This window comes from Syzygium oleosum, unplaced genomic scaffold (genome assembly GCF_021117445.2).
Source record: "Syzygium oleosum isolate NSW1041296 unplaced genomic scaffold, Sole_v2.1 Sole_v2.10, whole genome shotgun sequence".
Lineage (NCBI taxonomy): Eukaryota > Viridiplantae > Streptophyta > Magnoliopsida > Myrtales > Myrtaceae > Syzygium > Syzygium oleosum.
Window position 1 is genome coordinate 7,847,652 of NW_026607494.1, and position 244,779 is coordinate 8,092,430.

Consider the following 244,779-nt stretch of genomic DNA (forward strand, 5'->3'; position numbering starts at 1 on the left):
GATCCGACCCGGGTCAACAGATCCTACCCAAAACGTTGACCGGGTCGGATCTCCGAATCCGGGTCGGGTGATTGGATTCGGGTTCGATCGGAACCGACCAGGATCCACGAAACCGACCCGAATTGATTAATTCGGGTCGGATAATTGGATCCGGGTCGGGTCTGATTTACCCGAATCGACGAACCGGCCCTGAATCGGTTTTTGAATAGCACCGGGCCGGTTCAGCCGGTTCCCAAGCCTCAAACATCGAAGGTCACTGATCAGACGAAATTTCGGCGATTCGCCGGATGTTTCGTCCGGCCAGTGGCATCATTCTCCTCAGCCCATCAAGCTGAGGAGTGTTTGATGCCTAGTCGCCGGAGAACTGGCCTGAATAATTGCCGGCCAAGCCCCGATCGGAATTCATCAAATCGGACGTCAATCGGAATTTGGCCGACGTACCCAGACCACGATTCGGCTTCCTCTGGTCCCTGATGGTCTTCACAACACCTACCTGAGTCGGCTGAGTCACCATTCGGCCCCCTACTCTCCGGCGAAGTTCAAACACAAACCGGACTTTGTGGGAAATTTTGACAAACAGTTGGTGGGCGTGACAAAAATAGGGGCATTTCGACCTATTCCGGGAGCTCGATCGGCCTTAACAACCACGGCTCGCCTCCGACGGCGAGTGGGGACCAGGATCAAGGACGGTATGGGCCAGGATTCGCGCGAAACGACCGGTGCGAGTCCCGGCCACACCGGACACAAAAACAGGGGCGAACAGAGCACCGGGGAAGGCTCACCGTTCGGCGACGCGACTGGAGGCTCTCCGGCTGATGTGCGGTCGACGGCGCGGCTGTGGGGACCTGTAGAAGCTCGAATCTCCCCTCTTTCTCTCTCTTTTCTCTCTGTTTTCTCTCGGACTCTCTCTGTCTCTCTCTGCTCTGTTTCTCTCTCAAATGGCCGAGCGTTTCTCTCTCTTTCTCTCCAGTTTTTGTAGTGGCCGAGAGCCACTGCTTCGGCTCTCTTACGTCGGCTGACGAAGGCCTGCACCGGCCTACGCCGCTTGAAGACTTTTGTGGCCATTTGCAGGCCGGTGCAGAGGGGGGGCCTGGTTCAGTGAGGGGCAGAGAGGAACAGGGAGAAGAGAGGAATGAGGAGATAAGGGAGACCGGGAAAACGGGGAGGACGGGACTGGCAATTAATGCCAGTCCCGTTGGCGTGCTCCCCCGGCCCTGCTGACCCGGCCCAACTCGGAAATTCTTTTTTTTTTTTTGAAAATTTGATTTGATTTTGATTGATTTTTTTTAAACACTCTAATAGACTCTATTAATACAAATGTGCCTAATTTCTATATACAATGCATTTAAATAGAAATATTTTTTGTTTTAGGAATTAAAGAAAATTAACTCCTAAATTTTGTGCAATTAATTTTGGGCAAATTAAAAATAGGTGTCAACAGCTGCCCCTCTTTGAAGGTGAGCTCGCAAAGATTACGTTCAAAGATAAAATGACACCTAAATTTGGCCCATGCATGCTCAATGAATGCTTTTTTTGGTGAGAGCGTGAGTCCCATTTTTATGATGCGATATAAGATGATGCATGCTAAAGCAAATAAAAACATACCTGGGGCTACTTACCTTATTGAAGGGTAGAGTAATTCCAGATAGTTGATATTGTGTGTCGAGGACCCGAATCTGTCTTCGGTCGCCTTGACGGGGAAATCGCTTGTCTAGGACCCGAACCTTTCTTCGATTGCCTTGACTGGGGAAATCGCTTGTCTAGGACCCGAACCTATCTTCGATCGCCTTGACTGGATTTCGTTTGTCTAGGACCCGAACCCTTCTTCGGTCACCTTGACTGGGGAAATCGCTTGCCTAGGACCCGAACCTATCTTCGGTCGCCTTGACTGGATTTCGTTTGTCTAGGACCCGAACCTTTCTTCGGTCGCCTTGACTGGGGAAATCGCTTGCCTAGGACCCGAACCTATCTTCGGTCGCCTTGACTGGATTTCGTTTGTCTAAGACCCGAACCTACCTTCGGTTGCCTCGACTGGGGAAATCGCTTGCACAGGACCCGAACCTATTTTCGGTCGCCTTGACTGGATTTCGTTTATTTAGGACCCGAACCTTTCTTCGGTCGCCTTGACTGGATTTTACTTTGCCAAAGTACCTGCATCTCATAAAGGGTACCTGAAAAGACTTGATGTGAACAGAGAGGGTTGATCCCATGCTCAGGAGGGGTACTATAACAATCGTAGGTACATGGTGAACAGAGAGGTCAATCCAATGTTCAGTTGGTGAACAAAGGGGTCAATTCAATATTTAAAGGGTACCATAACAATCGTAGGTACATGGATTTTTGGAACCGGGCATGGGTAGAATATACTTACCTGGGCACGTTCCTGCCTCTTAAGGGCATGTCTCCTGTTAGAAAAGTTTTTCTTTGTGCAAACACATACGCATTCATTGAAGAAATAGACAATTGAGGCTATTCTAGTATATCGTATGAAATATCTTGACCAGCTAGTCAAGATGCTTTTCTTTTTCAAAGGAACATCCTGTTTACCTTCTAGGTAGTTTGAAAAGAATTCTGATGAAATACCTAGGGTTTCTTACCCGGAGGTTTGATGCATCATCCGCTGAATACCCGATCTTTTTCGGGGCATCTCTCGTGGGATGATAATGAGGGCTTATCCAGCGCCCGAATTTTCGTGTTCTATCACTGGGGATCAAAACTCTGAGCTGTGAAAGCCAATTAGCACAAACATGCATGTATTCATCAAGGATAGACAAGCTAGGCTATTCCAGAATGCGCATTTGAAAGTTCATGCAAGATGATTTTGCCGTGTTTGCATCACCAAACATCCACCGAGGGTAATTATCAATTGAGACAATTTTCACTCGCAAGGTGGACTTCTCGAGATGCTGAACGAGAGACCTTCACTCAGAAAGGACTTTCCACTCACTCTCATTGAAAAGGGTTGTTTGTCCCGTCCATTATTGCGGGAACATCGAAAACACTCAATCTGACCGTTATCACATCCGCAGGGGTCTGAGTTTTCTCGCAAGCGGTACGACGCTGCCAATCTGAGAGGTCTTTTTCAGGGTCGTAATGTTGGCTTGGTCAATGGCTTAACAAATGTGACTGTCCAAGTCAAGGCCATGAAAGAAAATATTCTGCAATTATCTCCAGGTTTACAAGTCAAGAACCCTGCAAAACGAGATAAAAATAGTCTTGCTCGTACTTCCTCGAGCGTTGTTTATAAAAATTTGAAATTCCACATTAATTCAAGTGCCCTAGTTAGAAGAGACTTCATGAGGGATGTAACGTGAACTTGGTTTACAGGTTGAGGAACGAAATGATCGTTGGGCTCAAAAATGTATGTAAGGGTGAGAATTGGTGATCACCTAGCATTGTCACCAGTCTTATTCTCGACCATCAGGATCCTTTTGGAAAACTCCCTGGGTAATCCCGTGGTTTAGCTTATTGGACAGCTTTTTCTTGAGGAGTTTCTGCGTCAAGCATTTTCCTGGATACCATTCGATCTCTGTCCCAATTGCTTTCTCAAGAATAGGTTCGTTTTCATCTATCATGTGCCAGATCTTTGTCAAGACAGAGTTATTAAAGTAGGAATTTGTATCAAAGAAGAACTCAAGTTTAAACCCTTTGGGGTCGTCTATTCTACACCACTTAATATCATTGAGATATTTGAGAGTGCCTTCATCACGCTCAGAGATCTCCTAAGCTAAAACTTCATTGTTTTTCATAGCAGTTACCCAGAAATTAGGTACTCCTTTCTCTTCATCTTTTTCATCATTTTTCTTCTTCTTCTTTTTCTTTTTCTTTGTTTTTTATTCATGGGCATTGGCCTTGCTTTTACCAGGCACACTGCTTTTTCATGCCCCTAGTTTTCAGCATTTTTTTGCTGTTCTTTTGGTGTTGTCAGGACTAGCCTAAATAAGTTTGAACAGAACAATATTGTTTGACTCTTGGAGTCTTCATCTTCATTCGGTACTTTGGACCCTGATGCTCAAACTGTGGTGACTTTTGCCTTGCCCCGGTGTGGGGGATGATCACCAACTGGGTTCATACGAAATGAAATCGCTAGCTTAATTGGGCTAGCAAGGGATATAAGTGTATGGGATAGAAAAAGAATTGCTCTTCGTCATCCTAGGGCACTTAAATTATCGTGAGAGTTCATTTGCAAAAATAACACTTAAAGATTAATGCAAGTGAGAGCAAGAAAATTTCTATTCATCTTTTCATCTTGTGCGAGCTGTTGCGGGTGATGATCATAGAAAATTTTAGATATTACAAACTCCTCATTCTTCTTGTCTTGCTCAGTTCCTAAGTGAAAACATCACTGTTATCAATGAGATGTTGGCATTTTGGACAGGCTTTAGTTTGCTGCTCCTCTCTTGACAAAACCCTCTTAGCCTCGACCGTCCTGCCGTCGATGGTGTGCTTGTCTTGGAGGACCCTGTCGAGGACCATCAGATCCGTGAAAACGATGAGGCCGAAGCCACGGGGGCGGTGACCGAAAGGGAGGGACGCTCTTCTTGCTCCCTCTGAATTTGAATCCTCCCTGTGATACCGATTTACCTCAAGCTGGCCCAATGTGGGGTGGTTCTTGACATGGGTAATTTAAAAGGAACCTCAGAGTGTATGGGCTCAAAATGATCAAGCAAAGGATCAATGGTAGTGTATGGGGCAGAGAAATGAACTGCTTCTCATCATTTTGGCTACCGTACCTTATGCGAGAAATCCCTTTTACCTTATAGAAATGAAACTTTTTCGCTTATCTTGCAAGGAGTTTGGTACGTGAGAATGTGTATAGACTAGGGATTGCCTCTCATCATCCTGACACATCTCGTTCAATACATCGGAGCAGTTCGACACCATTCGTCGAATTGTCAAAGTTTTCACAGGGAATTGGTGAATTAAACAGGTAAAATTACCATGCGAAATTCTTCCAAAAGACATGTGATGTACTTGGAGGAAGGTTAAGCATTCATTTGCTTTAACATGTTTCCTCTTTCTCTGTTTCTTTGTATTCTTATGAAATAAGTTTTTAGAGAAAGAGATACTTACCTATGCTGCAATAGTAGGGCAAACCTGCAAGGTAATAAGAAAGACCGTGTTAATGAACGGCTCTTTGAGGGACAGGAATTGGGAACGATACAACATTACCCTTCGTGATTCCCCTCATTTGAGATTAAATTGACAACTCCTTGAGTTTTCTCGGACGTTGATAATTCCCTTCTGACAAAAACAGGAGCTTATGTTAGAAATGAGATGATTGAGGGTAAATTGAGAACGATACAAATTACCATTCTTCCATTTTGCCTTCAAAACTAGCAGAGTTTTTTTTCCTCTTTACTTTGTTCAGTCTTCTCTGTCTCAGTCTGCTCCTCCATACTCTTGGTCTCGAAGCTCGAATGAAATCCTCTATAATTAGGGGTGCTTCCAAATATAGGGTTCTATTGTCGGCGCACGCTGTGTCAATGCGGTTCCAGCATGTTGAGGAGTTTCTCGTGAATGCTCCGATTCCTGACTGCACAGGCATGTGCAATTACTTGCATGGGGATTTTCGCAGCAAAGCTAATTTCTGCTTTAAAGGTCTTTGACGGACATGGGCGTGACTACCATCGGGACTTCCGTGGTTGCCAGGATCGGCCTTGACGCAATTTTGTCATATGCAAAGTCCTTTTCAATTAGACTTGTTACCATGAGTGTTCTTTACTCAGTTTTGTCCTATGTAAAAGGAAAAGATATGTCATTTCTATGCTAAACTGGATGAACTTTAGGAACGAAATACATCCTTTTTTATGGACTGGGAGATCGCATGCCCCCCGGTCTACTCTTTCAATTAAGCACTTCTTCGTCATGTTTCATTCGAGAGGTCCCAACATTGGTGCTCTATCCGATTCGCTAGCACGTTAAAGTCTAGCATGTTTCCCAGTTCATTATCTGCAAAAGAAAAGGGATGGAATGTCATTTCCAAAATTTGTTAAGGAATAAGACATACCTTTTTCTTTCAAAAGGGGTAATCTTTTCTTGATTTGCCCCCGACTTTTGTACGAAATGATGTTTCACTCATCATGGGGTCAAAGAATGCTCAACATTCTCTTTGACTCTCTGGGGCTGATATCACCCACTGGTAGTAATGAGATTTGCCCCATGTTTCATTTGAAGATTGGATGATCTTCGCTCGGACTGCCCCTATCAGATGAGTTGGTACGCTAGCATCATCAGGGTCTGATGTGCTCTTCAGTTTGTGCCATTTTCAAATGTCCCCTTGTAATGACAAATAAAAAAGGAGTATGCTCTGAGACACGAAGTGAGTGAGTTAGAAAAACAAACAGGGTTATGAGCATGCACGCTTTTCCACCATCGTTCTTTTTGCCCTTTTGAAAAATGATAAAACGTTTGTTTTATTTTCAAAAGCTTAGAAAAAACGAAGCATGAGGAAGCCCGGGCCTCAGAACACTTTTCTTTATATGGGTGGATATCATCAACGGGCCGGTTTGGGATATTCCTCATGCCCTCAAAAAAAAAAAACATTTGTAATTCTTTTGAATAATTCAGGCGAATTATATTTGTTGGAATGGAAATTGTAATACTAAAATTCCAAGTATAATTAAAAATTCAGAAAACTGGGAATCTTAGAAAACAGCTGAGACTTTAGAAAGCAAGAAAAACTCCCACATAGGGGAGGATTCAAACTATTAAATATGCCTCTATTCTAAGGGAAGAAAATTGGGTCTTCAGTTTACTCAATGATGACATCCGCGCCTCCTGCTTGATTGGATGGTGCGTTACGGAATGAAAGCATCTTTGCATCCAACAATTTCCGGACCTCATTTTTCAAGACAACACAGTCATTGACGGAATGTTCTATTTCACTCAAATGATAGTCACATGCCTTGGAGGGATCGTAGTTGGGGAAACGCTCAGGATTTTCACGCTTTGGCTCTTTAGCAAGCAACCTCTTTTCTAGGAGAATAGGCAGGATCTGAGACAGAGGCCAAGGGAGTGGTGTGAACCGCTTTTTGTTATTTCGCCTTTGGGGTGGCTGGCGGCCTGAGGCCGGTTGCTGTCCACTGCTCATCTGAATCATTGGGGAAGGATGAACGGTTTGAGTATATGCAACATCCGCATCTGTCAGGGGTTCCTTCTCCTTCTTCATGCCGAGTTTCTTGCTTGTGGAAGTGGGGTCTGTAAACCATCCCTCACGCAATCCCATTTCGATTCGTTTGCCCACAGGAACAAGACGATTACGGGATTCAGCAGTGGCACTAACCAGGCGGTGTCTGTATTCGTACGGAAGCGACTTTATGAATAACTTCACTTGTTCATGATCAATGAGTTGTGGGGTAACCTGGGCGGCCAAGTTTCTCCATCTGGTGGCATACTCCTTGAAGGGCTCACTCTTCTTCTTTTCAGTGCGTTCCAGATCGTCACGAGTAAAGGTGACGTCAAGGTTGAATTGATATTGCTTGAGGAATGCATCAACGGCATCATCCCAAGACTTAAAAGCATCTACATCTTTCAACATATACCATGTCAAGGCTGGCCCCGTCAAACTCGCTTGAAAGGTCTGAATCACGAGGGGTTCGTTGTCAACGTACTGGGTCATCCGCACATGATACATGTGCAAATGATGTCTGGGGCATGAGGTACCATCATACTTCTCGAATTCCGGCATCTTGAACTTTTCTGGTACTTTGACCCGTTTGTATATAGACAGGTCAAGTGGGACAGCATGCTGCGGGCCTTGTAGCTATTTCAGCATTTCCTCGACCTTTGCAAGGCGTTTGTCATGTTCTGTCATCGGTATAACTTCAAATTCAGGCTTCCTGACGGCAAGGGAAAGCGGATCGTCCTCTAGCGGGGGCATTTTACTATCGCTGGCAGAGGCTTTGTCTTTTCCAGTAGACGGTGGTGGTAACACCACCTCAACTGCTGCAGGCGTGGACGTGAGCTTGCCCTGAATGGATTCCACCTGCTTTGTGAGATTTTGGATCGCGTTGAGGACCAGCTTCATCTCGTCCTCCATGTTATTGAGACGGACGTTTTCTTCGGCCATTTTTTGTAACTACCTATGAAAACGCTGATATGAATGAGTATAATGTTCAATAAAGAATCATTCTACGACCTAGTCATATTATTATTACATACTTTTTTTATTTGCAAAGAAAAAAAGAGAAAAAAGGTTTTTATTAATATTAAAATTACATGCGGCGTCCCCGGGGTTCGAACCCCGGTCGCCTCAGACCGTTACGCTACATCCCCGGATACCACTGAGCCGAAGGCCGCGGTGGTGTCATTAAGGCGTAAAAAATATTATTTATAAAATAAAAAGCGGTCCGAGTTATATTAACATTAGTATAACCCATAAACACTTTTAAAGATGAAAACCAAAACCCCTAAACATAAATACTATGAAAATATAAAAGACAGGGGCTTTTAACAAAAAAAGCGCCCTTCCCGGATGCTCATTCTATAAACGATGGGGAAGCTACAGTCTCTCAGAGCCGCTTATTTTCACGGACAAGCTCCGCAATAAGCGTATCCTTCGTCCCTACAGTCCTTTCAAGCTGATCGATCTGTGTTTGGCGACTGGGCTTGTTGGTTACATCCGAGACTTTTGGCTGTAGATCTGCCGGGATTTGGTAATGTATGATGTAGAATAGAGAGGCATGGTGAACCTTTTCTTGCCCTTTCAATAGTCTAGGCACAAGAATGTTCTTCGGCTGACATTCAGTCCACATGTCCTGGATGGCACGAATTTCGCCAGCGTAATTGTAGTTCGATCGAGTGAATCGAACTCGAAATAGGTTTGTCTTGAGAGGCGGCGGGACCTCCTGAAGGGCCCTGTACTGGCGGGCTACCCGGTAGGGATAGTACGAAGTGGCACCTAATAATCCGAGGAGTGGAACAGGGTTGTGAAACTGATGAGCATATCGAGCCTGACCCTCATGGAACCATTCAGCATGCCATAAGAAAGCTTTGGGATCGGGGTCTTTCAAAAAGTTTATCCAGGTAGAGTAATCCTTACGAGGGGAATTATTTTTTAAAACCTCAAACCTTTGTATCGGATGCATAAAGTTATCGACTTCAAAAAGCTGCATGAGGTGCCCAAATCCTCTCAAATGAGATAAAAACCAGATTTGCAAAATTTCTGGGGCGGCCCGCATGATTTTATCATCATTTTGTTTAAAACGGTTTAGAGACAAAAATGTTTCTGCCAGGACCGAATTAACATAACCCAAGCCGGTGCAAATTTGTCTGGCCACATACGCAATCGAAGGTTTATTGAATTTTTGCGATGGGGGAAAATGACACACCCGACAAAAGCAAGGATAAAAATCTTAGCTTTTTGGCTCATGGGTTGACTTTCAAAACACTCATTTAAGAAAAATCAGGGGCAGGCATTAATGAGCTTTAACAACTCTTTTCACGGTATTGCTATTGGTTCGCAAAAACTGGGATAATTCGAGTAGAGGGGACACACCCAAAAGTGGTTTGATGAGCTCAGATCCCAAAGGTTTTCCAATGACAACACTATACTTTTCCAGAGTCGGGGTCATCTCAAACTTACCAAATATGAAAGTGGATGTTTGTGGGCACCAGAAATGTGCTAATGCTTGCATTATGCCAGAATGGATGTTGATTTTGAGCAATGGGAGTAGGCGACCAATTCTTGCTTTGACATACTGTTGGCCATTTTGATCGAGTCGGTCCCACCATGCCAGAAGCTCTTTTTTTAGGAGTGGGGACGAATTGGACATCAGCTCTTCCCATCGTATATAGAATGCAATCAACGGGTGGCCTAACAGTAACAAATCAAATGAATAAGTAGGCTGCATAATAAAATGAGAAGGAATAGAATATATACCTTTCCTTGAACCATGGCAATCACAACAACATGCACATGAGGAATGAGGTTCGATTTCTATCTAGAATGGCTCAGCAAAATGAAATTAAAAGGGTGCCTGACCGTCGCAGTCTCGCGTTGGTGTCAAGTCCTTTTAAACTTGGCCAAATCGAAAGGAATATCTTATAGTCACGCGAATAGCGGCTAAAGATATTTCTTTACGACTTTTAGAAATAAATTTCGGGGAAAAGAAAGGCAACCTCTACATCGCGGGCTTGCGTTCGAGGTCGTATCTTTCTTAACACCATCCTAAAATGCCCTATTGCGGCCCAGGTCCGGCAGCGTGGTTGTGTGTGCAATAGTGTAGTGCTAAATCATTAAAGCATGCACAACAATTTATAAACAATCAATTCGAACCTGCAAGAACAAATAACACCTTAATGTTAGGATAATACCTGGAGTCCTCGCTGTCAAACAAAAATTATCTTGAACAGGATAAAATTTTTTTGGCTTAAGTCCACTTTAAAAAAATGCAAGTCCCTAGCGGAGTCGCCAGTCTGTCGCGACTGACCTCCCCACTCTTTTTTATCTGCAACATGTAAAAAAGGGGATTTCGCCTGGTACGTGCTAAGTTTAGGTTAAGGACTTAACTCGGGCTCTCCCAAGCCCATACCATATCGCGACTTAGGGTTTAAGTGTTTAACATGCAAGTGGTTTATACCAAGGAGTCGCCACTAATCGATTTGGGGTGGGTCGATTAGAAACCCAAATAAGGTGATGGGAGAATCACCCTATTCCTGCGAACCAGAGATTAACTGAGTTCGGAGACTTGGTTACACTAGTTGGATAACTAATACCCTTTCGGTACCTTTTTTACCCTGTTCATTTCCGAAAATATTTGTCAGGCAATTTGGATTGATTTTAGGACCTTTCTCCTAACATGTGAGGTGATCAAGCGAGTGCATAATCATAAACGATCAGCAGTCAAGACAAATATGCAGCCTTAGGTTCTAATCCTGACTAAGTCAGATGATATTCAAAACACAACAACTCATGCAATTGTATTAAAAACATGCATAATAATACAACGGTAATAAAAATAACATTCAAAATACTACCGCGCAATCTCAGGCTTGTCTAATTTAAACAAGACAAAAACTTGCATAATAATACCACAATAAATAAAAACAACAAATATATCACATAAAAAAATTTAAAAAAAATAATAAATAAATACAAAAAGAAAAAATAAATACGGAAGAAATTTTAAAAAAAATTAATTTTTTTTTAAAAATTTGTAAATTTTTTTTTTAAAAATAAAATAACCGGGTCAGGTCGTGGATCCGGGTCGGTCAGATCTGACCCGGGTCAACAGATCCGACCCAAAACGTTGACCGGGTTGGATCTCCAGATCCGGGTCGGGTGATTAGATTTGGGTCCGATCGGAACCGACCCGGATCCACGAAACCGACCCGAATTGATTAATTCGGGTCGGAGAATTGGATCCGAGTCGGGTCTGATTGACCCGAATCGACGAACCGGCCCTGAACTGGTTTTTGAACAGCACCGGGCCGGTTCAGCTGGTTCCCAAGCCTCAAACACTTGAGGTCACTGACCGGACGAAATTCCGGCGATTCGCCAGATGTTTCGTTCGGCCAGTGGCATCATTCTCCTCAGCCCATCAAGCTGAGGAGTGTTTGATGCCTGGTCGCTGGAGAACCGGCCTGAATAATCGCCGGCCAAGCCCCGATCGGAATTCATCAAACCGGACGCCGATCGGAATTTGGCCGACGTACCCAGACCACGATTCGGCTTCCTCTGGTCCCTGATGGTCTTCACAACACCTACCTAAGCCGGCTGAGTCACCGTTCGGCCTCCTACTCTCCGGTGAAGTTCAAACACAAACCGGGCTTTGTGGGAAATTTTGACAAACAGTTGGTGGGCGTGATAAAAATAGGGGCATTTCGACCTATTCCGGGAGCTCGATCGGCCCTAACAACCACGGCTCGCCTCCGACGACGAGTGGGGACCAGGATCAAGGACGGTATGGGCTGGGATTCGCGCGAAACAGCCGGCGCGAGTCCCGGCCACACCGGACACAAAAATAGGGGCGAACAGAGCACCGGGGAAGGCTCTCCGTTCGGCGACGCGACTGGAGGCTCTCCGGCTGATCTGCGGTCGACGGCGCGGCTGTGGGGACCTGTAGAAGCTCGAATCTCCCCTCTTTCTCTCTCTTTCCTCTCTGTTTTCTCTCGGACTCTCTTTGTTCTCTCTCTGTCTCTCTCTGCTCTGTTTCTCTCTCAAATGGCAGAGCGTTTCTCTCTCTTTCTCTCCGATTTTTATAGTGGCCGAGAGCCACTGCTTCGGCTCCCTTACGTCGGCTGACGAAGGCCTGCACCGGCCTATGCCGCTTGAAGACTTTTGTGGCCATTTGCAGACAGGTGCAGAGGGGGGGCCTGGTTCGGTGAGGGGCAGAGAAGAACAGGGAGAAGAGAGGAAGGAGGAGATAAGGGAGGCCGGGAAAACGGGGAGGACGGGACTGGCAATTAATGGCAGTCTCGTTGGCGTGCTCCCCCGGCCTTACTCTGGCCGGATAGGGACGGCGCGGAGCTGCGCCGCCGTGCGTCACCCTGCGGCCAAAACAGGGGCGAACAGGGGAGGCGAAAGGGACCGACGACGGGGGAGAAGGAAGGAGGAGAAGGGAGCTGGGTCGGGCCAGGCCCAGTTGCGCGGGGGGAGAAAAAGGAAAAAAAAAGAAGAAAAGAAAAGCGGGCTGGGCCCGGGGGGGGGGGAAAGAAAAGAAAAGGGCCGAGGCCCGCGGGGAGAAAGAAAGAGGAAAAAGAAAAGGGCGAGGTCGGCCCGGCCCCGACCCGACCAAACTCGGAAATTCTTTTTTTTTTTTTGAAAATTTGATTTGATTTTAATTGATTTTTTTTAAACACTCTAATAGACTCTATTAATACAAATGTGCCTAATTTCTATATACAATGCATTTAAATAGAAATATTTTTTATTTTAAAAATTAAAGAAAATTAACTCTTAAATTTTGTATAATTAATTTTGGATAAATTAAAAATAAGTGTCAACAAGCATATAATAGTCAATCGCCCCTTTCTTCCTCTCAAGGTTAGGTGATCAATAGCCTACTCAATTGCAGAGGCAAAGGAAGTTGACAAAGAAGACCCATTTGGTGATTGGTGCAAGGGACACCTCAAAAGTGTGCAATCCCCATTGGCCAAATCTTCCTACTCCCTTGAATATATTGATTAAAAAAGACGCCAATAATTCATTGAACATACTTGTGGACAACGGCCAATTTGGCCCGTCACCTACTCTACTACCCAATTGGAGCAAATTGACAGTCGCCTTTCTAGAAAGCAGGCAGGCAATGTAAAAGGGTGAGCACGATGCTTTCTTGCCATTTCTTGCTGACGATTACTGTAAAGCGACTGTTTGATCATAGGTTCGACATTAATTTAGTGCAAAAGATCGGCAAAAAGACATATCTCTCAAGATCTCGAGTGGTCCTCAGAGCATGATGAATTTGCAATGTAAAAGGGGTGAGCACGATGCTTTCTTGCCATTTCTTGCTGACCGTCCTCGTCAATCGACTGTTGAGCGTAGGCTCGACATTAATGTAGTGCAGAAGATCGACAAAAAGACAGATCTGTCAAGATTTCGAATGGCCCCGCTGAGCATGATGAATGTCCAACCTTACCCAATTGTGTCCAACCGTATCCACACAGGAAACACATTGAAAGAGCGCAGTATATCCAAATAAAGCCAGAGAAAATTCATGGCATGGAACTAAATGCGAGGTCAGACTGTGACGTGGACTGATTAGCTAACCTTGGAACCCCCAGGGGAGTCGGGTCGTGATTTGGTAGGTTGGTTCGTTGAAGATAAAGTGGGCAACTTCGTTTGATGCTCTGGTGCAGAGCGTTTCTTTATAAGCCGAGGAGAGACACAGTGGGAGAGACCCATCAAGAAGCGACAAGGAGAGAGAGAGAGAAAAATGGTGGTGAAGGTGTACGGGCCTGACTACGGGTCGCCGAAGCGAGTGCTGGTGTGCCTAATCGAGAAGGGCGTCGAGTTCGAGACCGTCCCTATCGATCTCTTCAAGGGCGAGCACAAAGCCCCCGAGTTCCTGAAGCTCCAGGTCTGTCCCCTGTTCTTGAGAACCCACTTCGCTTTCAATCAAGAACCCTCGAAAGCTTGACTCTTTATCGTGTCTCCTTTCGTGGGTAGTTAGCATTTTAAAGTGTTTTTGTCTGATTGTTTCTGATTCGGGTCGTGTGGGTACCCTGTGTACGTGTAGCCCTTCGGATCAGTTCCTGTGGTTCAAGATGGCGATTACACTCTTTTCGGTAAAGCTCTCCACTCTTTTGGCTTGCGTCGTTCTTCTGTTTTTGTTTGTTTTGAGCCTCCGGATTTTCACTTCGCAGTCCGGGGCGCTTGGACTTTTTCTTGCGGTCTTGAGATCAAAACACGTGCATATATGGATGATTCTTCAGCATGTAGCTGCTCCTAATTTACTATGCGCTGTTTGTTCTGTAATCGGCCAGCGAAGCGTCGCGAAAGTCTAAAAAGTTCCGCCATGAGTAGATAGATACCAGAGGAAGTTGGGAAAGATTGTGTCCACTGACATGTTCAGTTGATATCAGCTACTCGTTTTAGCTTACACACATCTACCGTTTTATCTTTGCAACTCGTTCCAAGCGTTTTGTTAGGTTGCAGTTAGGTTGTCCTTTTCATTATTTCTACTTTCTGGGAGTCGTTCACTCTCAATCTGAAGTCAAATCATTTGCCCGAGGAACAGATGATTTGAATCAAGGGAAAAGTGCCAAAAAAGTCCTAAACCTTTTGCATTAGTGCCAATTTAGTCCTAAACCTTTTTTGGTCAATTAGTCCTAACCTTTTGCATTGGTGCATTTAGTCCTAACTTTTTGGTCTTAATTAAGTCCTAAACCTTTTAAATTGGCTTGATTGTCCAACCTTTTGTTTTTGTCCTAATTTAGTCCTTGGTGATTTGATTGGAATTTCAGCGATGGGCCAGCGGACTCACGCCGGCTACGGCATGGATTGACGATGGACAAATTAAATAATATTTTAATATTTTTTTGAAATTTTATTTTTTTCCTTTTTTTTTTTTTTTTCCACTTTTTTTTTTGGCTTTCTCCTTCCTCTGGCCGGTCGCCGGTGCGGCGACCGGCCAGAGGCTAGAGGCCAGAGGCCGGCGAGCTCGACCTCGCCGGCCACTGGGGAGGGCGGCCTCGCCGGGCGGCGAGCCTCGCCATGGTCGGGCGAGGCCCGACCTCGCCGGATCTGGCGAGGTCGAGCCTCGCCCGGCCGCCGGCGAGGCCCGGCCTCGCCGGATCCGGCGAGGTCGGGCCTCGCCCGACCATGGCGAGGCTCGAGCCCTCGCCGGAGGCCGCGGCGATGGCGAGCCTCGCCATGGTCGGGCGAGGCCCGACCTCGCCGGATCGGGCGAGGCCGGGCCTCGCGGCGGCCGGGCGAGGCTCGACCTCGCCGGATCCGGCGAGGTCGGGCCTCGCTCGCCGCGGCCTGCGGCGAGGGCTCGAGCCTCGCCACTTTGCCGGCCTCGCCCGGCCTCGCCGGATCCGGCGAGGTCGGGCCTCGCCCGACCATGGCGAGGCTCGCCCTCGCCGCGGCCTCCGGCGAGTGCTCGAGCCTCGCCATGGTCGGGCGAGGCCCGACCTCGCCGGCGGCGGGCGAGGCTCGACCTCGCCGGATCCGGCGAGGTCGGGCCTCGCCCGACCATGGCGAGGCTCGCCCGCCCGGCGAGGCTCGCTTCTCCCAAAGGGCCGGCGAGGTCGAGCTCGCCGGCCAGCGGCTCTCGGCAGTCGCCGGACCGGCGACCGGCCAGAGGAAGGAGGAGGAACCAAAAAAAAAAAGTGGAAAAAAAAAGAAAAAAAAGGAAAAAAATAAAATTCAAAAAATATTAAAATATTATTTAATTTGTCCACGCTGCAATACTGTCGGCGCCGGTGACCGGCCGCCGGCAACCGTCCACGTCGAAGCAAATTCGATCAAAATTGACCGGAAGCGACTAAATTGGCACAAAAACAAAAGGTTTAGGACCGAATTGGCACCAATTTAAAAGGTTTAGGACTTAATTGGCACCAAAAAGATTTAGGACTAAATTGGCACCAATGCAAAAGGTTTAGGACTGAATTGGCACCAAAAAAAGGTTTAGGACTAAATTGGCACTAATGCAAAAGGTTTAGGACTTTTTTGGCACTTTTCCCTTTGAATCAAAGATCTGAGGCCAGAGTCATAGCTTCCATATCTGTTGTGGAGTTGTTCATGATCTGTTTCTTTTCGTATGTCGTTCTAAGGGTCGTCGATTATCTATTTGGAACTGCGGTTTCATCCGATTATGTTCCTGACGGGTGTTTAAGCAGAATAATCAGTGCATTGCCATCGAAATGTCCCACTGCGTGTACACTAATACTGTTGGGTCTAGTATCAGGAGAGCAAGACTCTGCTGGTAAATTCAAAAGCACGGTGCATGTCTCTTTTAGGTTTCATCCTAGTGTTATGGTGCTTTTCATATGTGGGATAAAGATTCGCCTGTCTACTCTCTGTAATATATCTTGTTTAATCCATACAGAATCGCGGGCCATCATAAGGTATTATGCCGAGAAATACAAGCACCAAGGGACCGACCTGCTGGGGAAGACAATAGAGGAGAGGGGGCTTGTTGAGCAGTGGCTCGAAGTCGAGGCCCAGAACTTCCACCCGCCAATCTTCGACCTCATCATGAAAATTGTCTTCGGCCCGTTTATGGGACTTACCCCGGATCCGAAGCTGCTCAAAGAGAGCGAGGACAAGCTGTGTGTGGTTCTGGACATCTACGATGAGAGGCTGTCGAAGAGCAAGTACCTGGCGGGGGATTTTTTCAGCCTCGCTGACCTGAGCCACCTCTCGGTCACGCAGTACTTGATGGGCAAAATGGGGAAGGAGTACCTGATAAGGGACCGGAAGAATGTAAGTGCGTGGTGGGACGACATCTCGAGCAGGCCTTCCTGGAAGAAGGTCGTCGAGCTCTGGCCCGGTCTGTATTAGGACAGTTTTGTTAGGCGTGCCGGGTGCGCCCGAGTCCTCAATCTGAATCGGCGGATTTGGGTGATCAAATAAGCTTTTGTTCGAGTCTGGTTTGTGAAGGTCATGTGTACAAGTGGGATCACTCCAGTAACTGATCCTGTTGTGGACCTCTTTCGTGTTGTACACGGCGGTGTCATGTCTTGTCGGGCCATGTATGCAGCTAATTAGTACTATGCTAGCAACTTTGGTGAAATGAAAATATAAACCACCTACTTAAATCAACTTTCGAGGATCTTTTACAACTTGAAAAGAGTAACTTCATAAACATTCGTTCATATGTCCAGTGCTCACTGAATTTGGTGTTAGATGAGCTATCAAGACTCATTCTGGGAGATTATAAACTCTTCATAAACATGGGATACCAAACGCATCAAGTTTTTATATATTGGACGTGGGTGCGTCTCATTGGCATGAAAAAGGCCGAAGTTAGCCGACTCTTTTGCATAAATTTTGCAGTCAGAAGAACAGCAAGAACTGCTGCAGAAGCCAAAGTAGCATAGCACACAATGACATCGGCAAAAAGATTAACACTGTAGTGTGCGAGAAAAGTTCGTATTGTCTCATGAGTATCAGCACTTGAAACGTTCTTGCTAAGGGCCCGTTTGGTAACGTGCCAAACAGTGAAAATTTCTGTTATTTTGTTTTTAGAAATAGTTTGGGAACAGAAATGCGTTTGGTAAACTTTTTGTTCCCGGGCACATTTTTGCAAATATTTGTGCCGAGAAACAGTTTGGAAGAGAAACAAGAAGTAAAAAAAAGTTACTTCTTGTTTCTCGGCACAATTTTGAGAATCAGTTTTTTTTTCTTCTTTTTCTTTTTTTTCTTTTCTTCTTTTTGTGTTGCTCTTCTTGGGTTGTGGCCGGCAAGGGCGTCATGGCCCTCGCCGGCCGGCGGCGGAGGCGAGGGTCCCCCCTGCCGGCGAGGGCGAGGGCTGGACCCTCGCCGCCCGGGCGAGGCGGCTCGCCGTCGGTCATGGCGAGGTCGGCCTCGCCCGCATCCGGGCGAGGCCGAGCCTTCTGCTGTCGCGACCCACTGGCGAGGTCGACCTCGCCGGATCCGGGCGAGGCCGAGCCTCGCCGTCGCGACCCACGGCGAGCCGACCTCGCCGTGGGTCGCGACGGCCAGGTCGGCCTCGCCCGGATCCGGGCGAGGTTGGCTTCGCCGTGGATCGCAACGGCGATTGAGCGAGGCCGACCTCGCCATGACTGACGGCAAGCCGCCTCGCCCAGGCGGCGAGGGTCCAGCCCTCGCCCTCGCCGGCAGAGGGGACCCTCGCCTCCGCTGGTGCCGGCGAGGGCCGTGACGCCCTCGCCGGCTCTGGGTTGTGGCCGGCCGCCGGTCGCCGACGACCGGCCATGGCCTGGGTAGAAAGAAAAAAAAAATTAAACAATTCAAAATATTATTAATAAAAAAAAATTTGTGTGTAGTTACCAAACGCATTTCTGTTCTTTTCTTTTCCAGGAATAGAAATTTTGGACAATTTACCAAACGCCTTCAAATGCAGAGAAATTGTTTCCGGGCACAGAATAAAAAAAAAATCATTTCTGTTCATAAATAGTTCCCGGGCACAGAATGGTTGTCATGCGCACCCTAAACGTTTAAGTAGTTGCGGACACAGACCAATTTGTATCCCTAATACCCAACACAAGCAAATTTGGAATTGTTTTTCTAGAAGGGAAAATAACATAAATGGTCTCTGAACTTTGACCTAATGTGCAGTGCAATCCCTAAATTTTTAATCAGTTCAATGTGGTCCTTGAATTTTTTGTACATGTTCAAACTGGTCCCTGAACTATATGAAAAAATTCAATGTAGTCCCTCAACTTTTAATTCATTCAATATGGTTCATGAACTTTTGATACATAGTCAAACTAGTCCATATACTATAGGAAAATGTTCAATGTTGTCATTCCATTTAATTAAGTTCAGGGACAACATGAACTATTTTCATATAGTTTAGGGACTAGTTTGAACATGTACCAAAAGTTCAGAGACCATATTGAACAAATTAAAAGTTCATGGATCACGTTGCACATCGGGCCAAAGTTGGAAAACTATTTATGTCATTATCCCTTTCTAGAACGGTTGAAAAAAGTATCGTAGATTGACTATCGAGCACAGGCTCAACATTCGTCTCATGGAGAAAAAATCGACGAAAGATATATCTTTTAAATTTCTAATGGCCCACAAACGAATTGTAATTTGGAAAATGAAATTTTATGCGAGCATAATGAATTTCGGCAATTCTACTGTCCAATTATATCGGATGGTATGCACTTATCCCTTTCTTTTTTCTCCGATTCTTAGTTAATTCGTCACGGAAAATACTTATTCCTTGAATTTTGGAGTAGCTCACGTATTAATTTAATATCTAACAAAAAATTCTACAGCTACTTCCGATATTACAACATCGATTTTTCCCCCTTGGAGGCCTAATTAAACTGACTTGTGGTTTTGCTTTCGATTTTAGAAAGTTCTAAAATTTCCAATGACTTGACTGGATCCAATTGGGCCATCTTAAGTCAAACCATGGACCTTGGACTTTCCACCCTCTCGCGTTCTAATATATTAAGTTCTGAATATTCTCTCTTCCCTACATCCTTGACTTGGAACTTACTCACACATTTGACCATCTCTCTCTCTCTCTCTCTCTCTCTCTCTCTCTCTCTCTCTCTCTCTCTCTCTCTCTCTCTTTACATAGAGCCAATATTGGCGGCACCGAATTCACGTGAGCTCAATGCATCGAAGTCGTTAAATCAGATGGGTCCCACGTGAGCTATGATGAACGGCTGCGATATGTGTGTCGTGCTTATTTGAAAGCAGTGCAGGGTAGAAATTTTTCTGGATTACATAACAGTTCGGATAGAGTCCGGCTGAACTAGTGCTGAATCATGCGATGGTTGCGATTGCATATTCAGGCGAAGAAGTCATCTCGAGCGTATCTTTCTAGATTATGCTAGATTGTCTTTATTTACTGCTCATGTGAATAGTCTTAGTATATGTAGCACTTAGAATCGGCATGATATTTTATCTAATGGTCATATCACGTGATAGTGACACGTGGTGCGACAAGTCAATCGTATGTATTCTACATTAGGGCGCCCATTTATCCGAAGAATTACGATCGTCAACAAGATCATGCTGAATATGACTCATTTAATATGGTCGTTGGAAAATTTGTTAGTTGGTGAGTTAATTTGACTTGGATTGAGAAAGTTGTGCAATTCCAAAACTGTGTAGAATCTGCTCTTTTTTTCTACAAGGCCAGGACCACGTCAATTATTCCTTTCATACATCAAAATGGAAATTGTGAAATCTCCTGTTCTCCTTGACCATATAAATCGGGTAGGAGGCTGCTCGAGGAAAATCTCGTTTCCATGAAACTTCATATTTCATTCCTTTCATACATGTCTACCGCTGTATGTACAATATATCAATATGCATTGAACCGGCGACGGATCGAGAAGGCTGGGATGGAGCTTGGCAAGGCCGTTGCCTTTATTAGAACGTTGAACCCAGAAGCTTAAACCAATAGGCAAAGAGAATGCAGGCAATGTGAAAAACTTAGTAGCCCCTTGACCGCTTGGTGATTGGTGCAACTTTTATATCAAATTTCACATGAAATGTCGATATCTCACCCCCTTTTCCTTGAGTTAGGTGTTGAAAATTCATCCTCGCCTGGGCGGGCGAGGGCAACCCTCGCCTGGGGCGGGCGAGGGCTGTCCTCACCCACGCCAGCAAGGTCGAGCCTCGCCAGCGGCCGGCGGGGCCAACCTTGCCGGCATCCGCCTCTGGCCGGTCACCGGTCCGGCGACCGGCTAGAGGTTGAACATGAAGAAAAAGAAAAGAAAAGAAAAGAAAAAATAAAAAAATTCAAAAAAAATAAAAAATAAAATTAAAAAATTAGTTCGGGGGTAAAATTGTCACAGATGTACCAGTTTGGGATTTTTTGTGATAAAAAAAATAGTTTGGGATAAATGTATCATAAGTGTACCGGTTTAGAGTTTTTCGTGGTATTAACCCTTTTCATTTTGATCACGAACATTATTCACGATGGTGGGTCTTCGAGCGTGAGCTGGATCTTGTGTTTTGTGACTCGATCCAAGACTGAGTGATTTTTAGGACTCGCTGCAATCAGTGGGCAGCAAGGAAATCGAGAAAAGCAGTGTATGTGACCTGCATCACAGGTCATATCATCACGGTGTACTTTTGCAGTCAGGTTTGACAAATCAAACCCGAAATTGTTTACTGGAGACATAGTCACATAAGTGTTTCTCCTCAAGGACACCTCCCTTCAAACACTCGAACCGACAGTCTATCGGTAGCAGAATTTCATCCGGATGATGATGTTTTTGCTCATCTAAATCTATGGTCGCATGGAAAAATGTTATCAAGTTTCTTATATTCTTGCGCGCGATGATTGACTTGGGTGAATAACCTCATCGAGCATATAATAGTCAATCGCCCCTTTCTTCCTCATCTTCCTCTCAAGGTTAGGTGATCAATAGACTAGTCAATTGCAGGGGCAAAGGAAGTTGACAAAGAAGACCCATTTGGTAATTGATGCAAAGGACACCTCAAAAGTGTGCAACCCCCCATTGGCCAAATCTTCCTACTCCCTTGAATATATTGATTAAAGAAGACGCCAATAATTCGTTAAACATACTTGTGGACAAAGGCCAATTTGTCCCGTCACCTACTCTGCTGCCCAATTGGAGCAAATTGACAATCGCCTTTCTAGAAAGCAGGCAGGCAATGTAAAAGGGTGAGCACGATGCTTTCTTGCCATTTCTTGCTGACGATTACTGTAAATCGACTGTTCGATCATAGGTTCGACCTTAATTTAGTGCAAAAGATCGACAAAAAGACAGATCTCTCAAGATCTCGAGTGGCCCTTAGAGCATGATGAATTTGCAATGTAAAAGGGGTGAGCACGATGCTTTCTTGCCATTTCTTGCTGACGGTCCTCGTCAATCGACTGTTGAGCGTAGGCTCGACATTAATGTAGTGCAAAAGATCGACAAAAAGACTGATCTGTCAAGATTTCGAATGGCCCCGCAGAGCATGATGAATGTCCAGCCTTACCCAATTGTGTCCAACCGTATCCACACCGGAAACACATTGAAAGAGCGCAGTATATCCAAATAAAGCCAGAGAAAAATCATGGCATGGAACTAAATGCGAGGGCAGACTGTGACGTGGACTGATTAGCTAACCTTGGAACCCCCAGGGGAATCGGGTCGTGATTTGGTGGGTTGGTTCATTGAAGATAACGTGGGCAACTTCCTTTGATGCTCTGATGCAGAGCGTTTCTTTATAAGGCGAAGAGACACCCGGTTGGAGAGACCCATCGAGAAGCGACAAGGAGGGAGGCCGGGTCGTGATTTGGTAGGTTGGTTCCTTGAAGATGACGTGGGCAACTTCGTTCGATGCTCTGATGCAGAGCGTCTCTTTATAAGCCGAAGAGACGCACAGCGGGAGAGACCCATCAAGAAGCGACAAGGAGAGAGAGAGAGAGAGAGAGAAATGGTGGTGAAGGTGTACGGGCCTGACTACGCGTCGCCGAAGCGAGTGCTGGTGTGCCTAATCGAGAAGGGCGTCGAGTTCGAGACCGTCCCTATCGATCTCTTCAAGGGCGAGCACAAAGCCCCCGAGTTCGTGAAGCTCCAGGTCTGTCCCCTGTTCTTGAGAACCCACTTCGCTTTCAATCAAGAACCCTCGAAAGCTTGACTCTTTATCGTGTCTCCTTTCGTGGGTACTTAACATTTTAAAGTGTTTTTGTCTGATTGTTTCTGATTCGGGTCGTGTGTGTACCCTGTGTACGTGTAGCCCTTCGGATCAGTTCCTGTGGTTCAAGATGGCGACTACACTCTTTTCGGTAAAGCTCTCAGCTCTTTTGGCTTGCGTCGTTCTTCTGTTTTTGTTTGTTTTGAGCCTCCGGATTTCACATCGCAGTCCGGGGCGCTTGGACTTTTTCTTGCGGTCTTGAGATCAAAACTCGTGCATATATGGATGATTCTTCAGCATGTAGCTGCTCCTAATTTACTATGCGCTGTTTGTTCTGTAATCGGCCAGCGAAGCGTCGCGAAAGTCTAAAATGTTCCGCCATGAGTAGATAGATACCAGAGGAAGTTGGGAAAGATTGAGTCCACTGACATGTTCAGTTGATATCAGCTACTCGTTTTAGCTTACACACATCTACCGTTTTATCTTTGCAACTCGTTACAAGCGTTTTGTTAGGTTGAAGTTAGGTTGTCCTTTTCATTATTTCTACTTTCTGGGAGTCGTTCACTCTCAATCTCAAGTCAAATCATTTGCCCGAGGAACGGATGATTTGAATCAAAGATCTAAGGCCAGAGTCATAGCTTCCATATCTGTTGTGGAGTTGTTCATGATCTGTTTCTTTTTGTATGTCGGCCTAAGGGTTGTTGATTATCTATTTGGAACTGCGTTTTCATCCGATTATGTTCCTGACCGGTGTTTAACCAGAATGATCAGTGCATTGCCATCGAAATGTCCCACCGCGTGTACACTAATACTGTTGGGTCTAGTGTCATGAGAGTAAGACTCTGCTGGTAAATTCAAAAGCACGGTGCATGTCTCTTTTAGGATTCATCCTAGTGTTACGGTGCTTTTCATATGTGGGGATAAAGATTCGCCTGTCTACTCTCTGTAGTATATCTTGTTTAATCCATACAGAATCGCGGGCCATCATAAGGTATTATGCCGAGAAATACAAGCACCAAGGGACCGACCTGCTGGGGAAGACAATAGAGGAGAGGGGGCTTGTTGAGCAGTGGCTCGAAGTCGAGGCCCAGAACTTCCATCCGCCAATCTTCGACCTCGTCCTCAAAATTGTCTTCGGCCCATTTAAGGGACTTACCCCGGATCCGAAGCTGCTCCAAGAGAGCGAGGACAAGCTCTGTAAGGTTCTGGATGTCTATGAGGAGAGGCTGTCGAAGAGCAAGTACCTGGCGGGGGATTTTGTCAGCCTCGCCGACCTGAGCCACCTCTCAGTCACCCAGTACTTGGTGGGCAAGATGGGGAAGGAGAACCTGATAAGGGACCGGAAGAATGTTTGCGCATGGTGGAATGATATCTCGAGCAGGCCTTCCTGGAAGAAGGTCCTCGAGCTCTGGCCCGGTCTGTATTAGGGCCGTTTTATTAGGCGTGCCGGGTGCGCCCGAGTCCTCGATCTGAATCGGCGGATTTGGGCGATCAAATAAGCTTTTGTTGAGTCTGGTTTGTGAAGGTCATGTGTAAAAGTGGGATCACTCCAGTAACTGATCCTGTTGTGGACCTCTTTGGTGTTGTACACGGGGGTGTCGTGTCTTGTCGGGCCATGTATGCGGCTAATTAGTACTATGCTAGCAACTTTGGTGAAATAAAAATATAACCCACCTACTTAAGTCAACTTTCGAGGATCTTTTACAACTTGAAAAGAGTAACTTCATAAACATTCGCTCATATGTCCAGTGCTCACTGAATTTGGTGTTAGATGAGCTGTCAACACTCATTCTGGGAGATTATAAACCCTTCATAAACATGGGATACCAAACACATCAAGTTTTTATTTATTGGACGTGGGTGCGTCTCATTGGCATGAAGAAGACCGAAGTTTGCCGACTCTTTTGCATAAATTTTGCAGTCAGAAGAACAGCAAGAACTGCTGCGGAAGCCAATGTAGCATAACACACAATGGCATCGGCAAAAAGATTAACGCTCTAGTGTGCGAGAAAAGTTCGTATTGTCTCATGAGTATCAGCACTTGAAACGTTCTTACTAAACGTTTATGTAGTTGCGGACATAGACCAATTAGTATCCCTAATACCCAATACAAGCAAATTTGGAATTGCTTTTCTAGAAGGGAAAATGACATAAATGGTCTCCGAACTTGGACCTAATGTGCAGTGCAATCCCTAAATTTTTAATCAGTTCAATGTGGTCCTTGAATTTTTTGTACATGTTCAAACTGGTCCCTGAACTATATGAAAAAATTCAATGTAGTCCCTCAACTTTTAATTCATTCAATATGGTTCATGAACTTTTGGTACATGGTCAAACTAGTCCCTATACTATAGGAAAATGTTCAATGTTGTCATTCCATTTAATTAAGTTCAAGGACAATATAGAATATTTTCATATAGTCTAGGGACTAGTTTGAACATGTACAAAAAGTTCAAAGACTATATTTAATAAATTAAAAGTTCAGGGACCACGTTGCACATTGGGCCAAAGTTCGGAAACTATTTGTGTCATTATCCCTTTCTAGAACAGTTGAAAAAAGTAACGTAGATTGACCATCGAGCACAGGTTCGACATTCGTCTCATGGAGAAAAAATCGACGAAAGATATATCTTTTAAATTTCTAATGGCCCACAAAAGAATTATAATTTAGAAAATGAAATTTTATGCGAGCATAACGAATTTCGGCAATTCTACTGTCCAATTATATCGGATGGTATGCACTTATCCCTTTCTTTTTTCTCCGATTCTTAGTTAATTCGTCACGGAAAATACTTATTCCTTGAATTTTGGAGTAGCTCACGTATGAATTTAATATCTAACAAAAAATTCTACAGCTACTTCCGATATTACAACATCGATTTTTCCCCCTTGGAGGCCTAATTAAACTGACTTGTGGTTTTGCTTTCGATTTTAGAAAGTTCTAAAATTTCCAATGACTTGACTGGATCCAATTGGGCCATCTTAAGTCAAACCATGGACCTTGGACTTTCCACCCTCTCGCGTTCTAATATATTAAGTTCTGAATATTCTCTCTTCCCTACATCCTTGACTTGGAACTTACTCACACATTTGACCATCTCTCTCTCTCTCTCTCTCTCTCTCTCTCTCTCTCTCTCTCTCTCTCTCATTACATAGAGCCAATATTGGCGGCACCGAATTCACGTGAGCTCAATGCATCGAAGTCGTTAAATCAGATGGGTCCCACGTGAGCTATGATGAACGGCTGCGATATGTGTGTCGTGCTTATTTGAAAGCAGTGCAGGGTAGAAATTTTTCTGGATTACATAACAGTTCGGATAGAGTCCAGCTGAACTAGTGCTGAATCATGCGGTGGTTGCGATTGCATATTCAGGCGAAGAAGTCATCTCGAGCGTATCTTTCTAGATTATGCTAGATTGTCTTTATTTACTGCTCATGTGAATAGTCTTAGTATCTGTAGCACTTAGAATCGGCATGATATTTTATCTAATGGTCATATCACGTGATAGTGACACGTGGTGCGACAAGTCAATCGTATGTATTCTACATTAGGGCGCCCATTTATCCGAAGAATTACGATCGTCAACAAGATCATGCTGAATATGACTCATTTAATATGGTCGTTGGAAAATTTGTTAGTTGGTGAGTTAATTTGACTTGGATTGAGAAAGTTGTGCAATTCCAAAACTGTGTAGAATCTGCTCTTTTTTTCTACAAGGCCAGGACCACGTCAATTTATTCCTTTCATACATCAAAATGGAAATTGTGAAATCTCCTGTTCTCCTTGACCATGTAAATCGGGTAGGAGGCTGCTCGAGGAAAATCTCGTTTCCATGAAACTTCATATTTCATTCCTTTCATACATGTCTACCGCTGTATGTACAATATATCAATATGCATTGAACCGGCGACGGATCGAGAAGGCTGGGATGGAGCTTGGCAAGGCCGTTGCCTATATTAGCACGTTGAACCCGGAAGCTTAAACCAATAGGTAAAGAGAATGCAAGCAATGTGGAAAACTTAGCAGCCCCTTGACCGCTTATTGATTGGTGCAACTTTTATATCAAATTTCACATGAAATTTCGATATCTCACCCTCTTTTCCTTGAGTTAGGTGTTGAAAATTCATCCTCTCATGAAGTTAGTTTTCTAGGTACGCTGCTGGAAAATTAGGTTGGTGAATGTAAGCAACACATGTTCGAGTAAAAGCTATTGAAATTACTTTTTAATTCCACACTCTCTTCCCGCAGTTCTCGACTAGACATTGTTTGATTCCGTGAAGTAGAAGTTGATGGAAACGTTGCAGTGACTTCAGAGTCATACTGCAGAATTTCCAACTTCGTAGCGGGGGAAGATGGCCAAGAAATGTATTATCTGGCAGTGGCAGGCTTTGTCATGCTAGTTGGTCATTGCAGAGCGTTCAAACATTCTCCAAAGCTTACACTAGTCGCGCAACCACGGCATCACGTGGTATGCTAACACGGTATCGCCCTCGTAATTTAGGGTTACGTTTTCTTCAAGCGCCAGCTCGATTTCCTTGGGTTATCGTCTTATTTTTTTTTTCTACTTTGCAATTTTCAAAGGGTGTTGTTGACGAAGTTTTGCGCATCAACATGACGACACTTGACGTCTCACGGGTATAAATTTTCTCTGGATGTCATGCTTGCATTTCGAATTGTAATCTGCGGTTAACAAGTCAAACGTCCATGGGCCGCTAAGGTGGACTTCCAACCTCAAAGAGGGAGTCGTCTTGTCGGTTCTCAGCTGCTTTTTCACCTGACAATATTGAACCTGCAAAAACCCTAGACCCGGGAAAAAGAAGGAGATGCACATCTCCATCAACGTCATAAGTTTACTTGGTCATGTGGACTGAGCAGCAAATGGATGACCTGACCCTCTTGCACGACTGCCCCATACAAGAAGCTTCTACTTCCAGAATATAACGGACACATTGTGCCAACCCAAAAGATCAACAATATAACGGAGAGAGAGAGAGAGAGAGGGAGAGAGAGGGAGAGAGGGATGGAACAGCGATATAGCAGTGATACAAGGATAACTGACAAGAAGAAGAACAAGGATGATGAGGAAGAAGTGACGCTTCCTGGGTTCCGGTTTTACCCGACTGATGAAGAGCTTGTCGGGTTTTATCTTCGCCGGAAAGTGGAGAGGAAGCCTCCCAAGATCGATTTCATCAAGCAGGTCGATATCTACAAGTACGATCCCTGGGATCTCCAAGGTAAGTAGACATACAAGTCACCGGTTGTTCGGTTTCTTTCTTTCTTCGCATGTCCCTCGTTTTCCCTAGACGATGGCACATCGCCTCGAGAAACAGATGAGAGGTTGTGAGATCCATTCAAAGGCGAAGCTGAGTCAATTTACTCACCAAGGATTTCAATAGCTTAGTAGCAACTCCAATTATTATTTAGCTGGATTAGTCTTTCATAGTTTAGAACTGAGATTGTAAGGTGAATCAACATATGCTTGTGTAGTATTGCACCGTTTTTCTTCTTTTTTTCGCTCAACATGAGTATAAGATTTCCTTTGCACGGATATAGAACCTAATAATTACATTTCTGATGGATGAATGTGAACAGCATAATCTTGCTTCTCAGTCACCATTTGTTCATAATCATCATCGTGACTAAACAGATGTTAGCAAAATGGGAGAGAGAGAAGGCTACTTCTTCTGCATTAGAGGGAGGAAGTACAGAAACAGCATAAGGCCAAACAGAGTGACCGGGTCTGGATTTTGGAAGGCCACCGGCATCGACAAGCCCATATATTCCAGTAAAAATCCCCATGACTGCATCGGCCTCAAGAAGTCTCTCGTCTACTACCGTGGCTCCGCCGGCAAAGGCACCAAAACCGACTGGATGATGCACGAGTTCCGGCTGCCGCCTGCTGGGAAGGGTGGCGCTCTATCTGTTGCAGATGACACAATCACTGAAGCAGTAAGATGCTAAATTCTCGTTGTAGGACCGCATCGGCTCGCTTTAATTCACTTTCCAATTGCTTTCAAACTTTCTATAAAAAAAATGAGTATTTGCCGGTTCTAGCTTGAGTTTCAGCTATGTTCAACATTAGTTACTATCTTACTAGCAGTTTATTTATGTCCTTTTCTTCCCTTAAATCAGCAAATGAGTAGCCAACCTGAGATGATCAATGTTAAAAGAGGACCAATCATTTTTGTCTGGGAGGGTATCTCACATTTAATTACATGCTCAAAATTTGGCCCTAAAACTGAAGGGTTCTCTCTTTTGGCAGGAAGTATGGACGCTTTGCAGAATTTTCAAACGCATACCCTCCTGCAGAAAATACATTGCAACACCTGAATGCAATGAGGCCACCTTCAAGCAGAGCTCAATCGATTCATGCTCTAAATCGAGCAGCTTCGAATCCGAATACGGAGACCCATGCTTGAGTTTTGGATCGGATCATTCAGCCATCCAACCAAGCAACAGAAAGCCCGCGACCCGCCATGTCGATCAAGCACAATACTCATCGGCCAACCATTGCAATTCCATCCCTCAGGCGCCTATGGCCACACCGTGCTCGAGCTTTTGGAATCTAAATGGAGAGGATATCTTCGCGAGCGGAATAAACTGGGATGAACTGAGATCGATAGTTCAGGGAGAGTGATTCCCCGCAAAAATTAGTTAGTCGTGCGGGAACTGGGAATTTGCGGATTCGAGAGATCAAGGGATGAACATGACACAACTGAAGTTTCTTTTTCCTGGGATTTATTACTAGGAAATGAGGACAGAAATAGGCATAGTTTTTCATAATCGAAAGTATGGACCTCCTATCTTACTTTGGCGTGGAAGTAAACCTGGACTGAGAAGTTTTGTTTGACAATAGCAGATTTTTTTTGCCTTGTGATCTTCACGTCCAATGGAAGGGCGACTTCGTGTAGTAGCTTTGCGAATGTTCGCGGTCATTGGATCAAAGTGTTGACTTTGACTATCAATGCCAAAATTTTGCTTTCCTTTCTCTAAATCTCCTAAAATCACTCCAAAGGGATTCGGAGAGATTATGATGACTTGTGAACATTTGTTTTGAACAAGTAAAGCACACTTTTTCTTGCCGATTTTTTTCAATTCTTTCTCCATGTGTTTTCTTCGTTTCACTAGCCATGCTGTAATCCCATGGTATTTGTCATGAACAGTGCGCCTGAAACTACATTTCTATTCTTGTTTTAACAAAAAAAAATTTCATTTTTCGTTGAATAAAATGAATTTTTCATGCTACTTCGTATTTTCTAATGAGCATTCTATAGCATGAATCAATTTTTTGATGATACTGAACCTTTGACGAGCACAAAGATAAAATATTCGTTAAACTATAATCAAATTATTCGCCATCCTTTACTCTTCTTCCACCAAGCATGAAATGACCAAACCCCTTTCCATCATTTTCCTCCAGAAGCATCCAAAACAATAATGCAGTTACTTTTCAGTTCTTGAACCAACCTTATGGCCTAATAAAAAAATAAAAAAAAACCAACCTTATGGCAACCAAAATCTTCACCGTTAGAAGTACAGAACGCGATAGAAGTGACCCAAAGAACAAAAAGAAAAGGAAGGATCGGGACTACCGGACCGATCAAAGACAAAATTCGTTTCGAGAAGAATCAGCTGCTATACAGTAATACTATCGAGCAGTTTTGGCGAAGGCCGCAATATACATTGATATAACGGGAAATCAAGCTGACTGAATGTACAATCGAACGAGTGAACCTGCTTATTCTAAAGAATGCTAACCGCATCGTGGAAGTCTAGGGTGTAAGTCCAGCTCATTCAACTTCGCAAAGAAAAAGGCATTGAATCATGAAGTTCATGCCCGACCTTCTAACCTGAGTGCACATAGTCGATTTTTTGTGCTTGTAGCTGCCAAGTGCCGATGTAACACTACCTTGGAAGGTTGACGCTCTTGTGCATCCTCCCACTGAGATGGATTCACCAATTCCTAACAACCGTTGTCGACTGGCTGAGTAACAACAGGAATGTCCAAGCTGCCTCCAGTCTCTGGAGCGATTTCTCTAACATCAGCTATTCTTGCTTCTGTTGCCTGAATGTCACTCCATTCCCCAGCTCTACTTGACCGAAGGCTGACTTCATCAACAGGCACACTCTCTTCGGAAACTGGTATAGCTTCAGAAACACTGAGACATGCTTTATCCACATTCTCCTCAGACTCTGTCTTCTCTTCAAAGACTTTCCTTGAATCAATGTGCTGTCTGTCAAGCATGATGTAGAACGTACAAAAAAGCATATTTATTTCCAACGTCATTTCAACAAGAAGATTAAACGTTCGCAAGAATAGAATAATGGTCCAGCATTCATTGAACTTTGTGACCCATAGGCTGAAATGATAAATTTGTAGGGCATAGTACATAAAAATAACCCAGGTAGACCAAATTTATTTTGTCAAGAGTAATGATTGTCTAATTCATAGCGACATTGTGTTTGCAACTATGGTTGGCGACAAAGAAATAACAAATGCACTTTTGCTAACTGAATGACTTACTTCACCAAAGACAACTTCTAATTGAAACAACATCGTCTGCAATTTGAGAAACTTTGACACATTCAGCACTTCCAAATCTATCTGCTTCCACACCCCTCCCACCACACCCTCCCCCCCTTTTCAAAAAACAAAGTTCTGTTTTTTTCTTGGACGTCGCACTTAAGTGGCATCTAATGTCACTGTCAGCGCAAAAACTGCATCCACTTTTGCTGTCCAAACAAAGGAAAGTCATCCACACGACCACTTTCCTGTCCAATTAAAGGAAAGTCCTCCACAATTCTTGTGGAGCAAAGTCTCATTTGCATTATTAACTTTGTTAAAAACCCTTTGGCTTATCTTCTCCCAGGTCTTCATATGTTGTGCTTAACATTATTATGTTTGATTGACCAATAACTAAACTTGAAACTTGCTAAAACTTTTAGAGCACAACTACTGCGCGACAGTGTTTCCTTGTGCGATATGACTATGAAAGCCAAGAATCGCAGCAACAACAGCTTCTTAAAAATGGCTTGCACAGTTTGAACAAAAAAAAAATATGGCTTGCACAGATATTGAAAGTTGTCAGATAGTAAACCTTTGTAGTTGTGCTTGCAACATGTTCACATATGCCAGAAGCTCTTGCTTCTCCTTTGCAGCAGCTGACTCTTTTTCTTGAACCTCCTTTTTTCTAGAATCAGCATCTGCCTCAGCAACTCTGGCCTTCTCTTCTGCCCTGACAACAGCTGCTTCTAATATGACAGAACGCTCTCGAGCTTTGCCAAGCTCAGAACGCAATAACTGCGCCTCTTGAAGAGCAGAGTCTCGCTGTTTAATCATTTCGTCTCTTTCTCCACTTAGAGCTGCAACTTTATCTTCAAACTCTTTCAGCTACATAGACAGGAAAAAGAGTTAACTGAAAGCTGTAAAAGAGATGAACAGAATAAGTCTTAAGCATTCCCTGACGTTTGTCTCCATTCAAACAATTAAACATATTTTTTGATTTTTCCTTCGAATCATCTACCAGTGGAGAGAATAGGAATAATGTTAACCGCAATTTTTTCCTTGTGCTTTTAGTCATCTAGTCTTAGTACAATGAGCTGTCAACATCATATTAACCGAAAGACCAACAAGCTGATAATATCTTGGGGACTATCGGAGAATATGTTGAACAAAGAAGCTGTCAAGAAAATTTGTAACAACCTTCATCTTTAATGACTCCAACTTCTTCTCACAACCTTCGGTCAAGCGCTCGATTGCAGCACAAGCTATCCTCCTTTGTTCATCCATCATATGGGCTGCAGAAGCTGCAGCATCAGCAGCGTCAGCAGTCTCTGATAGCTTCTCTGCTAACTCCTTTATAGTTGAATCTCGTGCACGAATGTCCCTCGCTAAATTTTGCAGTTCCTCATCCTTAACTCGTAGTGTCTCCTGAAAATGTACTTTTCAGTTTAACAGATAAAGATGGATAACAATAGATTACTGTTAGGAGTTGACATATAACCTGTAGAAAAGAAAATCTACAAAGAACAAACAGCATCACTTCCAACCAAAAGCAAAGACACAAATTTCATAAATGAAAATCAATTGATGATAATATGGAGAAGAAAAGACCAGATAATATGTAGTCACCAACCGCACACATTTTCCTCCACCACTCATTCCCCCATCCCTACTTCAACCTCTGTCTCTCTTTGTAAAGAAATCAATATAATTTGCAGAAGATTATACAAATGCTCCTCATCAGTCATTATCCATAATTATCGCCCATTTTAGCAGCTAACCCTTTTATCCCATAATTCACAACTAGCCAAGTTAGCTAACACATTCTGCTCGGCTGTGCAGTCTCCCATCATGTTTCTTGGCCAGTCATTACTTCCCCCCTTGATATTTTTATCCATCCAACCTCCGTGCGGCAGCATACACCTCAAAACACATGGTTCTTCTGCATCTGTTTCAGTGTAGCCTCAAATAATGTTTTCTTTGGTCCAAGTCTTACTTCCCCCATGCCTTACCTAACCATGCTCTGTAATGGTCAGCATTAGACATTGTTAGAAGTATCAAGGGCAAAGTGGTCTTTAGGACTCTTCGGGTTTATTGGGTTACCATTGTATAAATACGGTATTTTGCTGTATAATACAATAAATTTTTCCCTCTCTAACATGGTATCAGAGCCACAAAAATTCTAAACCCTAAACAGCCGCTTACCACTGTCTAGCACCAGTCGCCGCCGTGAACCATCCACCGTCGACCACCAACCAACCCCCTTCTCACCGGAATCTTTAGATCTCGCGTTGTCCAGGCCCGGCGAGCTCAGATCGAATGTTAGCGAGATCCGGCGAGCCTTGCCGGGGCGTCATCTAGGCCGGCGAGCCTTGCCAGGGCGTCGCCTAACGTCGCCTAGGCCCGGCGAGGCCAGATCTGGAGTCAGAAAGACCCAGCGACCCATGTAGAGACGTCGTCCAGCATCAATGAGGCGACGTCCATTGTCAGTGAGCCAGATTCAGCACCCATGTCTCTCGGTTAGGACCCACAGGTTTGATTTTTTGGCGGCTTGATGGTTACTGAGCTTCACAGCAGGAATTTTGAGGCGTTATTTGTTGATTAGGCTTGATAATGATGTTGGTAGCGCTTTATTAGAGATATGGATGTGTTTGTGGAATGTTTCTGAATTTTTTCGGAACTTATGCGATGCTGATTAGGTGAATTTTGGAGATTTTGGAGTTAATTATTTGGGGCTCTGGTGGATTATTGAATTGTTAAGGATGGGTGATCCGAGTAAAATTGATGGTAGTTCTGGAAAGAGTGATACCGTGACGACTGAGGTAATTTCCTCTTCATCTTCTCGAATTACTAATAAGAAGCTTGAGGGTATTACCAATTTTCAACAATGGAAGAAGATTGTTAAGTTTGTTTTGACGGGTAGAAATCAGCATATGCACTTGACTGAAACTAAACCTACTAATGATGCAAATTGGGATGTTATTGATGCACGTCTTATGGGTCAGCTTTTGAACTCCATGGAGAGCAATATTGTAGACTTGGTAACTCATATTGATACAGTCAAGGACTTGTGGGAGTACTTGGATGTATTGTATTCTGGCCAGAACAATATTTCTAGGATATATGAACTATCACAGGAGTTTCACCGATCTGAGAGCAAAGAGCGTTCTATTTATCAATACTTTGCTGATTTTAATAGAATGTATGAAGAATTGAATGCTCTCCTTCCTATTTCTTCTAGTGCTGAACAAATGCGACTCCAAAGAGAACAATTGACTATTTTCTAGGAGGTCTTGGTCCAGCCTATGATACTGTTAAGTCTCAGATTCTTGGAGGAGAGACTATTGCATCACTTAGGGATACATATGCTCGAGTTCTTGGAGCATCCCGTGGTTCTTCTCAGAGCACCATAGCTGTGGTTGATAATTCAGCTCTTGTTTCTCAATATCGAATTGGTGGAGGTAGGGGTGACGAAGGAAATCGTGGAGGGTATAATGGTCGTGGTGGTCGAAGCACAGGAATAGGAAGAGGCCAAGGACAAAGGCAGCTTTATGGATCTCCCCAAACTACTGCTGAGAGCTCAGGGACTATTCGAACTTGTCATTATTGTGGAAAACCTGGCCATATTCAGAAATTTTGCTACAAGTTGCATTGTAGACCAGGACAGCAACAACAGTTTGCAAATTCTGCATCTGGCACTGACTCTTTGTCCCTACCACAACCTTCACAAGGCAATGTCGTGGTTATGTCTGATGAGGAATTTGCACGGTACAACCAGTCTCAGATTTCACTACCTAATTCGTCTTCCACTGCTACTCTAGTCCAGATAGGTAATGCTACTGCATGCGTTTCAGCTAGTTCTCACCCTTGGGTCATTGATTCAGGGGGATCTGATCACATGTCAGGTCTTTCAGGTATATTTTCCTCTCTTACTCCATCGTCCACAGTTACTTTAGCTAATGGTTCATCTACACATGTTAAGGGAGTTGGCACAGTTCATCCAACTCCTTCACTACCTTTGACCTCAGTGCGTTATCTTCCACAATTTCCTTTTAATCTCATGTCAGTCAGTAAGTTAACTAAAACCTTTCAGTGTTCAGTAACATTCTATCCTGATTCTTGTATATTCCAGGATCTGGCTACGAAGAGGACGATTGGTAAGGACGTGAGGAAGGGGGACTGTATGTGCTTGAAGACTCAACTTCCTTTGCATGTTCTGGTGTTACTTCTCTACATCAGATCCATTGTCGTCTTGGTCATCCTTCTCTACACAGTCTTCAGAGATTGAATTCCAGTTTTAAATCTATTTCTAGTTTAGAGTGTGAGTCATGCCAACTTGGCAAATTACATCGTGTTAGTTATCCGCCTCGAGTCATTAAACGAACAGAGTCTCCATTTTTGTTAGTTCATTCAGATGTTTGGGGTCCATGTCATGTGACTTCCAAGTTGGGTTTTAGATATTTCGTTACTTTTGTTGATGACTATTCCAGAGTTACTTGGTTATATCTAATGAAAAATCGTTCTGAGTTGTTTTCTATATTTCGCGCATTTATATCTGAAATCTTTACTCAGTTTGGTGTACATGTTAAAGTGTTGCGTTCTGATAACGCTAAGGAGTACTTTTCTGCACCTTTTTCTGATTTTATGACACAGCATGGTATGATTCATGAATCTTCATGTCCTGATACACCACAGCAGAATGGTGTTGCTGAGAGGAAGAATAGACATTTGTTGGAAGTTACTAGATCTATGTTATTTGAGATGAAAGTCCCTAAAGTCTTTTGGTCTGATGCTGTCTTGACTGCATGCTATCTCATTAATCGCATGCCTTCCTCTGTTCTACGAGGTGGTATTCCATTTTCTACTTTGTTTCCAAATCAGCCACTATTTGCCTTACCACCTCGTGTATTTGGTTGTGTCTGTTTTGTTCGTGATCATCGACCTGGAGTATCCAAACTTGATCCCAAGGCTATCAAGTGTATGTTTCTTGGTTACTCCCGTACTCAAAAGGGTTATCATTGTTATTCTCCATTACTGAACAAATACTTCATAAGTGATGATGTCTCATTCTTCGAATCCACTCCATATCATGATGTTCCAATTTCTGTGTCCGAGTTGTATGAAGAATTACATGTGACTACAATTCGGTCAACCACTCCAGCTGTTTCACCTGCGTCTACACAGGAACCACCTCCTCTACAGGTTTATACTCGGCGTCCTCGGGTTCATACTCCCCCCCTTCCTCTTGTCACGACTGCGTCATCTTCCGTCCCAGATTCACCATTAGTCGATTCTCCTCATGTGTCAGATCTTGATCTTCCAATAGCTCATCGCAAAGGTACACGTGCCTGTACACAACATTCTATCGCAAATTTTATTTCATACTCTTCTGTGTCTCTTTCTTTTCGATCATTTTTATCTACTGTTGACCAATATCCTATTCCCAAGTCTGTATCTGAGGCATTACAAATTTCTGGGTGGAGGACAGCAATGGAAGAAGAGTTAAAAGCTCTACAGGTAAATCAAACTTGGGACTTGGTACCTCTTCCTTCAGGCAAAACTGCTATTGGTTGTAGATGGGTGTATGCTATCAAAGTTAATCCCGATGGTTCTCTTGCTCGCTTAAAAGCGAGACTTGTTGCGAAAGGGTATGCTCAGATGTATGGGATTGACTATCTGGATACTTTCTCTCCTGTTACCAAGCTTACTTCTGTTCGTATTTTGATATCTCTTGCTACCACCTATCATTGGCCTTTATTTCAGCTTGATGTTAAGAATGCCTTTTTGCACGGTACTCTACATGAAGAAGTTTATATGGAGCAACCTCCGGGCTTTGTTGCTCAGGGGGAGTCTGGAGGAATGGTTTGCAAATTAAAAAGATCTTTGTATGGTTTGAAGCAGTCTCCTCGGGCATGGTTTGGAAGATTTTTTGAAGCTGTACTTTCTTTTGGACAGTCTAGATGTGACAATGATCACTCTTTTTTTTTTATAGACAGTCAAGGAAAGGCAAATTATTCTTGATTGTCTATGTGGATGATATTATTATCACGAGAGATGATTTAGTTGGTATAGATGAACTAAAGATCTATCTTCAGAAACAATTTTAGACTAAGGACCTAGGAAAATTGAAGTATTTCTTAGGAATTGAGGTGGCACAGTCACAGAAGGGTATTGTTCTGTCACAACGAAAATATGTCTTAGATTTACTCATTGAGATAGGCATGTTAGGATCCAAGCCTCTTGATTCACCCATGGAACAAGGAGTTAAACTGGTTGCTAAAGGAGGAGAGCTATTCGATAGTTCTGAGAGATATAGAAGATTGGTAGGCAAACTAAATTATCTCACAGTTACTCGACCAGACATTGCCTTTCCAGTTAGTGTGATCAGCCAATTTCTGTCTTCTCCTCATACTTCTCACTGGGATGCAGTAATTCGAATTTTAAGGTACTTGAAGAAGACTCCAGGGAAAGGCATTATTTATCAAAATCATGGTCATAGTAGAGTTGAAGGATTTTCTTATGCTGATTGGGCAGAGTCTCCAGATGATAGGAGATCTACTACTGGCTATTGTACATTGGTTGGAGGAAATCTAGTGTCATGGAAGAGTAAGAAACAAAGTGTTGTTGCCCGCTCCAAGCTTGAATCGAGTATAGAGCCATGGCACAAGCAACATGTGAATTAGTGTGGATTCAAGAATCTGTTGATCGAGTTAGGCTTGAAAGTTTCAATTCCTATGTCTCTATGGTGTGATAATAAGGCTGCAGTACATATAGCATCTAACCCGGTGTTTCATGAGAGAACAAAACACATTGAGATTGATTGTCATTTTATTCGAGAGAAGCTGCAAAGTGGAACGATTCTTCCTAGTCATGTTAGAACTGGTGAACAACTTGCAGACATTTTTACTAAATCTTTGGGTAGCGGGAGGATAGAATATATTTGTAACAAGCTGGGCATGATTAATATCTATGCTCCAGCTTGAGAGGGAGTGTTAGAAGTATCAAGGCCAAAGTGGTCTTTAGGACTCTTAGGGTTTATTGGGTTACCATTGTATAAATACGGTATTTTGCTGAATAATACAATGAATTTTTCCCTCTCTAACAGACATGATAAGGATCAGCATACAAAAGAGGGACCAGTCCTGCGTTAATTAAAGTCCAGAATGCCCTTCTAACATTTATTTGTCATTCTAATTGGTGCACTAATAATCACTGTTTATCGCATTCTCCATTTTATGGTTGTATTTACTGGACAAATGACAATCTTCATCTGCTGCATCCAAGCATTGATGTACCTTAGCAGGAAATCATTCCCTCTTTCCCCAGCCCTGAAGGCTAACCTCAAATTATTTGGACATACATCCTAAGACCATTAAAAAAAGATGCAAGTTAGGCACTTTTCAGAGTGACTACTGCACAAACATCCAGCAGTTGCCACCTTTAATCTAAGTAACAAAGTACTTAGATATTGAGATATTGAGAGTTCAGCTTCATAAAGTGCTGGGATGCCTGTAGTAACAACTTCTATAAGTTATATCTTCTCCAATTTTCCATTTCGTATCATTTCCTCTTAACATATCGTTATCACTCTCAATTCTCCATATCCTACAAGTTTCTTGCTGACCCTACTACATCCAGTACAAACTACAAGCTAATTTGGTGAACACAGACGAAGTAACGTCTTTTGTTGCTTTACATACTTCCAAACCACAAGTAATGTCACAGCATAGCACTGTGAAGGTTTCACGAAAATTACAGAAGATACCAACATTCAGTAAGACTTTGGCCACAGACAGTACCTTCATTATCGTGAAATCATCCAATGGACCATCCATAATTCTATTCGTGATCATTCCAAGGGAATTTCTCATCGAAATCTGCATTGCTGCTTCAATTTCCTTAGAGGATTCCAGAGCTGTTGAGTTAGCTGCAGCCACTGCAGCAGCCACTGTCCCCAATTTCGCAGAACCATTTCCACTCAGAGAATTTACAGCCTGTGTATGAGCCTTTAAGACCAGTTGTGTAGCTCTGATTTGGAAGAGAGAAGGATGGAAGAGGTGAGTACCATGGAAAGTTAAACAGAAAAACAAATTTCGATAGTGACTAGTATGATCCTGGAAGCATAATTATGCCAACCCAGGCATCCCAAAATAGAGAATGTCCCAAGTGGCCAGCAATTTGGAACTCATCCCATTTCATGGTACACTAGCAGTTTGGAACACTAAAATCAGCATTTCCCATCATCCCAATACAAACAGTGCTATGTTTTTCTCGGTTAACGACAATATATGTTATTTTCACATGATGTATTTTCCATGCTAATATTTTTTGACTCTGTTTAAGCATATACTATTAGTACTATCAATGTTAACTTTAATATATATTAACAATCATTCTAATTTAATTTACATGACCAAAAGAAGCCTATCCATCCCATACCACAGTTTTAAGAGTGACCTTTCACATTCCATTTTCATTCGAAGTACCACAGAAAAGTCAATAAACCGTAGCATATGCTGGTGACTCAAATAAACAATCATATTCGTGTGTTGATTTCAATAGGAAACCTCCCAAAAACTTACTGTAGCGTCGATACCCAAGCTCTAGCAGCACCAGGAGTTTCAGCACAGAAAAAGTAATCTCTCCTTGATGGGGTCCCAATATCTAGAGACGAAAGTTAAGAACGGTGCTGCAGCAAATTAAATCCATATCCAGATATAGACACAAAAGGCAAGGGAAAGAAAGCCTAAGATCATTTAATAGTAATGTTGATGGATGAGGATACAGAAGCAGCAGCCATCGTACTTCGGCAATCCGCTGAAACACAATTGGAAGGTGATAAGAAACTATCCGTTGAACTCAACCAGATAATAATAACTGCAGAAGCAATAAGGGAGCACACTTCTGGTACATCATTCTTACTTGAAGTTCACTGGAGATAAAGTTATAGTGCTGTTAGCATCGAACACTATGGTTCCCTTGACAGCTGGCTCATTTCTCCTGACCCTGGAAATAAGTAACCAAGAAATGAGATATTTCTTTTCCCAAGTACTTGGCTTTACGTAAGTGTACAAACAAAAATTACCTACTTGTACTCCATCCTCCCTGTGGTTGGATCTAAGATCACCCATCGCTCATTCCACTTCCTTAGCTATCAAAAACATGAACATATCTGTGAGAGCTATGAATGACAAGATGGAAAGAGCTTACGACAAACAGGAGAAAATAATCTTTTCACAATATCCAACTATACTCTGTTTCAGTCCTCTTCCCCATTACTTAGAAAAAGTAAAGTGACTAACAGAAGATACCAGTCCATTATTTTCTAAGCAAGTGTATGTGCGCTATCAAAGAAAAGCTAAATTGAATCAACCCCCTGGCTACATGTCACTGTGTCTCATCATTTACGTCATATCGATTTGCACAAATCTTTCACTGTTGCCCACTACCTTATGTGGGATAAGACATTTGCCCGGACCCAATCAACGGATAAGATAGCACGCATCCACTAGAGAATACTGACCTCACTTTTCCCGAGGCTGACCGCATCATAACGAAAGAATCTAATCTTCACCACTTAGGCATTCTGAGTTAATCTTATTCCCACTCAACCATAAACAAAAAAATCCAGACATATAGCCTATCTATCGTCGAAGATCGCAGAGAGCACTAATAATCAACCAAGTCTTGCTTAGAACGAGAACCACACGAATTTACAAATCACAACCTGAACCGAAAAAAAATAGCCTCGAATCTTCAGACAAGCTATTCCATCGGTTTTAAAGTTGCAGACACACCATCCAACAACTTCGATTCATCCACATAGGAACCAACGCAATCCACCAACACCACATCTTCTCGAAATAGCAACAGCGATGCAAACTGGACGATTCGACACAGCGTCTACAGAACTCAAGCTAATCCAAAACCTAATCAAGTAAACTGCACAGGACCGCAATGCCAAAGCAATCAACTGAGAGAGAGAAAGAGAGAGAGAGAGAGAGAGAGTTACAGTCTCGGATCGCTTGAGGAGAGGTCCCTGCAGCAAGGTCTTCCCGGAACCGGAGGCCAGCTGGCGCTTGATCTTCTCCAGGCTGCTCACGGCACCGCCGGCCCTCTCCTGACCAAAAACGGTGAGGGCAATCGCAAGTCAAAAAGAGCTCCCATCGCCGCCACGCCGATCCCGTCGTTCCCCATCACCCCTCGGGAAGCGGAACAACAGCAAAAGCAGGAGCGAAGGAGGAGGGAGAGAGCGAGAGAGAGAGGGAGAGAGAGACTCACCGTCGAAGCACCATTGGACGCCATCGCCGGCGACCGAGCGAGCGATCGATCGACAGGGATTTTTCTCCGCAGCAGAAGAGGAGGAAAAATCGGAGCGATTCGGAGGAACGCGATCGTCTTCGTCTTCTTCTGGCTGTCGGTTATTAACTGTTACCGTTAGGTCACGGCAGGGAGGAGGAGGACTCGTGTGAGCCCACCCGTGTGAAACTCGGGTGCATGCAATGACGGAGCTGCTCGGCCATCGCCTTCGAAGTCAACGCGTGCTCTGCCGAAAGCCGACGTGGAATTGCCCCGCTTCGTGAATAGCTAGTTTTAATCATGTCGCATCGTGAGCCCGGCCGAGCATGCCTTGATTTCGATCTTGCCTCTCTTTTGTTTCTTTGGACCCGGCACGCTCGTGTGGATGGATTGTCACCGATGTTGTTTATCGATCCTCATTTTGAGATCAGTTTAAACCGTAGATTGATAAGACGAGCATATTCGAAAATATTTGATTAGCAGCGACGCGAATGATAAGCTACTTAAAAGATGAACTTTCGATTCATATCTTGACTCTAAGATTCAAAACCGTGGCCGCGCTTGCTCCTATATGACCAGGGACATGAGATTTGAATTGTGCCATGACGATTCAAGGTTCTAAAGTCTGTTGTGCTCCTACGAACATGTAAAGAGTGCTATGACTTAGGAGAGTCTTGCAACATCTAAAATTAAAGTAAAATATATATATGAGATGTACCTTGAACATTAGAGTTTTCTTCACTAGAATAATCAACGGGTGGGTCTGAATATGTGAATCGTACTGATTTCGAGCACTTTTGAGTTGTGTTTGGTTCAACTTTTCTAAGAGATTTTAGACTTTCAAAGTCTCTTAGGAAAAAATTAAGGTGTTTGCAAAAAAAAATTTGGGCCACTACGAGGAAATCCTAGCATTAATAAGGCAATCTACCTTGGGCTTTTAGCATTTTCAAAAGGCAGATCCTAAGATAAATAATTTTTTTTTTCTTTCCAAATTACCTCCACTAATAATCTCATATTTAGATTTTGCCCTAGCAACTGTTCATCTTCTCTGCAGATCTGGAGTTTGCGAAGGTGGAGGATCTGGACGGAGGTCAGCGAGGGGTCGGCTGGGGTCACGCAAGACCAGCGTTGTGTTGCTTGAAGACGCGCGGCCTTGGCTACCTGTCACTTGGCTTGCACGGCGTCGGAGTTCAGACTTTCCACTTGGCTCGCGTGACGCCTGAGTCTAGATCTAGCTCGCTTGAGGTCATGCGACCTTGGTGTCACCTCACCCGGGGTAGCGCAACCTCAATGGCCCTCGCCTAGTGACATGCCGACCACCTAAGGATAGGATTTGCTGAGCTCAACCGCCAAAATTTTAAATCTGGGAAGTTTGAAGTCTCGCGAGCTCGGCGACGGACCTAGCCTAAGTTTCACTAAGCTCTGTGGCAACGGTTGGGCTTTGCAGATCTACTTGCATGAGCTATGTTGTGATGGTCGGGCCTCACTGAGCTTTATTTGCCTCACCTGAGCTCTACTACGACGAGGGTCGTCGGTCGGCGCTCGCCTAGCAAACGGTCACCGTTAATGCTCGCTTGTGGTCACGGCCGAAGCAAGGGAAGTATCCTTGCCCTCTTTGTCTCTGGTTGCTCGGTTGCCTTCTCTCTTTTTTCTTTTTCTTTTTTACTTCAAAGTTGCTTTACACAAAATATTCATCAACCAAACGCAATTTGCTTTTAACAAACACACCTTCGTCCAAGGACACTAGGGAAAATGGCTTTCCATCCCCCAAACTTGAACCAAACACAGCATCTGTCTATAAGGTGTAAAAAAGTTTACAATTCATAAGAATTAATTTATAAATGCGAAAATCCTTTTAATGGGGTCGAAGAAACAAACTAGCTATAAATGTTCATGGAACTTAAGTAGATTTAACCCCCAGTTTATTTCATTATTTGTATTCATTTACGTTTTTTTCCTAACAATGAGGAGCTTGACGTTCTTCAGTTCACCTTATCCGAGCACGGTTTGTGCTTGCACCTGGGTTGCTCCAATTGACTACGTAAATACATATGCTGACAGCTCAAACTCATGTCCTGACATCAACAAGAAAGAAAAAACATGTTCATGACTCGAACAGGTACGATGTAGTTCGTCCGTCGATACCGAATTTGCTTAGTATCGGAAAAGAATGTCACCGTGATAGGCAAGACAACGCCATTAGTCATGCATCTTGCTGGCTTCGCAGCATGAGGCATGCTATCACTAACACCATTGCAAATCCAATAAAAAGGAAAAATAAAATAAAACATTATTGAGAATACAACATCATTGACCATGCTTTGTGTGATGTCCTTTCAATCATATAATGATACATCTGTTGTTTACATATACTTACACATTTAACATGAAAAAGCTTGCCGATCACTTTTCCACCAAATGCTTTTATAAAGGAGGAAACTATTTTGTGTCTAAATTTTCAAAAAATTGACTACCGGCTTTCATACCATGTTGGAAAGTCAAACAAAAAAACTTAAACTATTAAGTTGAGGAAGATAGCATTCATATAAAGAATATCAAGCAATGTCGGACAATATTTCAACGATGTTCGTCTCCACTTCCCTCGTTATCAACCAAAAAGTCAGATCGTTGTCTTCTAATATAATGCATTACTTAGACCTTGCGGGAGGAAGTAAAAGAGCACGCAAGAATTCCAGCTTTGGACGAAGTGATGCTTGATGCTTTTTTAATAAGCAAGAAACGCACGTCACTCCACGTGAAGAATCAATGAAGGATCCTCGGATGTATAGTTATGGAACGTGCAATCAATTGGGAAAATTATCCAAAAAATTCTAAATCTATTGCACTTTTGCCGATTGAGTCCTAAACTTTTACACTTTTGGTCAATTGAGCTCATCCGGTCAATTTTGGCCGGAAATCGCTGACGTGGACGCTGGCCGGCCACGTGGCGCTGACGCCGATATTTTTAAATAATATTTTAATAATTTTCTTAATTTTTTATGGTTTTTTTCTTCTTCTTTTTTTCCTTTTCTCTATTTTTTTGGGGTTTCGGAGTTGGCCGGCGAGGGTGGGCTAGCCCTCGCCTGTGGCCAGCGAGGGTCGGCTGGTCACTCTCGCTGGCCAACTCCAAAACCCCAAAAAAAAAAAAAGACAGATAATAGGAAAAAAAATCATAAAAAATTCAGAAAATTATTAAAATATTATTTAAAAAATATCCACGTCAGCGCCACATGGCCGACCGACATTTACGTCAGCGATTTCCAGCTAAAATTGATTGGATAGACTCAATTGGTAAGAAGTGTAAAGGTTTAGGACTCAATTGGTAAATTCGAATGGTTTATGACTCAATTGACAAAAGTGTAATAATTTTAGGACTTTTTTGATAATTTTCTCGCGGTCAATCCTACAGTAGTTAATTAAAAAACGATGTATAAAGTAATACCTGCTATCTATCAAATCATGATCTGACACCTAATTATATTACAGAAAGAATGGAGAGACCCTTATCTTTGAAAATCTTTTGCTTGATGCAAAGTCCAATCGCTTATCTTCAAACCCAATAAGAAAATCGTCAGATGGTTGATTATAAGCTGAGGCGATATGCGACACGCATGCTCGTGCGAGGTTTGCCGCGAAACGAACCACTGGAAATTCCTGCACGTGCGCCCATGGTAAAGGAAAGACATGGCCCGTCCTCTCCGTCGCCGCACGTGAAGTTGAGCGGAGATCCTTCGGAGAATCGTGTTTGGAAAGGTTACGTTCCGGTGTTGGTCGGGAAGGACGTGGCGGCGATGCAGAGATTGCACCTGCCGACCAAGCTGGTGGGTCATCCTTTCGTCGCAGCTCTGCTCGAGCTCTCGGCAAACGAGTTCGGCTGCGAGCAGCAAGGTTTGCTGAGAATCCCTTACGACCCCGACTGTTTCAAGCAGATGATGAAGAGGATATCGAAGAAGAAGTGAGAGCCCAGGTTATCTCATCCTGTACTTAACAAAGACATGTATCGGCGATTTAGTTTAGTGTCCTACTGAGAGAAGGAAAACCCTAGCAATAAGGAGAAGCTAGTTCTTCCTAAATCTTGATCAAAATGGCTTACATTCTCCCCATGGTGTTCACTTCTAGAAAAGCTTGTGACTTAGTAGTATGTGCAAGTTTTTGGGATGCAGGAGTATGAGGTAGTATCAACAAGTCCCAGAGTCAACGCGTTCTGTTCTATTTCTTTTTTTGTACGTTTATTAATACTTGGAAGAGGGAAGATAATGGAAATTGTCTGCATAAATTGTTCAAGCTTGCCAATTTAATCATAAACCTTTCAGTCGTGTCAATTCAATCCTAAACCCTTGAAGATTTTCCGATTTAGTCCTCAACCTTTTGACGATTTATCAATTTTGACCAAAAATTGCTGATATGGATATCGGCTAGCCGCCGGCCATACTACATGGCCATGCTGACATAGACAATTTGAACATTTTTTTTTAAATTTTTCTAAATTTTTCCTTTTCTAACCTATCACCTGTGGTCGGTACTCGGCCATGGTCAGCAACCGGCCAGCCGAGGGCTCGAACCTCACGACCTTGGGGAGGGCGACCCTCATGGCCTCTAGCAAGGGCAGCCCTTGCCAGCAGCCAGGAGGGTCGCGACGCCCTCGCCTAGCCAATCACCAGTCATAGTTGAGTAACAGCCATAGGCGAAAGGAAAAAAGTAAAAATAAAAAAAAAAGGAAAAATTCATAATTTTTTTAAAAGATACAAAAGCTATCCACGTCACCCCCAGCCATGCCATGTAGGCTGGCTCTACGTTCACGTCAGCAATTTTTTGTCAAAATTTCGGGGAGGGCAACACTCATGGCCTCTAGCAAGGGTAACCCTTGCCAGCGGCCAGGAGGACGGCGACGCCCTCGCCTAGCCAATCGCCAGTCATAGTTGAGTAATGGCCATAGGAGAAAGGAAAAGTAAAGAAAGGAAAAAATTAAAAATTAAAAAAAGGAAAAAAATTCATAATTTTTTAAAAAGATACAACAGCTATCCATGTCACCCCTAGTCACGCCACGTAGGCTAGCTCCGCGTTCACGTCAACAATTTCTGGTCAAAATTGGCTCGAAGAATTACATTGGCAAATCGTCAAAAAGTTTATTTCTAAATTCGCGCAATTGAAAGATTCAGGATTAAATTGACAAAGTGTCAAAAGCTTTAGAATTAAATTGGTACAATTGAAATGTTTATAAATCTCATTTCTTGTTGTCGATCGACGCCATTACTCGTGCATCTTATTGGCGCCATTACTCATGCATCTTATTGGCTTTGAAGCATGAAACATGGAAGACAATGATGCCCAATCTGAGTAACCCGACATCATCGCGAATCCTAAGGGAAAAAACAAAACCATTATTGGGAACACCCCATCACTGACCAAACTTTTTCAAATCTATATCTTAATCGTCTTTCTTCTTCACGTATCATCGACCCGATATAAATTCTTTATCGTGAAGAGAAACTTGGAGCATCCACACTTGTTCACATTAGACTAACTGATAAGCATTCCTTCGCCCACTTATTCTGCATGTGTTATATTTCAGCTAATGCGTTCAGTTCCTTTTCATATCCTCCTTGGAGCCGCTACGGTTGACGTGCTCATGTTTATATATGCAATGCATTATACAGACCTTGGAGAGGAAGTTAAAAGCACGCAAGGAATCCAGATTTGAAACGGAAGAGTTGAAACTAGACGAAGAGATGCTATTTTTAAGCTTTTTAATAAGCAAGCACGTCACTCGCCGCCGATGAAGGATGCTCAGATGTATTATTTTTGAACAGGAAGTCAGTCAATCCTCTAATTGTTAATTAAGCAACAATGTATGACTAATTCGTGTTATCTAATGACTCGTGACCTAATTATATTACAGAAAAGTGAACCAACCTTTATCTTTGAAAATGCTGTGCTTCATGCAAAGTCCAATTGCTTATATTCAAACCCCAATAAAATAAAATACAAACGTCAGATGGTTGATCATAAGCTGAGGCAATACCGGATATATATATGATCATGCTATCGCGAAGCAAGCCGCTGGAAATTCCCACACGCACCCATGGCACAGGAAAGACACGGTTCGTCGTCTCCGGTGCCGTATGTGAAGTTAAGCGGAGATCCTTCAGAGAATCGTGTTCGGAAAGGTTATGTTCCGGTGTTGGTCGGGAAGGACGCGGCGGCGATGGAGAGATTGCATGTACCGACCAAGCTGGTGGGTCATCCTTTCGTCGTGGCTCTGCTCGAGCTCTCGGCAAACGAGTTTGGCTATGAGCAGCAAGGTTTGCTGAGAATCCCTTACGACCCCGACTGTTTCAAGCAGATGATGAGGAGGATATCGAAGAAGAAGTGAGAGCCCAGGTTATCTCATTCTGTACTTTTGCTTTTTTTGGTCGAATCTCATTCTGTACTTAACAAAGACATACATCACCTATTTTGTTTAGTGTACTACTGAGAGAAGGAAAACCCTAGCAATAAGGAGAAGCTAGTTTTTCATAAATCTTGATCAAAATGGCTTACATTCTCCCCATGGTGTTCACTTCTAGAAAAGCTTTAAGAGTTGTTGAGTCACTGAGATCTTTTTACCTAGAAATTACTATACTGAGTTTTCTTTTTACCTGGAAAATCATTAGTGTTGTATAAAAAAATTTACATATCAGAGTGTAGTTTTCAGCGCATAAGCTCTTAATGAACTTCTCCCCCTTCACTAACTTGATTTACTTTGTTCCTAGTTTAAAGTATCTCGTTATATTAGTTACCATGCATTCATTAATATCTTTGTTTGCTATCGCTTCCTCATTTAACTTGGTAATATCGGAGTCGCCGAAGATTTACAAGGTGACACCACTCACCAGCTAAGCAATCCACCTCAGAGTTAATATAAAACTCTAATCCTAGATTTTAATCACGAAATTCATTAATCAAAATACTCTAACCCTCAAGGAAACCTTAAAGAAATTTTTTTAGACTCAGCTTAGAAGAACCCTCCAAGCATAAACATATTCCAATACACCTTATCTTTTCTTTTTCAAGATAAGACCAACAACCCTAGACAAAACATAAATTGAAATAATGACTCTCGGCTCAATATGACTCTTTGAACAAAATAGTATGCACAGGACCAACAAACTCATAGAAAGACTCAAAGACTCGTTCTAGGGTAAACTGAGAAGCACTCAGCAAATGGAGCATAACTTCCTCTAAAAACGCCAAAGAGCATGAAACTGGATGCATTAGCAACTAGACACATAGAGCTTCCAAACCATATATTTTCTTTTTCTGGGAAATCGTTTGCTTACTTTTTTGTGTTTGGATGATGGAAAACTAGTCGATTTACGGAAAATGTTTTCCATGGACTGAGAAAAATAAATTTATATTAGAAGAAAACGACTTTCCTTTCTAGCAAGAAGGAAATCACTTTTTTCTAAATCACTAAACAAATGAAAACTAATTATCTTCCTTAAAAATGGTTTCCATGAAAAAAATTTACCTTTACCATGAAGTTTACAGTTAAACAAACATACCCGAAGTAGGAAAGCAGTTAGGATGCAAAGGACTTTAAGTTAAAGGGGTTTCGCAAAATGCAAATAGCATTTGGGTAAACACTATTTACACAAACTTGTAAAGGACTTTAATATTTTCTTAAAAGAAACATGGAAGTATAGATTTGGCCAAGTGATGGCCTGTCACCAAGGTCACATGACCCCAGGCGAGGGCCATCGAGGCAACACCAAGGTCACACAACCTCGGGCTTCCCAAATTTGCCCCTTTGACGGTCAATGCGACCCAAAAAGAGGGCTTCCGAGGTCAATGCAACCCCAAGCGAGCCTCATCCACAGCAAGCCAAGACCTTGTTGGCCCTCAACCTCGACTTGGGCAGTCTCAACGTCAACGTCCTCGACCTCGACAACCGGTAGCCTCGACCTCAACTCCCTTAGCAACTAGTGAGAGGCATCTAAAGTGTGCGACGAAGAAGATTAGTGGTGTTCTTTATGAGGGTAAGACTGTAATATGAAAATATCAATGAGCACAAGATTGGAAAGAAAATCATTAGACTCCAAAACGGCAATCCAAAAGTGTTGCAAAGCCAAAGCAATGGAGGACCTGCCTTGAGCTTTGGGCTTTGCCAATGCTAGCTTTCTTTCAAAGTGATCCAATAAATTTTTATTGAACGCCCCAACTTTCATTCAAGAGACTTTAGAGGTCCAAAGTCCCCTTGAGGTAATTCTTAATCATTCTCTCTCGGTTGGAGAAGGCTAGTCCTCGAGTCTGGGTTTTCTTTTAGACCGAGAAAGAAAAAAGAAATATTTACGTTTTTGTAATCACGGATGATGTGAGAAAGATTTCATTGTTTAGTTTACATACTGATTTCCATAATTTGGAAGTAAAATAATACAAACTTAATGTTTTTGTTGGCAAAATCTGATGTACATTTAGACTATATTTTTTGGGAGGGAGATACTGAGATTTCCATGCGTGAAAAGAAAACATAAGAAATGGCACTGGGCGATGCACTGATGGGCCTCATGGTAGCTATAAGTTTGAAGAACATTGGCCAAAATATATCTTCAACTCGAAGATGACACAGGTGAGAGGATTACTGCCAAATTCCTACGAATCACGTATTATTTTCTTTAGTCCAAAGTGGGTGTCTCGTTGTGGAGAAACAAATTATAGTGCTTTTTGAAGCAGCATCTTGGATATGGTAATTCAATCAGGAGCAGAAGAGCTTAGCTACTTCAAAACATTACCTATCCCACGTGCTGTTCTGCACAGTCATGCTTGGCTTGATCGTTGACCAGCTTTGGAGTGGCCTGATCAAGAATTGGGGCTTGCATGCCGAAGACAATCTTAGTAAAGATAGAACGATCCATTAGCCAAACCAGAAGAGATTTACTGTTAAGAACATTGGATGACACTTTACATCGTCATTACTACAAGCTAAGCGCTATTCAGACAAACACTTAATTCATCATGCATGGTCCTAGCAGCAAACTATCTATTCCAAACATCTAAAACAGTTGAAGTTGAGTGCGCGAAGGCTCGACGATGCAGTTTAAACTGTTAAGAATTGCATGGAATAGTATTTTGAATCGTTAGGGTTCCTAATGGATAAAGAGTTGGATAACCACAGACCCCACGTCCAATCCGGACCACACAAGTTTGAGCTGTCTAGAAGATCAAAACGTCGACGCTTGTCGGTTCACATCCCATTTGACATGACGAAAAACCATTGCAGACAAGACAATTAAAGTTGAAAATCATTCTAGAGAACCGAAGCCACACGTATTTCTTGAAAAACCATAGCAAGAAAGGCAAGAAAGTCAGGTGAAAGAAAGAGGAAAAGGGAAGACACGCCAAAACTTGGCAATAATAAAAAACTAACCGAAGAAATGTTACCAGCGGTATGCGCAGGGTAAGATCTAGTGTCCTAATCAGATATCTATTAAAGGAGAAACATTATCAACTAAAATCTTAATGAGATCATAATGAATCTAATGATGAAGAAATTAGTTGAAAGCGTAATCTTGGTGTGATTTGGATCTTCATCAATGTGAATCCGACTCCTGCACACTGTTGAATGAGATGGCCCCAATACGCATGCACTTGAGCAGGGAACTTCCCCGTTACTTGAACCGTTGCCAACACAATAATTTTTACTCTGGCATGGCTCTAGACGTGTTGTACAATTTGAGATTATGCGGAACTTATCTATTGGTACAGTGGCCTGTATATCAAATTTAGAGTTATATTTGGCAGTTCGTTGTCCCCACTCCCCAAACTGGCTCTATACCACCGTAGGTAGTACCACCTAGGCTGGCAGTTAGTTAGTATTATATTGTCCGATTCGGTCATAGCTCACCCCTGTCCACATGGTCTTAGAATGCATCGTGCTACTTTGAGTCGTGCAAGACTTATTTACGAATTTAATAGTCCAAACATAGGTAGTATATAATCATGGACATAGCCAACTGCCAACATCTCCAAATATAACATACATGTTCACTCAAATCAATCACTACGTGATTCTTGCCATGCGATGATACACATGATGGACGGGAAAATCGTGAGTTAAAAACACCTAAAAAGTGCATAAGAGGTAGAGTGTAGGAGACTGGTATTAATGCGTTTTCAAAACACTTTCGGAAACACTTCAAGCTAATGGAAGATCCAGAGAGAGAAAATGCGCATGGTGATTGACCCTACATATGACACAACCGGACCAGATAGTCCCATTATACGAGCAGCACTACTCAAAAGGACATAGGTCTCATCAGTTCGAAATCGACTCAGAATGTATCATTAATCAGCAGAAGCACGAACCTGACAATTACTGATCTTGCACATGGTGCAAGCTCTTTCACTTCGAAGACATGGAAACAAGATCATCAAAAGAAACACAAACCAGACACAACACAAGCATGATTAACTTGAAATTACGTGGCTTTAATCCCCCTTTAACTTGTTTTTAGTTAGGAACACCAACAACTTCGACAGAATTAAAACTGTTGACATGTAGAATCACATATGATTTTTCATATATATTTTTTAATTCAGATAGTATTTCAAACTTTAACAGAAAAGCCAAAAAAAAAGTACCTTTTTGTTGTGTTTAATCTTAAACAAATAAGCTTATATCGTAGAAAACATATTTATGTTTGAATAAACATGAATTAACACAGAACTTACAATGCCAATATGCAGAGATGGCAGTGAGTCAAGTCTGATAGGATAGTCAACCTGTTATGAACCCTAACTAAGTGGGTTGCCGTCTATAGGTTTGGAATACCATTTGCAAAAAAACCCATTATTGCCAATTACATAGAAATATCTTCGCCATATTGAAAAACCTGAGATCAATTACCTACTTTCATATACTCAGAATATAGAAATTACTCGTACTGATTATATTCTTACACAGCATCCACAATTCTTTTTTTTTTTTGGTCACTTTTGTTGATAGTTTGGATATATGCAGTAATTTGAAAGTTGAGGCGCTTGTATAATCTCGATTTTCTTGATTGTGGATGTCGAATCAAGATAACATATTATTACATGTTTTCAGATTATTCTGTAATGAAAAATCATGAATAAATGAGAAGATAATAAACATTAGGGGCATCGAGAACCCATTGAGATCCGACGGCGACGGATATCCAAAAATATAGGTTGGACAGGTTTAAGATACCATCCACGAGGGTTAATTCCAAGAAAAAAGCACAAATTTTACGTCGATGGACAATTCTGGCCCAAACTTTTTTTGTTTCATAAAAAAGCACAAACTTTAGGTCGATGGACAATTCTGGCCCGAACTTTCTTTTGTCCCATAAAATAACACCAACTTTAGGTTGAGGGACAATTTTGGCCCGAACTTTTTTTTATCTCGTAAAAAAGCACTAACTTTCATTTAAATCCCAAATTTGGCTCCTCATTGACTTTCTGTTTGAAGTTACCCTTGTTTGAGAAAAAAAGTTTTGGTGGTGAGCCTGGCGAATCTCTTCCATGGCGTCTGTCGACGGGCGGTGGTCTACAGCTTCATATTACGACAAAACGACGAAGTTTGGCAAGAAAGATTCAATCTAGAGATATTTTTGACTTGCCGGTGAAGTGAAGGAGACAAATAGTTTCACCGTTATTTTTCAAGCTGTGGTTCAGAGAATAAGACAATGAATAATGCTTTAAATCCAGTCAGCAAGCCACGTGGATTTATTGCTAAAGTGGTATAATCAAGTTGGAAAATCAATGGTTTTAAGTCAATAAGGGCCAGATTTAGGATTTAAGTGAAAGTTGATACTCTTTTACGATACAAAAAAAAGTTCAGGCCATAATTGTCCCTCGTCCTAAAGTTGGTGCTTTTTTACGGGACAAAAAAAAGTTCGGGTCATAATTATCCTTCGACCTAAAGTTAATGTTTTTTTATGGAACAAAAAAAAGTTCGGATCAAAATTGTCCATCGACCTAAAGTTAATATTTTTTTTTGGAATTAACCCCTATCTATGAACTCCTCCGGGGCTCCAGACGGGCTTGAAAAATAATCAAAAGTTACTGGGATGGGTTTGGGACGAGATCAGCCATCCAAATCAGTCCCCCGCCGTTCCTGCCATCGAGATGACGTGACCTAACATAGAAACAGGCGTCCGGGTATCGATCAACTTGACTCGATCATATACAGGATTAACAGAGAGTGATTGATTTTTCCAGATTGCGAACTCAAGAGCAAATACACATGAATAGCAAGAAACATGTGCTCGAACATGGCACGTTCTCAACCGTTCGATAATGACCAAAGCATGAGGAGCACTGTTCCGTTCGAAACCCTCCTTTGTCTTACTGATAAAGAGGAGGAATACCCCTTCTTGAATACGATCGATTCACATGTATGGATGGCACGCAAATCCCTCAGGTCACATGTACCATTCCCTTTTGCAGATGAAGCAGCCTCCGTCCTTCACGTTCTGGTGAGCACCATCGTTGCCACCGCAGAGTGGAAACCAATAAAGAACGGCAGATAATGAATCACGCACGATGCCTCACCTAAAAGTGCCTAAAAGTTCCACAGAACTTTTTCCCTTTTTCCTCAATCTTGGTCAAGAGATGGGCACGCTCTATCAAGTGCGGGGTTCTGGAGGTGATGGCGAAATGCCAAGTTTTGGCCGACCTGTACTTGTCGCGTGGGACGATTTGAGAAAAGTTGGAAGTTGCTCAGCTTCTCTTTCTCTGTGGTGGTGAGGTTTCAGTGTTATCACTTCACGGTCCCCCATATGTGTATGCACCATATTCAGCAATATTAGGTACTTGTTACTGTCAAGTGGGGTTGTGATTGCGATGTGCATCAGGAGTTTCTTCTTCAATTTTGTGTGCGCTATTTTTGGTTTATTTTAAACTTGGTTTTGCTTTTTTGAGTTTGGCCGAATGATTTAGGGGCGAAACCGAGCCGAGCTAAGCGGTAGCTACACACGAGTAGCTCGGTCTTGGCTCGATGATTACTAGAGATCGTTTCGCTTACTTTCAAGTCTAGCTCGAGCTCGAGTCGTCCGAACATTTTTTTTTTTGCTAAATATAAATATACGGCTCACACGTTTTGACTTTTTTAATCCAAAACTCATGAAACTTTCAGAGAACTCAAATGTTGATATATAAATTAACATACAAATTTTTTTTTCATAATTTTTAAGTAATATTTTAAATTTTGGCAAGAGTTTTTGTTTTGATTGTAATCAAGTTGGGAGTAAGGCCTTGTTCGAGCATTTCGAGTTTTCTAATCGAGTCGAACTGGAGCAGAAAAAATTAAAACTCGATTAAGTTCGAGTTAAGTTTCAAGCATAGAATATACAGGTCGAGCTTTACTTGACCTCAGCGTGACTCGGGCTCGACCTCGGCTCGACTCGATTGCATCCCCGGCTGATTTGAGCATACGGGCTAATTTAAACACCACCCATAATTTTTCCCGATAATGGAAAGATCGCCCATAATGTCCCTTGTCTAAATTAGCACTTATGACTTAGGAAGCGAATTGGTAATGTCAAAATTGCTTCGACGATGATAAGAATAATTATTGAGTTTTCCTTGCATTTGATAATAAAGTCATACTCTTATTTGACTACCAAAGAACCTATGTTTTTTTTATTTTTTTTTGAAGATTTTCGGTCAAAATAAAGCTTTACTTGATGAAAGATCCGATTTTCTAGTGGCTACGTCACGGGCAGCGATGTTAAGTATTGATTGCACGCTTTAAGCCGTTTAAGGAAATGTGTTTTTCGGGGAAAACTTCATGATAAAAGAAAGTGTTTTTCAGAAGATCATTTCCCAGGAAAATGTTTTTCTTATTTTCATATCAGGAAATTCATTTTCCTGACGTTAAGCATGCATATTTCCTTTGACCATAAATTATTTTCCATTTGTCGATCATTTTCAGCAAACCAAACCTTGAAAATCTAGAAAACTAATTCGCTGAAAATTCTTTCACTCAAACAAACTTAATTGCAATCCATGCTAATCGTATGAAATTTTAGTTTGCCCATGAGTTAATGTGCTCCATACGTTCGAAAGGCAAGTTTTGTAAGTTACAATAATTTATGCCGTGTGAAATTGGTGCACCGCTAGTCATCTTTGATATCTTGGGAATATAAAGTGTTTATAACGTGACCTCAAGACGAGTGATCTCAACCAGACATTTGCTGGCATTACGATTCGAATATTGCCAGAGATTTAGAGATTTAATGGAATTCATTCTCAAAACGGTGTCTCGGGAGTCTTAAATCTATTGTCCGGATGTTGATTCGGTCTTAAATTTTCTTATTTTGTCAATGTAGTCCTAAATCTTTTACCGAAATTCCAATGTAATCCTTATCGTTAATTGCCGCTGGGAAATCGCTGACGTGGCGATCCACAAATTGTCCATGTTAGTGTGCCACATAAGACGGTTGGCGATGATGGGACACCACGTTAGAGATTTTCGACGGCAATTGGTCGAAATAAGTATGCTGAAATTTCGTGCAAAGATTTAGAATTAAATCAGTAGATTCTGTACAATATGTTTAGGTAATTTTTTCAGTAATTTGATATGGTTATTCATTTTTATAGTGTCATGTTGAAAACATCCCTAACATCATCACGATTTAAAACGATATAATTTTGAGAGATGGGCGGCCAACGATTGGCCAATGAGGCCTACCACCCATGAAACTATATAAAGGAGTCTCATGCCCTATCCAATTCTATCTAAGCATCCAGCATTGCCAAGTTGCAGCACCCAACACCTTCTACTTCTTTCCCTCCTTCCCTCTCCCTTTCCTTCTTCTAGGTCCCTCCTTTCCGCTCCTCGCCATGGCTTCTGCCGAGAGCTTCGCCCTCGGAAGCAAACCCCACGAGGAAGCTGCCGAGCTTGAGATACCGGAAGTCGACGGGGCGCTCCTCCGAGAAATACTCGAGGAGCTCGACAAGGACGACATGGCCATAGGCAGTAGTAGCTGTGGCGGTGCGGAGTATGCCGTGCAGCCGCCGGAGGTTCGCCGTCCTAGCCCCGTCTCGGAGGCCCCGAGCTCTGAGCAGGACGGGGTCCCGGTCCAAGACCTGGATTGGCTTGAGGACGTGATGCCACCAAGTGAGGAAGTGAGGATGGGTTGGTATGGGGATGAGATGGTGGGGACCATGGAGTTTCACTACGTTGTTGAAGATTGTGGTAATTGGGAGTTCTACGATGAAATTGCCTCAGAAGAAATGGGATACGGTTGCTTGTGGGAAAACAGTTAGGAACATCACCACTTGGGTCCCCGGTGGAACAGGACAGGTAATAGGATTCTAGGAATGTTCTTGTGGGACTTAAACTCATGCCATAAGTTACTTTTTTTTTCTCAGCTTTTTTACAGGATGTTGCCCAACGTGTCGTCGCGTTGACTCATAGCCTAAGTGATTGCAATTCCAGTAATTCTACTGTGATTTTTACTAAACCCGTTTCTTTGTTATCTATGTGTGCGTAAAGCTGCACGTGTATTTGGAGAATCGACCGTTTACGTATCCAACCAATCGTGGATACAGGCGGTATTGGTACTAGATTTCACTGAGCCTCTTCGAGCTTTCGACAGAGCAATTTATAGTAGGAATCTGCGTTTTAACAATCAGACGGAACGGATCTCATTCATTCAATCAAATCAACAAGAATCAACAAGAACCAAGCAATCAAACGCATTAGCAAAAGCATGTAAAAGTATTTAATTTAACACAAGCAAGTAATGATTTGTCTCTAATTGCTTTTCGCTTCCTTTGGAAACACCCGTGCCCTCGCCTAATGATATATCCTAGCTCTAATACTTTGGCATAATCAATTAAGCTGTTCCTTCTCGGTTTAGGTTGTAGGGTCGACATCAGGCTAAGGGCAAAAATAATAGCCTTGAACGACTCTTCCTTCATATCGAATTTTCTTCTGTCTAAGAATGGATGTTGCACAAGCCACAGAGAGACGATGCTAGACACGAGCAATTCCTCGTTTAGTCTGCGATAACCTGAGTTCACAAGTTGCAGCCATCTGCAGATTTAGGTTTCCTTGTTGACAATAAACTTGGCTATGAAAAAGCCAATTGTATCAAGAGGAGCCGATGGGTCAAATCTCTGGACAAGTTCTTCCTCCCCTGGTTTTAGCCACTCCCTGCAGACAAGCACCGTTACAAAGGTTGGAGTGTGAAAATTAAGCAGCCTACTGTTTGCATTGCAAAAAGCAAAACTTCAGCAAGCAACATAAATGAAAAGACAGAAATTCAAAGGCATAAAAGATTAGAAGCACAAAGACCACCAATGTTTTGTTAATTCAACAAGATGGACCATCCTAAGATCAGCCAGTCTTGCCTCAGATCATTCAACATGCCTTACGGTACCATTCTTTAAAAGAAAATCATATATCAACCATCTCGGAAATAGGATCGGGTAATTTTTTTTTTTTAACAATATATGGTTGGACAAAAGTACTTACTCTATATATCCATCAGTATATTCAAAAGAACCAACAAGGCCTGAACCTCCAACTCTTGGATGCTGAAAAGAACACAAATGCAGGTATCCATGAGATTACAAATAAGATGAAATATCAGCCAAATAATTATGCATATCAAAACGTTAACAGCACAATCTAACCTGAGGGGCTAAAGAGAGGAACTTGTAAGTGTCCAAAGCATACCGAACCAATGCTTCGTTTTCACCAGGATTTATTGTACATCTAGCAAACCATAAATAAACACCCTGTTAAATTTCACAGATGCTTGAGGTGGCAAAAGATTTAGAGCAATAGTAATTTAACACAGCGATAACTCGACTTGGTGCATTAAATTAATGATATAAGCACCAAATATGCAAGCTTGTTATAAGAAAAGTACCATACAAGTGCTTAGATGGACGAGTTTTTTAGGACCTACAAATGGTACAGGACCCGATTAAGCAGATGACGCTTGACTACCAATAGCAATGACTTAGCATGCATATAAAAAAATGCAATTTGACATGGTTGTATAATTCTTAAGTATGAGTTATGCCCCAGGAGAATAATAAAAAAAATAAAAAAAACAACATGCTAGGCATTTAAACGCAGCAGTTTCTGAAGGAAAAAAAAAACTCGGCAGTTGTTTTGAGAGATGTAGACACTTTAACCCTGCTTGTGCAACATGCCACTGCACAGTGCCACACCTTTCTAATGTGAGATCAAGTGCAATTGCAGATTCTTCATATGAATGGGTAATGAAATGCTCAGTGCACATGGCGAAGTAATCAGTCTCATATCTGCTTAGAATGCTACTTACAATTTCATATTGCACTAAAGGCATGCATATAATCAAAAATGATAACTAAAGAACTTGCAGAGAGTAGATTGTGCATACTAACGTTGAGTATACAATAACTCCACCAGGGCGTACTAACTGAACAGCCTGATCAAACATTCTTCGTTGATACTTTGCATGGCTTCTTAAAGATTCTAATGTTTCCTGGAGAAAAGAACAAAGCAAACATTATAAGCATAGGATGAACTACAACAAACTGGAACTTCATTCATCCTTGCAATTTGTTACCAAAACAGATTCGTCACATCTTCCATGGTGAAAGAAACACCCTTTCAAAAAAACAAGATCAGCTACAAGCTTTCTCAAAGAGGATAAGGGTTCTCAGACAAGATAAGCAAGATAACAAATCTTTCTTATGTTATAAAATAGGGCTGATCTTATTCTTGGTCCTGAAGCTAGGATATGCAAATCTGTACATGGGCATACCCTGACTACTTGGTCGTCCTCAATTCTAAGAATTACTACAACGAAATAGCAACTAAACTTTCCTTACCAAAAAAAAAAAAAATAGCAACTAAACTTAGGGAATGAAATGACAAATTAAAATCAAGTCATTGGATCCATCAAATGTCTAACCTCTCCAGAAAATAATCTGGGTCTCAGGCCAAGAGCAGAACATGGAGCATCAAGAAGAACTCGATCAAAGCTGTGAGGTAGAAAACCTTTGGAATTCTCCGCCCTAATGCCCTTGCACTGGTTCCTTCCTGGCCCATTCCTCATTCTTCTCATACTCTTCCTCACATCAGATCGGCTTGCGTAAGTTTTCTCACCGCTTTTCTCATTTCTAACTATAGCATTCACAATATCAGAGATTAGTGTGTTGTTACTTACAACATGGAATATTATTAAAACAAGACAAGTGAATGCATATCACATGCATCAGAGGGAAGTTAAGAACTACAAGCTACAGAAGGAATATACAGATTTGACATCCCATGATTATAAGAGCGAGCTAGATATTCGCTCATTTCCAGGGGAAGGATGCGGTCAATAAAACGAGAAAAAGACAGGCAACAGAAATTTGAAGAACCAAAGTCAAAGCTAGGCTCAATAGGATCCAAGAAACAAAGAACTGAATTTTTTTCTTTTCGACTGAAAGAAAAAATCTGCATCAGGAATCGAATAGGAATTATGTGTTAGAAGGCAATTTGTTTACATGATATCAAGCAATCTCAAAAGAAATCCCTGCTTAATCCTGTATAGACATGAAGAAAATCCCTCCAACCTAGACAGCTCGGGTAAGTAACCCACACTATTCCACAAGTCTGCTAAATCGAGGATCATGAAGTTTTATGTGAAATGAGGACGTAGGCAATTCTACCACGATTAAGGGACAGAATCTCAGCCTTAAATAGCAATGCTGCCACAATTAAAGGACAGAATCTTAGCCTGAAATATCAAGTCTAAGTATAGAGAAAATAAGCATCCAGCATAGCTCATTTGCCTAAGGTTCAACTCCAAGAACTTCTAAAACACTGGAAATCCTCAGAAAATCTATTAAATCCAGCAAATAACCCAAAGAACCTTAGTTCATTTCTTTTCAACACAAGTCACTGAAAATTCGGAGTACATCCCATATGGTACATCCAAACTCAAGCATCAGACCCTGAAATTCAGACTCAATCCAATGATCATATTAAGTGTTATCTGATAATATTTGCGAGGTAAGAGAATTCATACAGTAGAATGTTGACTAAAGTTGGAAGGAGGATCTACCAACCATTGACATTACAAACATCCCTCGTACTAAGTCCAGCAATATCAGCGGCTTGCACCTTTTCTACCTGAGATTCCACTGTGCTAGAGTTCTGGTTTGTAGCATCACTTCGAAAACTATCACCAGAATTGGATGTGATGGCAGCACTGAGTTCATGACTTTTGCAAACAGATTTAAGAGCATCCAACTTATATGTGGTTATACAATTCAAGCCCAATTCAGCAGCCAATTTCTGAACATCCAGCACCTAGAATCAATTGCAAAGAACTCTTTAGCAATGACAACAATGTGAACCAAAACCGTCACACGTGACAAATATGCTTAGCAAGGTCAATCAAGGAACAGCTACTGCTCTGAACATGAATCATGATTTGTGAAAATTGAAGTTATTGAACCATGGAATTTCTCGCACTTTGCAATTTGATAATTTTTGTCTAGCCATGTGACAATCCATGAGTATTCAATTTACTGTAACTGCAAGAATTCCGGTTTTATCTTCAATTATTCAAATCTTCATGCCCCTCATTTGCCTCTCTATCTATAGATATTGTCCACGCTTTTCTAGTCTTAGATTTCTTAGCCTGAGTGTGAAGACAACATTAAGTAGTAAAGTTTAAAACATGCCATCACCTACCAAATTAAGCTTTTAAATGAATTCATGGTGGTCTCACATGATTTCCAATCTACAAAGCCACGAAGATTTCACGATTATTCTGTTGATTAACAATTGAGTCAAATTCAAGGATGCTACATACAATCTTATGAGAGCAAATGTTCTAAAATAAAGCCTTTGGTCTTCTCTAGCTGTCTTTTCTTACTGGACACTTCATGTGGAGAAATACTCTACACTATGCTTTTAGAGGCATCATGCAGGCAGATTAGCAGGAAGAATTCGTACCTTATTATGAGACCTATCAGCTGCAACAATCTCTCCTTCATCTTTCATAAGAATTGCAATTGCGGTGGTTTTTCCTCCCGGTGCTGCACACATATCTAGAATCCTTTCACCCTTTCGAGGATCTACAAGCTACAATATTTCAGATGCATGTACATGGTAAAACAAATATCCTTGAAACAAAATCATGCCAATCAAGTAGCACTATCTACTAATCTTTAACTGGTCCATTTTTTTTTTTTATGCAAAGTAGCTTGTGGAAAATAAAGTTACCTAGGGCATGGGCAGTGATGATACTTGGCAGGTTTTGAAGAAATATCTCCCCTTCAAGCACATCTGGAGACCAAAAAGGAAGAAGTTATAGGAGCTTTCGAGGTTTATGAACACAATGTCCAGAATCATGAGCTATATGAAGAAATTAAGTCCGTCAAGCAAGATCAAATGTGTCCAAGATAATAGTTGATTGGTTGCTAAAAGTTGAGAAATAAACCCTTCCTTGTCAGGTAGATTATTACATACAAGCGTTAATACAGGTTTTGATGACAAGAACGAAATATTGCATGTAAGAAAAACCATGCCACCACACAAAGTATCTTTTGCACAGTTAACCCAAAGAATTCTAAAAGAATATAGAATCACAGATTTGAATCATGCGAAGAAGAATTCTTCCAAAATCAGCTATTCATTGCATAATTCTCCACGGCTCCACAGTTTATCAATTTGCTGTATCTTCATCTATCAGCTCACCATTATCATTTATTACAGCTAATTTATTCAGGAAATGGATAGCCAAGGACTCGATGCAAACACAGCCAAGAAGCTTTATTCTTGAAGACTTGTCCTAACAAAGCGACATATTCGACAAATTGAAGTCTCAAGAAAAGGGACTTTCAACATCTTTACCCAGTGCCAATAACAGAAATAGAGGCAAACAACAGTTGGAATCATAGGTTTCAGTTGAAAAGGGGTCACAAGAATTTTTAGCAGATGACTGGACTTTGTTCACTGAAAGTAACTAAAAAAGGATGCAAGTGTCAAGGCAATTTTGTGACAAGCAACTTATGGAAAAGGAAGAAACCAAATATCATCCTTCTAAAGCAATGTAGATGGAATATGAACATTAGTGTCATCTCCCCAAGACGAGAATTGACGAATACCATTAAAAGAAGGCAGTCTGTAGACTCGACTTTTCATGTCAACAGCTACTCCTTCAGAGGCACGGAAGATGCCTGCCCTTGACATCATCGTTACTCCTTGGCCAATATACATGCCATTTCTTTCATTATAGAGAGGATCTGCAATCATAAATGAGTGTTCGAATAACAATCCCAGACATAGCAAAATCAGATAATCATAGTTAAATAAGAATATTCAATCCATGCAAAGAGAAAGGCAAATATGCACTGCACCCAATCAGGTGAAAAAGAATTCAACATTTATATAAACAACAGGATACTTGAGCATAAACCGCATCTTCATCATAACAAAGTATCTCCCCTGGGCAAAAGACCATAGAGAAGAACACTTGATCCCCTTGACAAGACATGTAACATGAGGCAGTTTTCTTTCAAAATAAGTGACCCATTTTGAAAGAGTACGCCACAACAGAAAACGTAGGGTGAAGATGACTAGAGATGCACTGCCCAGGTGCCTTTCCTTAAATTTTCATTCTTTTAGTTCTCCATGCTTAGCTAGGATATTTTCCCAAACTAAAGTAGGGACACCTTTAAAGTACTTAACTGATCGTAATTTAATAATTCATCGATGATTAGGCTAATGAGAGGATAAAGTAGAGGTGGAAAATGGAGAAATAAATTCAGTTCCTAACGAGGTCGTCCCTTATCTATTTTTCACTATTTGCCATTATCAGCAGTAGGGTAACCTATGTGAAAAAACAATAGCAGTTAGCTCACAATATTATCTAAAACTGAAACATGAAATTATTCAACAAACTCTAGAATGAACAGATACCACTAGAGAATAAGCTACTAATATCAATTCAAGCAATATGCAGATAGTTAATAAACAAGATAAAACATAAAAGGATCAGACTATGTTTAACTATATCTTTAATAAGTCTAGACCTCGACTATCTATTCTATTTCAGAAAGATTTATCCTTGTATGAAACAAGTGCCAATTAAATTCTTAAACTTCCGGTTTGTATATGCAGACGACAAATGAGATGTGCTAAGGCCAACACTTAATTTTCTACAAAGACAAAAGTAGATGAGACTCATTGTCTTGTCCTCACAAAGAGCAACATTCTCTTGCCCTCACAGAGAACAACTCTTCTGAGTAATCTACCCACAATCAGGATGTAAAGCATGTCTTAGAAACATGAGTTGAAGTCTATATGACAGCCAATGGACAATCCAATAGGTTCTCACAATAATTGCAAGTTGACAATTTCAGTTAATCAAAATCTAGCTCTGTGAAAATATTGATTGAATACTGAAATAGTCCAACTTGCCCGTCTGAAATCCCTGTAGAACAGTCCCACGGGTCATATTAACACCCCATCCACCATCAGGACCTGGCTGCTCAACTGCCACAGAAACTGCAACCACATCACCCTTCTCGACATGAGCACTGCAAGCCAGTGCACCCGGAACATACACCTAAACATACACTACCATGAGGATACAAATTAAGAATCAAGAAGCAGGTAGGCTTCCTCAAGAATACTTAATCACTTCACAAGAGAGTACCTGAGCACCCCGGAGGACAGCCTCTGCACATTTCCTACTGACCATGACTTCCTTTGGAGGTTTGTCCAAAGCATAACCATAGTCAATATCATGTGGTCCTGACCCTCTGATGAAGACCACATAATCTAAGCCAGGTATGTCACATTTAGAAATCAAACTACTGGGTAAACCTTCTTTATTCGGATCAACTGCATCTCCTAAGGACCCCAGGACTTTCTTACTCTGTCCTTCCAGACATGTATCTCCATTAGCATTAGTTAATGCGCCATTCTGCTGAGGAACCTTATCAGCATCAACGACAGTACGAGTTCCTTGCGAATTCACTTGGTCGGTCGAGTCTCCAAGACCTGCTTCCTCAGCAATGGCATGCATTTTCTCAATGACAGCATCACTTGTCGACTTAAGTGTGTTCACACGGATGCACGAATAGCACGACGGGCGCCTGATCAAGGGAGATAAAAATGTATAAGCAAGCTCCATAAAATCGAAAAAAAAAAAACCAGTGTCAGATAGCGTCTGCCGGTAAAAAAACGCGGCTCCTGTCGGCAGATAGATACCGCACATTGTGCTAAAAGTACGCAATGCAGTCGAAGTAAGAAGTCGCCTTCTCAAGCATCAATAACCCATTTTCCATCACACTGGGAGGTGAACCGTCACAATTCGCTCCACTGGAAACAGTGGACTCCGAACGACAATCCTACTAAGAGCAAAAGGAATCGAAAAGGAGCGAAAGAGCTCGAGCTCGAAGCTTACGTTAGAGCTGCGGAAATGCGAGCGAAGTGCTCGGCTCCGTAAGCCTCGATGAAGTACGCTTCCACCCGAGGGTCCCATCTCAGCGCGGGGTTGAAGCAGTACCGCTCCGACCGGTCCATCTGCATACACGCGCGCGCGCGCACGAAGGGGCGCGGTCGCGGCGACATTAGATCAAACACGAGCACGAAGACACGAGAAACGGGGCATTCGAATCGGGAACGACAGAGGTACAGACCGGAGAAGCAGGAGGGTTTCGGGAGGTGAACAGGGGGCGGCGCCCGCGGAGGTTCTGCAGCAACCGCCTCGCGTCGCTGCGCATTCACGGAGAGCTCCTCTCCGCGCGCGCGGAGGAAGAGACGGTGGTGCGAGGTGGACGACCAAGGAGTGACGGCGGCGACTTGGGGGTGGGGGGGGGGGGGGGAATTGCGATTCACGAGCGGCGCCCGCGAAGTGTTCGACGGAATGTCCGAAAGCCCATGACCACCAGGGAAGCTTGGGCTCCACGGCTCTTGATGGGTCGGGCCCCTTATCTACATATTCACAAACAGGTATGGCCTTTTGAAGCCGGCGTGCTAGGATCTATAAGCTCTTATACAAAATTTGAAGTATCAACGCATGGCCGCCTTTATTTTCTTTGAAACGGATGCCATCGACTGTCAGTCGATATCGCGATACATAAATTCTTGTCTAGACTCGGCATATTCGAATCGTTAAATGAGCGTGCCTCACGGGAGACCCCATGTTAAACTTTGTTTTTTTTAACCCCTCGTGGCTTCTGCGTACATTTCCTAATGGTGATTCTTGTGGGTTCGGGTTTAATCATGGATCGGTAAATATTTGCGAGTGAACGTGATTGAGCGATAGTAATCTCATCTTCACCGATTATAGTGAAACCCTCTCTTCGATATTTCGCCCCCCCCAGAGCAGTCACACCGGCGAACCACGTAAATCCATCGGGTGCAGATTTTATCTCCGCAATTTATTTCTTACTCGGGTCGTTTCGATTGCTGTTCACGCTAGCTAACTCGAATATTCCTTTGACAATCGTTTTGCCGATGGTCATTTTGGGGCTCCTGATCCTTCTGCTACTGCTGATACTGATGTTGTTGATCCCGTTCTGGTCAAAGCTTGGAGCTTATCCGCAGCTAGACAGATCAGGATGGCAAGGATAAGGAAGCAGCTGGAGCGACAGCGATTTGGAAGAAGCCAAATGCAACTGGTTCAAGCTCAATGTGGATGGTGTATACTGTATAGGATGGCAATCTGCATAAAGATAGAATCTGGAGGGCTCATTTAGAAAAATTGAAGGGGATTGGGTCGCTGATTTTGTGCACGAAGTGTTTAGAAACTGTTCTGCCAAGAAGGGCGATGTATCTTTCAAAACATGGATAGATCGATATAAATCGACAAAGGTTGTGTAGGGTCCTTTGTTGATTATTGTACTGGAAGTATAAACGGTAAGAACATTAAAGGTATGAACACTGGGAAGAATTGCCGTCAGTTTTGTAAAAGGTACCGCAAATATAAAATCTGATGAAAGTAAAGATGAACAACATTTCTTTTGGATAGATTGGCAGTGGTTTGTACAGATTACGATCTACAATCGACAGTTACGTAAATGGTAAATAGGAAAAATAAACATGCTTTACGTGACTCCCGCTCTTCAGCAACACTTGTTTACAAATGGTTACGACATGCGAGATCGTCGACTCCACTTTCTAACGGGGACGTCGCCTCCACCTCTTTGACAATTAGATAGATCCCATTGCTTGGTGGTTACGTTCCGTGCTCCTATTCGTCAAACGAGTTGGTCTACTTCATTCGTCGACTCTAAAACTTAACCGATTCTTTTATTGACATCTTTGTCAACCAAGATTAGGCATCCTTATCGACCGGTTCCACTTTATCAACCAATTGTTCTTAATACTTAAGCCATTTCCCCGCTTCTGTTGCCATTCTAGCAAGCATCCGTCGATTACACTATTGACTGCGACGCTTGGACATTTTTGGTGTCAATAGAAATCGATAGCGATTGACTCTCATGCTTAGGATTGAACACAGAGCGTTGTCGGTCATATTTTCTTGCGATTTTGTCATAACAAAAGAGATAGCGAAGCACGTAAGAATGAACGACGGTCGTCCCTACATACGTAGTCAATTGGTCAAGTCCTAAGGAGACCTAAGAAAAACTCACTTGGTAGAATGAATAAAAAGAGTTCGGTCTATCTAAGCAATTGCATTCCTAAAGTCCATGCACGCATCAGACCGTGCTTTGACATTGAATATAAATTGGAAACAAAAGGAGAGGTGGAGCCAATTGTTGCCAAACCAATTCGTTTACACAAATCGTCTATGAATTTTTTCCCCTATGTACAATGCGATTTCGAAATTTTTAATTTGTTCAATATGATCCATGAACTTTTGGTAAATGTTCAATCTAGTCTATTAATTATTATATCCTTGGATTCAATCTAGTCCAGAGATTATCTAGCTCATGGACTAAATTGAACATGTACCAAAAGTTCATGAATCATATTAAACAAATCAAAAGTTCATGGACCATATTGTATATTCGATTAAAGTTCAGGGATCATATTGAACAAATAAAAAGTTTAAAAATCATATCGCATATTGGGGCAAAGTTCGCGAATTATTTACATCATTTTTTCTTAACACAACGATTAAATTTTTCGCAAATTTTCAATTGGGTTAGCTTTTCTCACGATATATTTGACCATTAGATTAGAAAAAAACAACACTAATTAATACGATCATAAACAAATAAAGATATTGCGAAAAATAATTGGGGTAGACGATGCAATTCAAGTTGCTAGAAGACGAAATTTGCCAAATGGGTGGGAAGCCCCGTCACGCATCTCGTCCTCCAAAGCCTTTTCACCTTTCTCCAAGCGAAGGACTTATTACTCAGCAATGCCCTTCGGTTTTCGTGGATTGCGTGCTGGTAAACGCCTCACCCGCGACGCCATCTGCCTAAAGTCTCTCTCGTTCGCGTCACATCGCTCCACTGTTAAAACACACGAGGCACACAAAAGCAAAGACAAGACTCCTTACAAACTTACGTGCCCCGACGAGCGGAAGACGGGACCCGTGCTGAGTCACGTATCGTGAAAACCGTCTACATTCGAGCTCTTGTAGATCTGTTTACAGCGACCGTCGTCGATAACTTCTTACGGCTCTTGCACGGTGGGTTTCAACTCGACACGAGCATACAAAACCCTAGCTCCTCGAGCCCGCCAGATACGAACGCGACGACGGTTACCCCGAGACGGAAGTAAAGCTTGTTGAGTGGAATCTAGCTTTCCAAAATGTGTGAAAGCTCGAGCAAGCAAAAGGGTGTCTCTGCATGTTATGTGGGGTATCCATCAAGATGAGGTGCGCATCACATGGCATGGCATGGAAAGCAATGGGCGACATTTTTCTAAGTATGCGTTGGAGTCAACAAAACCCTAGGAAGTCCTGTGGTCCAAATTAAAAACCAAGATTAAATTATTCATGAATCCTGTCCAAATCTAGGAAGAATAATAGACAAAAAAATATAAGCTAATATGGCGGCAACGGCATGTTTGTCTGCTGCAAACCTCTACGACTCTCTCTCCCTAACAATACATGCATGTAGACATGTATATTTATAAATGGAAATTGTAATATAGGCACATTTTTTTTTTATACAGTTAGCGTCTGCTATTGTATCTCCAAATAATATTCGGCGAAATTGTTCGGTGATAAACGGACCCATTAGAACCGTTTCTCTCTCTTTAGGGATGATCTCGAGAAGGTTGTGTCCGTGATGCATGGCGTGTCAAGAGATTGCCATTGCTAATCGTTCCCGAAAAAGATCCGTTCAAGCCATGGAAGAGAAAACTTTGAAAGTGTCAACCTTCAATTTTGGTGTCGGAGTACCCTTCATTTCAGGTAATATTTGAGAAGTCATGAGTTAACCCTTCAACTAAATCCCTTATTCATTTGACCAATGTTGCGTATATTTCGATCCATAAAAAAAGGGACTTGCTTAAAAGAAGGAAAAAGAAAATATAAGGATAATATCACGAAAAATCAAAAATCATTACACATGTGATAAATTTACTCTGAACTAATTTTTCTACCACCAAAAATCTCAAACAATTACACCTGTGATAAATTTACTCTATATTAGTTTTCATTAAATTTTATCGTCAAATTGCTTAGTTAGATGACACAAGGCAGTTAACGGGTGTAACTATTTGGGCTTTTACCTCTCCGTTTGTCACAGATTTAGCAGTTTGTAGATTTTCATGGTATCAATCCAAAATAACGGAGGGTAAATTTGTCATAAGTGCATCAATTTGGGATTTTTCGTGGTATTAACCCGAAATGCAAATATGAAGAACTTTATTGATTAATATATATAATGGAGAGGCGGCTTCTCACATGTTGTGCAAGGCTTTGGAGACATATCGAACGGATTTTAAGAAAAATGTTTCTCTGCTATCTGAATAAGACATGCTCCTCTTTTTTCTAGGTAATTATAAATTATGTTGCTCTTCCCTTTGTAAATATATAATGACAAACCCTCTTATATATATATGTATATATAGAAATTTATAATGGTCTTAAAAACCGGCACATGAAATTTCAAATAGTCAATAATTCGTCTTGCTCCTTACAATGAGTACTTTCTTGGACCTTCCACTTGTTGTGTTTCCAACTAGGATTCGTACTTGCCTCATTAAATACAATGAATGATGGGTGACTTAGTCAAAGCACTAGCTTTTTATGAATTATAAATGTTGCAAAATTAGCAATTATTGAGCATCCTAACATTTTTTTTTTGTAACTCTTCCTATTAAATAATTTCCTCGATATATTTTTATTATTTTTTCTCGTTTCTGTAATATTGTTGTTGATTACACGTGAAAATTTCTCTATATCTTATTCATAATGATAATTAGAAATTTTCTAATCGTGTTATCGAGTATCTCTATTTTAAACCAATCAATCTTAAATACGAACTAAGAATTTCCTTCTTTATTATGTTCAAAAGGGGAAGATCGGCGTGAAATAGAATACAATTTTCCAAAAAGTATAATAAATATGATTGGCATGGTTACCATAAATGACCAAATTGAGTTGTGCCCTAGAAGGAATAAAAGACCACCAGATAAATAAGAAGATCCATGGAAGTTTCCACCAAACCCTAATTGTGCTACTTGGAATTGGGAATCAAATGGGGTTGAACCTCAAGACCGGTTTCACTTCGGTCCACCGACTTCGCTCGTTCCTCGACCCACCGACCTCGTCGTTGGAGGCAGACATTTAGAGATATTCTGCTTAATTTTATTGGAATTCTGCTAGCTCGGAGTCGTAGTACCGTACCGATCTCAATTCAATCCGAAATCTCTTCTTGAGTTGCTGATCCGATGAGTACACATTAGCTATTTATGCCTTGAAGAGAGGCTCCTTAGCACAAGATTTGAACCTTACATGTACGCCATCTCAACATCAGTAGAAGGTCTTGCATGGTTTCTTTATTTGAATTGCCGAGATTGATTGGCTCAAAAATTTGATTATTAATCAATCTCACTTGACGAATCTAGGCTCGGTACATCATTTCAATCGAGATTGAGATCCTCTAAATTTTAGAGGTAAATTAAATTTATCCTCTTGAAGGGAGAGACATAAGCACAATGGATTGTTTTATTTTTTCCTCCATCTGTGGTCGTTGTTGCCGTCGTCGCCCCGAAGTCATCGCGACCCCCCCCCCCCCCGGGAAGGCCTACGTCTCTTTCTTTCTCTGCTCGTGCATAATAATCGAGGGCCTGTAACTCGTACGCGCGCGCACGAACACGAATTGAGATTGTGACTCTAGACATCAAATATTGTGGACCTTACGCGACCACGAACCCAAGACCCCACTGCGGTCGCGGGACTCTTCAAGGGTCGTGAATCGAGGGGATTCAATGCCATTTTGGTGAAATCTTCATTGAGCATGAAGCCATTTTTGTCATTTCGAAAGATAACCGTACATGTTGCAATGACCTCTTTATTTCAGATGGCTTTACTACGTGCATGCGCATGCACAACATCAACACATTGCCACACATGTATAATACTTCCACGTGTCTACATGCCTGTTTCCTTTCATTTGCTAAATAGGTCGCCAACGCTCGAAACGACGGTGCGTGTCCGGTGCTCTCTCCTTGGAAGTAGTCCGTTCAAACCTGTCGCCGCTACCCCCGTTTCAAACCATGGACGAAAGGCGCAGCGACTGACCGACCTCTTTAGGATTTAGGACGACGGGCCTTGGTCGAGGTCTCGTTCCTTTTGCTTGCCCCGAAATTCACAACCCCTCCTCAAGACCCGTCATGGCAATACCGAACATTCCCCGCGCTCATGCGGAAAGGGCCGACCTCGATTTCGAATCCCCACGAGCAAGTCGTTAACAAGTGCTCCCGAAATACTTCGTTACGTATCGACTTACCTGATCATAGAGCAATGACCCGAGACAACCGAGCATCTCTCGGGATTCGAATTCTTACGGTGCGCTAGTGCGGTTGCAGCCGTCCTCGTTCCAAAACCCCCTTTTTCCGTCAATTTTCCGAATTCAACAAGCTCGATTAATTTCCTCTCCTAATTTTCTACTGGACTCAACCCATTCCACCCCGAAAGTTCCAATAGAATCAAAATCCACCACACTCCCTCACGTTGTGTTCAACCTTTTTGTGATGGGGTCTTCAGCTCCGGTCTTTGGTTGAATATGGAAAAATTTGGAAAACCGAAGGTTCACGCCATAGGCCTCGCGTCATCGATGAACCCAAATGCCACCCAAAAAAGAAGGAAATCATATTCAACTACTTAGAAAAAAAAAAAGGAAGAAGAAGAAGCCATACCAAAAGATTAGAGATTAATAATCACGATAATTAAGAAAACTTTTGGCTGCTTCTGTGCAATTTGATCCCTAGCACCTTCCTTCGTAGGTGGAAGCACCACCCCGCTAAAGGGGGCAAATTGCCCTAGTCATGTGCTCACACCTTGTCCCCCCATGTTTGTTCCCCTCGAGACAATTTCGCGGCAAAACATCTTATGGATATTCATTTAGGGCCAAGTCAAATCGTGATTAATCTCCATCGGAATTCTTTAATGATAATTATCTTGTTTGCGATGAATCGTCGTTCCTCGGACCGGTTTTGTACTAGTTATGTCCCTGCCAGCGCGATAAAGCAATTGACCCGTTCCGCCCATCTCGGTCCTTCTCGTCGAGAGCTTGATGGATCGCGCATCGACGGTGATAGAGCGAACCGAAAAAACGGGGTCCGGAAGAAGCCAAGCGTTCTCTCGACATGGGCACCGGGTGTAATTTGTATCGACATCACGGGTATTTGATGGCTGTGTCTAGTTCGATGCAAATTCGCACCATCTCTCATTTTTTGCCGCAAATATTATCAGATGAATGAAATTTCTCTCAAATAAAGTGTAAATTCGTCATCGTAATTGGTTGCCATACTCGTAGGTACTTTTGTTTATTTGTTAATTTCATGTTGCAGGTCAAGTGATATAACTGCCTCGCATCTGATTTTTAGTCCGATCAACACGAACCCATTTGTGTCATTTGACACGACTCCCACGATACGATGTGCTAAACAACTGCGGAACTCAAGATCCGCACTTCCCAAAGCACAGAGCGCGCTACTCGACCTCTTCTTGCTCTATACAACCGTTTCGACATCCGGTTGCCGTACCGGCCAATTCAACCGGTTCCCATCGAGTAACTCGTTACTATTCTTCTGGCCCCGTTCCCAGGCTGAACCCGGACCATTGCCGGCGGGAACCGCGTACCGTCCGGCGGCATTTTCCGACGTCCCCATTTCGGAAAACACCGGAAAGTGTCCTTTTTCTCTGCCCTAAAAAAGGGGGGAAGACATTAGATATTTTTAAATCAAGATAAGAACTAAGCAAAGAATATTGGTGGCAGTTGCGCATTTACTTCTTGAGAAGCGCGTTTGCAAACTTGGAAAAGTTCCTCATTCTCGTGCTCTTTAAAAAAAAAAAACGCACACAGGGGAAAACAGGAAGGAAGACCCCAAAAAATGAGGTCAAATCTCTACGCTTGGACCAGACCAGAAGGGAGCCTTTCGCTTTTACCAAGCAAAACACATCCCCCCGCGTGCCACTCTCTCTCTCGCTCTCGCACGCACAAGCACCCACTGCCGCTAGAGAGAGAGAGGGAGAGAGTGAGAGAGAGAGAGCACCTTTGCAGGCTCTCTCCAGCTTCACCTTCTGTACTGCGGTAACTGTAAAAACAGAGAGAGAGAGAGAGGGAGGGACAGACAGAAACAGAGCAAAAGAGGGGGCGGTGTGAATGTGGAAAGCCACTGGCGGAAAGAGAGAGGAAAGAGAGGAAAAGAGGGGAGCTGAATAAGGGTTCTTGCTTTGGACTTCAAAGCAGAGCCTCTCTCTCTCTCTCTCTCTAGAGAGTTAATTTTATATGTTTGTTTTCTTCTTGCCCTCTTTGAATAATCGCATCACACCCAACAACGAGACTCCGAAACCGCGTGTGGGTGTGTGTGTGTGTGTGGTGGGTGACTTCTGAGAGCGAGCCAGCCCCGGAATTCAAAGTCTTTACCGTCGATTCAACCCCCCCAACTCTTTCTTTTTCTCGCCTCTTCGTCCCTTAAATACATTCCCATCTCTCTTTTCCCTTTTCAGCTCTTGGTTTTACAGCGATTTTCTGCGCTTTGTCTCCCTCACCCTTCATTCGTCCTTCGAACCCCTCCCTGAATCGGCTGTTTTCCACTTAATTTCGTGAGAGATCTTTGGTGGGTTTCGAGTTTCCGAGCCGTATCGGGCTGAAAGTTTCGAGCTTTTTTCTCCTTTTCTGGAGCTCTGTTTTCTTGATTCTATGGTGGTTGCGTAGGAGGAAGAGGTCAACGCTATGGCATCCGAAGTTTCGTCCTCGCTGTTATTCTTTCTGGTGATAATCGCTTGCTTCTGTCGATCAATCTCTGAGATACATGGCCACCAGAGCCTCAATTCAAATGTCTCCACGCTCGCCGGGATCGAATTGCCCAGTCACATGAGCTTCAATGCCGGGTCCACTTCAGCGAGCTCTGGTTGCAGCCTCTCGACCTCTGAGAAGCCCAAAGACACGGAGTCGTCCTCGGCCTTTACACAGGCTTTGACCGCTGAAGAAGAAGAAGAAGACGATGATTGTGATCATGGTGGGGAGAGGGGAGAAATGGACGGCGATCGAGCTTCTTCTGCACGGGCCGAGTCGGAGCCGCCGCAACACCGAGAGACGGTCAAGCTCCACCTGAAGCACCGGCCGAGGGGGGACGGCCGCGGGATGAAGCCGCGAGAGTCCGCGGAGGAGTTCAAGATCGGGGACTTGAGCAGAATTCACACCCTGCACAGGAGGGTCACAGAGAAGAAGAACCAGAACACCATGATGAGGCTGAAGAAGGACAAGGCCGCGACGACGCAGAGGCGGCCGAGGAAGGTCGTTGCCGATGTGGCCGACCCATCGCCCGCGCCCGCGCCGTCCCTGGAGGCCTACGCAGGCGGGCTCTCAGGCCGGTTAATGGCAACTCTGGCGTCCGGCGTGAGTCAGGGCTCCGGTGAGTACTTCATGGACGTGTTCATCGGCACTCCTCCTCAACACTTCTCGTTGATTCTGGACACCGGCAGTGACCTCAATTGGATCCAATGCGTCCCCTGCTACGCCTGCTTCGTGCAGAACGGGCCGCATTATGATCCCAGCGACTCCACTTCCTTCCGCAACATAAGCTGCCGCGACCCCCGGTGCCATCTGGTCTCCTCACCGGACCCTCCGCTGCCGTGCAACTCTGATTCCCAGACCTGCCCTTACTTCTATTGGTACGGCGACAGTTCGAACACGACCGGCGACTTCGCGCTCGAGACTTTCACGGTCAATCTCACTTCGCCTGCGGGGAAGTCCGAGTACCGTAAGGTGGAGGACGTGATGTTCGGGTGCGGCCACTGGAACCGGGGGCTCTTCCACGGGGCAGCGGGGCTGCTCGGTCTTGGGCGGGGCCCGCTCTCCTTCTCCTCGCAGCTCCGGTCCCTCTATGGCCACTCCTTCTCCTACTGCCTTGTGGACCGGAACAGTGACACGAGCGTGAGCAGTAAGCTCATCTTCGGCGAGGACCGGGGCCTCCTAAGCCACCCCAATCTGAACTACACTTCCTTTGTCGGCGGCCAAAATAATCCGGCCGATACATTTTACTATGTCCAGATCAAATCGATAGTCGTCGGAGGTGAAATCCTGAAGATCCCCGAAGAGACATGGGCTTTAGGAACAGACGGCTCAGGTGGCACAATCATCGACTCCGGCACAACGCTCAGCTACTTTGCAGATCCTGCCTATGATGTGATCAAACAGGCATTCCTGGACAAGGTCAAAGGTTACCCTCTGGTCCAGGACATTGAGATCCTGCACCCTTGTTACAACATCTCGGGGGTCGAGAAGGTGGAATTCCCCGAGTTCGGGATCGTGTTTTCCGACGGGGCCGTGTGGAACTTCCCCGTCGAGAACTACTTCATCCCGCTGGTGCCGGGCGAGCTGGTGTGCCTGGCGATCCTGGGGACCCCCCGGTCCGCGCTCTCGATCATCGGGAACTACCAGCAGCAGAACTTCCACATCCTGTACGACACCAAGAAGTCGCGGCTCGGGTACGCGCCCATGCGGTGCGCCGAGGTCTGAAACCCCTCGAAAAGCCCCCAAAAATTTCCGGGTTTGATCAGGAGAGGGAGGGAGGGGGGAGGGTGATGTTGTAAACACTGGGTGGTATAGGGAGGTGGGGAAACGAAAATTTTTCATTCTTATTGTTACAGCAAAGTGTAAAAATACTTCGGGATTAGATTCATTCCATTCCATCCTTTTCCCCGGAGTTCCGGGTTAGCATCGCAACTACGTACGCCGCACCGGTAAAGAGGGGATATTCCAGATTCCGAGCCGCCGCCACCGGATTAAACCGCCGATGACTCTGCCCTTTTGCCCTCTTAAATTTGCTGTCTTTTTTTACTGCAGATAGCTGGTTGATTGAATACACAAAATCTCATTTTGCAGCAGCAAAGAACCATCTGTTCATACTTTCATTCTTTCCACAGTTGCGTGATTTTTCCAAGTTGGTGTCCTGTTCCTTCGATTCAGATTTCGTTGTTTTGTCTTTGATCTCTTCGAGGGGCTCTGATGAAGCAGCGCATGCCAACAAAGAATAGTCAACGGACAGGCGTGTCCTCCTCCCGCACTCCTTTAAAAACAAATGAACTGGTCAACGGTTAGGTTGCCACTTCACTTTCTATCAAATAAAAAATGATTGTTATACCTTTTTTTCTCAAATTTTTTCTTAACGAATTATTATTAGACTATGATTTTTTTTTGATTTGCCATTTGTATATTCGGGTCGGTCAATTGTTGTTGTCACTTTCGGTTTTCAGCTCACTTTGACATCAAAGTTCCCTCGTTGATCGGTCATCCAAGATCCCCAAGCAAATTTGCAAGCTCAGCCTGTCTATTCTGTCCTATGACCGGATCGATATATATATATTAATTTTTTCGTTAAATTATGAAAATGTATTGACATACGCTCGTTTCCGTGGTGATATACGATAGACGGAGTCAATCTTTACACAAAAGATGCAACGCAACATGCTGACGTCTAGATGTGAAGAGCCCGTGTTAAGCAGCACACCATAACAATTTGTGAGACCACCTGTTGATAAAATGAATGCGTGGTTTTAAAATTTACTTATTTAAATAATTTTCAATTTTTTTTACTTAAAAAATGGTTGGTCATGCATATATGAAAATTTTCAAGAACTTTTTTTTAATTATATGTTCTTTGCATTGATTTGTTGTCTTCTTCAGGCCAAGTTTAAAATGTTCATTCCTCTTTTTCAGTTTCATCCTAGTAAAAATGCCAATTTGTCCCCCAAAACAAATGGAAGTTGCCAATTTGCCTCTTACAACCACCGAATTTGCTTTAATACTTATCAGTTAGCTAAAAATCATCTAAGGCTACATTTGGTAATTGAGATAAAATTCAGAATAGGATAATCCTATCCCATGTTTAGTGCCTACTCAAAATAGGATAAAGTCGGATATAGGAGGGATATAGCCATGATGAAATTATTCCATGGAGGATGTGGGATAAATGCGGATATAATTTATAATATCCATAATATAAAAGTTATTTTTCTCGAATAACAAACTTGTTAAATTAATAAAAAAGTAAAATAATCTTTGAATATATATCATCTTTGAATTTTAATATTAAAAAATCAAAATAACAAAAAAATAACAATAATTTTGTTTTTATTTATTCTTATTTTTTATTTATATATTCAAATTTATTTCTATCTTATGATATAAATCTCATATATATAAATAAATACTTTTAGTATTTATACTTATTACATATTTAGGTATATCAGTGTAGTTTACTATTTAAAAAAAAGTTATTAGAGAATGATGGAAGGGGAAAAAAGAAATAAAAAAGTAGAGGGAAAAATAATAAAAAATAAACAAATAAAAATGAAGTAGGTAAGAGTGTCGTGAGAAATTTTTATTATCTTCGTTTGTGCAATTTTTAGGTTCATTTACACTAACATGACGTTCATTAAAAATAACGGACATGGTAAGATGTGAAAATATCCGGCTTTATTACTGCGATTCACCAAACAGTAGATATAATATATCAAATTACTTGGATTTTATATCCTATCATATCAAGTTCTATCATTGCTAGAAATCCAGACGACAAAACGCAACCTAAAGATTTAGCTCCATCACTTCATATAGAAAATCAATGTGATTAAATGGAGCGAGATAGGGCCTCCTAGACCAATAGCTTATGAAGCTAATTAATAAGAGGTGCGTGAATCACTTGCTTTTTAGTTCTCCAAATTCTTATTCCAAATATGCTATGCACGCTATAAATGATGATTAGTCTTTGTCTCAACGACACATTGTATGATGATGAATCGATGTGGTTAGATGTGGGAAGATAGCGTATCGAAATTCTTATTTCGAATATGTTATGCACGCTAAAACTGATTAAAGTCTCTGTCTCAATCACACATTTTATGATGACGAATCAATGTGATTAGATGTGGAAGATAGGGTACCCTTCTAGATAGATAACTTAAGCTAATAAGAGGGAAGTGAGTCACTTGCTTTTTAGTTTCCGAAATTCTTATTCCGAATTAGCCAATGCAAATTAATGATTAAAATGATGATTAGTCTTTGTCCCGATGATGCGTTTTATTCCATCACCAGCATCTAATTATGCCGAGCAAAGCTATTTTATATTAAAAGAGGCACTTGAAAAGGCAAGAAAAATGACCCTGTTAATAAGTGCTCAAATAATTTGCGAGGTCAAGAGGAGAAGAGCTAGACGATCCAGATGATTGATGGAAGAAAGACCAGACATAACCCAAACTCTTGCTCTCACCAAGAAATACGCCACAGAAAACACGCACCTTGAAGAAAACTATACACGTGTGCGAAAAGCGAAAGTTATTTCGAGATTTGAACTTTTCTTAGAAGATTGTTGTGAGGTATAAAAGAATCATAAAATTAAAATTGAAGAGACTGATTAGCAACTTCGGTCAATGAGAGGAGGGCAAAGTTGGATACGACTTTGACAATATGGAACAAATTGACATGTCCCTCGTACCATCAATTTCTAGGCCCATGAAAACGGCCCGAGGGGCAGCTTCCAATAAGTGGGATGGACCACGACCCACTCCCACCTTCTCCATACCACATAACATTCATTGGTCTTTTTAAGAAAAATATAACACCTAGCTTCATCTGATTTCAAAGATTGGGGATGATCTCTAGACCGACACCATATACTCAATTGCTCTAAAAGGTTAGACCATCTGATGAAAGCGCAAATTTCCTATATAAGGATTCCAACATGTTTGAATTTTATTGGGTCTCGACAAGTTCGGCAAATATGAATTGTTTTTTCTTTCAAATGATAGATGCACCTCGAATATTATGATCGCGAGCTCACTACTTGTAAAATCAATTTCAAACGGGCTGAAATCGTCACGTTTTGCATTCAGTGAGGGTCGAAGCCTCGTGCTTTTAGCTCCATACTTGCTGCCATGAGTTATAGACCCGGATTGCGTCAAAAACCACAGAAATCATGATCAAACCAAAGCCTCCGGAATTTGACCATCTAAACCACCCACCACATGCAATCGCATCAACCTTCACAGACTGCACGTTGGATCATTTGACCAAAAGTACATGTCGTGAATCAGTGACACATCGTTTTGGTTGGTTTACAACGAGTCGCCAAAGAGAAATCAAGATGATGGATGCCTATCTGATGCAGCTTCTGGTTTTTAGCTTTTGGATGTTCAAGATTCAAATCAAACACACAGCCCTCTTAATATAAAAAAAAAAGGAGCACAAGAAATCTAAGTTTTAGGTAATGGTCAACGCTTCAAATTTTCAAGAACGTATATGTAGTAACAGTAAGAGAGCCACATTGTATTTTTTTCATGATTTTTTTTAGAGATTTTTTTTTGTTTTGACAGGAAATTAGAAATGGGCTTTTTGTGGCTGGCTTTGATCCAAATCAAACATGAGTTTGGGCTGGACATACTCCCTTGAACTGGGTGGAGTACAGAGAGAGATTACATTAAGACTGTATTTGGCGGGCCGGATAAAACATTAGGTTATATCCTATCCGGTGTTTGGAATAACGTGAAATCCAGATATTACCGGATATAGCTCGGATATAGTCTGGATAAAAAAAATGTCACTTATTAGGGGATGTGATAGACCCGGATAGGTTATCTGAAGTTTAGAAAATTGATAAAAAAAAATTTATGGTTATTTCCTCACTTCTGCGGTGATCGCTCTTCCTCTCTTTTACCGAGCACCACCATCATTAGACTCTAATGGCCACCTCTCCTCCCACCAGCTCCTCTGGTCTAACTCGTTCAGAGTGACGCGGTTGAGGAGCTCTGTTGCGCAAGCTACCGCCTCCATCAAAGCGAAGGCGTCGGGCTTTGATCAGGATCACGAAGCTCCCCGCCAGGATGGAGTTGAGCGACATAAGGAGGCAGTGGAGAGTGTGGCCGTCGGACTTGAGGAACCACCAGCGAGAGAGGTGCGGCCAGCAGTGACAAAAGGCACGTATGCAATGAAAAACGATCTAGATGGTCGGGGCTTTCCACAACGAACTGTGCAACGACGGTGGAGGGACAATTCACTCTTGCAAGAATGGTGTTCATGAGGAATTCAACGGAAAACTTGCCAGGAGTAAATAAAGTAGTGAGCTCTTCAGGAACTGCTGGACATGCTAAGATGGTCGGAGTTGCTGCAGTACTCGTCGGCAATTACTGATTGTTCGCTGGGAGTTTGCAAGGAAGCTTCGTTGGTGCAGATGGAGAGGTGGGGCCGACGAGCTCCGGCGCCGCTTCATTATCCTATCCGACATTATCCTATTCAGCAAAAATGTTTGGACAACCAAACGCAGCCTAAAAATTTTCCCAAATTCCAAAGTGACAAAGCCGGGGAAAAGTACGAAAAAAGTCCTAAACCTATTGTCTTGATACTAATTCAATCATAAACCTTTCAATTGGGCCAATTTAGTGCTAAACCTTTTTACATTGGTACCAATTCAGTTCATTCGGCCAACTTAGGCCGAAAATCACTGATGTGGACGCCAGGCATCCTACATGGCACGGTCGGCACTGACGTGGATAATTTTAAATAATTTTTTAATAATTTTTTGAATTTTTTTTTGTATTTTTTCCTTTTTTTTCCGTGTCTTCTCCTTCCTTGGGCTTGTGGCCTGTGGCTGGCCACTGGCCAAAGGCGAGGGTGTCGTGGCCCTCGCCAACCATAGGGGACGGCTGCCCTTGTGGCTCGCGGCCTGGGGAGTGGCAAGGGCGATCCTTGCCCAGTCCGCGGGGGTCTAGCCCTTGCTAGATCCGATAAGGGCCGCCCTCGTCCAAGCCACGAGGGTCCAGCCCTTGCCCTCGTTGGAGAGGACCGCGACGCCCTCGTAGGCGCTCGGCCGACCACAGGTTCAAGGAAGGAGAAGTCAATGAAAAAAAAGGAAAAAAAAGAAAAAATATTAAAAATCCAAAAAAAAATATTTAAAAAATATATAAAAATTTGTTTACGTCAGCGCTGGTCGTGCCACATAGGATGGCCGACATCCACGTCAGTGATTTCCAGTGTAAATTAGCCGGATGGACTGAATTGATACTAATGTGAAAGGTTTAGGACTAAATTGATCCAATTGAAAGGTTTATGACTGAATTGGTACTAGTGTAATAGGTTTAGGACTTTTTTGGTACTTTTCCCGACAAAGCTGTGACAGATGGATCCGTTGATGACTCCAGTTCTGGGGCAAATTTAGTGATAACTTGGACCCCGTGGAATGTTAATTTGAGAAGGGATAACGACACAAATGGTGTCTGAACTTTGATCAAATATACAATGTGATTTATGAATTTAAAATCAATTCAATGTGGTCCCTGAACTTTAGTCTAATGTTCAATATAGTCCTTGAACTTTTAATTTCTTCGATGTGATATGAACTATATTAAAGTATTCAATATAGTCCCTGAACTTGAATAAATGGAATGACTGCATTGTACATTTTCATATAGTCTAGGGACTGAATTGAACGTGTATCAAAAGTTCAAAAATCACATTAAACAAATTAAAAGTTTAGGAATCATATTACACATTAAATTAAAATTTATAAATTATTTGTGTCATTTTTCCGTACTAGAATGGATAACATTGAAAGAAAGTATGACTGGTTTAATCACGAAGAAACGGATGGTTGGGGAGTTGGTGGGAGTCACCCCCGCAGCTCCAGCTAACCCAAATTTCATCTAATTTAATCTAAACTCATGTTCACCAGTTTCGCGGAAAAAGAAAGAACTATGAGGAAGGGGGTGATGGAGGTGGTAGGTGGAAGGAGAAGTGAAGGACAGCAACGTTCTCTTACGACTGTGTCGTCTTCTAACTCTATGCACTGACCTACCATCTAACTTGGAAGCCCACCCACCGTATTCATTCCTACTATCAGAGCTTCCATTCCTTGTTTTGTCAGCAACAAAAAGGCTTGTCCCCCACCCTCTCATTCTCTCTCTCCTGCATTCAGACCATCACAGGTTCCGTGCACTTGTGAGCTTGCACTCTGCTTCTTCCAATCTTTTTTTGCTTACGTGACCTTGTTTCTGGATTGTGAGTTTCTCGTGTCGTGTTTGATCTGATGTGCTCAATGGGTGTTCTGGTTATTGTGGGCTTTCTTCGTTTCTTGAAATCTTGAAGTTTGTATGCCCACTCTCGTGACGTAGGTGTTGCTTCTTTTGGCAGATTTTTCCCTTTTCTTGTTTCACTTGGATACCCTCAAATGGCAAAGGAAGGGGTGACCCAGGAAGAGGAGGTAAGCAGGGAGTGCTTGATTGGACATGCCAGCGAGCAAATTGTGTGCGCTTTGGTACCAAGTGTCACTGGATCGTCTGTAATGCTCAAGTCTTGATTTGGTCTTCTATAGGTTGTTCTTGCGGAAGAAGTTGATAATATAAGGGTGATCACCTTAAACCAGCCCCGCAAATTGAACGTCATTTCGTCTAGAGTGGTATGCTGGATTTCTCTGTGTTATAGCTCTTCTTCCTAGTGACATTTTTTGAGAAAGCTGTCGTTTACACTTTCGCTTGAATCAGGTTTATCTGCTGGCTGAATACTTGGAGAGATGGGAGAAAGATGAAAATGTACAACTTGTGATCATCAAGGTTAGTTCCGAAAATGTGTCTTGCTTCGGTAATATTACCACTGACTTATCAGGAGCATTTCTTCTTATACTGATCTTACAAGTAGAGTCATTGCACTAATTGACTGGACAAGTCCAGACCAGAAATAAGTAGACTTGATATTTTACAGCATCTTGCTATCCATTGAATGTTTTGATTGTCAAAGTTCTTATGGTTGTTAATACTTGCAAAAGGGAGCCGGTCGAGCTTTCTCTGCTGGTGGAGACTTGAAAATGTTCTATGATGGCAAAAAATCAAGTAAGGAAGCTTCGCCGAAAGTAATAATTTCAGTGCTACATCTATTAGTCTCAGGTCTCAGCATCCTTTTAGTATCTACGATACAGAGATAATATACTTTGCCTCTGTTTTCCCTTTGCCAGAGGATTCCTGCCTGGAAGTGGTCTATAGAATGTACTGGCTTTGCTATCACATCCATACCTACAAGAAAGTCCAGGTACCTCTTCGAACTTTGATCATTGTCGTATATTGTATATGAAAGAAAAAAAAAAGCTTATTGATGTCTTTTGAAAGGTCGCTCTTGTTAATGGAATCTCAATGGGTGGAGGCGCGTCTTTAGTGGTACCAATGAAGTTTTCTGTTGTCACGGAAAAGACGGTGGGTAGCTGATTCATTGAATTTCTATATTGTAGCTCTAAAAAATTTTATTTAAATTTAAATATACTAGTATCTTTTCTCTGGGCAAGTCCAGTTATAGTTGCATATTTGGCATATAGGTTTTTGCTACTCCAGAAGCGAGCATCGGGTTTCATACTGATTGCGGTTTCTCCTACATGCTTTCCCATCTCCCTGGACGGCTGGGTAAACGCATTTAGAGCAAGAAAAGTTCAAATGGATATGACTTTCTTTTTGTATTTCTTTCATTTTTGACTCCATGTGGTGATTATGTAGGGGAATACTTGGCTTTAACTGGTGCGAGGCTGAATGGCAAAGAATTGGTTGTAGCTGGACTAGTGACCCACTTTGTCCCTTCAGAGGTCAGCTGCAACTCTAATTATAGTTCTCTTCCCTCTATGTTTGCACCAAATTGCATCGTGCTTTTGATGCTGATTCCATCCATTCTTTTCTACTGCTGAAAATCGTCCTGGAAAGTTAAAAGGCCTATTCTTTAATTGCTGGTACAGTCTTGTGCCCTCAGAAAACTTGCATGCTGGGTGGCAGTGATTGCTAAATCTCTTTTTCAAATGCCATTTGAAAAAAGAAAAATAGATGAAAGCATAGTCTCTCGACTTCTGAATATGTTATGCCAAGCCACTTGTGTTTCTGTCTCTCTGTGGAAAAATAATCAGACAGTATACATGGATACGGCAATCTATACCGAAATGTTATAAATTTGGATAAGCTTTTGCAGTAACTTAAACCAGAAAAAAAGAATTGAGAATTGTCTAAACGGAATGTTGACCATGCACTAATCGATCAGCTTTGTCTCGAACCATCTACTTCATGAAACATATACTATTTCCCGATGCTGAATTCTCCTGCTTATGTCTAGTCTATCTAAGGTAGATGCAGTTTAAGGTAACACTTCGTCTTATAGACTGAATAGACTCAGCTGTTGTATTAACATGCACGTAAAGTGTCAGTCTTGATCTTCCCTGTTCATGAATCATGTTCCTCCCTCTATGTGTCAGCTAGTCAGCTGAGGTATTCTTTCTTTGCTTCAAGTCAGCCCAAGTATTCAAAAGTTTGTAGAGGAAGAAATTCAAAAGGGATGATGCAAATGGGTAATCGTTATGAAAGACTCTATGACGACCATAATTTAGCTTTGCAATTTTTATTCTGATTCCTTTCCTTTACAACTTCAGTGAATCCTTATTTACTTTTGTAAGTCATGCCTTCTGATGTTCAAGCTCAAACACTTATCCTACTTTGAAAAGTTGGATTTAGTCAATGGTTCCTTTGCTTTCAACTGTATACAATAGGCAATCATTACTATCATGACTAGATGGGGATTAAATGCAGGCTATTAGGGTGTGAAAATTTCAAATGTTCATGAAAAACTTTCTCCAAATGCATAGTATTGTTATTTTTTTTTTTTTTGTGAATCCCGCCCATATGTTTTCATCTATTTGATTCCAATCATACAATGATCATTAATAATGCGGCTACTAGGACAGTATGCGTGTGATGCCAACTTATTAGGATTTCATTCTTTTGGTCCAAACTGCCAGTTATAATAATCGGTCTGCTTGGTGATTTGCAGTTCTGCAGCTCATATGAACTTTCTAGACTCGGTTTAATTTATATTGGTACTTGCTTGTAATTTAGCCATTGAACTGATGTCACATGCATCATGAATCATAGGAGACCTTTGTCTTGGTTCTTGATGATCTGATGATCGCTTGTGAGTTCATTATTCCAATTAATATCTTTAGCATACTGTGGAGGTAGTAACGCATTCTTCATTCATTTTAGAAACTTCCTGAGCTGGAGAAGCATCTGATGAGTTTGAAATCCGGTGATGAGAATGCCATTAGGTCTGCAATTCAAGAATTTGCAATAGAAGTTCAGCCCGATGAAGAGAGTGTCCTGAACAAGTAATGTGTCCATAAAGCGAAGCCTCCTATGTGATATTCTTACTTTAACAAATACTTTAAGATTGATCGACCTGAACTTTGATAAATCCAGGAAGGCTGTAATTGACGAGTGTTTTTCAAAGGATAATGTTGAAGATATCATAAAATCATTGGTAAGTTCAATGGTCTTCCAGAATTCCCATGGTTGAGCTACTCCTGAAAGTGAAGATATAATGACAAGAGTTGTTTGTGGTTTATATTTCAGGAATGTGAGGCAAGCAAAGAAGGGAATGGGTGGATAGGACCGGTGCTCAAGGGGCTAAAGAGATCATCCCCTACTGGATTGAGAATGACCCTAAGATCGGTATAACTTTTGACAGGATTTGTTATGACAGATAAATTAGTGCAAATTAAGAAATTGACTTTATGTACAAAATAAACAACTGCGTTTTTTAAAGACTTGTATCATTCCTAAACAAAGAGAAAAGCAAAGGATTTGTTAATCTACAGATATTGAAAGCAAAACACATCCATATCTTTTCACTGAGCCTGAATATGTAAATAGAAACCACTCCTGGTACTTGTCCTAGCACTACTTGTCTAATGTTTAGTGCCCTTTCGGATGTCCAGGTGCGTGAAGGCCGCAACCAAAAACTGTCTGAATGTTTGAGAAAGGAATTTAGACTAACAATAAACACTCTACGAATGGTGATATCCGAAGATGTATATGAGGTAAACAACGGTTTCTACTAATAGTACTTCAGTCCACTTTAGTTTTACTGATGCAAAATCGCTTCTTCATCTCTAATGTGCTATTTTGTTGTCCTCTGTTACGTTGAAAAGGGAATCAGAGCTGTTTCTCTCGACAAGGACAATTCTCCCAAGGTGATCTCTCTCTCTCTCTCTCTCGCTCTCTGATGAAAACAGATATTCGTCTGGCCTGTGCCAAAACTTCTGTGCTCATTAAGTTGTTGCAATTGCTACACAGTGGGATCCGGTGACTCTTGATAAAGTGGAAGATGACAAAATCGATCTCGTGTTCCAACCATTCCCAGATGATCTTGAGCTCCAGATCCCAGAAAAGGAAGAATGCAGGTAGGAATTATCTCTAACTTCTCCATAGGATTGTATCATGTACCGAAACTTCTTAGTTTTAAGCACCGAACCACGCTTCGTTCCATCATTTAGTAACTGCGTCCTCATGTGTCAATTACACAGGTGGTCTGGGAAATTTGAGAGCACGCCGTACTCAGCTATGCAAGTGACGAACAAGACAAGCTGAAATTTTGCAGTTTCTATAGCTTGCGATCTCCCGTGACATGTTTCCCTCAAGATGATGGAGTGAACTGTGACGATGAAGAGTGCCTGCTATGAATGCGCTATGGCAAGCGTTTCTATCGGCTAGGATTGGTGTACTGATCAGAACTTCCCTTGTTACTTAACTTGCATATCAAGAATATGAATTGTAACAGAATCCAAACTCAGAAACTCTAATAATCGCACAATGATCGCCGACGGGCGACAGGTTAGCTCAATGCTGCGCAATCTGGCATGACAGCTCTCAAAGAGGCTGAAGAGTGGAAAAATACTGTTCATCGGCTTGTCCCTATAAGTATTCTACCATGGGTAACGTTTTCCTAAAACAATGTCAGTGTTTGATATCTACTCAACAATGAACTGCTTTATTCACCTAATCTTAGGAGCTAAATGCAAGATTATGGGCATGGAAAACGACTAATGGGTCAGCTACCACATCACCAACTTTTGAGCTATCATAGCGTTCCCGATTTTGTTGCTACCCGACCGAGGATAGGGGCAGTCGACGCCGCTTCCGGTAAAGTCACGGCTTCTCTATCTTTAGTGATGGCGGTAATGATCAGTCCGTCATCAATTCCCATTTTTAGTTAGGAAAAATACGCGTTTTGCTCTTTTAGGTTCAAAATTCTCGATCTAGTAATATTTATCATGTAATATTATAATAGTTTACACGTAAATTGACGGGTAAAATCAATGAGATAGGAAAAAACTTTTGGCCGCAGTGATTTGGTTTAGCATTTGGAATGGGCTTTTGGGCTCTAAAGTCCTTTGGTCTAATGCAAATGACGTTTGGTTTGTTCTTTTTTAGAATTTTGGGGAAATGCAATTACAAATAGATTTTTTTTTCTTCCAACTTTACCTCGCTCAATTTTCATAATTTCATAAATGTCCTCGAAAACCCTAACTTGCCAGCAAAGGCCTCAGCGACCGGTGAGCGGCTGGCAGTTGAGTTCGGCCGGCAAATAGTTTATGAGATTTTTTTTTCTAAAAAAATTAGCGATAGTCCTTTCAAAAAATTGTAATTTTCTTCGCAATGCGTTTTTAAAATATATTTTATCGAACACTGCTTTGCATTTTGAAATTTTTAGTAATTCCTAGAATGCTTTCTCAACAACCCCTTTGACTTTCCCACAGGGAGCAGGTCGGGTCAATTTGGTAATTTCCGTTCCCTGCCGACAACGGGGGAGAAATATGACCGTTGCGGAGATGCGATGCCGCGAGGCCCAGGCGTGTTCAAAACTCTCGTCATCATTGTCTCTGACCGAGATCCAAACCGCACGAAACGCAACGAAAGATGAGATTTTGACTCCATTAATACATTTTGTTCGGCCGATAACCACGGTCACGCTCGTACCCACTCTCTGTAAACGGCTTTTGCAGCTGATCTCTCTCTCTTCTCTCTCTGTGAGTGGTAACTGAAGAGCAGAGAAGAAAGCAAGAGAGAGACCCGGCAGAGTGTGCGTGTGTGTGGGGGTGTTGCAGAGTGAAGATGGCGAAGAGAAGCTCGGAGGAGATGGCGAAGGAGGAGACGTCTGCTGTGGAAGGGGAAGAAGCTCATCCCTACGCGTTTCACGTGTCTGGACCTCGCAATGTCTCCTCTCCCAACTGGAGAGACCTCCTCAATTCCAGTTGGTATGTTGCTCCTTCCTCTTTTCTTCTCTTTAGGCCCAAATTTAGCAAGTCCCATTTGGGTTCTTGAGTTGGTTTGCCTCTCCGGATGCGGAATTGACCAATTTCAGTTTGCTGGTGGTTTTGGCTGTGTGTTTTTTGACCCCTAAGGGACCGAAAGTAGTAGCTTTGTGGATTTTTTCAGTATCAACTCGAGAGTTGTTGGTTAGACATATGAAATATGAATGATGGGTCCATGGATTTTTTGTTTTGGTTCTGTGCATTCACTATTCCTGAGGAATGATCAGTGATTCTTTTACGGATCTTGAACTTGTTTAACTTGTGATAGATTGTCTTCTTGGGGCTCATTGGATTGCTTAAAGCAACAGAGGTTTTTATGTCTACAGGAAGGATGAGAATTACATGAGAACAGTGCTTGCCTGCTTCATCCAAGCCGTCTACTTGCTCGAATTGGACAGACAAGAGAACCGATCCGAGGAAAACGTGCTTGCCCCGAAATGGTGGCTACCATTCAAGTACAAGCTGTCCCAGACGCTAATTGATGAGCGGGATGGATCGATATTCGGCGCTGTGCTAGAATGGGATAGGGCTGCAGCACTAGCCGACTTCATACTGATTAGACCCAGCGGTGCTCCGAGAGCCGTGTTGGCCCTAAGAGGGACATTGCTCAAAAGCCCCACGATCCGCAGAGACATCCAGGACGACCTCCGGTTCCTCACCTGGGAAAGCCTGAAAGGCTCGGTCCGGTTCAACGTGGCTCTAGAGGCCTTGAGATCGGTGGCGCAAAGCTACGGGAGCAATAATGTGTGTATCGTGGGGCATTCGTTAGGAGCCGGGTTTGCATTGCAGGTGGGGAAAGCACTGGCGAAAGAAGGCATCTATGTGGACGCCCATTTGTTCAATCCGCCTTCGGTTTCACTGGCTATGAGCCTAAGAAACATGGGAGAGAAAGCAGGGGTCGCTTGGAAGAGACTCAAGTCCATGTTCCCTTCGAGTAGTGAACAAGAAAACCAGGTGAGCATCGACGAGTCACAGACAACTTCAGAGTCCGGTTTGAGGGGCTGGATGGCGCAACTGAATCGGAGCAAGACTCTGAATTTGGGAATGAAGAAATGGGTGCCTCATTTATATGTGAACAACAGCGACTACATATGCTGCCATTACAACGATCCGCCGGGTACGGATGAGAACGTCGGTGACAAGGAGAATGTCAGCCCGGGCTTGATGAACAACGCGCAACAAGTGGCGGCGAAGCTGTTTGTGATGTCCAAGGGGAAGCAGAAGTTCCTCGAGGCACACGGGCTTGAGCAGTGGTGGTCGGACGGGCTAGAGCTTCAGCTGGCCCTCAACAACAGCAAGCTCATCGACAGGCAGCTCAAGTCCCTGTACAGCCTCTCGCCTCCTACTCAAATGTCGAAAAAGCCGTAGGCCATTATGAATGTGCTGTGGCATCTTGCTTGATCTGTTTGTTAAAATAACTCATTTTCCGATACCGGTGATTTCGCCGGTCCTAAATGCTGCTCCGTAGTAAATCCTAGCGTGGCCTGGCTGATTTTTTTTCGGCCCTCTTGGAAAGCATTTGTTTGGAAAGTTCATATCGGCTTAAATAGCTAACTTACTGTATTTTCCTCGTGCCCGGTCACGATGCTCCCAAGCATATGTGTGTGAGTAACTCAACGCAACTTGTAAAGATTGTGTTTGATGGGTGAAGGGTTCAATCTTCAACTGAAAGTGTACTGAATTCTGTTCATCAAACTTTGATTTCATCACATTTGTGCCGGGTAAATGCAGGCTCCTTGAGACCTGAACACCAGGTTTTGTGGAAGGAGGAGATGAGAAGCGAATGAAGCAAACACAAAAAGTTTCATAAATTCAATTGACAAAAAAATAATAGAAAAAGATAAGTGAATTAGCTAAGACGACTCCACTGGGGATCGAACCCAGAATCTCTGGTTCCGTAGACCAGCGCCTTATCCATTGGGCCATGGAGTCCCTTTATAATGCAACGTTTTAACTAAATATATATATTCTCGTAAAAAGAGTTCCATTTTCTCATTAAAAAGCATAAAAGTTTGTAGACAATGAAAACGTCGTTTTCGCGCAAATATATGTTTGCTTGAACTCAATCGCTGCTATGACTAAAAAATTATCGAAAAATTTATGTTATTAATCATTCAAAAAGTCATAAACCTATTGTACGGCAACTCATTCAGTTCTAAACCCTTTAATCGTGTCAAATTTAATCATAAATGTCAGCTGTCCTATATGGCATAACCGACGCTAATGATTTGCCAATTTTTTTTTCTTTTTTCTATTAAAGGCTAGCGAGGGACCCAACGACCCTTGTGGGCCATTAAGCAAGGGTTGGCCCTTGCTCATATCATGACGAGGATTGTGACCCTAGCCATAGGCCCCGCTGACCTTTAACAATAAAAGAAAAGAAAAACAAAAGTAAAATAAAAATGTACAAAACTAAAAAAAATTGGAAAAATTTTCCACGTCAATGTCGATCGTACTGTGTAGGTGACCGGTGTCCACATCAGCTGTATCCGGCCAAAATTGGCATAAGCAAAAGGTTTATATCTAAATTGAAATAATTGAAAGATTTATGAGTGAATTGACTACCGTACCATAAATTTAAAACTTTTTAGACAATTATCTCATGTAAAATCAACAAAACCATGAAATAGGGCATCGATCTTCTTTCATTGAAGGTCAAACGAAATTAAAAGAATATCAATTCAGAGGGAAAGAAGACCTTTCTGCAGGGTGTGAACCGATGGTCCTCGTTCTTGACAAAATCGGGCATCGCCTCGTTGAACAAGGTTTCCGCGCTACACCGGTAAAACTCAATAGAAAGGTCGTGCAACGAATTGAGTCCAAGAAGAAACAATTACGCAAACAAGCTTGTATGCACACTGACGAGAAAACAAATCGAAAAGTAGTGCTCCGAAGTTGCGACGAGTGCACGAAGATATGCAAAATGCGATGTATTTTCTGCCAGAATATTTTGACACTTTAAGCTTTTGGAGTGGTTTGCAGTGGTGCTTATGGGCAGCAATCTAGGTTCGATATTCTAACGTTAGATTTAGAGGTATTTAGGCGGTCTTTCGGAGTAATTTCGTCCAAACGAAAAGCTACGGACTTCAAAGTTAAGGCGCTTTCACATGTTCGTCCCTTTTACTTTTGACGATTTGATCACTCGATAAACTCAACACCATCCGTTTGCAAGTCAAACACTCACAATTGCTATGAAAAATTCCAAAATCATAATTATATATGTACAAATTACACGAGTGTGCAATGTATAGGCAGTTGGATAATTTCCATATGCATGATCATGTGTATTTACATTACAATTCTTCGATGACACGAAGAAACACCTTGTACTGTCACCGGCATCCCAGAAATGCTTCTCGGCATTTTACAACAGATGAATTTTACAACACTTTTGTTTTGAAGAAAGAATTTGGTTTACAAAACATGAATCTCTCTACAGTTGATGAATGTGATCAGAAGGGCTATGTCTTTATATGCATATATAACCACGTTGATGAAGAAAATGAAAAACCCCATTGTCACAACATCTCTGAGAAGCCATAGTCATAGATGCTGACCTCCTGGTGGTGATCATAGTAATAGCTGCTCTCACAGAAGGGAACTGCCAAATGATCCACATCCTCCAAAAGCCAGGACTCCAACTCTTCAAGGCCTACCAAACCCACCTGCTGATGATTGATGTTGCCCATAACATGAGATGATTCAATAGTGGGCACTTGAACCTCCGCCCTTGCACTCCGGGAGTCTCCGTGATGATGATCTTGATCCTCAACATAAAGTGGGATCGGCGCCTGGGCTTGTACTGTTCCTTCGCTGGCTGTTTCCTGGCAGCTTGTTAGGATGCGATCATAGGGTGATGGAGACGGCGAGTAAGGCAAAGAGGGGACTAATGCGTTCGAAGGGGCATTGCCAGTGAGCTCCTGAACGAGCCTCTTGAAGCTGGAGGCGTCGGTGATGTACACTTTGGGCTTCAAGACTTTGATCAGGCTGTGGAGATGCTGCTGGTGGGGGTGTGGCTTCTTCTCACTATTCTTGGACACCTTCATGGATGCTTCGCTCACCATCACTTTCTTCCCCATCTAGCTTCCTCTCGACACGTATCTTCGGATCGGATGAGAAACGCTTGCACACCCTTTGCGGATCAACGGAACAGGGTATATATATATACAAGACACGTACATCTGTGATTCAGAGCTTGTGATAATCATTGAGAACGGTTCAGCAAAAGAACAAGGGAGAGGATATAAGGCAGAGAGAGATGCTGAAAGTGACGCTGCTTGTGGCCACGTCAAGGGTTGTTATGGTTACAGAAGGAGGACTCCATGCCTGACCACCAAACCTTAGAATGTGCGAAGATTTGTACGTATTTGCATGCAGATGAAGGCAAATGATTAGTGCTTGGGCACGTGGACTGGTCTGTTTATTCAGGAAGTTTGGTCAATACATTATAATATTTATAATTAATCTGTGATTAGGACAGATATTAATGGGCAAAAAAGATCTAAATACACGCATGATCACGATGAGATATAAACAAATAATAATAACTCCTGCGGGCTTGACTATTCACGAAGCTGTCTTCTTGTGCTTGTGATCTTCCTGTTGCTCTCTCGTCGTTTGCTTATTTCAATTATATTTTTGTGGGGTTTGAAAAGGAGGGTCTGTTGTAATTAATTGTTTAATCAAGAGTAAATGCCGTTTTTATGGATGGAGCTGGAATAATTGAGGTAAAAGACGTTCGGTCTTTGTAAAATTCTGCATCTAGTATTCTATGGAGCGCGACTTCAACGTGGCTAGTGCTGAAATTGGACTGGAGATAATTGGTCCAATTCTAGAGGAACAATCTGTTCTTTCAAATCGCTTCCAATCATTGATATCAATCCAAATTTGGTTTGACCATTAGCGTGAGAGATACAGTAAATAACAACAGCAAAAAGACGTAAAAGGGTGAATTTGTTTTGCAAAAAATTGATGACTTGAAAAATACATATATTGTCATCATTAAAGAAAATTTTTGGCATGTCTGAAAAATCTTCCGTTGATTAAGTTCATAAGCAATAGAAACAATCACTTTTACATCAATGATTTTCCCATGAAATTAATTTGGGTCAAGTTCTTTATATATATGGAGGTGTATCCTTAGGTTGTAACGTATATATGTTACCCGTAACCTTTCCACAATGAAAAGTAAATATAGAAAAATCTCAACCATAGTCAACAATTTTGACGCGAGTTGTAATTTTTTGACCAAGCCGGTAACAACAGACCATAATCGATAATTTGTGTTACCAGTTTGACCATTTTTAAACCGGATTTGTTGAAATGTCCCGTTGTATCAGTCTTGACCTGTACAAGTTAGCAAAGGGAACATTCTCCAGATACAGATTGATCTTCCACCGGTGCACATCATCTGTAGTTGGTCAACACTCCGCGAAGGCTTGAACGCTAAACCATTTTGACTGGGGAACGTGAATTTTCAATGGGACTGACCAAAACAGACGGTCCTAATGACAGGGATTTCTATATACATCACAATGAAAGAGATACATTCACAGGTGAATCTAATAATGCAGATGTCTCATGCACTTTCATGCAAGGATCAATAGTTCAAACGAGAATTCGCGCATTCGACTTGATCATGACTCGATCACGAGTCTGATGAGTTATAGTGGCTCTGATCTTTTTACGTAGGATTGTCATGTAACACACGGCACAGAAGGTCGTAGCGACAGAACAAAGGCATGTGTTTAACCCTCCTGCAAGTCAAAAGGGAACATGATGATCATACAAAAGCAATGTGTGAATGTGTTTCCATAATGACCAGCTAAAAAAGCTATTGCTCGGGCTACCAAAATCATGTCATCTGCAAGTAGCGATTACTTTGCTGGCGATTGCTACAAGTACACGCCCTTACCTGCTCACCCCTTTGTTTCCTCCTTTTTAGTTGGAATCTGCTTGTGCCGGTTGAAATCGGCAACATTCTTCGCATTTGCCAATTTATCTTTCTTGTCTTTTTTGAGCAAGGCTTGTCCCTGCATGGTTTTCATCATCTCCTTCATTGTCTTCTCCTCGCCCTTGAGCTGCATCATCATGATGGCCTCAGCCTGCTTGTCGATAGGCTTGAGATACTCTTCAGTGGCAGCCTCCTGCGTAGAGCGTGATGTCCCCTTGAGATACAATATGACATGACTGGATATCCAGACATTTGCCCACGAAATTAAGATATCTTAAATCTGAAGTTGTCCTCCCTTCATTTGATAGACAATGCAAAAAGATCTAAATTTTAATCATGCAAGTAAACCACCGCCAAGAACTGATCTAATATAATATCAAGAGAGAGCATGGACAATGCCCGCAGAAGCAAAATTCACTGCCATGTCATGGCAGAAGCCAAAGCATCCGGGCAACTCTGAAAGTGATATATGTTCTTTCTGACATCACCGGTAACAAGAACCCTTTTTCTCACCATCCAGAACTTTTCAGGCTAATAAATACACAATTGGTTTTATATAACCAGCTCAGCTGTGACCACGTTAGAGAGCTTCAGTGCGGTACATGGGAAACTAGAATTGACTGAGTATACAGACTAAACGTCACTCTTCCAGCAAAAAGGAGATAATTCACTGTATCTTCCAGCTTTTTATTTAAAGCTTGCATCTCTTCAACCATTCGCTGGACCTTGGTCTAGATAACCCGCTCAGGAACCTTTCTTAAGGATGCTTTCCTTTCATGAGCCTGCAGGGAGAAGATCAAATGAAAAGAGAACCATTATTGTGACAAGTTGATGCACTAGTGCAAGAATCTTAGGAGCCTTACAGAATTCGTTAAACGTGAAGAAGTGCTAAGCAGTCCTAATGTAACTTGTGAAAGTACAATAGAAAATGATCAACTCAGTCAAACTAAAATACTGTCCTTGTCATCAGGACACTCATGTGCACCGATTTTAGCAAGACGGATAAATCTTTCCTGAATTTTGGAAGGTTAAGGATAATGGCACAGGTAAGGCAATGGGAATTCCGTAACTTCCAGCTTTATAGGGCTGTGAACTGAGTCTGCTTTTGGTATGCTTTCCAACACACTTTGTCCATTATATGTGGACAGCTCAAGTAGAGAGAACCGGTAACAAATCTGTCCTTGTAGCACAATCGAGTAATAGAATGAGACATCAAATCCAGCCTCGGGATCTCATGATCAAATTATTAGTTAAATTGAGTTTAATGCACTATTATTTTCATTCTTACATAGGTCTCTGTCAAGACGAATCATCAATCCACCAGTTTTGGTAACATGGGTTATGGCACCACCGAGTCTGTCCGGACTTCTCCCCCCTCTTTACCCCCTTTTACCGTGTGCAAAACAAATAAATAGATGTCATAGAAATGCATTAAATGACTCAGAACAATTGCTTTGGATGATGAATAAAACAAGGCAAAGAACCTGTTGGAGGTGCTTCTCCAGCTGCAATCTGAAAGACCTTATCCTCCTTTATTTATATCCAGAGAGGACACTAACATAGGGCCTTTCTTCCAAACTCCAACAGCTTGTACATCACGGTTCAGCATCAAATGCACAAGAAAACCTGCATAGATGAAATCAATCCGCTGTTTCCCAAAGTCCATAGCGTGTAGCAATTACATGTTAACATACACACAGAGATGCATATAGATATCTACAGATGTTAAATGGGATGAGAACACTAGAAGTCCTGAATCTAGCTAACACAGTGCAATCAACCCTCAAAACTTTCCAATTGAACAAGTTAGTCATCAACCTTTTGAATATGTCCTATACTTTTTTGAAAAGGTGCGATAAAGGGACTCAAATGGCTCCGGTTGACTAATTTGCCACCACAAAATGCTATATAGAAATTTTTATACAAAAACTGTCCTACATAAATATTGATTACATGCTAGTTTCATGGATTGTTCATTTCTTTCACTACTACTTTCGCAAACTCCCTGCGTGGGCGGGGATGAGTCTGATTAAGTCCATCCTAGTGAAATAGCTAAAACAAGCGAGCTCGAGGGGACAATGAAGAGAGGTAGGGTCTGCTCCTCTCACCTAACTGACTTTTGACCTCACCTGATATGCAGAGACGAGATGACTCAATCACCCCATAAGTTTTCTTCATGCGCGGATTCGTGCAGGCATCGGTTTCCTACAAGTTAGCCAAAAAAGAAAAGGGAAGGCAGAGTTATTGTTGTTAGGCTTATTTTACTAAACCAAATCAATCACACTTAAACAAATAGTGCGGCATCCTGCAAAACACATGTTTTAGCATATTTCTGACATTAACTTTGTTCACCAGTTCTTCCAAATGAGGATATTGTATGAGAGTTATTTTCACACTGTAAAGACGGATCGAAAATGTACCATATTTAAGGCAGGTTGCTGATTGGCCTTAATGGTTCGCACATCATTTGGATGGACTTGGGCAAAGCTTTTATCCATCAGCAATCATCTCTGAGGTGGACTTAACATGTTGGATAGGTGTCAAATGGGTGGAAGTTATGTCGATTTAGATCAATATGATCCATTTAACTACAAGTACCTGTTTTTATACATACACAACATGCCCAAACCAAACGCCGTGCCACTCTGAATGGATCTGATTAATTCACATTTTGACAACAGTTCACCAGCTTTGCCAATCCACTGTACCCTGCCCATTGCCAACAAAGTCGTGCCACCGCCTTCACCATTATTGATTCATTAGCAATGCTAAAAATAACCTTGAGTGGAATAAAACATAATCACACATGCAGAGGCGCCTTGCCTGGAGCCCCCTCACTATCATTCATGTTATTTAGCTTCCTACATGATCTAAATGGAGTGCGCGTCGCAGTTCTATGAAACCGTCTTTCTACCAGACATTAACCAAACACTTAGTGAGCACACTCTTTCACATGTCATGCATGTCAACAAGTACATTGCCACAGACACATTCGAATAACATCATCACACCCACTAGTCCAGCAAGCACGAATCGGAACTAACGCATCGCCATATGAGAAAGGGATTAAATTCGCTCAAGCTCACTTGCCAATTATCATTGAACAACGGCTGAAAAGATAGGAAAGTCAAGAAACTGCTGTAACAGGGAGAATCCACGAGTTGGGATATATGGGCAGATAATTGACAACCCACATCACCCAACTTCATTAACATTACAGTGAAAATGGAAAGGGAAAGAGACCACCCCAAAGAAGAGGACAAAAGAATTGCAAGGAGCTCACCTTTAACGCTTGAATGAGAAGAAGAGAAGGTCAATCAGCAAAGAAAGACCAGAAATGCAGAGACAGACAAGCCAACTTGGAGGAGTCTATGCTATTACTGCAGTGACGTGATGTGAAGCCATTTGTATGCATTCATGGGGAAATGAAGCTCGATTTATAACCTGCATTTTGTTGATTTTGATTATTTAGTGCCTGTTGATCCCCCCACACGAAATGTTTGATAATGGGTGCACTAGAAATTGAAGGACAAGATCCATAATATTACCCGATTGAATCAGCCTTCAATCATCTAATGACGTATTTACATTTGCGGAAATCATCCATAGAATTAGGGCATGAATGGGATTTTTAATGGAAAACGCTAGGTCATAGTTTCTACAAACATTGAATCAACGACTCGCCTAATTGAAAAACTATCTAGAAATGTTATCCTTTCCAACTTTTACATATTTGGAGACGGACCCGTCTATTATCAAATGAATTGAGTTTTCAAAATAACAAAATGTTTACATATTTGGATACGGACTCGTCTATTATCAAATCAATTGAGTGCTCGATATAACAACTTGATACTAAAGAAATGTGTGTGAAAATAATTAAAGGCGCGATTTATTATCTAAGTATTGTAACGTATCGACTTTAGCAATAAACTCATTGTTATATATATTTTGTTTGGATCAAGAAAGAAGAGAAACTATTTGCATTCTTTTTTTCTATACTAAACATGAAATTTAAGGACTAGATGAAATTATTTTAGAATAAGAAGCAGACCCATGACCATGAGTTGTTCCGATGGTCGCGTTGCATTTGGTTAGGACAAGGACTGGTGTAGGTTGAGCTTCAGCTTAAATGTCTAAGCTAGATTTGGAGTTTCCCTCATCTCTCCTGTTGGGGTTGACTTTGACTCTTTCCCATCTGTCTCTCTATCTCTCCACCATTTCACCTTCGAGGCTATATAATATTATTTTCTTTCTCCCACTAGCTGTAAATGCAGTCCCTGTTCCTCTCATTTTGCTTTGCCTTTACTGTTCCTCTTTCTCTCTCTCTGTGCAAGATTTCCTCCATTGCAAACCAAGCTTCCCTTTCCAGCTCTTGCTAGGTCCCTCAAGAAATCAACACACACACACACATACTCACACATTGCTCTGCATTTTGCCACCAACCCATTTCGCCACCTTTGCTTTTCTTTCCCTCGAAACTTCCCATCTCTAATTCCTCAAGTACTCTCTCTCTCTCTCTCGCCTTTAAAGATTGGATTTTTGGGTGATCCCCTTTTTGCCATTTCCTTCCATTGTTCTTCTCAGTTATATTGAGGCATTCGTTCAGCTGGTGATCGACTCTTGTGCTGGAAATCTTGTCTTTCTTGGGGTTTCTGGTTAGTGCGTGTGGCTATATTTTTGGTGTTGCAGGTCTACAGTAGGCTATCTATGCTCATAGAATCCTTGTTTGCTCATAAAAAAGAAGTCCTTTCTTTGCTTCTCTGGGTGCTCAAGGAAGAAGAACAAGGGGGTTAACTCAGATCGGCCATAAAGGTACTTGCTTTCCTTTTGCCGGAAGCCTTTTTTTTTTCTTTCGATTTTCAGGATTCACATTATTGTTTATTTTCTCTTACTTGGACCATAAGTGATGCTTCTTAATTTTATTCCTATATATGACAGTTGTGCTATAGATGTGGACTTGCATATTATTTATTTGTTGCTTTTCTCATTAAGATGAGTCGTAAGTTTTAGGTAGTCTTAAGTATTTTCTGCTGTTTTCTTTTGGGGGGTGGTTGTTTGATAAATGCTTGAAAAGGGTTCCGAGAGATTAATTGTGTCAGACCAGAATGCTGGAGCGATGATGTACAAGGCATTTTCTTCATTCTCTGTGTCAGTCAAGCAAGATATTTCAGTTTTAGAATGAATAATGTGGGGGTTCTTTTGCTTAGTCCATCAGATTGGGCTTGAAATCAAGATATTGGTGATGTCTTGAAAATTTGCTTGTCTATTAATTAGCTATTTTTTTCAAGAAAATTTAGCAGCATGTAATGAATCATGCTTCTGAAGGTGCAGCAATTTGGTATTTATGTTGGCATTTGTGTTGTTTGGGAAGTGCATGACCCAACTTTGCCATATTGGCAGGAGCATATTATATCAGGGGTTGACAGGGCCCAACACTTTCTTGAATTTCTGTATCTGGGCCAGAAGAAATGTCGTCAAATGGTTCTCTAGATGCACATTTGTCAAAGAAGACATCATTTTTGGGTTTGAGGTTATGGGTATTGATTGGCCTATGCGTTGCTCTGTTCATAATCTTAATTCTTTGTATACTATCGGTATGGGTTACATTCAGAAGAAGATCAAAAAGAACAACAGACAAGTATCCTCTTTCCCAAATACCCAATGTGTCAAAGGACATCAAGATTGACAAGGTTGGACCCCAGAGTTTCCAAGATTACCCAGAAAGCGTCTTTCTTACAATTAATGAGAAACCGGCCGATAAGAATGCTGACACACAACTTGTTCATCTGGCTACAAGCAAGAGTGATCCAGATAACCTCAGTCAGTGTAGCTCAGTTTATCATCATGAGAGAGGATTCAGTTCACACTCAGGAGAAGTAGGAAGCCCAGGAGTGATCCAAAAGAATCATTCATCATTGTCATATGGTGGGCTCGTGACAGCTTCTCCTTTAATTGGTTTGCCGGAAATTTCGCATCTTGGGTGGGGCCACTGGTTTACTCTTAGGGATCTTGAGATTGCAACTAGTCGGTTTGCTGCAGAGAATGTGCTTGGGGAGGGTGGATATGGAGTTGTTTACAAGGGCAGATTGGTTAATGGCACGGAGGTAGCAGTCAAGAAAATTCTTAATAATCTGTAAGGATATTTTTGCAAGACCGCATGTTATAGTATTGATGCCATTGTAAAGCATAGTTTTCATTATACTCTTGGATTGGTTTATAGGGGACAAGCAGAAAAAGAATTTAGGGCTGAGGTCGAGGCGATTGGTCATGTCCGACATAAGAATCTCGTGCGGCTTCTGGGATATTGCGTAGAAGGAGTTAACAGGCAAGTTTTGCTGTTCTATGGGGTGATACTGTTTTACTTTCGCATTTGATTATATCTAGCCATATTTTTTTTGCTAAATACTTCATATCAAATATAATGAATGATAAAATGAAAAGAGTAATAGCATCCATTGTTGATAGCTCTTATATCTTTTCATTACCTTTGATATCAAGTTCTCTTTTTAGAGCGATAATCAAGTGAGATCGCTATTTTCACTGCTCAAACTACAGGATGCTGGTGTATGAGTATGTGAACAACGGTAACTTAGAGCAATGGCTACATGGATCTATGAGGCAAAATGGTGGTCTAATTTGGGAAGCTCGCATGAAGGTCATTCTTGGAACTGCAAAGGCGTAAGTTCCAACTAGTTATTTATCATGACCTGTATTGCTTGAATGAATACTTTGAAGTTTGATATCAATTATAGAGCGGCTAAAAATTGAGCATCGTCGAAATGACAAAGGTGTTTTGATAGCTTGTCTTAGATGTTAGGAAGAACTGGTGTACTTTCTTCATCCCTTAGGTTAGAGAAACATGTACATTGAGATACTCTATTTGGTGAATGGAGCATACTGGTTTCATAATGCATTATTTTTTGCAGGCTTGCATATTTACACGAGGCAATAGAACCCAAAGTTGTTCACCGAGACATAAAGTCGAGTAACATTTTGATTGATGATGATTTTAACGCAAAGGTGTCTGACTTCGGATTAGCCAAGCTTCTGGGTTCAAATGAAAGTCACATTGCAACTCGAGTAATGGGAACGTTTGGGTATGAGTATAACCTGAATTGCTTTCCCTCGAGAAGAATTGGTTCACAGAGAAAAATTTTGATATCTATCTCACAACATGCTTTGTATTAAATGAACAGTTATGTGGCACCCGAGTATGCTAATACTGGCTTGTTGAATGAGAAGAGTGATGTCTACAGCTTTGGGGTCCTCATGCTTGAAGCTGTTACAGGAAGAGACCCTGTGGACTATGGTCGTCCTGCTAATGAGGTACAGCACAGGTCTCCAGATTAGAGATTCTGTCTGTTTCTGTCTGTCTCTCTTTCAGTGCATGGACATTAATACCCATAAAAGCACCAGCGGTACAAGGAGAGACACTGAGTGTGCATGTGCACCTACACAGACTCCAGCAAGTTTGCCTGTTTATGTTGTTTATCTGGTTATAACAAAGATTCAATTTTGGTTTTCTGAGGACTTGCAAGTTCATATTTTTCTTCCATCAAATGCAGGTAAATCTTGTTGAGTGGCTAAAGTTAATGGTAGGGACAAGAAGAGCTGAGGAAGTTGTGGACCCAAATCTCGAAATAAAACCATCAACGCGTGCTTTAAAACGTGCCCTTCTGGTCGCTCTTAGATGTGTTGATCCTGAATCGAACAAGAGACCTAAAATGACCCAGGTTGTACGCATGCTTGAAGCTGATGAATACTCATCAAGAGAGGTACGCATCACTGGTTTTTGGAATATTGGACTTACATGACTATGGAGACGTGTCTCTACTATGTACCGATTTGATGTATTTTCTTCATGGTGACAGTTTCTATCTTTGATTTTTCAAGCTATTGATATATTAGGCACATAACTTCTTTTTTCTTTTGTTCCCCAGCTGATAGCCTTTGGGCCATTAAGCTTATGTTGTATATGTAGTCATTTCACCTTCACTTTACTTTTACATATTCCGGCTCAAGGGCTGGTGTACATAACAGGGGACAGTTTTCCTAATTTTCGAAACTTTAATGAAGATGTGAGTTGGTCGCCGGTTTTGGGTATAATTTAGTGAGATTGGATGGAGTTACTGTAGTGTTACTTAGGCACGTTTTGTTGCCACTCTCTTCTGTTGGCATCAAGTTACCAGTATACTTAATGCCATATACTCTTAGGAATCAAAACCTGGTGAGGAACCGGTACCGTTGATGATTCATCATTTTGAGAATACACTGAAAATGCATTTTGGGATTTAATTATGTAGCTTTGTGCATCTTTTTCCAGGATCGGAGAAACCAAAGGAGCCAGACAACCTGCAGGGAAATTGAACCTGTCAAGGAAGTCTCTGGTTCTGGTGACATGAGAAACAAGGTGGACGATCTGGAGAGCCACCAATCGGAGACAATGGTGCATAGGACTGACTAGATGATCCCGGTTAAAGATCTTGACCTTAATGCCTTCAAACTTTCGAGCACCCATTTTCTGTTTTCACATTGCGGAGCAGTTTCCATTTGAGATAGGAAGGGTATAAAATGGATCCGAGGAAGTCGACTGCAGTGATCATTTTTCCTTGTTTCTTGAGTGTCGGCAGGCAATATTTAAAAGAACCACCTGCTACCCAGAGAGAGAGAGAGAGAGAGAGAGAGAGAGAGAGAGAGAGAGAGAGAGAGAGAGAGAGATGACTTGATGTATAGGTATACTTCGTGCTGAACTATCTCTACGAATGATGTATTACTCATTTTCTTTAATATCTTATATAGAGTTCAAACTTTTCTTCTGAGATGCAAGATCATCTTGCTTGAGTTTCTGTTTTTGCCCCTCTTGGTCTTGCTTTCCAGGGATGTCTCTCGAATCTTTTGCTTCCATCTGGTTAGTAGTCTTATGTCGCTCTTTAGCTAAGTCAGTGCAGCGCTGATCAATCTTCTGCTACTGATCCACCGTTCATCAAAGCATACAACGACTCTCTTTGTATGCCTCAACGTAAGATGGTAGAATGCACATTTTCACCAAGTTAAGATAACTCCGCAGCCAATTTCTAGAGGGTATTTCATGGGTTCAGGGTTTATCGACCTAAGGTGGAGTACCAGTCCATAAAAAAGGAATGCTTTTGTTGCCAAAACTGCTCACTGCCATTTGCTGGCCGGGCAAGCCCGGTCAAGATGATGCGGAAGTGATGAATGTAATTATACTTCCGCACATGTTCTGTTCACAGCCTTTGCTCTCCGAGCATGACACTCCCCTCGCATGCCGCAAGGTACCTGGGATGTCTTCATGGCTTTCTGTCCGAATCCAACTTACGTCATGTGGAATCCTTACTTCTCCATTCGATCTTCACATGTACTTCCCTCCTTAATACTGGATTTTTGCTTCGCAACAGTTTGTGACCTTAAGGGGACTCTGCATAATGAGTTCATTGCTGCAGCATCATGCAGAGCAGACCTGGAGTCTCCGAGATTGAAGTCCTCTGTTCCTGTTCTTTTGGACAAGAGGCCATAAGCAGCCCATGAATAAGGTTTGTCTTTGTTAAAATGAACTCATGATGCTAACATCGATCCGACCGGAATCACGACACTTCGACACGATCTTCCGCCTCAGCTGCCCGTCCATTCGAGCCAATCACTAAGCATGATCTCATCGATACGTCCGATTTGCTTAAGTCATAAATTTACTATATTGATACTAATTCAATTTTAAACTTTTCAATTAGACCAATTTAGTCATAAACATTTTCACATTGATACAAATTCAGTCAATCTAGCCAATTTAGGCAGGAAATTATTAACATGAACGCCGGCCGTTCTACGCGGCACCGTTAGTGCTAACGTGTACAAATTTTACAAATTTGAATATTGAAAATTTTAATTATTTTATTAATTTTTTTTCTTATCTTACACTTCGGACCGCACAAGGTCACTAGCCATAAGTTAGGGCGTCGGGCCCTTGCCTCAGCCCTCGCTTGTGGTCGATGAGGGGCGGAGACCCATGCCCTGACCTCCCTTGTGGCTGGTGGGGGTTGGCCGGTGACCTCACCGGCCCACAATTGGGGAAAAAAAAGAACGGAAAGGAAAGAAAAGAAAAAACAAAAATATTAATAAAAATTCAGAAAAATATAGAAATTTGTTCCCGTCAGTACTGTGTCAACCGTGTCACGTAAGACAGCCGTCGTCTACGTTAGCAATTTCTGGCCTAAATTGGCCGGATGGACTGAATTAGTATCAAGATTTAGGACTAAATCGATCAACATAATAGGTTTTATTTTTTTTTTTAATTTGTATCTACGTTCGAGTGCATGAAAATCAATCAATCCATTTGAGGTCAAATCTACAACTAACCCACAAATGGGGCGAGATTCCATAAGCTATGTAATTGAACATGCTAATTGCAATTTACAAAACCTTCATCAATATGGTCAACGTACTAATCAAACACGCCCTTCACGGATTCAAGAATTAACTAAACCACCCACGTCTTGTCGCATGTTGCTTCCGATAGCTATTCCACATGTCTAATTATGGCTCTGCAAAGACTTATTGCATTAGGACAAAGATGTGTCCTATTTCTATGAATTGGCAGATACATGTTCTAAGCACTAAGTCTCAAAAGAAAGTATTGCTATGTGGTGGCTATATAACCATAATCATTGCATTATGTTTTAGAACAAATATTTTGATCATAGTTATCTGAAAAACACATAATTAACTTGAAAAACTCATAAATGCAAAATATATTAACGAAAGCTATCAGAAAGGAAAGAATTATTTCGAGAATAAATCGAGGGAAGTTTAGATATGCACTGTCGGGGGAAAGAAATGTTGCGAATTTCTTTAAGAACACAAATTGAATGTTGCATACTTTTTTACCCAACAATTCTTTTGTGATATATATTGTCATGGATGAGACGCCCATCGACTTTCACCCAAAAAAAAAAAATAGATATTTAAATGGTTATTAAAAAGAATAGGGAAATATGTGGAATCGGAAGATGATCTTAAAAAAATCACCTCTAAATCTCTATAAAACCATTTTACACTCAAGAAAATTCTACACAAATAGCATGCTTGCGTTGTTTTTTTTTACGCTAAGCCGATGGCACAAAGGTGAAAGGAAAGATATCAAAAAAGGGATTTACATACTTTACTCTTTCATGTGTTGTATTAATTCATTTTATTTTACTTGTTCGAAAAATATTGCATGTTATTGTGTTATTATTCAATAAAAAATTACATTTTTCTTTTTTTTATGTTTTCTATTAATTAGAGGATAGACCTATATTGTGGGCTTTCAAGTACATTTTTAATAAAAATCCACGTAAAATCTGGCGGGAAAATTGATTGATGTGTATATTCATTTTGTTATCATTTTCTGCATATTATTATATTTCTCTTACCGAAATTCACATTGACACCATTTAGAATAATATAACAGATATAGTTTTAGACTCGTGCAAAGCACGGGCATCTTGCTAGTATACATTAAAACAAGTTTTTTTTTTGCCTAATAATCACAAAGAACAATAGGTAAGACAGAAGAAAATAGATGACTGATTTTGTTAGATCCCTCGGCATGCTAAGTAGTTGCTTTCTCAAGATCAAGCTCAGCTTAACTGAATTTTCATTAATATTTGAGCTTGACTAAACTTCACTCAATTAACAGGTAAATTTCAGTCTAAACTGGAGCTCAAACTCCAGCTGGAGCTCGAACCCAAAATCAAACTATATAATGCAATAAGATACAAAGTAAAGACGCTATAGCTCAGCTGTTTATGATGCTTACACGTGCATAAATGTGATGAAAATAAACATGTAGAAGTTCTATTATTCTATTAGACTCGCTAACTTATCGAGCGAAGATTGGCTTCATCAAGCACTAGATTAGCTTCAGGTTGAGAAGAAGTGAACCGAATTCGAGTAAACTGCTAAGTAAGCTCTAGTAGCTCCGGAGTAGCTTGACTTGGTTACATTCATATCTCCACAAACGGGGTGATTTAAAACAAAAGATTCATCCTATCGCAAAAGAATAATCTTGGGCATATATCTGATGATCTTTACAGCAACATACTTTTATTTACCTGGGGAAAAAAGAGTTGTGAAGAGGAAGCTGTGTATCAAACAATCAAAGGGTTAAGTTCAGTTGTGCAACTGTAACTCTAGCCTTCTCATTTTGTCTCCAAGTTCCTTACGGTCATCTCAATCCTATAGCACGGGTCGTTCCCGCGCTTCACTCGAGAAACTGAAAATTCTGTTTCCCTTAGCAATGCAGGTAATATCAGAATTGATGGACTGAGCCACATCGGCCACTAAAGCATGCCAAGAGGCACTCAGGATCTTCCACAATCGATAACCGAATCATGCTATGTGTCCATGTCTACCAGGTCTTGACAAGAATTTCACAAATATAATAGGCCATGACCTATCTACGGTTCGGATACCATATCGACTTACAGCAATAAAAGTGGGTTAACCAGTCACGGCTCCTTTTTCTGGACGAACGAATTGACCATGTCATGAAGCAAACCCTGATCAGGAAGCTGGAATTGTTGCTGCTGAGGAGCTAGGGTTTGCGGATAGAACATCATGGGATTGCTAGAGTCAGCTCGATTCGGATTCCTCATCTGAAGCAACTGAGGCAGGAACAAATTGTGAGGAAAGCTCGGTCCCATTGCTGATGGCGACGCAAAAAATGAAGGCGATAAAATGGCGGCGGCCGCATTGCCTCGGAGGTTCGCCGGGCACTCGTGGTTGTGTTGGCCCTCATATGTCGTGATCACAATTGATGGGTCCTGGAACGATCTCTCGACTCGCTTCTTGACGGTGCATTTCTGAGTGGTGCATCTATAGTAACTCCTGGGAAAACGGGCAATTAAAATAAAATCTCAGCTTAATCACTAGTAATACTAGAATTGCAAAAAGTATTGGTGATTATGAAACTCTTGACATTGTACGAGTACAAGTCTCTCCTTTGTTTTTGTAAAGATCAGTACAAGGCACTATATGATGTGCACGGAAAATGCAACCAAGGACCATGAGATCATAAAATTTTAGGAAGTAGGTTCCAAGAAGAATCCTCTCAGATAATCAATTTGTATAGAAAATTTTCGCATATATTCTATATCTACTTCTATATTTCCAAATAAACTGAATCAAATCCTAGGGACAAGGAGGAATTCGCTGAAAACCTCGGATAAGGGCTATTCTTGACCGCCTTTTGTCCATATTTTCTCCATCTGTATCCATCTTCGAGATGATCGATCTCGCTCTTCGTTAAAAAGGCAAACCGCGGTTCCCTCGGGCGTTTCTCTTTCTTTTTCAGCTTATTCCTGTCAAAATTCACAGCGATACATAATATGAGTAACAAAATAATCTTTGAAGATGCAATAAACCTCGTATAAATTGGTTCATATGTTAAGAAAAAGACACATTTAGTGTGTGAGATAAGCAGGTGGGAATTCTTTGACTGTCGAATCCTCCCTTTTCAAACTCTTGACCCAGAAAAACTCAAGCTCCGAAAGTACACACAAATTCTTCAAAAGTTAGGCAAGATTTGGACAAAAAGAAGTTGAAAACCCAACTAGAGAGTGATCCCGTTGACCAAAGTTAGAATGAAAAGCATATTTTTCTTTTCACATCAAAACATGGGAAAAGAGGAAAGGAAAGAAAACACAAAACCCTACCCCTTTTTGGACTTGTCATCATCTTCATTACACTCGGTCTTGTGATCATCCTCATCTTTCTTGCTGTTATCTCCATCTTCTTCGACCGCGGCTTCTTTAGAAGACGAAGACACTGAAGAATATGGAGACAGCGGGCCGTTTTCGCTCGCCGCAGCTGACGACTCAGTGACCGCACACTTTTTTGAAGAACCGCCCTCTTCTAGGTTTGGCGTGATCACCTCGGACGATGAGCAAGACACATCGAAGGCTCTTGACAAGGTGTTGTAATCAGCCGAACCGCGTAAGCAGCCGGTGAAGCTCATGTACTGCCCGGGGTTGTGTGGAGCTTGTTGATGATGAGTGAACATGGAGAGATTAGTGATATCGTCATCGAAGAATCGAAACTCCGGGTGGCTGACTCCTCCAATGTTGTCGGGGATGTAGAAAGGATTGTAGTTAAAAGGGTCATTGTTCTTGCCGCCGGACATGCCGGAGAGGAAGATCAAGAACAAGAATTTGACCAAAACAAAAAGAACAAGAAGAAACTAAAAAGTTAGAGCACAGAGGAGAGCAAGTGTTGTGGAGAGAAAACAGCCGAGTGGGGAGCGCTTTATGAATGGTCCTTAAAGCTTTGTATCCGTGACAAAGAAGGCTGATGAGAGAGAGAGAGAGAGAGAGAGTCTTGTTTTTGGACAATGTGTATGTTTCTCACACCGAAAATAAAATAAAAAAAATGATAGCTTTTGACTTGGTACCTCAATTATTTGCCGATGCATGATGACTTGGACTTTGTTCACTTATTCCCTCGCTTTCTAGTTCCCAACGGGACTCAAAGTGCATACATCATGCTATGCAATCTTATAAAAATTGCAGGAGACAAGATAAGTCATCGGACGCGCTTTCCTGATCATGGGGCATAGTGATCGAGCCCTAAAATTCGTTTAGGAGGATCGATGACACAAGATAAGCAATTTGCAACATGCACAAAAAGGTTATATGTTATGGCGGCTCACAAAATTTTGGTGCGTTATACATTTCGCTAACTAGACTTTGGTTTCAATTACTTTCTAGGTTGAAACTTTCATTTTGTTTCAACTATGCACCTTGACTATTTTCCATTCAAATTTCCAGCAAAGAAAAGCTGAGAGTGGCCATATATGTGGCAATTTTAGCCAGTTTGGCGACAAATGATACTTGTGTGGTGTCATGTGGGCGTCACGTCTCGACCAAAATGTTCACAGGGAGGGAGAGCGAGAGAGAGATAATTGAGCTTTATCATGACATCGTTCCTGATTAGATTGACCCTCGACCTATCTTGCTCACTATCAAGCATGGCCAATCCTCATCCCTAGCCACGATAATCGCTTCACTCTCCACTATTCGAGGCGAGGGCTACGGGCCCTTGGCCTCGGACGGAGAGGCACATCAACCCTAGCATTTTGCATCCGAAATGTAGTCAGCAAAACTGTTTATGAGCGTCGAAGTTGCAAATAAATGAAAATTCATTACGTTCAGATGTTCGAAGCTTCGTTTGTGCGATCATTCATTTGAAATGGGGCTGTGCAAGATATATTCATTTGCATAGTTTCAAATGACACTGTTTTTCTTTCCCATTTCGTAGGGCTCCTCTTCTGTGTGAAATGAGAAGGGAGATCGCACGTGTGGAGGACAAGGCTCCTAAGGGTGCGAATGGTAAACATTCTGCTCCAGAAATTGATTTCTGGAGGAGAAATCTGTTTGGTAAAACATGACTAATTCTGCTCCAGAAATTGATTTATGGAACATAAATCTATTTTGATTTGTTGATTTTTTTTGCACCTAAAAAAATTTAAATTTTACTCAAAGTGGGTGGTCACATGTATTATAAGCCATTCTGTAAAGTTTTGAAATTTTTGATTTTTTTTTAATTTTTTTTGGCACCTAAAAAATTTTAAATTTCATTCAAAGTGGGTGGCCACAGGTATTCTAGGCCATTTTGTGAAGTTTTGAATTTTTTTTTTATTTTTATTTTTTTGGGCACCTCAAAAAATTTAAATTTTACTCAAAGTGGGTGGCTACAGATATTCTAAGCCATTCCGTGAAGTTTTGAAGTTTTTTATTTTTTTTTATTTTTTTGGGCACCTCAAAAAATTTAAATTTCACTCAAAGTGGGTGGCCACAGGTATTTTAAGCCATTTTGTGAAGTTTTGAAAATTTTTATATTTTTATTATTTTTATTATTTTTGGGCACCTCAAAAAATTTAAATTTCACTCAAAGTAAGTGGCCACAGGTATTTTAAGCCATTTTGTGAAGTTTTGAAATTTTTGATTTTTTTTGGGCACCTCAAAAAATTTAAATTTCACTCAAAGTGGATGGCCACAGGTATTCTAAGCTATTATGTGAAGTTTTGAAGTTTTTGATTTTTTTATTTTTTTGGGCACCTCAAAAAATTTAAATTTCACTCAAAGTGGATGGCCACAGGTATTCTAAGCCATTTTGTGAAATTTTGAAATTTTGAAATTTTTTTTTTTGAAATTTTTTATTTCTTGTAAAAAAGGAAATTTGGGCTAGAATGCATTCTGGAAGAGAGAAGCTACAAAAAGTAGCTTCTCTTTTTTGGGCCAAAATTCATTCTGGAAGCAAAAATTCATTCTAGAGCAAAAAAAAGTATGAAGTTTTACCAAACGCGTTTTTATTCCAGAATGTAAAAATTGCTCCAGAATGCATTTCAAAATTATTTTAACAAACGCATTTCTGTTCCGGAATGCATTCTGGAGAAGAATTTCTGCTCCAGAATGGATTCCACGCGCGCCCTAAACCATAGTTTGAGTTTGACTATAGCTGGCACGTGGGAGTTTATTAACTTTTCTTTTTCTTTTTTGTGGGTCCCCCCTATTCATTTACACGCCTAATTTACTTGTGAAATGCGCCATCTCTTTGTCATTCCCCCGGAATTTCGTGGCAATCTTCTTGTCAAACTTTCTACTTCTTTCAGAGAGTCTGTCGCTATCGTTCTGGCTATTGTTCTAGGCCCCCCTCATACGCTAGATCATACGGATTTCACGTGACTCATCTTATCTAATGATACACATATTTCACTGTCTAAATACCCTCCCTCCAAAAAAATAGCTCCCTCATTTCACTGTCTTTTCGATGCGTCTAGAAATGAAATGTGAAATAAACAAAAGAGAATAGATTTAGATTATTTTCATTCAACCTCATGTTATTTCGATAGTGGGAATTATGTCTAAGTCATAAAGAAAAATAAGTGTTTAGCTGACTCAAATGTAAGAAAAATCTTAAATGATATAAGTTCGATGCATTAACGGTTCTATCGTCATGTGATGTTGGAAGACATGTCAGCTCCATTCATTGTGCTATGTTAGGAAATCACAGAAGCACTTATTAATATCATTCATAGCACACCGTCCGATTAATTTTTTCGTTTGATAAATGTTTTAATTTTTTCGTTTGATAAATGTTTCTTCGCGACAATGAAATCACCTTGGATCGATGAATCCTAAACCGCACCTTATGAATGTCGTAAATCACATAAGCGACGGGCCAAATCTAGATATGGATGACATCAATCATGCTCAGCATATCGATGTCGAGCCTTTGATCCATACACACAAGTTCGCCGTTTAACCATTAAAATCATTCCGTTTGATACAATAGCATGACACTTTAACTTGAGTTTTCTGGTAAAGGTGAGACTTTTTCACTTAGATACTAGGTAAGTGATTAAGGAAATGTCTATTTCCTAGTGCCTTCTTAAAGTGGTGCCATAATCAATGACCCTTTTAACATCCATAAAGCTTAATGAACTCAGTTGAACTTTCCATGCTCTCCGTTTTAGGCCAGTGGGAGCCTACGGTGTACGTACAATTTGCTGCCCATGCCCATGGAAATCTAGCAAACCTCTCTCACACACCACCTTTTTTTGGCAGATGAAGTTGACTTTAAGGTGCATACCTCTTGTTAGAGCGCCACACACTACTCAAACATGCAACGAAAATGGCCTAACCTCAGCAGATCACGAAACCTAACATTATAAACTTTCGGATCAGATCTCCAACATTAACTTAACAACAGCCTTAGACTGTTAAAGTCTCTTCTCGTACCACCATGGTCCCGTGTAGGCCGTGCATCTTACGAAGGCTTAAAAGCTGGTGTCACGAGTGACTCAAGCTCTGCGTGATCATACGTGGAAGAATGAACACCTCAAGTCTTGTGGTAAGAAGCTGAGAAAGTTTCACATCGTGTCCACACAGTGGGGGAAAGATATGAACCTCATCGAGTCGTACCCTCTCGATCGAGCTTGAGATTGTTGACCCTATGTCTTTTTCAATTCAATTTGTCATGCATATATCTATGTAAAGCATTGATTGTATTCTTTTTCTTGGAGTTTCCGGTCAACGGAGGGCAGGTTACTTTGTTAGGTATGCCATTACACAAATCAATCTTCCAGACACCGACGTTTCCATCTTCGATGGGATTTTGGGGAGGATAAGAAAAATCGTTGCACAAGGATTAATGGCAAGTGGGTACTTTGGCAATAGGAGAGGTGAAATTCGATCCTTAGTGTTGGCTGCGGATGAAAAGTTTTCAGAATGTGTACACATGCGTGATGCGAACACTGCGGCCAAACAAAATATTCCACATCTATACTGTACACATATGTTGACCTTCGTCGGGATACAATTTACTAAGCCGTTACTCATCGACTTTGTTAATGCAGTCTTCGTTTAAATATTCTAATTGGTTTACTTGATATATTAAGTTTCCAGATGGAATCCTAAACTGTCAGTATGCTGATATATATGGCATACATAGCATGTTTTGGACGCTCTTTCACATGGGTACGCACAAGATGAAGACATGATCATTCACATGGACAATATATAGCTAAGAGAACTAAGATTAGAAGGCACAACACATAAACAGAACATTCGGGTCTGAACTCATCATACGTGCGCTCCGATGTCATATGGTAGACAATGGTTTTCTTAATAACCAAAGAGGTCAAGAAATGGGCAACACGATGTATATCTACCATGTATTTTGTAAGAGCATTTATAGAGCGTTAGGGTTCAAGTTCATTATACGTGCGCTCTGATGTCATGTGTTAGATAATGATTTTCTTAATAACTAAAGCGGTCAAGAAATGGACAACACGATGTATATCTACCATAAATATATCGCAATAGTATTTACACCCATGTCACATAATCAATATACAGACTCTGATGCACGCAACCTTCCTGAACATGGCAACTTAGGTTGTTAAAATCGCCTGTCCATAAAACTGTGAACCCGCACCAAGATGCAGAGTCATCGCTCGGCGGCCATGTAGCTAGGTTTTGTCACTTTCTAGAGTACCGAAATCTTTGACCAATAGCCTCACGCTACATTACACCTAAAAGTCTTCATTAATTAGCATTAAGACTGTTGATTAGCAAAGCTGTTCATATCATAGAGAGGAGGCTGGACAGTACTCGAACACCACTTGCCCATGATTCGGCCAATAGCCTCCAAGTGCGTTCGAGGAAAAACAAGAAGTAGAGAGAGAGAGAGCAAACGCGGAACACTATCTAGAAAACACGTCCCTCTTATCATCTCTCTCTTTTCACTATTTCCGGTTGGCTTTGGATCCACGAGACCTTAAAAACAATGAATGTTCTGATGGGCCGAGACTTGTGTGGGAGCTAATTTGCTATTTACGATTGACTTTTTCGAGTTCTTCATCCACTTCCTCTTTCCTAGGAATAACTTGTCACATCCATTTCACACGTTATCATACCGTTACAATTAGGTAGATCCTATATTCGACTCCTCTTAGGTCTCTGTGATCAGCAATCTCTTGTTTTAACCTAAATGGTGATTGAACCTTTTTTATCCATCCAGAATCACATTAACACGCAAGATACCATATAACCAATCAGTCCCTCCAATCACTCCTTGATATATAGTAGGGTTACGTGTTTAAATGAAATCCAGATGTAAGTTTAACATCAAGAACACCTACCCCAATTGCATCTGTTGCTCAGTCTTTCAGCACACGCCAAAGGAGATACGAATTAATAGAGACTTAAACCAAATTTAAACTGGAGATGTAAAATAAATTTAGACCTCAGGTATTATTTTCTGAAGTGCTTCTATATTTTATAATCTGGCTAGGGTTCTTCATGGAAATGGACGGGATCTAGAATAACTTGTTTCACTGGTTTTTTCAACTGTACCCTAAACTTAGTCTTTCTGTTTCAATATCTACCCCTGTTACTAGCACACATAAAAACACATATCATCGAACTCGACACGTTTTGATAGGCCGTCTAGTTGGGTTCGAGATTGATGAGCAAATCTGGACAGAATCCGTCGGCAACAAACTCTGCAGAAGGGTTCGCTTGCTTTATTTCGAAATGTCCAACCATCAATGATGCTCTAAATTTTCTATGCTTAGGTTCGTTTTTCACATTAATCTCTTCATAACTGAATCCGCTGACGTTGTTTTCAACAGTAGTCTCTATCTTATTTCTTTCCCCGTGTGAAAGCAAGAAAATTGTTAGGGTTAGGTTCGCCCTAAGATTAGAAACATTCATGACTCCTTTCAACCACCACCCAAGAGCTTTGACTCTTGAGAGAATCTATGCAGCGTTCGAGCTTTATTCCTCTATGTATTCGTATATTTAATCATTCGTATACTAGTTCTTCTGTCGTCTGCTCCACTGATAATGATGTTCTTCTCAAATACATCAACTGAGGTCCATAAAAAGACAATTTCGATAGATCGATACATATATTATTTTGACGTGAGTCATGCACCATGCTCCATTTATTTCAAATGTTGACTCCCTCATATGTTTTTTTATGTGCCGAAAATGCATAACGGCGTAGAAAAAGTCAAATTTCGGAATTCACACGATACTCGCCCGATTATAAAACTATCCTCGAATGGAACGAGGAGGTCAAACAATAGACAGATATCTCTGGCAAGAAAAATGAAAAATTGATAAATATATATTGACCAATGAAAAAGAAAAGATTGATGAGCTGGGTCAGATTAGATTTCTCCTAGAAACATTCTATTATCTTGCTATATATATATATATATAGAGAGAGAGAGAGAGAGATTGCATGGCAATAAATTCTTTTGGGGTATGATACTATATAGGGTAGGTGTACGTACATTAATATATAAGCAATATCATTTGGCACCGAATATATTCAACGTATTTTATGGGGGTCTATTGTCGAGTATAATATATGTGTAGGAAATACAGAATAGGCATATATAGATAGATAGGGGGCAGTCGGAACAATAGCACCGGTGAAGCTTCTGACAATGTGAAGGCTCCGTTTGTTTCGCTAAAAATGAATGATTAGAAAATATTTTCTAAAAAAACGATCATTGTACTGTTTACCAAACTGAACGAATGAAATATATATTTTCATTGTCAACGGAAACGTTTAAACATAAACTGTGGTTGATAATGAAAACATTTTTCATCGACTAATTATTTCAAGCGATACAATGGGTCATTTTTAAGAAAATATCTTTCTCAGTTATTCATTTTCTATGAAACAAACGGAGCCGAATATGATTATCATTGATCTCCAAGAGAAAATAGCAAAAATGCTTCAACGTACATCTCGGTTGCATGCACAATTAGATCGATTTACAGGTAGTCCTGATAGAGAGGGATTCTATTTCTCGACAAGATGGTTACTAACATGAGAGTTTTGCAACCGTTGTAACCAAAAAGGTTTGATGATAAGGAGTTTTTCCTAACGTTTTTGCAAGTCAACGAACGGGCAATGACCGATGACATATGCTTACATGTTGCTTAGCACATACATTGTTATGGCTCATTTTTTAGGGGGAAAACTCTTGTGCCGACTTGAGTCCGCACGGACCTGGTGAATCGCAGATTGTGTGAGTCCCAAGTGATCGATAATTGTGATTGTTTTAGGTCGATGTATCTGAATGCAAGCAAGAGTTTCTCCGTTTTTGGACTATTTGCTCTTTTTTTTTAAGCCTCTTTCTCACTCTCTCTCTCTCTCTCTCTCTCTCTCTCAATTTTCATGCTTGAAGCCATTTTCATTTTGTGCGAGCCCCTTGACCACATGCACAGACAAATTAGATAGGGGTTTGAATGAAACTAGGAGTCCAGGATTAAATCTCGAGAGACGTCCGTTCGTTTAGGCAAGCTTATTTACGTAGCAATCTAATGCACATGGGAGAATTACATGATTCACAGATTTTTTTCTAGAGAAACGAAATTAAATGACAGTCCTATCTTATTGAATATATATATATATATGTCATAGGCGCTATGGTTTAGCTTTATGGGCGTCATAGATAGTCGATGGGATGGGGACTTTGGGAGGACACCATAATGTCAAGATGGTTGGTGTGGAGTGGAGGTAGATGATATGACGTTATCATTAATAATAATAATAATAATGATAATAATAATAATTTCTTTTTTTGGTGATTTATTTTTGATGGAGTAATCAATGATGGGCTGCTCGAGGAAGGAGGAATAATGAGCAGTGAGTCGCATCGACATGAAAATGAAATTATATGATTAGGAGAAATGGTCATATATGGACCGAATTCTTCTTGGACATCCTTTCACGTGGGTCCTACTTTTGATAGCATCAGCCTACCAAATCGAAAGTTACGGGAGAAAAAAAGGTGACATATACCTTCAAAAGTGGTATTGGATCGTAAGTGCTACAAAGTATTGGTAATCGGTTTTAAGGTGGGTAAGTTCTATGGGTGATTGATTCAAATTATGAACCTGTTATGTTGGAATCGCTTTTCATTTTTGAAATCTGAAACTTATCTTATTTGCTCTGAAACTTACCGTGTTTTCTTGATCCAATTCTAAGGTCTATTCTAGAACCCGTTTTTCTTTTATTCCTTTTTTGATTTTTTTTACATTAAAATAATATGAATAGCAAAACGATTCAAAGTAAAAGATGAACGAGGGCAACGGATCGAAGGCGAGTCAAGAACGAGCGAGGGTGAGTTGTGAGAGAGAAAGAGAGAGAAAGAGAGAGAGAGAGTTTCTAAAGTGAGGTTGAAATGAACAGAGAAAAAGAGAGCTATAACGAAAAAAACACCAAGAAAAAACCTAGAGTTTTTAGGCTTTATAAAACCGGTCCCAAATTCGATCCTGCCAATCCAATTTCCAGTTGGTTCTTTACCTGGAAGTGGAAACTAGATTGGTTTCCACCAGTTCCAAATTTTTAGAATTGGGAACCGGACTTATTCCAACAGAAATTTAGAGCTAGATTAGTTATCAAGGCAGTCCAGTCCGATTTCATTCTTTAATTGTGAAACACTTATTATCAAATGCCAAATGATGCCTAAGAGGACGCTTACCCACAAAAATACAAAGATGACCAAAATAGACTTTTAACATAGTCGTTCGAAATGATTTTTAACTTAAACTGATAGACGGCGAGGGGATTTCAACCGTTTATAAACTTCATAAATACTGGCATCAAGCTTGCAAGCTTGGAAACGAGTCCTTTAACGATCCCGCAAGATCCTGAACAAAGGAACTTACCCGGGTGCACTCGCTGTACTGCAGATCTTGAAAGAGACTGGAAAATTATTCTGTTTCTTGTGGACACCCCAAGACCAATGATTGCTAAGGATCATAGTGGCACTATGCATGAGTTTAGGTTAGCCCTTGAGTTGACGCTTCTTTTGACTTGCTAATAGAGAGAGAGAGACAGACCGATCCTGGCCCTTCTCCTTATCTTCTCTTTTAGCAAGTGAAGATGATTGTTGTTCTCTTTGTTTTGGGTATCTTTCTCCTTTCCACAGGGCCTATATGCTTGTCACTTTGATATGAATACGATCCTGTCGTCTTTCAGTGTGCCACCCTGACATTCTGGGGCCTTTACTTTGTATATTGGGACAAATTTGTGGAATTCCCTCCATTTAGTTCTGGTGTACGTACTTGAAAAATGGTCCTTCTCATTCTTGACGAGAACTTTCTTGCACCTACACAGCCTCTAGAACTGCTATGTTTCGCTTTAAAATTACTCGACTGAATCTTGAATAGGACGGCATGGCTTAAGCGCCTGAAATGGTGGTAAATGATAATGTCTCTTGGTTCTTCGATTCCTGCCAGGGGTGTTAGGTGCTGAACTGAATTCACCAGCAGGACTCTGGTCTGACCTAATTGCTCAGTTGCCGTTTACTTTTTTTTTTGGTTGTACTGTAGCAAGGATTTCAGAGTTGTAAAAAAAGATTTCCTAGGATGTTTCGTTCGACTTAATTGTGTACTACTTGAGAACTTTGCTGACATATAATTGAAGAGGTTTCACAGGTTATGCTATTCCAAATATTTGGAACGCCTAATGTCCGATTTTTCCCCTAAGTAGCTTTCCGCAAGATACTCATGTTGGGCAAGCCAAAAGGCCAATGGAGACTTACTGTATTTTCTTTCCCCAACTAAACCAGTTTTTGAAAATGAAGATACGTACTTGTACCTTGTGTCTATGTCTCCTGTTGTGAAAACACCGTGCGATGACAGGTTTAATCTCTCACTATTTGGCTCACTAATCAGGAACTGAGTCTGCTTTCTCTCTTGACAGAAACACATAAAGAAATTATTAAAACTGCATATTTTGCAGAAATTTCCGGACATTAAACGAATTTCAAGGAAGAAAAGAAAACTTAAGCTTCTCATCTCTACGTTGTGTTTTGGTGGGAGCCGTTATTGCTTGACCAAGAAAAATGAAGAGCGAATTTGTTGAGGCAGTCTCTCTATGCTGTATTCTTGGATATTTGGTAAGCTGATACACTGAAAAAACAGGAAAAGCATGTTAATCAGCATCAAGGTCTCAAGGAAGTTTGGTTTCTCAAGAATTTTATGATTAAAGACATTTCCAGGTAGCAATTCCTCTTATTACCTGATTTTCTGCTTCATATCGTCCGGCTAGCATTAATCTTTCCAAGCACGCATGATGCACCACTTAATCAAGTACCCCAGGTAGTGAAACGCCCCAAAAGAATTGATTGCCTTTTCTTTTCTTTTTTCTTGAAAGGACAACAGACAAGCACCAGGATTGGGCTTTCCAAGCGCATGCCACACTTCACTCCACTGATCATTCACTTTCCATAAGATCAGAAAGGGTAATCTTGCCACATTTCCTAGTGTCCAAAACATTGAATTGGTTGCTTATCAGCGCGATATCTCTCTCTGCTATCTTTCCCATCTGTCTTAGCTTGTAGATAATGAACTCCGATTTGCTGCTCAGAACACGAAGTTAGAATTCTTCATAAGGATTGATCTATCTGAAAAGAGGTGCACAGTTCTTATACAGAACAAACAGACGTGGGACTTGCAAAAACTATCATTTCCCAGAAAATCTGAACTATAGAAGACGTGAAGAGGCCATATTCAGATCATACTTTATTGCTGTTAGTGGACACAGAAATTTGGACACCACACACTAGGAAATACTTATCAACAATTTCTCAGATAGCTTCTTTTTCAAGCACAGCATGAAAGGTGGGAAGTCATGAACTGCTCCTCTAGATAGTGGTCCTTTCAGGAGGGTTTCACGTCTTGTGTTTAATCGACGCTCTAAGGAAAATCATTGGCATATCCTCACATGTTCTTCAGTAAAAGGAGCACATATTATCTACTATTCACGGGGTAAGGAAGGTGAAACCTCTCTAGAACTATATTGGAATAGGTCGACTAACCATATGAAATCTCCAGCTTGTTCTAAATGTCCGTCCTTACTATAAATTTCAAATGGAGCATCTCGAAGGCACTCTTTCGGTATAGACTATCATCCATGTGATCTAGACCAAACTGTCCTTTTGCTTTAAACTGCTATGCTAGCTATGTTATAAGGCCTAACCACCTAAAATTCTAAAGTTCTTCCATTTGTTACTGTCTTTTTCCTTTGTCTCTCCAATGCTGCTTCTGTCTGACTTCTGCTCCGCCTTCAATTGGAGGCTCTGGTGCTTAGATTTCTCATGTTATGGTGACCAACAATCTCTGAAGAGCGCCGACACTGTGTTCCTGAGTGTTACTATAATGATTTTCAGTTTTGAACCTAATAAGAGATCAAGTCTTCTGTTCTTTTGCCTCATGCCCTGATGTACTCATCTGTTAACTTGTTTCGATCTTGCCAGCCGCTAATTCTAACTAGATATCAGTCTGTCTTTCTCACAATGGGGGTCCATTCTATATCAAAGAAAGGGTTTACTTCAAAAGTATGAGTGCTCTCGAAAATTTACTTAACAGGCAATCTGGTGAGTCATTTTCTTTTAAACTAGTTGTTAAGGCCACATGAAGGATCGGCTTTGTTTGCAGGCCTCACATCATACTCTCTCTCACAATCTAGCAGTTAGCAGTTAAACTAGATTGCATATATCACTTCCAGTGCTGCAATCTGGCAATATAATCTTATCGAAATGGTTTAACATTCTACTGACATCAACTTCAAATATAACCAGTTAACATACGTGAAGGAATAAGAGAAGAGACGATACTATTGTCTCCGATCGACAGTAATCTTCTGCAATCTAAATTTTTTCCTTGTCATGCCTTATTGGTTCTGCATCTGCCTGAATTCTCATCTAATTGATGAATATAGTTCTACTGTTGATATATCTTGGCTGTTTCTGCTATTGCTAGCTACAACTAACATTCCTCACTAACCATACTTCTTAGACTGAGGTGATCATGTCTGACCGAGCATCTATACCATCATGTGTGTTGCTATTTCCTAGTATGTTCTGTCTTCCTTATTCACCTTCCTCTTAGCCCATTCATCACGTGCTCTTCCACCTGCCGATTTGCTGTGAGCACATCAGTCTTAATCACATCTATTTTCAGTCATGCCCCGTCACACAAAATTCTTCACTTCAAATGATGATTATGTGATGCCTATCCTGTGCATAATCACGTGCAGTCATTTGACTATCAACTATTTCTCCCCAAGAACACAGAATCACGTGCAGTCATTCGTGAAAGGCGCTAATTCATAGCTTACTTCCAGAGCAGAAACTAAATAAAACCGCCGCATGTCAAAAAGGAGAGATGATGAATCAAAACAAAGAGCACTACCACTTCACCAGAATGTATAATAGTACGCTAAATCGCAGGGTAGAATCCATAGAGTGAAGGGTCATATGTACCTGACATATCCGTCATTGTCCAAGTCAGCAGCGACTAAATCTCCCAAAGTCATCTTCTGCTGGAGAACCCAGTTTGCAATCAGGCGATTCCTCTTGTCGACTCTCAGTTCGGTTAGGTACACAAATGCCTTAGCAACGGCCAATGTACTCAATAGCAGCCACACTATTGCGAAACACCTTCCTTTCGCAGTCGAAAACCCACAATCTCCATAACCAACCGTGGTCACTGAAATGACAGACAGATAAAAGCTATCAACCCAACTCAAATCCTCCAAGAAACGAACCGTCACCGTCCCCAGGGCAATGCAAATTAAGACTACACCTAAGGCCAAGCAAACTTTGATCCTTATCCTCATCCTGCCCTTTTCTTTATCGACCATATACGTCTGAACCATCGCATTGAAGCTGTTCTCATCCACAGTGCTCAACATTACGGCTTCCTGCCGATCGCAGATGTAGGTGACCAAACCATTGAGCAGAATCCCAAGTAATCCGAATCCTGCCAGGATGAACACGCAAGTGAATAGCTTGGTAAATGTGGTGCTTGGGACGATATCGCCGTAACCGATCGTGCAGAGCGTGACCACAGTGAAGTACACGGCGTCGATGAATCTCACCGTCTCCTGGCCCTCGAAATTTCCAGTAGTTATGTAGATGACAACGCCGAACATAAGATACACGAAGACGGCTATCAATGCTTGACGGACAATCGAAGAGGTCAACTCAGGGGCACGTCCAGGAAATGAAAGGTCGGGAACTGATTCCTTGTTGCTGCTGAACATTGAAGGAGCGGAATGCGAACGGCAAATTATCTTCTTATTGTTCAAGTTGGCAACGAAATTGACATATGAAGAAGAAGAACGGGGTGTCCTCGGAATGGTGATACCGGCATCATGGGCGACATCACGTGCGCCGGAAGGAAGATTATCACACGCCGAAATGCCGGATTCCTCTGCTTCTCTAGGATTCAAGAGAAAGGGTTCGTTTTCCATGACGAAACTGCAACAATAGGAAGTAGGAAAGGAACGGCGATAGCTTCTGAAAGAGAAATGATACGTTCTTGAATTCAAGCAAACAGTCCACCTATAAGTCAATGCTTTGGTTGAAGAAGCGAAGGTTCTTGACAGGTAGTTCGTTCAAGATTCACAATACCCAGATCCGATTTTCAACTTTCATTGGGGAGGGGTGATTAGCAGATGATGAAATTTTATTCGATCCAATGGAAAACTCCATTGATGTGATGTTACTACTTGAGTTGTATAAAACAAAAGGGAAGTTTTGGCAGTTAGTGCTAGCGATCGGGAAGTGCAAACTCAAAAAGGTTACCAAACTATAAGACGAGGATCCGTCCTAAACTTAATTGCAAACCTTGTGCTTAAAATGTTTTTAAAAAGCATCATACCTGCCATTCACACCCGGTCGTAGTAGATAGCCATCATCTTGCGATAGAGATTGAATCAAGACCACGAGTAATGAACCCCGCCAAGAGGGCGGGCGTTCGGCCTCTTGGCGGGGCAAGCGATAGTGTAGACCATGTTGTCATGATGAATTAGTTTATTTAGGCAAAACATGGCTAATTGAGAGCGGCAATCGCTACAAGGCGGAGATGATCATTAAGCAACCCTGTGCCTCAATTCAGGCCCTCGCACCAATAGAGAAACTATGAAGTATATATCAGTTCGGTGGGTCGGGTCAAGTTTTATAACTTAATGCTCTCAACCAACACTCCAAATTGCTCTTCGGTGCTATTTGGTCAAGGCTCGTAGATTGCCGGTGCATGATCAGGTCTACTATATGGACACTTTCGCGCGTTGCATAGTCTGTAATCATTTTTGTATATTCTTTAAATATTTTATAATGACATAAAGCGACGTGCGTGATGACATTGAGTAGAGGATGAAAGTGTCAATCATCGTACAAACTACTAAACGAAGGACGAATGCTTAAGGCTTGTATTGCGAGCCCAAACACCACCAAAAGCTAGACTTCATTGTTGCCCATTATATGTGTACAAAATTTAGGGTTATGCTGCGATCGAGTTTAGAGGTGACCAATGAGAGCGATCTAACTAGGCCGGGCCTAATTTGTTGCCCAAGCTCACCCATAAGGACAATTTCATGAGCCCAACGGGGCCGGGCCGGACTTTATAACTAAATTGCCTTTGTCCAAACCTGCCCGAAAGTACCCTTCAGGCCCATCTAGTTTGAGTGGGCCCGTAGACAGTCAAATCCATCATGGTCTATATAATTAGGTTGTTATGTTATCATCGTACCTCTGTGAAGTGGCACACATGCATCGTACTTTCATGTCGCCTAAAACTAACTCATTTTAACAGTTTATCTACAAATTTCCCCCCTTCCGCATTTCTTTCTTCTGTTCGACTTTCCTCTCCTCGCACTCTCTCCCGCGTGACTAATTAGACCTCAACTGTCCTCGTCCATCTACCAAACTTGATGCTCTATTTACAGGACAATTTCGAAAATGCAGTGGAACTTTGCACCAGGAACCTTGCCCGATGCAGGGAGCTTGCTGAACAAGGGCTAAATAGCGCCCCCCCCCCCCCCGGGCCACGCGCACCAGGCCTTTCCCCTTGCTTATTACGCCCGGCCCGCGTCGTGTCGGGTAGCGCGGGCCCTAGGCCTGTGCCAATGCTAGCTCGGCACTGGCGCTGGAGCGCCGGGAGGGCTGATCATACTATAGGTCACATAAATGTCACGTAATTGTGACTTTATTATTACCATGCATCAAGGAAGGGAACAAAATCTCAAAATAATGGATGAAAACTAAATTCCGCATAACTCGATTCTATATGGTGAACGAAATCTCAAAAATTAGGGATCTTCTGTGCACTCAAGTTCAACAATGGTTCCCATTCAACGTGAATTTTTTTTGACGTATATACTTAATTAGTAGCTAGAGATTAAATGGGAGTTTTTTTTTTTCAAGAACCGAGTAATTTTTGGTCGACCCTTTTGCTCACTTTTTTTTTGGTACGGTGCTGGGCCAAGCTGGGCTCGGCCCAGCCCATTTGGGATATACACAGAACGAGGACACGACGGTAATTACAGGATTCGCTGACCGGTGACCGTTGTGGAAGTTAAAAGAGACAGTTGGGTGAAGTGAGGTTCGAAGCACCCCGTTTCTTCCTGTGAGAAACAGAGTCCGTCCGCCCTCTGTCAGCGAAGGGTGTGCAAATCACTCGCCTCCGAACCATCCCATCTCTCGCTTTCTCATAATTTGAATTCGCAGAACGAGAGAGAGAGAGAGAGAGAGGGAGGGAGAGAGTAGCATCTGGGTCTTCTTGATCGACTCCTTTCAACGGAGGAAGAAGAATGAAGGAAAAGAACAGAGAGGAGGTACCAATGGAGTTGAAGGCGCAGGTCGAGCGTATAAAGGAGATATTGCCCGATTGCACCGACCGGGAGATTTACGAGGCGCTCAAGGTCTGCAAGATGGATCCCGACGACGCCGCTCAGAGACTCCTTTCTCAAGGTTCTTTCCGCTCTCCTTCAATCTCTTCTTGTGTCTTGGTTTATAGTCTTGAGAGCAAGAGATACCCGTTGTTTTGGTTGCTTTGGGTCCAACGTAGACCCTTTGAATCAGTGCAGCTGATGTAGTTTCTCATTTAGTTCTTGACTTTTCCATTTTGATGAAACTGTCGAATTCGGGTCTCCCTGATTGACTCTACAGTGGAGACGGAGGAAAACAGAGAGGCGGTACCGATGGAGGGGAAGGAGAAAGTCGAGCGTATAAAGAAGATGGTGCCCCGTTTTGCCGAAGAATTGATTTGGGAAGTCCTCAAGCAATGCAACATGGACTCCAACCTCTCCATTCAGAGACTCCTTTCTCAAGGTTTTTACAGTCTCCTTCGATCTGTTCTTGTTCTTGGTTTAGTATTGAGAGACACGGCAATCAAGCAAAAAGACACCCATTTTTGTTGTGTTTGGATCTAACGTGAACTGTCAAGCCAAAAAGAAAAACGTGAACCCTTTGGGTGGGTGCAGCTGATTTAGTTTCTCTTTTTGTTCTTTATTTTCATTCTGATGAGATTATTAGTTTTGAGTCTTATTGATTGACTCTTCAATAGAGACTGGGAAAAACAGAGAGAGGTCACCGATGGAGCGGAATGAGCAATTCGAGCGTATAAAGGCGATGGTGCCCCGTTTCACCAAAGAAGACCGAGAGGGGGTACCGATGGAGTGGAAGGAGCAAGTTGAGCATATAAAGGAGATGATGGCCTGTTTCACCGAAGAAATGATTTACGAAATGCTCGAGCAATGCTACATTGACTCCGACCTCACCCTGCCGAGACTCCTTTCTCCAGGTTTTGCACGCTCCATCCATTCTTTGTTCTTGTGGTCCGTTAGTCTTTAGAGGAATTGCCATCAAGCAAAAAAGCACCTCATTTTATTTAAAACAAGAAATGTAAATTTTTTTTTGTTTCTTTGTTTCCACATTTGATTATACAATCAGATGGCCTTTTGATGTTTTCTTTTGGCTTCAGCATATTTTGTTCTCTTTGGTTCCTTCTTGTTTGAAAAAAGAGAACATCATTTTCTGATGTGCTTTTCATTGTTTTGAATTTTATTTAGATGTTCTTGTTTAGGTGTCATGCGAGACAAGCATAATAAAGTCGACAACTTAGGCTTGTTAGGTTATGCGCTTGAAGCCATATTAAAGACAGACATGCATTTTCTTCTTTTTGCAATGCAAGCCGATAAAAAATGTCTTTGCAGAATTAGAAGAGCAGTGTAAGTTTTCTCTGATGATTCAATCAGATTCATGCTCTGATGATGATTCCAGCAGGGTTCAGGGTGAGCTATGAAGGCTAAATCAAAATTTGTGTTATTCAAAAACTTTTCTAATGAAACAGGTCAGATGGAAATACTAGTCTATTGCTCTGGCCATAATTTCTAGCATTTGAATGAGGAATTTAACTGCTTGCAGAGAATTTTTCTCTGGTGCATTTGCAGTTTGAGTTGCATATTAAAATTGTTTTTGGCTTACAATGGGGTCGGTAGTGGGTGAGGTTTGTTGGTTGTATGATCTTTTTCGTTCCATACGTATCTGCAGTTGCTGGAAGTCACCATAGTGAGCCCTATTAAGGAGTTCTTGTCATCTGGACTGGTAGGATTTTGAGCAAGATAGAGGTGCATTTCATGCATTAGTCCTAAGCTTTAGGATTGATCTTGAAGGTAGACGTTGTTGATAACATTTAGCATTATTCCACATAGCATTTTAACATTGAAGCACTCGTGATGAATTCATCTCTTTGCCGGATGATCTATGTAGCAATGTTTAAGTTCATTGACACAGTTCCCCTTCTTTCACCTTTACCAATAAGAGCGCTCTTCAATTTCAGAAACGCCTAGCAATTCAGGATCACTGTTGAATAATTTTTCATCACCTCCGAGCAATGCCAAGTCATCAATAGCTTCTCAGTTGCACAGTGTAAGTTTTGACAAAGGGAAGGAAGTTGTTCGCCGCACAGAGGATGACGCTGCAACTACGTCAAGAAGTAATGTCCGAGCCTTGCGTGCCAAGGGTCCTTGGAATTCCCATGCAGTGCAAGCTGGTTCTAATCCAATGGCTCTTGGACATGATGTGGCTAGTTCCTCCAGAGACGATTCGGGATATAATGAGGCTCTTGGAAGTTCTGAGTTTCTGGAATATAAAATCTTCCCACCGCCGACACAACAGGTACAATTCTTTACATATCACATTTGACTACTGAGTTTGCTTATTTATGCTTACAGCTTTAAAACTCTTCAGTGCGGCTAGTTGACTATTGTCCTCAGCCTTACTCTTTAGTAAGTCAAACTAGTTAATGGCAACATCCAATGCCTAACTGGATGACTTCTCAGTTCTCACTATTATGTTTCCGACCATGTTCGATTGGACACTACAGGTTCTACAGCTAAACATAATGGGTTTGGCTATATTAGTTTACTGTTGTTTGGTGTTGACCATATTTTCCTTTTGTTTGCGTGATCTTTTCTGTCTCCCCAAGTTATTCAAAAAATCATTGACCATCCAATTTTTTGTTTGATATGTGCATCTATGAGAGTTTGCGTTGACCACTATTTTTTCGTTATGTTGCTAATTCATTTCCACAGTATGGAATATCATTCACGCTGAGTGATTTGGTGGCAAATGCTGATCAACCGTCAGAACTTCAACGTCTCCTTAGATTCCCCTTTCTAGACACCTCATCTGTACCCTCAAGATCCAGTGCTGCGGGGTCTCAGCACCCACAAACATCTACGTCAGAGGTATGAAAATTTTAGGCTTTTAGCTTGCGTAATTTTCCTCTAGTGGATAACACAATCAAGTGCCTTTTCATCAATTTACTTCCCAAAACGAAAATGGGAAATCTTCGAATTATGGAGTTCCATAGTTTTAAGGGAATTGAATAGATTGTTTTTTGAAAAAATCTTCTACAACAACCTCTAAGTAGCAGTTTTGTGATGTGCTTTGGTAAGTAATAAGAAGGCGATACATGACTGTATTCATTGAAACTATAGAACCTTTGTCAGTCTTACATATGTGGTAGGGTACTTCTGCATCATTCTCTTCTGTTTCGAAATCCTTATCTATTGAGCATTGCAGCTGTCTAAATGCAGACAGTATGATTTATTTATTTCTTCCTTCTTGCTCATTGTCAAACCCAAGTAATTCAGCAACGTCTCGCATTCAGCCTTTTAGGGATCCACAAGATCCAGTCCTTGATGCCCCGTTTGCATGCTCAAGATATAGTCCTATTCAGCATCCAGGAAAAATGTCAGAGGTCTGGTAGTATTTAGCTCCATTTTTCCCCTTCTATGGAATGCATGATGCTGGCCTTTTCTCTCAGCTGATTTCGCCATAAAGGAAACAGCAAATTCTGATACTAATGATTGTACCTTCAGAGGCACAGAATTTTTTTTGATGTGGTTTAGTAAGTAATAAGATGGTGTGATGTGACTGGTTTAATTGAAACAGTACAACATTTGACTTATACATCGAACTGATATGACAATGCTGTCAGCTGTGGGCATCCTTAATGTTAGCTTCTATTAGCGAAATAACCACAAATAACGCATGTAGTTGCAATCCTTCGAGCTCCATAAAAACTTTAGAGCATGTATGCTAAAGGATTGCAACAGACAGACAATACACAAGCAAAACTGACTGCCGAGTATATTCATGATTTTACAAATGTTTGAAAGGGAATACTAATTGTAGATCAACGAGTAAAGATAGGCCACGCTTGTGGGTTTTGTTGTTTGATTGCCAGTTACCACTATAACTCATGTTTGGAACAGTCTTTGTAGTTTCCTAAATGCCGATTGTTTGTAACCTATTCATCCTTCCATGTGTCAAACCCTTGATTGAATTGCTGCATTTTAACCATTTGCAATAATCGCCTGTGTTTCTTCTCCACAGAGTGGACTATCAGAAGCCACCCCAAGTAATTTGCTGAGACGTTCCATTCAATCTACTCCGAGAAATGCACTTGATCTTCCCTCCTCGCGATTCCATCATGCCCACTCTGTATCTGTGAGATTCAGTATTTTGCTTTTATAAGGAATTCGTAAATGTTGATGCTTGGCCTTCAGATTGAGTACCACAGTCTAGGGGGGCTGACTAGGTTGCATCTCTGTCAAGTTAAACTATTAGTTTATTGATCAAGCATGACATTCTAGACTATGTACTCTAGAAATTTGAAGCAGTGCTTTCAATTGATTTCTCAGAATGCACAATCTTTCACATCAAGTGCTTCCATCCATCAGTCACTAGAGACCCCGATTCTAGGAAACAATATGTCCACTGGCCGTGGATTTACACGTCCAAACATAGAACTGAGCTCCAATGAGCCTCAGTGCCCCCTGCAACAACATGGTTCCATGGACGAGGGTGACAATATGCATCAGAACTTTGTATATGATATGCCATCTGCTCAACAAGAGGTGCATCAAGGTCGTAGCTCGTCTCGGGCCAATGCTGATGTTTCTGGTCGGGGAAGCTTCCTGGGCGCGGGAAGTACACCTCATCCATATCTGACTAATTCACCTACACCCTCTGACATATCCAGGACCGGCTACGACTCTGCATTGCACTATCAGGCTCAGCATCAGCAGAGAAATGATTGTCGCCCTGCAGGAATGGCAAAGAAAGTTTGGATCCCACTTGGATGGCTTTTGTATCTACTAGTGCTAATCTCCCCGACAGAATTGTAATGCAGTGATGTAGCTAATAAGTTCTCTCACCGTATGTCTTTTCTGCAGAACTATAACAACGCTGTATGGAACCAGCTGCCTGGTTCTGGAGCAAAGTCTGCGCTCCCCGAGATCCAACATGGTGGCTTCCCCGGATGGGCGCCTCTGCCTGCTGAAGCAAATAATCAGCGCGGTGAAGGATCTTCACTGCAATAAGCTTATTAAGGCCACCCGAGCTGGTACCTTCCTGAAACGAGCATCATGCTAAATCATCAGCGGCTAAGCCCACTGTCGTCGCTGATTACTGCTTGTTATCTGCATTTACAGGGAAGGCTTTCTTCCTCGAGTTTGACATAGAAGCTTTACGGGTGGCAGATTCATTGTAAAGATACTTAGGTTGCTGCTAATCCACTTTCACACACTTCCTTGTTTCCTTTGAATTGGAGATAACATAGGGGTTCTTGCTTGTCCATGTGTACATACTTTCAGCATATAATTCATTGGCTCAATATCGCCTTCTTGTTTCATAACTCTCGGGTCGGAACAGATTTCGTGCAAAGATTTTGTTCTGCAAGTAAGAGGGGGTTTTAGTGTTGCGTCCAAGGAGAATCCTAGTCGCAGGATGTTAGTTCGACCGGGTATATCTTCATAAGCTCTAGCCCTTTTTCTAATGCTCTGAGTAGGTAATTATCGCCGCGGTCGTGCCCTATTCTGCATATAGACGAACTTCAAGAGTTTCAGTACAGATACTGGGAGCTCATATAATGGCCTTCTAGAGTGTGCTTGTCCCTCTAGGAAGAGAATTGACATGAAGTCATTATCAAAGAAGTGTAAAGAGTGCATTCTTACAATCTTGTCTTAATCATTAATTCGTTCTATCAATAAGGAATGTGCTTTGTTTGAAGTTTCAAATTATTTTCGTGGAATTAAAGTGTTTAGCTTCAAATATGGTTGTAACCACATAAAACGTATAATCGCGTAATTGTCGCTTTATAAGACAAATCTATAAAATCATTTTAGCAACAATTTTAGACCATAATATTTTTAGTTGGCTGAAATATGGTCCGATGCTCATATACCATGCATCGCGGAAGGGAACAAAATCTCAAAATATAGGATAGAAATTAAATGGTAACTCGATTCTATATAGTGAACAAAATCTCAAAATTGAAGAACGTTCGTGCATTCAAGTTCAACTATTTCAGTTCGACGTGAACTTTGACATATATACGTAATTAGTAGCTAAATCACTCGCCTTCTTTCTCATTTCTTCATGTGAAAAACAGAGTCCACCCATCTGTCAGCAAGAGATACCCATTGTTTTGATTTCACTGAGTTCAACGTAAACCCTTTGAACCAGTGCAGCTGATTTAGTTTCTCATTTAGTTCTTAATTTTTCAGTTTGATGTAACTGTCAAATTTGAGTCTCCCTGATTGACTCTTCAGTGGAGACAGAGAAAAACAGAGAGGCTGTACCAATGGAGGGGAAGGAGAAAGTGTGAAATTTTGTAAGGCCATTGTCAACTCTGAAAGGTTGGTTTAATAATTAATTATTCTAACACTCTCTTTCACGTTTAGTTTGGTCTATTTGCCTTAGTACTAAGTGTGGACGTATTTAATTGCGAAGGTAAATGTGATATGGAAAGATTCGAACTAGAACCTCCCGTTCTGATACCATGATAAAAATAAAGCCGAATATAAACTTGTAGAATTTTTTCTATATTCATAATGAATTATACAAGAGCTTACTCATTGGCTTTATAGGAGGCTAACTGTAATAACATAATATTACAATAGAAATTACAATCAATCAAAATAACATGATTGCAATACATACACAGAATCATGAAATATCTTTATAGACTTTACGGGAGGCTAACTAGTAATGTTACGATAGAAAATACAATAGATCAGAATAACGGGATTGCAATCTAAAATATACACAGAATCATGAAATATTTTTCCAACAGTTTCCTTACCAAGTGTAAATAATATCTTTATGTAATAGAATCCAACAACTTTGTTCTTTAGAAAGCCGAGCGTGTAAAGAAGATGGTGCCCCGTTTTGCCGATGAATTGATTTACAAAGTGCTCGAGCAATGCAACATGGACTCCAACCTCGCCATTCGGAGACTCCTTTCTCAAGGTTTCTACACTCTCCTTCGATCCGTTCTTGTTCTTGGTTGGGTATTGAGAGACATTGCCATGCCATCTTTGCTGTGTTTAGATTTAACGTGAACCCTCCGTATACAGCCAAAAAGGAAAAAAAACGGGAACTCTTTTGGTGGGTGCAGCTGGTTTAGTTTATGGTTTTGTTCTCTATTTTCATTCTGATGAGATTGTCAAATTTTGGGTCTTCTTGATTGACTCCTCAACAGAGACGAGGAAAAACAGAGAGAGGTCATTCATGGAGTTGACGGAACAAGTCGAGCGCATAAAGGAGGTGGTGCCCCGTTTTGCCGAAGTAGACGGAGAGGGGGTACCGATGGAGTGGAAGCAGCAAGTCGAGCGTATAAAGGAGACAGTGCCCTGTTTCACCGAAGAGATGATTTGCAAAATGCACGAGCAATGCAAAATTGACTCCGACCCAGGTTTTGTATAATCTTTTTTGTTCCATACGTTTCCGCAGTTGCTGGAACTCACCGTAGTGAGTCCTTCAAGGAGTTCTTGTTGTCTGGACTGGTAGGATCTTGAGCCAGATAGAGGTGCATTTCAAACATTAGTCCTAAGGTTTAGGATTGATACGTTGTTGATAACATTTAGCATTATCCCACGTAGAATTTTCAGTACTGAAGCACTCGTGATGACTTCATCGCTTTGCCAGATGATCTATGTAGCAATGTTTAAGTTCATAGACACAGCTCCCCCCCTTTTCTCACCTTTACCAATTAGAGCGCTCTTCAATTTCAGAAACGCCTAGCAATTCAGGATCACCGTCGAGCAGTGCCAAGTCATCAGTCGCTTCTCAGTTGCAGAGTGTAAGTTTAGACAGAGTGAAGGAAGTTGCTTGCCGCACGGAGGATGATGCTGCACCTACGTCAAGAAGTAATGCCCGAGCCTCGCGTGCCAAGGGTCCCCAGAGTTCCCATGCATCAGTAGCTGGTTCTGATCCCGTGGCTCTCGGAAATAATGTGGCTAGTTCCTCCAGAAATTATTCGGGAAATAATGTCTCTCTTGGAAGTTCTAACTTTCTGGAATATAAACTCTTCCCACCACCAACACAACAGGTGCAATTTCTTTACATGTCGCATTTGACTACTGAGTTTGCTTATTTGCGCTTACAGCTTTAATACTCTTCACTCGGCTTGTAGACTATTGTCCTCGCCCTTGCTCTTAGGTAAGTCAAACTAGTTAATGGTAACATCTAAAGCCTAACCGGATGACTTCTCAGTTCTCACTATTATGTTTCCAGCCATGTTCGATTGGACACTACAAATTCTACAGCCGAACGTATTGGGCTTCGATATATTAGTTTACTGTTGTTTGGTGTTGGCTATCTTTTCTTGTGTTTTACTCTGTCTCTCCTAGTTATTCAAAATCATCCACCATCCGTCTTTTGTTTGATATGTGCATCTATGAGAGTTTGTGTTGACCACTTTTTTTTTCGTTATGTTGCTAATTCATTTCCACAGTATGGAAAATCGTTCATGCTGAACGTTTTGGTGGCAAACGCTAATCAACCGTCAGAACTTCGTCGTCTCCTTAGATCCCCCTCTCTAGACTTCTCTGAACCCTCAAGATCCAGTGCTGCGGGGTCTCAGCACCCACAAACATCTACATCAGAGGTACGAAAAATTTAGGCTTTTAGCTCACGTCATTTTGCTTTCGTAGATAACACAATGGAGTGCCTTTTCATCAATTCACTTCCCAAAAAGAAATGGGCAAATCTTTGAAATATGGAGTGCCATACGATAGTTTTAAGGGAATTGAATAGATTCTTATTTTGAAAAGATCTTCTACAGTTAGTAGAGATATAGTGATGTGCTTTCATAAGTAATGAGAGTCGTATGACCTCTTCTTTCGTTTTGAAATCCATGTCTATTAAGCATTGCAGCTTTCTAAATGCAGACAGTAAGATTTATTTTTCGTCTGTTGTCAAGCCCTCGTATGACTTGGTCCTTGCTTTTTCTTTCTTTTATTGCTGATTCTTCTCCACAGAGCGGTCCATCAGAAGCTACCCCAACGTCTACCATTCAGACTTCTAGGGATCCTCAAGATCCGGTCCTTGATGCCCCCTTTGGTGTCTCAAGTTACGGTCCTATTCAGCGTCCTGGGAGAATGTCAGAGGTATGGTGGTATTTAGCTGCTTTGTTCCCCTTCTATGGGATGCATGCTGCTGACCTTTTCTCTCAGCTGATCTCTCCATGAAGAAAATGCAAATATTGATTACCTCAGAATTGTACCTTCAGAGGCATGAAAGTTTCTTTTGATGTGACTTAGTAAATAATAGATATGGATTTACCACAATAATTCGTGTTCGGGACAATCTTTGAAGTTTCCTAAATGCAGATTGTTTGTAACCTATTAATCCTTCTTTCTTTGTGTCGGACCCTTGATTGAAATATTCCATTTTAACGATTTGCATTTATTGCTGCTAATTCTTCTCCAAAGAGTGGACGATCAGAAGCTACCACAAGTAATTTGCCAAAATGTTCCATTCAATCTTCCTGGAGAAATTCAACTTGTCTTCCCTTCTCGCAATTCCATCATGCTGACGCCCACTCTGTATCTGCGAGATTCAATATTTTGCATCTATAAGGAATTCGTAAATGTTGATACTTTGAACTTCAGATTGAGTACTGCAGTCTAGGGGCGCTGACCAGGTTGCGTCTCCTTCAAGTTGAATCATAAGTTTTGATTGAGTAGGACAAACTACTGTACTTTGAAAATTGAAGCAGTTCTTCCAATTGATTTCTCAGAATGCACAACCTTTCACAGCAAGTGCTTCCATCCATCGGTCACTGGAGACCCTGTCGCTAGGCAACAATATGTCCGCTTGCTGTGGATTTACACGTCCATACATAGTACCGAGCTTCTATCAGCCGCTGTGGCCCCTGCAACAACATGGTTACATGGATGGGGGTGACAATATGCATCGGAACTTCGGTTATGATATGCCATCTGCTCAACAAGAGGTGCATCAAGCTGGAAGCTTGTCTCGGGCCAATGCTGACGCTTCTGTTTGGGGCAGCTACCCAGGCACAGGGAGTACGCCTCCCGGATCTCTGACTATTTCACCTGCACCCTCTGATATTTCCAGGGGTGGAAACGACTTCGCATTGCACGCTCAGGCTCAGCACCAGCAGAGAAAAGATTATCGCCCTGCGGAAGTGGTAAAGAGAGCTCAAATCCCACTAAAATAGCTTTTCTATCTACTAATGCTGGTCTCACTGACAGTCTTGTAATGCAGTGATGCTAGCTAATCAGTTCTCTCATTTTATCTGTCTTTCCTGCAGAACTATAGCTACTCTGTGTGGAACCATCAACCCGATTCAGGAGCAATGTCTGCGCTCCCCGAGCTCCAACTTGGTAGCTTCCCCAGATGGGGGGCCTCCGCCTGCTAGAGCAAATAATCAACGCAATGAAAAAATGTTCGCCGCAATATGCTTATCGAAGCTACCCGAGCCGGCAACTTCCTGAAACGAGCGTCATGCCAAAGCGTCAGTAGTAAGGACCATATGATATGACCACGAGCGATTTGCAGGACCCATCAACAATGCAACCACCTCGAGCTACGCTGTTATCGCTGATTACTGCTTGCTATCTCCATCTACAGGGAAAGCTTCCTTCCTAGAGTTTGACATAGAAGCTTTAAGTCGTTCAAACTGTTCTAAAAGCTTAATTGGTGTTCGGACAGTTTTTTTCACGCAAAGATTTTGTTCTGCAAGTAGGGGGTTTTGACATGGCGTAGATCCTTCTAGTTGCAGGATGTTAGTTAGACTGTATATATCTTCCTAGACTCTAGACCTTTTCCAATGCTTCGACAAATAATCACCAGAGTTGCACCGCCCTATTCTGCATTGAATGAACTTCAAATTGTTTCAGCGAGTTACTGAGAGCTTATATTATAGCTTCCTAGAATGTGCTCGTCGCACGCAATTGACGTGAAGTTATAGTCAATTGGGAATCGAAGTGAAACGAGTACATACCTTTTGAAATTCAGAATTCGCCTTACCAGAGAGTTTGGTCCCTGACTGTATACCTTGCCAGGGTTGGCACTGTCCTGATCATGGCGGTATCGTTCATTAACCCGACTCGATCGCCTACCATTGGATGAGGATGACGACGACGATGATGCAGTTTTAGTGGCAACTGAAAATCAGCATTATTGGAACTTGCTTAATGAAACATCTCGCGGAATTTATTAGGCCCTCTAGTAAACAAAATGCCCGCCCGACCCGAAGCGCGATCGGGCAGGCCTAAGCAAGCCATTTTCTCGTCACTCCGATCGTCCGGTCATTTTGACGAGAGGAGTTTTCGACCCGATACACACTAGGCAGGAGTTGCCCATCTAACAAGGTACAGATACTCACTCCAATGAGTAATGCACGGTTTGATTGGATGCTGTCGTATGTTTTTTTTACATTCGACGGTCCTCACTAATCTCACCCATAATAAATATGTTTTCTTGATACATAATTAATCAAATATTGGGGAAAATATATATCTATATAGCAAATGAATTTTCTTTTAGCAAAATTGAGCTTGTCAAATATATTTTTTTCTCGAATATATGTTGCGGATGGCTCTCTTGGCCCAGGCCCATTTGGAGTTTCGAACGAGGGGCATGACCGTAAATACGGAAATTCGCTGACCTTTCCGGTTGTGGAAGTTAAAAGACAGTTGGGTGAAGTGAGTTTCTGTGAAGCACCTCATGTTCTTCATGCGAAAATAGAGTCGACCCATTCGAAAAAGAAAAACCCATTTCTCTCTCATAATTTGAATTCGTAGAGCTTGAGAGAAAGAGAGTAGTAGCAGTCTCCGGGAGTTCTTGATCGACTCTTGTGAACAGAGAGAGAGAGAGAACGATGGGGAAGAAGAAGAAGAACAGAGAGAAGTCTGAGGTATCAGTGGAGGCAGAGGAGGAAGTTGGTCGTCGAAATTTCCCCGGGCAAGAGATTTTTGAAGTTTTCAAGAGATACGCAATGGCCTTCGGAAACTTCATTCGGACGCGCTTTTCTCGAGGTTTTTACGCGCTTCCGTTATTCTCTGTTTTTGTTGCTGGAGAGTGGTATCTTCTTGATCGACTCTTGATGAACAGAGAGAGAACAAGAAACGGGGAACGAGGAGGAGGAGAAGAAGAAGAAGAAGAAGAAGAAGAAGAGAAAGAAGAAGAAGAAGAACAACGAGAAGGTAGAGGTTCCAATGGAGCCACAGGAGCCTGGGCAAGAGATTCACGAAGCACACGAGGAATGCGAAGTGGACGCCCGCAACGCCATTCTGAGACTCCTTTCTCCAGGTTTTTACACGCTTTTGACATCCTCTGTTTTTGGTTGCTGGTTAACTCTTGAACAGAGTCACTGCAATCAAGCAAGAAAAACCCATCATTTTGTTTTCTTTTGATTCAGTGCGACGTGAACCCTTTGCATCATTGAAGTTGATTTAATTTCTCGTTTTTCTTTATTTCCTTTTACTTTCCATTCTGATGAAATTATCAACTTTGGGTCTTCTACCGGCAGAGGAGAAGGAGCAAGTGGAGCATATAGAGGCGATTATGAACGGTCAATTCACCCGAGAAGGTGTCTGCGAAATGTACATGCAATGCAACAGGGACCTTGACCTCACCACTCAGAGACTCCTTTCTCTAGGTTTTACACACTTGCACGTCATCTATCCCATGTTCTGGTTTTTATTAATCTTGAGAGGCATTGCCATCCTTTGAACCGGTGAAGTTTTTTTAACTGTCTCCCTTTTTTTGCTAGCTCCCCTTTGAATGAAATTATCAAAAAGGTTGAACTCATACCATACATTTATCAGCGATGTTCTTGTCAAGGTGCTGTGCAACAGATGTATAAATAAAGTCCAAAACTTCGGCGTGATAGTCTTGTTCTTGAAGCCATATAAATGGCAGTTATATGCATGTTCTGATTTCGATTACGATGCTAGCCAACAAGATCATAGTTAACCATGCCAAGAATGTCTTTTTGCAGAACTAGATGCGCAGTGTTAGTTTTCGATGATCATTCTATCTGTTTCATTTACGATGATGGAATGTCCTTGGTTACAAATGTACTTATACATTCACACATGCATATTTCCCTTCTTAAGGAGTCGCCCATGCCATTTTCTTCTGGGAACTGCTAATTTGTTATTATTTGAATCTTTGTAGGTGGATTTGAAAAAGTGAAGAGCAAACGAACAAAGAAAAAAGAGGTAATGTTTGCAAAGCATGAGCATAATATTTACTTATGCTTATCTGTGATGTTTATGCCTTCATAATTACTGAATGTTATGCTAAAAACAGTTTTTTCCATATAAGTGTATAGACTCATGCAGTAAATTCGGACAAGAGGTCATTGTAGAATTTAATCCTAAGTTTTTATAAGTTGTGATAAGTGGTCCGAAATTGTTTGCCTTGAAACTGCACAATGATGTCATGCTGAACATGACACGAATTGGGAAAAAGAGCTGTTCTTCCTCAACACCGCTTTTGACGTCTTATGCAATTCCATTCTCTGCTCTTGCCCTCTCTTCACTATCTGCATCATTGAATTGTCCAGAGGATCAATGCGCAAGAGTCTAAGTCACAACACGAAGTTGGCAGCAGCAGCAGCGTCTTAAAACAAGGGGGAAGTGTTGTTGATGATGCTGGAAGAACAGATACAACTCATGACAATACAGTCCAGGATCTTCAGGGTGGGGCATACAGCATGTAGTTTATAGGGAAGGCTAAACCAGCTTTCTGTCGTTCAAAACTTTTCGAGTCTGACATGTTTATAGTATGCTAGCCAATCCTTCTGGCCAGAGTTTCTGGCATCATAATGAGAAACAAACTGCTTGTGGCTGATTTTTCTATCATGGCATCTTCTATGTCTGCTATCTGAATGAAATGCTGATAGCTTTAAATTGCTTTTGGGGACTATTGCTCGGAATGGTATCAGTTCCCAACAAGCCATGCGGATATCAGTTTTTTTTTTTTTTTGTTCATAGTGAGTACTTAAGGAGTTCTTGTTGCTTAGCCACGCGGATATCAAATAGCATGCTAAGGGTCAGGGTTGTAATCTTGATTTCTAGATTCTGTTTACTATTGTCATTCATCAATCTGCAGTCTGTTAGTGAAGAACTTATGGTGACTTCAAATTGTATGATGTCATTGTGTAACAATCTGCGGAAGCGTGGACGTCCGTATTTCTTAATCTGCATATGGAAGATCGCGACCAGATTATCTTAGTCTCCTTTGTGTCTTTTTAACAAATGATCCATCTCATAATGTTAGAATTCACCACCTTAGCTGGTTTTTCACCTTTACAAATTGTAACACTCTTCAATTTCAGAAGCGGATAGCAAAGCAAGATCACAGTTGGATAATGGTTCATCACCTCCGGCTGCTGCTGTGTCATCAGTGGCTTCTCAATTGCCCAGTATAAATATAGGGAAAGGGAAAGGGAAGGAAGTTATTCGAAGCACGGGTGATAACACTGCAGTCATATCAAGAAGCCATGTCCCGCCCTTGCTTGCCGTGGGTCCATCAAGAATCCATGCATCAAGAGCTGGTTCCGATCCCAGGGTATCTAGAAACAATGTGGTTAGCTCCTCTAGAAATTATTCGGGAAAGTTTCCTGCAGCATCAGGCGGTTCATTGACCTCACGCAACAGGTACGTGCTAGTGTTTTTGTTAAATTCGTCTGTTTCTACAAATGAAAAAAATTGAAGTGAGTTCAGTGGTGAAAGATTGATCAGGGGCCCACGGACTTATGCAAGTGTAGCCCGCGTAGGGATGCCTTTGGAGCAGGAAGAACGGTTGATCCCACGTAGGGATGCATGTGAAGCCCGGCCGGATGCATCCAATCCCAATTCTGGAAGTTCTAGGACTTTGGAATGTGAACTCTTGCCAACTTCAAGTGAACCAGTATGATTTCTTTAGATATTCCCCTTTCCTCTCTTTTGATTCTACTCTTCATTTTGGCCCCTAAAATGTTGACGCCAAGTAGTCCTCTACGTAGCCGACTTCAACCCCAAATCTACTGTTTGCCTTCTCTTCACTATCTGCATTATTGAATTTTTCAGAGGATCCATGCAGAAGAGTCTAGGACTCAACATGAAGTCGGCAGCAGCATTGTAAAACAAGGAGGAAATTGTGATGATGATGCTGGAAGAATAGATACAACTCATGACGATACAGTCGAGGGTCTTCAGGGTGAGCAGACAGCATGAACTTCATATGGAAGGCTAAACCAGTTCTCTGTCATTCGAAACTTTTTGAATCTGACGTGTCTTGTAGTATACTAGCGGATCCTTCTGGCCAGAGTTTCAGGCATCTTAATGAGAAATCAACTGCTTGGGTCTAATTTTCGTCTCGTGCATCCCTTGTGTCTGCTATCTGAATGAAATGCTGATAGAGTAGAATTGCTTTTTGGGGACTATCGCTCGGAATGGTGTTGGTTGCCAACGAGGCATGCTGATGTCAGATATCTTTATTTGTTCATAGTGAGTCCTTTAAGGAGTTTTTGTTGTCTAGACAGGCGCGAATTTGGGACAGATAGAGGTAAAAATTTCATAAATTAGCATGATATGGCTCTGGATTGTAATCTTGATTTCTAGATTCTGTTTATTATTGTCATTCAACTATCCCCAGTCTGTTCGTGAAGCACTTGTGGTGACTTCAAATAGTATGATGTTACCATCTGGGGAAGCATGCGGTATTTCTTATTCTGCATATGGAAGATCACGACATGATGGTCTTAGTATACTTAATGTCCTTTTACCATATGATCTGTCTCACAATGTTAGAAGTCACCCTCACAGCTGGTTTTTCACCTTTTCAAATTATGACGCTCTTCAATTTCAGAAGCGGATGGCAACGAAATATCACTGTTAGATAATGTTTCATCACCTCCGGCTGCTGCTGTGTCATCAGTTGCTTCTCAATTGCACAGTCCTAATATAGGGAAAGGGAAAGGAGAGGAAGTTGTTCCAAGCATGGGTGAAAACACTGCAGTTATATCAAGAAGCCACGTCCCGCCCTTGTGTGCCGTGGATCCTCTGAGACTCCACGCATCAAGCGCTGGTTCTGATCCCAGGGCATCTAGAAACAATGCGGCTAGCTCCTCCAGAAATGATTGGGGAACATTGCCAACAGAATTAGGCAGTTCATCAACCACTCGCAGCTGGTACATGCTAGTGTCTTTGTTCATTTCGTCTGTTTCTGTATGTTCGGTTCATACCCATATCATTATTGATTTGCTGTTGGTTTTGCAAATGAAAGGAATGAAGATACGTTCAGTGGAGAAGGACAGATCTGGGGCCCTTGGGCAGTGTTTTTGCCACCAGAGCCGCAAAAATGGGAGATCCCACATACGTATGCATGGGACGCCCAGGCCGACGCATGCAACCCCAATCCTGGAAGTTCGGGAACTTTGGAACGTGAACTCTTGCCAACTTCAAATGAACCGGTATGAATTCTTTATATATTTACTTTTCATCTCTTTTGATTCTACTCTTTCATTGAGGCCCCTAAAATGTCGATGCTAAGGAGTCCTCTTTAAATCATGCGGAGTAGACATATGAATATCGCACGTGCCTCTATGAGTGTTAACGCTTTTTTCCATGTAGACTATTTGGCACCAATCCTTCCTTCCTTTCCGTTGTTTGTCTCTAGACTGTATTTGTTCGGTTTCAATCTTTTCATTGCATTGCTATTTCATTTCAACAGCATGGACCACCATACACATCATCGCATGATTGTCTGTCACAATGGGTTGCTCGACCAACAGAACATCATCCTTCTGAATCACCATCTCGCAACACCCCGTCTGTTGGGCCTCAATTTGAGCTTCCAGAAATATCTGTGTTAGAGGTATGAAAGTAGTAGACTTTTGGCTCATGTATTTTCCCTTGTGAAATGCCCTTCCCATTGATTCACCTCTTAAAGGAAAACGGGCAAATCCTGGCATTTGAGAATCATTCTTTACACGTGGCTTATGAAACAAGATGGCTGAAAAATATTCTTTTTGGTCCGTGGATTAGAAGTTTTGTGATGTGCTCTAATGAGTGACATGACGGCGTTATACGACTGTTTTTCTCGAAACTGTAGGACCTTTTCCAGTCCCACGTAAGTGGTAGGACATCTTCATTATTCTCTTCTGTTTTGATATCTATAACATCGAGCATTGCAGCTTTCTAAATGCAGAGAGAATGATTTATCGTTTTTCCCTTCTTATGGTCAAACCTTTGAATGGCTTTGTCCATTTAACCACTGCTTTTTTCGTTGCTAATTCTTCTCCGCAGAGTGGTCCATCAGAAGATACCCCAAGTAATTCGGCTACATCTTTCATTCATCCGTTAAGAGAACCTGAACCTCTTCACTTGCCAATTCTTGATGCCCCACTTGCACCCTCAAGATGTGGTCCTATTCAGCGTCCAGCAACAATGTCAGAGGTATGCAAGTTTTTAGCTCATGGTTTTTTTCTTCTTTTATGGATGCATGATGCTCTCCTTTTTCCTTGGCTGATTTCTCCATAAAGAAAATAGCAAATTATAATACCGAGAGAATTGTGTATGAAACCTGAAGATGGGGCTAAAGTTGTGTGATGGTGCTTTAGCAAGTAATAAGATGGTGTCATACGACTGTTTTATTGAAGCTAGAAACCTTCGACTTATTCATTGAACTGATACTCTACAAGGTTGACATGATTATGCTGTGGGCATCCTAAATGTTGGTTCCCACTAGTGAAAGAATCTCAGCGATGCATGTCATCTCAATCCTTTGAGCTCTAGACAAAACCTCACCTCATTTAGTTCTGGATTTACAACAGCAACTTCAGCCATTTTAATACTCTTTTAGTGTCGGTAGGACATTGTTGTCCCTGGCAAGTTGGCATTGCTTCCTCCATGTTCATATTTCCAATTGTGACAGATAATACCAAAATGACTGCCAAGTATATTTATGATTTCACAAATGCTTGAAAGAACAATACTAATTATAGATCAACATTAAAGATCGGCCATGATTGTGGGTTTTCTTGTCTGATATCGCCAGTTACCACTATATCTCGTGTTTGGGACAATCTTTGGAGTTTCCTTAATGCAACATGTTAATTTGTTGATCCTTCCTTCGTATTCACAGATAATTGAATTACTTCTTTTTAACCATTGCTTTTTGCTGCTAATTCCTTCTCCACAGCATGCATTATCAGAAGCTGGCCCAAGTAATTCGCTGAGATGCTCCATTCAATTTAACCGAAATGATTTACCTGACCTTCCCTTCCCACCATTCTATCACAGTGACGCCCAATATGTACCTATGATGTACATTTTAATGGAGTGTCCAGCAGTGATGTCAGTGGTATGCAATCTTTTAAGCACAGCCTATTTATCCATAATGAATTCGTAAATTTTGATACTTTTTCCCTCAGATTGAGTTCGACATTCTAGGGGGTCTGACTATATTGCAACTCCGTCAAGTTGAATTCCTAGTTATTGATAAGGAAAGTGCTTGATGGACAGAAGCCTTTGGGTGATGTGTTTTAAGAAAGTTTAAGGTGGTGTGCCACAGATGTTTTTTAATTGAAACCAGAAAAAGCAGATTTCTAGATGACTGGAACCTTAGTTTCCACAATGCTGCAAACTTCTAAAAGCAGTGCTTTCAATTGATCAGAATGCACCACCTTCTACACCAAGTGCTTCCATCCATCAATCATCACAGACCCTGCTTCGAGGCAATAATTTGTCCACTGGCCGTGGATTTACACATCCCTACATGGGACCAAGCTACTATCAGCCTTGGCTGGCCCTGCAATATGGTCACATGAATCGTGATGGGTATGTGCATCAGAACCTCGGATATTATATGACATCTCAACAAGAAGTCTATCAAGGTGGCATCTTGTCTCAGGCCAATGCCGGACCTTATAGTAGGGGAAGCTTTCAGGGCATAGGAAGGCCGTGCTATCAATCTCCGCCAATTCCACCTTCTTATTCACCTGGCCCCATTAATATTACTTGGACCTGCAATGACTCCAGATTGCATGCTCAATACCAGTATAGAAATGATCATCGCCCTTTAACAATTCATGGACTGGCCACAACTCCACATGGTAGCTTCCCTGGACAGGTGTTTCTGCTATTTACACCTTCTTCACCTGGCCCCTTTAATATTCTTTGGACCAGCAATGACTCCACATTGCATGCTCAGTACCAGTATAGAAATGATCATCGCCCTTTAACATTTCATGGACCGGCCACAACTCCACATGGTAGCTTCCCTGGACAGGTGTTTCTGCTAATTCCACGTTCTTCACCTGGCCCCTTTAATTTTCTTTGGACCAGTAATGACTACACATTGCATGCTCAGTACCAGTATAGAAATGATCATCGCCCTTTAACAATTCATGGACTGGCCACAACTCCACATGGTAGCTTCCCTAGACAGGCATTTCTGTCTGCTAATGCTAATAATAGGCGCAGTGGCGAAGGGTCATCTCTGCAATATGATAATCAAGGCGGCCCGAGCTGGCAACGTCCGAGAACAAGGATCAGGCCAAACCATCAGCAGCGAAGCCCATATAATAAGACAGCAGGCAAGTTGCAGGACCAATCAAGCATGCAACCACCTCGAGATCCGGGACCTTAAGGCTGATCACCGCTGATTATTCTGCATTTACTAGGAGGGCCTTTTGCCTAGAATCTGATGTAGGAGCATTAGGGCGTGGCATTTTCATCGGGAAGACATGTTAGGTTCTTGCTTACCCATTTTTACGCACTTCACTGCCTCCTTTGATTGGAAAGAATGTATAGGTTCTTGCTTGTCCATTTGTACATACTCTTCAGTTTTTCGGAGCCAGAATCCAACTGTGCATATACTTCACTGGTTCAATATTGCCTTTTGTTTCTTAATTGGTGTTACGACAGATTTTTCACTCACGGATTTTATTCTGCAAGTAGGGGGGGTTTTGATTACGCATATGATGACAATTCTAGATGCAGGATGTTAGTTCGACTGTATATAATTTCCTAGGCTCTAGATCTTTTCCGACACCTATTCTGCATTAAATGAAGTTCAAAATGTTGCAGTGGGTTACTGAGAGCTTAATTTATAGCTTCATAGAATGTGCTTGTCACTCTACGAAGGAGGGCAATTGACGAGAAGTTAGATTCAATTCGGAGTGGAAGGGCTACAAGTACATTTCGAAATTCAGAATTCGCCTCACTTAAGAGTTTGGTCCCGATGATATACCTTGCCAAGGTCTGCACGGGGGGCAGATGATTGGAGGAGGCGTGGTCAGGCGCTGATCACCTCAGGCAGTGTCCTGATCGCGGTAATCTCGACATTCGACTGCCAACCATTGGATGAGGACAAGGACGACGTTGAAGAAGTTTCCGTGGCAGCTCAAAGATCAGCATCACCAGAACTTGCTTAACAGAACAACTCTAGGAATTCATAAGACAGACCGCTAGTAAATGAGAAACAACAAAAGCTATCCTGGAAAAGTAATAAACTTCAGGAGTTGGTGTTGTTTTGAATTCTACAATAAGGCCCAAAAAGACAGGCCCCTCTATGAATTAGGCAAATGCCTCTCGCTGCACAGAAAAAATACCCCTCCAGGTGTACCATTCACCACAACCATGGACACCCTTTGATTTGCCAAATGATGCTCAAATCCTCAAGATTTGGCTTTTCGATATCAAATCAGAACACCCCTGCTAGACCCGACGGGCAATCGGGCGGGCCTCAACAAGCTATTTTCGCATTAGGCTGATCGTCCGATCATTTCGACGGAAGAGCAAGGAGGTCTAGACCTGATACACACGCTAGGTGGTGCCCATTTGACCAGGTATACACACATTCACTTCAAAGAAAGGCCATGAAGAGCAAGTCCTTTTCGGAACCAGTGGTCCTATGAAAGCTCACCATCCTTTATTGTCACGAATTGTGTTGGGCCCTGATTACTTGAGGAGGGAATCAATTCCCTTTCATTTACCCCAAAATACGAGAGGAAGCAACAGGTACAAACCCATATATGGAGTATGATGGTCTTTTCTTACGGGGTTAATATCACAAAAAAATTCAAACCGGTACATCTGTAATAAATTTACCATAAAGTAATTTTTTGACCACCAAAAATCCCAAACTGGTACACCTATGATAAATTTACTCTCCATTAGTTTCTGCTCAATTTTACTGTCAAATTGCTGAGTTGGATGACACATGACAGTTGACGGGTGTACCAATTAGGGGTTTTACCCCCTCCGTTTGTCACAGATTTACCAATTTATGATTTTTTGTGGTATTAATCCTATTTAATGGATGGTAAATTTGTCGAAAATGTATTGGTTTGAGATTTTTGGTGGTCAAAAAATTAGTTCGGAGTAAATTTGTCACGAAGGTACCAGTTTGGGGTTTTTCGTGATATAAACCATTTCTTAAAACATCATCCTACGTAGATAAAACCTGAAATAATACGCAAATTATCCTAATAAGAAGACTAGTTAATAACTAAATCGAGAAAAATTCATAGAGGATGAAAATATTAGCAAAATGGTAAAAATACATTACAGCAAAATGGAGTGTGCTTTGTTTAGCGTTTCAAATTATTTTCGTAGAATAAAAATGTTTAGGTTGCAATATGGACATAACCACAAAAGAAATATAAGTGAGTAATTGTCGCCTTTATAAGACAAATCTACAAACTCGTTTTAGTAACAATCCTAGAACATGATATATTAAGATAGCAGAAATATGGCCCGATGTTTATTATTATAGATCATCGAGGAAGGGAACAAAATCTCTAAATATAGCATACATATGAAATCATAAATCGATAATATATAGTGAACAAAACCTCAAAATTTAAGGCCGTTTGTGTGTTCAAGTTCGACTACGATTTCGATTCGATGTGACCTTTGACATGTGTACGCAATTAGTAGCTAAAGACTAAGTGTAAACCTTAGGCCATTCGTTCTAGTTAGAGTAACTTTATTTTTCATTATATGTATGCATCAAAATACTGGATGCACCATCTAAATTATGAATGAAAAAAGAGATAAGGATTAATATAAGATTAACCGATTATGATGTCATATGCTTTTACATCCAATGGTCTGGTCCAAGATAATCTCACCATACATACATATATACATACATACATATATATATAAATATATATAGTCTTATTTATTTCACACCCACCGTTGAGGAAGTTAAAAGACAGTTGGTGAAGTGAGTTTGAAGCACCTCATGCCTTCATGCGAAAACAGAGTCCATTCTTTCAGCGAAGGGTGCAAATCACTCGCCTCTGAACCATCCCATTTCTTCTTTCTCATACTTTGAATCCGTAGAACGAGAGAGAGAGAGAGAGAGAGAGAGTAGTCTCTGGGTCTTCTTGATGGACTCTTGCGAGCAGATATAGAAAAGGCAATGGGGAAGAAGAGAGAGGCCAGGAAGAAGTTTGAGGTGCCACGGGAGGCAAAAGAGAAAGCGGAGTGTCTAATGGCGATGCAGATGTTCCGCCATTGCTCCGAGCTAGAGATTTACCAAGCACTCGTGGAATGCGAGATGGACTTCGACGGCGCCATGCGGAGACTCTCTAATCAAGGTTCTTTTACGCACTTCCGACATTCTCTGTTTCTGTTGCTGGAGACTAGTCTCTGGGTCTTCTTGATCGACTCTTATGAACAGAGAGAAAGAGATATGGGGAAGAGGAAGAAAAAGAAGAGAGAGATGGCAGAGGTACTAATGGAGCCAATGGAGAAAGTCGAGCAATTCCTGATTGCCCCAAGCAATTAGCGAAGCACTCAAGGAATGTGAAATGGATTCCCTCAACGTCATTCATTAACCTCCTCGAGAAAGGTTTTCGCGTGCTTCCGTTGCTCTCTGTTTTTGTTGCTGGTTTACTCTTGATCAGAGCACTTGCTATCAAGCAAGAAACACCCATCATTTCGTTTTTGATTCGGTGTGACGTGAACCCTTCGAATCAGTGAAGTTGATGTAGTTTCTCTTTTTTCTTTCCATTTATTTTCCATTTAGATGAAATGATCAAATTCAGGTGTTCTTGCTCGCTTGAACAGAGAAAGAGAAAACCAGAGCAGGGGTACCGGCAGAGTGGAAGGAGCAAGTCGAGCGTATAAAGGAGATTGTGAAGGAGATGGAGCCCAAATTCACCGAAGAAGAGATCTACGAAACGCTCAAGCGATGCAACATGGACCCCGACCTTGCCACTCAGAGACTCGCAAACTTTCTAGGTTTTACACACTTGCACTTCACCTACCCCATATTCTTGTTTTTTGATTAATCTTGAGAGGCATTGCCATCCTTTGAACCGGTGAAGTTTCTTAAGCGTCTCCCTTTTTATGCTAGCGTCATTTTGAATGAAATTAACAAATAAGCTGAACTCATCCCATGCATTATCAGGGATGTTCTTGTCAAGGTGCCATGCAACAGAAGTATAATTAAAGTCATAAAAATTTGGCGGGTTAGATCGTGTTCTTGAAGCCATATAAATGGCAGATATATGCATGTTCTGCTTTCAATTACAATGCTAGCCAATATAATAATAGTTAACCATGCCATGAATGTCCTTTTGCAGAATTAGATGGGCAGTGTTAGCTTTTGAAGATCATTCTATCTGTTTCTTTTATGAGCTAATATACCAGATGATGGCATGTCGCTAGGTTACGAATGTCCCAGCATCCACGCTTATGCCCTGAGTCACCTGTGCCCTTTTCTTCTGGGAACTGATAATTTTCTTTGATTTGATTCTTTGTAGAAGAATTTGAAGAAGTGAAGAGCAAACGCAAATATAAAAAAGCGGTAATGTTTGCAAAGCATGCGCAGGATATTTACTTATGCTTATCTGTAATGCTTATGCCTTCATACTTACTGAATTCTATGGCAAAAACAATTTCTGCATATAAGTTGACAGACTAATGCAGATAAATTCGAACAAGAGGTCATTCTCGGATTTATTCCTAGGTTTGTAGAAGTTGCAAGAAGTATTTAGAAATAGTTTGCCTTGAAACTACATATTGATGTCATACTGGACATGGCACGGATTGGAAAAAAGAGCAGTTCTACCTCCACACGGCTGTTTATGTCTTATGAGAATCCATTCTCTGCTCTTTGCCTTCTCTTCACCATCTGAATCATTGAATTCTTCAGAGGGTCGATGCGCAAGAATCTAAGTCACAACACGGAGTTAGCAGCAGCAGCAGCAGCAGTGTTGTAAAACAAGGGGGAAGTCGTGATGATGATGTTGGAAGAACAGATACAACTCATGATGATACAGTCCAGGGTATTCAGGGTGAGCATAGAGCATTTCATTGATATGGAAGGCTAAAACAGTTTTCTGTTGCTCAAACTTTTCGAATCTGACGTGTCCTATAGTATACTAACCGATCCTTTTGGCCGGAGTTTCTGGCATCTTAATGAGAAATCAACTACTTGTGGCAGATTTCATCTCGTGCATCTTCGGTGTCTGCTATCTGAACGAAATGCTAATTGAGTTTAAATTGCTTTTTGGGGATTATCGCTTGGAATGGTGTCCTATAGTATAAACGAGGCATGCTGATATCGGATATCATCTTTTTTGTTCTTAGTGAGTCCTTTAAGGAGTTCTCGTTGTCTAGACAGGCACGAATTTGGGACAGATGGAAGCAAAAAATCCATACTTTAGCATGCTGGCTCAGGGTTGTAATCAGGATTTCTAGGTTCTCTTTATTATTGTCATTAAACTATGCGCAGTCTGCTTGTCAAGCATTTGTGGTGACTTCAAATAAATAAATTGCATGATTTTATGTGACTATCAGGGAATTCACCAAGATTTTCCATTCAATCTATCGGAAATGATTCACCTGACCTTCCCTTCTCAGCATTCGATCACATGACATACGGTTCAATGGAGCATCCAGCAATGATGTCAATGGTATGCATTCTTTTAGCCCAGCCGATTTCTCCATATGGATTACATAAATTTTGATACTTTTTCCTTCAGATTGAGACTGACATCCTAGGGGAACTGACTATATTGTTTCTCTGTCAAGTTGAATTATTAGTTATCGATTAGGAAAGTGCTTGATGGCCAGAAGTCTTGGGGTGATGTGTTTTAAGAAAGGTTAAGGTGGCGTGCTGCAATTTTTTTTTTATTGAAACCAGAAAAAGCAGATTTGTAGATGTCCAGAACTTCGGTTACTAAATGCTGCAAAGCTTTTAAAAGAAGTGCTTTCTTTGATCAGAATGCACCACCTCTTACACCAAGTGCTTCCATCCATCAATCACCACAGACCCTGCTTCAAGACACTAATTTGTCCGCTGGCCATGGATTTACACATCCCTACATAGAACCAAGCTACTATCAGCCTCAGCTGCCCCTGCAACATGGTTACATGAATGGTGATGGGCATGTGCATCAGAACTTCGGATATGATTTGACATCTCCTCAACAAGAGGTATACCAAGGTGGCAGCTCGTCTTGGGCCAATGCCGATCCTTCTAGTTGGGGAAGCTTTCTGGACAGAGGAAGTATCCCTCACCAATTTCTGCCTAATTCACCTGCCCCCTCTGATAGTTCCGGAACCCAGCTCAACTCTACATTGCATGTTCAGGCTCAGCACCAGCATAGAAATGATTATTGGCCTGACGGAACGGTAAAAAATGATTTGGCACCTGCTTGATAGCTTTTCTATTGTCTACTTCCGATCTCACATACAGTCTTGCAATGCAATGATGCTAGCTAATCAGTTCTCTCAATTATGTCGCCGTTTTCCAGAAGTATAACTTCGCTGTGCTGAAAAATCAGCTTAATCCAGGAGCAATGTCTGCACACCCCGAACAACAACAGAGTGGTTTCCCCGAACAGGTGCCTCTACCTTCTGATGGTAATAACCAGCACCATGATATGCCATCGGCTCAACAAGAAATGCATCAAGGTGGCTGCTCATCTTGGGCCAATGGCAATGCTTCTGGCTGGGGAAGCATTCAGGGCACAGGAAATACATCTTATCAATCTCCGCCAATTCCACCTTATTCACCTTCTCCTTTTAATATTTCCCGGACCAGCAATGACCCCACATTGCAAGCTCAAGACCAGTATAGAAATGATCATCACTTCTTAAAATTTCCTGGACTGGCTTCGACTCCAGGTGGTAGCTTCCCGGGTGGGGTGCCTCTGCCTGCTAATGCTAGGAATCAGCACGCTGGTGAAGGGTCATCCCCGCAATATGATCATCAAGGCTACCCGAGCTGGCACCATCCTGGAACGAGGGTCAGCCCAAACCATTTGCAGCAAAGCCCATATAATACAGGCACAGGCGATTCGCAGGACTTATCAACCATGCAACCACCTTGAGATCCGGGACCTTAACGCTGATCACCGGTTGTTATTCTGCATCTATTGGGAGGGCTTTTTGCGTATAATTTGATATAGGATCATTAGGGCGTGGCAGTAACAATTGGGATGACATGTTAGCGCTTGCTTACTCATTTTTACGCACTTCAATACCTCCTTTGATTGGAAAGAATGTACAGGTTCTTGCTTGTCCATTTGTACATACTCTAGTTTTTTTGGAGCTAGAATCCAACTGTGCATGTACTTCAATGGCTCAATATTACCTTTTGTTTCTTAATTGGAGTTAGGACAGATTCCACGCAAAGATTTTCTTTTGCAGGTAGGGGGTTTTGATAACGTGTAATGATGATAATTCTAGTTGCAGGATGTTAGTTATACTCTATATTTTCCCAGGCTCTAGAGACCTATTCCAATGCTTCGAGTGATAATTGCCACAGCTGCACCGCCCTATTCTGCATTGGATGAACTTCAAAATGTTTCGGTATGTCTCTAAGAGCTTCCGTAATAGCTTCCTAGAATGTGCTTGTCGCTCTAGGAAGGAAGGCATTAGACGTGAAGTTAAAGTCAATTGGGAGTGGAAGTGAAAGGAGTACATGTTGAAAATCAGAATTCGCCTAACTAGACAATTTGGTTCCGACGATATAAACTTGTCAGGGTCTGCAAGGGGGCAGTGATCAGAGGAGGCGTGTCGGTACTATGATCGCCTCAGGCACTGATACTGATCACGGCGGTATCATTCATAAACCTGAGTATCGATAACCTACCACTGGATGACGACAAGACGATGATGAAGAAGTTTCCGTGGCAACTCAAGGAATCAGCATTAACATAACTTGCTCAACAAAACAATGTTAGGAATTCATCAGATGGACCTCCAGTAAAAGAGAAACAAGAAACGCTATCCTGGAATAGTATAAAAAAATTCAGGAGTTGGTTGTTTTGGATTATACAGTAATGTCCAAAAAGCAGGCCCCTCACGAATTAGGCAAAAGCCTCCCCGGGGCCACCAGAAAATTACCCCTCCAAGTGCACCACCATTCACCGCAACCAGAGAGAACTCTGGTCTAGCAATGTTTAGCATGCAAGTGATCCTTTGATTTGCCAAATGATGCTCAAAAAGTTTCAAGATTGGTCTTTCAAAATCAAATCAAAACGTCCGCCGGACCCGAAGCGCAATCAGCCGGGCCTGAACGAGCAATTTTCTCGTTAGGCCAACCGACTGACCGATCATTTTTACGAAAGAGCAAGGTGTTTTAGACCCAATGCCCGCTAAGGAGTGCTCATTTGTCTAGGTATACACATTCACTCCATAGAAAGGTCAACATACACTAAACGTCGGGGTTGTAAATAAATATGGGCCATGAAAAGCAAGTCCTTTTCGGCACTAGTGGTCCTATGAAGGCTGCACGATCCTACAACTATACTATCTTGCGATTCCACACATCTACTCGCACTATTCTATTTATGATCTCATTTCGTGATTTAATTGGTCCACTGATCCATCATTCTCTATATAAGGGTCAGGTTTCCGTTTAGACATTATTATTCCGCCCTCAAGACGTGGCTTGACTGATTAATTGAGGGAATCAATTCTCTTTAATTTATCCCAAAAGTTTGAGAGAAAGCAATAAGTAATTATCCTCCCCTTCAAACCCATATCTTGAGTATGATGGCCTTTTCTTACAACATCATCCTCCATAGATAAAACCTCAAATAATACACAAACTATGCTATATACAGTAACCAATCTTAAAATAAGAGGAATCTGTTTGGCCGTGCATTCTTAGGACCCCATTTTTCTTTGGCCAATAATAAACAAAGAAATAAATAGACAAACATAGGTTGTGATATCTCATCTACTTATGAAATAGACGTGAGAAAATTTACACTTGAATGTTGCGAAAACCGTCTACAAAAGCAAATAGTTTGCACCATAACTGCGAATATAGGATAATAAAAAGAAACCCTTCAAAAAATAGGATTGTTGGAGGAGAGGGTCCATAACATATAAGAGCCACACATTACTACTTCATATTGCTTTAACATTTGCTTTCATTTGTTGTCTCCCTCATTCATTTAACAACACACACTTTCATATACCAACACCAAAAACAACATTCATGGATGAACAGTGCATCGTCCAGCCTCTCTTACCGGCAACCGCCGCCGCCGCCGCCTCCTCCATTCCGGCCATCCCTAACTACCCGCCTCTTAACAATGACGAAGACGCCAAAGACACGAGCGCCCCATCACCGGACTCGAGCATCATCTACCGCCTTTCGTCCATCTTCTTTATCGGGCTCCTCTCTGTGTGGGCGAACCTCAAAGCATCAAAAGGTTTCAAGCTAACTGTTGCGAACGATGCCACGCGCTCTCTGGCTGGCAAGCGCTTCACTCGAATATACATCTCCGACGACAAAGCCACGCGTGAAGTCCTCCATGCGAGCAACTTCGTCGAAACCTTCTCTACAACTACATCAGAAGCGACCAAACAACCATAAAGAAAAAGCCTATAAAGCACGTCATTATCCGGCTAGCTCGATGGAACCTCACAAGGACGGTAACTGTCAAAGCCACAGGAGATCACAAGTTTGTCATGAATCTGAGCCCTTCTCTAATGGAGGCCAAAGATGTGAAGTACGAAGTGGCCTTGGCAATCCACCGTGGCATGGCGCAGATATGGCTATATGATGGCAGCTCTAAGGTTCCGCTGGCGCTTCTCAACGGCATGGTAGAGTATATAAGCATTTTAACAGGATTTGGAGAAAAAGATTACAATGGAAGTGTTCAGGGATTTCAAGAATCTGTTCCAAATTGCTAGGAAGACAAAAACCCAATGGTTGTGGCACATTTCTTGAACTACTGTGAGAGGGAGAGTGGAGGGTTCATCGGACGGTGGAACGAAGCCCTGTAAGACGAGTGGCGTGATTGGACGGTGGATGAGGCTCTTGGGATGCCAGCTCAGCGTCTGTGCAATTCCTTCAAGAGAGGTCAAACAGCAGTTTAAAGTTTTACCCAATTAATACAATTTCCATAGCCGGTCTTCATGACATGGAAAATTCGGCGAATTAGGGTGCGAATGGTAACCATTCTGCTCCAGAAATCAAATTCTTGCCAGAAATTGATTTCTGGAATTCTTGCCAGAAATTGATTTCTGGAGGAGAAATCTGTTTGGTAAAACATGACTAATTCTGCTCCAGAAATTGATTTCTGGAGCAGAAATCTGTTTTGATTTGTTGATTTTTTTTTCACCTAAAAAAAATTAAATTTTACTCAAAGTGGGTGGCCACATGTATTATAAGCCATTCTGTAAAGTTTTGAAATTTTTGATTTTTTTAAATTTCAATTAAAGTGGGTGGCCACAGGTATTCTAAGCCATTTTGTGAAGTTTTGAATTTTTTTATTTTTTTATTTTTTTGGGCACCTCAAAAAATTTAAATTGTACTCAAAGTGGGTGCCTACAGATATTCTAAGCCATTCTGTGAAGTTTTGAAATTTTTTATTTTTTATTTATTTTTTTGGGCACCTTAAAAAATTTAAATTTCACTCAAAGTGGGTGGTCACAGGTATTTTAAGCCATTTTGTGAAGTTTTGAAAAATTTTATTTTTTTATTATTTTTCTTTTTTTTGGGCACCTCAAAAAATTTAAATTTCACTCAAAGTATGTGGCCACAGGTATTTTAAGCCATTTTGTGAAGTTTTGAAATTTTTAATTTTTTTTGGGCACCTCAAAAAATTTAAATTACACTCAAAGTGGGTGGCCACATGCGTTTTAAGCTATTCTGTGAAGTTTTGAAATTTTTGATTTTTTTTTCATTTTTAAAAAAAAAATTCACCAAATTTCATATTTTCCCGAAATCTGACTTTTTTTTTATTTTCTGGAAATTTTTATGAATTTTTCTAGAATTTTTCAATTTTTATGCATTTTCTGAAAAAAAAAATTGTGAGAAAATAGGGAGAATGCATTCCGGAATCAAGAAGCTACAAAAAGTAGCTTCTCTTTTTCTTGCCAAAAACTCATTCCGGAATCAAAAATGCATTCTGGAATCAAGAATGCATTCTGAAATCAAGTATTTTTAACAAACACATTTTTATTCCAGAATGCAAAAATCGCTCCAGAATGCATTTCGAAATTTTTTTAACAAACGCCATTCTGTTCCGGAATGCATTCCAGAACAGAATTTTTATTCCGGAATGCATTCCATACGCACCCTTATTGTTCTATGATTCTTTGCATGTGCCGGGTGATGTTCCATGTTCGGACGAGACAACGACGTTAATCATGTGGGGCTCATTCTTGCACGTGCATTACTCTGGATGACTATGCAGATAAGGGTTGGGACTTCCGGTGACCAATAAAACAGCAATTGATATTTTCCAATTTCAGGGACCTTCATCATTAAGCAATCATCACATCACTTAGATACATTCAATTCGTTCACAAACTTCTCAGTTCTTTTTCAGTTAGCCACTACAACCTACCAGAGCTTTCACCAATTGCTAGCCATTGAACAACCCAACCCACGAATACAAGCTGCCAGAAGATGCAGATCGCTAAATGCATGACAGCTAATGTGGATGTGGCCAGCCACTCAGGATCAAGAACCATAATAGAGAAGACCAACTCTGACTCCTCAATCTTATCAGTTTCTTATAAACCTTTTTGTTTGCTCCGTGCATGTCATCAAGCTCCTATTTACTTCAGTTCCATTTTTTAACTTTATTTGGAATGCCATGCTCTGCACTTATGAAGGAAACCCAATTGATTTTTTACTTCAATTGAGACCAATCCAACCAAACCACAGCACCAAAACACCCGAGGAAATCTTGAAAGTCCACATAACTTTGTGGAGTTGACAAATAATAGGAACGTCTGTACAAGATTAAATATACATGGATTAACAATGTACCAGACAATTTTTGCCAAGCAGGCTCTGTTTCTCTCCTCTGTACATATTCAGAAACAGTCCCAAACCCTTGACCAGTTGAACCCTCATTACATGCCTCCTTTACAAACATTTAACAACATTTTCAAATGAACCTGAAAGATCCCTGCATGAAATCGAACCAAAAAAGCACACAAGGAACAAATGACATAAACCCTCTTACGCAAATAGGTAAAAGCACTGCACATGGCTGCAGAGAGACTTCGACAATCCAGCAATATGCTTAACCTTATTGTGCACTCACAGGTTAATTGACATTTACATCGCTGTACTTATGAACAAAATGCTCTCCGCAAGCTCTTCATCTACAATTCCTTAGCCTTATGGAGCATCCGTCGACAAAAAAGTGGACACTCCCCACCGTAACTTGAGATCATAGATTATATATCCATCCCTTGGTTTCTCCTCTGACTATGTACACTTCTTACCTACGCAAACAGTTAGACTGTGAGCCGTCATCATGGAAGACTGACAGTAATATACACCATGCGGAGCTAAGTTAGTACTTCTCAATCAAGATCTGCCTTCGGACTGTCCAACGAATCCCCTAAGTAAGACCCATCGGCTTGACGAATACAAATGTTCAGGTTGCCCGAAATCAAGTAGTCCTGGAAGATTTACAAAGATTAGGCTGATTCTACGTAAAGTGAGAGATGATCCACACAGTAAATATTTCCTGTCTGATTGTTCTATATTAATGGATAATGCAGAACGATTGGATGTTAGGCACAATAGAATGTCATCTATATCATCAAAGTAGTTACTCCCATTACATGAATCAAATTTCCAATCATCTTCAATCATTTTGGAACCTTTTAAAGCAAAGGAGAAGACACAGGAAGCTCAAGTATCGGAACAGGGAAGCCAAGTCAGTGAGTAATGTCTAGTGTTACCTTATCGCCAGTATCCTGGCCCTCAGAATGGAAAACTATTGGGCGGCACCGTTTATCTTCATTCATCAAGCTTGAATTCTGGAAATGTGTCACAAGTGCAGCTTTACCCTGGATCCTTGCATACGCCAGTGAAGCAACCTTTTCACTATTAAACTTCTCCCACTTCTTCCCGTTAAATGTCTGCACACAGTTCAAAGATGTAGACTTTCTAGAAAAACTAAAATTCCCAGTCCCATTACTAATCACACACAATGACAAGTCACATGCCATTCCAACGTACTATATTGGTGATGCAACAAATTACATAATCACCTCACGTAGACAAGAGTCACATCTACATTCACATATTAACATTAAAATTAACGACAAATACAAGGTCAAGTAAAATTTGATCTCTGAGTATTGGAAGGCTGAGAAATGGACAGGAAATCTGACTTACTTTATAGAAAGACACTATATGCGAAGGAGAAACCATATTGATGAAAGCATAGCCCACATTGCATTTGTTCTGCAACAAATTCAGAGGAAGCTTTGATCAATTAAACAACGGCTTGCTAGCAGTGTTCAACAATTTTCCAAGAATCCGAACAATCACGTGTTTTCGAGTGAGCTTCGCCTAATAGACTCCTACTCATTTGGTGCTTGTAATTTAGGCCCAAAAGAATCATGAAGAGTTACCTTAAAATCAATAGGCAAGTAGAGAAAATCGTATGTCCCACTGTGATTTTCATCAATCGCAGCAAGCAGCATCTTCGATGTGTACCTAAATTAAAGGCAAAAGGCAAAGTAACAATAAGTACCAGGCAAGTAATTATATTAGAACATAAACATTCCAAATGAGAATTATACATTAGTCTTACTTGTTGGGGATGTTCTTGATCATTAATGTAGTCCTTGTATCTTCTCCGTTCATAATTTTATCCAAGTCCAGTTGGTACTGCTTCTTATTATCCATCTGATTGACATTTGTCTCGACCCGCCTATTTCGACCATGTTCACCCAACCCATCAATGCCAGTTGCCCCAGGTCCGGAAAATAGACCATTCCCAACAATCATGGGGCCATGCCTAGCCATTGGTAGCATTCTGAAACTCGGGGAACCGTTTTCAGCCATGTCTCCTGGAAAGCCAATGGCAGTCATAGTTGGATGGGTACCCGCATTCATGTAATTAGCTTTGTTATGACTTAAACTCAAGCCCCTCAAAGCGACAGAGTTCATAAGTGATGATTCTGGTGACTCAGGCACATAATTAAAACACCCGTCAAATGGGAGACCAGATGGTGCAGATCCAACATGATGAGGCTGATTTGAAGGAAGAAAAGAGGTATGGCGACTGGCGTAAGGAAAACCCTGCCCCCTTCCTTGACCGCTGGATGAAAGTGCATGTCCTGTAGATGAACTTGGCCATGCAGAGGAATGGGAAAGCCCAGAGTACGGAGTAGAACTTCCCCAGAGAAACTGAGGACCGGATAACGTCGTAACGCCAGAAGAATTTGTTGATTCTCCTATGACACGGCCAGGACTTGGCCTAACACCGTGCTCAGGAAAAGATTGAGAACTCTGGTACGCTGCAACTTGTGATGACCCTGTCTTGTTAAAGATCGGACCAACATAGTTAATTCTTCCTTGGTCCTTTCCTATAGGCGCCATCTTTGGAGAACTAGACAAATGAGTAGGAAGAATTGATGCTAACCCCGGCAAATGATTACTGCTAATAGGGCTAGGTCCCAGACCAGGAGATTTGCTAAAAGCATGCAGAGGGTTCTGCTCAACAGGGCTGCCATATTGGGCCCAGCTACCTACCAAAAAATTAACATATTATAATTAAAAGAAGATAATAACAAGGGGCTGTTGAAGATCGCTGAATGCAAGATCACTTTTAAAGCTACCAAGATCACTTTTAAAGCTACCAACCTGGTGGAGAGTTGGTAAGTGGAGAACCCACTTGGTGCCTGAAAGTCCGAGATTCATCCTGTTCCAGCTCTTGATTTAGTTGCTGCATCAAGCTAAGAACAAAAAGTACAAACAAATTCAATTTAGTCCACCACATGAACCAAAAAGTAACTAGGACATTCTGAAAGATTCTCCAGAGTGCACGGTAAGAAAGGAAAAGACTATGAAACCGAGTTTTGACCGAGTATCTCATATGCTTAATAACACGGAGCAAATTATGCAGCAAGTCCTAACTCTAAGGGCTCATATAAAATTGAAAAATAAGTGATGAAAATTTAAGCACTGAATTATGAGTGTTGAAAATAGACATTAAAAGTTGTTTGCTAACAACTCAAAATCAATTGACTGAAAATTATTAATTTCTTGCCATAGATGAAATGGTGATCACTTTACGTATGCTTTAGCAATATAATTGGTAAGATTCTAAAAGCAGTCAATTACTTTTCCACTTAATGGATAAAGTAACCCCTTCCTAATTTACCCCATGAAGTAATTTTTAATTGGATTTTAAAAGTCAATGTTAGTTATAGTTGTCAAACAAGCTTAGTCTCATTAAGTGCTGAATCTTTTACTATCCAGAACTTAACTGGCTTATCAAACAGGCCCTCAGGAAAGCTGTGTCTAATTGCATCCAGAAAAGACACATATACAGACAAACCACAAAAACCAACACCCACACACCATAAAAATTTCAAACATGTTAAATGCCTCGGATTACATCAAATTCATTTCACAGAAGACATTTATGTTTTAATAATATTTCACATTCTTGGTAAAATTTATCGATTTCTAGATGATGTCCATGATGATTTTGAAAAACTGATCCTCATAAAGCTTTAAATGTATGCTTTTTACCAAATTTGATTTATAACCATATTTTACTCGAATTGATCTCTTTTTTCTTTTCCGTTTTACTTTGTCTACTTGAATAAATTTCTTAACTACTTGATTTTAGTATCCAAAGAACTTCATACCAGTAACTAAAATGCACCGTGCGATAGCATGGTTAAAGACAGATATAAAAATACCATTTGGTCAACCCCTGGCTCCACCTTGACCAGAAAATAGAAAGTTCCAAAACAATATAATGCAAGCACTTACTTTCGACGTGCACCACCAGGACGGCTAGGTTCCACTTTGATCCGTTTGCCAGCTATATCACTCCTATTTAAAGCTCTAAGAGCTAACTCGGCAGCTCTCACATCATAGAACTCTATGAACTTATGGTGCTTCTTGTGTGGAGTTTCCCTGATCTGTATTTCAATGAAGCGAAGTCAAGACCATGGTGAAGCCTAGCCACTATAATTGTCAAATGATGCAAATTTAATCATATCTCTCAACCAATCTAACCTCTTTGACCTCTCCATATGCCCCAAATATTTGACGAAGGTCATCGTTTGAAACAGATGCGTCTAAATTGAACACTACAAGAGTTCCCTGATTAATATCCTTCTCTGATGGATTGTCCTGTTAAGGGTCACAAAATTCGTAGATGGATTCAAATGAATGTCAATATGCGGAGCATGATTATTTTATGTGCAAAGAGATTCATACCTTAGGAATTGAAAAATGAATGTCAAGTTTTCTTCGTCTCAGGGGCTTATTTTGTAAGGCACGCATTGCAGTGCGAGCATCTCGGATATCATAGTAAGATATCATTACAAATCCTCTATGCTTGCAAGCTGTATACAGAGTTCTGATGTCCCCATATTGCTACAGAAGAAAAGGAAAGAGTCAAAACAGTAAGTAGTTTCGAAATAATTAGCTCCGACACCAAAGTTAGAAACCAAAACAGCCTTAGATCATAGACATAGAATGACGCATGACAGCAAATACTGCTATTCATTTTTATCCTCAGCCCGACTACTAGAAAAACTCTAGATCAGTCATGAATTACCAAATCATACCATGGCAAAAAGTATATTGCTAATTCCATGTCTGATTCAATACAAAAATATCATTCTTGAGCCCAAAACGAAAAATAATGCTTCCTTTGGATGAAAATTATAAAGCAGTCAATTAGACGTGATCAAACATGAAAACACTTTCTAGCAGGAAAAATGCGGCGGTAAGAGAGGTAAACAGACAACCAGATCAGCTACCAGTAGTTGCACTGAGGAAACATTACATCTGCCTGTAATAAGTGACTCCTCTTCCTGTCTAGCATCACAAGGAACCACATAGAACTTCCTTTTCAAGGAGGGTAAGTTAATCTCCAAAGTAGAAAAATGCATGAAATTAGTGTTTGTAGAAGCCTGTAATTACCATGCGTAAAAATTGCTCAAACTGTACCAGGCCTTCGCCGAGTATAGACTTCAAGTAATAAAAACAAAACTTAAAACCGATCCTTGTGAAAAGACCTTAATACTTATGAAAGTCCCCAAGTATATGTATGCATGAAATTAGTATTTGTAGACGCCTCTAATTAGCATTCACGGCTTCTCTCATTAGCTCTTAGCTCTCTCATCGGACTCGCAAAAATTTCTCAAGCCATTTCTAACAATACTTTCTGAAGGCATCATCTCTGATTCCAAAGAAAAGAATCAGCTAAATTTGTAATTAATATCATAAGCAAGTTCAGACATCTCAAAAAACATACTGTCCGAGCTACCAGATGACCCCTTTTTTTATTCACCTGAAGGCCATAATATCTAAGCATTAAAGGCAAGAATGGGAAAACAAAACAACATTCTTACGGAAAAAAAAAAAAAGAAGGTCAAATACAAGCAGGTCAAAAGTCAGCACAATTCACCATATATAGCTACATATCAAGAATCAGTTGAAAGTATAGAAAGTTTGAATGGAGATGAGATATAAACATTCTACAAGAGTATCACCTCAAAAAGAGATCTCAATTCAGAGTCTTCAACGTTGCTGTTAATATTTCGAACAAAGAGTGTCCTAGAAGGATGTTCACCATATGGATGTTCCCCAGCAACAGTAGCAGTTCCAGCTCCATTCGTATAAGTGTACTGACCCAATCCATTTGAGGTAACACCTGCTATGCTTAACTTTGACAGTCCAATACTTAAGCTCTCTTGAGGATCAATGTCTAGTTCCATTCCTCCTCCACTACCGAAAATGTCATCTTCTTCCAGATCTTTCAACTGACTAGGCAACCGGCTCAAGTCAAAATCATCCATTATACCAGCAAAAAGCTCATCTTCATCAGGGAGCAAGCTTCCAAGAGCACCTGGCTCGAAATCTTCAGCTATATCCTTAACTTCATCTTCTAGGTCAACTTTGTCTAGCTTAGGGAAGTTATCATCAACAGACTGAACACCATTCACCGGATTAACATAATTCACTGCATTTGGCCAAAATTTCTTCATTAAATCCCCATAAATACAAAAGAGCTCTACACAAAATTTCGATAAAGCATACATACACTTCTCGTGTGGAAGAACAGGCAAGGAACTAGAAAACAAGCTAACATCATTGGATGCACGATAGGCATCGGCACCACGTGAAATCCCCCAAGCACCATTTCCAGCTTTCCTTGAAATATTAACTGATGGAATGTCTGATGGACCTACAAAAAGATGAGGAAAAATCATTGTGCAAACTTGAGTCAACCTAAACCTCCTAGCACTACACAGAGTAACTCTCTATCGTCCATTGGATGAGACTATTGCATGTTTGTTGGTCTGAATCAATTATATTTTAAGTTTGACCAGTTTAATGCTACCATTATTTTGAGAAGCGTGCTCATAATGGGAGAAAAGAATGTTGTTCTCGCATCTCAATTACACATCTTTTGAGACAAGTTCAAGGAGGGTGGGATCTGCATACGTCATTATACTCTTACCAACCAAGAAGAGCTCAAAGCTCAACCCTCCTCACAAGGGCTAATTCATTTCTTCAAAGATATTGTTAAAGTTGGTCTTAGATGGCCAAAGTTGGCTTTCTTCTGGAATCACAAAGTTCTATTATTTCAGATCTTCTTTTCAAGAGAATATTCAGAGCCTGATTATAATAGAGTACTTTGATGGTAAGTACTGCATAGTAATCAAGCAAAAAGCAATCGTGCATCTTCCATGAGCCATGGTCATACCAAACTTAGTTGATAAATTTCCCGCTTCTCCTAAATCAGTAGCTTTCAAAGTTGTAACCAACATCAAAGGTAAAAGGACAAAAAGCTAAGATAATGGTCCACAAATAACATAGGTTAATTTTCCCATCGAGCTTTCATCTTTTCTTCATCAGCGAAAGAAAGGAATCGCACCTGTAGGAAAATCAGACACCAAATCCTTTGAGAGCTCCTCCATTTATTTATACACTGCCCAAAAAAAAAAAAAATAAGATTGTGACTAAAGTGAACTTAATCGGTCGACAGAGGCATACAACGACGAGATGCAAATCAGGATGTACGTACCATTTTTCAAAAAGGGATACAAAAATTTGAACGGCAGTCACAAGGCACAGGAGTATTCGATAAATCAATAATTCTACATACATACTACAGGCGCATGCATGATCCAATAAGTACCCGCATGAAAGCTCCTATCTAGAAGCAGTAAGCAACCCCAGTGATAAAGACTATGAAAGCTCCTCTATAAGAAGACCAGTAACTATACTTTTACATGCCGATAACAAATTCCATGACTGCATGCACGTAATCAGTTGTTTAATTGTCTCCATCTAAATTTCTAAATTTTGTGCAGTATCAGCCACAGCCCAACACCTGCTGAATCTCCTACCATGATCCGTGAAGCTACGGTATACCAATGTTGTCAGAAGACTATCATATTCCACTGAAAAATTTCGTGCAACCCTATCTAATCAGCTTTACACGTTTCCCTCCCCTTTCATTGATTTACTCCACGAAATGCAGATGACAACATTGAACGCCTGCAATCTGATTAGCTTCACAAAGAGAATAAGCATATGGGAAATAGCATATCCCAAGACCGAGCACTACAGTCTAAAGACACAACTCTGCAGCTGATGAAACTCAGCGAAAGTCACACGGACTCCTAAAGTCAAAGCTCCACCATTGCCTTGACCAGAAAAACTCGAGCCATAAGCTCATAATCTAATCGCAGCGATTCCTCAGCCAAAACCCAATTTTCTTCAACCTCAAATTTATCTAAGCAACAACAATTAAAAGCGAAAACCCACAAAAAAAAATGCAAAATTTCCCGCTGTATCAGCTGATCAACAACCCCATCAAGCACCACTACGCTAAAAGCATCAAACTCTCCAAAAACTGATCATGCGAGCACACACAAACACAGACACGCATAGAGAGAGAGAGACAGAGAGAGAGAAGAGACTCACACTTTGCAGGAAACATGAGAAGATCCTCGAAAGCCGACAACAACAGTTAAAAAGGAGTTGGGTAAAGGAGAGTCATTTGGCAGTCACGACCCAGGAAAGAAAACGAAAAATAAAGAAATAGCTTCCACCCTAAAAAGACGGTGAGAGACAGAGAGTTTCGTAGAAGCAGGGAAATTTCTTTCTTCTACTCTTCCACTTCCTCCTCTCTCGCCGAGAAACTAGACACGATACCGAGAGGCAGAGAGAGACAGAGGGGGGAAAGCGTGGGAAAATTATAGAGAGAGAAAGTGAAGCCAAAAGGGAAGCAAAAAAAAAGAAAACGGGGGGGGGGGCGGCTTTTAGAGAGAGAAAGCACGGTACAGTGGAGAAATGATTGGAGAGAGCCAACAACGATCCCGCATCTATTCAATTCAAGAGCGATATAAAAATCAAATCTTTGCGTTTCTTGCGGTTCTAATAAAGAATCCTTCGAACACCCGATTGAATTTCGCTTGTTATCGCATCATCCGCGCATAAACCGATGCCTCGTTTTCCATCAGAATGATGTGCGGAGGAAGCCATTAGATTCCAAGAAATGCAAAAACAAATGCGTCCTCGCGAGTGTCTACTGTCACTTGAGCATAAAGAATTCAATTCAATTATTCAGAGTTTCAGACAAACACAGCAGAGAAAACCTTAAAAGAAATGAAACAGCAAACAACAATCTCTCTCTCTCTCTCTCTCTCTTCTCTCTCTAAGCCCCAATAATTCCAAACAAGAATTCGGCTGCATTTGAATCCTGTTTGGCGTCCGTTGACACCACCCTCCTCACACTCTGACGTCACCGCTCAAGAAACCCGACCCGACTTGCTCTTGCTCCCTCCCCTCCTCCCCCTTTCCTCCTGACTTTCTCGTGACAAGAAAGGGGGCGGAAGAAACCCCGCGAGAGGAAAATGTAGCGGCAAGTTTGAGGTTGATGCTCCTTTCAGCTTTGTGTTCTTCCTGCCGTATTTCCTTGATTTTGTACTATGTTTGAGAGAAAGCGAGGAGATGAAAGAACGGAGCTGCTAGGAGGGAACATGCACGAAATTCTTCTGACTTTCTTATTCTTCCACTCAAGCTTTTTTTTATCTTTCCCCGTTTCTCTTCATTTTCCGAACATAACATTTGAGAACAATTTGAGTTCATGTCAATTTTCCGTGGCCTCTAATTGCGGGTTCAGATGATTGTTATCGTCGGATTTGACTATGGAATACTCGTTTCCCATGTTGTTTGTTAATAATTCTATATTTGTGAATGTTTTAGCAACAAAAAAAAAAGAAAGAAACTCTATATTTGTGAATGACTTTAACATGTAATTATAGCAGCCATCGGCGACTAGGGTGGACATCTCCATAGTACCCTAGGATTGTTTGATCTTGGACGGATAGCGAGGGTCAACCCTCGGCACTCGACTCTCGGAATCAAAGAGAAATAACCGAATTCACATGATTTAGCTACGGAGGATCAAACTTGAGGACAAGGGACTCGTTTCAATTTAGCTGACGACGGATCACAGAGACCCCGAGTCGGGGCCGGCGACCCGTTGTCCCGACGAGGGTCGCCGGACCAAATCTGGGCTCCATCCGTTGTGGATATAACCGATAACACCACGCCCAAAGCCCAACACATACTGTTTCAGCCCAATAGTGAAATCCAATCTCAGGCCCTACAAAATCATCTCAGCCCTTGGATCAAGCCCACGTACAATCTCAGCCGCCCAATGGACCTCACCTCCATATAAACAGCTCAAGAAAAATAAACACCAAGAAACCTTCCTCTTAAACCCTGCAAAAATTTCAAGAAACCCTAGACCTTCCGCACCTGCTTCCTCCAATGGCCGTGCTCGCCCACCCGCCCCTCGCGCCGCCGCCGCCCCGGGTGAGCGCCGGCACCATCGAGAGAGCCGTGCAGGCCCTGCTCAAGTGGAAGGACGCCAAGTCCAAGACCCAGAAGGCGTCGCTCCTCGAGCCCGACGACTTCGTCTACCTCATCCTCACCCTCAAGAAGATCCCCGCCGCCGCCCGCACCAACCCGCTCAAGATCCCCCTCCCCCACCCGCTGGTCGACCCGGCGGCCGCCGAGACCTGCCTCATCATCGACGACCGCCCCAAGTCGGGCCTCACCAAGGACGCCGCCCAGAAGAAGATCAAGAGCGACGGCGTCCCCGTCGCCAAGGTCCTCAAGCTGTCCAAGCTCAGGACCAACTACCGCCCCTTCGAGGCGAAGAGGAAGCTGTGCGATTCGTACGACGTGTTCTTGGCCGACCGGAGGGTCGTCGGCATGCTGCCCAGGCTGCTCGGGAAGCAGTTCTTCAAGAAGAAGAAGATCCCCGTGGGGGTGGACTTGAAGCACAAGAGCTGGAAGGAGCAGGTGGAGAGGGTCTTCGCGTCGGCCCTGTTGTTCGTGGGGACGGGGACTTGCAGCGTCCTGAAGGTCGGGAGGGTGTCGATGGGGAAGGAGGAGATTGCCGCGAATGTGGCCGCGGCGCTCGAGGGGGTTGCGGAGGTCGTGCCCCGGAAGTGGCGGAATGTGAGGTCTTTCCATTTGAAGCTGCTGGACAGCTTGGCCCTGCCCGTTTATCAGGCGTTGCCGGATGTGAAGCTGAAGATCCAAGGGCTTAAGGATAAGGAGGAGGAGGCGGAAAAGGAAAAGGAAGGGAATGAGGTCGAGGAGGAAGGGAAGGGAAGCGAGGGCGCGGCTAAGAAGAAGGGCGCGAAGAAAGGGCGAATTCACGAGGTGAGGTATATGGATACCAATGTGCATTCATTGATGGATGAGGACGATGATGCTGATGATGCCGACATGGGTGAAGTCGAGGAGAGTGATGACGACGATAATGATGAGATAGATGGTAGCAAAATTAAGGGGAAGAAGGGAAAACTTAAGAAGGAAGGAGATGTTCATGAATTGGGTGGTGAGAAAATTTCGAAGAAGTTGGTGAAGTCGCAGAAAGAAGGAGAAAAGAAGACAAAAACCACTCTATCCGGAGACTCAAAGAAAGGGGATGGTGCTAAGAAGACTAAGAAGAGCAATTTAACAGTAAAAGAAGGGGAAGTATCTAAAGGCAAGAAGGAGAAGAAGAGGAAGATTAAGGTTTGATGAAGGGAAGAGAGAGCCGGACATTGATTCGATGGTATCCGAATGAGACGGAATAGGCTTTTTACGTGCTGATCACCGCTCCCTCGAATCCTAGTGAGGTCGAGTATGTATGCCTTCCGAAAAGTTTTGGCTTCAATTATCGATTATATATTGAGTTTTATCGTGCTAGTGATTAATGACATGTATTGCCTGATCACTTGCCTTGTCTCTTGATTGTCACCTTGTTGCTCACAGAATGGTTACTGACCGTCAGATTTTGTTCTGCTTGCTTCAACATTTTGCTGCTGTTTGGTTTCTTAGCTTTGACAAGTTAACAATCTTACCATCCTCTAGTTTGTACTCTGTTTTGTTCTTGAACTAAAGAGGTGAAGAGAACTTAGGGTCAGTTGGATTACGTGGAGATGCAAGTAGGAGAGCTGCTTGCCCAGAGAGTACCCCGCATTCATGTGGTGTTCTAGGATAGCTGACTTGTGCCTTCTCAACTCTACACACAATTTACTTCGCCTCTAACTTGATTTTGAATATAGTGGCATGGGGTAGTCACTTGAGATTTTCGATCATGGACTCTGTGTCCTTGAACGCCTGACTCGCAGATTGGGGGAGGAACCCTTAAGCATGATGGGCATGTTCCTATTTGTTGGGTGTGAACATAATCATCACGTAAGGCACATTAGTGAGATCTATTGCAAAGTTGACGTCTTGGAGTTCTCCCTACACGCCTGAGAGATTCGAATTGACCAAAATTAGAAGAGCAGGATTATCCTATGAGATGATAGATGGAGATTCTTACCTTAGAAATTGAAAAAAAAAAAAAAGGATGCATGTCAAGTTTTCGGGTCTCGCAGGCTTAACTTATAATGTGCGCATTGCAGTGCGAGCATCCCAGATACTATTGTAAGTTGTCATCGCAAATCCTACATGCTTTCAAGCTACGCATATAAGTTAAAACGGGGGGCATACTCGAACGGTCAGCTCGGGCACCAAAATAGCCGAAACTGCCTTAAATGACAGAATATAGAATGACGGATGGCAGCAAATATTGCTACTCTTCTCTGTCCTCTGGCGCAGCTAAACAGAAGGCGAAGTCTCTCATCAATTAGCAGAAAAAATGTTAGCCACGCCCAGTGCATATCACCCCAACTTAAGTGTGCCCTTGAATGAGGCAGCGCCCACATGATCTAACGATAACGGTACATGTGAGCTAGGCCAACTTGATCTAACGATAACGGTACATGTGAGCTAGGCTCAAACCATTCGCATGCACCCAATACTTGTTCCAATTTCCAAGAGGATAGCACGTGTGACCCATATTGATAATTCCACGACCGTGGAAGGTTGTCTGGAATCAGCATACCTTATTCTCAGAATTGCTGCAACTGTGGAAGGTTTCTCCTTGGTACAAAACCTAACAGCTATCCCAGCTATCCTTCCAAGAAGACCAGAAAGCGTTTGGAGGTCCATTTTTTTTTTTTTTGCTGTCATTTTCAACGCACCTTCATTCTAACCCAAACGACAAAATCAACCACCATAACAATACACTGATGAAGATGGGAGTCAACATCTTCACCAAGCGTAAGTTCCTGAAAACCGATGAACTCAAGATACAAAGACAAACAGATCTCGAATACACTAAAAAATTTATCCAAGTCTGTGACCTAAGCTGTCCTCTATCATTCTCAGAGATTTTTTGAAAGCATTTCTGTAGAAAGAAAAAGGGATAATGACACAAATAGTCCCTGAACTTTGACTCAATGTGCAATTTGGTCCCTATACTTTTAATTTGTTCAATGTAGTCCCTGAACTTTAACCCAATGTTCAATGTGGTCCCTGAACTTTCAATTTGTTCAATGTGGTCCCTGAACTTTCGGTACATGTTCAATATAGTCCCTGAACTTTATAAAAATGTTCAATGTAGTCCTTCCATTGATTCAAGTTCAAGGACTATATTGAACATTTTTATAAAAGTTCAGGGACTATATTGAACATGTACCGAAAGTTCAGGGACCATATTGAACAAATTGAAAGTTCAGGGACCACATTGAACATTGGGTTAAAGTTTAGGGACTACATTGAACAAATTAAAAGTTCAGGACCAAATTGCACATTGAGTCAAAGTTCATGGACTATTTATGTCATTTTCCCAAAGAAAAACTGGCTGAAGGGATCGTGTATATTTCATATGAAGGAAAGGATCAGGTTAAGTGTTCAATGTAAATGCATTTGCAAGTTATTACTTGTCATTTGTCGTGTGCATTAAGCCAACTTGAAGCTTTTCAGTTTCTAAACTATATTGTTTGATTGACTTATGCATTTACAGCAAGAGATTTATGAAGGAGAGCATGCACCAGTGATAAGGTGCGAATCTGTACTCTTACTCTGTCACAAAGGCAATAAAGAAACAAACAGCAGATCATCTGCAATCTCGATCTCCACTGCCCACTGAAAGAACTTGGAAGAAGACCCACACAGAAACAACTCGACATTTATCTCTAGTCATCTGCAAGAAAAAATCTCCCTTACATTTAGGAAGGAGATTGCACTGGTAAGCCCCCACAGGATACCCAGAAATCATTATCTGAAGGCAAGGCCGTAATACCTGAGCAAGTGCAGAGTGACAACTGCACCCTATTCTGCATTGTATGAACTTTAAAAAGTTTTGAGTAAGTTACCCTAAGGGAAAGCTTAATTTAATAGCTTTCCTAGAGTGTGCTTGTCAATCGAAAGTGCTGCATAAGATAGTGAATTCTGTCCACAAGGCAATTCACATGAATTTAAAGTCAGTTGAGAGTAGAAGTGAAAAGAGCAGTTTTAAAATTCCCTTTTCTACAGAGTTTGGTATTACTTAACCATGTCCTAATCATCAATCATTCCTTCCTGTTGTTGGTGTTAAATTATTGCCCAAAAGCTGCCTACTTATACTGCTCTGTGCCTTTCCTGCTGTGTTAAGTGAATTCAACAAATTCATAATCACCATATCCAAGCGGGATTGGCGGTTTTGTGTGCAAATGGCAGGCGGTGCAGATTTAGCTGTCCTTCCTCTATGCAAAAAAGCTGTTGTTGACAGAAGCCAAGAACCCGGCAAGAACCACCACAAGAACCTGGTTTCTTCTGCAGCAGAGGGAGAGACAATTCGGCGGCCTCGGGGAAGGCCCGCCGGTTCCAAGAACAAGCCCAAGCCACCCATCATTGTGACAAGGGACAGTGCCAATGCCCTTCGAGCTCACGCCATGGAGGTGAGCTCTGGCTGCGATGTGGCCGAGAGCCTGACCAGCTTCGCCCGCAGGAAGCAGCGCGGGCTCTGCATCCTCAGTGGAACAGGCTGCGTGACCAATGTGACAATCCGGCAGTCGGTGTCCTCCGGGGCTATCGTGACCCTCCATGGCCGGTTTGAGATCCTCTCGCTACTAGGCTCGATCCTGCCCCCACCAGCCCCGCCCGGGATAATGGGCCTGACAATATACCTTGCTGGGGCCCAGGGGCAGGTGGTTGGAGGGGGTGTGGTCGGCGGGCTGATTGCCTCGGGCCCTGTCATGATCATGGCCGCGTCATTCATGAACGCGACGTTCGACCGATTGCCGCTGGATGATGATGAAGTGTCTGTGGCAATTCAGAATCAGCATTACCAGAACGGTCGGCACCAGCACACGGACATATCTGATTTATACGGAATGCCTCAGAACCTGCTTAACAATGCCGGGAGTCTCCATCCGGAAATGTATGCTTGGGGGAGCGCACGGGCCGCGCCGAAGACTTAAGCTTACTTGGGAGAAACTTAAGAAAAACAATCCTCAATACAGAAAGAAAAGTTACTATAAAAAGGTTGTTTGTTTGGCTTTTCCTGAAGCAGCATAAGCATTGTAGCTTTGGTTACTGATCAAATATGGAAATACTCACTTGGTATCACAGTTCCATTCCACAATGAGAGCATGAGGCACAAGCGCAGTCCTAAATCCTTCACTGTCCTCAAATTGTTATTATCACCAAAAAGACCAGGAATTTTATCGCACATCTCGTAGTAGTTTAGATTTAGATGATTTTAGCATTTTGCAATGTTCCGCTACTAATACACCATGACCAGAAGCATCTCGACGTGTATCAAGCTCTAAGGAAAGCATGAGCTTGGTTCTTATAGTCGGAATATCAGCAACATTAACTGATGACCTGACACATTATACAAGAAAAGAAATGCTACCATTGGAAAAGCTATCAAATTCATATGACTATGGTAAAAACAATAGTAGGTCCATGTCCATCTGAATCAGATAAAAAAAACAATCTCCGCAGGCCGAAAACAACGCAACATTCGAAATTGCAGAGATCATTCCTGTGGTAAGGCGGCAACACAAGAAAATTAAACGATCATTTATAGGAAGAAAGGAGAAAAACAGAAGATGCTATCCTCCCAAGCCTGCCAAACTCGAAGCACAAATGGGAACGTCCGAGCACATTTCCTCCTAAGTCCAGGCTCATCTAGGTCTGCTCATATGTAAGAAAAATCTTCCTCTCTCTCGGAAGGCTGATTAAGGGTGTAAATTAACATTCTTGGCTTTCTACATTGGGATGTGATGCAAAGAGGGGCAGTTAAAATTCTAGCCGGCTCATAATTCATTAATTTAAATTTTTAAGTAAAAGTTGATCCAAAGAACTCAAAATTGGATTCCCTCTTGCTTGCAAGTAATAATATCGGGTCCCAACACTTTCACGTTTGTAAATTTCTACTCAAGGACGAAGAAAAAAAGGATAATGACACAAACAGTCCTTGAACTTTGGCATAATATGCAATGTGATCTCTGAACTTTTAATTTATTTAATATGGTTCCTGAACTTTAACCTAATGTTCAGTAGACTGAACATTTTCATATAGTTCAGGGACCACATTGAAAATATACCAAGAGTTCAGTGATGACATTGAACAAATTAAAAGTTCAGGGATCACATTGCACATTAGATTAAAGTTCAGGGATCACATTGAACAAATTAAAAGTTCAAATATCACATTGCATATTAGGTCAAAGTTCACGGACTGTTTGTGTTATTTTTCCAAGAAAAAATGGGAACTTTTTCCTTTCTTTCACTATCACATGGAAAAAGAAGTGGAAAAAAATAATGAACCTCAAACTTCGTATCTTGTTTCCACTATACATGCTTGTAATGCCTTTCTACTTAAGTAATCCTCCAATGCTCCGAGACAACCTTCTTCTCTAAAGCTTAACTTGAACTGTTAGACCAAAGAGGACTAGGCCCTCTCTTTTTCTTTTGGAGACGATGCTTTTTCAAAGGGAAAGCACTGCAGAAGGATCCTGGTCCACCATCACACTATAGAGTCCACACACCCCTATCTCTAATTACGCAAGCACTCTCCATCTCTCTCTCTCCCTCTCTGTGCAAGCTTTCTCTTGGAAACAAGAATGGATTCTTCCTGGCCGGAAGTTGTGATCTTCGACGTAGAGACGATCATAGAAACGGAAGCCATCATAGAATTCGGGGCCATAATCGTATGCCCACAAACGCTGGTCGAGAAAGAGTACTTCTCTTCTCTGGTTCGGCCCCGACACGACTGGGAGTTCGGAGAATTCGAAGAACGAAGTAATGGACTCAGAAGAGAAGATATCATTTCCTCCAACATCTCCTTCTCGGACATCGCTCACACCGTCTATGACATGCTTAACGGTATATACTCACAGTCTAAAACATGCTTTAATACAACGTTAAGTTTCAGCTTGATCTCTCCTCCCCTTAATCCTTCGTTGTAGGAAGAATTTGGGTAGGCCACAACATCAAGAACTTCGACCGTGGAATTGTTGAGGACGCGTTCCACGAAATCCGGCGGCCGCTGCCAGAACCCTTGGACGTAATCGACACGTTGGAGTTGTGCGAGAAGTTTAGAGGGGAAGTTGACAATCTAGCGGTATAGGAAAAGCTTTTCCAAATTGGCGTTTCAACTCTTTACCATGTGATTTCTTTTATTAGACGCTTATATACAGACACTTTTTACTTGATGAAATACATATATATGATCAAACTTTGATTAAATCCTGAACTCCCACGTAGTCAAGGAATGGAAAGGTTCCAGTCTCCAGTATTTAACATGCATTCGACGAAAAAGAGGTTTTCCAAAAAAAAAAAAAACAACAACCCAGTTTGTGGTAGCTTTACAATGTTGTTGCATGTCCTTAAACCTCCTTATATGCTTGACCAAAATGTTTAGGAAAAATTATCCTTAATTAATCAACAAACCGGAGTTTTGGCCTCATTATTTAGATGAATTATACTTCTTTTCCTGATGCAGATGGCAACACTTGCAGAATACTTTGGTCTCGGAGAGCAAACACATAGGTAGTTTTCTTTGTTATTGGGATCTAAATTGTACATCAATTGTCCAACCGATGATTTGCTCTTACTTAAATTTATGTAATTTATTTAACTCGAACTCTTTTATCAATGAATTTACTAGAAGTTTTAAGTGCCCTCGGCTATAATTAACTTAAGGTTTAGTGACCATGCAAGGAATTTTTGGTAGATTATTAACAAGAATGTTAATGGAGTAAGGGCTAATTAAAAGCGGGGTGAAAGTATATGGTGAATTAAACAGGGTGATATGTATGCATGAAAGTAAAGAATGAATTTTAACGATTATTGAAGTAGTTTTTACCTAGTGATCACAAGCTGCATTTTGGAGCTGAGAAAAATATTTACCTAGTGATTAAAAACACAGGAGCAATTCCATCTCGAGTACTGTTAAATATTGAATTGCTTTCATCGTATACATTGTTCGCCAGGAGCTTAGATGATGTGCGGTTGAATCTCCGGCTATTCCAACGCTGCGTCGAGGTTTTCTACCTGGTAATAATTCCAAGTTTGTGTGTACATTTTACGGGTACCCGCCTTTCGCCTATCTTAGCTTTTACTCAATGTTTAATCGAAGACATGATTTTTTCCTTCGGTTCGACCAAGTACATACCTAAAACTTTCAGAATATGTCTCATATGGTCCTTCCTATGTGATCATGTGTTTTTTCTTGATCCGACTCTCCAGACCTAACTTTCTGTCGCTCTTTATGGGTTATACATAGACGGAGTTCTCAAACCTCTTGATGAGGGCTGTGAATAACAACGGCGTTCCAAGGTTTTTAGACCCTGGAGAGGATTCCATTCATACGCTCAGAGCTCATTGCGACTCCTGTGATTCTTTGGATCAAGTAGGAGATGTGTATTTGCCAATCTCTTGTGCTTCTCTGAACGTGAGGTGGGGGATCGAACCAATAAGGTTCTGGGACGACAACGGCCGCCCGAAGCTGAGCTTCGTGGTCAACGCACCGGGCAGCCTGAGCACGATGCTAGAAGAATGCGATCGGATGGTGGAAGGGTTGTTTAGGAAATTCGGGATCAACTCCAAGTGGACAAAAGTCGTGGACAGAGGAAGGAACTCCCCCGCAGTAAGGTTGCGGTAAGTTTCAAATCAGAATTTGAGCTTCTACAATGAAAGTAGTAGATTTAGTCGATATACACATGAAGTCTCCTTCCACGAGTCGGATTTTTCCTTGCAATTACAGCATGAAGATTGATTAAAACTATAGAGACAGATGACCGATAACATAATTTTTTCTTAAAATTCTTTTTTCTCTCGTGATTGAGCAGCATCACAAATACAGCAAGCAAGCAGACGATAGTATGCAAGAGGATAGATTCGGGAAAAACAAAAAGGCTCGTCTTCGATGAGAGCAAGCTCGGGACACTCATCACTCCAAGCACCCAGTTGGACGCCTACTTCTTCTTGGAACCCTACGACTATCAAGGGTTCGCTGGTATTAGATTAGTGGCTCATAAGTTGGTCATGGATCCCTAGTTTCCAACTGGCGTCGGACATCCCCAACGACGTGAATGAAGAACAGTACGTCTATACTATAGTATCTCTATGGAGATGTTGGAGAGTATGGTGTGCAGAGAGTGTGTATCAGGGAATCACTATAATATGTATACAGGCGAAGCTGCTGATGACATTTTAAGACTTTGCATAATATTAACTTGTTGAGATGTTTTCCTCTGTTACTTGACTTCTGTTATAATTTCATAGAATTACTTCCTATGACATCAGAGAAGAATGAATAGAGTGGATTAAGAAATGGGTTTCGCATGTTTTTCCATCTTATGTCTGGTTATGACAAAAGAATGATGCAAAGATAGAATGGTGATTACTTTTCTATTGAATCCTAGTTATTTCGGGCTCTTGTGGAGTCGCTCTTTGAGGTTGATAAGGCTTTACTCAAGAGTGAATTAGGCTTGGATAGGTTCGAAGGTTGAATCACTTTACCCCTAGAAAGAATCGAGGCGAAATTCCGCTTGAAACATTCACATTTCTTGGTGTTAGTGATGCGAGATTAAACAGATATGATGTGCTCAAAGGTAAAGTCTTGTTCTTCTCAATTCCTTTTTCACAAGGATAAATGCGCACAATCTGTTTGGACATTTCTCTGTATTTATTGAACAAAGTTAGAGAACCCTGTTGTCGTGTAAAATCCCTGGATCGGTCGGGGATGTTGGTTTCTGTCCAATAAATTTCAACTATTTTCAACACGTTTGGTTGCAGTAATCGTTATTACATCACAGATATATTACAAATTGATTGTCTATTACAGGTCCGAACACATTTCCTCCCAAGTCCGGGCTCATCTAGGACCGATCATATGTGGGTGTTAGGCGAAAGAAATTTCACATCGGAGACATCATGCAACATGAAACAGTTAATATATCATAATTGATCAATAATATTTATTAGCTTTAGTTTTTAAGCGGAGGTAGAACCGAACTAAATATCTTGACGAGCTCAAATTTAATTTCTCTCTCGGTGATCTCCCCGCGCATGGCCCCCGAACTTCTGCTTAAGGATGAAGAAAAATGGGAACTTTTTTTTCCCTTTCTATGGCCATCACATGAGAAAAGCAAAAGTGGAAAAGATAATGAATCTCAGACTTCATATCTTGTTTACACTGTATATGCTTGGAATGCCTTTCTACTGTAATATCCTCCAGTGCTCTGCGACTTCATCACTAAGACTTTAGACTAAGAGAAACAGTGACCAAAGCCGGCTCGGCCCTCTCTTTTTCTTTCGGAGACAGACGCTTTTTCAAAGTAAAAGGTTCATTCTATCCTCCAGTGCTCTGCGACTTCATCACTAAGACTTTAGACTAAGAGAAACAGTGACCAAAGTCGGCTCGGCCCTCTCTTTTTCTTTCGGAGACAGACGCTTTTTCAAAGTAAAAGGTTCATTCAACTCTCTCTCTCTCTCTCTCTCTCTCTGCGTGCAAGCTTTCTCTTGGAAGCAACAATGGATTCTTCTTGGCCAGAAATCGTGATCTTCGACGTAGAGAAAGATAACAGAGAGGAGAACCATCGTAGAATTCGGGGCCATAACCGTATACCCGCAAACGCCGGGCGAGAAAGAGTACTCCTCTCCTCCGGTGCGGCCCCGACACCGCTCCACCGCGCAGTGGACTCAATAGAGGAGACATTATCTCCTCCGACATCTCCTTCACGGACGTCGGCTCACGAGTCACGACCAAAAGGAACAGCGGAAAAGCATAGCCATCCGTTTCGACAATAATTGTTCACCACATCATCCATAAATCTGTGTTACAATATAATTATTTTTCTTTTATTTAGCATGTGCGCTTTCTTTTTCTCGTCAATGCTTTTATTGTCATACCCTAACTCTTATAGGTATAGGAGTAATGACACTGTTGTCCTTCTACCTAAACAACTCATTAGTTATGACATAATATATATATTCCAAACTCAACTCAACAAATATCAATAAACATATTCAACTATCTCAACTTAACTTACATAAAAAACGCAACTACCAAAAGGTCCTTGCCAATAGCACTCTCATCCTACTTGCCGCTGGCTAAAGAACTTGCAAAAGATTTAGAAAGTATGGTATGTATAAATCTCTTCTAAATAGATTGAGTATTCACTATTCATCTTTTTAGAACAAATACATAAGTAGATAAAAGATTAGTAAATGTCGGATTCGATTTTATGCGTCCAATATGCCATAAGGAGACTTTTTCTTTCAAAGGAATATCAAACCCTGCGGTGCCTCTTTAACTCATGATACAACTAATTCCTATGAAATATATCTAATTCCTATCATTTTCAAGACATAAGTTTTACAAAATCGAAGAAGACAGTAGCACTAGTCACTTGGGTCAAGCTACCCGAGCCAATGAACTTATAATCCTATCAATTAAGTGAGAAAACATATCAAAATCCAGTAAAATGCTACTTTAACTAATGATTTGACTAAACTATGCTTATCGAGCGACCAATCAACTCCTACTTGCCAACGAAAGGCTCGCCCGTAGCGGATACGCACTGCTATCCACTACGCGCAGCTCATGCGCTGAATTTGTTCACGCCACAATTCTCTCCACCGAATCTCGAATCAAATGAGATTACTATCAAAAGAAAACCATTTCAATACAAGTTTGAGATGTCACAAAGCATGCTTGAAATATCACGAAAATGGATCAAGCTAGGAGGAGTGTTTAAATTTGTGATCCATTTTCTAAGAATTCTCTTAGCCAAATCTAGAGAAGTCTACCCATGCGTGAGAAGCAATTTTGCTTCTAGACATTAAAGCAAGAAAATTGTTTTAATTAGCCACCATTTATGGTCGGTAAAGTAAATTCCACGGTTGTAACTGTAAAGAACACCAAGAAAGTGGTTTAAGTTGGTTGAGATGGCCTCTATATATAAGAGTGATCATCATTCCTGAGATAGTTGGGGGAAATGAGCTGGAAATGCATTTCCTATGCTCGTCCACCTAAACCATTGATATAGGCCCTACATCCAATCTATATACCTTGTTTACCTATTCATCACCTACCAAATATTTCCCACAAATGTGCATATTTGCACATCACCAACAAAAAACTATCATCGATATTAAAATCATGATTCCGGGCAGTCAAATTTTTAACATCCTTCCTAAATAAAGCGTGTCAAGTGATCATGTGTTTTTGCTTGATGACTCAGCAAACCTAAATCTTTTGTTACTCCTTTTGGGTTATGCACAGACAGAGTCCTTAAAAATTTTGAGGGCACATTATAGCAACACGAACAGCAACAACGTTCCAAGGTGTTTAGAGCTGATTATGACTCTTGTGATTCGTTTGATGAAGTACGAGGTGTGTTTGCAAATCTCTTGTGCTTCTCTGAATGTGAAGTTTGGGCCTGAACCAAGAAGGTTCTGGGACGACAATGGCCGCCCAAAACTGAGTTTTGTGGTCAACGAGCTCGGACTATCTAAGTACGATGCTAGATGAATGCGACCAGGTGTTGCGAAGGTAGCTTTGGAGATTCGGGATCAAGTCTGAGTGGAGAAACGTTGTGGACAGAACACGGAACTCCCCCACTGTAAGGTTGCGGTGAGTTTTAAAACTGAATTTGAGTTTATACGAAGAAATGAGTAGATTTAGTAGATATATCTGTGGTCTCCTTCCAAAAGTCGGAGTTCTTCCTAAAATTGCAGCATGAAGATTGATCATAACTACAGAAAGAGATGATCGATGATATGAGATTAGAACAGAGGAGTTTCCGGTCTGGTACCACGTGAGATTTGAGTGGGAATACTACCGATTTACATGAAAAGCATTAAAACTGACACAACCTTTTGTTTAGCTTTAGAAACGTGTCATTCAAATTTTGATTTTTCTATGTTGTGATTTGAGTAGCATCGCTTATACAACAGACAAGAAAACGATAGTATGCAAGAGGAAGGATTCCGGGGGAACAAGAAGGCTTGTCTTCGATGAGAGCAAGCTGAAGACACTCCTCACTCCAAGCCCCAAGTTGGATGCCTACTTCTTCTTGGAAACCTACGACTATCAAGGATACGCAGGCATTAGATTGGTGGCTCATAAATCGATCATTCATCCCTATTCCTGGAAGCAAAAGCTGCTCTTTCATTGTATGCCCAGAAAAATTTTATCAGTTCATTGCCAACTGATGTCGGACATCCCCGACGACATAGGTATGTGTCTACTATTGTATCTCTGGAGAGATGCTGAAAAAGTATTGTGTGCAATGAGTGTCTTCTTCGGTACTACTGTTATATTCATACAAGCGAAGCTACTGATGACGCTTTAAGACTTTGCAAAATATTTGCTTGTTGAGATGTTCTCCTCTATTACTTGACTTTTGTTATAATTTCAATTCCTTATTCACAGGGAGAAATGCCCATAATCTGCTTGGACACTTCTGTATTTATTGAACAAAGTTAGAGAACCCTGTTCCGCTATAAAATGCCTAGATCGGTAGGGAATGTTGGTTACCGTCCAACGAATTTCGACTATTTTCAGCTCATTTGATTGCAGTATCCATTATTTCATTATAGACCTATTACAAGTTGACTGTCCGTTACAGGTCCGAGCACATTTCCCCCTAAGTCCAAGCTCATCTGAATCTGATCATATGTGGAAACATCTCTCTCTCTCTCTCTCTCTCTCTCTCTCTCTCTCTCTCTCTCTCTCTCTCTCTCTCTCTCTCTCTCTCTCTCTCATAAGGCTGATTAAATTTGCATGTAAATTAACCTTCTTGTCTTTCTGTTAAGATACACGCATAAAGGTGTTAGGTAAAAAAAAAATTCCACATCAGGGATATGATGTAATGTGAAGCGGTTAATATATCCTAGTTAACTCATAATTTATTGACTTAAGTTTTTGAGTAAAGGTAGATCCAACTGAATATGTTGACGGACTCAAACATGCATTCCCTCTCGATAATCTCCCCATATGAAGCCTGTAAACTTTTGAAGAAAAATGGTGACTTTTTTACTTTCTATCCTCATCACATGAAAAAAAAAAAAAGAAGAAAAAAAACTGGAAAATATAATGAACCTCAAAGCTTCATATCTTGTTTTACACTGTGCATGCTTGAAATGCCTTTCTCCTTAAGTATCCTCCAATGCTCTCCCAGAATCTTCCTCTCTAAGACATGAGTTGAAACAGTGACCAAAGGGGATTACGCCTTCTCTTTTTCTTTTGAAGCCGATGCTTTTCTAAAGTGAAGGGACTATAAGATGCCTATCCCATAATTGAAATGCTTAATGGTGCCATAGAGTCCCACACACTCCATCCCTAATTACTCAAACAGTCTCTCTCTCTCTCTCTCTCTCTCTCTCTCTCTCTCTCTCTCTCTCTGTGTGCAAGCTTTCTGTTGGAAACAACAATGGATTCATCCCGGCCAGAAATCGTGATCTTCGACGTAGAGACGGTCATGGAGAGTATCAAAGGAACAAAAGCCATCCTAGAATTCGGGGCCATAATCGTATGCCCACGAACGCTGGTCGAGAAAGAGTACTTCACTTCTCTGGTTCGGCCACAACATGACTCCGGCTTCGGAGGATTCCACGCACGAAGAAATGGACTCAACAGAGATGATATTGTTTCCTCCAACATCTTCTTTTCGGACATCGCTCACACCGTCTACGACATGCTTGACGGTATATACTCAACATCCCACGTCTTTTGTTCTTTATCTACTCATTATACTACATCATACCCATCGTTCCAACGGGTAATAGCAAGAAGGCGTACCCACCCTTTTCAACCTTAATAGTTCACCACATTATTCACGGCAAGCTTTCTTTTTCTCGCCAGTGCTTAAGTACGACGTTAAGCTTCCTTCTTTGTAGGAAGGATTTGGGTAGGCCACAACATCAAAAAGTTCGATCGTCGAATTGTTGAGGCTACGTTCCGTGAAATCTGGCAGTCACCACCGAAACCCTCGGGCATAGTCGACACGATGGAGTTGTGCGAGAGGTTTGAAAAGGAAGCTGGCAATAAAAAGGTCTATGAAGAACTTTTCCCATTTGGTGTGTAATCTAGGTGATGGAATGGGTGATCAAATGAAAGTCATCAAATGGACCGCCCATTTCATGAGTATGTCAAGATATGATGAGCGCAAAAATCAAGTGTATACTAGAGCAACATATAATTTTACGAAGTCTTATGTTGTAAGATTTTGTGCTAATTTGATGAAGGGTGGATCTTATATCTCATGTAATGCAAGCATCCACTACTTATACTTCTGCTCACCATGTATGTTGAGTTTAATTTGAGCAAAAAATCAAGTCTTTCATTGAGCGATATCTAGGTCCTTAATGTTCATAGAATAAACTGTTTTTCTTGTGATTTCTTTTAGTACACGCTTATATATGGACATACTTTACATGATGAAATACATACCATCAAAATTTGATTATGATAGAGGTTTTCCAAAAACCCTGAGTTTATGGTAGCTTTCCGATGTTAAATAAAAAACTTATCAAGCCCTTGCATGTCCTTAATCCTCCATATATGCTTGTCCAAAATGTTTATAAAAAATTTTCCTTAATTAATTAAAAATCGGAATCATGTATTGTTCTTCTTTTCCTTGTGCAGATGGCAACACTTGCAGAATACTTTGATCTCGGAAAGCAGACACATAGGTAGTTTTCTTTGTTATTGGGATTTTCGTTTTACATCAATAGTCCATCCAATAATTTGCTTTTTCTTTAATTTATGTACTTTCTTAATTCAAAATCCTTTTATATTTTGTTTGAATGATTTTACTAGAAGTTTATAGTGATCTCAGCTATACTCATATTAAGGTTCAGTGAGGAATTTCCCGTAGATTATTAACAAAAACGTTATTGGAGCAAGGGCTAGTTCTATGAAACATCAATTTTCATTTGGGTATAGACGAAAGCGGACTCAAAGTATAAGTATCTAGTGAATTAAATAGGGTGATATATATGCATCATGCATGAAAGTAAAGAATGGATTTTTATGATGATTGAAGTAGTTCATTTGTTTTGGGAAAAATTCTAAATAAGGGCCGAAGTGCTCTCGTTTTTTCAAATAAGAACTTGAAGTAGACATTGTCTCAAATAATGACATGAAGTGCCTTCATTTTCTCAAATAAGGGCCTAAAGTGGACTTTATTTCAAATAATGACCTGACCTTGCTATCTGAAAGGCATTTTCGTCCTTTACTTTTTTTGAATTTTTTTTCATTTTTCTGTTTTTTCTTTTCCTTTTCTTTTCTTTCTTCTTTTCCCTCTTTCCATCACCGGCGGAGGTCACCGGACTCAGATGAGGGCTGCCCTCGCCTAACGCAGGTGAGGGCAACCCTCGCTTGAACTGGTAAGGCCAAGGACAACCATCGCCCTCGCCTGGGTTGGCGAGCCACAAGAGGGCGAGGGCAGCTCTTGCCCGACGCTTGTGAGGGCGACCCTCGCCTGAGGCCGGCGAAGGTCACTAACGATGGCCAAGGGAGAGAAGAGGGAAAAAGGAAAAAAAAAAGGAAAAGAAAAAGAAAGTTAAAAAAGCAAAAAATTAAAAATATATACTTAAATTCTTTGACTAAAATACCCCTTCTCCGATGGCCAGAATAGTCACCGGCCGGCCAAAAATCTTTATTTGAGACAATTTGACCACTTCAAGCTCTTATTTGAGACTATTTAGCCACTTTAAACTCTTATTTGAGATGATGTCTATTTCAAGCGCTTATTTGAGAAAATTATGGCACTTTAGGTCCTTATTTGAAAATTTCTCTTTGTTTCGTGGAAAATGAACGATTTGTAAAACATTTTCCTAAAAATGATTGCTTATATCACTTGAAACAATTAACCAATAAAAAATATTTTTATTGTCGACTACAATTTATAACTAAATATTTTCATGGTCGATAAAAATGTTTATTGTTCATTCAACTTTTATAAGCGTTACAAGCGATCATTTTCAGGAAAATATTTTTTCAATTATTCATTTTTCGCAAAACAAACGCATCTTAATCGTGCTCTTACGTGATCACGAGTTGCATGCATTTTGAGTCGAGAAAAAAAAAATTAACCTAGTGATTCAAAACAAGAAGAGCAGTTCCATTGTGAGGTTAATTATATCCATTGATTGCCAGGACCTTAGATGATGTCCGGTTGAATCTCCGACTTTTCCTGCACTGTGCTGCGGTTTTCTACCTGGTAAATTATTCAAAGTTTATGTGTATACGTAAAACGGGTAACCGCATCTGCGACTCTCCAAACCTAATATTTTTGTCACTCTTTTCGGGTTATATATAGACAGAGTCCTCAAACCTTTTGCGGGCACAAGATGACAACACGAACAACAACGTTCCAAGGTTTCCAGACCCCGAGGAATTTTCAATTCCTTCGCTCAAAGATGACTCTTATGATTCCTTTGATAAAGTACGGGAGCCAATCTCTTGTGCTTCTCTGAAGGTGCGGTCCGGGATCGAAATGAAGTTCCGGGACGACGATGACTGCCCGAGGCTGAGCTTCGTGGTTGACTCGCCGGACATCCTGAGCACAAAGCTAGATGAATTCGACGGGATGTTGCAAAGGTTGTTTTCGAGTTTCAGGATCTACTCCGAGTGGAGAAACGTTGTGGATGGAAGATGGAACCCCCCCACTGTAAGATTACGGTAAGTTTTCAAACTTAGTATTCGTTACTAGATCACAGACACGATTGCTTAGATTATTTTATGAGCTGTACTGAATTTAATTTTGGTTATACTGGTATCTTCATTTTCCAACTAAATCTGGACAACTGATGCATTGCTCCAACTTTCGATAAGGTTGTAAGAATCAAGCACGTTGCAAGCATAATCCAGACCAAGAGACGGTCCAAAGTGTTTGTTACATCTCATTACATCTGTGCTTTGTCTATAGCAGCAAAAAAAGCAAAGAAAATTGGTCCTTACATCAGTTTCAGCCTGAATCGTTGTTTATTGTTTTTAGTAAAACTATCCGGGCCAGATTTTCGCTCATTATTATCCAAATTCTCTTATCACCGAAAATGGGGGAAAGAGGGTTTCTTCATACAAATCGCAGAGTCAAAAGTTCAAACCGATAGAATGAACTTGCGGTTTAAGATATAAAGTCTCCTTCCATAAGCCAGAATTGTTCCTAAAATCACAGCATGAAGATTAATTACAATTACAGAGGGTGATGCCGATGAGATGAGATCTGAACAGAAGACTAACTGCTCAAAATACCACATGAAATTCGAGTGGAAAGCTTTAAAATTGACACGACTTTGTTTTGCTTGAAAAATGCGTCGTTCAAAAGTTTAAACTGCCGGAAAAAAAAAGTTCGGGGGCCATAAATTATAACTAACACATGTATTTCATTTTCCTCTCTTGTGATTGAGTAGCATCACAAATACAGCAGACAAGCAGACAATAGTATGCAAGAGGGAGGATTCCGGGAAAACAAGAAGGCTTGTCTTCAATGAGAGCGAGCTCCGGACACTCCTCACTCCAAGCACCAAGTTGGATGCCTACTTGTTTGTGGAAACCTACAACAGTAGAGGATACGCAGGCATTACATTGGCGGCTTATAAGTTGATCATTCATCCCTAGATTCGGAAGCAAAAGCTACTTGCTTATTTTGTATAAGTTATATGCTCAGAGAAAGATTGTTAGTTGATTGCCAACTGACATCGGACATTGCCGACGACGTAAAAGACGGATGATATGCGTGACATGTTGTATCTTTGTAAAGATATTGAAAAGCATTGTGCGCAAAGTGTGTGTATCAGGGACTGCTGATATATTCACGCAAGCGAAGCTACTGATAACATTTTAAGATGTTGCAAAATATTCACCTGTTGAGATATTTCTCTCTATTACTCGACTTTGGTTGTAGTTTGATGTAAGTACTTCCTATGACAGAAGACAAGAGTGAAATAAAGTGGATCGAGGAATGGTTCTCGCATTTTTTGTCTTAGGTTTGGTTACGACAAAAGAATAACAGACTTCCTCTCTATCAAATCCTAGTTATTTCGGGCTCTTGTCTAGTCACTTTTTTTTACATTGATAAGGTTTTACTCAATGGTGAATAAGGCTCGAATAGGTTCGAAGGTTGAAGCAATTCACCCTTAAATGAATCAAGGTGAAATTTTGCTTGAAACTCTCATATTTCTTATGATTGGTGATACGGAAATAGACGAATACGGCGTGCTCATTTATATCTATGCATCATTTTATGATAATTATTATTGTTGTCGTCGTTGTCATCATTATTATTACTGCAAATAAGCACAGAACCTTGTCAATTAGAAATGGACTTAACTAGAAACCTTTTCTTGTGATAAAGCTTCATTCGTTTCTTTCACCTAGTGATTGGCAGGATGCCTTCCCCTTCTTTCCCGATTGCCCCCAACAGACAGTACAGACAGATCACATGACATCCTCGTGCAATTTCCATCTCCACGTTGATGCCAAACCAAAAGGAAAACGATGAACTGAAGATCCAAGTGGAATCGCCGCATTGCGAATTCACCGCAACTCCCACGTGCCTTTGTTTTAATCGACCGGCCCCCCAGAAAATTTGGCAAAAGATATTCTTCTCCAAACTCCACCACGAGCCGAAAGCAATGACACTCAGAAGCATATAACTTGTGTAAGCCCCAAAAGGGATAAAAACCAATTAAAATTCAAGATGCCATCGCCCTCCTCTTTCACTGTTGCCTACCCAAGTAGCAGTCACCCCTTCCCCCCCAGGCGCTCCCTCTTCGATCCCCGCCTCAAGCGAAGACGACCCAGTAGCCTCACCCTCGCCAAGACGCAGGCGGGCTTCGTCGAGACCTGTTTCCTCCTCGTCACCACCACGAGCAGCAGCGGCCGCGGCAGCGAGGAGCGAGAGCATCTGGGTAAGGGCCAAAACCATACCTTTCTCCAGAATCTCTACTCTTCCGTCGAGAGGGACGAATCCCAGGGCCAAAGCCCGGAGACCCAGGATCGGGAACGAGATCAAGATCCGTCCTTGGAACGAGGGGGGTACAAAAGGGCCAAGAAGCGCCGCAGGGGAATTTTCACAAGCATGTGGTGGGCGGACGTGAAGGCCGCGATTGGGCAGAGGATTAACTTGGAGGCGATCGTCTGCTCGGCTTCCGTGATTGCGAGGGACCGGCATCTGTTGCTGCCGCACGTCTCTGTCCCTGATATACGCTACATTGATTGGGCGGAGCTGCAGAGGAGGGGTTTCAAGGGCGTTGTGTTTGATAAGGACAATACCCTCACTGCGCCTTATTCGTTGAGGCTATGGGGCCCTAATGCTTCTTCGATAGACCAATGCAAATCGGTCTTCGGTCACAATATCGCGGTTTTTAGCAATTCTGCTGGTAGTGTTTGGTTGAAGCTCTTAAATTTGAAAGTCATTGTGTTGTTTATGGCTCGAGAATGTAATACGTTTGGCATTGTCTATGTCTTTGTTGAATTGGTGTTACAGGGTTACTGGAATATGACCATGATGGTTCGAAAGCGAAAGCACTCGAGTGGGCAATCGGGATAAAAGTTATAAGGCACAGTAAGTTATTTAGTATTTCAGTTTCGATCCTTTTTCAAGGGAACTTTTGCAAAAGGGTTTCTAGTATCCATGCTAAATGTCTCTGCCAATATCGATAGGTTGTGCAACTCTATGGAAAATTTTGGGATTTGCTTATAGAGCACTGATCGTCATGCTTATGTGATTGCCCTTGATATTCTTAACTAATCATACATTAAGATGGAAAGGAAACTCTTGCAAGCTCGTGACCGCCATCTCATCTGAGTCAATTGAGGATGAAAGCCTATCATAGGTTATTCTGTAGTCTTCAACATGCCTTAAGTTGTGGAGGATACCTAAGTAGTCATTTTACCCTAACCACCAAATGTAATCCCACATGGTTGTTAGTCGTAGAACAGGAGTAAATGGCTCCTAAATTGTCAAGGGGTTACATGAGTGTTGCTACAAGCAGAAAAGAATATATATAAATTCATGATCTAAATGTCTAGCAAGGGATCCAAATTTAAAGCTCTCTCACATGTGAGAAACTGATGTAGTTGTGGGGATGCAACATGGGAAAGCTAACTACTAATATTTTTGGTGGGAAGAATTTTCACGGTTGACATTTTTCTTACCCTATAATATCGAACTTTGCTAAATGGCGGGAGTACTATCCTTTTTCCAACAGAAGGATAAGCAAATTCTGGGGTTGAACCTGATAAGATAATCCTAACATTTTTGAGAAACCTAATAATGTTATTTCAATGTCTTTTAGCAACCTAGTGAGCTTTTACTTGACTCTAGCATGCATGTTGTTTCTCAATCAGTCAGTTTTCATGCATGGACAATCTTGGCAGTTAAAATAATTATAAAAGCACGGGACTAGAGATATAGTATGTCTATGTCCTTGGTGCTGGCTGTTTAGGAATTATTCTTTGTTTGACATACTTCATTTATCAGAATTTACACTTTTATATTTCAGCTCTCGGTTATTCTTCGCTATTCCATTTTTCTTTTTTTGTTGAATATGGGAGGAAAGGAATGTATACTTCCTGTTTTCTTATTAAGACTGTTTTCTTTGATGTCCTGATTTACTTATTTTGTGTAATTATTAGGAGTGAAGAAACCAGCTGGAAGTGCCGAAGAAATTGAAAACCACTTTGGCTGTGATTCGTCGCGCCTTATAATGGTAGTACACTTGAATTCCTCTTGATGTTGCTCTAGTTTCTTCCCTGTGAATGTTCCTAACTTGTCAATCTGTTTTTTAGGTGGGAGATCGTCCCTTCACAGATATTGTCTATGGAAATCGAAATGGATTTCTTACTATATTAACCCAGCCCTTTAGTCTTGCTGAAGAGCCATTTATCGTGAGACAGGTCAGTTAGTTTGTAGTTTGTACATTTTTTATTGATGCACTGTGCGTGCTTGCCACAAATTATAACCATTTCCAGCCAAGCCACATAGAGAAACTGAAAGATTGGATATGAAGTACAATAAAATAAAATTTTGGGTAGCAAATTTCATCTTAAAACTCTAAATGCTTACGCCCTTTTTCATTTTCATCTTAAAACTCTAAATGCTTATGCCCTTTTTATTACCCCTTGTCTAGAAAACACCTGTCCACGGGTTCTTTTGCTGCACGATTGATATTTTTCAGAAAGTTATGAGATTGCCATATGCTGGTATTCTCTTTATAATGTTGATATAAACCTTCTAGCTTATTATGCATGTAAGAGTAGTGGTGAATGTGAAATCAAATTATGGAAGGATATTTGGCAAAGAAGATTGTCATTTAAGCAGGTTCTAATCGCAGGAGAGACATCATCTCCTTCTAGACCTACTTTTTGCATCTCTGTTGAAAAAAATAAATGAAAGAATCACTAAGTTTTCTCCACTCAAGTTCATCCCTGATGTTCCATAGGTCCTTTTATATCTCTTGACTTTCCTTCCCCGTCATATAGTTGCATTTTGAGTTTTTGAAATATCCAGAATGCTAAAAAATGTTTCTCATCTCATCCTCAATATTACCGGACCAACATTACTGAAACGCAGTCATTGTAATCCTTTATATATTTGAGTGCGAATTGATTTGCTGAAGCAGTCTCATCATGCAACACTCATTTTTTCAACATTTTGGTACTTGCCACCTAGCATTTTGTGTGATAAAGCAATCACTTTTGTATCGTAAATTTCACCCTGTAGCTTTAGTGGGTGTGCTTATACTTTTCATCCATCTTGCTTGTATCACGTGGATGACTTCTCAATCAAGTTTTCATTCCTTTGCAAAATGGATCCAATAAAGCGGAATTATTTGTTCTTGGGTATTTTGATGTCCCCATTTCTCTACTGCTTCGTTTGAATCTTTTCTTTTATTAATCTTGTAATCCGCGCCAACCACTTCTGAACCAACTAAATTGAATTTTGACATTATTTTCTTGTTCACAATTGCTGATGAATGAGAGTCTGGTGACAAGCTTGAACTTAGTCTAAAGATTGAACTTTAGGAGACTGCAAGCAGACAAATGACAAAAATAGCTTTCGACCCAAAAGTCAAGAGGTAAAAACTAATGTAGGCCCAGACAACATGCTGTCCTTGTGTACCATTGCATGGCTTCGGCATGCTAAGGGCAAAAAACATTGGGTCTGTCGCACAAATGACGCAATTTCTAAGGGGTATAATTTGAATCTGTTAAGCCAGATTTGGGTGCCCACCCAGCGGGAGGGTTAATAAGGTTCTGTGAAAAACATAAAAGTAAAGGTTTTTACTGTGCTCTCTTGATTGCTTCATGGAAATGATTTTCTCTGGAATGCTCAGCATGTAATAGATATTTTCTGCTGCTCTGTTTTTGCGTCAACAAATTTGCAGGTAAGGAAACTGGAGAATACCCTTGTCAACCATTGGCTTAGGGGAGGAGTGAAGCCGACAAGTAACGGATTGCTTCCAGATGGCTCTCATTGTGTGAAAGAACCTACATCCTTGTAAAAATCTTTTGTAAATACAGGCAATCCTTTGTTTCGTTGCTAAATATTGAGGTTCCTGTAGTTAATTCAACGTGATTGCTGCATGGAAATGCATCTTTTTCCTTGTAGCTAAATTTTGTTAGGTTGTCCAATATCTGAATCCAAAAAATTAGTGCCAGAAAGAGGTAGCGTAGATAAAAATTCTTGTTCTTCTCAATTTCGTTATTTACAGAAATAAATGTGCAAAATCTGTGTGGACACTTTCTCGCTATTTATTGAACAAAATGGGCACGGTTAGAGAACCCTGTTATGGTGTCAAATGCCTGGATTTGTAGGGAATGTTGGTTACTTTCCAATGAATTTGAACTGTTTAATTGACCATCATGCCGGCGAATGAATCATTATTTACTTGAAATCAGTCTAAAGAATTCACCGAGGCATGCGTCTTGGTCTCTGTTGTGCCACGTGATTTGTCTGCCTTCAGGTCGAGCGCTTTCCCTGGATAGTAAAACGAGGTGCGTTCTTTGATATTCAATGCGAATCGGCACGCGGTACAGATTCCGCATTAGCTCCCACGTACATCTCAAAAGTAAGCAATGGGCACTCCAAATTTCAACCAAAATCCTGAAGCTTGACTTCTGTAACTCCTGTTCCATCCAAACACTTGGTTTCATCGGTGTTGCAACTTAATCTATTCAAGGGCTTTTCTATTGTTCCATGGGGCTGGGCAACCATGTCGGTTCAACCTAGGCATTGGCTGGAACAAGCTCAATCGATACAGTCCTAGGCATGTTCTCTTGCTAATCGGTTTGGCATCGGGTTCCTAGAACATATTTAGCACATTTTGTTGTAGTACTGGTTATAACATTATAGATCCATTACAAATTGAGTGTCTGTTACAGTGTTTGCTTGCAGTAACAACTATTAGCGTAATCTCTATTATAAGCAAGACTGTATTAGCTTTTGCAGTAACAACAATAGGTATTACATTACAATCTCATTCCATTACTACAACCAAACGGGCTAATTGTATTTTTGGTCATACTTCTCAACATGTGACTCAACGTCACGCAATTTCCAGTGAGTTGCAATAGTATAGTATTCATATTGTCATCTTGATGCTAGTGGGATTCGAAAGAGATAAGAGACGAGAAGACGCTAAAATCGAGTCATCTTGATGCTAGGGTCGGCCTCCTCGATGGCCCGAGATCGGCTACAGGCGATGGTCGGCGAGGACTGACCTCGCCCAACGAGCGAGGCTCGCCTCTCATGGGCTATGTCGAACGAGGTTGGCGAGGTTACCTCACTGGTATCTAGCAAGGGTCAACCTCGCTGGTCTCGCCAGAGGCCGGCGAGGAGGCCTTTGCCTAGCCTCACCCAAAGCTGGCGAGGTCGGCCCTCGCCTGTGGCCGATTGCAAGCCATTGAGGAGGCTGGCAATTGCGGAGGAAGAAAGAAAAAGAAAGAAAGAAAGAAAATAAAATAAAATAAATTACTAAAAGAATTCAAAATTTTTCATAAAATATTTAATGTATGAGCAAAATGCGATAGTCGTTAACGAGTTTTTATAATCGAGTTGGGATAAGGTAAAGTCTTGTGATTGCTTGACGCCAATATTTTGACCTTTCATAAATATGGGTTATCTATCCTTAACGGTCAAAGCGAACCAAATCCCTGACTGACCAATTCCTCTCGCGTTATTTTCTATAATGGATTCCCCCAAATTCGAGTTCAAACAAACCACTGAGAATTCAAGTTTTGAAGTCCCGTGGATTCTTTACTGAAGAACATTGGTATTAGATAGGAGTCGAGGCATTGTTTGGGGTCCGTCGTCCTTTTTAGCTTTGGGTTTTGTGCGGCTCTTGCTCAGTTCAATCGTACGTGCCTTCTGTTTTGTCTTCTTGTTGAGGATTCGTAAACAATTGAAAAATTTAGGACTGAATTTGACATAAATACAATAAATTTAGGACTTAATTAGTAATTCTCTCTCGAGCATTAGATCATTTCACGGGTGCTAAACTTAGGATGACTAAAGTGTTAAATCGCCTGTCGCCACATCGTGTCGCCTCTCGAACTCACATACGACACGGGACGCACATTGTTCGATAATCGAGATGAATCGAATGGCATCCGACTCGGACAACTGAATGTGGTCGTGCATGCACATGCTGCGCAAGTGCAATCCGAGAAAATATTAGGTGGTCCGGGACCGCCAAGCCAGCGTGGTCCCGGACCACTCATGAAGCGCCACGTGGTCCACGTGGCACTTGTGGGGGCGGCTCGCCCGGATGGAAATTTTGCACAAAAAAATAATATTCATTATTTATCCTTAGCCCTGCGAGAAAATATTAGGTGGTCCGGGATCGCCAAGCCAGCGTGGTCCCGGACCACTCATGAAGCGCCACGTGGTCCCAAACCTTGGCTTCGTCGGAGAGGGGGGAGCAACGAGGAAGCCGAGCGAAATTTGAGAGCGAAATCGCAGAGATTCAAAATAAATTTGAAAGCCAAAGAGGAAAGAGCGGTGGGTTTTCCTCTTCGATGCGAAAACGAAGGAGGAGAAGAGAGAGAAGAAATAAATGCGTGCAGAGGAGAGAGAGAGAGAGAGAGAGAGGGGCTAGCGTGCAGGGCTAAGGAGAAATAATGAATATTTTTTTTTGTGCAAAATTTCCATCCGGGCGAGCCGGCCCCCACAAGCGCCACGTGGACCACGTGGCGCTTCATGAGTGGTCCGGGACCACGTTGGCTTGGCGGTCTCGCACCAATAAATATTTTCTCGTACTTTAGATATTTGTGGAAGCCACGCGTTCTTCTGTCCATCACCGATAGTTCACCGTGCAAAATGTACCTTCGACTCTTTTATCCTGGTCGAAAGATTTACGCCATTGTCCTGCTCATTTTCATTTTATTCAGAAAAAGCCGTACCTTGGTAAATAACTAACAAGCTTAAATGTGGCGGCGTTACATGATAGATTTGAGACAGCTGCGAAAGAAAATTATCCAAAAAGTTATAAATTTATTACACTTTTATTAATTCGATCTTCAACTTTTTAATTATGTCAATTGAGTATTAAATATTTTCACGTTTTGTCAATTGAGTCATAAATATTTTCATATTTTGCCAATTAAATCTATCTGATCAATTTTGGCCGGAAGTCGTTGACGTCGATGCCGGTCACCTACGTGGCACAGTCGATGCTGACATGGATAATTTTTAATAGTTTTTAATGCTTTTTTTTCTTTTCTTCTCTTCTTCTTCTTTTTTTTTTTTTTAACTATGGCCAACGAGGGTCACCGGTTATCGCCGGGCTTTGTCGATGGCCAGTGGAGGTCGCTAACATCAGGCGAGGACCACCCTAGCCCAATCTAGCGAAGGTTTCCCTCACCAGCCTAGGTGAGTGTCGCCCTTGCTGACCTGACGAGGGCAAACCCTCGCCTGATTCGGCGAAGGGTTGCCCTCGCCAGTCCCAGACCAGGTGTCCCTCACCCGAGACCAGCGACCTTCGCTAGCCATCGACGAGGCTCAACAAACGGAAAGGGGAAAAAGAAAAAAGACAAGAAGAGAAAAGGACAAAAAGAAAAGAAGGAAAAGAGAAGAAAATAAACAAATAAATATTAAAATATTATTAAAAATTATCCACGTCAACGTCGGTTGTCCTACGCCACCATACCACATAGAACGACCGGCATCCATGTCAGTAATTTTGAGACGTACTCAATTAGCAAAATATGAAAATATTTATGACTCAATTTACACAATTAAAAGGTTTATGACTGAATTTGCAAAAGTGCAACAGGTTTATGACTTTTTGGACAATTTTCTCGACAAGTTTATCCTACATTGCAAATTAAATTCATCTCGCCAAATGTCGTACAACAAAGTTACGAGTAGTAGTTAGAGAGTCCAAACAACAATTACCCGGCATCGATGAGATGGGAGAAGAGCGAACGAACGAACGAGGGTTTTGCCATCGGTTGCTTCCGAATGCGATTCGATTTCATGCATTTTGAGGAGGGTGATTGAGATTTCAAAACCAAGATGCAAGTCTTGTTGGGGTGGCATTTACTGTGCCCTCCTAAAAGTGACCACTGAAAGATGTGTGCTGAGTTAGGAAAGGGGCAACACTGTTCTTCACACAGTCACCCACTGAATTGAATTGGAATTTAGCCTATAAATGCACATATTTAGTCAAAAAATATAAAAAAAAGTAAAAAGTAAAAAAGACATGTGTTTATGGCAATTGACCCAAGACCCTTCAAATAAATTCAATTTTCTGTCTATAAAAAAAGGAAAATTTAAAAACTGCTCCAACTCATTGAAGTCTTATTAACTCCTGTTCTTTACAAGCCTCACCAACTCCTCTGTCACTGCCATTACATCTCCACAGCTCCCACATGACCTTCCATGCCAAGAACAGGAAGACCACCAAGCTTTTCCTTAGCTATTCACTCAATATTTTAACTATTTAAATGACATTTCTGACTACACTACTGTTCACTAGAAAGAGCAAGTACCTTAAACGAGACAGAAATCATTGAAGGGGTCTTGAATGGGGCTCTTCAACCACCACCAAAAAACACCATCTTTTGGATGAGTGATGATGATGCTCTTGGTATTAGAAGCCCCATAAGAAAGAGCTTACAGAATTATTTAGTTCCTATCATTCTTTTTTCATAAAAGAAGAATGTAAAAAAACAATTGAGAAGATGGAATTTTCAGAAAATTTGGAGCAGACGCAGTGAGGAAACTCCCAAGATTTTTGCCTTTCATTGGAGAATGTCAAGTCTGAAAATGTTTGCATCCTTCATTCCCGTAACCTTGCCTCAAGGCGACAGGTGAAGTTTTAGTGATTCATGTCACGATCACGCCACTTCAATTGTCGAATGCCGATGATAATTCTCACTGGATGCTCCTCACCTCGAGAGTAATTCAACTAAACGGAAAGTGTGGTTTACTAGTGAAACACTCTGAAGGAAGTGAAATCGGATATTCCCCGGTTGATGATCAGGTGGTCAACACAAAATCTTCCAGATTAGTCATGAGGGTGATGTTTTAGGACCACCTAGGTTTTCTTATAGTGACGGTCCTAATGTGCCGTACAAGGTGGTGGTTGGGGGGCTCAGAACTACAGTTGCATTTTCGCATGTTTATCGGTACAAACTCGAATATTAATCTACTTATGCTCCTACCAACATACTCTACACTATATCAATCACGTAATTAAGCACATTTAAGATAGTGAATCACCTGAATTTGGCTCTGTTATAGGAAGTTTGACAAGGACCCAAGTGTTGTTCCACGTCTAGACCATGTTCTGAATGATATTTAACCTAAAGTGTCCGTGAGATTTTTTTTTTGCCATTTATTGCAGCTATGTCTAGCATGTAGGATATGCTTGGATCTATCATAGTTTATATATATCTGCATAAACTATACAGTGGACTTTTCTATCAATAGTACATTATGGAAGTTGGATTTAATAAATGTTAATAATGCCATCAAGTCGATGACGTCATTCAGGTGCAATCAGCAATCGCCTCCATGATGTTAATTCGATCGACGTTACCAGCAACTAAACACTTCTTGCTGAAAACAAACAGAAGTGTTTAGTTGGGAAGGGAGGGAAGTTGTCAATATATCTCCATTTTTCTTTTCTTGGATTCATACCCCCAAACCATCTTGACTCAAAGCCTTGCGTATATGAACTGAAAAACAAGCACGAAGATTCACAAAGTAACTCCTTCCAGATGGTGCAATCGATGATATTACGGTCAACGTGTAGAGTAGATGCTTGTAAGATAACATGTCACGATGTATGTTCGAGCCCGAACTGCTAAAACTAAATTGTCCAACCGACATCGGTTAAAGAAAACTGAAGAACATTGAACATGAGGGACACGGAGAGAATTGAATGGAGCGAAAGCTAACAGCGATAGCTGTTGCATTCCACACAACACTTTGCATGCTGTGTTGCAAGCTAAGAACACTTCAAAACACACACAGAAACCCACTCTCGATCATGAAGAGAGTGTAATGAACATTAAAGTCACGCATAAATGCGCTCTGCAACGCATCAACTAACCTCATCGTCGAACCTGCTTCTATTTACTGAGACTCTCTCTCTCTCTCTCTCTCTCTGGTCTCGACTCTTTATATTTACCCGCTCCCCTTCCCAAGCCTCTCTCATCACTCTCAAGTGGGTGGTTTCTCTTCTTTTTCAAGCTCTCTCTTTCTCGTTGATCTCTTCGCGTGTTGTCAGAGAGAGCGAGAGAGAGGAGAGGAATCAAAGAAAAAGATGACGAAACAGAAAGGCCGGAGCCTGAGCCTCTTCATATGCCTTTGCGTTGTGGTGGTGGCTCAGAACTTGGTCGTTCCTGCGGCGAGTGAGGCCAGCTTCGAGGACAAGAAGAACTACTACACTCCTGACCCTCGCATTGGCACTCCTCCTACAGGTCTCTCTCCCTCTCTCTCTCTCCAGTACACTTTGCATAGACGAGGCTTTACATGCTACTGATGAACATATCTTCGATCTTTTTGGAGCTATTTCCTTGCATGAAGCTTTCGACGTATGATTTGCTGGTTAAGACTGATATACGACGGTTCGTGTTATTAAGAAAGATGCTCTTCACCCCCCACGCAGTTCGTTTCTTCTTTTTCAACTATTCGTCACCTCTCATTATATAAGACTGTTCATGTTATTTGTCCCTCGTGTCATTTTCCATTTGAATGGATGTTTACGTGACACGTTAGAGCTTTTTAAGTTTAAGTATTCTGACTTTGTTTTCTATTGCACCAAATGATTCGATAAAAAAGGAGAGTTCAGAATCCTAATGTTTTGACTTATGGTGGCCGCAGTTCCCCGCGTAAGTCCACCCCGCCGGACTTCGCCGCCGCGCGGGCACGTAGGCACGCCGCCCTACCATGTGACCCCCACACCACCAACCGGAAACTGCGGAAACCCGCCGCCCGTCCCGACGCCATCAACTCCTCGCGGCGGTGGCGGATCTTACTATAACCCACCCCCATCAACTCCTGGCGGCGGCGGATCTTACTATAACCCGCCCCCATCAACTCCTGGTGGTGGTGGTGGCGGCGGCGGATCTTACTCTAACCCCCCGACTTCAGGTGGCACTCCACCAACTCCGGTGACTGTCTCCCCACCGACCACCCCCATTATTATTCCGGGTACCCCCAGCGCTCCCACCATTCCTACGCCCCCGTTTGATCCGAGCTCGGATCCCTTCACCGGGACATGCAAGTAAGTTTGCAACCTCGGGACGACGTTTATTAAATGCATGCATAGTGTATTGCTGACATGAAGACATGATTTCGTTATGTCGAATCAAACATTACCAGAAAAATTGAGTTAACCAAGTGAAATTTGGAATTTTCAATTTCTATTTCGGTTAGAGAAACCTATAAGCGTTCTCTCTTTACTTTGGATTTGTCAAATTACCTAAATTGGAAAGTAACCAAACGTCTAGGATTTGATATTACTCTCTGAACCAAAAGGACGACACCTAAATTGCGTACACAGACACTAACATTTTTCATGGCATTTACGAAAAATTTAGCTTCTGGAGGACCCACCCTACGGTGATCTGGGGCTTGGTAGGGTGGTGGGCCACCGTGGGCGGCACGTTCGGCATCACCAGCATGCCCGGTTTCCCGGCGAACCTCAACTTGATGCAAGCGCTCTCCAACACCCGGAACGATGGCCTGGGCCAGCTTTACAGAGAAGGAACAGCTTCGTTCCTCAACTCCATGGTCAAAACCCGGTTCCCTTACACCACCCACCAGGTCAGAGAGCACTTCACCACGGCGGTTGGCTCGAACTTGTCTGCGGCAGCTCAGGCCCGTCTCTTCCGGCTCGCCAATGAAGGGCATATGAAGCCCAGGGATTGAAATGAACCATAGCTGTGGAAAGACCTTTCTTTGATGTTTCTATGAAGGATTGTTGTATCAGCAGTTTGTGCGTCAATTTGTGGTTTTTTTGTGGATTGTTGGTTTGCTTTAAGCTTTATTTCGGGTGTTATAGAGCACTGAGATGGAAAGTTTGTGGACATTTTTAATGCTTAATGAATGTTTTTTCTTCCAATTCGAGGATTGCAAATATCATTGTGTTCTCTCCCTCAAAACTTCAAATTCTATACACCTAGATCTGCTCCTGCCAACAGTAATTCTTCATCAAGTAGTGTCTTCTTCTCCAACAACATTCTCTGTCCTTCCAAATTATGTACTAATCAAACAGTGAGTTGCTCGTCTTTGGGTCGGTTTGAGAATGGCTTTGCCAAGCCACTTTGTGCATCCAAAGCCCTTTGCACTAAAATTTAGTGTTTGGGAAATTTTTTAGAGACCCCGTTAAGAAAAGTTGGCTTTTTGAAAGCTAAAAGCCCAAGGCAACCTCCTACTTGCCTTGGCATTTCTGCATTCTCGGCATGCTGTAGGGATAATAATGAATTTTTTTTATTGCCTTTATCGCCCTTATAGATTTATTTAATTTCCACTTTAACCCTTCTTTTGTTAGAAACCCTAGAAGCAGCGGTCACGCTAACCCCTTACACTCTGCTCGTTTCGTCTCTCTCTCTCTGGTTGCTCTCTATTCACCGTTTTCTTCTCTTATGCTCGCCTCTTGGTGGTCTCTCTCTTCGCTCAGAACCAAGTCGCTCGCCTTGCCATGCTCGCCTCTGTCTTCGCTCGGAACCCAGATGCTCGTCTCACCTCGAATCCAGGTTATTTTGCTTCAATTCCTTCTCGTAGTGTTTTTTCTAGCTGTGATTGTTAAGTTGCTCGCCTCACTCGTGCTCGCCTCTCTCTTGGTGGCCTCTCTCTTCGCTCGGAACCGAGTTGCTCGCCTCGCCGTGCTCGCCTCTATCTTCGCTCAGAACCCAATTGCTCATCTCACCTCGAATCCAGGTTCTTTTGCTTCGATTCCTTCTCGTAGTGTTTTTTCTAACTATGATTGTTTAGTCTTTTGCCTCACTTGAAATGCCATGTTTATGCAAGATAGAAGTCTTTGTGGTTTTTTCGGTTGCAGATGAAAGCTAGCAAATTCTTGAGGCTAGGGGGCCAGGGTTCGGTTGCTGGTAGCTTTACGAGTTTGCTCATATTATGGCAAGTCGAGAGTAAATTTGTTCCTGTTCTCATTTGTGGCTCTACAGGATGGTCAGATGGATTGAGCTAACTTAGTGATAAGGTTAACAGTTTTTCTCAAAGTGTTTGGCTGTCCTGGTTAGTCAATTATTAAGTCAGCAGCGAAGGGGTTCATTTGCTTAATCTCTTTAGTAATGGAAGAGTGTGGATTCTATGCAACTATGAAAGAGAAGATATTGTGGTTAATTCTTGTTTGCTTTTCTGAAGTTATGCTTCAGCAGCGCCAATGCTGGTTCTTTTGAGTTACTTGGGTTTCTTATGTGCAGTAGGAACAACGTCTACAAAGGTTTCGTCGGTCATTCCATATGCAAAGGAAAGGCAGCTCTGACAGTGGAGCCCAGATCTCCAGAATTCACTTCCTTAGATGTACGTTAGAGACTCTTTCTTCTTCTTATATATCCAAAAAGTCCTGAGATGTTAGTTTATGACCTGTTGAAGTTTTGGGTTAAATGCTGTAGTCAGGGGCATATAAACTGTCTAGGGAAGGATTTGTGCTGCTTCAATTTGCCCATGCGGCTGGCACGCGAGTATATGATTGGAGCAGAAAGCAGGTAATGTATTCATCATTGCGTCTCTATGACAAGGAATATGGTTTCTTGTTCTGCTACATTTTAGATTGTCTCGGCAGTAAAATGTCTCTCCCTCTTTATGTTTCCTTCTATTTTTCGTGTTTTCCATTTTGGGGATGCGGCATCGGTTTTATTAAAAGCCTAAGGCCCTGAGCTGTTTAATTTGGGCTTAAGATTCTATGCTTCCCTGTTCTTTAAGGGTGCGTTTGGCAACCATTCTATTCCCGAAAACTGATTCTGCTCAGAAATGATTTTTTTTTATTTCGTGCCCGGAAATAATTTCTAAGCATTTGAAAGCGTTTGGTAAATACCCAAAATTTCTATTCTTGGAATAGAAAAAGAACAGAAATGCGTTTGATAACTGCATAAAATTTCTTTTTATTAATAATATTTTAATAGTATTTTGAATTTTTTTAATATTTCTTTTTTTTCTTCCCCTTCCCCTTCCCCTTCCTTGGACATGGCCAAGTCGCCGACGCCGGCGACCAGTCACAGGCCAGGGCTTCCAGGGCATCGTGGCCCTCGCTGGCTCCGGCGAGGACTGGACCCTCGCCACCTGGGTGAGGGTCGCCCACGCCAGATCCGGAAAGGGCGGCCCTCGCCTAGGCGGCGAGGGTCCAGCCCTCACCCTCGCCGATGAGGACCGCAACGCCCTCGTGGACCGATGAGGACCGCAACGCCCTCGTCGACCCCTAGCCACAGGCCAAGAAGAAGAAGAAGAAGAGGAAGAACACCAAGAAGAAGAAAAAAAAAATTCCATTTCTGATTCTTCTTCCCATAATCAAGTTACTTTTTTTTGTTTCTTGATTTTGTTCCAAAACTGATTCTGGGAACAAATTTTTGTAAATTTGTGCCCGGGAACAAAAAATTTACTAAACGGATTTTTATTCCAAAACTGATTCTGGGAACAAAAGAATAGAAATAATTACTATTTGGCCGGTTGCCAAACGCACCCTAAATACCATTATGCTATTCTTCTTTTGGCCTGCTTTTTTCCTGAATGGGTTTCACTTTCTGTAAAGACTTTTTGTAGTTACTTGGGGTGCGAATGATAAACATTCTGTTCCAAAAACAATTCCTGGAATAGAAATAGATTTTTCTATTTCTGCTCCCAGGACGAGTTTTTGAGGAAAGAAACCCATTTGATAACGACCAAAAATTTCTATTTCTGGAACAGAAACCCATTTGATAACAGCATAAAATTTCTATTTCTTGAAACATAAACCCATTTGATAACAACACAAATTTCTATTTTCCGGAACATAAATCTATTTTTTTTAGAAATGGTCTCTAAAATGAAAATCAATCAAAACACCCAAACCCTAATAAAGCCCCAAAGGCTTATTCATTCAAAGGATTGTGTTGTTTTTTAGGGTTTTAGGATTTTTTAGGGGTAAAGACCCCTTTTGGGAGTTAAACCCCTTTTAGGGTTTTTTAGGGGTTAAAACCCCTTTTAAATCCCTAAACTAAGAAGTCTTCAAAAATATCATTTGGGCACCTTAAAAAATTTAAATTTCACTCAAAGTGGGTGGCCATAAGTATTCTAAGCCATTTTGTGAAGTTTTTGAAAGTTTTGATTTTTGATTTTTTTTGAAAAAATTCACCAAATTTCCTAATTTCCTGAAATCTGAATTTTTTATTTTCTAGAAATTTTTATGAATTTTCTGGAATTTTTCAATTTTTATGGATTTTCTGAAAAGTAAAATTTGAGATTTTTAGGAAATTTTCGGATTTTCTAAATTTTTATGAATTTTATGAATTTTTGGATTTTTTTCTGATTTTTCTGAATTTTCTAAATTTTCTAAATTTTCTATGATTTTTCTAAAGTTTTTTTAGAATTTTTTTATTTTCCCGTCAGGAATGAACCGGACCAAACCGGCTCGAATCAGTCTAACCAGGATAGACTAGGGCTAAATTTAGGAAGAGATGTGTTTTGAAGAGAGAAGACATGTTCTTTTAGAAATGGTTTTTATTTCTCGTCTAGAAACAGAGAACCTACTCTTTTTTTGTTCTGATTTTTGGTGCAGAACTAGTTCTGAAACAAAAAGTTGTTCCAGAAATAGAAAAATGGAATTGCATAACCAAACGGGTTTATATTTCAAATCTGTTCCCGGGAATAGAAAACTAGTTATGGATAGAAACACAATGGTTATCATGCATGCCCTTATATACACGGTTACAAGTGGTTTTTGAAGGTAGCAAAGGACTGTATTCTTGCATATGGAACTGTTGCTGCAAATTCTCATCATGTGACTGATCACTTAGCTGCCACCAAATCACATTTAGTTGGAGTCGGGCAACCCTTTTTAATAACAAAAATAGTGATCTGATTTTGACAAATGATGCAGCTTCCCCGACTTGATTGGTGGTTTGGGGTGTTTGGCCATTCCTTCTTACCTTTTTATTGCACTCCTTAGGCCTCAAGAACATGCAGGAACAATTGGAAATATCATTTGCCAGAATTTCGACAAAGTCCTACACCTTCAGGTTATCGGGAGGTATTCAACCGTCATCATTCCTCACTAAGATAAAAAAATTGAGCGAGCCTTTGGTGATCTGAAGAAGAAGTGGAAGATTCTAACGCATATACCAAGTTATTCATTTGAGAAGCAAGTGAAAATTGTTATAACAGCAATGACCTTGCACAATTATATACGAAGAAACGCTGTCAATGATAAACATTTTGCAAGAGTAGATTTGCATCATAATTATGGATATTCAGTTGATCTTGATGATGTGAATGATGGGACTAGTGCTTCAAATGATAATTTATTTTCTAACATGACACGTATACATGATCAAATAGCCATGAGTTTAGTAAATACTTAATGATGCTTGTAAATTTCAATGATAATCTATTTTTTTCCTCAATGCATATGTGACAATGTTTATTATAATTAAATTACTCTCTTTTTGCAAAGATGTGGTTTATTTATTTAATAATTTGTTAATATATCTCTTTTACATTACTCTAAACGTGAAAAAATAAAAGTTGCAGTCATTATTTTTTTTCAATTTTAAACAAATTAAAATTAAAAAACTTAAATTGATTAAACCAAAGGACTTCCTCAAATATATATTTTCCTAATAGTATTTCCCCAAAGTTGCTTTACAAGGCATTTTTCAATTACAGTATACCAAACAGTCTTTGCATTTCACCAAAACCCTTTAAACTAAAGGCCTTTGCTTTTCTCCAAAAGCTTTCCCCAAAAGCCTTCCCAAACGCAGCCTTTCTTTTAGGGGTGAACAAGATGAATCGCCCAAATTGGGACCGGACCAACCGGTTTGGTCCGGTTTTCAGGAATATTGGTCCGGTTCCCGGTTCCTAAAAGTGGAATCAATTTTTGGGCGGTCCAGTTCCCGGTTCTAGGGTAGGAACCGGACCAGACCGGATCAATAAATATATATTTTTTAATTTTTTCATATATATAATATTTAATATACGTATGAAAAATATTTAATATTGGGCCCATTGGAACCGATTGTTCAATTTTTTCATTTATTATATATTTTTTCAATTTTTTTCATGGCCTGATGAGATCAAATCAGAACTACAAATGAAAGAACGAAACAATCGGTTCTCGATTCACAAATAATATTTATTATTGATCCCATTGAAACCAGACTGGACCGGACCGGACCGATGGTCCCAAGATTAGCCGGTCCGGTCTCCGGTCCTAGAAACTGCGAACCGGTCCTCCCGGTCCAGTTTTCGATTCTTGATTTGAATCGGACCGGATCGGAAATCTCTCACCCTTACTTTCTTTATCTGACTAGTTATGAGCATACTGATACAGCAAAATAATTACAGCCTGAAAGTACCATCGTGCTAGTTACACGAAAGATGAATCTGCTAGAAAATCAGAAATGTCTCTTCGACTAGAGTCCATGGATGACAGTAAGATCTCAACCAAATGCCTTCTTACGGACTGATAAATTCAACAGTCAAGTCATAATGAAAGTTAGGCACGAATGACAACCATTCTGTTCGCAGAACGAGTTTCTAAGAAAAGAAACCCGTTTGATAACATCCAAAAATTTCTATTTCTGAAACAGAAACCCGTTTGATAACAGCATAAAATTTCTATTTCCTGAAACAGAAACCCGTTTGATAATAACACAAATTTCTATTTCCCGGAACAGAAATCCATTTTTTTAGAACCCATTTTAGGGGTTAAACCCCTTTTAGGGTTTTTTAAAGGTTAAAATCCCTTTTAAATACCTAAACTAAGGAGTCTTCAAAAATACCATTTGGGCACCTCAAAAAATTTAAATTTCACTCAAAGTGGGTGGCCACAGGTATTCTAAACCATCCTGTGAAGTTTTGAAATTTTTTATTTTTGATTTTTTTTTGAAAAAATTCACCAAATTTCTTATTTTCCCGAAATCTGACTTTTTTTTATTTTTTGGAAATTTTTATGAATTTTTCTGGAATTTTTCAATTTTTATGGATTTTGTGAAATTTTTTTTTGAGATTTTTAGAAATTTTTCGGATTTTCTAATTTTTTTATGAATTTCCCGAATTTTTCTGATTTTTCTAATTTTTTTAGAATTTTTTTTTATTTTCCCGTCGGGAAGGTACCGGACCGAACCAGTTCAAATCGGTCTGACCTGATCAGACTTGGGCCAAATTTAAGAAGAGAAGTATTTTGAAGAGAGAAAATAGATTCTTTTAGAAATGGTTTTCATTTCTCGTCCAGAAACAGAAAACATACTTTTTTTTTGTTCTGATTTTTGGTTCAGAACCAGTTCTGGAACAAAAAGTTGTTCCAGAAATAGAAAAATGGAATTGCGTTACCAAATAGGTTTCTGTTCCAAACCTGTTTCCGGAAATAGAAAACTAGTTCTAGAGAGAAACAGAATGGTTATCATTCGCGCCCTTAGTATGTACGTAAAGAAGGACAACTGCCATTCTGCTTCCAGCATTGCAGAGAAAAAAATTACGACAGTTTATAAAGCTTTTTTTTTTTTTGCCGAAATATACTTTTACTGAGAATGAGACAACTTCAAACATTTAAGCCAATTTGGAGGTAATACTTTCTGCCTTTCTACCTTTGGGCTTTAGCGATCCAATCTGCTACACGGTTAGACTCTCTTGTTCAATGGGCCAGGGTCAAATGCTTAATTCCACTACGCGGTTGGACTCTCTTGGCGCGGTAATTCATGTTGACGACAGGACAGGAATTTAAGGAATTTTGTAGGTGATTACTGTCCTGTCTTGCGATCTTTTAGACAACTGCAAGGTCAGAATCTAATTGCTAAACAAGATGTTCACAAGGAACTCAATCAGATTTACCAACATAGAGCTAGTGATTCAAAAGACCTCTTGTTGATGCTTCTTTCAATTACCCATCTTTGATGAGATAAAAATTGAATATAAGTTCACAAAACTATGTATTATATCACAGTTCATGTCTCTGGAAAGACTACCATCCAATTCTTGGCGTGTATGACCCCCTCAAGAGAAGTTATCAGCTTACAAAGTCAAGTGCTAAGAGGACTAATCTGTTCAGATATGAACAGGCTAGACCAAGAAAGTTAGTTGAACAAAGGGATGTACCGCATAGGCAGCTACCACGAAAAACAAAACAAAACATCAGTTGATCACCATATGATTCACAGCATCTGATTTCACATTCAGCATCACTTTTCACCCAACAGAGGAGAAATTTGCATGCGTTCCAGTTGTCGTGGTCGGGAACTGATCAATTATGCATTCCTTTCCAGTCAGTGTCCAGTGCCGATACTTCATGTTTCTACACACCGTAAACTCAACAAGGAAACTTATGCGTCTGTTTCTATTTTCAGGCCAAGGTCTGTACGGAGCTGTATGAATGAGAAGCAATCGGGGGTGAGCATACATTAGATACTTCGGCACCAATGCAAAGCTCATCCCTATCAAAAGGAAAAAATCGCTGCCACAATCAGCTCATGTGAGACTCAAACCACTTAAATATCTGCTCGGACTGCAAGCTCGTCATTTCATGATATGCAAATGCAAGGTTCAACTCCTCCTGGACATGATTAACCAGTTGCCTATCCAGCAATATATTCTTATTCTCCTGGAGAGCCTTCTTCCAGTGAGTAGCACGCCCATCACTCTTCATATACCCATTTGCATCTATGAAGCCCTTACTACGAAACAGCTCAAATAACTTGGCTGAGACATTTTCATCTACACCGGGAATTCTATCAGCAAAAGTACTCGCCGACAAAGGAAACTCCACACATTCAACTGCAGCAACATCGATCCCCTTACTCTTCAAAACTGGCATGAATTCATCTATCTTCTGCTGTCTATTGGTGTCCTTGGGCATGTGAACAAATAGGGAGGGCGGATAATCCTCTGGTACATCCATCTGATCAAACATCCCCTCGGCAATCATCAGCACAATGCTACTAAACCTCAAATTTGACGCGAGGGCAGAAACAAAGTAACCACCAGAGGATGCCCCTAAAGCCACAAGAGGAAGTTTTTCGAGCTTGTTCTTCCCAACCCACCATCGAACGATATCTCTAACAATTAACCTTTCCTTTCCCATTGTCCAGCATCTTCCCGCGCTGGAGACGGTGAGGACAGCAAAATTCCTAGAAAGACCTTCGAGAACAAGTAGTCTTTCTTCAGGCAAGCCAACGCATTGCTGGCAAGTAGGAGATCTGTCCCAAAAATTAATAGCTTTGCCATTACACCCGTGAGCTATAAACAGCACCGCTTTTGGAGAATCGGGTATCTGCGATATCAAATCTGTCCCATTCCTGAACTCCACAACTGGGCGAAACTGAACCGAGGACTCAAACCTATTCCATCTTTGCCTCAGATGTGCCAGTACTGGCACCGGCTTTTTATCACCACCCCGGTAGAGCATAACCAGAACTAAAAGAATCAGAGCGGCAGACGTAACCAGAGCCGGAATGCTAAAGTTATGAATGCCGAACCATTGTTTCGATCTGCCTCCGCGCTTCAACATCACTGCATGGCAAAATGAGACGATTACATCGAAATGAATTCCTGAAAGCCAATGACTCACGTCTACGACTCCATTCCACATAAATTCTTCTTTTCCTCATTCTTTTCCTTTGGAATGATTCCCCGTGCTTAGGAGACAGAGATCGAAGGACCCCATTACGCTATAGATCACACAAGTCCCTTCCTCAAATAAACCATAATTCATCATCAATATCAACCTCTCTACAATCTCCATGCGAAAGACTGAACTTTGAACTTAAGAACAAGATACAACCTCTCTCTTCAATGGTGGGTATCTGACCAAAAAGCAAATGAAATTCAAGATCGCCGCTTTCACTTCCAATCTAAAGGGCTCAGCTTTTTTCTCTAGAACGCAAGTCAATTCACTCGAAAAAAACACCAAAAAAAACAAGAAAAACGCAGGTGCCCATCAGATTGAACAAGCAACATGTAAACTTACCAGGATAAAGGGAGGAAAACAGCGGCGAAAATAGGAGGAAACGAAAGAGCTTCCTTCCTTCGGCTTCAATGGCGACACTGAAGGGAGCCTGCGATCCGCATGCACGCGCACGCGCCCCTCCTTTCCGCGAGTGAAAGGTTGTTTCTCCAGATGAAAAATGGGGAATTGGGCTGAGATTGATCGACATCGCGGCCCAAACTGAATGGGCCTCCGTAGACCACGCGGACCCGGGCTCGCATTTGGGCCCAATTCTCGACCCGGGAACGGTTCGATGCAACAAGTTCCCGAATTACAACAATGATCCAAGTTTGATCGAAAGCAGACCTGTCAAACGGGTGGATCGTATCGAAAATTATCTGGCCTAAATTGGCCCATTTTAATCCGTTTTCGTGTAATACAAATCTAGGAACATGTACCCGACCCGACCCATATTGTTAAAACACTTTTTTATTTAACCCAAACTAAGGTGAAACTATGAAGTAAGCGGGCGCGAGATCGAGACAGAATGAAGAGAGATTCGTGGAAGTAAGCTGGGTCTAAATAAGTTGTGAACTCATTTAACACTCATATTAAACTCATTTATAGCATGGGTCTAAATCTATTTACGATCAATTTATTGAATAAAACTAACTCATATAATAACCAAACCCATCAAATATGGGTAAAAAGAATAGATTTATGACCCATTTTGTCTAAGCGCGAGTGCAACATATACTGAAAAATGATTATTGAAATGCCATCGTCCCATCATTCCTGCCATTCATGTCAACAACGCTACGTTACCAATCCCGACGGCCCGAGTACGCGAAATGCCTCGAGAACATCCCGGATCGAGTAAAAACCCGAACGCAAAATCCAAGCGGATCACATGTTTCACCCGACGAGTTCGAGTGGAGCGAACCGAACCGGAACCGATTTTCGATTTCAATGATGTGCGGCGACTGGGGGGGTCCCCATCTTATAGGAAATTAAATTGGACATAAATTTTTGGTCCGCATCTTTAGGTGGAGGTAATAAATTGATAATTCAGAAGAATTGTGGTTGGCAGGGGAGGCCATCATGTGATGTAAAGGGATTCTGCTCGTGTTGTCCGTGTGATGCCCATGTGACCTAAGTGAATTCCAAATCAGAGCATTAGATCCCCCATAGCTTTCAGCATCAAATGCCAAAGGTACATTCAAAGAGAAAAATCAATAAAAGTTGAATGAAAAATAATGATCATAATGATAATTATAGTGTAGATTTAAATTTTTTTTAAAAATTCATAGTACATAGCGGGTAGGTTGCATTATTTTGATATGGACCACGTCTTCTTCTTTCCTAACAATGTTAATCATAAATCCATTTGTCGCAATTAGTGCAGTGAGAACGAGAGGGAATGGTTTTTGATGACATTAAACTTTGAAAAAAAAAATGAAAAGGTACGCGTTACGCATTTCTAATGCGCAAATTCGAGAGATTTGAGGTACTTCGAAACAATTAAATTGCCCGCACAGTTAATCAACTAGAGGGTACAATGCATTCCAACAAAAATAAATGGTTAAATAAATAACGGGTGATCAACATTTCTTATTATACGATCGAATGAATGGACAGATGAAGCGATAATTTGCAAAGACCAGAAATTTGCGGGTAAGCACTTCGATTTTTTCTCAATCACAAACACCCGAAAATTTTCACAAATATTACAAACGTCGACACGTCGTACGGTTTTTCCCATAATTTTTTGAAATTCGATGGAAAAAAAACGAAAAATATTTCCTCGTCATGCATGGCTCGATGCACCTACCCAAAAATTCTTGGCATCGAACCGAACAACTATTGCATCGGTAGAGAGTACTTAAGAGTACCAAACAAGGCTCATCAATGTAGGTTTAAAACGGACAAGTAAACTAATGGACGGACATTAAACAAAGAGGGGAATGTTCAAAAACCACAGCACCCAAGGGGGGACAGCGATTATTAGCAGAAGTTCTCCCATGTGATGCTCGCATAACCCATAACATCCCACATAAACAAAAATACATAATTAATCCTCGATTTAATACAATCAATTAAATTTAATCCCCCATTAATTAATTTAATAAAGCAAAAAAAATTTAAAAACAATAGAGCTAAAAACTCCAGGACTTGGGCATGACTTGGATACAAGGAAATTAACAAAAAAGTCATAAACCTATTACACATTTGCCAATTCAGTTCCAGACCTTTTAATTGTGCCAATTGAGTCATAAACATTTTCACGTTTTGCCAATTGAGTCCATCCGGCCAATTTTGACAAGAAATCGCTGACGTGAATATTCTATGTGGCACGGTCGGCGTTGACGTGGACATTTCTTAATAATATTTTAATATTTTCCCAACTTATTATTATTATTTTCTTTTTTCTTTTTCCTTATTTAATTTTTTTTGTTAAGGCTGATAGGGCTGCTGACCACCGATTGAGGCCCGGCGACCCTCGACGACCGTGAGCGAGGGCTGGGAAGCCCTCACCAACATCAAGGGGAGGGTCGTGCATGTATGACGGTCGTGCCACGTAGAATAGCCAGCGTCCACGTTTGCGATTTCCGATCAAAATTGGCCGGATGGACTCAATTGACAAAACGTGAAATTGTTTAGAACTCAATTGGCACGATTAAAAAGTTTTATGACTAAATCCTCAAAAATGCAATCAGGTTATGACTTTTTAGACAATTTTCTTCTTGGACGGAGGTTAAGGTCTCCGTATGCCGACGTGGCGGGATCCCATTGGCCCACGCCGCGCCCCTCTCGAGGAACCGCCAGCAGGGGATTAATCAAGCCGTCGCTAATTAAAAAAAGAAGAAGAAGAGAAACGAGAGGTTAAGGATCATTTAATTAAAGAACCTAATTAAAGGAAGCAATTAGCGACGCATATTTATAAATAGCCAGTGTAACTACCTTCCATTTCCTCCCACAGTCGCTCGCAGATCTCTCCGTCCTTCTCCTCCTCCTCCCTCCCCCCCTCTCTCTCTCTCTCTCTCTCTCTTCCTTCCCGTCGCCATTGTTGCCGAGCTGTAAGCTGCGGGATCGCCATTGCCGGATTTGCCCCCTCCCCCCTCGTCGCGGGCCCTCGCCGGCGGATTCCTGTAAGTCGCCGTTCTCCCTCCGTTCTTCGTCGTCTGATGAGTTCGGTTCCTGCAAATGTATCGATCGAAGGGCCACCAGATCTCGCGGTGGATGATGATGGGGTGATCCGTGCTTCGGAGTCGCGCGATGATCTGATGAGCTCTCGCGCAATGCGCTCTGCCGTTTTCTTTTGTTTTGGTTTTTGGTTTGGTTTGGCATTGATGGATGTGATCATGCTGAATTGTTGCGGATGTCGAAGGGGGAAGGGCGAGGGTTGCGTTTTGAGATCTGGTTCGTTCCAGGCTCAGATCTGGCGATGTGTTGTCACGCCTTGCCGGTTGGCGGTGTGATCTGGCGTTCTTGTCGAGGAGAAACGGGGCTGGTCGGACCGGTTTGCTGCGGAAGCGTTTGTTAATGATCGGTTTTAACGCGGATTTGGTCTTTACGTTGCCGTTTTGAGTTTCGCTGCCTCGTTTCCTCGTAGTTTCATAGCACAGAGATGACTCTGCGTGCTTCTCTTACATGGGATCGTTCCTGTGGTTTTTCTCTGCTCTGTGTTTCTTCTTCACATTCTATTGGAGATGTATTTGCTCACCGATGATCTCTTGTTTGTTTTCGTATTGCCACGTGAAGCATCATCTCGGCTTTTTTTTTTTCTTTCTTTTTTTGCGGTGAAAATGACTTCTTGAAAGATCATTCTTCTGTGTGTATGTGTGGGAACGATGTGGATTCGTAGAATGGAGTATAGAAGGGCTGAAATTTTTTACTATATTAAGGGGAGATCTGGAATGCACATTTGGGAAAATGAATGCACAAATTTACGTTTAAATATCTTCTTTAGATGGAAGCCAAGTGACCAACATTAATATGACTTAGGGAGTTTGCTGCTGGCCCTCTAGATAGCCTTTTGTATATATCTTCAATCTAATAGTTCATTTTCATATCCCTTTGCTTTTGAGATTGTCTTTCCAAAGGGACCAGATATCTGGTGCCTACACAAGTTAAAAAAAAATGAATGATGACATGGTACATCCTCTACTCTAAAGTTCCAGCCAAAGTATCCCAAAACTGCATATGGGAGTTTGCAAAGGAAGCTAGGGAAGTTGCAGAGTGACAGAAACTTGTTAATTCTGTCTTTCCATTTTTGGTTCATGAACTTTATGGCACCAACAGATCAAGAGTGAAAAGATTCAGTTAAATTTTCTGAAATGTTCGTGAAGTTTTGACATTTCTTTTGAATTTGATGTAAAAATGACATATCCACTGCCTTCTGCTTCGATTTAGGTAATTTTGCTTAATTCATTACCTTCAACTTTCAGTCTCACTCTGTAATTTTGTTGACACGTGTACAGAGTCTTTCACTATGGCTACAGCATACACACCAAAGAACATTCTCATAACTGGAGCTGCAGGATTTATTGCATCCCACGTCTGCAACCGGCTTATTCGGAACTACCCTGATTATAAGATTGTGGTCCTTGACAAGCTTGATTATTGTTCAAATCTGAAAAACCTGCTTCCATCCCGATCCTCTTCAAAATTCAAGTTCATCAAGGGGGACATTGCCAGTGCTGATCTTGTCAATTTCATCCTCCTTACTGAGTCCATTGACACTATTATGCACTTTGCAGCTCAGACCCATGTGGACAACTCTTTTGGTAACAGCTTTGAGTTCACCAAAAATAACATTTATGGAACCCATGTCCTTTTAGAGGCCTGCAAAGTCACTGGCCAGATCAGGAGGTTCATCCATGTAAGCACAGATGAAGTTTATGGGGAGACTGACGAGGATGCTGTGGTCGGTAATCATGAGGCTTCTCAACTTCTCCCGACAAACCCATATTCTGCCACAAAAGCTGGTGCAGAAATGCTTGTTATGGCTTATGGGCGATCATATGGGCTGCCTGTCATCACTACCAGAGGGAACAACGTCTATGGTCCCAATCAATTTCCTGAGAAGTTGATTCCAAAATTTATCTTACTTGCCATGAAAGGACAGCCCCTTCCAATTCATGGGGATGGATCGAATGTACGTAGTTATCTCTACTGCGAGGATGTTGCAGAGGCATTTGAAGTGATTCTCCACAAGGGTGAAGTGGGTCATGTCTACAACATTGGGACTAAGAAGGAGAGGAGAGTAATTGATGTGGCAAAGGAAATCTGCAAACTTTTTAAGATGGACCCTGATACGCACATTAAGTTTGTGGAGAACAGGCCCTTCAATGACCAGAGATACTTCCTAGATGATCAAAGGTTGAAGAACTTGGGATGGTTTGAACGGACCACGTGGGAGGAGGGCCTAAGAAAGACAATGGAGTGGTACGTTAGCAATCCAGAATGGTGGGGAGATGTTTCTGGAGCACTGCTTCCTCATCCTAGAATGCTCATGGTCCCGGGGATCGAAAGAAAATTTGATGGGCCGGATGTTAACAACTCTTCCTCATATGCGGTGGATAATCATACTCCGAATGGGATGGTGGTTCGAGCTCCGAAGAGCAGTCCCTCTGCTCAAAAGCCCGCTTTGAAGTTCTTGATTTATGGCAGAACTGGTTGGATTGGTGGCCTACTGGGGAAGATCTGTGAGAAGCAAGGAATTCTATATGAGTATGGAAAGGGACGACTGGAGAACCGTGCACAGATCTTGGCGGATATTCAGACTGTAAAGCCCACGCATGTATTCAATGCTGCTGGAGTGACTGGTAGACCAAATGTCGATTGGTGTGAAACTCACAAACCTGAGACAATTCGGACGAATGTCGCCGGCACGCTAACCTTGGCCGATGTCTGCAGAGAGCATGGGCTCCTAATGATGAATTATGCTACTGGGTGCATATTTGAGTATGACGAAACACACCCATTGGGGTCAGGCATCGGTTATAAAGAGGAAGACAAGCCAAATTTCATCGGTTCCTTCTATTCTAAAACCAAAGCCATGGTAACTCCTTTTCGCATTTAGAAAAGCTCACTCTGATTACTCATCTAATGCGATTGGCTAAGCATGTCAACTAATCTAACCTTTTTTCATTTTCGTGCCAGGTTGAAGAGCTTTTGAAGGAATATGACAATGTTTGCACTCTTAGAGTGCGAATGCCAATATCTTCTGATTTGAGCAATGCGCGTAACTTCATCACAAAGATTTCGCGGTACAACAAGGTGGTCAACATCCCAAATAGCATGACCATCTTGGATGAACTTTTGCCGATTTCAGTTGAGATGGCCAAGAGGAACTTGAGGGGTATATGGAACTTCACGAATCCAGGGGTGGTTAGCCACAACGAGATCTTGGAGATGTATAAGGCCTACATCGACCCTGATTTCAAGTGGGTCAACTTCACGTTGGAAGAGCAGGCCAAGGTGATTGTCGCGCCACGAAGCAACAACGAGATGGATGCGTCGAAGCTGAAGAAGGAATTCCCCGAGTTATTATCCATTAAGGACTCACTCATAAAGTATGTCTTTGAACCCAATAAGAGAACGTCTGTCGCTTGAGGGGCAATTAGGCCATGAAGAATGTAGCTGTCAGGAATTCTTTTGGACTGGAAGCATTCATCAAGCTGAAGCTTGAATCGTTCCTGCTATTATTTTCTCTAGGGTGATTGTAGGATTGTACGTGTTTATTTTCTCAAGCGCATGACCTTAATTCTATCATTCTATAGTATTTATTCCATTTGATCCTTTTATATTTCGTGAAGCCAACTGCAGGCTAGAGGATGTACTTTTTTGCGAATTTCAATTTGTCTAGAATTCACGAAGAAGTGTGTAATAGCCTTCTGTCGTTCATATTTGTTGCGAGTCAGTACATTCAGCCTTGTGTAAGAACACATTTGTGATGCATTTATCGTTTCGCCACTGCTAGAGGTGGCAAAATGGAATCCATATTTTTGTTCATATTTAATGGTGTGCGTGTTGACACCATAGCCTCAAACCGGTTGCGACAGTGGGTCATAAATAGGTAGGCTTAAGTTTTAAAAACAATCTTAAATGTGTCATAAATGATTTACTTAACAAGCTTAAGTGAATAATAAATACGTCATTTTTAAATTTTTTAAAGGAAAAATTGCAAATAAAGGCATAAAGTGTCGGCATTTTCTCAAATAAGGGCATAAAGTGGACCTTGTGTCAAATAAGAGCCTGAAGTGCCTCATTTTCTTAAATAAGGGCCTAAAGTAACTATAACAATTTCAAATAAAGGCTTCACCCCGTCGGCTGGCCAAATTTTCCGGCCGATCAATGGCATTTTCGTCTAAAAACAATTTTAATATAAATTTTAGTTAAATTAAATTAAAAAAAAACAAGGGGGAGGGCCAGAGACAAGGGCCTAGTGGCCCTCGCAAGAACTAGAAGAGGGCAGCGACCCTCTCCCAGATCTGGGCGAAGGTCGCCGGCCCTCACCCTAGTTCGATCCTCGCCCAGACCAAGGCAAGGGCTGGCAAGCCTCGCCAGATCTAAAGCAAGGGCCATCGGGCCCTAGTCGTTGAGGATCGCCGGCCCTAGCTGCTGCCCCACCGGTGATGGGGCGGCGGCCACATGTAGGAGGGTTGGCTAGCCAACCCCTTGTTTTTTCTTTTTCTAAATTTTAGCTTTTTTTAGTTTGTTTTTTGTGGAAAAAAACACAAAAAGAAAGAAAAAAAGGAAAAAAATTAAAAGACGAAAATGTCCTTGACTCCAGTGAAGTTAGGCCCTTTGTTGAGACAGAGATGACTACTTTAAACTCTTATTTGAGACAAGATTCACTTCAGGCCCTTATTTGAAAAAATGAAGACATTTCATATCCTTATCTGACATAAGGTTCACTTTAGGTCCTTATTTGAGAAAATAAGAGCACTGCAAACCCTTATTTGAAATTTTTCCTTTTTTAAAATTTTTTTATGAATTTTTAAATATTTTTTATTTTGGTTTTCCTTCTTCCTCGGTTGGTGGCCGACCATGGCGACGGCTGGCGACTAGCCACAGGTGAGGGACAAGCTTGTCGGTCTAGCGGCCTTGCCGACCTCTGGCGAGCTCGTCCCTCCCTAGTGGCCAATCATCGGCTATTACCGTGGCCACCGACCGGCTGAAGAAGAAGGACAAAGAAAAGAAAAGAATAAAATTAAAATTTTGATTTTAAAAAATAAAAATAAAATAGAAAAAATGAAAAACAATAATTATTAAAATGAGTGCACAGAGGAAAATCAATTTAGATTTTCCATACTAAACAACGGAAAAATATTTTCTAGTTCATTTTCAGGTTTCAGCCGAATACAGGAAAATATTATTATTTTCCAAAATGACTTTCCACAAAACATTTTCTAGAAATTTCACATTTTCCTCGAAACAAACGGAGTCTCAATTTTTTTAGAAAAATGATTTTTATTGAATGGAAGTATTTTAGCAACATAATTTTTTTTTAAAAATCATAAGAAACAAGTTTTTCTAGATTTGGTTAAATATGGAAGTGTTTTAGCATTATAGGTCGGATCGGATATGGATCGAGAAAATTTACATTATGAATAAATGAGTCATAATAAGTTAATGAGTCAATTTGAATCGGATTATTTATGATCTGATCCACCCGTTTGACAAGTCCAATCTCTGCCGAGTAGACTGTCTGGCTGTGATCAATTTCTGGAACAGCCAAGACGGTGGTCGATAGACCCCACAAGCCTCTTGATGCATAGTGAGTACTGAGTAGGTGGCCTTTGTGGCTCTAGCTCAGTTGGTGGTTGGTAGAAATAGTGGTCAATACTAGAATGGCCAGCATGCAATGTTCGGAGTTATTGCCGAGGAATGTCCGGTCAAAGACGGCCCATAAATAGCCCCGGTGTATGCTCGATCACGTACACAGACTAAACCAACCGGAAGAAAGCCTACAGTCGTCTTGCCTTGTAAAACCCAAGTAACAATGGTAAAAATTCGAGCTAATTACTCAAATGATCCCTAAAACGTTGGCTTTAGGTGCAATGTCATCCATGAATTTTAGTATGTTCAATGTGATATCTGAGTTTTAGCCAAATGTGTAATATGGTACCTGAATTTTTAATTTGTTTGATATTATCCAGAACTTATGGTAAATATTTAATCTAGACCCTAAATTATATGAAAATATCCAATATTATCTTTCCATTAATTCAAGCTCACGCGTAACTTATTTTTTTTGCTGACCGTTCAAACGAACCGGATTGGAAGTCAAATCAACAAATTCCGTCAACTTGAATTAATTGAAGAACACCATTAAAGATACTAAATTGAACATGTACTTAAAGTTCGGGAATCATATTGAATAAATTATAACTTTATGATGACATTGCACATTAGACTAAAGTTCATAGATCAAATTGGACATATTAAATGTTCAGACACAACATTATACACCATCTGTATCATTTTTTCCTAAAATTTAAGCTGTTCTTGGTTCCAATCAGTGTCCCACCCTCATATTCTCATTCGTCCACTTTCACCGCCGCGGCCATCACCAATGATCAAATTCTCATGTGGACAATCATCACCAGTCATTTTTGCTTGCTTACACCGCGAAACAATTGCCTGCTTAAAACTCTTCAACCGGGCGTGTATTTGTCCATGTATGAGCACGGGGCCGGAGGAAATTGTAGTACTCTAAAATGTCCTCTCTAGGAGAGTGATTGTCAAGGATAATGACTAGTTTCTGAAACGAGGATTATAACGAGTTCCGAAAAAAGTTCAATATCGTGTGCATACCGGGAAAATTGTTTAAAAAGTCTTAAACTTATTGCACTTTTGCCAATTCAGTCCTAAACTTTTCAATTTTAATAATTAAGTCCATCTGGCCAATTTTGGTTGGAAAGTACTGACGTGGGGCGATGATGTGGACAATTTTAATAACATTTTAATATTTTTTGAATTTTTTTATTTTTCTTTTCCATTCTTTTTCTCCTTTTTTTTCCTCCCCTTCTTCCTCCTCCAGCCAGCTATAGGGGGAGGGCCGGCAACACTGGCAAGGGTGAAGTCGGCCCCACCCGATTTGGCAAGGTCGAGCCTTACCCAACGACAGCAAGGTCAACCTCACCCAGCCATGATGAGGCCGCCCTCGCTAGACATGGCTGGGTGAGGTTGGCCTCACAATATCTGCAAGGTCAAGCCTCGCCTAGCGACGGTGAAGCTCACCCTCGCCAGTGGCCAGCGGGGGCAAGGCTCGCCCAAGGTCGATGAGATCGACCTCACCGGCCCTCTCCTTTGGCCGATTGCCAACACTCGGCGATTGGCTAGAGGAGGAAGGAGGGGAGGAAAAAAAAGGAAAAAAAAAAAGAAAAAGAGAAAAAAGGAAATAGAATAGAAAAAAAATAAAAAAATTTCGAAAATATTAAAATATTATTAAAAATTGTTCACATTAGCGACACGTAGGCCTAGCCGGTGTCCACGTCAGCAATTTCTAGCCAAAATTAGCCGGATGGACTCAATTGGAGGTTTATGACTCAATTGGCAAAGTTGAAAGGTTTATAACTGAATTGGCAAAAGTGCAATAGGTTTAAAATTGTTTGGACAATTTTACTTGTGGATACCCATTATGTGATAGTTAAAAAAGATATATTTAACATGATTATTCGTATATGACCGAACAAGCCATATAACGTAGGGGTGTGCATGGTCCGGGTGGGCGGTTCCCACCCCGGAACCGTGGACCGCCCGCTACAGGACCGGTTCCAAAAATTGGAACTGAGAACCGCCCGTCGGTTCCATGGACTCGCCCGAGAACCGGACCGCCGGTCCGGTCCGGTTCTTGGACGAGTCCATGGAACCGGTCTCAACAAGTTTTCCTAAACAAATAAAAAAAAAATCTGTGAACCAACATCGGATCAACATAACAAAAGGAAAAGAACATAACTTTTCATACAATTCCTACACTATGATCAATTATATTAACCACATCATCCATAAATCAAGTGGGTACCCATTAATTATTGAGAAAAATGACCAAGGTATCCCAACTACACAAGAGCTTTAGACATGATAACAAATTTTCTTCTTTTTTTAAATTTTTTTTGGTCAGATTTTTTTAATTAAAAATTAAAAAAATAAAATATATTATTATTATATTACCGGTCCGGTCCGGGTGGGCGGGCGGACGGTTCCACACCTGGAACCGGGAACCGGCCCAAACAGTACCGGTTCCAAAAAATTGGAACCGGGAACCGGACCGGTTCCCTTGGGAACCACCGGTTCCGGTCCGGTTCCGGGCGGTCCGGGCGGGTCCCGGTTCTTTTGCACACCCCTAATATAACGTAACCCACCCATGGGTAGCTCAGTTGGTTAGGGCGTACTTGGGATTGTGTGTTTAGGCGCATTGGTCCCAGGTTCGATTCTCCAGTTGAGCACTTGTGATTTAAGTGGGGGGCCATGGCGGTAGGTTGCTGTGCTAGTCTCCCCCGAGGAATAGTCGAGGTGCGCGCAAGCTGGCCCGGACACCTCGATTACAAAAAAAAAAAATTCATATAACTTGATAGACCATATATATTTAGCAAGTAAATGATATAAATATGCTCTAAGTGAGAAGATACCACAATAGTGCAAATACTGCATATTGATGCAGCGGATATCATTAAAAGAAACTTAGGCTTTGTTTGTTTCTCGGATAATGAATGGTTCGGAAAACATTTTACAAAAAATTACCGTTTGTGTCGCTTGCGATAATTAGCTAATGAAAAATGTTTTCATTATCGACAACAATTTATGTCTAAATGTTTTCGTGGACAATGTAAATATTTTTCGTTTATTCATTTTTCTAAGTAATATGAGCGATCACTTTTAGGAAAATGTTTTCCGAATCATTCATCTTCCGCGAAATAAACAGAGTCTTATAGAGCACGATAGCAAGTAATTAATCGAACAAATAAATATTATCATCGGATCATCGAAATATTAAACATATCATTTTATAAACCTATAATCCTAACACTAAATATCTTTCACAAAGATGATCTTCATCACCTTATAGCCTAGTTCTTGGATTTTAAGTTAGTTTTTGAAAGAGAGATGAACACTTTATGGATTTTGACGAACATTAGGAGATGAAAGGGGTGAAGAACGTCTATTTGCCCCACCAACTCCCGAAGAAGTAGATTCCGAGGTTCATCTTACTGGCCATGAAAGGACACGCCCTTCCGATCCACAGGCGCGGATCGAATTTGCGCAGTTATCTCTACTGCGAGGATGTGGCGGAGGCATCCGGAGCTATTCTCCGCAAGGGCGAAGCAGGTCGTCTGTTATGACATAGCGGCTAAGGAGGGAGAGGAGGGTAATCCAATGTGACGAAGTTTGAGGTGGATTCCAACTGCGCGGATAAAACTCGTGGTGAACGGGCCTTTCAACGACCAGAGTTGCCTGATGATCGAAGGTCTGAAGAACTTGGGATGGTTCGAACTTTGAACGGACTGCTAAGGAGGAATGTGGAGTGGTGTGTTGGCAATCCAGATTGGTGGGGAGATGTTTCTGGAGCACTGCTTCCTCGTCCTAGAATGCTCATGGTTGGCAGTCCCATCTGCTCAAAAGCCAGCTCTGAAGAGAAATTTTACAGTTTGAGGGGTGGCAAACTAGGCTCCTTAAAGGCATTCATGAACCCGATTCCGCATCAGTTCCCGCTATTCTCTTGGAATCAAGTAGATTTGTGTTGAAACCCCGAAGTTGGGCTGGTTTGATGCCTCTTCTTAGCTGGACTTGTCATCGGTGTTAAGAGTATGTCAGGTAGCTGTTCATTAGTTGCGAGGTCAGGAGTAGACTGCAAATTGAATTCAGGTGCCATAGCGGCACCTCAGCATGAACAATTCACGGAGTCTTCTTCTTAGGCGGGCCGTGATTCGTTTCCAATCCCGCTTCAAGTTGATATACAAGCTTGTAATGTACTTATCAATGGATGCACATATAACAATGGCTGTGATGCGCATCACAATGCAATAAAAACATCAAAGCAATGCTCATCGTCCCTCGTAATAAAATGATCACAAGGCAATGAGATATTGAGTATTCCCCTTGCTTGCACTTGCCATGGCTTCTGCCTAATAAACATGAATATTCATTTTCCATGAACCTGAACTTAGCACATATTACGCTTCCGCACTTCCTGCACACAACCGGCACCCAAACAGGGTGATCACGTACTAGGATTTAGATTATCTTGTCCTTGGATTTTCTTCATCATCATTTTCTCTTGTATTTGTCAAGTGCATGACCTTAATTCTATGATTTTGCAGTGTTTATTCCACTTAATGGCATCTTAGGCTTGTTGTTTTCCCAAGTCTGGTGACGGCTTCAAAGTTAACTGCTTCGTGAACGTAACTACTTGCTAGAGGAATGTTATTTTTCTTTTTTTGTGAATTTCGATCATTATTTGTCTAAATTTTATGAAGAAGCGTAATGACCCATCCGTCGTTACATCTATCAAATTCCTTCTCAGCCAATCGTGCTTTTAGTTTTGCGTGGTAAAGGAGATGTGAAGCATTTGTCAGCCAAGACAGATCGGCAGTTGGGACTGAACAACCGCCCCGACACCACCAGTCGTCAGTCACTACAGTCACAACTAATACCGGATAACCATTGCCAAGATCATCGGTTCGCCTTCATCAGTAACAGTGACACACCACCGTTACGACCGTCACTAATGATCATACTTTTGCATCAAACATTATAAACAGTCATTTTGCTTTCTTATACTGCGAACGGGCGCAAGGCATGCAAAAATGCGACATCCTACAATGTTTTCTGGAGAATGATTTCGAGATAAAATCATTTTCCATTAGTCCAAGCGTATATGAAAGAGGGAGGGAGGGAAGGAGGGAGGGAGAGAGAGAGAGATCTTAAGTAATATATAAACATTGCAATAACCCTTGTACAACACAAGATTCATCAATAGAGTTTGAAGAGTGATGAAGAGAAATTTCAGAGAGTACTTCCTTTGTTTAGGCGAAGCTCGTCATGTGAGTCTCTCCCCATTTCATTAATTCCTCTTTCAACTAACTCTAGCATATTAGAAAGCATAATCTAAAGTGCCAATACGTCCAGTTGCCAGTGCTACGTATTAACTGCACCCACAAAGGAAAAAGTAACTAATTATATGATAATTCAGAAAAGGAACGTGATTAGTGATAAGACTATGATTAGAATAAATAAATGATGAGCATAGTTAAATAATGGTCACAACTGTTCTTGACATCTTCACCTCCATAACCTAAACCTATAGTTTTCAGCACCTTTGTCCCCTTTTACATGTTGAAGCTACGATCCCATATGGCATTGGAGATAAATACTCAATCTATTTTGTTCCCAGTTCAAATTATTCATTGACAACTCTTTCTAAACAAAAGAGGAAAAAGAAGCACGCCCAATCATTAGCTGGTGCGCAACTATGATCCCGTAATTTCTTTGATGTGGTTACGTTTATACAGTGTTTTGATCACAAGATGATGAGTCCGTTGCCTGGTTATTTATCCTTTTGGGAACAAATTCAATTTCCCTAACGAAAATATTCTTTTTCTAATTTTGTAGGGGATTAATCATATATAAGCGTGATTGATTGGCATGTTCACAGAAACGCAAATAGGTAGAAAGTTTTGCTAGTAATACTGGAGTTGAATAGGAAGAAAAACGGGAGTGTACCTGAGCTTAAATTAGACGAGTTGGAGGGCAGTGTGGTTGGATCGAGAATAAGGTTGGTGATTTGGATCCAGGACGTTGACCGGCAGGAAGTTGCGATCGTATGCAGGCTGAGATGGTAGCGGCTCGTACACCGACGACGATCCCGCCATGTTGAAGTGATGATCACTTCCTTGCTGCTGCTGCTGCTGATGTTGTGCCCTCTCATTCTCAGCTATCTATATATCATCACAAACACAGAATTTGGTCTACTCATTGTCCATGTCCGAGTTCTAATAATTGCATCAGTTTTTTTATGATTATCCACAGCTCAAGTTATCCGCGCCTTTGCATATTTGTGACATAGCTCAACAAATCACATCTCTTCATCGTGACATAGCTATGCCTGTTATAACCATTTGGATTTTGGATTATAATATCTTGAGAGATACGATTAGTTTGGTAATATCACGTCCATATGACAAGTTATGTACGCATGTGAATGCTTGGGCAGAGAGAGAGAGAGAGAGAGAGAGAGAGAGAGAGAGAGAGAGAGATATACCTTTGCTCTCAGATACATGTTATCATTTTGCAGCTCAATTTCCTGCACAAGGCCCTTAAGTAGCTTGGAATGAGAAGATAAGCAAACGGTCGAAATAATTAAGCATGCAACAAAAAATATTCACAGCGAAAGCCAAAATACATATCAGAACCAACATGTTATACGTGTACAGAGTGGATCTTTTATAGGTGCTTTTTCTTGCACATAGCTACGAATAAACTCAATTTGAACATTGTATTGCATTATGTTGGTCACATAAAAACCAATAAGAACACTTGCAATTTGGTCATCACCATGTTGGGAATGTACTAGAATCAAGTTGCAGAAATTTCAAAAGATAGTTACTCACCCTCTTCTGCATGTACTCGATCTCGGCAAAAAGCATCTCATTCTGCAATAGTTAGCATTCGCAAAGTCTATTAATAAACGCATGGAAAAGAATTTTAAGTGCAAGTTCTGATGGTGATCACAGCTAATGGAGAGACATGAAATTTTACCTTCTTCGATCTAACTCGGCTGATTGATTTCTCTAATTTGTTCTCGAGATTCTTGAGATCCTTGGAGCTCAAATCACTTATACCCTCACCTAGAATATGCCTTCACACATAGAGTTTCGGTTTTATATTAATCCTCTAAGTATATAAATCAAGCAATCGTTCATTTTCAATCTAGTTCATACTCTCACCTATTTGAGATCTGGATTTCTCTTATTTGTCTCCGAAGCTTAGATGCTTCTTGCTGGTAAAACTGAAATCATCGTAATAACGGTGAGCATCTAAGAAACATGGCAAGTCAATAGGGTTTATTACTCATAAAATAACAATAATTAACACTTTTTAGCATTCGATTATATGCACGACGAACCATATAATTATAAACCTAGGCGATATCACATCCATACAAAGGTATATTGATGAATTACCGCTGATAGACACAAGCATGTAACATCATCATGCGCCATGTCTCTATAACTTTAAATAAACCAAAGTCAAATTTTGCTAACTCGGGACTCTGTTATGACCCATATCATATAACCTTTGGGATACTGAGGGCTAGAAGCTCTCGACAAAACTGTTCTAATTAGGTTACTATAGTGATCTGACATTAAGGTGCAAAAGAAGGATAAATTTTGGATGCAAAAGGCCAAAAGTGTTCTAATTAGGTTACTATAGTGATTTTACATAAAGGTGCAAAGGAAGACTATGATCCAGCTAGCTACCTTAATTCTGTCATGTTCTTATTAGGTTGAAATAAGTGAACTAGGTCAATAATACCTTAACATTCTCAGGGTTATAGGCTCAGCATACTACTTATGCTTCTAAGAGGAGAATTAGTGAGCTGTGAGTGACATTGGTAGTAGAAAGTAATGATATCGCATGCTAGATAAGATTCAACACCAATTATCTGGACAACCTACTCTTCTAGCCACTCAAACTTACCTCTTCTTTTATGAAGGTCATTATACTTATTATTTCTTCAATCAAGTAACTCAACTCTGATTTAACTTTATGTCAAAACACTCCTTTAGGTTTCCAACCAAAAACCAAATGCGTAAACAATGTGACTTCTAATGCTGTACACTCAACCTGAGTAGTCATCTGGCATTCAGTTTGCAAACTATTAGGCATTTAGTAAGCTCTTAATACTTATGGTTCTTTAATTCAATGGCTGACATGCTTCACGGTGGCAAATTAACGAAGGATATCACATTAGATCTCATGTCTGTTTCTTGATCAGTTCTTGACCGAAACAAAGCAAATACAAAGCAAATAACCCGATTGAAGGTGGAACAAATGTAGGATGACGACAACCTTATGTAATGTACTCCCAATTGCTGAACTGCATATTGCGCACCTCCTAAACTTTGCTTGATCTCACAACAACATGCTCTTGTGTGATTTTTCTTGCTTCGTGAATAATAAACGGCCTATATGTGTGTTTATAGCATGTGAGAGGATGCAGTGTACGCTAGGAGTATTTAGTATGTCCGTTCATTCGACTCAAATGTCACAGCGATGTGCTGCTAGAGTTGTCTTGATGTTCAAATGGAGCGTAATACCACACTATTACGTATATAAACACTACAGTAAAGGTATTTCAAATTATGAGGAAATCGTAATTTGACATACAAGTTACTCTATCTAACTATGCAAATCCTTAGGTTTTCAAGCTCGTGACATGTGAATCCAAATCGATCCCCGAGAGACTATACTACCTTTATACCATGCATATCTAAGTTTGGTAAATGACTCTGCGAAACTTCTTCAAAAGATTTGAACCATTTCACTGCTCATGGTTTGTCATCATTCCGAACCAGAAGCAATTGAGATTTTTTGGCAGTTGAATGGCATGGTTTAACCTCATATATGGACTGTATTTGCAATTAGCTGCAAAAAGGAGATAATGAGTTCTACCTGTGTGTTCACTTCAGAAACAGACTGTGGCTGTGAGGAATCGCTGCTTGTTTTCTTGTACCTCTCAATTGTTCCTCTGACACTGCAAAAATAACAAAAAGAAAGACTTAAAAAGCGAAAGAAAAAGGAACTATAGTTATTACATAAATTAAGAATCATAATGAATTCAACCAATGGTCGAGACATCAGCTGGCCTAAGAATTAAGCTAGCAACTTTCAGAATGATCTTATCGCCTGGGATTTATAATATCATGCTAGTAGATTAAGAAAGACAACCCTTATCAAGAGATATACAATTACAAGTATCGAAAGAAAAGGGCATAAACTCCATCAAGAAGTCTTGATGAGGTCTCGAATTTCATCAAGAATATAAGTTCTCTCTCCTTTCAGATTACTACCATACACCTGAGAGCCTATTGAAGATGTGGGATGGTCAATTGAAGCTTTCCTACTAGTAAAAGGATTATCTAGCTATAAGAAATACATTTCGGATCATCTTGAAGTTTGATTGGTTTGGATGAGTTCCTCTCAAATCATGCATTGATCCACACAGTCAGAGACCTCTATCTCACCATTAACTGCACCAACTGGTACTACCATCATGAATGACCATCGCCGCCATAATTAACCCCGCCACCAACTCCATCACCTTTTGCTAACTATCAATCACCACTGCCGCCACTTTTGAGTATACCGAACGATAGAATGAGATTTCCGGAATTTGGTTTCATAGAAATACGATTCCTTCTAGAATTCCATTCTGATTTGGCAAAAATATAAGTAGTTCTAGCCATCTAGTTAAGTGGTTAGTGGTTCTATATGTCTATTTCAGAAGAACTAATGACTATAATATGTATTAACAGTAGAGAACATGAGTTTATTTAGCCTTGAGCAAGTATGTATCTGCAAATATATAAACTCACTACTATATAGTCTAGCAAGCTTTTCTTTTGCACATCGATTGTGCGAATGGTTTTTGTTCTTAGGGTTCCTCCTTTTTCTAGTAGATCTTACTCTAACTGCAACATTTTTAACTTTTCATGAATGACATATGTATTTGGTAATTACATGAATTTCTTCGTTGGTAAGCTGTTAGAGCGAATAATGCATCTCACTGCAGATAATCTCAATCTAAAAGACTGCCTAGGATATCAAGAACTTTGTACTTTACATATTCCATAGTTTCATTCTAAAGAAACAATGCATGCATATGAAATCTAGCCAGCTTTAGTTAGATTCATCATGATAAAGAGTTGTGAACAACCAAAGTAGGTGGATGAAAATCGTTTATTTGATAACTTTCAGCGCACTATTTGCAAATTAACAGCATAATTTCAGTGAACAAGTTACATTTTGAGAGAAGGAACATAAATTGGAACGCCATAGCCATTTAGATCATCATTTCCTTGAAGTGACCGAGTTGCTACTTTGAGTCTCACAATGCACATTAAATGTACTTAGTACGAAGGAAAACTTCTAGACACTTCCTGTTCATTGAACTATTTCTAATTCAACCCTCTCAAAAAAATTTTGGATAAAGAAATATGTACGCATCAGTACAAATTGAACATCATCTCGGCTTCGACATTATAATGAAATCGTGAGAACTTAATATATGAATGGTTGGTCTGTACATCTCTAATAAGTATAAAGGGAATGCAGAAAGAATTCAAGAAATCAAATTACAATTGTCTGAAAATTATACATATATTGGACGCTTTACACTTGTGATGTTAAAAAGCTTAAAAAAAAATAACCAGGCCTAAGTAGACTGTGCTTTTAAATCTTTTTATAAACCTTTGTTGGAAATCATATTATTCTTAATACAACATTCGTTTCTCTTAATATATGAATTTTCAATAACATTGACGGAATATTTACAATATCAAACACACTTACATTTTGTTTATCTATCATACACCAATTGAATTGGAAAACAACAGCAATCATTTAAACTTATTAATCTCATTTAGTAGGATTATACATGAGAAACCTTTTCAAATCACCGTACGCATATAATGACGACGTACTGAAAAAAAAATCTGGCGGCAAAATTTCTTTTGTCTGTTTTCACAGTACGGCGAGTGCTAATCAAACTACATTGAATTTTTTTGCCACCTTAATTTCGTCGAGCTACCGAATGATTGGCTATCCCCTGCCAAGCTGGCAGAAGATACCAGCACATGATTGGTCCAACATTCTTTTAGTCAAAACCCCACGCAAATACCACGTGTAAGAAATCCCAGCAGAAGATTATCCAAAGGTTAATAACCCTAGGAACAACACCCTTCCTCCCTCCCAGCAGAAGAAATCCCAAAAACTGGCATCGTTTTTCAAAGGCGTGTCCTTTTGGTAGAGCACCTTTTTGTGACTATACCATGAATGAAGGTTTTGAAGAAGAAAGGGTAAAGAAAGTATTATTTTCCATTGTCTGTCTACATGCTAGCTGGTCAGTGTGAGGAAAAAACCCGTTTTGTAATGCAGTGAGAAGAACTCAAAAGTTGCAGAGTCTCTCGTTGGTTCGTACAAGACCCTCTCGTCCTCTTATCTGCTCTTTCACTCTGTCAGTTTCAACTTTACCCCTCTCTCTCTCTCTCTCTCTCTCTCTCTCTCTCTCTCTCTCTCTCCCCCCGTAACTTTTTTTTGACATTGTTGATTATGTGCAAAACAGAAATGCATGACTTGTTCTCTATTTATAAACTTTTTAGACAGATAATTAACTTAAGTGACCGAATGCAGATGAAGATGAAGTCACAGATTAAATCCCAGAAAAAAAATTTCTTCTTTTCTGTTTTTTTTTCCTTTTTCATGTTACACCCAGAAAACTTTTCTTCTGAAATGCTGTCACTCTCTTTCTCTCTCTCTCTCTCTTGTGTGTATGTGTTCATAAGATTCTGAAGATCTAAACAGGGTTGCTTTTGGTTTCAGGATTTCCTTAAAGATGAAAGCTCTCTCAGTTTCTTGCAATTTGTGAAGAAATGAGAGGTGGGGTTTTTTCTAGAATAGTTCTTGTTTTCCTTGTTTACTAAATCGCCAAAACTGAGGTTACTTTCTGGTTACATCGGTCAAAATCCAAAAGTGAAGGCCTGAAAATAAGGGCCGAAGAGATCTCGAAGTGGAAGAAAGAGAATTATATAGAGCAATTATTTCTTACCCTTTGAGATGCAGAAATAAAAGAGAGAAAGAAAATGAAAATTTAGGAAAAGGAAAAGAAGCAGAGAAGCCAAGCAATGGAATCACGACACACACCCACACACTCTCTTTACCTTGTCCCTAGTGATCAACTGAAAAATCATGTCTGACGTGACAAAAGATTCGTACGTGTTGTTGTTACTTATTAGACATGATACACACAGCTGACCCACACAAAAACAAAATGCAAAACCCTAACTAATCTCAAAACTTTCCTGTCTCTTCACTTCAATTCTAACGAGAGAGAGAGAGAGAGAGAGAGAGAGAGAAGCATGAATACGAGGGGACAAAATCAGTGGCATCCAATTGGCCAAACCCTCTCAGCTTTTTAACAGGCTGATTGAAGTGAAGATCTTGGAGTAAATCTTCAGATGCGTGCCATTTGGGATATTTTGAACCCTAATTTGATTGCTTTAAGGTACTTGTTCCTGGGTTTTTCTTTTCTTTTGGAGATGACATTTCATCCTAGGAAACGTCAAGAAAATGTGAAATGGCCCTTGAATGTGTCACAGCTTTTTGAGAGAGAGAGAGAGAGAGAGAGAGAGAGAGAGAGAGAGAGAGAGAGAGAGAGAGAGAGAGAGAGAGAGAAGAGACTCATTCAAAAGAATTAGGAAATCTCGACACCAGCATATTTGTTGTTCTTAGTGCTAATACTCTCTCTCTCTCTCTCTCTCTCTCTCTCTCTCTCTCTCTCTCTCTCTCCCCGCGTCGCAGCTCATGGGAAGACAGTCATTTGAGAGAATCGGACTAAAGATGGGTCATGATCATGAAATAATAAGATCCTAATCGTTATTTTCATGAAATAATAAGTTCCTAATCGTTATTTTCATCTGAAAACAGAAGCCTTGACGACTTCGTGATTGTGTGTTCATAAATCTCAGCCTAAAAGGTGAAAATCCAAATGAGAAGAAGAGCACTGAAAACACCACAAGAAGAACACTTTTGAAGAGAGTTTATTCATGGATTGCAACAAAACCTGTTGTTGGCATATTCATAGAGCCGGCCGCGGCTCGAGAAGACAATAAGCGCAACTTCAGCGTCGCACAGCACCGATAGCTCGTAAGCCTTCTTCAACAATCCGTTCCGGCGTTTACAAAAGGTGACCTGCCTGTTCGTCGCGTTCTCGATCCGCTTGATCTCTATCTTCCCTCTCCCCCCGATTCTCTTCTGTGAAGAGGCCTCCGAAAATTCACTCGGGAACTCCATACCGCTGCAAAAAGACCTGAAAACAAACGGGCAAAGTCACTTAGATCCGTCTATTTTGGCAAGGGGGAAAGTAGCAATGTATTTGATTGAATCTAGGAAGCATTCAACAACAAGAAGAGGGGCAAACGAAGTTGAGAGAAAATCGTAACACCACCCTTGGTGTTGAAGGTGCTTAAAAAAATAATATGAAAGGAAAAGATTCAAGAAACTAACAGCTTAACTTGGTTCTCTCTTCTTTGGTGTGTTCTTGAGCCAAACATTGAGAGAGAGAGAGAGAGAGAGAGAGAGAGAGAGAGAGAGAGAGAGAGCATTCAAGAAAAAAGAAGAGGGTATAATGAAGTTGAGACAAAATCGTAACACCAACCTTGGGGATGAAGATGCTGAGGAGAAAAATACGAAAGAATGACTCAAGAAACTAACAGCTTGACTTGGGTCTCTCTTCTTAGGTGTGTTCTTGAGAGAGAGAGAGAGAGAGAGAGAGAGAGAGAGAGAGGTTGCACAAAATGTAAGCAGGTAGGTTACAGCAGATGGATATTTATGGGCAGAGAAAATGGACCCTTAAACTATAGTCAAAACAGCTTTGCACTGTCTGTATACACCATACTAATTTCTTTTTAATTTTCCCTCCATCTGAACTAGTGTTTTGTGGGAAAAATCTTTTTTGGGGGTGAATTAGGGCATTGGCATTAGGGGAAAAAGGGCCTCCTTCTTTTTTACTTTTGACATTTCAGATTCCATCATTAGCAGTCCATTTCTTCGTGTATAGGGAAAAGGGTATGGGAGATCATTAAAGAGATCTTTGAAAAAAGTGACCCTTAATGGTGTTGATGAGTGAGGCCATTGGGCCTTGCCCATGTTTCTTCCTTCCACCTTCGATAGTGTTGGAATGGAGAAAGAAAAAAAAAAGGGGATTTAGTAAAGTTAAGAGCAGAGCTATGCTGAGAATAGTACAATTGGTGTATAAAATTGGTATTCTGAGTGATTTAGTATACTGCAAGTGAGCATTTGAAGTTTGAATAGTTGTGTCATATTTATCCTCCACTAACAGTTTAACATCACTTAGTATACCGATTTTTATAAACGACTTTAGTGTACATAGCATTTCTCATATTATTATTCGGGAATCTGATATACAGATATGTCTTTTATGATATATTTAGCCAGTAATTCACCACCGGATTAAATCTCTCTATCTCCCTTGCATACATAGCTATAGTGTTTTACTACAAAACGACATATGCATATACAAATTTTGTTAATGATATCATGATAAAAACCAATGGAAATACGTCAAAATTATGCGTCAGAATGCATACATTTTATTCACGACCCTTTATGATCTCTTTCCTTTTTTATGATAAGGAAGCTTATGTTTGGTGGTTAAACTATGGGAGAATAAAACAACCTACTAAATTCGTGAATTAAGTGACACATGAATCAAAACCTAAGCGAGTGATCTTGATATATGATTTTTCTAAACTTAGTGGGTGCGACGGACCGAATCCATATATCGCATCTGTACACCTAATTCGCTTTCATTCCTTAGTCAATAAACTACGATCTCAATACTCTGAAGTCCCATGCAATTGATTTAACGGAACGACTCCACGCGATAACCACTAGGGCATTTCTGTTGCGAATTCAATGAGGAATGTGACGTGCTTGAGGGTGACTGCCATGTGAAGTCCTGTTCACATCACATTCTCGAGTTCATTTATGGCAACAATTGGAGGAGGCCCATGACTGTATATTTCATCTTCAAGCCTGTAATGGATTGCCCTCTTTTAACTGTAGGAAATGGGTGGGATCTTCCCATCTGCTCATCGCCAAAAGTTCATCTCAAAGCTGAAGTTCTTTGTATACATGGTCAGGTCACATTTTTCAGGTAGCTACTGCTCCAATCCAAAGCAGCAAATTGTCATTCATTCTCATGTTCCTGGTCACAAGTACTCCTTAACACTGTTGTTCCAGATGAAGCATCGGGAAGTAAAGCAGCAACATTCTCTCTTGTCTAGCGCTTCCGAGGGACGGAGGAAGTGGATGACAGTGGGTGGATGGAGTTGGTAGTTACTAAAGAAAGCGGACGGAGTTAGTTTCACTTTTAATGCTTGTCTTAATGTTAGATTTAGGTTTAATTTAGATTAGATGTGAGAGCTTGATAATAATTTAGAGGGTGGACAGTATAGTGCCATGCTTTTGTGAGAGTACTATGTGATATTATCAAGCAATCATATCCCTCCATTTTGTTCATACAACAATTGTTCTATCCTATAGTTTAAAATTTAGCGACATAATTGACTTGGTGGTACAACGTCACTATGACACACAAAGTCATTCTTTCATATGGTATAGTCTCACAATGTAATGGATCGACATTGAATGGGGCATCTTAATTCATGCCACGTGTATTAGATGACGACACATGTCACTGACTTTTTAAAATTGAGTATTTACTAAGAGGAGCCTGAAACTGATGGTGATCCTACACATCGGAAAGGCTAAAAGAATAAAGTTTCCTCAGACCATCCTAAACCTTGTGGTAAATTTTTTAAGAGAAGCAAAAATTACAGATGATTTATTAAATATTGCAATTTATTTGTTGATTTGGCGGTCAATAATCAATAGGTGCCACTCCATTTATTCAATGCTCATATTGCAAAAAATAGTATTTTCTGCTATGTTGATATGAAAGTATATATCCATATGAATATTCTCTAATTGTTGTCAATAAATAGATCAATGGTGGATCTAGTCGACACACAACTCAATTATGATTTTTCTTCTCCCTTACGCTAAAGGGGTGATGACTTTGTACCGGTCGGGACACTCTCTGTCTCCACAGGTACGAGGTTTTTGTGTTCGGCCTCCTATGCTGTAAGTTGCGCGTTGAAAAGTTATATACTACTTATTTTACCAAAAAAAAAAAAGGGGGTGATGACTTTTAATGACAATTTCAGTGGCCATAGTACTTCAAAAGTGAAATGACAAATGAAGAAACTTTCCCTCGATGAGCAAAAATAATTTATGAATCACAGTCTGCACTGAATAAAGGAAAAACATGGGGGTGGAATGTCCAAAGTTTTAATAGTGTAGGTGGAAATCTGATGCAAAATTAACTATGAAACCCTAAAAAGTAAAATATACTTTTCTTTTTGTATTTTCATATGCAGATTGGTGAAGAAGATTGTGAAAGCACTGGACATGACTAGAAATGGTAATTTTCTGTAGCCTTGGAGTTGTCCCGGATGGCTATTATATTATACCTTTTGACCTTTTCACATTTGAATTCTGAATTCTGTTTATTTCTCAACATCTCCAATTCTAAGAACATTAACTTGTAAGCATTTCAAATCATTTTGAACTTTTCCCTAGCTTCTAAACTATTATGAATAAATTTTGGTTAGTCAAACTATTTTTATAAAAGTTTGAAGGCTTAGAAAATGGGTCAACAAAGTATAGTGTTTTCGACATCCCCGAATGTAAGCCAAATCCGACATGTGACGTACACATCTGTAACCACATCAATCAATTATAATGGCAACAAAAAGGAAAACTTGCAAAATATTAGGAGCAGATCTGATCATAGGTCTGGCTACCTCTGGTTCTTCCACAAATGAGCAGGCTTGGCCCTAAATTTTGCCGCTAGTGCTCTGGCTTGGGCAATTCTTTTTCCGAGGCTTGAACCTCGGCGAATATTGACCTGAATGACTATATTGGAATTTTGCACAATGGTTTAGAACTAAATTGGCAAAAAAATAAAAATTTTAAGACTTAATTGACATATGTATAGCAAGTTTATGACTGATTGGGAATACCCCCATGCTTTCCCATGGCTGAGCTTCGGTGCTTAACCAGGCCAGAAAGTTCAAGCTTTGGTAAGCATGTTCCGATACGATATTATATGAACCATTTTCTCCCAAATATTTAAGATCTTGGGTAAAACACCGACAATGCAGAGAAAACATATTATTTGACTTTCTAAGAACGAATGTTTATTTGTTTTCATAAAGTACGGAGGTTTAAATCCAAAAATCCCTAAACAGAGGACAAAAGTACCTTATCTTGTCCGCATCGCACATAGACCCCGGAGGTCCAAATGACATCAAGAGTACATGTACAAGTGCGTGCCCAATGATGTGATTGTACCATATCATATGCCATGATATGATATAGTATCAATTAAATTCTCAAGAGCGTAGTATAAAAAACTCATGGCATCAATCTTCTACTATATAAAAACTAAGGTTTTGCATTTACCATTTTTTAGGGCAAGTAATTTCTCTAGAGAAAGACAATAATTCTCTAGACAGAATTTCTCTGAGGTGCCAAGAAAAGAATTCTGGCTTTTGCCTCAGCATGCTTTATCCCACATGCTCATCATAATGTTGTGAAGATTCTTCTAGCTAGTAGCCCTAGCTAGACAACCGAGTTTCCCTAGCTAGACACCTGAGTTGGATCCACAGGCGATGACTTCTTGTATTCACCCTCTGAGAAATTATTTCATGAACTGCCATGTTCCATGCCTGCATATTTCAAGGTCCTGTGGAAACCCCCTCTTCTCTACCCCTTTGGCCATGACTCGTGGCTTGTGACTTTAATGATGGGGCCAAAGTTCTACATCAATCATCGCAAGAGGAAAATCACTTAGGAATTGTGTGTGGTGAGGACCACATTTCGACAAGTACTAGAGTACCACTCCTGATTCATGCATGAGAGAGAGCTCTAGACCCACATAAAGACTATTATTTGGGATGTGAGCTATCAAGGAGCCATGTCTCCCCCAAAAGCGTGATTGGGTCTAACCCCACTTGCTTACCCTAAGCCTTTGAACATCATCCACCCAAATTCATACATCGGCTTTGTATTTGGATAATCCATAGAAAACCTAATTGGTTGGCTACAAGACCGGTGGGGCGACCTTTGTGTTTTTTAGCGTCTCACGTGTTCGATTTTGCTCGTGTTACGGGTAAAAAAACAAAAAAGTAGCGGTAGGTTTATTGCATCACTTAATGAATATCTAAATTCAAAATCGACGAGTTTCTGTATGTCTAGCATTGTTATCATGTATTAGTTTCACGGCCAATGACGCCGCAAGCACTTGAACTTGTTTCCCGTTTTCCGATCAAATAACTTATACGGTTGAGTACCTGAACTTTTCTTTTTTTTTCGGTCGAAAGTACCTGAACTTTTCCGAAAGGGCTCAATATAGAGGTCTCTCTTCAAGCGCAAGAGGAAATTAGGGTTCCATTTATTGGGGGTTTGCACTAAATCAAAGGTGAAAGTGCTGAGGTCTTCTTCTTCATAGAACTTTCTCTCATCCTCTGCTAATGAGCTATTAGCCTATTACGCACTCTTTCAAGGATGGCTGCTGATGAGCTATTACGCACTCTTTCAAGAGTGGCTGCTCCGAAAAGGATCACCACTTGTGGAGCGTGGGAGGAACAACGTTGTGCCTCTGTGGAGTCCCAGAAACGATTGCAGCTGCTTGGAGCATCAATAATCCAGGGAGAACATATTAGTTCAATGTTAGGGCCAACTCCTGTATGAACTTACTACAATATTAGTGATTCATCAACTTTTTGCCAATTAAGTTACCGGTTAGTTCTGATTTAATTTCATATTCGTTTGAGTTAGTCACCAGCATTTATGTGATTTTTTTTAATTTAGTACTTCCTCTATTGGGTTACAATACTTGATGAGTCACTCAAAATAAAAGTTGTTAATTTTGTTAAATAGTTGGTAAATTAAATAAAGAAATTAAAATAAGTATAAAGATAAGATAAATTCTTTTTTTTTGTTAGAGATAAGAGAAGTTGGTAATTTGAAAAGAGCAAAATAAGCGTTCATGAATAACTCCAAAAAACGTAGTATGAAGAACTAGTTGATAACTTAAACATAAATAAAGTTGGTAAGCGAGGCAAATAAAAATTGTAACTCTATAGAAAAGTTGATAATTTAAAGGAAAATCAAATAAACGTTGGCAAGCAAAGTTTATGAGAGTTGGTAGCACAAAAGTAATTAACAACTTAATTCAAAAAATCGATAAGTCACTGTTTCGTCGGAAAATGTCCTCACGACGAAATATAATTCACCGAAAGTCGTTCTTCGGTTCTTAATGAAAGGAGACTGAGTTCTAGATCCAATTCCGGATAGGAGCAATCCAGGCATGAATAAAGGACTTGATTTTTACATAATATTCAGACGAAATCATCCAATTGTTGGTGGCGTCCAAAGTTCACAAAGACCTAAACAACTACAGCTAGGGAAACTGAAAGTGCGAAACTGGATAGTAAAGACTACAGCTATGGAAACTGAAAGTGCGAAACTTGGAAGTAAAGATAAAAGATAACATTTGTTTTGTTCATGTGTGCCGGGGGCTCTTTTGTTGATAATCAGACGCTATTTATAGCACAGACTTGGTAACCGTTCTTGGTGTTGTATCCAATACCTACCGTTGATTTCATCTTTACCGTTCATTTAATGACACCTGTTTATCAACTGTTATCGATCTTATCTTCTGTATGAAGTGATAACCGCTCGTGAGCCCATTTAATCTCTGAAACGACAACCGTTATCGAACCCATTAGTTCTCTAAGGCGACAACCGTCATCGAACTTTTCTCCGTTTGACACTTGTCTTTCGGAATGGTAACTGTCATCGAGCTTTCTCTCCGTCTGACATCTGTCTCCCGGGACGATAACCGTCATCGAACCTTTTCTCCGTTTGACACCTGTCTCTCGGGAAGATAACCGTCATCGAGCCTTTTCTCCGTTTGACACCTGTTTCTCGGGATGATAACCGTCATCGAGCCTTTTCTTGATTTGACACCTGTCTCTCGGGATGATAACCGTCATCGAGCCTTTTCTCCATTTGACACCTGTCTCTTGGGATGATAACCGTCATCGAGCCTTTTCTCCGTTTGACACCTGTCCTTTGGGACGGTAACCAACATCAAACTTTTTCTCCATTTGACACCTGTCCGCCAGAAATAGGGACCTTCATCGAGCTTTTCTGACTTGACATCTATCATCCTTTTCATCGATATCATCGATGAAAAACACCTTAGGCACTTGGATATCTGTCTTTTCCAGAGCAAAGGCCTTCATCGAATCTTTCCTAGCTTGACATTCGTTCTTGTCCTTGTCGACATCTTCGATGAAAATACCTTCAGCATTTTTATCCCATCCATCTGAATTTCAAATTTCCCGCTTATACCTGCCCGTACTTACCAGCTGCCATTTAGTACATAGTACAGATGACGTCATCCTTTGTCGTTTTATTCATTTATCTTAAGCATCGATATCTCTAATTATTTTCAGGTGTCAACAGTCACACACACAAAAAATAGATTAGAAGTTTCATGTAATAGTTGATAATTTTGACGTATTTGTAAGAAAAGGTAAATAAAAGTTGGCAGAGGATAAGATAAAAAAAAATTGTCAAAAATAAAAGAAGTTGGTAATTATAAACCAACATTGATAACTAACTAAGATAAGAGTTGGTAATATTAAACTGGTTGGTAACTTAATTGGATAAAAGTTGGTAATCACACTTATCAAGGTTGGAAATTTCATAAAAAAATCAATAAATTTTAAAAGTCGATAAGTAAGACAAAATAGGAAATTTTAGTCGGTAAATTTAAGATAAAAGAATAAATAATAGTAATGAGCTGAAATCACAGTTGTTAATGAAAATTTAGATAATAACCTAATCGGAGAAAAGTTGATAAGTCACATAGATAAAGGTTCGTAATTTCATATAATAAACAGAATATTTAAGCTATTGGAAAAAAGGTAAATAAAAATTGAAAATTTAAATTATGAGGTATATATATTACATATGAGACAAGTGTTGAGGAAAACTCCTATTGATTTTGAAGTTGACAAAACCTTCTATGTTATTGTAAATCTGATACTTATTCTGAACAAATTTATTCCAGGTCTGTATATTCTGGAAGCTCAGAAGAAAGTTATTCAGACTTTACAAACTGTCAAGTATATTTTTGAAGACCCACATAATCTAGGTTCTGAGATTCAGACGCAGAAGTTATTCAGATGCAGATGCAGAAGCAGAAGTTTTTCAGATGCAAATGCAGACGAAGAAATTATTCAGACGCAGACGCAAAAGTTCTTCTGATGCAGACGCAGAATTTCTTTAGACGCAGAATTCAGAACATAACACAACAGCTAGTGATCTGGCATGGATTTCACAGAAGGAATGTTCTGATTGTCTCAATCTAAATCAAATTGATTGACAATCAAACATCACGACAGGAATGCATTACAACGGACAAAGCTCTACTTATGGAAACCAAGATTCTGATTGTATGGGCGACCAGAATCAGCGGGATTCAGAATCTGTTATCCAACGGCTACTCAATCCTTTGTATACAAATCTGTCCAAGGTGAAGATTGGAAGATGATCCTCTGAATGCTGTCCAACGGCTAGTTTTGGAAGTAGAGGAGTATTTAAGGAGATCAACGAGCAGCTGAAGGAAGAACAGAATCAAGAATCAACAAGTCCAAAGTCTGAGCATACTCCAATCATTTCTCTTGTCGTTATGAGCAAAACATTAAAATCTTGAGGGACACTTTGTAAGAGTGATTGTGTGAGATAAAGAGTCCTATCATACACAAGAGTGTTAACACTCAGAAGTTGTAATTCCTCTTGATTACATAGTGAAATCCAGCCGGTAGGCTGTAAGCGTGGGAGAGTGGACGTAGGCTTGCTATAAGCCGAACCACTATAAACTTGTGTGCAGATTCTCTATCCCTTATCTCTTACTTTACATTCTGCACATCAAGAGCACCGTCTTTATAATCTGTCTTGAATCTGAATTTTATTCAGACTCTACTGTGATTTATTTTGTTTCCGCATAAATTATCAAAAATTGTTTAAGATCACCTATTCACCCCCCTCTAGGTGATCCTTGCTAGCTACATCAATTGGTATCAGAGCAGGTTGCTCATTTATTGAAGTGTCTTACTTCTGAGCTAACGATCTATATGGCTAGCTATGGTGCTCCAGGGCTCATTGAAGGACAGAGCAACAAATAAACCACCATATTTCGATGGCAAGGAATATAGTGTCTGGAAGAATAAGATGAAGGCATTCATAAAGTCAATTGATCACATGCAATGGGATGTCATCATCAGAGGAGTCAATCCAAGATCTTCTGATTCAAAAGAAAAGGCAGATGCAAGCTTAGCAGCAGTTCCTCCATTATCTCAAACTGAGATATCCAAAAGAGAAACATTAGATTTAAAAGCAATTTATTCTCTTTACTGTGCTTTATCACCCATTGAATATAAAAAAATTGCTGCTTGTGAATCAGCTAAGGAAATCTGGGATACTTTCCTTGTTACTTATGAAGGAACAGATCGAGCCAAGGAAACTCAAATCAATCTTTTGCTTGGTCAATATGAATCCTTCAAAATGAAGCCTGGAGAATTAATTGCTGATTTGTATGACAGGTTTACTGATATAGTAAACGGTCTTGCTTATCAAGGACAACCAGTTCCAGATGCAATGAAAGTCAACAAACTTCTGAGAGGACTGACAAATCAGTGGGATAACATCAAAACATCTCTTCGAGAGAAACAAAGGATCAAGCCTCTATCAGTGAATGAGTTAATTGGAACTCTTCAATCATATGAGACTGAGAAACGGAATGAGGAGATTGAATCCAAAGGTAATAAATCAATTGTTTTGAAGACTAACATTGATTCTGATGCAGATTCTGAAGATGAAGACGTTGATGATGAAGAACTAGCTCTCTTTATAAAGAAGTATAAGAAAATGAAGATCAAAGGAAGAAACCTCAGAGGTAAGAAGCCTTTTGAGAAGAAGAAGTCTTTCGATGAAACCGAGAGATCGAAGGATGTTATATGCTTTCACTGTAAGAAACGTGGACATATCAAGCCAAATTGTCCACTTCTGAAAAAGAAGACCAAGTTTGAGAAAGCAAAGAAGGCCTTAAAAGCGTAAAACCTGGAGTGACACGAGTGTGAAGACAAGTGATTAAGATATCTCAAATTTCTCGTCTAATGGCTAAGTCAGACTCAGACTCAGATTCAGATTCTGATCCCAAAGTGGAGATTGAGGTAAAACATTCTGACATGCCTATTGAAGTATCAAATTACATTGATGAATTATGCTTTGAATTCAAGACTGCTCTTAAATGCATCTCTTCTTTGAAAAAGGAAAATTCATCACTGAGGCAACAGGATGTTTCACAAAAAGAAAAAATCGATTTCCTTCAAAAAGAATTTCATCAAGTCAAGGAAAGTCGAGATTTTCTTTCCAAAGAAAATGCGGTTTTGAAAAAGCAAGTTTCAGAAATTACTTCCAAGTTTTCAAAGGGTTCAGAAACCTTGAAGCATATCCTTTCTATCCAAATTCCTTACTACAACAAATCTAGTCTCGGATTTGTGAAGGAAAGTGATAGCTTGATTGATTTTCCAAAGGTCAAGAAGAGATTAAAACAAAGACCTCCTCGACAAGCTTATAAAAACCATTTCAAAAGGAATTTTGTAAAACCTGTTGGCCGAAGTGCACTGAGGTGCTCAAAATGTGGAGATCCACAACATTTTGAGAATGAATGTCCTAAGGTCTAGAGACCTGTTAAAAGAGATTTTGTTAAGACAGCTTATACTAATACTCAAGGACCCAAATAAATTTGGGTACCAAAGAAAACTTGAGATGTTGTGATTTTTGCAGGTTACCACAAAGAGAAAAAGGAAGTGGTACCTAGACAGTGGATGCTCTAGACATATGACAGGAGATCCAAGCATATTCGCTGATCTACACTGTCTGAATGGTGGAAAAGTTTCCTTTGGAGGAAATACCAAAGGAAAAATTATTGGCAAAGGAACAGTTGAAATTGGAGGACTTACAATCAATGATGTCTATTTGGTGAAAGGACTCAACTACAACTTGATAAGCATAAGCCAAATTTGTGATACAGGTTTCAGAATCAACTTTCAAGAAGATACATGCTCAGGGACAAGCAAAGATTATTCTCAAACATTTACAGGAAGAAGACATGGCAATATCTATCTTCTAGATGTCAATCCACACTCCACTCATTGCTTGATCTCAATCAAAGAGGATGAAGATCTATGGCATAGAAGATTGGGGCATATCAGTATGAAACAGATCTCAAAGATTTCAAACAAGAAACTAGTTCGAGGTCTACCAGATTTGAAATACAAGAAAACAGAGTTATGCAATGCCTGCACTCTAGGAAAACAAGTAAGAAGTTCTTTCAAGTCTATACATCATGTTTCCACTAATCGTGCTTTGCAGCTTCTTCATATGGATCTATTTGGACCAACCAGAACACAGAGTATTGGTGGTAAGAAATATTGTTTAGTCATTGTTGATGACTTCACAAGATTTACTTGAGTGTTCTTCCTTGCTCATAAAAATGAAGCATTTTCATATTTTTCAAAATTTGCAAAACGAGTTCAGAATGAAATGGGCTATTCCATTTCCTGCATTAAAACTGATCATGGGGGAGAATTTGAAAAACAAAGCTTTTCAGATTTTTGTGAGGAAAATGGCTTTCAACACAATTTTTCTACTCCTTATACACCAGAACAAAATGGTGTTGTGGAAAGGAAAAATCGTTCTTTGCAAGAAATGGCAAGAACTCTGTTGATTGAAAGCAAAATTCCTTTTTATTTTTGGACAGATGCAGTTTTTACAGCATGTTATATCATTAACAGAGCTTTTCTCAGACCCATTCTTGAGAAAACCCCCTATGAGCTTTACAAAGGTAGAAAGCCCAACATTTCATACTTTCGAGTGTTTGGTTGTAAATGCTTTATTCTGAAAAATCCAAATGACCGCACTGGTAAGTTTGATGAGAAAGCAGATGAAGGATTTTTCCTTGGATATTCTACTTCAAGTAAAGCATACAGAATCTTCAACAAGAACTCTCAGACTGTTGAAGAATCAATGAATGTAAGGTTTGAGGAAAACATTCAGACTCACAAAGATGAATCTGAACCATCTCCCAACATTCAAGAATTATCAGAAGATCATCAACAATCAGTATCAGAAGGAAAAGAAGGAAAAGAAGATACAATACAGACTCAACCAGAAAGTTCAGAGTCTGCAGATTTTCAGAAGGAAAGATTTGACAAAAACTGGAAACATAAATCCAGTCATCCGAAGAACCTCATCATTGGAGAAATTGAAGATGGCATCAAGACAAGATCCAAACACAAAGAGAACATCAGCAACTTGGCGTTGATATCAGAAATAGAACCAAAAGAAGTTGGTGAAGCTTTATCAGATGAAAGCTGGATCGATGCTATGCAGGAGGAACTTCAGCAATTCAGAATCAATAAAGTATGGGAACTAGTGCCAAGACCCAAAAATCATCCAGTAATTGGAACAAAATGGGTATTCAGAAACAAACTGGATGACAAAGGGAATGTTACAAGAAACAAAGCAAGATTGGTTGCAAAAGGCTATTCTCAAGAAGAAGGCATAGATTATGATGAAACATATGCACCAGTTGCAAGGTTAGAAGCCATTCGGCTACTATTAGCTTATGCTTGTTTCCATAACTTTAAATTGTTTCAGATGGACGTGAAAAGTGCCTTTCTGAATGGATATATCAAAGAAGAAGTATATGTAGAACAACCACCTGGTTTCGAAGAACCAAGAAAGACTGATCATGTCTACAGACTCAAGAAGGCTCTTTACGGTCTGAAACAAGCACCCAGAGCTTGGTACGAAAGGTTAAGTAACTTCCTTCTGCAAAATGGCTTCACCAAAGGTAAGGTTGATACAACTTTATTTGTTAAGAAAAAGGTAAGGATTTCCTACTTGTTCAAATTTATGTTGATGATATAATCTTTGGATCCTCTAACGAATTGCTTTGCAAGGAATTCTAAAAAAATATGCAGAACGAGTTCGAGATGAGTATGATGGGAGAATTATCATTCTTTCTTGGCCTTCAAGTGAAACAGACCAAAGATGGTACATTCATTTGCCAAGAGAAGTATGCAAAGGAGATTATCAAGAAGTTTGGATTACATAATTGCAAGAAAACAGACATTCCCATGTCTTATTCATCCAAACTGGACAAAGATGAAAATGGTAAAAAGGTTGATCAGAAGGTATATAGAAGCATGATAGGTTCATTATTGTATCTAACTGCATCTCGACCTGACATTCTTTTTAGTGTCTGTATGTGTGCGAGACTTCAATCAGACCCAAGGGAATCTCATTTTTCTGCAGTAAAGAGAATAATCAAATGCATTGGAACATATCCAATGTTAGGTCTTTGGTATTCCAAAGATTCAGATTTTACTCTTCTTGGATATTCGATCTTGATTTAGTTTGGATGTAAAGTGGATAGGAAAAGTACTTGAGGTACATGTCAACTGCTTGGGAATATGTTGGTATCCTGGTACTCAAAGAAGCAGAATACAGTTGCACTTTCTACAGCAGAAGCAGAATATGTAGCATTGGGAAGTTGCTGTGCACAAATTCTGTGGATGAAGCAGCAATTACAAGACTTTGATATTGAAGAATCAAGTGTTGCAATCAAATGTGACAACACAAGTGCAATCAATTTGACAAAGAACCCGATTCTTCATTCTCGAGCTAAGCATATTGAAATCAAGCATCACTTTATTCGAGATCATGTTCAAAATGGTGATGTGAATATTCAATTCATTGATTCTAAGAATCAATTAGCTGATATATTTACAAAACCTCTTGATAAATCTTCATTTGAATTCATAAGAGACAAACTATGCATCACTTATCCATTTTCTTGAAGTGTTTGATAGACAGGAATTTTTCAGACTCATGTATTCTCAGTCTGAACATTTTTCAGACTCACAAAGAAAGGTACGTTCCTTATTCAAATTTTGGCGGGTATATTTTTGGCAGGATAGTTTTATAATCGTTACTTTTGGAAGCAAATCAGGTATGTATTCTAATTTATCTGATAAAATGTGCTTAATATATTGTAATGATATCATCATGCTCGGTTAATTTTCAAAGAGTATATTTTCTTTCTATTTGTTTGGGATATCTTTTTATTTACTAAAAATAACTTTTCCTTCCAAAAATTATCCACCTCCTTTTTTAAACCCGTCCTTCTCTTTTCCAAACCCTATCAGTACGACCTTTTTATCTCAAAACCCTTCCGATATTCAGAGACTCTCCTCTTCTTCCTCCAAAGATCGAAACTTTCGTCTCCAAAGGTGATCATAATGCCGGTCAAGATGGTGGCCCATAGAAGATCTTCTCGTATTCTCAATCAAGACTCAAAATCTACTGCACCGGCGGAATATTTGGAAGTTTCAGACTCAGAATCCGATCATCCTGCAGACCCTTTTGAAGCGTCAACACCTCAGCGATCGTCTCCACCAAAATCGTCTGGTAAAACTGATTTTCGGTTCAGAAGCATTAAACATGTGTGGGAACATTATCAAAGGTTGAAAAGGTATAATGCCTTTGAGTCGGCTCTTCGTGCTTGTCTGAAAGACAACAATCTTCGCTCTGAAACTCACCTTGTGAAAACCTATTCTGATTACTGCATTAAATCTGGACAAGTTCCAACCCGTTCCATCCCACAAGAGACTTTCTCCAGAAAGGGCAAAGAAAAGGTTGGAGAAGCTTCAACTCCTTCTGAAAAGAAATCGGTCCATGTAAGCCCTAAATCCACTAGTGCTTCAAAATTTGTTGTTCCTGATGATGATGCACGATTTTTTGAGACTTTTGAGATAAAGGTGGGAATAGCATCTGGTTTGCCTGGAACAGGAAGCTTGTTCAGAAGCACTGCGCATCATATGTGCTACAAGGTGTTACTTGCTAGAGGAGTAATGAACAATAGAACTGTGGATTTCGAATACCTGGAGAAGGCTGGCATTTCTGTACAGCACCTGTTTGAGAAGTTAGGGATTTATGAATTTTGCCTTCAATCTGCCAATACTTATGCTGAATTAACTGCCTATTTCTATTCCAATCTTTCAATTCTGTCACCAAATTGGATTCAGTTTACTGTTGGTAACAAGACGGTTGATTTAAAAGCACATGAGTTGGCAAGGATAATTGGAGCCACACACTCCAATTTTACTCCGTTGACAGTGAATCTTGAAGAAGCTTCTCAGGTGGCTTCTGACAATCCAAACTTTGCTCTAGGATCAAAGCGTCATCTCTCCTATTCTGACTTATCCAGACGATCTGTGATCTTGCATAAGATCATCATCAACTGTTTGAAGCCAAAAGATGCCTCAAAAACTAACCTATCAAAATCAGAGATAAAGCTCATTTGGGCTATCTTGAAAGGTCAATCCTTTTCTCTCCCTCACCTCATCATATTCCGTATGTACAGAGCATTACAGAAGGATAAGGGTCATCTGCCATATGGAGCTTTAATCACTCGTATCTTCATGTTTCTCAATATATCTATTCCTGATGAGCTGCGTGAAACCATGCTACCTCTTATGTTTGTTGGAGAACGAATGCTCTCCAAAATGAAGAACTTTGAAGATGTAAGGGACAGAGTAAAAGGAAAAGAGGCTGAAAAGTCAGAGGTAAAATCTGTTGGCAAGAAAGTTGAGAAAGTAAAGGAGCAAAGGAAAAGAACCAGTTCAGTCAGCAAGTAGCCTGATTCCCCTACCCCACTAAAAGTGTACAGTAAGAAACGTAAAATTCTTCTGCATGATGAAAATGATGAAGCAGAAGCTGAACACTTTGAAACAGGAGGCTCAGAACATATTCCTGAACCAGATCCCAAGGTTTCAGAATCCATTCATGCAGAACATGTTTCTGAAGATCCATCACCTGTTCAGGGGGAGATTCCGCCAGAATCAGCCACAGGGTACAATCAGTCTGAGGAAGCTAATGTCCAAGGTCAGCCATCCGAAAATCAGAACATCCTTTCTATTCTGCTTGAGATTAAAGACAAGCAAGCTGCTCTAGAACAACATATGCAGAATCTACATAACATTGTTGAGGAAAACACCAAGGCTCAATAACTTCAGGCAGTAGCAGATAAAGCAGCATTAGAGGAAGCCATTACTATGTGCTCATCCAACATGGATAAGGCCATCAGTCAATGCAGTTCGAAGATTGAGGAGGCTGTCTCAATATTGAAAAATTTTCAACTGATTCGTACTCCTAAAAAATAGCCTGTTTTTCAACATTTCTCTCCACATTTTTTTCTTTCAATTGGTCTGTAATATATCTCATACCTATTGTTAGACTGGTTGATTAGTTAAATCTCAGTACCTTATTCTCTCTATTATTATCTTTTTGCTGATGACAAAAAGGGGG

The 244,779-nt window shown here is 41.0% G+C and overlaps 26 protein-coding genes, 1 non-coding gene and 2 pseudogenes across 34 annotated transcripts; 20 read left to right on the plus strand and 9 right to left on the minus strand.

Annotated features, from left to right (window-relative positions):
- The first annotated feature begins 13,675 nt into the window (after positions 1 to 13,675).
- On the plus strand, positions 13,676 to 17,212 carry LOC130139137 (glutathione S-transferase F9-like). The gene is made up of 3 exons (XM_056315529.1): positions 13,676 to 14,021; positions 14,181 to 14,229; positions 16,497 to 17,212. The coding sequence occupies exons 1-3, from the start codon at positions 13,878 to 13,880 to the stop codon at positions 16,949 to 16,951; spliced, it is 648 nt and encodes a 215-aa protein (XP_056171504.1). The 5' UTR covers positions 13,676 to 13,877; the 3' UTR covers positions 16,952 to 17,212.
- A 5,008-nt stretch (positions 17,213 to 22,220) lies between these two features.
- Positions 22,221 to 24,404, plus strand: LOC115669560 (glutathione S-transferase F9-like). The gene is made up of 3 exons (XM_030590750.2): positions 22,221 to 22,660; positions 22,820 to 22,868; positions 23,690 to 24,404. Exons 1-3 carry the CDS (start codon positions 22,517 to 22,519, stop codon positions 24,142 to 24,144), a joined length of 648 nt encoding a protein of 215 aa, XP_030446610.2. The 5' UTR covers positions 22,221 to 22,516; the 3' UTR covers positions 24,145 to 24,404.
- A 3,129-nt stretch (positions 24,405 to 27,533) lies between these two features.
- On the plus strand, positions 27,534 to 29,805 carry LOC115685821 (transcription factor JUNGBRUNNEN 1-like). Its single transcript, XM_030610942.2, has 3 exons — positions 27,534 to 27,952; positions 28,366 to 28,667; positions 28,981 to 29,805. The coding sequence occupies exons 1-3, from the start codon at positions 27,739 to 27,741 to the stop codon at positions 29,353 to 29,355; spliced, it is 891 nt and encodes a 296-aa protein (XP_030466802.1). The 5' UTR covers positions 27,534 to 27,738; the 3' UTR covers positions 29,356 to 29,805.
- A 529-nt stretch (positions 29,806 to 30,334) lies between these two features.
- On the minus strand, positions 30,335 to 41,660 carry LOC115685820 (uncharacterized). 2 transcript variants are annotated; one of them, XM_030610940.2, is made up of 10 exons: positions 41,503 to 41,660; positions 41,234 to 41,338; positions 40,311 to 40,372; positions 40,144 to 40,227; positions 40,007 to 40,038; positions 39,804 to 39,885; positions 39,021 to 39,249; positions 32,422 to 32,649; positions 31,817 to 32,109; positions 30,335 to 30,952 (listed from the first exon to the last, which is right to left on the minus strand). In XM_030610940.2, exons 1-10 carry the CDS (start codon positions 41,524 to 41,526, stop codon positions 30,682 to 30,684), a joined length of 1,410 nt encoding a protein of 469 aa, XP_030466800.1. In that variant the 5' UTR covers positions 41,527 to 41,660; the 3' UTR covers positions 30,335 to 30,681. The 2 variants fall into 2 exon arrangements, with proteins under 2 accessions (XP_030466800.1, XP_056171363.1); XM_056315388.1 differs by having other exon boundaries at positions 41,234 to 41,341; positions 41,503 to 41,647.
- Positions 41,661 to 57,230: 15,570 nt separating this feature from the next.
- On the minus strand, positions 57,231 to 65,333 carry LOC115685852 (rRNA (cytosine-C(5))-methyltransferase NOP2C). The gene is made up of 13 exons (XM_030610991.2): positions 65,176 to 65,333; positions 64,941 to 65,059; positions 64,188 to 64,629; positions 63,950 to 64,097; positions 62,635 to 62,772; positions 61,751 to 61,813; positions 61,481 to 61,602; positions 60,586 to 60,829; positions 59,442 to 59,653; positions 58,909 to 59,009; positions 58,168 to 58,249; positions 58,007 to 58,068; positions 57,231 to 57,685 (listed from the first exon to the last, which is right to left on the minus strand). Exons 1-13 carry the CDS (start codon positions 65,257 to 65,259, stop codon positions 57,574 to 57,576), a joined length of 1,929 nt encoding a protein of 642 aa, XP_030466851.2. The 5' UTR covers positions 65,260 to 65,333; the 3' UTR covers positions 57,231 to 57,573.
- Positions 65,334 to 73,547: 8,214 nt separating this feature from the next.
- LOC115685851 (aspartyl protease family protein 2-like) lies at positions 73,548 to 76,325 on the plus strand. Its single transcript, XM_056315385.1, has 2 exons — positions 73,548 to 73,753; positions 73,852 to 76,325. Exon 2 carries the CDS (start codon positions 73,870 to 73,872, stop codon positions 75,655 to 75,657), a length of 1,788 nt encoding a protein of 595 aa, XP_056171360.1. The 5' UTR covers positions 73,548 to 73,753; positions 73,852 to 73,869; the 3' UTR covers positions 75,658 to 76,325.
- A 5,538-nt stretch (positions 76,326 to 81,863) lies between these two features.
- LOC115685774 (3-hydroxyisobutyryl-CoA hydrolase-like protein 5) lies at positions 81,864 to 86,826 on the plus strand. Of its 4 annotated transcripts, none has more exons than XM_056315528.1 (16): positions 81,864 to 82,189; positions 82,336 to 82,390; positions 82,502 to 82,585; positions 82,671 to 82,739; positions 82,952 to 83,015; positions 83,138 to 83,211; positions 83,289 to 83,372; positions 83,492 to 83,576; positions 83,667 to 83,752; positions 85,191 to 85,312; positions 85,404 to 85,464; positions 85,557 to 85,655; positions 85,922 to 86,023; positions 86,135 to 86,176; positions 86,280 to 86,386; positions 86,510 to 86,826. In XM_056315528.1, exons 2-16 carry the CDS (start codon positions 82,358 to 82,360, stop codon positions 86,571 to 86,573), a joined length of 1,176 nt encoding a protein of 391 aa, XP_056171503.1. In that variant the 5' UTR covers positions 81,864 to 82,189; positions 82,336 to 82,357; the 3' UTR covers positions 86,574 to 86,826. The 4 variants fall into 4 exon arrangements, with proteins under 4 accessions (XP_056171503.1, XP_030466752.2, XP_030466751.2 ...); XM_030610892.2 differs by having other exon boundaries at positions 81,864 to 82,188; positions 82,321 to 82,390; XM_030610891.2 differs by having other exon boundaries at positions 81,864 to 82,128; positions 82,321 to 82,390.
- A 989-nt stretch (positions 86,827 to 87,815) lies between these two features.
- On the plus strand, positions 87,816 to 89,868 carry LOC115685773 (GDSL esterase/lipase At4g10955). Its single transcript, XM_030610890.2, has 2 exons — positions 87,816 to 88,240; positions 88,624 to 89,868. Exons 1-2 carry the CDS (start codon positions 88,098 to 88,100, stop codon positions 89,663 to 89,665), a joined length of 1,185 nt encoding a protein of 394 aa, XP_030466750.2. The 5' UTR covers positions 87,816 to 88,097; the 3' UTR covers positions 89,666 to 89,868.
- A 288-nt stretch (positions 89,869 to 90,156) lies between these two features.
- Positions 90,157 to 90,229, minus strand: TRNAR-ACG (transfer RNA arginine (anticodon ACG)). Its single transcript has one exon. It is a non-coding gene; the product is annotated as a tRNA-Arg (tRNA).
- A 3,429-nt stretch (positions 90,230 to 93,658) lies between these two features.
- LOC115685777 (uncharacterized) lies at positions 93,659 to 97,722 on the minus strand (annotated as a pseudogene).
- A 787-nt stretch (positions 97,723 to 98,509) lies between these two features.
- LOC115685772 (probable receptor-like protein kinase At2g42960) lies at positions 98,510 to 103,099 on the plus strand. The gene is made up of 8 exons (XM_030610888.2): positions 98,510 to 99,065; positions 99,654 to 100,386; positions 100,474 to 100,578; positions 100,809 to 100,931; positions 101,180 to 101,350; positions 101,450 to 101,579; positions 101,819 to 102,028; positions 102,577 to 103,099. The coding sequence occupies exons 2-8, from the start codon at positions 99,722 to 99,724 to the stop codon at positions 102,715 to 102,717; spliced, it is 1,545 nt and encodes a 514-aa protein (XP_030466748.2). The 5' UTR covers positions 98,510 to 99,065; positions 99,654 to 99,721; the 3' UTR covers positions 102,718 to 103,099.
- Positions 103,100 to 106,296: 3,197 nt separating this feature from the next.
- Positions 106,297 to 108,623, minus strand: LOC115685775 (WRKY transcription factor 71-like). The gene is made up of 3 exons (XM_030610893.2): positions 107,963 to 108,623; positions 107,468 to 107,608; positions 106,297 to 107,135 (listed from the first exon to the last, which is right to left on the minus strand). Exons 1-3 carry the CDS (start codon positions 108,427 to 108,429, stop codon positions 106,757 to 106,759), a joined length of 987 nt encoding a protein of 328 aa, XP_030466753.1. The 5' UTR covers positions 108,430 to 108,623; the 3' UTR covers positions 106,297 to 106,756.
- Positions 108,624 to 118,477: 9,854 nt separating this feature from the next.
- Positions 118,478 to 122,165, minus strand: LOC115685749 (two pore potassium channel c-like). Of its 4 annotated transcripts, XM_030610852.2 has the most exons (3): positions 121,105 to 122,156; positions 118,860 to 119,199; positions 118,478 to 118,750 (listed from the first exon to the last, which is right to left on the minus strand). In XM_030610852.2, the coding sequence occupies exons 1-2, from the start codon at positions 122,094 to 122,096 to the stop codon at positions 119,055 to 119,057; spliced, it is 1,137 nt and encodes a 378-aa protein (XP_030466712.1). In that variant the 5' UTR covers positions 122,097 to 122,156; the 3' UTR covers positions 118,478 to 118,750; positions 118,860 to 119,054. The 4 variants fall into 4 exon arrangements, with proteins under 4 accessions (XP_030466712.1, XP_030466713.1, XP_056171027.1 ...); XM_030610853.2 differs by lacking the exons at positions 118,478 to 118,750; positions 118,860 to 119,199 and adding an exon at positions 119,778 to 120,765 and having other exon boundaries at positions 121,105 to 122,165; XM_056315052.1 differs by lacking the exons at positions 118,478 to 118,750; positions 118,860 to 119,199 and adding an exon at positions 119,778 to 120,858 and having other exon boundaries at positions 121,105 to 122,161.
- Positions 122,166 to 124,260: 2,095 nt separating this feature from the next.
- LOC115685856 (uncharacterized) lies at positions 124,261 to 129,583 on the plus strand. Its single transcript, XM_030610994.2, has 8 exons — positions 124,261 to 124,596; positions 124,795 to 124,956; positions 125,192 to 125,428; positions 126,467 to 126,804; positions 127,221 to 127,376; positions 128,530 to 128,643; positions 128,838 to 129,251; positions 129,372 to 129,583. The coding sequence occupies exons 1-8, from the start codon at positions 124,437 to 124,439 to the stop codon at positions 129,516 to 129,518; spliced, it is 1,728 nt and encodes a 575-aa protein (XP_030466854.2). The 5' UTR covers positions 124,261 to 124,436; the 3' UTR covers positions 129,519 to 129,583.
- A 2,126-nt stretch (positions 129,584 to 131,709) lies between these two features.
- Positions 131,710 to 134,979, plus strand: LOC115685806 (uncharacterized). The gene is made up of 6 exons (XM_030610920.2): positions 131,710 to 131,893; positions 132,213 to 132,536; positions 132,921 to 133,087; positions 133,461 to 133,589; positions 134,222 to 134,635; positions 134,759 to 134,979. The coding sequence occupies exons 1-6, from the start codon at positions 131,710 to 131,712 to the stop codon at positions 134,864 to 134,866; spliced, it is 1,326 nt and encodes a 441-aa protein (XP_030466780.2). The 3' UTR covers positions 134,867 to 134,979.
- A 1,351-nt stretch (positions 134,980 to 136,330) lies between these two features.
- LOC130139145 (uncharacterized) lies at positions 136,331 to 144,423 on the plus strand. Its single transcript, XM_056315540.1, has 13 exons — positions 136,331 to 136,487; positions 136,564 to 136,761; positions 136,982 to 137,110; positions 137,632 to 137,675; positions 138,023 to 138,158; positions 138,797 to 139,118; positions 139,185 to 139,371; positions 139,530 to 139,659; positions 140,311 to 140,632; positions 140,728 to 140,914; positions 141,175 to 141,318; positions 141,750 to 141,899; positions 143,119 to 144,423. The coding sequence occupies exons 1-13, from the start codon at positions 136,331 to 136,333 to the stop codon at positions 144,091 to 144,093; spliced, it is 3,081 nt and encodes a 1,026-aa protein (XP_056171515.1). The 3' UTR covers positions 144,094 to 144,423.
- A 2,454-nt stretch (positions 144,424 to 146,877) lies between these two features.
- On the plus strand, positions 146,878 to 151,059 carry LOC115685792 (uncharacterized). The gene is made up of 6 exons (XM_056315596.1): positions 146,878 to 147,055; positions 147,528 to 147,701; positions 148,610 to 148,759; positions 149,265 to 149,380; positions 149,691 to 150,101; positions 150,224 to 151,059. The coding sequence occupies exons 1-6, from the start codon at positions 146,878 to 146,880 to the stop codon at positions 150,800 to 150,802; spliced, it is 1,608 nt and encodes a 535-aa protein (XP_056171571.1). The 3' UTR covers positions 150,803 to 151,059.
- Positions 151,060 to 152,660: 1,601 nt separating this feature from the next.
- On the plus strand, positions 152,661 to 153,867 carry LOC115685786 (uncharacterized). Its single transcript, XM_030610907.2, is given in 2 exon segments — positions 152,661 to 153,262; positions 153,265 to 153,867. Coding segments are annotated over 2 exon segments (699 nt in total). The 5' UTR covers positions 152,661 to 152,922; the 3' UTR covers positions 153,624 to 153,867.
- A 1,760-nt stretch (positions 153,868 to 155,627) lies between these two features.
- On the minus strand, positions 155,628 to 164,610 carry LOC115685785 (protein MEI2-like 2). Its single transcript, XM_056315205.1, has 14 exons — positions 163,876 to 164,610; positions 162,821 to 162,874; positions 161,984 to 162,127; positions 161,433 to 161,902; positions 160,150 to 160,308; positions 159,946 to 160,062; positions 159,697 to 159,848; positions 158,557 to 158,648; positions 157,502 to 158,441; positions 157,320 to 157,404; positions 157,081 to 157,149; positions 156,642 to 156,821; positions 156,255 to 156,356; positions 155,628 to 156,176 (listed from the first exon to the last, which is right to left on the minus strand). Exons 2-13 carry the CDS (start codon positions 162,861 to 162,863, stop codon positions 156,258 to 156,260), a joined length of 2,550 nt encoding a protein of 849 aa, XP_056171180.1. The 5' UTR covers positions 162,864 to 162,874; positions 163,876 to 164,610; the 3' UTR covers positions 155,628 to 156,176; positions 156,255 to 156,257.
- A 1,042-nt stretch (positions 164,611 to 165,652) lies between these two features.
- Positions 165,653 to 167,269, plus strand: LOC115685853 (putative ribosome biogenesis protein C8F11.04). Its single transcript, XM_030610992.2, has one exon. The coding sequence runs from the start codon at positions 165,730 to 165,732 to the stop codon at positions 166,993 to 166,995; it is 1,266 nt and encodes a 421-aa protein (XP_030466852.1). The 5' UTR covers positions 165,653 to 165,729; the 3' UTR covers positions 166,996 to 167,269.
- Positions 167,270 to 169,145: 1,876 nt separating this feature from the next.
- Positions 169,146 to 170,900, plus strand: LOC115685833 (AT-hook motif nuclear-localized protein 16). The gene has a single exon (XM_030610967.2). It carries the CDS (start codon positions 170,001 to 170,003, stop codon positions 170,748 to 170,750), a length of 750 nt encoding a protein of 249 aa, XP_030466827.1. The 5' UTR covers positions 169,146 to 170,000; the 3' UTR covers positions 170,751 to 170,900.
- A 1,405-nt stretch (positions 170,901 to 172,305) lies between these two features.
- On the plus strand, positions 172,306 to 175,043 carry LOC115685746 (protein NEN1-like). The gene is made up of 6 exons (XM_030610850.2): positions 172,306 to 172,665; positions 172,749 to 172,903; positions 173,285 to 173,331; positions 173,775 to 173,838; positions 174,068 to 174,441; positions 174,633 to 175,043. Exons 1-6 carry the CDS (start codon positions 172,404 to 172,406, stop codon positions 174,838 to 174,840), a joined length of 1,110 nt encoding a protein of 369 aa, XP_030466710.1. The 5' UTR covers positions 172,306 to 172,403; the 3' UTR covers positions 174,841 to 175,043.
- A 1,276-nt stretch (positions 175,044 to 176,319) lies between these two features.
- LOC115685791 (protein NEN1-like) lies at positions 176,320 to 179,144 on the plus strand (annotated as a pseudogene).
- Positions 179,145 to 180,124: 980 nt separating this feature from the next.
- On the plus strand, positions 180,125 to 184,713 carry LOC115685747 (protein NEN1-like). Its single transcript, XM_030610851.2, has 6 exons — positions 180,125 to 180,498; positions 180,691 to 180,845; positions 181,439 to 181,485; positions 182,954 to 183,017; positions 183,117 to 183,478; positions 184,210 to 184,713. The coding sequence occupies exons 1-6, from the start codon at positions 180,225 to 180,227 to the stop codon at positions 184,415 to 184,417; spliced, it is 1,110 nt and encodes a 369-aa protein (XP_030466711.1). The 5' UTR covers positions 180,125 to 180,224; the 3' UTR covers positions 184,418 to 184,713.
- A 554-nt stretch (positions 184,714 to 185,267) lies between these two features.
- On the plus strand, positions 185,268 to 189,542 carry LOC115685854 (phosphatidylglycerophosphate phosphatase 1, chloroplastic/mitochondrial). The gene is made up of 5 exons (XM_030610993.2): positions 185,268 to 186,180; positions 186,288 to 186,365; positions 187,439 to 187,512; positions 187,592 to 187,699; positions 189,190 to 189,542. The coding sequence occupies exons 1-5, from the start codon at positions 185,499 to 185,501 to the stop codon at positions 189,304 to 189,306; spliced, it is 1,059 nt and encodes a 352-aa protein (XP_030466853.2). The 5' UTR covers positions 185,268 to 185,498; the 3' UTR covers positions 189,307 to 189,542.
- Positions 189,543 to 195,454: 5,912 nt separating this feature from the next.
- Positions 195,455 to 197,379, plus strand: LOC115685845 (protodermal factor 1-like). The gene is made up of 3 exons (XM_030610985.2): positions 195,455 to 195,733; positions 196,137 to 196,539; positions 196,856 to 197,379. The coding sequence occupies exons 1-3, from the start codon at positions 195,577 to 195,579 to the stop codon at positions 197,184 to 197,186; spliced, it is 891 nt and encodes a 296-aa protein (XP_030466845.2). The 5' UTR covers positions 195,455 to 195,576; the 3' UTR covers positions 197,187 to 197,379.
- Positions 197,380 to 204,380: 7,001 nt separating this feature from the next.
- Positions 204,381 to 206,566, minus strand: LOC115685858 (uncharacterized). Its single transcript, XM_056315570.1, has 2 exons — positions 206,431 to 206,566; positions 204,381 to 205,973 (listed from the first exon to the last, which is right to left on the minus strand). The coding sequence occupies exon 2, from the start codon at positions 205,969 to 205,971 to the stop codon at positions 204,928 to 204,930; it is 1,044 nt and encodes a 347-aa protein (XP_056171545.1). The 5' UTR covers positions 205,972 to 205,973; positions 206,431 to 206,566; the 3' UTR covers positions 204,381 to 204,927.
- Positions 206,567 to 209,375: 2,809 nt separating this feature from the next.
- LOC115685829 (trifunctional UDP-glucose 4,6-dehydratase/UDP-4-keto-6-deoxy-D-glucose 3,5-epimerase/UDP-4-keto-L-rhamnose-reductase RHM1-like) lies at positions 209,376 to 213,014 on the plus strand. The gene is made up of 3 exons (XM_030610962.2): positions 209,376 to 209,537; positions 210,870 to 212,452; positions 212,554 to 213,014. Exons 2-3 carry the CDS (start codon positions 210,881 to 210,883, stop codon positions 213,004 to 213,006), a joined length of 2,025 nt encoding a protein of 674 aa, XP_030466822.1. The 5' UTR covers positions 209,376 to 209,537; positions 210,870 to 210,880; the 3' UTR covers positions 213,007 to 213,014.
- A 7,305-nt stretch (positions 213,015 to 220,319) lies between these two features.
- Positions 220,320 to 228,824, minus strand: LOC115685766 (agamous-like MADS-box protein MADS1). The gene is made up of 9 exons (XM_030610878.2): positions 228,685 to 228,824; positions 228,242 to 228,487; positions 224,074 to 224,155; positions 222,345 to 222,406; positions 222,157 to 222,256; positions 222,009 to 222,050; positions 221,660 to 221,701; positions 221,122 to 221,336; positions 220,320 to 220,547 (listed from the first exon to the last, which is right to left on the minus strand). Exons 1-8 carry the CDS (start codon positions 228,780 to 228,782, stop codon positions 221,133 to 221,135), a joined length of 876 nt encoding a protein of 291 aa, XP_030466738.2. The 5' UTR covers positions 228,783 to 228,824; the 3' UTR covers positions 220,320 to 220,547; positions 221,122 to 221,132.
- Positions 228,825 to 244,779: the final 15,955 nt, after the last annotated feature.

Coding starts and splice junctions, on each gene's coding strand:
- LOC115685775 (XM_030610893.2), bottom strand. CDS start 108,429: ATGTCCGGCGGCAAGAACAATGACCCTTTTAACTACAATCCTTTCTAC. Junction 107,609..107,962: donor GATGACAAGTCCAAAAAGGG/GTAGGGTTTTGT, acceptor GAATTTTGACAG/GAATAAGCTGAAAAAGAAAG. Junction 107,136..107,467: donor AAGAATAGCCCTTATCCGAG/GTTTTCAGCGAA, acceptor CCGTTTTCCCAG/GAGTTACTATAGATGCACCA.
- LOC115685792 (XM_056315596.1), top strand. CDS start 146,878: ATGGGGAAGAAGAGAGAGGCCAGGAAGAAGTTTGAGGTGCCACGGGAG. Junction 147,056..147,527: donor GCGGAGACTCTCTAATCAAG/GTTCTTTTACGC, acceptor TCGCTTGAACAG/AGAAAGAGAAAACCAGAGCA. Junction 147,702..148,609: donor GAGACTCGCAAACTTTCTAG/GTTTTACACACT, acceptor TGAATCATTGAA/TTCTTCAGAGGGTCGATGCG.
- LOC115685854 (XM_030610993.2), top strand. CDS start 185,499: ATGCCATCGCCCTCCTCTTTCACTGTTGCCTACCCAAGTAGCAGTCAC. Junction 187,513..187,591: donor ATTCGTCGCGCCTTATAATG/GTAGTACACTTG, acceptor TCTGTTTTTTAG/GTGGGAGATCGTCCCTTCAC. Junction 187,700..189,189: donor AGCCATTTATCGTGAGACAG/GTCAGTTAGTTT, acceptor ACAAATTTGCAG/GTAAGGAAACTGGAGAATAC.
- LOC115685746 (XM_030610850.2), top strand. CDS start 172,404: ATGGATTCTTCCTGGCCGGAAGTTGTGATCTTCGACGTAGAGACGATC. Junction 172,904..173,284: donor GGGAAGTTGACAATCTAGCG/GTATAGGAAAAG, acceptor TTCCTGATGCAG/ATGGCAACACTTGCAGAATA. Junction 173,839..174,067: donor GCGTCGAGGTTTTCTACCTG/GTAATAATTCCA, acceptor GGTTATACATAG/ACGGAGTTCTCAAACCTCTT.
- LOC115685829 (XM_030610962.2), top strand. CDS start 210,881: ATGGCTACAGCATACACACCAAAGAACATTCTCATAACTGGAGCTGCA. Junction 212,453..212,553: donor ATTCTAAAACCAAAGCCATG/GTAACTCCTTTT, acceptor TTTTCGTGCCAG/GTTGAAGAGCTTTTGAAGGA.
- LOC115685806 (XM_030610920.2), top strand. CDS start 131,710: ATGGAGTTGACGGAACAAGTCGAGCGCATAAAGGAGGTGGTGCCCCGT. Junction 133,088..133,460: donor CACAAACATCTACATCAGAG/GTACGAAAAATT, acceptor TCTTCTCCACAG/AGCGGTCCATCAGAAGCTAC. Junction 133,590..134,221: donor GTCCTGGGAGAATGTCAGAG/GTATGGTGGTAT, acceptor TTGATTTCTCAG/AATGCACAACCTTTCACAGC.
- LOC115685773 (XM_030610890.2), top strand. CDS start 88,098: ATGGCGAAGAGAAGCTCGGAGGAGATGGCGAAGGAGGAGACGTCTGCT. Junction 88,241..88,623: donor GACCTCCTCAATTCCAGTTG/GTATGTTGCTCC, acceptor TTATGTCTACAG/GAAGGATGAGAATTACATGA.
- LOC115685833 (XM_030610967.2), top strand. CDS start 170,001: ATGGCAGGCGGTGCAGATTTAGCTGTCCTTCCTCTATGCAAAAAAGCT.
- LOC130139137 (XM_056315529.1), top strand. CDS start 13,878: ATGGTGGTGAAGGTGTACGGGCCTGACTACGGGTCGCCGAAGCGAGTG. Junction 14,022..14,180: donor CCGAGTTCCTGAAGCTCCAG/GTCTGTCCCCTG, acceptor GTGTACGTGTAG/CCCTTCGGATCAGTTCCTGT. Junction 14,230..16,496: donor TGGCGATTACACTCTTTTCG/GTAAAGCTCTCC, acceptor TAATCCATACAG/AATCGCGGGCCATCATAAGG.
- LOC115685851 (XM_056315385.1), top strand. CDS start 73,870: ATGGCATCCGAAGTTTCGTCCTCGCTGTTATTCTTTCTGGTGATAATC.
- LOC115669560 (XM_030590750.2), top strand. CDS start 22,517: ATGGTGGTGAAGGTGTACGGGCCTGACTACGCGTCGCCGAAGCGAGTG. Junction 22,661..22,819: donor CCGAGTTCGTGAAGCTCCAG/GTCTGTCCCCTG, acceptor GTGTACGTGTAG/CCCTTCGGATCAGTTCCTGT. Junction 22,869..23,689: donor TGGCGACTACACTCTTTTCG/GTAAAGCTCTCA, acceptor TAATCCATACAG/AATCGCGGGCCATCATAAGG.
- LOC115685785 (XM_056315205.1), bottom strand. CDS start 162,863: ATGGAGGAGCTCTCAAAGGATTTGGTGTCTGATTTTCCTACAG. Junction 158,649..159,696: donor CCTGGTGGTGCACGTCGAAA/GTAAGTGCTTGC, acceptor TTTTGTTCTTAG/CTTGATGCAGCAACTAAATC. Junction 157,405..157,501: donor ATCAAGAACATCCCCAACAA/GTAAGACTAATG, acceptor CCTTTAATTTAG/GTACACATCGAAGATGCTGC.
- LOC130139145 (XM_056315540.1), top strand. CDS start 136,331: ATGGGGAAGAAGAAGAAGAACAGAGAGAAGTCTGAGGTATCAGTGGAG. Junction 136,762..136,981: donor TCTGAGACTCCTTTCTCCAG/GTTTTTACACGC, acceptor TTCTACCGGCAG/AGGAGAAGGAGCAAGTGGAG. Junction 138,159..138,796: donor TACAGTCCAGGATCTTCAGG/GTGGGGCATACA, acceptor CTTCAATTTCAG/AAGCGGATAGCAAAGCAAGA.
- LOC115685845 (XM_030610985.2), top strand. CDS start 195,577: ATGACGAAACAGAAAGGCCGGAGCCTGAGCCTCTTCATATGCCTTTGC. Junction 195,734..196,136: donor CATTGGCACTCCTCCTACAG/GTCTCTCTCCCT, acceptor TGGTGGCCGCAG/TTCCCCGCGTAAGTCCACCC. Junction 196,540..196,855: donor CCCTTCACCGGGACATGCAA/GTAAGTTTGCAA, acceptor CGAAAAATTTAG/CTTCTGGAGGACCCACCCTA.
- LOC115685820 (XM_056315388.1), bottom strand. CDS start 41,526: ATGGCGTCCAATGGTGCTTCGACG. Junction 40,373..41,233: donor TCCTCAAGCGATCCGAGACT/GTAACTCTCTCT, acceptor TGTTTTTGATAG/CTAAGGAAGTGGAATGAGCG. Junction 32,650..39,020: donor ATGATTTCACGATAATGAAG/GTACTGTCTGTG, acceptor GTACATTTTCAG/GAGACACTACGAGTTAAGGA.
- LOC115685852 (XM_030610991.2), bottom strand. CDS start 65,259: ATGCGCAGCGACGCGAGGCGGTTGCTGCAGAACCTCCGCGGGCGCCGC. Junction 62,773..63,949: donor TCTACAGGGATTTCAGACGG/GCAAGTTGGACT, acceptor TTATGATTGCAG/ATCCTCTCTATAATGAAAGA. Junction 60,830..61,480: donor CTGATAGGTCTCATAATAAG/GTACGAATTCTT, acceptor AATTGATTCTAG/GTGCTGGATGTTCAGAAATT.
- LOC115685747 (XM_030610851.2), top strand. CDS start 180,225: ATGGATTCATCCCGGCCAGAAATCGTGATCTTCGACGTAGAGACGGTC. Junction 183,018..183,116: donor GTGCTGCGGTTTTCTACCTG/GTAAATTATTCA, acceptor GGTTATATATAG/ACAGAGTCCTCAAACCTTTT. Junction 183,479..184,209: donor CCCCCCACTGTAAGATTACG/GTAAGTTTTCAA, acceptor GTGATTGAGTAG/CATCACAAATACAGCAGACA.
- LOC115685749 (XM_030610852.2), bottom strand. CDS start 122,096: ATGGAAAACGAACCCTTTCTCTTGAATCCTAGAGAAGCAGAGGAATCC. Junction 119,200..121,104: donor GACAATGACGGATATGTCAG/GTACATATGACC, acceptor TGTTCTGAGCAG/CAAATCGGAGTTCATTATCT.
- LOC115685774 (XM_056315528.1), top strand. CDS start 82,358: ATGGCAAAGGAAGGGGTGACCCAGGAAGAGGAG. Junction 82,391..82,501: donor GGGTGACCCAGGAAGAGGAG/GTAAGCAGGGAG, acceptor GGTCTTCTATAG/GTTGTTCTTGCGGAAGAAGT. Junction 85,465..85,556: donor AAGATATCATAAAATCATTG/GTAAGTTCAATG, acceptor TTTATATTTCAG/GAATGTGAGGCAAGCAAAGA.
- LOC115685772 (XM_030610888.2), top strand. CDS start 99,722: ATGTCGTCAAATGGTTCTCTAGATGCACATTTGTCAAAGAAGACATCA. Junction 100,387..100,473: donor AAGAAAATTCTTAATAATCT/GTAAGGATATTT, acceptor ATTGGTTTATAG/GGGACAAGCAGAAAAAGAAT. Junction 100,579..100,808: donor TGCGTAGAAGGAGTTAACAG/GCAAGTTTTGCT, acceptor CTCAAACTACAG/GATGCTGGTGTATGAGTATG.
- LOC115685766 (XM_030610878.2), bottom strand. CDS start 228,782: ATGCTCTCTCTCTCTCTCTCTCTCTCTCTCTCTCTCTCTCTCTCTCTC. Junction 222,257..222,344: donor GAAATCCAGATCTCAAATAG/GTGAGAGTATGA, acceptor CTATGTGTGAAG/GCATATTCTAGGTGAGGGTA. Junction 222,051..222,156: donor GCCGAGTTAGATCGAAGAAG/GTAAAATTTCAT, acceptor TAACTATTGCAG/AATGAGATGCTTTTTGCCGA.
- LOC115685858 (XM_056315570.1), bottom strand. CDS start 205,971: ATGTTGAAGCGCGGAGGCAGATCGAAACAATGGTTCGGCATTCATAAC.
- LOC115685853 (XM_030610992.2), top strand. CDS start 165,730: ATGGCCGTGCTCGCCCACCCGCCCCTCGCGCCGCCGCCGCCCCGGGTG.
- LOC115685856 (XM_030610994.2), top strand. CDS start 124,437: ATGAAGGAAAAGAACAGAGAGGAGGTACCAATGGAGTTGAAGGCGCAG. Junction 127,377..128,529: donor CACAAACATCTACGTCAGAG/GTATGAAAATTT, acceptor TCTTCTCCACAG/AGTGGACTATCAGAAGCCAC. Junction 129,252..129,371: donor ATTGTCGCCCTGCAGGAATG/GCAAAGAAAGTT, acceptor TCTTTTCTGCAG/AACTATAACAACGCTGTATG.
- LOC115685821 (XM_030610942.2), top strand. CDS start 27,739: ATGGAACAGCGATATAGCAGTGATACAAGGATAACTGACAAGAAGAAG. Junction 27,953..28,365: donor CGATCCCTGGGATCTCCAAG/GTAAGTAGACAT, acceptor GTGACTAAACAG/ATGTTAGCAAAATGGGAGAG. Junction 28,668..28,980: donor ATGACACAATCACTGAAGCA/GTAAGATGCTAA, acceptor CTCTTTTGGCAG/GAAGTATGGACGCTTTGCAG.